The 286048-nt window shown below is 42.8% G+C and overlaps 1 protein-coding gene across 1 annotated transcript; it reads left to right on the top strand.

Moving 5' to 3' along the window:
• Positions 1-106942: 106942 nt before the first annotated feature.
• Positions 106943-272235, top strand: LOC126285265 (uncharacterized). Its single transcript, XM_049984556.1, has 12 exons — positions 106943-107025; positions 117465-118057; positions 141680-141902; positions 160858-161077; positions 168258-168480; positions 175703-175755; positions 175995-176067; positions 238788-239025; positions 254582-255162; positions 260807-261029; positions 268583-268802; positions 271854-272235. Exons 2-12 carry the CDS (start codon positions 117482-117484, stop codon positions 272158-272160), a joined length of 2937 nt encoding a protein of 978 aa, XP_049840513.1. The 5' UTR covers positions 106943-107025; positions 117465-117481; the 3' UTR covers positions 272161-272235.
• Positions 272236-286048: the final 13813 nt, after the last annotated feature.

Below are 286048 nucleotides of genomic sequence, written 5' to 3'. Positions count from 1 at the left end.
CGGCTGGTCGGGTGTCGTCTTCGTCGTCGCGGGTGGCGACGCTTTGAGAGCCCTTGGGTGAACGGCGACGGCGTTTGCGCCTACGTGGCGAGCGTTGTTTGTGCACGTGTTCCTCAGTGTCGGACGACGGCGAGGAAGAGCGTCGACCTGGTTCGAAGGCGTTGGTGGGTACAATGAAATTGTCAAACAGGTGTTGTGAAGAAGTACTGTTCTCTGGTGCGGGAGCCTGTTCGGCAGCAAGGTCGTCAGGTGGGACGTCCGCACCGTCCGTAGGTGACTGCGATGGTGGGTCGTGCCGATCGGAAGGACCGTGTGACGGACTGGACGAAACTGTAGACGTGGCAAGAGCCGCTGCGTAAGTGACCGGTAGGGCGGTCATCGTGGGTGTGACGGGCGCTTCCGGCAACGGGAGCTGCGCGACACGTCGTTGAATGCATTCAGACCGTAGGTGACCTTCTTTCCCGCAACCGGAACAGGTCGAAGGTTGGCTGTCGTACATTATAATGGCACGGCAGCCTCCGATACGTAGATAAGAAGGCACGTGTTTCTGCAACTCTATGCGGACCTGTCTAACTCCGTTTAAAACGGGATAGGTTTGAAATTGTGCCCATCGTTCGGCAACATGTTCCAGAACGTTGCCATAGGGACGGAGCGCTTCGATGACGACGTCTGCACGTAGTTCGAATGGCAGTTCGAAGATCCTTATCGTCCGTGTGCCGAGACCTGCGTGATAGACGGTAACGGGTCCGACGTTGCCGTCGGAATGGCAGAAGCGCAGTCCACGTTTTGCCTCTTGAAGCACCTTGTCGCACGCCGCATCGTTGATCATTTTGACGTAGACGGTACTGCTAACTATGGACAAGTGGATACCAATTAGATCCGTTGGTGGTATTTTAACTTCATCGCGAATGAATCGTTCTACCTCCAGGGCCTTGGGTCGGGCGAAGTGCAACTGGATGTCCCAAATCGCCAGTTAATTCGAACTTCCGAATCATGTTCTTCAGCGCCCGCGCGGACAGAGGACCTCTCAGTACTCCTTTATTGCGGAGAGCAGCAGCACTGTTGCTGTTGTTTTGATAAAACAGCTTCACGAACAAAGTCCTGCTCGCTTTGTCCAGGACCATGTTGAATGTCTGCAAATACAAGGTCCGCCAGAAAAATATATACACACTTCAAGGAACGAAAAGTGTTACTTAGGTGTTTATTTTACGTTTAACCCTAGAACGGTCGGGCTGGGTCTGTGAGACCCACTGATTTTTGTTTCACTGAATTTGTATTCTTATAGTTGCTGATTTGACTCGAGCGCCCTGCTACCTTCCTGAAACATCCGAGAGAAAACATTATTGTCGTGAATAAGGTTTTTCTTTGTTTAATCATTGTTTGGCAGTCTTTCAAAATGCGCGCGGGTCAGTCAGACCCAGCCCAACCGTACACGTAACTACTTTCTGCCGGAGCAACCCCATTTTTATTTTGCTATATCATTGAGTAACTAGTTATTTTGTGAAATATATATGATGTCCCAACACCGAATTCCCCCCCCCCCCCCCCCATGGACCTTGCCGTTGGGGGGGAGGCTTGCGCGCCTCAGCGATACAGATGGCCGTACCGTAGGTGCAACCATAGCGGAGGGGTATCTGTTGAGAGGCCACACAAACGTGTGGTTCCTGAAGAGGGGCAGCAGCCTATTCAGTAGTTGCTGTGCTAGTACTGCGAACGGCTGAAAGCAAGCGGAAACTACAGCCGCAATTTTTCCCGAGGGCATGTAGCTTTACTGTATGGTTAAATGATGATGGCGTCCTCTTGGGTAAAATATTCCGGAGGTAAAATAGTCCCCCATTCGTATCTCCCGGCGGGGACTACTCAAGAGGATGACGGTATCAGGAGAAAGAAAACTAGCGTTCTACGGATTGGAGCGTGGAATGTCAGATCCCGTAATCGGGCAGGTAGGTTAGAAAATTTAAATAGGGAAATAGATAGATTAAAGTTAAATATAGTGGGAAGTAGTGAAGTTCGATGTCAGGAGGAACAAGACTTTTGGTCAGGCGAATACAGGGTTATAAATACAAAATCAAATAGGGGTAATGAAGGAGTAGGTTTAATAATGAATAGGAAAATAGGAATGCGGGTAAGCTACTACAAACAGCATAGTGAACGCATTATTGTGGCCAAGATAGATACGAAGCCCACACCTACTACAGTAGTAAAAGTTTATATGCCAACTAGCTCTGCAGATGACGAAGAATTGAAGAAATGTATTATGAAATAAAAGAAATTATTCAGATAGTAAAGGGAGACTAAACTTTAATAGTCACAGGTGACGAATTCGGTAGTAGGAAAAGGGAGAGAAGGAAACGTAGTAGGTGAATATGGAATGGGAGTAAGGAATGAAACAAGAAGACACCTGGCAGAATTTTGACAAAGCATAACTTAATCATAGCTAACACTTGGTTCAAGAATCATACAAGAAGGTTGTATCCATGGAAGAAGCCTGGAGATACTGGAAGGTTTCAGATAGATTATATAATGGTAAGACAGAAATTCAGGAACCAAGTTTTAAATTGTAAGACATTTCCAGGGGCAGGTGTGGACTCTGACCACAATCTATTGGTTATGAACTGTAGATTAAAACTGAAGAAAATGCAAAAATGTCGGAATTTAAGGAGATGGTACCTGGATATACTGAAAGAACCAGAGGTTGTACAGAGTTTCAGGGAGAGCATAAGGGAACAATTGATAGAAATGGGAGAAAGGAATACAGTAGAAGAAGAATTGGTAGCTTTGAGGAATGAAATAGTGAAGGTAGCAGAGGATCAAGTAGGAAAAAAGACGAGGGCTAGTAGAAATCCTTGGATAACAGAAGACGTACTGAATTTAATTGATGAAAGGAGAAAATACAAATATGCAGTAAGTGAAGCAGGCAAAAAGGAATACAAACGTCTCAAAAAGGTGATCGACAGGAAGTGCAAAATGGTTAGCAGGGATGGCTAGAGGACAAATGTAAGGGCAAATTATTAGCTTTGCAGAGCATTCACACAAGGTTGGAGCCGGTGGCGACACCTACAACGTGCTGACATGAGGAAAGTTTCCAACCGATTTCTCATACACAAACAGCAGTTGACCGACGTTGTCTGGTGAAACGTTGTATGATGCCTCGTGTAAGGAGGAGAAATGCTTACCATTACGTTTCCGACTTCGATAACGGTCAAATTGTAGCCTATCGCGATTTCGGTTTGTCGTATCGCAACAATGCTACTCGCGTTGGTCGAGATCCAATGACTGTTAACAGAATATGGAATCGGTGGCTTCAGGAGGGTAATACGGAACGCCGTGCTGAATGCCAACGGCCTCGTATCATTAGCAGTCGAGATGACAGGCATCTTATCCGCATGGCTGTAACGGATCGTGGAGCCACGTCTCGATCCCTGAGTTAACAGATGGGGACGTTTGCAGGACAACAATCATCTGCACGAACAGTTCGACGACGTTTGCAGCAGCATGGACTATGAGCTAGGAGACCGTGGCTGCAGTTACCCTTGACGCTGCATCACAGACAGGAGCGCCTGGGTGCACGAATGGCAAAACGTCATATTTTCGGATGAATCCAGGTTCTGTTTACAGCATCACGATGGTCGCATCCGTGTTTGACGACATCGCGGTGAACGCACATTGGAAGCGTGTATTCGTCATCGCCATACTGGCGTATCACCCGGCGTGATGGTATGGGGTGACGTTGGTGACACGTCTCTTGTTCGCATTGACGGCACTTTGAACAGTGAACGTTACATTTCACATGTGTTACGACCCGTGGCTATACCCTTCATTCGATTCCTGCGTCACCCTGTATTTGTGCAGGCTAATGCTCGACCGCATGTTGCAGGTCCTGTACGGGCCGAGCAACTGGCTCTTCACAATACGCCAATCACTGCTCTTGATGAACCGTGGTATCGTGTTGTAGCTGCACGGGCAGCTGTACCTGAACACGCCATCCAAGCTCTGTTTGACTCAATTCCCGGGCGTATCAAGGCCGTTATTACGGCCAGTGGTGGTTGTCCTGGGTACTGAATTCTCAGTATCTGTGCACCCAAATTACGTGAAAATGTAATCATATGTCATTTCTAGTATAATATATTTGTCCAATGAATACCTGTTTGTCATCTATATTTCTTCTTGGTGCGGCAATTTTAATGGCCAGTAGTGTATATATTGCGAAAGAGATCGACATTGAGAAGGATCCCTAATGGTGTAGGCAGCGATTATGTTGACCACTCTTAACACATCGCCATGAATTTCTACAGCGAATCGGCAAGATTTAATTGCTTTCAGATATCGTGAAGAGATCTTGGGACCTGATGTGCGGTTACTGTGAGGTGCTGTGGGCTCAGACTTCGTATTAATGAACGATAATGCTCTACCTCATAGAGAACAGGTGGCTGACTTCCTGGAAATGAAAAATGTTGCACACATGACGTGACCTGCGCCCTCTCCCAATTTGAATCCCATAAAGTACGTCTAGGGTCACTTGGGACACGTGTTGCGCCACGTCACCATCCACCGACCGCTCTCCAAGATCTGCGAGCAGCTCTACGGGAATAATGGGCGGCTTTGATTACATCATTCACAGCACACCCTAACGTCATCAGGCCTACGTTTCTACCAGAGGTGGCTAAACTCCACACTGAGCACGTTAACCAGCTGTCAGAATGTGTATGTAAATCCGTTACGTTGGAAAAAACGAAGAACACTTTTGCCTTCCGTTATGCCTGTTGCAGTCGTTTACGTTCTTTATTCTTTACGTTGTTTCTACTTTACTGTCACCTCTTTATTGTATTTTGTGGCAAAAGTAAGCGCAACCTTGCAAAATTTACGTTTGTTGCTCTACTTTTGGACATCATCGTATTACTTTTAAGTGTTTCACTGTTGCTTTTATAACACTCCCTCGACCCGTGGACCTCACTTCTTTATTAGCCTCTATTTTTCGCGCTGCTCCACCAGACCACGGCCACGTGGAGCAGCTGGAGCGTCAGTTCTGTGCGTCGGCAATGACGAGGCACTCCTTGTGGCCTTGGCGTCGGCGCAAGTTCCTTGACTCATGGCCGCTACATTCACTCTTCCATGGCTACTCATTGTTCAATGTTGGAATGGTGTTTCAGCAAACTATGCGAGACGCTATTTGATGGGTATTTTTAAATACACTATTACAATCAGCAGGTGATACGCGCGAAAAAAAAATCTGGCTCACGATGTATTGTATCAGTCCTCTTCGGGCTTAATCTGTCCATGAACTTCACCAACACTATTTCACACGTTTGTTTATTGACTTTGACGACTGTTGTAATAAGAATTATTTGTGGCGTGAACTCAAGAGCGTCCTACAGAGGCCTGTTCAGGGAACTAGGGACACTGACTACTGCGTCCCAATTTATTTATTCCTTAATGAAAGTTGTCATTAAAAATATATCTCTTCCTTGAACCAAGAGAACACTTCATAGAATCAATACTAGAAATAAGAATGATCTCGAAAAACTTTTAAAGTCGCTTATTTTGGTCCAGAAAGGTGTCCATTAGACAGGAAACCACGTTTTCAATAACTGACAAGCACCCATAAAAAGTGCAACTACTAATAAAGTTCACTGTAAGAGCAGCCTAAAGGAGTTATTGGTGACCAACTCCTACTCCGCTGATGAATTTCTGAGCAGAACCGACTAGTGTGTATAAGTTACTAAAAAATCAAATAATTCTAGCCTTCCGTATGATCTGACTTCTACAGAAATTCAGTGCATCAATACGGGCATTGTAAATAAGTATCATAAAATGAGTTTTCTATTTGCATGGCGCTTCAGTCTGGAACCGCGCGACCGCTACGGTCGCAAAAATGGTTCAGATGGCTCTGAGCACTGTGGGACTTAGCATCTATGGTCATCAGTCCCCTAGAACTTAGAACTACGTAAACCTAACTAACCTAAGGACAACACACAACACCCAGCCATCACGAGGCAGAGAAAATCCCTGAACCCGCCGGGAATCGAACACGGGAACCCGGGCGCGGGAAGCGAGAACGCTACCGCACGAGCTACGGTCGCAGTTTCGAATCTTGCCTCGGGCATGAATGTGTGTGATGTCCTTAGGTTAGTTAGATTTAAGCAATTCTAAGTTCTAGGGACTGATGACCTCAGCTTCTAAGTCCCATAGTACTCATAGTCATTTGAACCATTAGATGGCTACAATAGCCTAAGAATAACCCTATACATTACACTGTATTAAACGTTTCATGTTTTGTGATAAGTTTTTTATTACCTTTTAAATGAAATTACGTTTAGTATTTTTGGATTTCTTCCATATCCTTGACGACCATTTCACTTGGAATCTGTGAAAGGTGCGTTTGGCATTTCTATATTACTTTGTAAATGTGTGTTGCCTAATCTTGTTTTCTGACATGTTCTACAGCCTGAGGGATCTCATCACTATGTATCTGTTCTTTCCGATCTATCTAACCTTTATGTTACATAAAAATCTGAGGTTCGTTCCCTCAATTGCGAGGGGATCAACTGGGGTCAGTCAATAGTGGATATGAAAGCAGCGCCCAAATTACTTGTTTCGCCACTTTTGGACATCAGTGACACGAGTTCAGTGATGACACTACCAAGTGTGGAAGTCCAAACAGCAATGAGGTTAAAATATATGTATGGTATAGTACCTATGTAAATATGAAGTGGCTTGTACAGGATAAACTAGTATGGAAGCAGATTTCAAGCTAAACACCACAATAACAACAATCGCTTAAACGATGATCTAAACGTAGCGCTGTAGAAAATACTGGTTAGTTTTTGTGGCCATGAGGACACGTGTATGTGAGAACTTGTTGGGCAGAAAAACGACTGTCTGCTAGACAGTATTGTAGGGGCTTAATCGTCTTGCTCAAACTGTACGTTTACAGTTTAAATCAGATCCATCTATGGCTATTAACAGAGAAAATACTTTTAAGTATCAAATGCTGTTCACCACAAGGAAATGTTTGTTGTGTTCACTCCTGTAGGCAGACCCCTCCGCAACCCTCAGATTGCACAGGCAGGTGCTAGGAAGGCAGTGTAGTGGCTGCCACTCAGCTAGGGCGTCCGAAGTGGTTGCCTGCCCTCAGACGCCTGGGAATTAGTCACGTCTTGTCTTTGTACAGGTGTATTTTCAAAGTCCTCAACAAAGGAGTGCGGGTGGCACTGATGGTGTTGATGGACTACAGTGTCCTAGAGGGACCCTCTGCAGTTTAATTCATGCACATGTCAATATCGCATCCCCCCCCCCCCCCTCCATCTGCTACCCTTCTGTCATCACGCCACAGGACGACGCAAAACAAGAGAGCTGGAAAAACAAAACGCCCTTTGCTGCTTTGGATCACTTTCAAATTTCGTCTAAGTGTTTTAGGCGGTCCTAGTGATTCCACCCTGTACACAAGAGCAAAAATTGTGAATGCGCGACACTCTAAAAGGGTTCGATCGCGGTCAAAGACGCTGCAGCCCCATGATGTCCTTAGAGAAGGGTTCAATCGTCCAGAGGGTAGGGAGAGTATCAAGAGTGTCAAAGAGTGTCGAGAACGTCGTACTGTTGCACATTGCACTGCAAAGCGTCACTTTCAGCAGCGAAATGTGTGTAAATGAACGCTCTGTGGGAAGCTGTAGTTTCACTGATGCCATTTCTGTCACTCCATCGTATTGAATCTGAGCGACGATGTGCCTGGAGTGTTTTTCTCGACCACCCACAAGAAAACGGCGTGGTCTGAGTACTGAACATCGCGTCTCTGATCTCTGTCGCAGAGGCATTAAGAGAAGGGGTTATGTGTGGGTGAAGGGGTGGGGGCGAGGGGGGTGTGGAGATCTTCGCATCGTGTGGCGCGTCAGTTACGTCATTGGGCAGAATTGGGGTGAAATTTGGTGCCAATGTGCTCCACCTTCCACCTCACACTAACTTTGGAACTCTGGGCCTCTTTCGGCACGTGTCGACACCTAGCTGTCTAGAGCGTCGGAAAGTCAGATGTGTTGTCATAGGGAGGCACAGTTTTGCACCATTGGAGAGGAAGTTTGTTGGCACATGTGAGACAAATGTCACATTTCTGCTTCGCTATAGGAGAAAATTATGGGATTAAAGGAAAAGTGACCATTTAATTCTTATATGCAAATGAGAGGTTTATACCAAATAAACTAACAAACGACGGACCTGATCCTCCTTGGTACACAAAATGGGTTAGAACACTGTCGCAGAAACAACAAAATAAACAAGCAAAATTTAAACTGACGCAAAATCCCCAAGATTAGCGATTCTTTGCAGAAGCTAGAAACTTAGCGCGGAGTTCAATGCGAGACGCCTATAACAGTTTCCACAACGAAACTTTGTCTCGAAACCTGGCAGAAAATCCAAAGAGATTCTGGTCGTATGTGAAGTATGTTAGCGGAAAGAAACAATCAGTGCGCGATAACAATGGAGATACTAACTAAGACAGTGCTGCCAAAGCGATTTTACTAAACACAGCCATCCGAAATGCCTTCACAAAAGAAGACGAAGTAAATATTCCAGAATTCGAATCGAGAACAGCTGCCAACATGAGTAACTTAGAAGTAAATATCCTCGGAGTAGTGAAGCAACTCAAATCACTTAATAAAAACAAGTCTTCTGGTCCGGACTGTATACCAATTAGGTTCCTTTCGGGGTATGATGATGCATTAGCTCCATACTTAACAATCGTATACAACCGTTCGCTCGACGAAAGATCCGTACCCAAAGACTGGAAAGTTGCACAGGTCAAACCAATATTCAAGAAAGGTAGTAGGAGTAATCTACTAAATTACAGGCCCATATCGTTAACGTCAACATGGGTTTAGAAAACATCGTTCCTGTGAAACACAGCTAGTTCTTTATTCACATGAAGTGCTAAGTGCTATTGACGAGGGATTTCAGATCGATTCCCTATTCCTGAATTTCCGGAAGGCTTTTGACACTGATCACACAAACGGCTCGTAGTAAAATTGCGTGCTTATGGAATATCGTTTCAATTGTGTGACTGGATTTGCGATTTCCTGTCAGACCATTCGATTAAAAAGACGCGCCCTTGAAAAAGTCCTCAATCTAGTGAGCGATTTCGTTTTCTGCGCCACATAAACGTACTTTCATTGCCAAGAATTGGCGCGGTACCCAGTCAATTGCTTTTCGGGAATCAATAAACACTGTATCAACACAACAGTCTAATACATACAGTCGCGACACTCAGCGCTGTGGGAGTTGTTGCCATTTGACGGTTCAAGTGACACTAGCCCCCCTAGCGGCCAGAAAGCTCGCCCTCCTGACGGCAGATGCGACGTAAAAATAATGTTTGATTTTAATTCGTTTTGTACGTAATTTACAAAATAGTTAGTATATTTTTGCGTCACAAGTGTTAGGAGAACAGCGAGAGACATAAATTATCGTGAAATATAAGTAAACACAGCACGAACTATTGAATGAAGTGACATAAGCTGCAACATATTCTTGAAGAAATACTTAAGAAGTAGCATACAATCGCACTTATTCCACTGTAAGTAAGAGAATACACACTGTATATCCCACATATGAAGTATATAGATGCTATTCCTTGTGTAAAAATGAAGCAACACATCACTTTTCATTACGTTCTGCTTTGCAGGAAGCCTGCTTCCAATTATACAATTTCCATATTATTCTATCTGCTATCAGGTTTCCTCAATAAAAAGCATGACTGTTTTAAAAACTTTATTATATCCCATTAATACATTTACGGAAAATAAAGTCAAACGAATGTTAGTCCTAATACTTTAGCAACCCAAATGAGCCAGCTTCATCACTTTTTTATTTATTCTCTTGCTCTAAAGACTAAGTCTTCATTCCTAAATTGAATAATATAAAAGACCCTCACTTTCACAAACAGTCTTATTAACAGCAGCTTGGTTTCAGCACAGCACCCAGGTGGAAAATTGGGGCTGTCCATCAACATGTTCACAAAGATAGCACCACAATTAGTTATGTGAGCAAATTCATGAAAAGTAGAAGTCATCTTAGTCTCACAATGAGTTAAAAATTCTTTGACATCTTCTGTACAAATAAATAGGCTTCCAAAGTTGCCTTCATAAATTTTAAAATGACAATAAACTTTTTGATTTGCATCTAAGTCTTGGCTGCCATCTACAAGTACTGTACCACATTTATAACAGTCACGAATTGTAAGCAGTTTCTTTAATACATAACCAAACACGTATCTCATGCTGTTAGCCTCTCCGAGGTCTGTTTGGACTTCCATACTTGGTAGTCTCATCACTCAACTCGTGTCACTGATGTCCAAAAGTGGCGAAATAAGTAATTTGGGCGCTGCTTTCATATCCACTATTCTCTGACCGCAGTTGATCCCCTCGCAATTGGAGGTAGCTACACTGTGTGTGTTCATTAATTTGCTTAAAGCACAATTATTGAATGCAGCACAAAACTGTCGTGGTGATGGGTTGCTACAGAAACCACCTTTATGCCTTATCACTGAGAAAACGTTTTCCAGTGGATCTTGATTAATTTTGCGTGTTAATAAATATAACTTGGTTCCATCCAAAACATCATCAATAAACATGTTCAAAGCGCTTCTGTTACCCAGAAGTCCTTTAACACACTTAATCCTAGATGAAAAATCTTTCCCATCAACATCTACAAATTTCCAGGATTGTATCCATGGTTTCAGTGTCTTTAATATTTCCAAATGTCTTGAGGTACTTGTAATGCAGTCCCTTAAGAATGCAGGCCCTTTGACTCTATATGCATTAAATACGTCAAAAACATCGTTTACTTTTTCGCAAAAATCTGCAGTAGCAAAAAATGGTTCAAATGACTCTGAGCACTATGGGACTTAACTTCTGAGGTCACCAGTCGCCTAGAACTTAGAACTACTTAAACCTAACTAACCTAAGGACATCACACACATCCATGCCCACGGCAGGATTCGAACCTGCGACCGTAGCGATCGCTCGGCTCCAGACTGTAGCGCCCAGAAACGCACGGCCACTGCGGCCGGCTCTGCAGTAGCAGTAGCAGATGATGATATGGTGCCACAAGTAACAAGTGTCTCGATGCCTGCTGCTACTGCATGACTCAACACACGAACTGCAGTGCTTACCTTCATTTTTGAAAATGCTGGCAGTTGGACAGCTCTTTTAGTGAGCTTGGGGACCAACTTGTACTTCCTTTCACAATCACTTGAGTACAACTGACAAATGTCCTTCCATGAAGCAGTGCCAATCCATCCTTCATCTGTTGTGTCGATAATGTTATACCTGAATAAATTATTACGTATGCTTTTTATCAGGTGTGGGGTGTCATAAAAAAGTAGATCTTATCCCTACGTGTACTAAGCATGGATTAACTGGTGTGATACCCAGTGTCTCCACTCCACAAAATTCGTGCCTTGGTCAGTCACACATGCTTTTACAACCAAACCAATCTCTGTGAGTTTGTTGGCAACTTCAAAAAATATGCGCGTCAGATGGGTCACTCCTACAGGTCCTTTGGAGAAATAATATACTAATTGCTGTTTAAAATTTGAGAAGATGCCGTTAATCACTATAATGCAGTATTGGCAGCCATAGATGTACGTATGAAACCGTTTTTCAAATCCAATAACACGATCCCTAGAGCTGTCATATATCAAATTTTCCATTAGTGACATCTCATCCATAGACAAATTAACAACTACATCAGCTTCTGGTAACTGCTGCACTTTCTGCTTTAAAAGATGAAATATGTTATTATTTATCCCACAGTTTAATTGTATATCTTCCACATACCTTTGCAAGGTACGTACTGATGGAAGGCTTAAGCAGTGTGATAAAAGACAGTATGCCCGAGTACTACAATACAACAAATTAAGTGCAAATAATTTAGTTTCATCTTTCCATCTCGCACCACGTTTTCCATTCAATGGTATACTGATTTGGCTTACCAATAAATCGAGAGCATCTTTTTTCAAGTACTTGGAACCAATACTTTTTAAAATGATCTTGTCCTTTTGTACTCGTGTACCGTGACGTTGTGGTTACAGTTTGTTCTTACGAAGGGCACTTTCCTTGTCACGTAGTAATTTTGTACGAAGTGTAATGTTTTTACATTTCACGATTTTCCAACACGCGAATAATTTCATGTGATCTAAGCATTTCATCTTCAAAAGATGTCTGCGTTGCAGATTCTGTAGTTAGCGATTTTATATACGTCTCTCGTGTAGGAACATTTTGGCAGCTGTTTCTTCTGCGTCAGGAGACAGTTTTATTGTTTTAGCACTAACACTTCCACGTTTGTATGGCAATTTTCTCTTCATCGTCACTAGTTGTGGCTTATTCGGCACGTCAAATAACGTAGGAACTGCATTCCATACTAGTCTCTTGTGCGCTCGTGAACTGGTTTGACTCAAAATGTAACGCACAAAACTTCACGTTATTGTGCAAATAAAGGGCATCTTTTTGCAGCAGATCCTGTCTTCTACTATTTATTAACCATTTTTTGCTCCTAAAAAAGAAAAACAAATTCAGTAATTCAATACAGTTTAGAAAAAAATCGTTAATAAAAAGCGCTCTAATGTGATGTTTCATACGTCTCAGGGTCCTTAGGAAACCTGAAGAATGACAAATGTGGTGCCTTCCTCCTATTATTGCTGCAATTGATTGCGCTACATACGCTGCCTTTCGTAAAAACCGTGTTAAAAATGAATACAAACGATACTGCTTACATTTACTGAATACCGTATTCAGCAGCATAGCTTCTCCACCGCTCGGGCGCTGTTGTCGCGGTGTATAACAAAAATCAGCGAGAGTTTCGCGACTGTATATATTAGACGGTGGTATCAACGTGTCGGTTCGCATGGCCGATTGTTCTCGGAAACCGTGCTCGTTAGCGTGGAGACAGTGAAGCTGTTCCCTGGGTGCCTCCTGGATTGCTTGCGATGGTGCGACTACACCGTCATCAGCGCCACAGGGAATGTTAATGCTACGGCACTAGTGGCCACAGGCATCTGCTTCTCACTCCGTTGTTTACGTAACGGGCTGCTCCAGGCAGAGTTGGACAGTATCCACGTGTCATGCTAGCTTGCAGGGACACTGAAAGCCGTTCGGGGAGGGGGTGATGAGCAAGCAGTCACTGTTCTGATGAGATAATGACTGCGCAGAAGCAAGTCGACAAATACGTTTGATGCAGTTAGCGACTTTGCACAATCGTCATTTCTTTCTGTTTTCCGTCTTTCCCTTAGTTGCTTTAAATTCGTGGAGGTATGCACAGTCTTGGCAACTAATTGAAGGCAGGATGTTTGTTGAAATACGCGTATCGCTTCGTTTATTTGGGGTGCGTGATCAGTGCCCTGAAATACATGTTTCCTTTTATACACACAAAAAATGCAATATGTCATGGACATGAAATGCTGCTGTATTACTTTTTGTCATGTTTTTTTCTTGTTTTTTCTCTTGGTTCTAACCTAAAAAGCAAAAGAAAAACACGACGAAGTGTAATATAGCATCATTTTATATCCACCACATAATGAAAATGGTTCAAATGGCTCTGAGAACTATGGGACTTAACATCTGAGGTCGCGCGGTTCCAGAGTGAAGCGCCTAGAACCACTCGGCCAGAACCGGTAGGCTGCCACATACTACGTTTAATGTATGTATAAAGGGAAACATGTATTTCAGGGCACTGATCACGCACCCCAAATAAAAGAAGCGATACGCGTATGGCAACAAACAAACTGCCTTAATTAATTGCACAGACGATACATAACTCCACGACTTTGTAGTTCACCATCCGGCTTACGAACTGGTAGTTGTAATTGTATATTTTTTCTTTCTTTTCCTTTCTGTAATACTTCAAAACTCAAGCTCTTCCGGCCATCTAAATTTTTCCCTTTACATGCGGAACATTTAGCCAAGTACGTCCAAGTACCTTTGACACAATCCGAGTAGGCTACATTTCCCTTACTACGGCGCTGGGAGCGGTGATCTTCTTCGACGCGTCTCCCCTCTCATAAACTGCTGTACCATGATTGTGCTGCTAAACAGATGCGTGACTCAGCAGATGGAATCAGCATATCGCGCTGTTATCAGATAGCCGTGGCATGCAACGAAACCGGGTAGTCCCTCATGCAGCCTGTGATGGGTAATAGGATGTTGCTGATAAGGCAACACTCAACACGAGGAGAGAATGTAAAGCGATTCAGATGCACAAGTACCAACCAAACGAAATATTGACGATGGAGAAGATGGAAGAAGTCTTTTTGAAACTGTCATATTGCATGTCTTCTGTCGGAATGGATAAACTGGAAACCACGTCACATTAAGTTCTTAAGGGTTGTGGTTCAAATGGCTCTGAGCACTATGGGACTTAACATCTGAGGTCATCAGTCCCCTAGAACTTAGAACTACTTAAACCTAACTAACCTAAGGACATCACACACATCCATGCCCGAGGCAGGATTGGAACCTGCGACCATAGCGGTCGCGCTGTTCCGGACTGAAGCGCCTAGAACCGCTTGGCCACTGCGGCCGGCAAGAGTTGCGGAAGAGCAGATTTGTGTCGCCAGGAAAAAAAACAGTAATCTTGTTTTATAACTCTGTAAACAAAGCACAGTGTCAATCACGTATTTTTATTGCCACGACAGGTTTCGGTCGAATTAAGTCACTTTCAGGTGTAAAAGACCCGCAGCACCTGATGCCGATTGTGGGTATTGTTCTCTTCATGTTTTAGATCTCAAGACGGGCTAACTCAGCCGAAATAGGTCGTCCAAATAAAAATGAGCGGCCTGCTTTGAGTGTTTTGTAATAAAATCCTTCGTTTTGGAAGCCTTATTGTTCTTAAACGTTACCGACGCCCTGACGAGTTGCTACAATTCTGAAGGACCGCGGAGGAGCGACATGCACACCCAGTACTCTGTCATGGATTCACTCTTGCAAATACATTTTTCACCGGAAAATCACAGCTCTGTGCTGGTACCGCCGACAGCTTTCCACGACGCTCTTGTGCCGAAACGAAGAAGCCACCTACGCTTGCTGCTACAGTGCAGAAATCGTTTCATAACCATGGCAGGTGGCAACGTACGTGACTAAAGCGGGAGTAGAGGACTCACAATCTATTTCATATCTTCCACAGTCGTTCACGTAACAGTCACGTGATCACGCGTGACGCTGCGTTTTGTTCGCAAAAAAACCTGGAGGGAGTCGACTCGGTGGTCCGCCCCAGCACTTGGAACTATGTACGGTTCTTATCGCCCCGCGGCTGTAGCACTCCAGGTGAAGCTTGCTAGTCGCATGCCTGCGGGAGCGAATTGTGCTGCCTCGAGGCTCGTCGACCATCTGACCTACGTACCACACCACTGTGACTGTTATGAAGTCTAGTCTTACGCAGTTTGCTACTCCTGTCGCTTAGCTGTCATCCTCTGCCATCTTCTGTGATCGATGTCGTGACTGACCTGCTGTCAGGCTGACAGTCAAAAATGCGACAAGTACTAGGCTCTGTGGCAACACCAGAGCACGTCACGCAGCTAGTCAGAAATCTGCACAAGTACCAAGAATTAACACTAAAAATGCAGCGAGAACATTCATAAAGTGTCGCGCTAGGAAAAGGAGTCAGACAGGGACGTACAAGTATATTACCACTGTATCTTTTAAGTTTGTATGCTCAATACGCAAAGGGAAGTGTATCTTTGACAGTTATCGAAACTGGAATTGAAATTCGGAGCAGAGGTTTTAATGAACAACTGAAATACGCGGATGATTTAACACTTTTAGCAGGCAGAGAAGAAGACGTCGTACAGGAAGTTCTCAAGCCATCGAGCAATTGTTCACGTGCGTGCGTGGACAAGTTATTTGATGCTGATACTCATACCATGATACTGTTCACGAGCTAATGAGAAACCGGTCTTTGCTAATTACGTGGAGACCCGCGCTGAGACAACTGAGCAGGAAGAGTGTGTTGTCAGAAGAGAGCGCACGTTCATGGTATTTCCTGCAGAAGCAGTGTGCTGAGGTACGGATAAGAAAGAGGTGCTTCACAGTGTGAGAATGAAATGGGGATGGCCGTGATCCGTGAAACAACTGGTTTTCGGTTATTTCGTTTTTTCCCCACGCCAGTTTACCCTCAGAATAATCGATTTATGAAAGAAACCGATTTTCGGTTATCTTTATTCCAAGTATTTCCTGTTGTTGTTGTTGTGGTCTTCAGTCCTGAGACTGGTTTGATGCAGCTCTCCATGCTACTCTATCCTGTGCAAGCTTCTTCATCTCCCAGTACCTACTACAACCTACATCCTTCTGAATCTGCTTAGTGTACTCATCTCTCGGTCTCCCTCTACGATTTTTACCCTCCACACTGCCCTCCAATGCTAAATTTGTGATCCCTTGATGCCTCAAAACATGTCCTACCAACCGATCCCTTCTTCTAGTCAAGTTGTGCCACAAACTTCTCTTCTCCCCAATCCTATTCAATACCTCCTCATTACTTACGTGATCTATCCACCTTATCTTCAGTATTCTTCTGTAGCACCACATTTCGAAAGCTTCTATTCTCTTCTTGTCCAAACTAGTTATCGTCCATGTTTCACTTCCATACATGGCTACACTCCAAACAAATATTTTCAGAAATGACTTCCTGACACTTAAATCTATATTCGATGTTAACAAATTTCTCTTCTTCAGAAACGCTTTCCTTGCCATTGCCAGTCTACATTTTATATCCTCTCTACTTCGACCATCATCAGTTATTTTACTTCCTAAATAGCAAAACTCCTTTACTACTTTAAGTGTCTCATTTCCTAATCTAATTCCCTCAGCATCACCTGATTTAATTGGACTACATTCCATTATCCTCGTTTTGCTTTTGTTGATGTTCATCTTATATCCTCCTTTCAAGACACTGTCCATTCCGTTCAACTGCTCTTCCAAGTCCTTTGCCGTCTCTGACAGAATTACAATGTCATCGGCGAACCTCAAAGATTTTATTTCTTCTCCATGAATTTTAATACCTACTCCAAATTTTTCTTTTGTTTCCTTTCGCTCCCTGTATTTTACCCCTGCCACCTTTAGAATTTGAAAAAGAGTATTCCAGTCAACATTGTCAAAAGCTTTCTCTAAGTCTACAAATGCTAGAAACGTAGGTTTGCCTTTTCTTAATCTTTCTTCTAAGATAAGTCGTAGGGTCAGTATTGCCTCACGTGTTCCAACATTTCGACGGAATCCAAACTGATCCTCCCCGAGGTCCGCATCTACCAGTTTTTCCATTCGTCTGTAAAGAATTCGCGTTAGTATTTTGCAGCTGTGACTTATTAAACTGATAGTTCGGTAATTTTCACATCTGTCAGCACCTGCTTTCTTTGGGATTGGAATTATTATATTCTTCTTGAAGTCTGAGGGTATTTGGCCTGTATCATACATCTTGCTCACCAGCTGGTAGAGTTTTGTCATGACTGGCTCTCCCAAGGCCGTCAGTAGTTCTAATGGAATGTTGTCTACTCCGGGAGCCTTGTTCCGACTCAGGTTATAAGCGTAAAAATCGAACAAAGGTTGAAAAATTTGAACTCTCAGTTCCAAGATACAGAGAATCAAGAAAATCTCGTCTGTCCATCATTCGCTGCTTTCCCGAAAAGTCATGGATGATTCAAATTTTTTGAAACTCTGCTCAAAAGACGCTGTAATCGGGGATCACGACACTCTTTGGGCATTGTTAATAGTCAGTGCTAAAGGCTAAAAGCTGAGGTTGAAGAATTCTGTTTTTTGTGTTAATTTGTCCGTTTACAAGGGCTACAAGCAGATAAAAGCATATTCTTTAGACACAGGCATAAAAACAGTTACTTTCTATTTGCATTGTATACTATGAATGGAGCGTTGTAAAGTTTTTAATTTATTACTCTAACCATTATTTCGTTTGTAATAATTATTTCGTAGAAATGGCATACAAATCTTTAATCTTGAAAGCATTGAAGCATTACACTTCATTGCTACGTCACTTCGTAAAAATGTTTCCAGGCTATGGTTGGTGCCATTCTGCAGTTTAACGGGTGACCGGGGTAAACAGCGAGAAACTGCCGTATAGACCAGGTGGGGGCCAAGTCTCATACACTACACGTACACGCGTGACTTAAGCCACGGCAACATGCACGTTATTGTCAACAATGCTGTACCAGTTTATGCCGTGTGTTTGTTGCTCATCTCTGTCGGCATTGTTATTAAAATGGCACTGAGCGCGTTTCCCATTTCCTATAATAACGCAGTATTTGAAACCAAAGCAAATTTTACAAATAAGAATTACTTTTTTAAGGAAAAAACAAGTTTATTGTAACCGAAACAGCTTAGCATTGCTGCCAATGGCGAATTGTTATTTCTTTTTTTTTTACTCGGTTATTTGTAACACATTAAAACATATGTTATAACCGAGACGAAACAAACACAAAAAACCTAAAATATCGTTGTTGGTTCTTTCGTCCCTGGAGTGAAATAGCGTAGCAACTGGAAACTTACCCTGAAGTCTAGCCTTATGATTCTGGAGGGCAAAACGTCAAAATTTCACACAGATTCACCTTGAAATTCTGGCGGGATGTGAACCAAATCCCATGTCGCATCTAGTCGTAACGAAATGTTGCGAACAATTTGAGTAACGCTGCGCAGATGTGAGTGACGTTGAGCGGGAAGAAAGGACGTCGGCAGCGACCACAGACGAGCCGGTCGAGGAACTGATCTGCACCAGTAGCAGATGCCTCTCAACGACAAGAACGTTCGCACAGCGTTCTCGAATGGGCCCTTCTGTCGTCGGGGAACGAAACGATTCATAGAACGTTTCGACCGCTGAACACAGAAACTTGGTGACAATGTTGAAAAACAGTGTCACGTGTCTTCGCACTGCATCGTTCAATAAAAGCTACTTGACCTGCCATAATCACGGGTAACTTACGTTTTGAAGCACCCTCATACACAGTAATGTGCGGTCAAGGCGGACATTCATGAATAAAGAGCAAAATACGATAGTGGGTCGGTTTATAGACTTCATGTCTTCAATTGATAAGTGAAGAAGGCATTAAAAAGCATGCAGGAAAAATATGAAAAGGAAGGAAAAGGTTGGTCTGCAGCTAAATGTCAACAAAACAAAAATTTTAACAATGGGACGGAGAGTAATTTGGCGACAGAGAAAAATCATTGAGAAAGTCGATAAATATAAAATTTTAGGCGAAATGATAACAAAAGGCAACTCCTTTGTTGAGAAAATAAGAAGAAGTGTATAGCTCGAAAAAGCCACTACAATTAAATTAAGCAAGTTGCTAAATGAAAGGAAAGCGAAGTGTCACTACTGGCCAGAATAAAAATGCCTTAAATTGCGACGTCTTCCTGTAGATGTCTCCTGTGCCAATCTTTTCATCTCAGAGTAGCACTTGCAACTTATGTACTCAGTTATTTGCTGGTTGTATTCAATTCTCTGTCTTCCTCTACTGTTTTTGGCCTCTACAGCTCCGTCATTCCCTGATGTCTTGACAGATGTCCTATCAGCCTGTCTCTTCTCTTGTCAAGTGTTTTCCACATACATTCATGCATTAATACTAGTTCCATAGATCATGAATTCGACATTTCGTAATGATGTAGAACGTAAGTTTTCTTTAGACAAAATGTTTTTTACGGTAACTAGTTCATATGTAAAAATTCATTTATTGACTAGAAGGAGTTATTATTCAGAAATTATTTTAATTTGTTTTTAAATGTTGGATGGCTATCTGTCAGACTTTTAATGCTATTTGACAACTGATCAAAGATTTTTGTGGCAGCATAACTCACGCCTTTCTGTGTCACAGTCAGATTTAACCCAGAATAGTGCTGTAGCTACGCACTTCGCTGTTATTTTTGAATTGGGATGTGTTATTAACACTTGCACCGTCAGAAAATGAAATAGCTTTGCATCTTCATGAATATAGAGTGTCAAGTCATTAATATATACTAAGAACAATAAGGGGCCTAAGACTGAACCCAGAGGGATACCATTCTTGATACCTCTCCAGTTAGAGAGCTCTGCTGATTTTTGCTGACCGCCTGTATTGTTAATTTCAACCTTCCGCATTCTTCCAGTTAAATATGAACTAAACCAATTGTGCACTGTCCCACTCATACCACAAGAGTTAAGCGTATCTAGAAGAATTTCAAGATTCACACAATCAAAAGCCTTTGAGAGATCACAAAATATCCTAGTGGATTATGTTCAGTTATTCTGTGGATTATACATTTGGTCAATGACAGCATATATAGCTTTTTCTGTTGAAAAGCATTTCTGAAAACCAAATTGATATTTTGTTAATACTTCATTTATATAAATATGTGATGCTACTTTTGAATATATTAATTTTTCAAGAATTTCGGATAAAGCTGTCAGCAGTGAGATTGGCCAGTAATTGTTAGCATCAGACGTATTCCCTTTTTATGTAATGGTTTAACAATAGCGTATTTTAGTCTACCTGGAAAAATGCCCTCCTTCAGTGAGCTACTACAAACGTGGCTGAGAATCCTATTTATCTGTTGGGAACATTCTTTGAACATTCTGTTGAAAATGCCATCAATTCCGTGTGAGGTTTTACTTTTGAGTGACTTCCTAATTTCAGTAGGAGAGGTAGGTGGAATTTCAGTTTTATCAAATTGCATACGTATTCCCTCTTCCATGTACTGCCTTGCATTTTCTAATGTATAGCTGGATCCTATTTTTTCTACAAAGCTTAAAGAATGACTATTAAAATGTTTTCTTCTTCTGATTTCTTGTTAACATACTTTTCATTGTACAGTCTTCCTGTGCCCTCAGCTGCCCTGTTTCCCCTTTAACAATATTCCAAATTGCTTTAATTTTATTATCAGATGTACTAATCTCAGACACGATGCTCATACTTAAGTCTTTTTTTAAACTTTTCTTAATACAGTGCAGCAGTTTTTATAGGGTTTAACTGTTCTGTATCATTACTCCTTCTAGCTATAAGATACATTTCCCTTTGCTGTTTAGAAGATATTTTTATCCGTTTTGTAAGACATGGATTTTTAGACGGTTTCTTACCTTTATGTTTCACAGTTTTTTTAGGGAAACTATTTTCATGTATCCTCACAAAGGTATCATGAAACAGTTTAAATTTTAAATTAGCATCAGGTTCCCTGTACGCCTCATGCCAGTCTAACTGTTGCAAGCTTTCCCTAAAATTTTCAACCGTTAATTCGTTAATTGAACGCACTATTTTGGAGGACTGTTTTGCTTTACTGTATGGACCTATGTCATATATGGTAACTAGCTGTGGATCATGATCAGACTGACCATTCTTGACAGGAACAGTTTTATTTGATTAAATTTATAGTGATCTATAAAAACATTATCTATCAGTGTACTACTTTCCTTTATCACCCGAATACGATAATCTATAACTGGCGCCGAATTGACAGAACCAGGTAATACTACATTGGAATATTGACAAATAATAATTTGCTTCCCTCTGTCTGACAGACAGCACAACCAAGAATCCAAGTTTTTCACAAATAGCTGAAAATTTCCCAGTGAGGACGCATTCGCAGCTACAATTATAAAGGTACCATTATTTAGTTTAAGCTCACATGCACATGCTTCTATGTGTTGCTCCACACAAAATTTTTTAGTTTCCAGATTTTTCAGACTATGACAGATTTTAACATACACTCCTGGAAATGGAAAAAAGAACACATTGGCACCGGTGTGTCAGACCCACCATACTTGCTCCGGACACTGCGAGAGGGCTGTACAAGCAATGATCACACGCGCGGTACAGCGGACACACCAGGAACCGCGGTGTTGGCCGTCGAATGGCGCTAGCTGCGCAGCATTTGTGCACCGCCGCCGTCAGTGTCAGCCAGTTTGCCGTGGCATACGGAGCTCCATCGCAGTCTTTAACACTGGTAGCATGCCGCGACAGCGTGGACGTGAACCGTATGTGCAGTTGACGGACTTTGAGCGAGGGTGTATAGTCGGCATGCGGGAAGACGGGTGGACGTACCGCCGAATTGCTCAACACGTGGGGCGTTAGGTCTCCACAGTAAATCGATGTTGTCGCCAGTGGTCGGCGAAAGGTGCACGTGCCCGTCGACCTGGGACCGGACCGCAGGGACGCACGGATGCACGCCAAGACCGTAGGATCCTACGCAGTGCCGTAGGGGACCGCACCGCCACTTCCCAGCAAATTAGGGACACTGTTGCTCCTGGGGTATCGGCGAGGACCATTCGCAACCGTCTCCATGAAGCTGGGCTACGGACCCGCACACCGTTAGGCCGTCTTCCGCTCACGCCCCAACATCGTGCAGCCCGTCTCCAGTGGTGTCGCGACAGGCGTGAATGGAGGGACGAATGGAGACGTGTCGTCTTCAGCGAGGAGAGTCGCTTCTGCCTTGGTGCCAATGATGGTCGTATGCATGTTTGGCGTCGTGCAGGTGAGCGCCACAATCAGGACTGCATACGACCGAGGCACACAGGGCCAACACCCGCCATCATGGTGTGGGGAGCGATCTACTACACTGGCCGTACACCTCTGGTGATCGTCGAGGGGACACTGAATAGTGCACGGTACATCCAAACCGTCATCGAACCCATCGTTCTACCATTCCTAGACCGGCAAGGGAACTTGCTGTTCCAACAGGACAATGCACGTCCGCATATATCCCGTGCCACCCAACGTGCTCTAGAAGGTGTAAGTCAACTACCCTGGCCAGCAAGATCTCCGGATCTGTCCCCCATTGAGCATGTTTGGGACTGGATGAAGCGTCGTCTCACGCGGTCTGCACGTCCAGCACGAACGCTGGTCCAACTGAGGCGCCAGGTGGAAGTGGCATGTCAAGCCGTTCCACAGGACTACATCCAGCATCTCTACGATCGTCTCCATGGGAGAATAGCACCCTGCATTGCTGCAAAAGGTGGATATACACTGTACTAGTGCCGACATTGTGTATGCTCTGTTGCCTGTGTCTATGTGCCTGTGGTTCTGTCAGTGTGATCATGTGATGTATCTGACCCCAGGAATGTGTCAATAAAGTTTCCCCTTCCTGGGACAATGAATTCACGGTGTTCTTATTTCAATTTCCAGGAGTGTATATGGCAATTCCTCCTCTCTCCATAGCGTCACTACTTACGTGGTCTGAAACCTTTATCCACCTGCACTTATTTCCATACCTGTGACCATATAGGGTAAGGTGGAGTAAATCCGACTGGGTGCGTTAACCCGGCCGCCCTCTATTTGTGAGAAACGGCCAACCGGGGCGATTTCGCATTAGTGTTACCATATAGAGCATTCGAAATAACGAAAATGTCACCTTGACAGCTTTGTCGCATTTGACATTTAGACACCAAAAAGACATCAAGCGTGTTTCCGATTGTATCAATTTAATTTTTGTGCAAATTGCATCACTAGAGTTACCTTATTAAATAAAACGATCGCAAAACAAACGTAAGTGATTTTTGTAGTGCATTTGGTGACCTATTCAGTGTATGTATCGTTCTTGTTGGAAATGTCGTGTAAATTGTTTCTATGTGTATTAGATGAAGCATGGCATGGTGGGGTAAATCTGACAGCTAAGTGGTGGGGTAAATCCTACTGCATATTTTTTATTGTTTATGTGTATTGATTAATTTATTTATGGAAACAAAGTGAATTTTTTGTTTATTTTTAGCAAAATGGTACGAAAATGCAAACGCAATCAAAACGATATTCGCCCAGTAGTTGCTGAAATGCAAATAGAATGTCTTTACGAGCTGTCGCTCGTGATTTTAACATTCGGAGATCGACATTGCTGTTGCACCACGGTGCAATGAAATAATCTTTTTTCAGTTAAAATTTACATTCAACGTTCAGCACATTTAGTACTCTAAACATTGCTACTTTTTAGAATACATATTGTTCATTTATGTACAAAACATAAATGCTTGTATATATTTCCCAAGAAAACCGTTCATTTAGAACTATTTCTGTGCAAAATCAGCCAAACAAGTAGGGGTCGGGTTTACCCCACCATTTTTGCAAGTGGCAAAAATTGAAGTTTCTTAAAATACGGATATCTCAAAAACTATTGCTTGTATAACAAAAATATTTTGCAGACAGTTGCTCCTTTATATTACCTATAATTTAACGTATATAACGTTAACATCCGACCCTAGATAAGCGTTTTATACCCACAAGAAATTATTATGTCGGTTTTACCCCAACTTATCCTAATATTCCTTTTCTCTCCGATTTTGCTCAGAACCTCCCCATCCCGTACGTTATCAGTCCGCCTAATTTTCAACATTCGTCCGTAGCGCCACATCTCAAATGCTTCGATTCTCTTCTGTTCCGGTTTTCCCACAGTCCATGTTTCACTACCATACAATGCTGTGCTCCAAACGTACATTCTCAGAAATTTCTTCCTCAGATTAAGGACTATGTTTGACAACTAGTAGACTTCTCTTGGCCAGGAATGCTCTTTTTGCCATTGCTAGTTTGCTTTTGATGTCCTCCTTGCTCTGTTGTCATTGGTTATTTTGCTGCGTAGGTAGCAGACGTCCTACACTTCATCTACTTCATGACCATCCATCCTGATGTTAAGTTTCTCGTTGTTCTCATTTCTGCTACTTCTCATTACTTTTGCCGTTCTTCGATTTACTCTCAGTCCATATTCTATACTCATTAGACTATTCATTCCGCTCAGCAGATCATGTAATCCTTCTTCACTTTCACTGAGGATAGCAATGCCATCAGCGAATCGTATCATTGATATCCTTTCACCTTGCACTTTAATTCCATTCTTGCACCTTTCCTTCCTTTCCATCATTGCTTCTTCGATATACAGACTACATCCCTGTCACACTCCTTTTAATCCGAGCACTTCGTTCCTGGTCGTCCACTCTTATTATGACATCTTGTCTCTTGTACATATTGTATATTACTCGTCTCTTCCTCTAGCTTACCCCTATTTTTCTCAGAATTTCGAACATCCATCACAATTTTACACTGTCAAACGGTTTTTTCTGGTCGACAAATCCTATGAACCTGTCTTGATTTTTCTTAAGTCTTGCTTCCATTATCAACTGCAACGTCAGAATTGCCTCTCTGGTGCCTTTATCTTTCCTAACGCCGTACTGTATATTTTCTGTATATTATTCTTGTTAGCAACTTGGACGCAAGAGCTGTTAAGCTGATCGTGAGATAATTCAAACAACTGTCATCTCTTGCAATCTCCGGAATTGCGTGGACGATATTCATCCGAAAGTCAGATGATGTGTCGCCAGAGTCATACACTCAACACACCAAAGTGAATAACCGTTTTGTTGACACTTTCCCCAGAGCTTTTAGAAATTCTGATGGAATCTTATCTATCCGTTCTGCTCTATTTAGTCTTTAATTTCTCCAAAGCTCTCTTAAATTCTGATTCTAATACTGGATCCCCTAACTCTTCTAAATCGACTCCTGTTTCTTCTTCCATCACATCAGACAAATCTTCCACCTCATAGAGGCCTTCACTGTACTCTTTCCACCTATCCGCTCTCTCCTCTGCATTTATCATTGGAATTCCCGTTGCACTCTTAATGTTACCACCGTTGCTTTTAATGTCACCAAAGGTTGTTTTGACTTTCCTATATTATCTGTCAGCCCTTCCGACAACAATTTTTTTTCGATTTCTTCACATTTTACATGCAGCAATTTCGTCTTAGCTTCATTGTTCTTCCTGTTTATTCCATTCCTCAGTGACTTGTATTTCTGTGTTTCTGAATTTTCCTTAAACATTTCTGTACTTCCTTTTTTTAATCGGTCAACTGAAGTATTTCTTCTGTTATCCATGGTTTCTTCTCAGTTACCTTCTTTGTATCTATGTTTTTCTTTCCAACTTCTGTGATTGTCCTTTTTAGAGATGTTCATTCCTCGTCAACTGTAGTGCTTACAGAGCTGTTCCTTATTGCTGTATCTATAGCCTTAGAGAACTTCAAGCTTATCTCATCATTCCTTAGTACTTCCATGTCCCATTTCTTTGCGTACTGTTTCTTCCAGACGATTCTCTTAAACCTAAGCCCACTTTTTATCATGACCAAACTGTGACCTGTGTGCATATCTTCTCCTGTGTACACATCACAACACAGAATCTTATCTCTGAGTCACTGTCTGACCATGTTGTAATCTAATTGAAATCTTCCCGTATCACCTGGTCTTTTCCAAGTATACCTCTTCCTCTTGCGATTCTTGAACAGAGTATTCGCTATTATTAGCTGAAATTTACAGAACTCAATAGACCCCAAATAAAGAAAAGTGTGAAGTTATTCACATGAGTACTAAAAGAAATCCGCTAAATTTCGATTACGTGATAAGTCACACAAATCTTAAGGCTGTAATTCAACTAAATACCTAGGGATTACAATTACAAATAACCTAAATTGGAACGATCAAATAGATAATGTTGTGGGTAGAGCAAACGAAACAATGCGATTCACTGGCAGAGCACTTAGAAGGTGCAACAAGTGTACTATAGAGACCGCTTACACCAAGATTGTTAGCCCTATTCTAGAGTATCGCTGTGCTGTGAGGGATCTGCATCAGGTGGGACTGACGGATGACATCGAAAAAGTTCAAAGAAGGACGGCTCGTTTGTGTACTATCGCGAAATAGGGGAGATAGGGCCACAGACATGATACGTGAATTGGAGGGGAAATCATTAAAACAAAGGCGTATTTCGTTGCGACGGGATCTTCTCACGAAATTTCAATCATCAGTTTTCTCCTCCGCGCCGTTCGAGAGTGGAACGGCAGAGAAACAGCTTGTAGGAGATTCACTGAACCCTCTGCCAGGAACTTTATTGTGAATAGCAGAATAATCACGTACATGTAGATGTAGAATTGGTCTTTCTCCTCTCTTATTCCTTGTCCAAATACCATATTCTCCAGTAACTTTTTCTTCTACTCCTTCCCCTACAATTGCAGTCCAGTCCCTCATGACAATCATTTTTACTTCCCTTTACGTACGGTACGAACGTAAGCCAATTATTATCCGCAAAGTAGTTATAAAATTTTATTCTAATCAAATAGCAAACTTACAGGAACTCAATTTTTTACATAGTCTCCTTGCATTTCAACGCACTTGGTCAATCGGTGTTCAAGCTTCCTGATACCCTCATAAAAGAAGGTTCTAGGTTGAAGTGCGATCCAGGAATGCACCGCTTCTTTCACTGCTTCGACCTTAATGCCTGTTTGGGTGGACCAAACAAGTGACAGTCAGAAGGGGCAAGATCGGGACCATATGCAGGATGGTCCAGTACTTCCAATTTGAGTTTCTGGAGCGTTTCAGCAGTGTGGGCAGCAGTATGCGGACGGGCATTGTCGTGCAACAACACAACACTTTTTGACAGCAGTCCTCGGTGTTAGCTCCGAATTGCAGGCTTTAGCCTGGCAGTAACCATCTCACTGTAGCGTACACTGTTTATTATTGTCCCCCTTTCCCCATAATGGTCCAGTACAGGACCGTGTGCGTCCCAAAAAACCTTAAGCATCAGTTTTCCTGCTGACGGTTGGATGTTGAACTTTTTCTTGCACGGCGAATTTGGATGTTTCGATTCCATATCCTGCCGTTTACTCTTCGGCTCGTAATGTGGATCCATGTTTCGTCACCAGTAATGATCCTGTCTAAGAAGTTGTCCCCTTCGGTACCATAGCGATCCAATTGTTTTGCATTCGTCTAAGCGCGTTCGTTTATGCAACTGTGTGAGTTGGTTTGGGACCTAGCTTGCACAGACTTTATGAAACCCAAGTCTGTTGTGGATGATTTCGTAGGCAGAACCGTGACTAATTTCCAGACGATGTGCCACTTCGTCAATAGTTAATCGTCTGTCTAAGAGAATCATTTCACGTAAACGCTCAATGATTTCTTCATTTGTGGCGGTAAACGGTCGTCCGGATTCTTCATCGTCCATAACACTTCTGCGACCATGCGACCATTTCGGAATTTTTCAATCCATTCGCAGACACTCCGTTGTGGCAAAACACTGTTCCCTTACTGTACCGAAAGTCTTCGATGAATTTCGGCCCTCGATACACATTCAGGCTTTTTTTTTTTTAAAAAAAAAAAAAAAAAGTCGACGTTGCTCCTCTTTGGTGCAAACAGACAGCGGAGCAGCCATGATTAACAGCACGGCAGCGATAACTAAACTAACCTAGCAGCTTGAAAATTGCAAAGATATAACGACAAATAAACAAAGCGTGGGTCACCAACGTAAAACGACACTACTGTCGCCGCGCGGGATTAGCCGAGCGGTCTCAGGCGCTCCAGTCATTGACTGTGCGGCTGTTCCCGGCGGAGGTTCGAGTACTCCCTCGGGCATGGGTGTGTGTGTTTGTCCTTAGGATAATTTAGGTTAAGTAGGGACTGATGACCTTAGCAATTAAGTCCCATAAGATTTCACACACATTTGAATTTTTTGACAGTGCTTTCAAAACAAACAAAATATAACTAAATTGCGGATAATAAAAGACTTACCCTCGTATTAGCCTTTCAATATCCTTATATACTTTCCCTATCTCTTCATCTTCAGCTTGCGACGTCGGTGTTGGTTTGCTGTCGATTTTGTTGAGAGCAACCCTATCACTGAACTGTTCACATTAACACACTCTCTGCCCTCATAATGAATCCTACTCCCGTGATAATATTTTCTGCTGCTATTGATATTACCCTGTACTCACCTGATCACAAATCCTCGTCTTCTTTCCATTTGTCAACTGAAGATATGAAATCTGAAAATGAGTCCGTGATCATATTTTGGCTCTTCATTTTACAAGTCCGTCTTCATCACAGAAACTTCACTATTGCCGAAATCGCATACTCCCGTCTTCAGATCTGTTACAAACAAAAATAGAAGTAACGAACAAAGTTCAGTTTGCTAAGGCTAAATCTGTAAAAGGCCTGGTGCCACAAAGAAAGATAAAAAGTGTTTACACGTTTAATATCCATATATACCAGCCATACATTAAAATATTCTGGTGTATTATCAACGTCAAACTAAACAAAATCTTCAACACGGCTGCGGAACACCAACTGTGTAAGAGGTTGAAAAGTCAGCCAACCAGTTGAAAAACAAAGGTTTATTAGCCCTTTACCTAGGCTTCGATATTTCTAAGAATATCTTCTTCAGAATGAGTGGGCCTTGTGAGATCACATGATGGTACATTAGATTACCTGAAGCCGAGTGTCTCTTGCCATATATAAAACTGACGAAACAAGAATTATCCCAAAGTCATGGCTTTAGATAGCAGCCAGGTACCTTACGTCAGAATAAATGCTCACTAGTAAATGCTTTAGTATCTGGCATGGTGTGCACATATTTTGTCATGTGACTCTGTTACAATTTTATGTTGACAAGAGAATCTAGCTGGGGGCGTTTACTAATGATCATTCATTCTGAAGTAAGAATACGTAATCTGGCTGCTAGCTAAAGCCATGACTTTGGGATAATTCTTGTTTCGTCAGTTTTATATATGACAAGGGCCGCTCGGCTTCAGGTAATCTAATGTACCATCATGTGATGTAACAGGGCCCAGTCCTTCTGAAGAAGATATTTTTAGAAATATCGAAACCTAGGTAAAGGGCTAATAAACCTTTGTTTTGCATCTGGTTGGTTGACTTTTCAACCTCTTACACAGTTTGTGTTCCACAGCCGTGTTTAAGATTTTGTTTAGTTTGACGTTGATAATACTTCAGAATATTTTAAGGTATGTATGGCTGGTATACATGGCTGTGAATCATTCAAACATTTTTATCTTTCTTGTGTAGCACTAGTCCTTTTATAGATTTAGCGTTAGCAAACTGAACTTAATTGGTTACGCTCGTTTTTGTTTGTAACAGATCTGAAGATGGCAGTGGCCGAACCCAGTAATAGTGAAGTGTAAAAGTTTGTGTGGTCAAGACGGACCTGTAAAATAAAGTTCTCTCCATTTCACTTCACTGACCCCTACTATATCTAGATTGAGCTTTTGCATTTCCTTTTTCAGGTTTTTTGTTTCCCTACTAGGTTCAAATTTCTGACATTCCACGCCCCTACTCGTGGAACGTTTTCCCTTCGTTGGTTATTCAATCTTTATCTCATGGTCGCCTACCCTTTGGCAGTCCCCTCCGAGAGATCCGAATGGGGGCTTCTTCCAGAATCTTTTGCCAATGCAGAGATCATCATGACACTTCTTCAACTACAGGCCACATGTCCTGTAGATACACATTAGTGTCTCTAATGCAGTGGTTTCCATTGCCTTCTGCATCCTCGTGCCGCTTATCGCTGCTGAGTCTTCCGCCTTTTGGGGCAGTTTCCCACCCCAGGGACAAGAGAGTGCCCTGAACTTCTGTCTGCTCCTACGCCCTCTTTGACAAGGTCAATGGCAGAAAGAGGGTGACTTCGTGCGTCGGAGAAGGTACACAGCAGACTTCAAAGACAGTGCAGGATGGACCCTGGATGAACTGAGTGCCAGAACGACGTCCAGGAGTGCAGAAAGGGACACAGTCAATAGGAGTCGGGTCTGACTTGATGGATCATACAGAACTCTCCCTGGGAAGCTTTCCCTCCATCATTCATTCAACTACAGTCTTAAAATGTGTCCAGTTATCGCACTTCTTCTGTTCATTATTTTCTTTATTGGCAATACGTAGTAAGGAAATGTGGTTCTTCCTCGAGCAACACAATATTTCTTGTCTTGCTTATCACACATGTTTCGAAGAAGTTCCTCCACTTCAGCGGGTTTTCTTTATTATCTGTTGCACAATATGCAAATAAAGTATGCATTTTGATAGTTACCAGTTTTACGATTATAGTATTCCATTTATTATAATTATTTACAGAAAGGTTAACATGCAGTGTAAATATATACCTCTTATTACATATCGGTGTTCACAAGATTGTTTCGTATTTGCAGCACAGCTATAATAATAGCTTTTCAGTAGGCCATCTGTAATTAATAAGCCTTTATCTATCTTTTTTTTACGTAATTTCTCAAATTTCAAGCCTAATATGACATCGACTTTTTTCTGTAGCACAACTGTCATTACATTACCTTCTTTTGTAAACAAAGATTCGCTATTTTACTCTTTGGCTATAGTTTTTATAGTTTGCAGTGCTATTTTCCGGAAATTTTGTTGAAATGAATGATGACTGTGATTAGGCTTTGTGAAATGTTGATTGAGTAGAGGGAGCAGACTACGTATGTAGACGTGTGTACTTACTTTTTGAAGATCTCGCACTTTCGTGATTCTACAAGCTAGCTGAGTGGAGAAACTTCTCCGAAACATGTATGGTGGTGTGTCTGCTCAAGGCAGAACCACATTTCCTTACTACATGTTAGGAAGCAAACGTGGACGTGGAAAGAGCTTCGACCGCAAAATGTTTATTAGGAATGTTTATCTCGCTGAAATGTAGCAGGAGACTTTCAGTTTCTTATTGAATCAGTCCATGTGATCCTCAATAGCTTCTTGCAGGATTCTGATCGCTTAAATTCTGCTGCCCCGCAGTCCATATACAGACCTGTGCTCCAGATGTAGTATTGTACCAATCTTTCTTTGATCTTATAGTGTGTACGTTTGGTAATCAGAAACAGTTTCTTTTTTCTGGACAGACGTTATCCCTTCTGCATCCTTGCTTCCATGTACTTCTTGCTTCTACCTTCTTTATTTATTCTACTTCAGAGGTAGCAATATTCATACACTTTTTACAGAGGTTGTTGATTAAGGTGGCGGGGTAAAATACAGGGAGCGAAAGGCTATTTACAATTTGTACAGAAACCAGATGGCAGTTATAAGAGTCGAGGGACATGAAAGAGAAGCAGTTGTTGAGAAGGGAGTAAGACAGGGTTGTAGTCTCTCCCCGATGCTATTCAATCTGTATATTGAGCAAGCAGTAAAGGAAACAAAAGAAAAATTCGGAGTAGGTATTAAAATCCATGGAGAAGAAACAAAAACTTTGAGGTTCGCCGATGACATTGTAATTCTGTCAGAGACAGCAAAGGACTTGGACGAGCAGTTGAACGGAATGGGTAGCGTATTGAAAGGAGGATATAAGATGAACATCGACAAAAGCAAAACGAGGATAATGCAATGTAGTCGAATTAAGTCGGGTGATGCTGAGGGAATTAGATTAGGAAATGAGACACTTAAAGTAGTTAAGGATTTTTGCTATTTGGGGAGCAAAATAACTGATGATTGTCAAAGCAGAGATGATATAAAATGTAGACTGGCAATGGCAAAGAAAGCGTTTCTGAAGAAGAGAAATTTGTTAACATCGAGTATAGATTTAAGTGTCAGGAAGTCATTTCTGAAAGTATTTGTATGGAGTGTAGCCGTGTATGGAAGTGAAACATGGACAATAAATAGTTTGGACAAGAAGAGAATAGAAGCTTTCCAAATGTGGTGCTACAGAGGAATGCTGAAGATTAGATGGGTAAATCACATAACTAATGAGGAAGTATTGAATAGGATTGGGGAGAAGAGAAGCTTGTGGCACAACTTGACCAGAAGAAGGGATCGGTTGGTAGGACATGTTCTGAGGCATCAAGGGATCACCAATTTAGAATTGGAGGGCACCGTGGAGGGTAAAAATAGTAGAGGGAGACCAAGAGATGAATACAGCAAGCAGATTCAGAAGGACGTAGGTTGAAGTAGGTACTGGGAGATGAAGAAGCTTGCACAGGATAGAGTAGCATGGAGAGCTGCATCAAACCAGTCTCAGGACTGAAAGACCACAACAACAACAACGTTGATTAACATTTATTCATCTTACATGTTCACTTGTTGCGTTCGCCATTGCCTTACTTTTAATTTTATTTCCTATGTAATACACGGACGACGGGGAACCAATCAATTCAGGTGTATTGCTGCGTTCAGTCGCACGTTCATTTAAAGGACGAGTTAAGTAATGATACTCATTTCTCTTCCACTATCATGGGACTTTCGAGGTTTCCTTCCACTTTCTGCGACGTCCAAGTTAAAGAACGTTGCGACGAGGTACAAACCTGCTTCACGCTCTTTTTTACAAAACAAGCTTCCGTTTCTTGCTCTTCCACTTTTATTTCTCACACTTGATATTTTCAGCTGTTGCTGATTACTTGTCCGTTCCTTCACTTTATTCACTCTCGTCTTAGTACTTCGTGCCTCTTATCACGTCTTACATCATCACAGACACGACAGAGTACTGTGGAGGTTGTAGTATGACAGCCCTGAGCAATGGATTATTATTGTCGTTAATGCTATCTGTTCACCAAATTCAATTCTTGTGATGGTAAAAGGTACGCTTGGATATGAGAAAATATTTTACAAATTCTATTTACCTGCAATGTGAGAAGACGAAACTTATAAGGACGTAATTGCATGGCAGATCGCTATTAAAGCACCATTGTATAGTGGCAAGGGGCATCATGAGTTAGCTGCGCGAGAGAGATGTCCCGACGAAATCTGACCGGCAAGTTCCCTGTAGCTACGTTCAGAGTAGGCCTATTTACTTCTGCTCGTCATCGGTGTCAATAAATTTTTACCGAGAAGGGTAAGATAATAAAATTTGCTGTTTCCTTATAACTGATTCGCAGAGTTTTAAAAGTGTCGTGCCCTAAGAACTAGATTTAGCAAAAAGTGCACATTATTGTTATCTGAATATCTACTTAATATTCGTAAGATACATTGCTTTGATACCTAAACAGCAGATATATTCAAATGTATATGCAATCACGTCTTTTTACATGGTCCAATCACTTCAGTGTGAACACCTGTCAAAATCCAGAATAACCACCTACTGCAGCCAGTGGCGGATTTACATATAGGCCCACCAGGCACGGGCCTCGGGGCGGCACCTTAAAGGGGGCGGCATCTTTTGCAATGTACTCATCTTAACCTTTTACGTTTTAAAATAACTGCGCTTATAAACGACAAAAATTTTCAATATTGTTAAACAACTTGCTAGTTTAAATAACCCTCAAGAACGAAATTCGACAATATAAGCTTGGAAATATACATAGTTTACTTGGTGACTGAACTGAAATTTTACATTGGGTTCTGTCTGGTATCATCTTCATGATTATATGAAGTCTTCACGGGTTGTCAGCCGAGTACCATCGTCGTCTCGTTACAACGTTTCGATTGAATGCGGCTCCATCATCTTCAGGCGAAGTGTCGGGATATCGTCGGTCGCGGGTTTTATCTCTGCTAGCTTTTCGAAGTGCTCCATGTATAGGTCGACTATGCCTGGTGTTAGGGGGGAGCCCATAGCTACACCACCTATCTGTTCGTAGAACTTCGACTCTCTCGACCGTCAATACGGGTTGTATGCCTCTGCCCTGCTACCCCCTGGAGTTCGCTTTCGTCGCCTCCTTCAGCACTTTGATTTTTCACTCCCTGCAACCTTTCGAGTGGGCGAGAGCCGAACGCCACCTTGGCTTCAGGCTCAGGTTCGCGTTCACCTTGACCTCAGCTCGCTCCCAAAGGAGGTTACCCCAGCTTCGTTCGAAGTTCATTAATACGATCTTCATTTATACAGATGGCTCTAAGACCAATGACGGTGTCGGGTGTTCTTCTATTTTCGGGGCACACAGTTTCAAATACCTGCTCCATGGCCATTGTTCGGTCTTCACAGCTGAGCTATTTGCCCTCTACCAGGCTCTTCTTTACATCCGCCGCCACCGACATTCTGCTTATGTCATCTGCTCTGATTCCCTGAGCGTCATCCAGAGCCTCAGTGATCCGTATCCGGTTCACCCTTTCGTGCACCGGATCCAAAGCTCTCTTCAGCAGCTGGTGGACGACGGTTCTCCGGTTAGCTTTATGTGGGCTCCTGGCCATGTCGGTATCCCTGGGAACGAAACTTCAGATGCCGCAGCCATGGCTGCGGTCCTCCAGCCTCGGACAACTTCTTGTCGTGTGCCTTCATCTGATTTTAGCAGGCTCATTTGTCAGCGCATTTTATCGCTGTGGCATGCCGATTGGGCTACACTTACTGAAACCAAGCTTCGGGCCTTGAAACCTCTCCCCACGGCTTGGATGACCTCTTCACGCTCTTCTCGGCGGGAAGAGGTCGTTTTGGCCAGTTACGGATTGGACACTGCCGGTTCAGCCACAGCCATCTGCTGACGGCTGCGCTGGCGCCGTTCTGCCCGTGTGGGCAACTGCTGATGGTACGCCACATTTTGACGTCCTGTCCGAATTTTAATACACTGTGTATTGATCTTTCCCTGCCATGTACTCTGGATGCCATTTTAGCGGATGACCCAGGAGCAGCTGCTCGCGTTCTTCGTTTTATCCACTTGACAAACCTGTCTAAGAACATTTGATTATGCTGTAGTTTTTTAATCCTATGCCTGTTAATACGTCTTTTATAGTGTTGTCCTTTTTAGTTGCTGTTTTAACCTTGTGCCTCGCGGTGCATTCCTAAATTAGTCAGGGCGCTAATGACCATTGTAGTTGTGCGCCCCTAAAGACCACCACACTTCGAAAAGCTAGCACTAAACGCTGCTAAACACAAGCCGAAAGCCTTCTACAGGTACGTTGACGATACCTTTGTAGTTTGGGCACATGGCAGGGACAAACTGCTAGAGTTCCATCAACACCTCAACAGCATACACGGAAATATCAAATCTACCATGGAGATACAAGAGAACAGAAGCTTACCCTTTCTGGATATCCTGATCACAAGAAACATGGACGGCACGCTGGGACACGCAGTGTATAGAAAGAAAGCACACACGGACCTCTATCTTAACGCCAATAGCTGCCACCACCCTACGCAACGCAATGCTGTACTCAACACCTTAGTGCACAGGGCCAGGTCCATCTGCGATAAGGAAAGTTTGCCAGGAGAATTGCAACACCTAAAGGGCACCTTCAAGAAAAATGGATACAGTGAAAAACAAATAAGAAGAGCTCTGAAGACTGACCACAAGAAGAGAGAAGAGAGACCGGATGAAGACGAAGCAATAGGCTGTGCGTTCTTGGCGTACGCGGGTCCTGCGACGTCCAAGATTGCGAGAACTCTCAAGAAACAAAGTGAAGACCGTTTTCTGCGCAGCAGGAAAAATCAAAGACCTTATCGCTTCAACCAAGGATCCACTAGGTCTGACGGCACCAGGTGTGTAGAAGATCGAATGCGAATCTGGGATGCAGTATATAGGACAGAGACAGCGTTGCATCTCACAACGCCGCAGTGAACACATTAGGCATGTACGCTAGGATCAGACCAACAAATCTGCTGTAGAGGAACATAGTATTGAAGAGAAGCACACCTTCTATTTCGAGGACACAAAGAAAATATGCAGTACAAACGGATTTTGGGACTCAGGAATCAAAGAGTCCATAGAAATACGGTTACACGATAATTTAATCGACTGCAACAGTGGCCAGCATCTCAGAACAGCCTGGGAGCCCGCAATCAGGAAAACGAGAGAAGAACGTTCCGTTCGACCAAGGGCCGCGGAAGGAGCAGACAGAGGCGGACGCCGGGACTCGAACCCCGTCCCTGTCACCACCGGCCGATCCAGGAGCATCCGGCGATTCCGCGGGCGCGTGACTGGCCCGCCGCGGGAAGCGGAGAGATAACCGACGATATACCGCCCGCTCAGGCTGCGGAGGTGAGCTCATCGCTGCACGTTAGCGCTAGCTCCCCAGCATGTCCGGACGACACGGAAAGGGAGGCAAAGCTGCTGCCCTGCTGCAATTGCTGGGCCTCGTGCTCGGCGCATCAGAAGACGGGGAACGCATGCAGACGGCGGAGCGGAAGGAGCAGTGCTATCGCTGCCAAAAACTTGGCCATGTTGCCAAGTACTGCCGTAATGCAGTGGCATGCCTTCGCTGTGTGCAAGCACACGATTCGCACCACTGTCCCAAGAAAGACGCCACACGCTGCTGCGCCAATTGTGGCGGCCCTCATGCCACGAACTCTCGCGGCTGCAGCTACATCAAGAACTGGAGCCGCGGCGACAAGGCTAGACGGAGACACAAGAGCACCAAGAAGGCGCAGACAGCCGAGGCCGTTGCGTCCTCGCCACCCCCCGCCTTTGGCGGATCCTTGGTGGCCGATGACGTGGCTGTACCATCGGACGCAGTCAGCGAGGCGTGCGCCAGGGTCCGCGCCGCCGCCGATGAAGAAATTGCTGCCCTCAAAGCCGCAATGGCGGAAGAGAGGGCAACACTGCAAGCTGAGCCAGCCGAGGCTCGGCTGCTGGGGCACAGTCTCCGTGATGCACTGGCCAGCCAGCCCCACCCAGCACAGAAGAAGGATGCTGACACGCAGACTGCAGCCCCCGTGGAACCCGTAGTAATACAGGAAGCCACGAAGGTGGAAACACAAGACGCAGCCGCTCAGACGGTCGTCATCATGGAGGAGGCCCCTTGCCCCCTGCACCTGCAGAAGGTAGTGTCCATTCACTTGGATACTCTCAGGTCCTACAACGCCCGCCCTCCTCTCACGCCTGTCCAGTGGGAAGCTCTCTTCGTCTCAATAGAACAACAAGAAGAAGAAGAAGAGAACGCAAGTCAAGAACAAGGGGCGAGGACCACCGAAGACGCTGGAGCTGGCAACTGGGAGGATGTGACACGTCCGAAAGTGTCACAAGCAGACACATACCACAAGAAGAAGAAGAAGGACAACAACAAGAGGTACCCTGACGGCAGGAGGACTTAGAAGACCCTCCTCACCGCGCCCGACACCCATCACCGTCATCATCACCATCAAATATCCGCTCTGTCAGTCGCTGACTGACAGTCCCAGGCGTCGACAGGGCCAGTCAAGTAAAGGTCCCTAACCGACGCATACCTGTCAATTCACGTGACCTACCACCTGTCTCCGACCAGCAATCATACGTATCCAATATGCACAACCGTCCCAGTTATTCCCAAACGTCCCAGCAAACCGCAACCCATCTAAGTGGAGTAAATGTCTAACGACAACAAACTCCTCCTTAACATCCACAAGAAGAGGAATTTCAAGTGCGAAGCAGATAACCCGCCCACTCGCTGAGTAGCACTCGAGGGTTGAGCATCGCTCCTCTCACTCACTTACCTTCAGCCATAGGCCCCTGCTTGCATGGGTGACAAAACAGGAGTTTATTCGGCTCTGCTTTTATTAAAGCATTGGCGGTAACTCGCGTACAAGTCTACAGCAAGCAACGGCGGGCAGGATTCATAGCTTTGCGACGCCCGACAGCAGAACTGTCGTGTTCTTTTCGTTTTGCGGGATGTCGAGCTCCAGTGGTGCTTTGGGGTCGAAGCGGTCGACCGCTGTCGACGAAAAGCGCGCCTTGTGGTTGGCGCGGGCCGCGTCGCCGGCCGTCTGGGGCACCCCATCTGCCGCAGAACCAGGCTCTGATCCCCCGAAGAGTAGGGAAACTGTGGGCCAGGACCTGGAAGCGGGCCGCGGAACCGCAGAACAGGTTTCCGCCGCCGCCGTCCAGACCTTCGCGTCCACGAATACAGTAGGGCCAGAAATGCAGCTGGGAAACCTAAAGGTGTCAACGAAGGCTGTAACTGGCACCCCCTGGCAGCGCCCCCCCCCCCCTCTCCGCTCCGGACATGGCAAATAACACAGCAAATAATGCCATCCTACACAGAACACCAACAACCTCATACATCGTCAGTACTTGTAATCCCACCCCTCCGCTCCTGCTTGCTAACGCCATTGCTTCCCTGAACAAAGGCAAGCAGACGACCCGTCAGCCGATCGCAATCCTCCCCAAACCCACCACCTCGACCCAGCCCTCCACCCGAACCAAATACCCAAAATACCCCCCCCCCCCCCCACACACACACACAAGTCCACCTCATCCAAGCAGCGACGTGCAAGGAAGGGCCGCAAGGAGAGGCACATAAAGAGCAAGAAACACTCCACCACCCCTGCTCCAACCACTTCTGAGGAATCTCCGCCCCTGACAGCACCTGTAGTCGCTCTGGGAGGGGACCAGGAATCAACTGACCTGGAAGGGAACTGCTTAACCGGACAGGACTCGGACGGTTTCGTGCTGGCGAAAAAGACCGTTCGCCAGCCGACGCTACCGGCGGCCCAGGGAGTGGAGCCCACCCTGAACAGATTCCAGGCTGTGGCTGACGAACCGGAGACAACACGTGACACAACAGACACACAAAAACAAGCCACCCACCACCTCCCCCCGATTGTCGCAGTGTTTCCTCAAAACTATGAGGTGCTCTTCTAGTTGCTCAAGACAGAAATCGGGGGAGGCAGTTTCCAGGCAAAACCCGCCGGTGGAGACAAAATAAAAGTCACAGTACACACACTCGAACACTACAACACAGTCAAAACGCTATTCAACACAAAAAACATACCTCACTACACATTCCCCACAACAAAAACACGAAACAGAAACATAGTTATTAGAGACCTCCCAAGACGACTGTCCCCTCCCCCCCCCCCCCCCAGACAATCAAAACTGACTTGACTGCCCAGGGGTACGTCGTCAAGGTGGTCCAGCAGATGGGCAGCATCGACAGCAAGTGGCCGCTGTACCAGGTAGCACTCCCTGACATACCGCAGAACAAGAGGGAGGTTAAGATGGTCCTGGCCGTGCCTGTCTCCATGGAGCCGCTGCGCCGTAAAAACAAGACGATACAGTGCTTCAGGTGTCAGGGCCTGAACCACACCGCTGCACACTGCACAATGCCAGTAAGATGCAGGAAGTGCGCCAAGGCCCACGACACTAGGACATGCTCACTTAAACACATGGACCCACAAATAAGGTGCGCGCTGTGTGGAAAAAACCACACAGAGGGTTACCAAGGTTGTGAGGTCCACAAAAGACACTCACAGCAGGCAAAGGGCACCAAGGCCACCCCCACACACATAAACAAAACACGACAATCCCAACCAGTCACACAAGAAAACAAAATACAACAGCACACACAGACAAGGCCTGGGTAAAACCGAGACTGGACACCCCAGGGGCAATATACGCAGAAGTGGTTTCTCCCCCGAGAAACCATGAAAGCGCGGCCCTGTCACCACGACACCAATCACAGTCACAAGAACAACACCGGGATACACACAACAACAACGACCAGGTCCACCAAGACAGAGGAGGCTCTAGGGAACCCCACACACAGCCCCCCCCCCCCCCTCCCCACGGATCAGTTGTTAGGGCGTTATAGTGCAGACCATGAACGTCATCATGAAAATGATGAAGGATTTCAGGGAAGCCCAGAAGCAGAACACACAGATCCTCGTTGCCCTTCAGGCAGCAGTCCAGCAGTCGCTCCCCTCTGTGACTTCCTCAGTAGTTTCTAAACCCCATCATGGATAGACGACCAAACATCCAAGGCCTGACAATGTGCGTCTTTAACATACACAGCATTGTTAATCAAGAGGTCGAGTTGAGAGAACTCATGAAGGAGTTCTCCATCGACATATGCATGATGGGGGAAACGCACCTAAAACCGGAAATAAAAGCGACAGTTCCCAACTACGTTAGCTACCGCAAAGACAGGCCGACCCAAGGCGGAGGAGTGGCCATATACATAAAAAGAGGGATCCCCCACCACCAGGTATTCTTACCGGCTACCAATAAAATCGAAGCAGTGGCGGTGGAAGTAGCCACTGCCACTGGACCCCTAACAATCATTGCAATTTACCTACCCCCACAAGACCAGATAGATGAGGGAGACGTAGCTACTCCAGGGCAAATCGAAGGCAAACTCGTAATAGGAGGCGATTTCAATGCCAAACATCTTGATTGGAATTCTGGAGTAACCTCCAGAGCAGGCGCCAGATTGCAACAACTCGCGCGCACCCACCATTTCGAAACATGGGGTCCTGTCGAACCCACACATTTTCCAAAAAATGGAGGCAGGCCAGACGTGTTAGACATAGCTGCCACCAGGAGGATTACGGGGTTTGTGACCACGAGGACAATCAACAGAATGTCCTCCGACTACAACCCAGTGATTCTAGAGGTCGACGTGGGAGAATGGGTAGCACTCCCACGGTACCACACGTCTCACGAATGTACAAACTGGGAGCGATACCGAGAAACTGTCGCCTCTGATATCGCTCGCGCTCCGCCACCTACTGCCGAAACAGTAGAACAAGCGCTACAAGACCTAACCGGTACCATCCTGCACGCTGCAGAAGAGGCCGCCGACACTTTCGAGAAGCAGTTCCAAGCGGCAGAACCCCAGGATGATGAGCATGAAACAGTGGTCCATCGTCAACTGGCTGTCTTCCTCAATGCTGAGGAGGGCCCAGAAGATGAGCCCACAGTTTTTGCCCCTGAAGACGTGGCAAAAGTAATTAGGTCTCTCCCCTTCAAAAAGGCGCCAGGACATGACAGTGTCACCAACCAGTTGGTCAAAAACTTCACACCCACGTTGATCGAACACTTCGCGAACGTCTTCAACGAGATTACCCGTACCTGTGAGTTCCCAGCTTGCTGTAAACACTCGGAAGTGGTCGCGATACACAAACCAGGGAAAGACCCTCTATTCCCGCAGCACTACAGGCCTATTAGCCTCTTGCCAACTCTCAGCAAGATCTATGAGCGCCTCCTGCTAAGACCCACTCAGGAACATATTACCAGAGAACAACTGAAACGTCCCCTTTGAAAATTATACAAGACTGTGCTTAAACTGACACACAGTATTTTTAGCGCAACGCAGTCTGATTTTCAGTAATCGCTACAAAGAATGGCCCTGACTAACATTAACCTATACCTTTCACAAATCACTTACCTCACCAAAAATCTTCGTTACTCGAACTACTGCAATACAGCGAGCGCCACTACTGCCAGCTAAATAAAAGATTCAAACTACAGAACGCACTAACTACTGACAGGCATAGTTAGCGAATGAAAGATTTTAATACAGAACAAACAATGTATTTACCTTAATAGTCATAATGTATATAGCAGTTCATGACATCCAGTCTGACAAATTTCAAAACTCCGACATCTCTCTCCCCACGTCCACCACTGCTGGCAGCTCACCTCCAACTGCGCAACGCTATGCGCTGTTAACAGCCAACTGCCCAACGCTACAATGGCGAGTATTACAACAATACCAACCAGCCACAGACTGCACACAGCACAGCCAGTGATCTTCATACAGAGCTCTACGTGGCGTTACCAATAAAAAAACTAAACAGCCTACTTACATAGCCCCCATGCTCCCCACAAAAAAATTTACAAATTGTTTTGGGCAGTGGCCAATACAGATGTGAAAAAAATTTTCATAATTACAATAACAAAGATATCAAATGAACACACTTATTGATACAATGTTTGACAAAAGCTAAAATTTTTTCACAGTCCATATCGTTCATCACAGTAAAATAGCAGTGTTTTTGTTCAACGTCTGAGCAGTAAAAGAAAATGCACACTGAAGTAGTGGATTTCCATGCAGTCTTGAAGAAATAGTGTTTTCCTTTCAACGGAAAGACAGTGCTGACTCTTGACATGCTGACAGGTAATGGGCCACAACAGAGCAAACCCACAGCAGAGTCAGTTGAAGTTTTGAAGAATATTAGTAGGTAGGTCGCCACAGAGTAGACCCACTATAGTCCTAGTAGAGAGTATGGTAGTGGTGGGTCATCACAGGTGCACACCCACTGCAGTTCTTGTAGAAATAATGGTATTGGTTGGTCATCGAAGTTGCAGACCCACTGCAGAAATAATGGTATTGGTGGGTCATCAAAGGTGCTGACCCACTGTAATCCTTGTAGAGACAGCCAGCAGCCATCTGTTGCGACTGTGCAGGTGCACAATCACCATCGAAGAGTCTTGCAGAGAATATAGCAAGTCCATAAACCACCACTTGTGTACTCACAAAGTTTTTTTTTAATTATCCTTAGAACCAGCAGTGCTGTTATCCAGTCCCTTGCTGAATTATTAACAAATGTGCAAACACTAACAGTCCCTACTTCTCACATATTGTCCATATACTATGACCAACAGAAACATCTGCAGTGAAATGTAATTTACAAGTTACTTAATTTGATGAACTGGTGTCAATTACAATTTTATAACATGAGAATACAATAACAAAGGTAGAAAATATATCATTAAAGAACATAATATTACAGATAACATTTGCAGTAATACAGGCTTTACAAAAGAATCGAAATAACAAATACATCAGTATTACGACATAAGTACATACATAAAAGATCAGAATAACTTTTGAAACATCAACTTCACACATGAGCATTAGAACAAAACAGAATAAATAATGTGTAAACATGTTTACGAAGTAAATAACATGTTATTAATGCAAATTATATTTGAGGATAACAGTATTCCTCATCATAGTGAATGTAGCTTAGTATTAGAAGAGAAACAGTACACAGACAGGAAGAAAATAAATACACAAGGGTACACAAACACATAGTGGGATAACACAAAAGGAAAGGACAGAGTTTGCTTTCAGGGTAACATTTGGTTCTGCAGTCCAACCCAAAACTTCATTCCATAGATCGTCCCTCTTATTTCAACATTTGCTCCGGCCAAAAAAAATCCTATTCAAGCATGCTTTCTGTATTCTGTTCACATCCTCTTTCAAAAATAGCTTTTCCCCACTGTACACTACTTTTTGGCCAAACCATTTTCTTATAGCTTCTCAGTGCTTTTCTTCCAATTCATCATAGTTAATTTCTTATATAGTCTACCCCCTCTTAAGCTAACTTAAACCTACTGAGCTCAAATGCTAAACTAAGGGACGACGCAATGCAGCAGCATAAAACAATTAACACAAACAACAATGACAAAAAATGGAAATTGGCAAAGCAGTTGCAATATTATAGCTAATATAAGGCACTGTGCAACAAACAAGAAAAATAAATCCGTAGAAAAACTGGCTTAACAGAGCAATACAAAGTGAAATTCAGTAGCGCTATGCCTGGCACACAGCAACAGCAAATACACGAACTTATACCTAAACATGACAAAGCTCAAGCAGAAAAAATAGTACACTAAAGATGGCCATGTCTAATACCTATATCACATCTTAACACCAGAGTGATGCATCACAAAAAGAAAGTTACCAAGTCGTTAAAAAAATTAATTATACAATTCTTGTGAGGGGAAATGTTTATTTGTGTTCCTCCTTTTTTACGAAAGTACATCATAAAATTATTCTTTACTGGGCCTGTAGGCAGAAAATATTTATATTAGTACATGTATTAAATTTTATTTTAACCAATGCCGCAGTGCAGCAAGAAACTAGATATTAAACAAAATGAGCAAATTTATATATAAAGCAACATATGAAACGTCATTCACTAGGCAAATGGCGTCTCCAAACGCAAAAAAATTCTCTCAACTAGGAATACAAAAGATGTAAAATGTTTCTCATCATTTCATTAGGCATTTTAGTAAATATCATAAATTAAGAGCTCCACAGTATAATCATATATTCTCAAGTTTGAGCGTGTCGTGTTTGCGATGCTTTGTACAAAGGAATGTCAATAGCGAGGATAATGGCCTCTTTTTTTCCACCTGTGCCTCTGAAAGGCACACACTAATAGCTTGTTTCCAGGTGGCTGTCGCGCAGCTGGGTGCCTAAGACGCATTACGTGCAGGTGGTCACTTAACTTTCTTACCGAAATATTTACGACACCAGATTCCGCTACAGTGGCAGTCTCATATAAAAATTTTCACAGGTCAAAAATCTGCGTTACACATCTGTAGAAACAAAATCCTATTGATATAACAGTGTCCAAAAAATTTTCGTCGGCATTGTGATACATTCACGCATTTACATACATTTCATAACTCTTAAAGTATGATTCTTGGTTTACAACAACCTTTTTCACAAAGCAGAGTCCCTAACCACTACTCATTATTCCTTACCTTATTATACATTTACATATTCGTCGACACTTCTTCAATATTTCATCATAAAAAATACGTAGCATAATCAAATTCCTCATATATGGTAGCATCATCTTATTGATCATAAAGATATCTCAACACCATAATGCATATCGTCGTCGTAATAATATCATAACACCTCAATCAATTCTCGAAATCATCGTAGCTTCCTCCAATAATTTCAAAACCTAAAAAATTCTCTGCTCATTTCAATAGTGTCACTTACCTCAAACGTACTTTAAAAATCATGTTCTCATACCAAATACATCATTCAGACCTCTCATAGTATCACAATGGTTCCGAAAAAATATGAACATTTCACGAAGTACAGACAAAATACAATTTCATAAGTGTGAAGTTATCCAACTGCGTAATTGCGTAAACATGTGTCACTGACATAGTAAAAAGATGTTTGTTTCTCTGTCAAATAATCAGATAGCTGTGTAATTCTGTGTTGGAGAAATATGGTACCGATGCGTAAAGTTGTATAAGCAAAAATCATATTAGCTAGGGCTCCTTGTGCTTGCCAAACACATGGTACACAAAGGACGCGTGTACCCCCTGAGGATTAATGTAATTATACCCTCAGGTGTTACAGATTACAGCAATGGAATGAAATGTATCACGGAAAACCTTTGTATCATTGTACTTCAAATATCTTTAAAAATAAATGTTTTAAGTACAAAATTAATCACTCAAATACGTGTACTGTAGTGCTAAACTGTGCGTCTTGTTGTAAGATAATCTCTGTGGAAGTGCCGTAGTTATCGTCCTCCGAAAGCTAAGTTCTGCAAAAGTCAATGTACTTACCTCATGATAAACAAAAGTGAAATGCTTTGCGTATAGATATCTTAGTTATTACGCTTATTGCCGTGATGAAGAAAGTACCGTGCTATGAAAAAGGCTGTCTCATTGTAGCTAGCAAAAGCAACATTGTAAATTGTCACTCATTAGTAGCGTCGTGATAAAATCGTGGAGCTAACCACTGTGTCATCTGGTATCTCATAGAAAGTACTTTAAATCCAGAATGTATTTTCAAGTAAACCAAAATGTTGCATTAAAATCTCATTAGCAGTACCGGTGCATGTTCTAAGTATGTAGACTTATAGACGTTACGTAATTGTTCAACTAACAATCAAGAATGTACACACACAATAACACTGTGTCGTCTGTTCACAATAACAATGCATTCGTAATTTCTGTTTAAATAAGTTCTCTTGGTTCTTGACTGGATATTTAACTTCAAACATTGTTGCATGTTAACAGATTCTAAGTCTGACAAAGCATACTAGTAATGTAAAGTGAAAAGTCATATGGCAAAGACAAACTTAAAAAGCAGGTTATCTTTCAATAAACGGTTTTAAATGTGCAATGTGGTGTAAACCTTTACTCTTCCTAGTACGCAGAGTTTCAACTTCAACGCAATTATCATGTGGTATACGTCGGTAAAGAATACTGGATTTTTTCTCAAGGTTAGCGTCTATGTTATTTTTCTCTGAGCCAGCCGGCGCACGTGGCTGCCTGCAGTGCGAGTCATTGTCTGTTTCTTTGTTGGCGCGCGTAGTTATTAGGATTAGGAGACCTAACTTCTACAAATTCACCTTGACGAGAAGGCCCTGCCCTCTTTGAAGCTCTCCAGTTCTGATGGAATTCAGGTCTCTCGTTTTGTCGGTAGAGTACATGGTTTCTTGTTTGTCGGTCATGTGGTGGAGAATTTCTCCCTGAATCACAACTGCGCGCTGAACTGTTGCAGCTGAAGTTATTCTGTCTCCCTTGATAATAATTGTTTTGGTTTCCATATTGTCTGTTTCTCTGATTGTCTCTGTGATAGTCATTACTGCGGAGAGGTGATCTTTCCCTGTAATTATTACTACTCTGCCAATGGTTGTCATACGGGTGGTTTCTGTTTTGGTCACGATTTACGTTGTACGAATAGCCTTGTCGTGTATTATTTCTGTCATCGTGGAATTGTGTCAGGTGTGACCTGTAATTGTTGTGATCCTGTTTTCGCGTTCCTCGATTGTCAGTGTCAATTTCCAGTTCTTGTAACAGTCCCTGAAAAGTTTCAATGTCGTCTTTGCAACGTCCTGCCAAAATAATATGTCGTAAATGTTCAGGTAATTTGATTAAGCAAATGCGGATGAGTTCTGAGGGGCTGTATGGGTTTGAAAGATACTGATTCTTGTGCAACATGTCTTCAAAATATTTCACAAGACTTGAAAATTCAGATTGTTCGAAATGTTTCATCATTATGATGCTATGTTTTACTCGGTCTTGTGTAACTTGAGACCAATATGCTGAGAGGAAGGCATGATAAAATTCTCCTTCACTGTGACAATCGTGAATGACCGATCGCATTCTTACAGCTGGTTCATTCTCCAAGTAGCCACACATAAATTCTAATCTGTGTTCCTATGACCAGTTGGGAGGAAAACAATGAGTGAATTGATGAAGCCACGCTTGTGGACGAATGTCGTTGCCAGAATTCTTAAATGTTTTGAATTTACGTATAGTAATGAACAGCTTATAGTCAAAATCATCGTGTCGGCGAGTCGCACATAGCTCATTGTTACTTCGTTTCGACAGTTCCATCTCAAAATTCAATGCGCCTTGCCCAATTTCTTTCATAATTTCCGAAGTGTCCTGTGTTATTATTTTGTGGCTGTTCTGTATTTCTATGTCCCTCTTCCCGTACTGGAGCGCGATTGTCCTCTGAAGTATGTAATTCTTGTGTTACTTGAGCCAACTGATCTTGTACTTCCCACATTTCTCTTTTGTACTGTGTATTGATTCGATTTTGATTTTGTATGAATTTTCTAATTTGTTCATACTCTTCAGTGTCAGTGAAGGCTACAGGTTTTGTGTCATTCAGATCATCATCTACCTTTGTTGATACGTTAGTGAAGTGATCTGAAAGTTTGGCTACTTTATCCGATAGTGAAATTATTTCCTCTGTGTGTTTTTCTGAACCAAGTTTCAGAGTGTCCATTTGTGTTGAAATCGTATCTACTGTGTCCTTTAAGTTTTCCTGAGTTTTTACAAGTTGTGTAACAGAATCGGTAGATGCAACTGAGTCAATTTTAGCTTGCAAGGTCTCATGATTTTCATGAACCATAGTTTCCAGTTCTTTTATGGCTGCTTCGTGATTCTGTAATGCATAGGTTGAAAATGCTCACAAATGTGTGTTTTAACGTCATTACAGACTTTTTGACATTTCGATTCAATGTTATGTAACTCAGTAGTTAAATCTTCACGTGTTTGTTCAAGCGTGGTGTGTAACTTCCGAAGATTTTGTTCCATTGTGTCTAACTTTTGAAGCTTTTGCTGTGTTTGTCTCTGGTGTTGTTCCATTTTGTCTAACTTTTGAAGACTTTGTTCCATTGTGTCTAACTTTTGTAGCCTTTGTCCCATTTGTTGCATTAACTGTAATAACAATGCACTGGTGTCTAAAACATGTTACTCAGTGCTATTCGGCAGTGCATTTGAACCGGCAATATTCGCATTTTGAAAAGCAGAAAATGTGTCTTGACTTAGACCTATTTGAGAAAACGATAAGGACGCAAAAACTGAATCTACAGTATTTGCAAGATTGTGTCCTGTCATTTCGGAATCCTGAGGCGAGCTGTTACCGACCGATCGATCGATAATGCTTCCCTGTTCACTAATTGTTTTACTGTCTACACAATTATTTACAGCCCGCCCCATTTCCCTATGCACAATTACCAAATTACTACTTTGAACATTAGTTAATTCGTTACTCGGTGGCGCTAACACACTGCTTTTGTCTTCACTGCCATTTCTCAGTTTACTTTGGAGCCTAGTATTACGTTTTTCACACGCCATTATTGTCACAATATTTCACACGACAACACAGAATAGCACAATTTTAAGAGCAAAATAAGAAACACATTAACATACACTCCTGGAAACTGAAATAAGAACACCGTGAATTCATTGACACATTCCTGGGGTCAGATACATAACATGATCACACTGACAGAACCACAGGCACATAGACACAGGCAACAGAGCATGCACAATGTCGGCACTAGTACAGTGTATATCCACCTTTCGCAGCAATGCAGGCTGCTATTCTCCCATGGAGACGATCGTAGAGATGCTGGATGTGGTCCTGTGGAACGGCTTGCCATGCCATTTCCACCTGGCGCCTCAGTTGGACCAGCGTTCGTGCTGGACGTGCAGACCGCGTGAGACGACGCTTCATCCAGTCCCAAACATGCTCAATGGGGGACAGATCCGGAGATCTTGCTGGCCAGGGTCGTTGACTTACACCTTCTAGAGCACGTTGGGTGGCACAGGATACATGGGGACGTGCATTGTCCTGTTGGAACAGCAAGTTCCCTTGACGGTCTAGGAATGGTAGAACGATGGGTTCGATGACGGTTTGGATGTACCGTGCACTATTCAGTGTCCCCTCGACGATCACCAGAGGTGTACGGCCAGTGTAGGAGATCGCTCCCGACACCATGATGCCGGGTGTTGGCCCTGTGTGCCTCGGTTGTATGCAGTCCTGATTGTGGCGCTCACCTGCACGGCGCCAAACATGCATACGACCATCATTGGCACCAAGGCAGAAGCGACTCTCATCGCTGAAGACGAGACGTCTCCATTCGTCCCTCCATTCACGCCTGTCGCGACACCACTGGAGGCGGGCTGCACGATGTTGGGGCGTGAGCGGAAGACGGCCTAACGGTGTGCGGGACCGTAGCCCAGCTTCATGGAGACGGTTGCGAATGGTCCTCGCCGATACCCCAGGAGCAACAGTGTCCCTAATTTGCTGGGAAGTGGTGGTGAGGTCCCCTACGGCACTGCATAGGATCCTACAGTCTTGGCGTGCATCCGTGCGTCGCTGCGGTCCGGTCCCAGGTCGACGGGCACGTGCACCTTCCGCCGACCACTGGCGACAACATCGATGTACTGTGGAGACCTCACGCCCCACGTGTTGAGCAATTCGGCGGTACGTCCACCCGGCCTCCCGCATGCCCACTATACGCCCTCGCTCAAAGTCCGTCAACTGCACATACGGTTCACGTCCACGCTGTCGTGGCATGCTACCAGTGTTAAAGACTGCGATGGAGCTCCGTATGCCACGGCAAACTGGCTGACACTGACGGCGGCGGTGCACAAATGCTGCGCAGCTAGCGCCATTCGACGGCCAACACCGCGGTTCCTGGTGTTTCCGCTGTGCCGTGCGTGTGATCATTGCTTGTACAGCCCTCTCGCAGTGTCCGGAGCAAGTATGGTGGGTCTGACACACCGGTGTCAATGTGTTCTTTTTTTCATTGCCAGGAGTGTAGAACTGAAAATAATATCTTGTTAATTGCAAGCTACAAGAAAGAATCAGGAGATTCCGGTGAGGTATCCTCGGCTAAGGGTCGACATATGAAACGTCCCCTTGGAAAAATTATACAAGACTGTGCTTAAACTGACACACAATATTTTTAGCGCAACGCAATCTGACTTTCAGTAATCGCTACAAAGAATGGCTCTGACTAACATTAACCTATACGTTTCACAAATCACTTACCTCACCAAAAATTTTCGTTACTCGAACTACTGCAATACAACAAGAGCCACTATTGCCAGCTAAATAAAAGATTCAAACCGCAGAAGGCACTAACTACTGATAGGCATAGTTAGCGAATGAAAGATTTTAATAGAGAACAAACAATGTATTTACCTTAATAGTCATAATATATATAGCAGTTCATGACATCCAGTCTTACAAATTTCAAAACTCTGCCATCTCTCTCCCCACGTCCACCACTGCTGGCGCCTCACCTCCAACTGCACAACGCTACGCGCTGTTAAGAGCCAACTGCCCAACACTACAATGGCGAGTATTACAACAATGCCAACCAGCCACAGACTGCACACAGCACAGCCAGTGATCTTCATACACAGCGCTATGTGGCGTTACCAATAAAAAAAAACCTAAGCAGCCTACTTACTCAACTTCTGCCGGATTTCCAATTCGGATTCCGGCAGAACCACTCTGCCCCACAACAGATCATGAGAGTGGTTGAAGCAGCCACAGAGGGCTTCAACCACAGAGGCTACTGCAGGAAAGTGCTACTAGACGTAGCCAAAGCCTTTGACTCAGTACGGCATAGAGAGCTACTCTACAAGTTGTACACACAAGGGTTCCCCAGGAGTATAGGTAAGCAGATCAAAAGCTACATCTCGAATAGAACTTTCTCTGTCAAAGTAGAAACAGCCACCTTCACCAAGAGGCGTATTCGTGCTGGGGTGCCGCAAGGATCGATCCTGGGGCCCGTTTTGTACAGTCTGCACATTGCGGACACACCAACGGCCACCCTGGTGCACACTGCACAGTACGCTGACGATACAGCCTTCTACACAAGAAATGCGAACAAGGACCTGGTCATCCATAGGCTACAAATGGTTTTAGATGACACAGAAACTTGGGCCCGTCGCTGGCGAATCACCATCAACGCAGGCTATGCTGATTACCCGTAGGCTCGGAAGGCGCGAACCTCCTCAACGTCCCCCCTCCACCTTCACCTAAATGTAACCCAGCTCCACTGGCGCAGACCCGACAAGTATCTTGGCGTAACCTTGGACTCTGCGCCAGAATGTCCATCCCGTACCCAATCCTCAACTCATCCAGCTCCCTTCCCTATACAGTACGAGTGAACGTACACCAGGTCCTGATCCGGCCAGTCATGGAGTACGCGTGTGCTGTCTGGGGATACACGGCAAAGCAGCACCTGGACAAACTCAAGAGGCTGCAGAACCGCGCCCTCAGGAGGGCACTGCGTCTACCTCTTGGATTCCCCATTGACGATTTGCATGCCGTTGCTGAAATCCCACTCCTGAAAGAGCGTTTTCAAGACCTGGCAAGGGCCTTCTATGAAGGCTCTTCCAAGTCAGGAAACGACATCATCCACTCCCTACGTCGGTATGACATGTCCACGATAAGCACAATCGCCCCGTGACGAACTTCGAAGACTAAGTCGAAGACAAAATCCCAATATCCTTTCCCAAATCCTGCTCCTACCCAAATAACCACAATTATCTCGCCAAACCTCAGGCAAGTACCAGACACACACAGAACAATCATCACATTTCACACACACCAAAAAGTACAGACATAATCACACACACAAGTACACTGGGAAGTAAAAGCAGTAAGGCTACATACTCCCCCTCACACTTCCCCAAAGAGGGGAAAGTAATAGATGAGAGCAGCGATATCCTGCCCAGAACCCTAGTATGAAGAGCATGAAGAGGTAGTCAGTCGACAACTGGCTGTCTTCCTCAATGCTGAGGAGGACCCAGAGGATGAACCCTTCCTTTGTGTCCCGGAGAACGTGGCAAGAGTAATCAGGTCTCTCCCTACAAAAAAAAAGGCGCCAGGGCACGACAGTGTCACTAACCAGTTAGTCAAAAAAAACTCCCACCCACAGCGATCACACACCTCGCGAACGTCCTCAACAAGATTACTCGTTCCCACGAGTTCCCAGCTTGCTGGAAACATGCGGAAGTGGTCGCGATACACAAAGCAGGCAAAGACCCTCTACTGTCTGGCGTGAGGTCGGTCGCTTGACGGCGCGTTCAGCGCTGGCCCGCCTGTTGCCGGCGCGCCGTAAGGCACGGAGGCTCGCACTGGGGCCCATCGCTTCCAGACGGGCGTGCCGCGGCAGTCCTCACAGGGGAAGTGATGCGTCTCTCATAGCCTCTCCTTCCCAAGTGGCTCTTTCCGCCTTCCCGTGGTGCCAGACGTTAAGCCCGGCATTTTGCCTTGCGACAAAAGGGAGAGCTGCGACCCAACCCGATGCGAAAGCGAAGGGTGCGTGGCACAGGGGGAGCTGTGTCGAGGGACCGTACATCAGTCCCTTCTTTTCGCAGGGCACAGACCAACAGGTGCTCTGCATGCCGGCGACCTAGTTTGTCGGCGTGGGATCACGGCGCGAATCGGCAAGGGTGCTTCGCCGCGGCCCTGGGTAACCGGGGCGTGTTCTGCCAAACCCAGGAGGTGGTGACATCGCCTGGGCCAGGTTAGATGGGCCCAGACCGCTGAACGACTGCGGGACGGACCCACCACCTGAGTAGGAGTGAGAGTCCTTGGCCTTCAGGTGGAAGCTCGGGCAAGTAGGCGGCGAAGGGCGAGGGGTGCATCCGCCTCTCCGGAGTGCGGGGTGCACTTGCCGAGGAGCGTCGTGTGAAATCGTCGACGACGAGGCCTACGACGGGGACCAGTGCGCTGGCGACGGCGCGCTGAACCCAGCAGCTCTGCAGTGCCCTTGACCTAGGGGCGAGGTCGGTGGGTGAGCTGCAGAAGTCCCCCCCCCCCCCCCCCCCCCCATGCCAGAGGAGCCGGTCTGGGGCAAGAGACGGGCTCCCATCTTTTTCTTCACTCGTCTATCAATATGGCTGACATAGAGACGAGTGATTCTAGTGCGTTCTCGAGGGCGTCGACAGCGACTGTTCCCACCTCACAGGAGGAAGTGGAACAAAAAGAGCAGAACACTTTAGACAGACACACTAAAATCAACCAGATCCTGGACTCTAGTGTCAAAAATGGTACGATCATCCAGGCTGCAGTCCTGGCTAAAAAAAACGAGCTCGCCGCCTGGGCCATTGCAAGCGCAAAGCTCGAGGGGCGACTCGAGGGATTAGAAAAAGAAAACAACAGACTTAGACAACAACCAACAAAAACCTGGGCAGCAGTGGCTGCACAAGCAGTCACAAAACCACAAACAACCAAAGAAGCAATTGCAAAAGTATCAAAAAGGCCGGACACGGCGGTCTTCTTAAGACCCCTGCCCGGACAGACAGTCAAGAAAGTTCAAGAATTATTTACCACCACAATAGACCCTGCTAGAGACAAAATCAAAATCAACAAAGTAAAGGCAACCAAAAATGTAGTAGTAGTGGACGTAGCAACTGAGGAAGATAGAGACAAAATTTTGAATAATACCAAGTTAAACACAGTAATCAAATGTGAACCACCAAAAAAGCGGAACCCGCTGGTGATCCTTTATGACGTACCGCTTGCATTAACTTAAACCGACATATATGAAACATTATACAATCAGAACTTTGATGATATGGAGTGGGAAACTTTTAAAAGCGAAATTAAATTACGATTCAGAACAGGGATCCGGGAACGTGACGTTGTACATCACGTTGGCGAGGTCTCCGGAAAGATGTAGCGCAAAGTCACCACTATGGGGAAAGTCTACATAGGTTTCCACGCAACAAATGTGCGAGATTACCTAGTAGTTCCCAGATGCCACAACTGTGGAGACGTAGATCATGTGCACAAGCATTGTGAGAGGAAGCCGGTCTGCTCCAGGTGCGGGGCAGAAGATCACACTAGGAAGAACTGCAGCAAAGCTGCAATCTGCATACCATGTATAAAGAGAGGGAAAAAGACATGCAACACAACTGGCAGAAACTGCCCCACCTACAGGATGCTTGAGCAGAGACTCATAGCAAGAATCGATTATGGCTGAGTCCCTGAATGGGAACAGGAAGCCCAAAAGAAAGTCTCCTAGCAAGAGGCTGAGGGATGAAATAAGGGCCAACAAATTCAAAGAGTTTATTCAGAGGATCACCAGGCCACAACAACACATGATTACAATGAAAGATGTTTGCACCCAAACATATCCTTGTGATCTGAGTGAAGCACCCTCCCCTCTGACTCGGGGACAAAGGTCGATCAAAGAACAAGTACGACCACTCGGGCATCCTGTGGTAGGGGAGTCATGTCGGACAGAAGATACGAAAGAGCAAGTTCAAGTTAACATAATAAGCAGCACAAGTGTACCTACTGAACGAGGGCTAGGAACAGATCCTGCTAGGATCTACCCCAACCTGGAGCACGCCTTACAGCTGTCTAGTCTTGAAGAGCCGGCCACCCTCACAACAGCCTTAAGGCATGTGGTGCGTGTTGGCCATGAATATGGCAGAGACATCACCTTCCCGGTGATGGAGGCTGTAGACAGAATACAGCTTAAGACAATGAATCTCCCCACAGACTTCGGGGCCCTGCGAGACCTGGTTAAGAAAGTGTTTGAAAGGCGAAACGAAAAGTTCGACCTTAATGAATTATATAACCAATCTGTCATCACTAGCGGCAGAATAGCACACGACTGGCGCAAGAACTGGCCGGAGTCTCACGTACATACATACTTTCCACGTGAGCCAATTAAGAGTGGGACAGATAAACACTCATAACAGTAAACTGGTCTTGCAGGAACTCCGGAAAGTGGTGGAGGAGATGAGTTTGGATGTACTCTGTATGCAGGAGCCATACTCCCGGGCTGGACGGATCCCATTCACCGCAGTTAATTGGCAACTAATTTCCAGTGGAGCAGAACCTAGAGCTGCGGTCATAATCATAAACAAGGCACTGAGAGCCACAATTCTTTCACAATTCTCAGATCACCACTGCAACGTCGTGGAGCTTCATTCACCCACGGGATTACTATACGTGGTGAACATGTACTTCCAGTATGGAAGACAAATTGATGAATTCCTGGAAAAGCTTGTCCAGATAGCCACGGCGTTGCGGGGTCAAAAAATTCTTGTGACCGCGGACAGCAATGCAAAATCCCACCTACGGTTCAGTGGTACTCAGGACGACAGAGGAGAAAAAGCTGTCGACACAATCATGTCGTTACAACTAGTGGTCGCAAACAAACAGGGAAATCCGCCCACCTACACTGGTGGGGGAGGACACGGTACGAACATTGACGTTACCCTGATAATGCCAAACTCTGCCACAAAATTATCGGACTGGACAGTTTGGGATCAGATTACTACCAGCGACCATAACGTGATAACATTCACCATTAGCGACAGCGAGTGCCACTGGGACATGGGGTGGGAGAAGCAGCTCAACTACAATAAAACCGATTGGGACCGCCTGGCGAGGGAGTGTAACATACCTATGTTACCGCAGGGTGATGTCAGTGTAGAAGAGTATGCCAGAGAGATCACAAACGTGATAACCAGGGCAGTGAAGGCAGCTGTACCAACCAGGAGGAGGGCCGTTGCGGCCACCCTCTCACCATGGTCAGCCGAACTGGAGCAACTGCGCCAGGCAGTCAGGAGGGCGAGGAGGTGTTACCACCGGTGCGTCGTCTGGCATGAAAAGCAGCGCTGGCTGCAGGTATACAGAGAAGCCAGAGAACAATTCCAACAGGAACTTAAGGCTGTCAGGATGAGGAGCTGGGAGAACTACGTGCAAAGCCAACTGGCTACAGACCCATGGGGTTTACCTTACAAAATAGTAAGAGAAAAATTAAAATCACCTATGGTGCTATCTACCGTCAGGGATGGGGACCGGATGACGGAGACCTGGCAGGAAACTGCGGGGGTCCTACTCCGTGCCCTGCTACCTGACGACAGAGAGGAAGAGGACTCTGATGAACAGCAGAGAACAAGAAGAGAAAACCAACGGGTCTATGAAAACAACAGAGTGGTCTACCCCTTCTCCGAAGAAGAGGTAAGCTCCCAAATAAAACCTCTTAAAAAAGGCAAAGCTCCTGTCCCAGACGGCATCACTGCGGAAGTGATACAGTACCTCGCCCCCCAGCTGGTGGCACCTCTCACTCAGCTGTACAACGAATGCCTACGGCTACAGACATTCCCCTCAATATGGAAGAAGGTGAATGTAGTAATTATCAAAAAAGTCCCAGACAAAGACCCCAAAGAGATCAAGTCATACAGAGCAATATGTCTACTGGACTTGTTGGGCCAGATCTTTGAGAGGTTGCTAGCTGACAGGCTGGCTGCACACCGCGTCCTGTGCGGGATGAGTGACAGACAATTCGGTTTTCGGACAGGGCGGTCGGCGTCTGACGCAATCGCCCTGGCTGCAGATGTCTGTGACTCTGCGCCGCACAAGTATATAATCGGCATCATGGTGGACAACAGTGGCGCCTTTGATAACCTGTGGTGGCCTTCGCTCTTTTCCTGCTTGCGGGAAAAGGAATGCCCAGGTCTGCTATATGGCTGTCTCAAGAGCTATTGTGATGAAAGGGAGGTCTGGATATCGGCCCCTAGCGGCAAAGTTAGCAAGAAAATCACGAAGGGGTGTCCTCAGGGACCCGTCCTAGGGCCACTCTTTTGGGATATAAACATGGAACCACTCTTAGAAGAACTAAAGAGCAGTGAAGACGTGCTAGAGGTCATAGCCTACGCAGACGACCTCCTCCTGCTGGTCGGCGGCCGCAGCCGCGAAGATCTGGAACCAAAAGTAGAGAGAGCAATTACAATACTGAACACATGGTGCCACAAAACAAAAATGATTGTCGCGCCAAATACGTCAACTTACCTATTGCTCAAAAGCCAACTCATAAGAAACCCAACCGTTAAAATAAATGGCCTACCAGTGCTCAAACGCAAGGAGGCCCGGTATCTTGGTGTCATTGTCGATGAGAGGTGGAACTATGCACCACACATTGAAATGGTTACACATAGATCTCTCATAGTATTAAACAACTTAATAGGCATAGGACATAAGAGATTTCACCTCCCACCTGAATTAATCAAATTATATCACAACAGCATCCTTACATCAATAGTAGGCTACAGGTCTGCGGTCTGGGCACACAGGCTCACGAGGGTCATGCCTGCCGTGGCCGTAAGAAGAGTGCAGCGAAATGTGCTCCTGCGGTCAGTGGGCGCATACAGAACAACTCCTGGGGGGGCACTTTTAGTACTCATGGGGTAATCTCTTTGAGGACGTTCGCGAGGTGTGTGATCACTGTGGGTGGGAGATTTTATTTTTTTGAAAGAAGAAAAAAAACTCCCACCCACAGCGATCACACACCTCGCGAACGTCCTCAGCGAGATTACTCGTCATGGGGCTATGTCCACTGGACATAAAGATTAGGGAACAGGCCACCTGGTACTGGATAAAAAAAGACAGATGAGAAAAAATTGTAGAAATCATGGGGGTACACGTTAGGGACAAAAAGGGTATTAGAACCACAGGAATTGAATTGTGGCAGGAGCTCTGGGACAATGACGAGACTGGCCGCAGAACACACGAGCTGCTTCCGAATATACAGGAACGCCTAAAACTTACATACTTCAAACCCACAAAAGGCATGCTGCACTTCCTTACAGGTCATGGACCCTACCCGACATATCTGTGTCGGTTCGGGAAAAGGGCAACACCAGCGTGTGACTGTGGAGCAGTGCAGGGCACTCCAGACCATGTGGTGTACGAGTGTCCCCTCTTCGACGACGTTGCACACCACTTACGCGAACAACTGCCAAATAACAACACGTACCACTTGCTCAGGCACGAAAATACCTTTAACATCGTAAATAATTTAGCGGACTCAGGTAAGGTCCTCAAAGAATATTTACAGACTAATTAATAAATAATACCGGACTAGTCAAGTACACCCCTCAGTTCCGCCGGGACTTGGATTGGTCAGCCGCCTCACGGCTGGAACCCGCCAAGTTTTCGGAATAGGTGGTGGGGGGGGGGCAGTACATTAACACCCGAACAAGACCACGCACCGACTATGACAATAGATATAAGGTTAGTTAATAGGTCAAACTAGGATACGGAATTAGTATAGAACTGCAGCGACAAGTCACCGGCCAGCCCAGTGCCAGGGGCACTCCCACTAGGATTAGCTTAGTGGGAAAGGCCAACAATTAGGTTTATCTCAAGCTGGCACACTTGAAACGCTGCAGGTAGTGTAGTCTTAGTAATATCAATAACAAATATCCAAAAGTAGTATCATAATTAAAAGCAGAAAGACTTAAGGTAACAACAAAATAACAATGTAGTATAGCATAGTAGACTAACCCCATAGTGGTAAAGAATCATTGTAGTTACCTGTAGTGTTTGATACAATAGCTGTAGTTAGATATTGTAAAAGTTAAAAATAGGACCTACTAATGTATTTAGGTAGTAGGTTAAACTGTATCATTATAACAATTGGTCAATAAAGTTTTTTTTTTTTTTAAAAAAAGAAAAAAAACCCTCTACTCCCGCAGCACAACAGGCCTATTAGCCTCTTGCCAACACTCAGCAAGAGCTATGAGCGCCTCCTGCTAAGACCCATACTAGTACATATTACTAGAGACCAAATTCTGCCGGATTTCCAATTTGGGTTCCAGTAGAACCACTCTGCCCCAGAACAGGTCATGGGAATGGTTGAAGCAGCCACAGAGGACTTCAACCACAGAGGCTACTGCGGGATAGTTCTACTAGACGTAGCCAAAGCCTTTGGTTCAGTATGGCATACAGGGCTACTCTGCAAGTTGTACACACAAGGGTTTCCCAGGAGCATAGTTCAGTTGATCAAAAGCTATCTCACGAATAGAACTTTCTCCGCCAAAGTAGAAACAGCCACCGCCATCAAAAGGCGTATTCGTGCCGGGATACCACAGGGATCGGTCCTGGGGCCCGTTTTGTACAGTTTGTGCACTGCGGACACTCCAACGGCCACCCTGGTGCACAGTGCACAGTACGCGGACGACACAGCCTTCTACACGAGACACGCGAACAAGGACATGGTCATTCACACGTTTCAAAAGGTTTTAGACGACACAGAAACCTGGGCCCGTCGCTGGCGCATCACCATCAACTCTGAAAAGACGAAGATTATGCTGATTACCCGCAGGCTCGGAAGGCGTGAACCTCCTCAACGTCCCCCCCCCCCCCCTACACCTTCACCTAAACGGAACCCAGCTCCCCTGGCGCAGAACCAAAATGGTTCAAATGGCTCTGAGTACTATAAGACTTAACATCTGAGGTCATCAGTCCCCTAGAACTTAGAACTACTTAAACCTAACTAACCTAAAGACATCACACACATCCATGCCCAAGGCTGGATTCGAACCTGCGACCGTAGCGGTCGTGCGGTTCCAGACTGAAGCTCCTAGAACCGCTCGGCCACACCGGCCAGCGGCGCAGAACCGCCAAGTATCTTGGCGTAACCTTGGACTCTCGTCTTAAGTGGAAACCCCACATAGACGAGGTCCACAGGAAGGTCTGCGCCAGAATGTCCATCCTATGCCCTATCCTGAACTCAACCAGCTCCCTTCCCTGTTCAGTAGCAGTAAACGTGTACCTGACCCTGATCCGGACAGTAATGGAATATGCGTGCCCTGCCTGGGGATACGTGGCAAAGCAGCACCTGGACAAACTCCAGGCTGCAGAACCGTGCCTTCAGGAGGGCACTGCATTTACCTCTTGGATTCCCCACATATGATCTGCAAGCCACAGCCGAAATCCCCCTCCTGAGAAAGCGTTTCCAAGATCTGGCAGGGGCCTTCGGTGAGGGTTCTTCCAGATCAGGAAACGCCCTCATCCGCTCCCTAGGTCGGTATGACATGTCCCGCGATAAGCACAAGCGCCCCATGACTATCTTCGACCATTAAGTCGAAGAGAAAATCCCAATACCAAATCCCAAATCCTGCTCTGTTCCATATAACACCAAACAACTCGCCAACCTCAGGCCAATACCGGACACATACAAAACAGTCACCACATATCACAGACACCAAAAAAGTACAGACAAAATCATACAAACACGTACACAGGGGAATAAAAGCCGAAAGGCTACACTCTCCCCCTCACACTTCCCCAAAGAGGGGAAAGTAAAAGATGAAAGCGGCAGCAATATCCCGCCACTTGATATTCCGCCCACTGTTAGAATATGCAGCCGTGGTCTTGGGGAAAGCCGCAGATGCTCACATTGTGACTCTGCAGCGGATACAGAACCGCACCCTGAAGACTGCCATGCATGTTCCGAGGCGCTTCTCGACGCGCCAACTACGAGGACACCGGGAGCCTGCTTCTCAGAGACAGGTTTTGTGCCATCGCCATGAAGTTCTACTAGAAGACGGGACGCTCCCGCAACCGGCTCATCCGTGGACTGGGCCAACAACCTCATCACAGGCCAACCACTCGTTGGACTGACCTGCTGAGGGATTAAGTTTTACTAATCCCTAAACAGAGTGTGTCTTTCTCTTTTTCAGGTTACACCAGCTAGAACCAATCAACAAGAGTGGTAATATATCTTTCTCTCTTTTACAGGAACCGCAGGAATGACAAAATTTTGTCCAAACTGCACCACCGCGAGCCAAGGATAGGTTCGTCTTTTCAGTGTCAGCATATCCCGACACTTCGCCTGAAGATAATGGAGACGTATTCCATCGAAAAGTTGGTACGAGACGACGATGCTACTCGGCTGACAACCCGTGAAGACTTCATATATGAAATTCGCCGAGAAAGCCTGCACTCGCATATCTTCATGATTGTTCAAAATATTGCGAAGTAAGCTGTGACAATGGCAATCTACAATACAATGTTGGAAACATTATTATTCCGAGAATGTTGCCGGCTTCTACTTAACCCTACCATATTTTCCCCGTGAAAATACCGGGCCACCTGAAAAGCTGTTATAAACCCTACCTATTTTTTTTTTTAAGAAAATATGGGCAAGTATCAAGTCAGTCCTCCATTACTGCAATTGATGTGAAAGTTTTGTGGTCTTCAATATCTGAGCTTTGATTTAATGATGCCCGTTTAACAAAACATATTGATTCTGGGAATGCTTTACATTTTTAAACACGTGTTTATACGAAAAGACCATAAGCAGAATATCTAATAAAGTGTGAAATACGCTTCACAACAGTTTAAAGATTTTATTTATTTATATTCTTAGTTACTTTTTTGGCGACAAAAGAAGAAGAACCCAACTTTCGTTTGCCTCATTTACGTACGAATGCTACGTGGCATTGCAGATTTTATATTAAACTTCCTAACTGAGCTTTTTTTCTTCGAGGAAAGGTTATTTTCATTTTATGTTGGAACAAAAGGTACATTTGCGTGTAGACGTAACAGCAGTGTTTACACAAATGACGACACACCACATCAACTGCCAAAGGGACTACTTAAGCTTTGTAGTCTGTCTTCTCTGCCCACAGAAACCGCTAAAATGTTATTCTTGAGTGGGATAAGAGTTGATCCAGCACACTTAACTGCAGGAATTGTAAATATTGTTTGCTTTTTTAATTAGACAGACAGTGTCAAGAATATTCAGAACATATGTGTGTCCCAAAATTCCGGCGACGCGTGAAAGAGAAGCCAAAAAAGGGACTGTCCCGTTTTCTTTACGGAACGAATTCCAGCCGGCAGGTGTGCTTCTACTGTTCACTGACAACAGAGAAACGGTCGACAGTGAAACTAAATTATTCTGCATTGTCTTTCTTTCATAGCACATTTACGTCGAGTAATCCGAGTTGGTCACTTCATCGCTCCGTGTTTAAAGGAACAATCTTTGTGCTCGTGTGGCGTGTTTAAAGTGAAAAGCTTTGTGCTCATGTGCGGTGTACTACGGCTGCGACTCGATACAGCCTTTCTTTCTGTCCTTTTACAATTTTTTTCTTTTGTTTTGACTGTTGGTTGACAATTTTGTAAGCGCCTTAACAAGAATGACAGCGAAAAAAGCAAACATGCAAAATTAAGTCGGGCGGCACTTCGAAAATTATCGAAAGGGAGGCGATAACGAGAAGCCAATGTTCTAAAAACTCTTGACAAAGCAGATAAATTTTTCGCAAATAATGTTGCTCGTTCGACTTCAAGTAGTACGGATGATATTTCTGGCACTGCAGCTGTTGTAAAAGAAGTAAATACAGACGAATCAGAAATCAAAATGAAGAAATGCAAATTGTTCCTGATTTCGAGTTTCACGAAAAACTAATTGTCGAGTCAGACATTACAAAAAGAAATAACCTCGTTCGTGATGATCCTGCAGAATGGTGTGTGAATGAATCAACAGTCGGCATTCTCTTACAACGTGGCGTTAATCAAAATCGTAACGGTGATTTTTCTAATTCAAGAAGATGAATAGGCGATAAAATCAGATATTTGAACAAAAATGTACATATTTTACCGTAAACTTTTAAATGGTAAATGAACTTTGCGTGATTTTCAAGTATAGTCCTTTAGCTCTCGTCCTGTTTTTTGTGCACCATGTAAATTGGTCGGAGGTAAGGCCGCGATTGCTATTAATGCTATTGCAGATTGGAAAAATATTTCTAATATTTTATCTCATCATGAAAATTCACTTGAACACAAAAATTCTGAGTTATCACTCTTCACAAGAAAAAGGTCACTTGGAACAACAGATAACCATTTCGAGTCATATGTTGAGACAGAAAAAATGTACTGGCGCAGAGAGGTGAAAAGGGCGTTTTCAGTAGTGAAGAAGCGAACAAGTTGTGGACTTCCCCTACGTGGACAGTTGAAAGATTCCATTCATTACATAATGGTCAGTTTATGATTTCTCTTGAACTTATAACCGAGTATGATCCTTTTCTTGCAGAGCCCATTGAACGATATGGAAATCCTGGGCAGGGACATACAAGTTACCTTTTTTCAACTATATGTGATGAAAACTTAGCTGAGGCCGTACTAAAAGTCCTGTCTACAAATTCCATTATATTACTGATTGTAGAGGCCAGTTATATGACAATGCAAGCAACATGTCAGGAACCTACACTGGTTTGCAGGCACGCATTACAGAACGAAATCTGAAATCGCATATGTGCCTTGTGCAGCACATTCTTTGAATCTAGTCGTCACTAGTGCTGCAAGCTGCAATGTAGTGCAAATCCTTTATAATTTTTTTCTCTGCTTCTACACAGAGCTGGGATAAAATTCTTTCTTTCATCAAACCAGGAAGCAAAACGGTAAAAAGTTTATCAAAAACACCTTCGTCAGCAAGAGAGGAAGCGTTTGTAAGTCTGTGTGAAAACTGGGAGGGCGTTATCAGCACCGTCACACATGTTGCCAATAATACATTTGAAAAACCACTCGTGCGAAATGAGGCTTCAGCTTTACTGAATCAACTCAGCAGACTAGAAACGGTATTGATGATTACAGTTTGGAAGGACATACTCCACAGTGTAAATCTGAAATTGCGAAGTGTAAATATTGATACTAAAATAGTGCATGAATTATATGAATCACTTGTAGGATTTATTTCATCTACTCGTGGCATGTTGGACCATTATTAAAATAAATCCATGGAGAATGTGACTGATGTAGTCTATGAATGCACCCACAAAAGATCACGAAAACGCAAACTTCATGATGGCGAAGAAGCCATCTCTGAAGACGTTTTTCTGACTGGAAGGGAAGAATTTAGAGTCGAAACATTTCTCCCAGTACTTGTACACCGAATTAGTCGGGAGGAAGGAAAGCTATAGAACATCGCTGGACTCCTTCACAGTTTTCAGTAACCTTAAGAACAGTTCACCTCACGATATTGTCTGTACGTTCAGCGGAACTCCAAGCGTCATATGACACAGATTTAGAGCCTTCCTTCCCTTGTGAACGTGTACATTTTGCGGAACTTCTGAAATCTTCTGAGATGAGTGATGTTGTTGTTGTTGTGGTCTTTAGTCCTGAGACTGGTTTGATGCAGCTTGTAATGGTACTTGAATTACGTAACCATTATGATACCCCATCTGAGCCTCTCGATACCAGTAATATTCTACTGTGTTTCTGTTAACTACTCAACATATTTCTGAGACAACATTCAGATTTGATTTCATTTGTGATACATCGATATGTTTATATTGCAATGATATTATTCTTATGTGTATTCTTTCTTTTGTCACTATGATCTTTGACGTACTTGTAACTCTGATTTTTGGGCGCGTAAGCGACAGTTTGTTGGTTGTTAACTTGTTAGAGAGTCTGACCTTCAAAAAGTCAAGTCTTGGACTTCATGTTGGAAAGATGCATATTGTAATTGGCTTGTAAAATGTGAGGAAGATGTTTTCAAGTATGTTTTGTATTGTGAAGTGATGTTTTGTGTGTTACGTGATATTGCAATAAAAGTAATTAAAAGGAAGTGTCACTTAAACTCGGAGTGCTGATTATTTTTTTTACACCACTATTGTGCTAACTTTGAAAGGTTTAATCTCCAAGAATGGTTTGGGAAGCGCATCTACAAAACTTTTGAATATAGCAGAATAAAACCTAGGCCTTTTTGCATCCGAGCTTGGAATCATAACCACCTAGATTTTCAACGATTGAGCCATGATTTCACGACGAGACCAGCGTGGGAAATGCGAAAACATGAGTGCCTAGTCTTTTATTATTACATGAAATGACTTTATTAACTGTGCTCTAATGACACCTGCCACATAATGCCTGTTGTTGCCCGAAAATGCAGTATTTATCAGAGTGAAAAACACCACAATCGTTATTAAATTTTGACATTTGTTGTGGTAGGGTTGTTAGAAGCTCTCCATGCTACTCTATCCTGTGCAAGCTTCTTCATCTCCCAGTACTTACTGCAACCTACGTCCTTCTGAATCTGCTTAGTGTATTCATCTCTTGGTCTCCCTCTACGATTTTTACCCTCCACACTGCCCTTCAATGCTAAATTTGTGATCCCCTGATGCCTCGGAACATGTCCTACCAACCGATCCCTTCTTCTAGTCAAGTTGTGCCAAAAATTCCTCTTCTCCGCAATTCTGTTCAATACCTCATTAGTTATGTGATCTATCCATCTAATCTTCAGCATTCTTCTGTAGCACCACATTTCGAAAGCTAGATTAGTGATTAGTGATACAGCAGTCGAAATCAGTAAATTTTTACGAAAAGAGAGGTTACAGTCCCTGTTTCCGAATGTTGACATTGCTTTTAGAGTATTTCTATGTATGGCATTTACAAATTGTTCAGCAGAACTGTCGTTTCGGCTCTTAAAAGACTGAAGTCGTATCCATGTTCTACTTTGTATGAGGAGAGATTGAACGCCTTGTCCATTCTTCACATCGAAGCTGACCTCCTAATGGATAACCATCTGAACTATGAACATATTATCAACGAGTTTTCTGCCGTCAAAGCCAGACGCAAACTTTACTGACTGAGTTTGTTTGTTTATTCACATTAGTTTCAAAAATTTAAGATCATAATGTGATTTTTATTATATCTTAGAGCACATTCGTTGGATTTACAAACTACGTGTTACCTGTTTATTTTACAATTGGCAATGGCAGAACGCGGAACAAAACCTCGTTTACGTGCAGACGTGACCAAAGGCGCCCGAATGACCCAGGCTATAGTATATTACAACTGACGCGTATTCTTGGCGTCTTCTGAAATGTTTAGTTATTGCGGAAATATACGTTATGGAGAGTACGCTCAGATGAAAAAGTGTTACAGACCCTAATGCTTTACTCGTTAAGTATTAGATTATAAAAGAAATTTGATTTTTCCACACTAGTCTGAAAAACTATGTAATAGCAAATCCAGTTCTGTGTCTGTTCGTCTGTATTTAGTTATTAGTTTGTGCAGCAAAATCTCTATTTCATTTTCATTTCTTAAGCTTTCATAGAGATTCAGGTATTAATACAGAATCTGATATATTTCTGCTACACATAAGTTATTAGATCGTAAAACGACAGTTTAATTTTAATTTTGAAAGCATCTCCGTGAAACTACGTATTTTCTAATGTATGACTCGTTCGCTACATTGTTTAGATCGTAACACAATTGTTTTATTTTCATTTTCAACGGTTTCGTGTAAAAGAACATATTAAAAGTGAGTGTATAACAAAAATCCGTTGTCTCCTACACGCTCTGCTGAATTTTAGACCGTAAAAGAAAAATTTTCCTTGGGTTCGTTTCTGTTGCCTTTCAACAGAAGAATGTGTTAACACAATGCAGTTTTTTGTTTCATCTGCTGCCGCACACCAAGTAAAGTTCAGGAACCATATTGCATCTTGACTGATCGCTGACGTGTCCCTCAGAACAACGAATAGCAGCGTACAGAAACAGCTCAGAGCCTCCCCTCCCCACCCCCCCCCCCAACCCCCCAAAAAAACGGTAATCGTAAGTGATGGAGTAATAGCTATTATTTAAACCATGTTTTTTTTTTTTTGGACAGGGCACGTATAATATCGTGTCCGTGGCGGCGCAAAATTTTTAAATCCGCCACTGTTTGCTGCGTGAGACGTGCAGGAAGTAAATAAGTGTGGTTCTGCTGACTCCAGTGCCGTGGCAGGCTGCGCTTGGCTCCTCCGTTGTGAATCGGCTGTTGGGAGCCCCTAGGTTCGTTAGCTCAACAATTTCACGTCTGTTCGTACACATCTCCGCAGCCCTCGTTCGCTCCCGTTCTCCGCACCAACGTTGCTTCCGCGCCGACTTTGAGTAGCGCCATTTTTGCATACGCGGTATACTTTAATCTCGGCGCCACCTGAACGGTTTACAAACTCAACTGCTTCGGAAATGCTTTCACCCTTGGACTAAATGCCAATGACAACACCATTGGACACGCTCTCAAGTATACGCTGGAACTGTAAAAATAAGCATTAACATGCGGCTTCAGGATCCGGAGAGCAACTGTCGCCATGGAAAACAGTTAAAAGTGTAGTGGCAATCATGCACTGGGATCAGGACACTGTAAGCGAATGCGGGAAGTTGGGGTTATAGTTTCGTCTGTGTATGCTATTCCTACCCACTCACCTCGTGGATCCAATCGTCATTCGCTTCTTTCCTTGCAGTCTTGGAGCAGCACCTTGAGTATTGCTGTAATAAACGGTAACTAACAGGGGGAATAGAGGAGTGCCAATTACCGAAATTTAAGTTTGAGCCTAGTATAATCCATTGATGCAATTTTTTACACTTGCGCTACACAGGCCTGCACTGTTACACGCTTCACAAAGCAACAAATATGTTGATACACTGATACATAAAGTAACACTACACCACAATACATCACTCCCCACACTGCAGTACAGATGCGGCGTTAGTGGCAATATAGGTAATCCAAGTTTCATTTGGTGGCGCGGATGAGATGCTCGATGTTCGCGCGATTGTTCTCGTGGTTGTTGGCTCTGCGAACAGCGGATTACGTCTCGTGAGGTACACGAATGATTACGCAGCATCAAACACCTTTACCTACTCACAAAATTTACTTCTTCTCTTACCCTGCTTCCTTAACATCTTCACACCAAGCACACGGTTAAACACATCGACATGCGTGACTACCTCGCTCGTTCTGGAGCGGGAAAAAAAACCTACCATAGCACTGTCATCCTAATAGATATCAGCGCTACTCGATACGTGCTTACAGCAACACCAAATGTGATGCGCCGAAACTATGATTTCATCAAGACCCAGTCATTATTTTGCTATGTTGAAAAGACGGACCATAGAAAATCAAAAGCGCAAAAAGAATTTTAGCAGGAGAGAAGAAGGATTACAATCAAACATTTTATGGTCCTTAGTGCGTAACAGAACAGCGCCAACTCTTCACCACTACAAGCTCCGTACCAAACGTCAGAGCGAGTGCAAGCTCCATATAACATGTCGCTGTGACCCCCTGATCTTAGACAGCGGTCTCATTGGCATCACATACCGACTGTTGCGTGAAAATGTAGGATCACTTCGTCCTGCCGAGCTTGTTTGAGTTTGGAACTGATGTCTGAGCCTCTGAAGTACCCGCTGATGATGTCTCGAGCATTAGGAGATGAAACAACAGGCACCGAACTACGCCTCGGACCACGGTCTAATGGGAAAAAAAATAACAACGCCGAAACCGCCGCAGCAGCGAGCAATCAGCTTAGTTTCCCTAGAACGGTGTGATAACTAAACTAACTCAACAAATGTACTGTTTCCTATAGTCACAATATTTCGTCACGCTCGCAATTAGATTAGGAAAGGAGACACTTAAAGTAGTAAAGGAGTTTTGCTATTTGGGGAGCAAAATAACTGATGATGGTCGAAGTAGAGAGATATAAAATGTAGACTGGCAATGGCAAGGAAAGCGTTTGTGCAGAGAAATTTGTTAACGCCGAGTATTGATTTAAATGTCAGGAAGTCGTTTCTGAAAGTATGTGTATGTGGCGTAGCCATGCATGGAAGTGAAATATGGACGATGACTAGTTTGTACAAGAAGAGAATGGAAGCTTTCGAAATGTGGTGCTACAGAAGAATGCTGAAGATTAGATGGGTAGATCACATAACTAATGATGAGGTATTGAATAGGATTGGGGAGAAGAGAAGTTTGTGGCACAACTTCCCTAGACGGAGGGATCGGTTGGTAGGACATGTTCTGAGGCATCAGGAGATCACCAATTTAGTATTGGAGGGCACCGTGGGGGGTAAAAATCGCAGTGGGAGACCAAGAGGTGAATACACTAACCAGATTCAGTAGGATGTAGGTTGCAGTACGTACTGGGAGATGAAGAAGCTTGCACAGGATAGAGTAGCATGGAGAGCTGCATCAAACCAGTCTCAGGACTGAAGGCCACAACAACAACACGGCAATGTCAAGTCCGCAGTTTGTAGACTCGCAGACCGTTATTGCCATTCTTCCCGACGTAATAGCTACAGGTCGTCCTAGCCGATGGGAAAACATACCGCGTCTTGCACGTCAAACATTACTTTTCAGTGTACTCGGATCATGAAATTTTGGAGTCTATGCTCTTGCAGAGGATATGAACTTAAATACAAGTACCTATATAATTCCTAATAATAAACTGAAAACTTTTTTTTAATTAACATTTAAGTGTCATTAAGCACAATGTGAAGCAGAAGACGTTACGTATTACTCTAAGTTTCACTATATTTCAAATTGTTCGATACAATATGATCGATTTTCTTCGTAAAGAATTGCAGAATGTATCTACGAGGGCGTGCTGAAAAGTAATGCCTGCCGGACTTCTTGTGTGAAAAGTCCTCAAGCTTTTTAAGTAAAAGAAACCTTATTAACACTGTGCCTCTTTATTCGTCATGTGTACGCTTTTGCAGCGCTCTGCGGGTAGAGCTTACCGAACTGTAGCGTGTAACATGGCGGTGTGCTGACGTAACTACGCCGGTGCGTGAGAAACAGTAACAGAGTTTCAAAAGATGGTGCACACATGGAGCAGCAGGACAATGCTGGGCGACATTCGAGCGCTGCGACATCTGCAACATTTCTTCCCCTTGGGATCATTCTCATCGATCATCCCTCATACAGTCCCAACATGGCCACATCCGATTCTCAACTGTTTCCAAAACTTTAAGAGCACATCGGAGGACTTCATTTTGATAGTGATGAAGCGGTGAGATCACTGCGTAGGCTGTGGCTCCGTCAACAAAGTCAAGACATTCTACAATGACGGTATCAATAAACTGGACACTCGGGAAAAATGCGTTCATCACCAGGGTGACTGCGTTGAGAAATAGGTATGTAGACATGGAGAATAAAGATGTAGAATGTTAATAACATTTGTTTTATTTAAAAAGCCTTAAGGGTCTTTACGTAACAAATTTGGAGGCATTATCTCGTGCCACACCGCCGTACATTTACAGTCACTAGCCACTACTGCGATAATCCGACAGGGCACCTGCGATATGACACAATCACAGTATTTTATGAAAATCGAGTAAAATGTGTAACTTGCAGTTCACATTTTTGTAAACAGTGCGTTAACCGATAATTAGTGCAAACTTTAGCGATCTTTTCTATATCCAAATAATACAAGAGTAAACCAACAATTAAATAAAGGACACACAAACAGCAGTCGACCGGAGTTGCCTGGTGAAATGTTGTTGTGATGCCTCGTGTAAGGAGGAGAAATGTGTACCATCACGTTTCCGACTTTGATAAAGATCGGATTATAGCCTATTGCGATGTTGTGTATCGTATCGCGACATTGCTACTCGCGTCGGTCGAGATCTGTTGACTGTTAGCAGAATATGGAGTCGGTGGGTTCAGGAGGGTAATACGGAACGCCGTGCTGGATCCCAACGGCCTCGTATCACTAGCAGTCGAGATGACAGGCATCTTATCCGCATGGCTGTAACGGATCGTGCAGCCACGTCTCGATCCCCGAGTCAACAGATGGGGACGTTCGCAAGACAACAACCATCTGCACGAGCAGTTCGACGACGTTTGCAGCAGCACAGACTATCAGCTCGGAGACCATGGCTGCGGTTACCCTTGACGCTGCATCACAGACAGGAGCGCCTGGGATGGCGTACTCAACGACGAACCTGGGTGCACGAATGGCAAAACGTCATTTTTCGGATGAGTCCAGGTTCTGTTCACAGTATCGTGATGATCGCATCCGTGTTTGGCGACATCGCGGTGAACGCACATTGTAAGCATGTATTCGTCATCGCCATACTGGCATATCACCCGGCGTGATGGTATGGGGTGCCATTGGTTCACGTCTCGATCACCTCTTGTTCGCATTGACGGCTCTTTGAATAGTGGACGTTACATTTCACATGTGTTACGACCCGTGACTCTACCCGTCCTTCGATCCCTGCGAAACCCTACATTTCGGCACGATAATGCACGACCGCATGTTGCAGGTCCTGTAGGGGCCTTTTCGGATACAGAAAATGTTCGACTGCTGCCCTGGCCAGCACATTCTCCAGATCTATCACCAATTGAAAACGTCTGGTCAACGGTGGCCGAGCAATTGGCTCGTCACAATACGCCAGTTACTACTCTTGATGAACTGTGGTATCGTGTTGAGGCTGGTTGGCAGTTGTGCCTGTACACGCCATCCGACCTCTATTTGACTCAATGCCCAGGCGTATCAAGGCCGTTATTACAGCCAGAGGTGGCTGTTCTGGGTACTAACTTGTTAGGATCTATGCACCCAAATTGCGTGAAAATGTAATCACATGTCAGTTCTAGTATAATATATTTGTCCAATGATTACCCGTTTATCATCTGCATTTCTTCTTGGTGTAGCAATTTTAATGGCTAGTAGTATATTTCACAAATAGGCAGATCGGCCTGTAAAAAAATTTGAAGAATTATTGGACAGGTCAAAGTGAAGGGCAACAAGGGATTTTTGGTGAATTACACTCCTGTGGAACTGTTCTGTAGAGGCGTGGCAGTGTGCTGTTGAACTTTGCTCACATTAAGCTGATAATGAACAATTTAAACAATTAAGAATAATAATTCAGAAATATAACTTGTTGGAAAACATATGAAATGATACAGGATATTATTACAATAAGAATGGTAGATCTAGCATAAGGATAGAAGTATGAAGAGTGGAGACGTTGAAGTCTTCATTAAGAAAACCTATCAGAATTGATAAAATGGACCGACAAATTGTGAATACGGTGCCACATGAGATATAAAATTCACTGGAAACATATGAAAATCTATGCCGGACGAGTATCAGAACCTAGATGTCTAGCTTGTCGCCTTAACCACTTGGGATATCAGAGCACACTTCCGGGACCTTCCAAATCGTCATAGGTTCCAATGTCTGCTTCCCATAGTGCTCGCACAATTACGTGAATCTCGCACAGGGAGAGTGACTTACTTATTTTCTCGTCAGTTTGCCTTGGCCTTGGCATAAAATAAATAGGTGCATCGTCTGTCTATGACAGTGTCTGTATAGTTCGATGCATGAGAGATGCGTCAGTGTGTACCGAGCACCCCTGTGAACTGCCGCCTATTGTAGCAGCGAGTTACGTCCAAAAGTACGTTGTCAGGTAGCGTTCACCATTCCATATCCTCTCAGAGTCGGCCACATAGCTTCAATTTGATCTCCACTTACACAACTCTTCCATTCACAGTGTAAATGAATGACAGTGACAGGAAATAGGAAATGACTTAAATTTTGCTGGATAGTTCTATCTGCGACTTTCGGGATAGTTGGACGCTTCAAATGCTATAAAACACATTCATCCTTCAGCTCACCCATGGGAACAAAGTACAAGAAGGGTTCGAAATCAGTGTTTTCAGACAAATTATGGCGGTAATGAAACAGTGGCCTTTACTTTTGACACTAGATTGTCAAAAGAAAATTATCAACGATAGAATTATGGGACTAAGAGGCATTTTTCAAAATATATTTAGTTTTATGTGCCATATTCGACCCGTTAAAAAATTTCAGACCTCTAGCTCAAATAGTTTTTTTTTTCATAAAATAAACGTGTCAGAAAAATTGATTCATGGGAAATTCAGTATAAAGGTACATTTAATCTGTTACTCGCCTCTGTTGCTCGTAAGGCCCCGCTCTTGCATGATATTCTTGCTTTGTGTGTTCCTCATCTTCTCTCTTCCTTTTCTTGCTCCTCTGTGCTTTTCTGGCCTCTTTAGCTGATGTTGCGTTTCACAATTTTTGTCTGAATTTCGTAATTAGCATGAACTAAAATCCCAAGAACATATTTTTGGCAAACTGGTCAAATTTCCTTTAGATTTTTCCGCTATTTTGATGTTTCCAATCTGGGTGTGAGGTTTGTTATCAGCGACTGTTATCCAACTTAAATTCGTATGCTAACCTTCTCTACACGGAACCTACTTCGAACTGAACTTTCTCCCCCTGCGGGTTCGGGGGTAAGAATAAACCCGCGGTATTCCTGCCTATCGTAAGAGGCGACTAAAAGGAGTCTCAACCCTTTCGGCCTTATATGATGGTCCCCTCTCGGGTTTGACCTCCATCTTTCTAAATTGTTCCGAAGAGCGAGCCACTTGGAGAAGGGCGCCTTACATGGTGCACAGTATCTGTCGTGCATTGAGACATTTAGCCGGCTTTCTCGTCGTTGCAATGACGTCCCGCTCGTTTTCCATCTCTTGGGCGAGGATACGTCCCTGGGTGCCATTACCACGCTGCACTGTGCAGTGTTGCTTTTCGCTGCGACGACGACCTTATACATTTTTGCACCTAAGATCCAGCACGCTAGCCAGTCCGTTGTGGTGGGACTGCCATGTACCCTGTTGGTTGTAGCCCCCTGACAACACAGGGATCGCTCTACTGATGCCTGCGCCGTTTACTCCCCATGTATGCCAAGGAGTAGATGCCCATCTCCCTGGGGCATCAGGACTCCAGGCAATGGCCATCCTGCCAGGTGGCTCTTGCTGTGGCTGGGTGGCGCCCATGGGGAGGGCCCTTGGTCGGAGTAGGTGGCATCAGAGCGGATGTCCCGCAAAGAAGCGTGGTACATCATCTCTTGCTGGTGGCCAGCCACCAGCAGTCTCTAAACGTTCAAGGGCTCATTTTGAAGCTAACGTTTAGGACCCCAAATCGTTCCCATCCCTGGCCACACCATGGGAGGAACGGAAGGCAATGAATGATAGTGACATGTATTCGCCCAGGTATCTGGTCTGTACCAGATCTGATGGGGAATCCTTCGTATCCATGAAGCCTCAGTTCTTTGTAGAGCATTTGGAGGACAAGTTTGGGGAGGTGGAGGGCTTGTCTAAAATGAGCTCTGGGTCAGTTTTGATAAAAACAGCATCCTCTGCCCAGTCACGCAGGTTGCTTGCTTGTGACAAGTTGGGGGATGTTAACGTTACCATCACACCACATAAGAGTTTAAATATGGTCCAGGGTGTTATTTTCCATAGGGACCTACTTCTGCAGTCTGATGACGAGCTGCGCGCCAACTTAGAGCGTAGAGGTGTTCATTTCGTCCGACGTGTTCATCAGGGTCCGAGGGACAATCAGGTTGCTACCGGTGCCTTCATCTTGGCCTTCGAGGGTGATACATTACCGGAGAAGGTCAAGGTGATGGTCTACCGTTGTGACGTCAAGCCCTATATCCCTCCCCCGATGTGGTGCTTTAAGTGCTGGAAGTTCGGCAATATGTCTTCCCGCTGTACTTCCAGCCTCACATGTCGAGATTGCGGACGCCCATCTCATCCTGATACTCCATGTGCTCCGCCTCCCATCTGTGTCAACTGTGGAGAGCCTCATTCACCTTGCTCGCCAGACTGCAGGATCTTACAGAAAGAACGCAAAATCATGGAATATAAGACCCTGGACAGACTGTCTTACACTGAGGCTAAGCGGAAATTTGAGCGGCTACATCCCGTGCGCATGATGTCATCTTATGCCTCCACTGTCACTCCTGCTCCAGCTCCTTTAGCTGCACCACAGACAGTCAGCTCTCAGCGTCAGAGGACCTCACCTGCCCCCTTGACGATGGGGGCCCCTTCTCTTGCTGTTGCTCCCACACCATCTACCTCGGGGGCAGCACCCACTAAACCACCGGGGACACCAGTCCCCACTTATAAGCCGGAGAAGCGTAAGTCTTCTTCGGCTTCTCTCGCTCGGAAGGGATCCCTTGGGTCACTCCCTTCCCAGGTTCCTACCAGCGGCACAGCAGACGCCAGCCAGTGGCTGAAGAAGCCACAGGACGCTGGTCGTCTAGCTTCGCGATCATCTTCGGTTCCGGAGACTGACACCAATCAGCCCTCTCAACGACGGCAACCGAAGGAACAGCGAGAGACAACGGCATTAAAGCCCCGTAAGACCAAGGCACCTGCGATGGCTCCTACTCCACCACTACCTACAAGCTCTGCGTCTGAGGATGAGGTGGAGATTCTGGTGTCTGCTGAGGACCTCGATCTCGCCGGTCCCTCAGACGCAATGGACAGTATTTGAACGGGTGCTCCATCGGAGGCAGCAGGTGAGCCAATGGCGTGATCTGCCTCCCCAGTCCCGTCAAGCCTTTCTCAGCCATGGACAACACCATCCTCCAGTGGAACTGCAGCGGTTTCTTCCACCATCTAGCTGAGCTCCGCCAACTTCTCAGCCTTCACTCTTTCCTCTGCATTGCTCTGCAGGAAACTTGGTTTCTGGCAATGCGAACCCCCGCCCTCCGTGGCTATCGGGGTTATTATAAGAACCGGGCAGCTTATGAGAGGGTGTCTGGTGGCGTCTGCATCTATGTCCTGAACTCTCTTTACAGCGGATTATATGATAGCGGAACAAACACTGGTAGCACTTACTTCTGTAAAATATCTGGGAGTATGCGTACGGAACGATTTGAAGCGGAATGATCATATAAAATTAATTGTTGGTAAGGCGGGTGCCAGGTTGAGATTCATTGGGAGAGGCCTGAGAAAATGTAGTCCATCAACAAAGGAGGTGGCTTACAAAACACTGGTTCGACCTACACTTGAGTATTGTCATCAGTGTGGGATCCGTACCAGGTCGGGTTGACAGAGGAGATAGAGAAGATCCAAAGAAGAGCGGCTCGTTTCGTCACAGGGTTATTTGGTAAGCGTGCTAGCGTTACGGAGATGTTTAGCAAACTCAAGTGACAGACTCTGCAAGAAAGGCGCTCTGCATCGCGGTGTACCTTGTGGTCCAGGTTTCGAGATGAGATATCGAATATATTGCTTCCCCCTACTTATATCTCCCGAGGAGGTCACGAATGTAAAATTAGAGAGATTCGAGGGCGCAAAAAGGCTTTTCGGCAGTCGTTCTTGCCGCGAACCGTACGCGACTGGAACAGGAAAGGGAGGTAATGACAGTGGCATGCAAAGTGCCCTCCGCCACACACCGTTGGGTGGCTTGCGGAGTATGAATATAGATGTAGATGAAGTGTAGCATCGAAGTGGCCCTGTAAGTTCCCATCGCTTCATATTAAAGATCCATACACGAGTGAAGCTCCATGGCACAGTACTCCCGCATCATTTGTTTCGCATCGTCGTCGTATGTCATAGTGCATTTGAGTCTCTGACGTACCGAAGCGTAAGTAGATAAGTGGAGAGATAATATCGCACAGATAGCGCCGACAGATGGCCACGTCCTCCAGCTGAAGGCGATGTGCGCAGAGATTTGGCGGTGACTGCGGGACCAGTTGTTGCCCCACGGCCAGGGTCGTCTTGCCCCCCCCCCCCCCCTCCCTCCACCACCACCACTACCTCCACGGCTAAAGGTGGAGGACTTCTGCACGGCGCCTCTCAGTCGGTAGGAGGCAAAGCAACGCGCGCCCGCTGTAGCAGCGGCAAAGGTTGGTGCCCTCTTGCGTCTGCACACCCCCGTGTTTTTCGTGTCGCCTTCCCGGTGAATGAACGTCGTTATTCCAGTCAACCAAGACCAAATAAGGCCGAGGAGGAGGGAAAAATCGCGTAAGGGGAAATATTTGCACAGTGCTAGGAGGGAATGTCCTGAAAAATATACTACAGGCGCTCACCAGTGAGGTGTGAGTGTCCGGGTGGGGATGGGTTTAAGGGGACCAGTTCGTGAACACAAAGGGAAAATCTTGAAAATTTTTTTCACTTTTCTTGTAGCTCATACAATAAAGAGTAGTTCAAATGGTTCTAAGCACTATGGGAGTTAACTTCTGAGGTCATCAGTCCCCTAGAACTTAGAACTACTTAAACCTAACTAACCTAAGGAACATCACAATATTCATGCCCGAGGCAGGATTTGAACCTGCGACCGTAGCGTTCTCGCGGTTCCAGATTGTAGCGCCTACAGCCGCTCGGCCACCACGGCCGGCTAAAGAGTTGTAAGTCCATGTAATGCTTACCATCTCTTAAGAGATTTTTGGGGGCAGTTTGATGTATGAACCAAAGCTTTTGATCTCACACATTTTTCTGACTTGTATTCTACGTTGCAAGTGAAATTCAGCGATGTAGTTATTCGTGTACAGCACAGGTACAACTACGGAACAAAGTAGAAACGTAATTTTTTCCTGGGAGTTCTTTATACAGTTGTATTTAAAGTAGTTAATAAGATCTGGCTGTCATAACTTATGGTTAAAAATTTTAATAATGATCATAAAAAATTTAGTAATTAAGTCATAGTTTTGCTTTAAAAGAATCCTTAATTTTCAAATTGAAATCATAATAACAGTATGTGGTTTGGTTACAGATGTTTTAGGACACTGTACAAAATTTCAGCTCTCTGTCTTTAGTAGCTCTTAACCGAAGTGCACCAGAACATCAGAAAAGTGAACTTCAGGGAAATCAAGTTATAGCTTATTTTTCCGTCTACCCCGCGTAAGACTAACACACCCGAGGTCCATATTCATCTTGTTCCTGATGTTTTTCTCCCTACGTTTTTTATTGCAGACTACTTCTTGCTATTCTTGCTTCTTTGATGGCTTGCAACACTGACTTCCCTGCTTCGAAGGGTGTCCTGCGGTCAGTGTCAATTAAAGTTGTTTGTATATTTAGTCCAACAGGCACTCCCATCAGTTCCATAACAAACGTTCACTGATAATCGCTGAAACACAAAAGACCATCCAGCTTACGTATTTTCAAAGGATATAGTCCAACGGGAACAGTTTTTGGTACCCTTTTCCATGTAGAGTTGCTATAACTCCTATTTGGGTTTTGAATCCTACTTTGTGATTACTTCCCTACCAATCTTGTTTTACTAAGACAGACTGAAAAGTCATAAAAGAAACAAGTAAGAACAAAATTATGTTTTTTAACAGAACTGTCAGCGTCACATGGAGGCGTCATCTTGTGTGCAGGCACTTGTAATTCCCTCAAATTTTTGGGACTTTCTTCGGCACAGTATCCTCGAAGCAAAATTTTTCTTGTTCAGAAAACTACAGTGAGTTTTTAAGACTAAAATTAAAAAGAACTGGAGAGGGAACGCTGGCGAGGTACGCCCTGTAAACTGATGATCGAGCAGCAGAGGATGACGAAGAATCAACTCACCTCTGCCAGTGTAGAACAGTGCAGAGAGTTACGTAGATTCAGTCCATATGCGTTACTTACGTTAACATTATTAGTAACTCCTATCTGCTTTTTATGCAGTGTTGACGCACAGTGTGGGAAATCAACATACCCTGGGCATGTCTGCACCTTACATCGCCAGTGATTGGTAAGACGTGATGTGGAAGCTCCGTATAACTTTGTGAAACACCCTACAGCCGCTTCTTGTGACGTAGTGTGGTGTGCAGAGTGGGGGTACCAGTTGTTCGACCTTCGGTTTGCGGACCTATGAGGAACAGAATCCGGCGATCCACCCACCCCCGCACTTCTACCCCACACATCGTCCCCGCCCACCCTGTTACATCCCCAGAAGGCAATTTATCTCCAATACGGCTCTGTTGCACTTAGATGTATATAACTATTTAATATTTGATTTTAATCCACTTCTTTTGAAGATAAACATAAAGTTTACAACATTATAACAATATTTTTAATTACCTGCGATTTTTCCATCCTCTGAAAGCGGAAACTATTAATGCTACAAAACATGAATATGACCTTTTTTTTACTAAATTTAATTTACTTTGATTTTGTACTGGCAAACATATTTGCTATGACCCACGGTTTTCGATGATTTATTCGTGAAAGACTTACGAAAGTGACTATTAAATCCACCCCATACCAATGTTCTCACCCCCCCCCCCCCCCCACTCAGGATTAGTCGTATGTAGTTCAGAACATTCCCTTCTAGCACTGTGCAAAGCCTCGTGACTACGGTTTTTGCTGTCTAATTTTCCTTAGTTGACTGGTCTATTTGTACTGTAAAACATGAGGCAGATTCACTTGTGGAATCTTACTGTTGTGAGTTACAACCAACCATGTGACGTTCCGCAGTGGTGAAGGCCTTGCACTCAGGAAGAACGGGATTATGTTCTCCATCAGGGATCCACACTAAGCTTTCCGTAGCCTCGTAGGAAGACGGTGGCCGGGATGAATTCTTTGTAACGGGCACTCAGTGTTTCTCACATCGCCCTACTTCAGTGTCAATTTTTGCACCATCTCTAGTGACTTCTTTGTCGACGGGACGTCAATCTTTATCTCCATCACCATCATAAGACATCATGCACATCTACGAAGAACAATTTTGGATCCACTTATTTCGAGCGTCCGTGACAGCCAAATATTTACGCTGCTGCTTATCAGAAGTGTTACACAAGGAGCCGGCCGATGTGACCGAGCGGTTCTAGGCGCTTCAGTCCGGAACTGCGTGACTGCTACGGTCGCAGGTTCGAATCCTGACTCGGGCATGGATGTCTGTGATGTCGTTAGGTTAGTTAGGTTTAAGTAGTTCTAAATTCTAGGGGACTGACGACCTCAGAAGTTAAGGCCCATAGTGCTCAGAGCCATTTGAACCATTTTGGCTCTGAGCACTATGGGCCTTAACTTCTGAGATCGTCAGTCCCCTAGAACTTAGAACTACTTAAACCTAACTAACCTAACGACATCACAGACATCCATGCCCGAGGCAGGATTCGAACCTGCGACCGTAGCGGTCGCGCGGTTCCAGACTGTAGCGCCTAGAACCGCTCGGTCACAGCGGCCGGCGCTCAGAGCCATTTGAGCCATTTGTTACATAAGGAAAAATTACAAATAACGGATTTTTACTTACTTTTGTATATAGTATGTTGGGAAGAATACGCAGCTCAATTTTTATGTGATTTGATGCGTACAGGGTGCAAAGTTTAGCATAACCGCCACCGCTATCAGAAACAACGGATTCAACCCGGCTGGCCATCAGGTCGAACTGAGACAACACCATTCCATGCTGCTTCAGCTCTGTGCCAGGCTTCATTAATCGCAGTGGTGGCGAGTTTGTCTCTCATTATGTCTAACGTTTAATGTAAATTAGTGTACAAACCCGCTTTTGCTTCGAAAAATCCGATGATGAACAGCATTAATGGAAGAAAGATTTTAGTGAAGTAATAAATATACATCAAAACGAAACTCGCAAAACGGTTAAAGAAAAACTGTGAGGTGGATTTACTGTACAGGATAGCCACAAAGTCCTGTTACCCCCACCCTCCTCCCCATTAATAGCTAATATAAGCTCCAAGACTTTTTATAAATAACATGAACGATAGTTCTTTAGAGGAGTTTTCTTGAAATATGAACCGCGTAGGCCTGCTCGCGAGAAGCAATACATCGTTACCGCTGGAGATCTAGGAGATAAACATTGGTCATTTCAAGTCTTCTTCGTTCTGGTTAAGAAGATTTAAGAAACCATACAGTACAGAAAGTCGCAAAACAACGAAGTCTACTTCAAGCAAAAGTGTAGAGGAGACGCCATTAAATCGTAACTGACGTGAAGACGAAGCTAGCTGGTATCCCCAACACTGGAAGAACTGCGAGCAAACCGCACTTTATCATTGTGAGGCCAAAAAATACAGTGTCTGTTGAGTAACACGTTAATCCTATGACACATTCATATACACCAAAGAGAGTGATAACTATGAGTGGATTACTGGGTTCCCAGCTTTATCTGTCTCTTCAAGAACCTGAAGGCATATTAGATAAATAATAAAATGACACTGTTTAGTGACAAAAATCTTATGATCGATCTATCGAAATCTGTAAAAATTAGAACGAGTAACTTTTAAATTTCAAATGGAACGGTTTCTAACCTGTTGCAGAAATCAATTCATTGCTTTTCTTCGTCTTTTCGCCAGGACATAACGATACCTCTGTCTTTCAGGAGGACGGAAAGGGTGTTGAGATAACTCAGATTCCTTCCATAACAACCAATGAGATTGTCCATAAAGACTTTTTTCCAATGTGAAAAATAATTTAAACTGTCAGATAACATAATTTCCGATATCTCCGTGCCACCTGAAGTTTATAAGCAGGATTTCAGTCACCTGTGCATTATCAGTTTGCATCTGCACATATTATGAATTGCTTTATGGTTTCCCAGTACGTATCACAGTAAGCAGAGCAATGGGCGGGACCCTTTCTGACCCGCGCGGAGCGGCCGCGCTGTTTGAGGCGCCATGTCACGGATTGCGAGGCCGCTCTCGCCGGAGTTTCCGAATCCTCCCTCGGGCATGTGTGTGTGGGTGTGTGTGTTGTTCTTAGCATGAGTTAGTTTAAAGTAGTGTGTAAGCCTAGGGACCGATGACCTCAGTAGTTCGGTCCCACAGCAATGTTGTATAAATAAAACTAGTAATTACTGTAACTTGCCTGAATGCATTAATTTTTCTTTGGGTCAGGTGTGCATGGTGTGAGGGAAATCTTTGTTTTCGTCTTTGAAGTGACACTTAGCTTTATTGTGGCGATTATGGAAAAATAAACAAGAAACTCATTGTTACTGAATTGTGCATTATTCAACAATTATTATAAGAACTGTGCAACAGGAATATGTTATAAAACGATACGTGTATAATAAATATTACATTTCGATGAATTAAAGTCACTGTTGATGGAATTCGTCTGTTATGACGTGAAAAGCCCTCTTGTCATGGCTGGTCGCCCGCTAGACAGCAAGGGCTACGTTTAAGCTGCTGTCATAAGCGGTTTTTAGTACGAAGAAAACGAGTAAATTCAGTAATTAAAAAAAAAATACTTACAGTCCGTCTTAGCAGGTAAAATTTTGACTGTGCATTTCTATCGTTGTATTTCTCCAGCATAAAAAAAGTCCAGGGTGGCTTTCGACATGTCGCACTCGATCACTCCTTCATCAGTACTGTGCTATCAAGTACACCACACAGCCCCGTCACTTGTGTCGTGAATGCCATGCTTAAACCAGAGGAGGTGCCTTTCCGAAGACGGTTTAATTTCAAAAAGGGAGACTGGCAGAAATTTAAAGAGCAATCGGACGAAGAGATTGAGAAAATCCCTCCTCGACCAGATACGTATGGTAGATTTATCGATCTTGTGAAAGTGATCTCAAGGAAAAACATCCCAAGGGGTTGCCGTACCCAGTACATCCAGGGTCTGACCGGCAGCAGCAAGGTCTTACTTGACAGGTACCAAAAGCTGTTCAATCAGGACCCCTTCACCAAAGATACGATGGAGGCTGGGGAGGAACTAATGAAGGCTATTGCTGAGGATAAGAGATCACGGTGGTGCAAACTAGTCGAGAATCTTGACATGAAACAAAGCAGCAGACGTGCATGGAAATTACTGAAAAAACGTAAGTGGGGACCCAACTGACCACCAGCAGAAGAACAACGGGGTAACAGCAAATCAGATTGCTATACAACGTCTGAAGAATGGGAAAACCAAAGGGAAAAGAGAAAGGGAAAGAATTACACCCCAAGAACAAAAAGATTACGGACTTCTCAATGCTTCATTCACAGCAACCGAGCTGGAAGACGCCATTCAGAGTATGAAACTGAATAACGCCGCTGGAACTGAAGACCTTAGAACGGAGCAGATAAAACAGTTTGGGCCCAAAGCTCGAAACTGGTTACTACAAATGATTAACACCTGTATTAAAGAGCTGAATATTCCAAAACTATGGCGGCAGGCGAAAGTGGGGGCTTTACTAAAACCTGGCAAGGAGATAAAGGACACCAAAAATTACAGACGAGTGTCACTTCTATGCCATCTGTATAAGATACTGGAGCGTATGATTCTCAACCGGGTGGCAGAAACTATAGATGGAAAGCTTATAAAGGAACAAGCCGGTTTCAGACCAGGAAGATCTTGTGGGCAAATACTTAATCTCACGCAACATATAGAAGATGGGTTTGAAAAAAATTAATAACTGGAGCAGTTTTCATAGAAAGCTATTGCGCAAATTATATCACCTCACAGAGGACTGTAGGTTGACGATGGTTATTGGTAGTCTTCTGCAGAATCGAAGATTTTTATGTCTCCCTAAATGGTAAGAACAGTAGATGGTGACTGCAGAAGAATGGCTTACCACAAGGAAGTGTACCTTCTCTCATCCTTTATAATGTGTACACTAATGACCAACCTATACCTCAAGATGCAAGACTGTTCGTATATGCTGATGACACAGCTGTGGTGGTCCAGGGGTCCAATTTTGATGCAACATCTGGAAATCTCACTAGAGCGCTTGAAGAACTGGCTCAATACTACGACGCCAATCACCTCAAGCCAAACCCTGACCAAACCCAAGTATGTGCTTTCCATCTGCGCAACAGAGATGCTGGAGTTGAGCTCGACGTTACTTGGCAAGGTAAGAAGCTAAAGCACTGTCCAACACCTAAATACCTTGGGGTTGTACTTGACAGAACGCTTTCCTTCAAGCAGCATTGCCAAAACACCAAGGCTAAAGTCTGCTCCAGAAACAACATCATCTGCAGGCTGACAAACTATGAATGGGGACCTCAACCATCAGTGCTGAGAACATCAGCACTTGCTCTGTGTGTTTCTGCAGCAGACTATGCAGCGCCGGTGTGGGAAGCATCTGCACGTGCTAAACAGGTTGATGTAAGTGTAAATGAGACAATGCGAATTGTTACAGGCTGTCCCAGATCCACACCAACGGGTAATTTGTACCTACTTGCTGGAACTGCCCCATCCTAGATCAGAAGGCAGGCGGCAGCAGACGCTGAGAGAACAAAGAAAGAAACAGATTGTCGACACCCATTGAATGGGCACGTCACTCTGACTCGGAGGCTTAAGTCTAGAAACAGCTTTATTGCAAGAACCGAGATCCTTGACGGTTTACAGGAAGATAATAGAGTCCGTAAATGGGAGAATGAACAAACCGCACTGCAGATAATACCAAAAGAGCAAATGGCACCTGGAAACAAACTTCCTTATACAGTGTGGAGAACACTAAATAGGCTGAGGGCTGGTGCACCCAGATGCAAAACTAATCGGTGCAAGTGGAGACTGCTGACTAACGATGACGACGTTCTTTGCGGATGCGGAGAGGTACAAGACGAGGCACATCTGCTCGTGTGCCGACTGCTGCCGGAGCCCTGCAGTTTTAGTGGCCTGCTACAAGCCGACGACAAAGCCGTAGCGGGGGCTAACTATTGGAAAAATAAAATTTGATCTGGACACGGAAAGTAAGTAAGTATTATATAATCAAAACATCATTTTATCATCAATATTCAGATAACGTTTGACACTAGAAAGAACCGAATCACTTCGAGTGTGATCGACTTCGCGTTGAATGACAAGATAACAAAGTTTTTCGCGCCGAACACTTTAGCCGTTATTGGAAGGGCGGAACAGTTAGTCTCGATGATGTGCAGTTTGGGTCTAAGGTCGCGACTTTGCAAGCAATGACTGAGTTTAGGAAATTGCGATATCGTTTGTGAAATATTTACAATATTTTCTGATCAGTGTGAAAATGAGAAATAATTGTGTTTTGACCTATAAGAATGATTAATAACGTTGCGTGTTACCGTACGCTTTACTATACCACACCAGTGCGCAGCTTTCAGTGAAGTGTGCATAGTAAAAGATAGCTGGCAATCCTATACACTACAGACTCATTATCCAGTGAGAAAGAGCCTTAGCCTGTTTCACTACAGTTCCATTAAAACCTCACAACTAAAGTAAGTTGTACATGTTAGCTCTGTGTTGGGACGACGACGTTACTTGAAGAAGTCAGCTTGGTGTACATGTCAGAAATTCTGTGCTTTGCTTTGAGGCAGCAGAAGAAGTCAGGTTGGTGTACATGTCAGAAATTCTGTGCTTTGCTTTGAGGCAGCAGAAGAAGTCAGCTTGGTGTACATATCAGAAATTCTGTGCTTTGCTTTGAGGCAGCAGAAGAAGTCAGGTTGGTGTACATGTCAGAAATTCTGTGCTTTGCTTTGAGGCAGCAAGACACAACTAGGTTCCTCAAACTTCCTGCAGACATATCTGCAGTAGACATTTCTGTTGTTTCAATTTACTTCATAAGCGTGACTGAAAGTTCTTCACACCATGTGCCGCTTCTTGCTGATACGTCTATTTATCGACTACGCTTACTTTAGGCAGTACAAATCTAAATGTTTCGAAGAGTGCCACCTCATCTTTGGCCCTTGCTTGCCCTTTTCGTTTGCATTTATTGCGGTTTATTTTTTCGTTGACAGTAAAGATTTTGACTCCAGTGACAGAACTGGTTTGTTCAGGCCTGCCACATGAGATGGCGCCGCAGTATTTAGCGTGCTTGAGATACCAGGAATGATAAGTCTGTGTAAACACTAAACAGGCGAGACAGGACATTGCTGATAATGAATGTAATCTGCTTGCTATAAATGGGGAATGTGCTTTATATTGAGCAGCTTTATCTGGTTTCTGCATTTTTTTATTTTTTTTTTGGAGCGCTTTTCTTCGACGCAGCAGTAAGTCAGTCCCTGTGTCGACAAGGTGAATGATGTTACTGTTTTTTCAGAAAATGAAGTGGTATTTATTGACGCACCTTTTAGGCAATCAGTCTTTATTTGCTGATATGTCAGCAAGTGATATTTGCACAATCAATACGCTCAGCTTTTTGGTAAAGGACAGGACTCGATTACTGTTGATACATTCTCAAGAATGTGCTAGAAATTTATACAACGTAGAGTAAGATCTGGTTATACCATAACTTGGAAGCAGTAAGCCACACAGTTATCAAATAAGTAAATATGCATTATGCATTTCGAGGCAGATGGTTAACATCGCCAAGCAATGTACAGGGTGATTATAATTAAAGTTAAACTTTCAAAACGCTGTAGAAAGAACACTACTGGTCATAATGACGTCAAAATGGCAACAGAATATTATCGGAGAAGGGGGAAAACGTACGACAGAAGAAAAAAAAATAGTGTGAAAACTGATCAATAGATGTACACTCCTGGAAATTGAAATAAGAACACCGTGAATTCATTGTCCCAGGAAGGGGAAACTTTATTGACACATTCCTGGGGTCAGATACATCACATGATCACACTGACAGAACCACAGGCACATAGACACAGGCAACAGAGCATGCACAATGTCGGCACTAGTACAGTGTATATCCACCTTTCGCAGCAATGCAGGCTGCTATTCTCCCATGGAGACGATCGTAGAGATGCTGGATGTAGTCCTGTGGAACGGCTTGCCATGCCATTTCCACCTGGCGCCTCAGTTGGACCAGCGTTCGTGCTGGACGTGCAGACCGCGTGAGACGACGCTTCATCCAGTCCCAAACATGCTCAATGGGGGACAGATCCGGAGATCTTGCTGGCCAGGGTAGTTGACTTACACCTTCTAGAGCACGTTGGGTGGCACAGGATACATGCGGACGTGCATTGTCCTGTTGGAACACCAAGTTCCCTTGCCGGTCTAGGAATGGTAGAACGATGGGTTCGATGACGGTTTGGATGTACCGTGCACTATTCAGTGTCCCCTCGACGATCACCAGAGGTGTACGGCCAGTGTAGGAGATCACTCCCCACACCATGATGCCGGGTGTTGGCCCTGTGTGCCTCGGTCGTATGCAGTCCTGATTGTGGCGCTCACCTGCACGGCGCCAAACACGCATACGACCATCATTGGCACCAAGGCAGAAGCGACTCTCATCGCTGAAGACGACACGTCTCCATTCGTCCCTCCATTCACGCCTGTCGCGACGCCACTGGAGGCGGGCTGCACGATGTTGAGGCGTGAGCGGAAGACGGCCTAACGGTGTGCGGGACCGTAGCCCAGCTTCATGGAGACGGTTGCGAATGGTCCTCGCCGATACCCCAGGAGCAACAGTGTCCCTAATTTTCTGGGAAGTGGCGGTGCGGTCCCCTACGGCACTGCGTAGGATCCTACGGTCTTGGCGTGCATCCGTGCGTCGCTGCGGTCCGGTCCCAGGTCGAGGGGCACGTGCACCTTCCGCCGACCACTGGCGACAACATCGATGTACTGTGGAGACCTCACGCCCCACGTGTTGAGCAATTCGGCGGTACGTCCACCCGGCCTCCCGCATGGCCACTATACGCCCTCGCTCAGAGTCCGTCAACTGCACATACGGTTCACGTCCACGCTGTCGCGGCATGCTACCAGTGTTAAAGACTGCGATGGAGCTCCGTATGCCACGGCAAACTGGCTGACACTGACGGCAGCGGTGCACAAATGCTGCGCAGCTAGCGCCATTCGACGGCCAACACCGCGGTTCCTGGTGTGTCCGCTGTGCCGTGCGTGTGATCATTGCTTGTACAGCCCTCTCGCAGTGTCCGGAGCAGGTATGGTGGGTCTGACACACCGGTGTCAATGTGTTCTTTTTTCCATTTCCAGGATGTGTCTGTCACAATACGTAAGTGAAAGCACCTGTCTTGCGCACAGCCCATTGAAGTTGGTATGAACACTCCGGGTACATGGGTTTTCCTCCTTTCGCGTCTGCGACGTTGCCATGACTGTCTCAATGCAGGATCTCGCACTGCTTGTAAAGCTGTATTATAAAAATGATAACTGTCCACACGTCGCTTTCCAGAAGTTCCACACTGGAGTGTTCGGGAAAAAGGCGTTGATCCGATGACTGCCGTGGGTCTAGAGAAAATGATTCGGAAAGGGATTCTTTTGGTGGGCAGTGATACGACGCCAGTGGAAGCAGTGGTCACTGCAGTGCAGGAGACGAGTGGTGGTGTGCAGACGTGTAGTGCAGGAGACGAGTGGTGGTGTGCAGACGTGTGGTGCAGGAGACAAGTGGTGGTGTGCAGACGTGTGGTGCACGGAGAATTGCCCGGACATTGGACACACCTGTTAGCATGGTGCGTCAAATCCTGCGAAACATCCTTCTTTGTTATCCATTAAAAATTACCCATTTGCGCGAGTTGTCTGCTGTTGACCTGCGACCGCATCTCGTGGTCGTGCGGCAGAGTTCTCGCTTCCCACGCCCAGGTTTCTGGGTTCGATTCCCGGCGGGGTCAGGGATTTTCTCTGCCTCGTGATGGCTGGGTGTTGTGTGATGTCCTTAGGTTAGTTAGGTTTAAGTAGTTGTAAGTTCTAGGGGACTGATGACCTGATGATGTGCTCAGAGCCATTTGAACCATTTTTTTTGTTGACCTGCCAGCAAGAGAAACCTTTGCTTTGGAATTTCTTGCTCGCATTGAAGTGGACAATGAATGGCCTTGGAAGATTTAGTGGATAGACCAAGCCCACTTCCATCTGACAAGATATGCCAATACACTTAATTGTCGTATATGGGCAACAGAAGATCCACACGGAAATCAACCAGTAGCACTTCATTCTGTAAAGGTCACAGTGTAGTGCGGGTTTATGGCATTGTTTATCATAAAGCACTCCGTCTTCAGGCCACCAGTGGCTTACTGGGACCATCCGAGGATGGAGGATGCGGATAGGAAGGTTGTGGGGTCAGTACACCGCTCTCCCGGTCGTTATGATGGTATTCTTGACCGAAGCCGCTACTATTCGGTCGTGTAGCTCCTCAATTGGCATCACGAGGCTGAGTGCACCCCGAAAACTGGCAACAGCTCATGGCGGCCTGAATGCTCACCCATCCTAGCGCCAACCACGCCCGACAGCGCTTAACTTCGGTGATCTGACGGGAACCGGTGTATCGTTTATCGTAGGGCTATATTTTTCGAAGAGACAGGTGCTTCAGGTCCTATTACCTGTACCGTCACTGGTAAGTGCTACGAGTGTCTTTTGCGCAACCACGTCATTCCAGCTCTCCAACGCCGGCCGCGGTGGTCTCGCGGTTCTATGCGCGCAGTCCGGAACCGTGCGACTGCTACGGTCGCAGGTTCGAATCCTGTCTCGGGCATGGATGTGTGTGATGTCCTTAGGTTAGTTAGGTTTAAGTAGTTCTAAGTTCTAGGGGACTAATGACCACAGCAGTTGAGTCCCATAGTGCTCAGAGCCATTTGAACCATTTTTTGAACCAGCTCTCCAACAGTGTGGATGTGTGGATGGGATCATTTTTATGCAAGATGGCGCACCTCCATACATTGAAAATCCAGTTAAACAGCTGCTGTAGCGCTATTTTGGAAAGGCTGGAATTATCAGCTGTCGTTTCCCTACAGCCTGGCCATCTCGATCACCTGATCTTAATCCGTGTGACTTCCGGCTTTGGGGCTATCTGAAAGGTGCTGTGCTCAGTGTTCCGATTGAAAACTTAGTCACATTGAAGGTACACATTGTGCAACACATTCTCAACGTGATCCCCGAAACACTTCTATCAGTTGTGGAACATGCTGTTTCTCGATTTCAACTTGTTGCAGGAAACGGTGGACAGCATACTGAACATGTTTTGCGCCAGTCACATGGAAATTAGTAATCAGATTTAATTTTGATTGATGTTTTTATGCGGTTTTTGGCCTTAGGACAGTTAAATACCGATGTGAGTTATGCTTTTTATGCGGTTTTTGGCCTCATTACAATTAAAAACCGATTTTTCACATCCGATGTGCATGACCTTGCCGTGGTGGATGGGCTTACGTAACTAACAGCGTCATACCTGTACACCCATGCACACTGAGTAGTACAGTTTGTTTAACGTCACGCGTACACCCTAGATGGTTCAAATGGCTCTAAGCACTATGGGACTTAACATCTATGGTCATCAGTCCCCTAGAACTTAGAACTACTTAAACCTAACTAACCTAAGGACAGCACACAACACCCAGCCATCACGAGTACACCCTAGAATTGCTGTGTGATTCATTTGTCATTTGTAGTCGACCACTGTTAAATTATGAGGCTTATAACACCAGCTACTGCTACATTTTGTAACTATTAATTTTTCTTCTGCCATACGTTTTCTCGCTTCTCCGATAATATTCCGTCGCAATTTGATGTCATTCTGACCAATGGTATTATTTCTATAGCGGTTTGAAAGTTTTAATTTAATCATAATCACCCTGTATATAAATAAAATGAGTAATTAATGTTATTATGAGAATAGATTTTTTGCCCTTTACTAAAGACTTCCACAAAATTCGCCTGGGCGAGAATAGAATTACGATATCTTGATGGTTCCGAAAAATGATAACAGCGCAAATGATAAGCCCTGGATTTTAAAAATGGACGTCACTATTCATTAATAATGTTCTCAGTGATGTTTCCCTTAGAAATTCAAATTTCAGGTTCTTTCAGTACGTTCAGATAACGTCTCTAGCTGTCAGTAAGATGTTCATATTCTGGTCGATATCAATAATAAAGTGATTATCCGTTCACACATGTGTTCCCATACTTCTCTTATTGCGAAGATGTGTGTGTGTACATTAAAGCTCAGTTTAAAGGCCGCCGCGCTGGCTTGTCCCATGAATTATTTCTGGCAACGTTACTTTACATTCTTTACACACAAAAATAAATAAAGTTTTCTTAATCACTCGTAATATCACAACGCAGCACGTGTTCCTTATTTTCCTCTGTTCTGACAAACAATCGTAACTTTTTTATTTGTAAACATCGTTGCATCTTGCATCTTATTAGGTGCCCTCCCACGACATGACATTCTCACGTATTTAAACGGGACGTTTTACGTCGAGGCTCAACTTATCAGACTCAGATGGATTAGAACCCTCTATATCCTCTTTACGGTTCAATTTGATTCAGTGCTGGAGGTTTCTTTTCGTGCTCTTCTTGTAGCAATGCTGCACGCAAAACTTCACGTAACATTGAATTAAAGTAGGTCTTTACTATATAGAAGCGAGTGGTACGTTTTTACGTAAATAATGAGATGAACAAGTGCGAGATTTCCATTAACACTTAACCCATATCTGTCGATAACCCTCGTTATACTATTATTTGTATGAATAGTGTGGGTGTCGATTACAAAGTAGATTCAAGAAATTATTTCTGAGTACTACCGGAACGACCTGCACAAAGTGATAAACTGGTCATTTTGAGAAGTTTAACGGAACCTCTATGCATCATGCCTAAGGGTAGCGTAAATCTTCCTCTTTGAAGCCCGCCTTAGCAGTCTGTTTCGGCCTGTGCACTCATCATATATTGTGACGTCCTCTAGTCTGATGTTACCGTGGTTTGTGTTTCAGAAAACGTTCGGTCAGTCAGAAAGGAGACCACTCCTCAGAAGTGTTACGCCAATTGACGATTGTAACCTGCAGTTCAGTCCTTCAAGTGTTATCTAATCTCCGTGTTGCTGATATGGGCTACTAAAAGATGCCTTACAGCTCGTCTTAAGAATCTCAAGTCGATAGTTTCAATTTTTTGTCGCAAAAATCTATCATTATTCTGCAATGGCTTTAATCTCGTGCTGCTTCTCATTTTGAAAGAGGGGTGCTATGTCCAATAAGCGACGTGGGTATTAAGTGGACAAGTTCTGCCTTGTGTCGCTATGTTTTCCACTGTTTTGTGTCTTACTGCGTAGCAAACACAGAAATGCGGAAAGAAACATTTGGCTAAATTCTACCCAAAGCCAACTAAACGCCTATCAATTGTAACAGACCATCGCGATCTGTGTTTATCAGAAGCTCCTTTGCGTCTCCGCCTCCTAGGATCCGTTGCTTTCTTCTCAGTTTTGCCGTTATGTGCCGCCGTCCAGCACACCATCCGGGTTCTGAAATCTCCTCTCCATCGCCCCCTCTTTCCTTCTATACACTTCTCTAACACTGTTATAAGCCCCTCCTCCTTTCTTAATGTTTCCCCTATGCAGTTCTTATTACACTCAGGAACCGCCTCTGCTCTTACATTCCTCTCAGTACCTCCTCATTTCTCGCCCCATCCATCCTACTTCTTCTTTCCATCCGCCGCCGCGTCTGTTATCTCAAAAGGCTCAACCCTTCCTCTAGCTTTATTCCTCAATTTACACGTTTCAGCCGTGCGGCCTAGGGCGTCTTGTCACGGTTCGTGAGGCTCCCCGCGTCCGAGATTCGAGTCCTCCCTCTGGCATGGATGTGTGCGTTGTCCTTAACGTATGTTAGATCAGGTAGTGTGTAAGCTTAGGGACCCCGATGACCGCGGCAATTAGGTCCCATAAGACCTTACCACAAATTTCCAAATTTACTCATTTCAGTACTATACGAAACACACCTTATACAGAATTTCATTGTTTCTTCAGAATTTTACCTACATTGCTACAGAAAACCTTCCTTCTCTTATAAAATGACTCTTCCGCCACTGCTATCCTGATTTTAATTTCTGTGCTTATCTTCCAGTCGCTTTTCATTCAAATTCCTGGATATTCAAAGCTTTGACCGTGTCCTAATATTTCTCCAATCGGGATTATCTTTACCCTTTCATTTCGTCCTAGATCCATAACTTATGCTTCCTTTGTCATGATTTTCATTCCACAGCTCTTTTCTTTAACTTCGGTAGTATCCACTGTACTCTGGAATAGGCTATTTTCCTATGTTAAAAATATCGTTCGGATTGTTGTTATTCTGATTCGGTTATAACATTCATTTTGATTTGATTATAACATTCAAATAGCGTATATCAAGATCTGGTCACGTGATCGAAATGTTCTGTTATTAGTCGATGCTCTGGTGACGTCACAGGCTAGGAGTAAGACGTAGCTCTTTTGTCTGTTACTGGAAGGACCATGTCGCCCGGAAAGCTGAAACACCCACCACGTTCTTCTTACTCCGTCTGGTAGGCAGTGGTCGATCGCATTTTCTGAGCACGGTCTGAAAAGCGTAGGAGACAGAGAAAGGCCTCCTGTAACTGATATTCCTGGGTTTTGTATGGATGGTACTTCATCCACTCACTTTCACTGACGCTTTTTGGTTCCACTATAGTGAGTGTATGGGTCATCTACTTCTACATTATACTCCGCAAGCCACCTAATGGTGAGAGGTGGAGGGTACTTTCGGTACCACTATTTGAACCCTCCAATCCTGTTCCACTCGCGAATAGTGCATGGGAAGAATGATTGTCAGTAAGCCTCTGTCTCTTCTATCGTTTGAGCCTTGTCCCGCAGTTACGCAGGGTCAGCCATCGTTAATCGGGTTTGGCATGTTAATGTTTAAGGAGTGGATGGATGCCCTTCCTGCAGCCACCCCGTAGCCCCAAGGACGGAATTAGTGAACCCCAACTGTCTGCGTCGAGTGTAATCCATGGAATAGTGCGAATGTGTTTAGATGTCTGTGAGCCGTGTAACTGAGGTGGAAGGTGGGGACCAGCCCGGTATTCACCTAGCGGGATGTGGAAAACCGCCTAAAGACGACATCCAGGCTCGCTGGCTCATCGCCCCTCGTCGTTAATACGCCAGGCGGATAAGATCCGGGGCCAGCGCGCCTACCTGAGTCCAGGAAGCAGCGTGTTAGTGCTCTCGGCTACCCTGGTGGGTTTCGGTAAGCCTCTGTATTGGCTCTGATTTCTCAAATTTTCTCCTTATAGTCAATACCCGAAATGTATGTGGGGGGACGTAATATGTTGTCTGACTCCTCCTTAAAAATGCTGCCTCGAAATTTTAATAGTAACTCTCTCCGTGATTCGCAACGCCTCTCTTGTATCGTCTGCCAGTGGAGTTTCTCAGTGGTTTTTCAGTCCACTCTCTTTTCTATAATTGCAGTTATAAGCTTATCCCTAGCCACATTATCAAGTGCCTTCTCCAGGTCTATAAAATGCGGATACACTATTTGATCGAAACTACCTGGACGCTTATTAGTGCACATTAATATGGAGTGTGTTCCGCTTGGGTTTTATGATGGCCTGAGCTCTGCTGGGGACATTTTGTACGCAATAAGGTGTCTTAGTATCCATGGAGCAATGGCAGACCATTGTTCCTCAAGAGCCACAACCAGAAGAGGTGGTGATGTTGGACACTGGAGTGAAGTCGACGTTCTAAGTCATCCCTGTGGTGCTCCATTGGCTTCAAGTTGGGACTCTGGGAAGGCCAGCCCACTACAGAAATCTTATCGGCCACAACCTGTAGCCTCACGTGTGCTGCTTCATGACATGGTGCATTGTCATGCTGATACGAAAAGAAAAATTGAAAATTTGTGGTAGGATCTTGTGGGTCCAAACTGGTGAGGTCAACGGCCCCTAAGCTTACACACTATTTAATCTAGCTTAAACGCTAAGGACAACACACACAGCCATTCCCGAGGGAGAACTCGAACCTCCGACGGGGTGAGCCTCGCGAACCGTGTCAGGACGCCATAGACCACGCGGCTACATCGCGCGCCTGATAAGAACTCTCACCATCTCCGAATTGTTCCTCTATTGTACACAGTACCCAGTTCTGTAAAGTGTGTTCACATCGTTCCGCATTTAGCTTTTTCTTAAGTGCAATAAGAGGATCACACCCTAACAACGAAAACACCCTCCTTACCGCAGCACCAGCTCCTGCGTACTTCACTGTTGGCACCACATGTGACGGCACGTAACGTTCTCCAGGTTCACCAAATTCAGCCTCTTCCACCGAATTACCACAACGTACAGCGTGACTCACCGCTTCAAAGCACTGTTTCCCCATCGTCCGCAGCGCTGTGTACACCACGCCTCGGCCATCGGACCCCGTCTTTTCTTATGGACAGCCACAATCATTGTCCCAATTGGGCTTCTGGTAGCACTTTGGAGCTCACGACTGGCTCCTGGCGCGTATTTCATGCGAGTTTTACAGCCAGTCTCCACAATGTTCGAATGTCCGTGTCCGTCAGTACACGAGGTGTGTCCGCTCTCGCTTAAGCTGCGGCTGTTCCTCCACGTCTCCACATCATAATCAGGTCACCAACAGCCGATCTGGACAGCTTTTTTGGAAGGGTTGAAATGTCACTGGTGGATTCGTTACTCAGGCGGCATCCAGTGATTGAGTTCACCTGAGCGGCCCATTCTGCTGTTTCTGTTTCTCAACTGAAGACCCAACACTCCCCATGTCGTTGTATATGGGATGGCGATTACTGAATTGTATGAAATGAAATCGTCATAACTTGTGAACGGTTTGCGTTAGGACGTTCAAATTGGACAGTTGGCAACAAGGCATGATGGGAATTCGTATGCACATGATAGTTTGGTATAGCGACGAAGCCCACTTTCATTTCGATGGGTTCATCAATAAACAAAATTTCCGGATTTGGGGGACTCAGAATCCGCACTTCATGATCGACAAGTCTCGTCACCCTCAGTGGCTGACTGCGTGGTGTGCAGTGTCCAGTCATGAAATAATCGGTGTGATATTTCTTAATGGCACAGTCACTACTGAACAGCACGTGAAGGTTTTGAAAGATGATTTCATCCCTATTATCCATGGTGACCCTGATTTCGACAAGATGTGGTTCATGCAAGACGGAGCTCGATCCCATCAAAACAGGAGTGTTTCACGTCCTGGAGGAGCACTTTGATGGACTTCATTCTGGCTATGGATTACCCAGAGGCCACTGGCATGGGCCTCCATTGGCCGCCATATTCTCCGCATTTGAACCCATGCGACTCCTTTCTTAAGTGCAATAAGAGGACCACACCCTAACAACGAAAAACACCCTACTTACCGCAACACCTCAAAACCGTTGCTGAGCTGCAAACAGATGTTCAGGAGGTCATCGACAGAATCGACGTTCCGACGCTTCTGCACGTCATGCAGAATTTCGCTATTTGTGTGCGCCACGTCATCGCCAATGATTGCAGGCATATCGAACAAGTCATAAACTACATCTGAATATCTGTTGTGAGGTTTGCATGTTGCATAAAGTATGTGAATACCGTGGTTTGTAACTAATTTACGTTTTTTTTCATATAGTTCGATAATAGTCATCCTGCACTCATGGGTCCACATCTCGTGACATCTAGTGGTTAATTATGCATTACACAGGGGTACCCGGAAACTTTTGACCACACCTTGTTTAGGTCTCTTCTCTTGTCAATAAATCTCTCTCCCCATCGCATCTATTGTGCCTGCATATCGTACAAAACCTCAGCCAAATTCTCCTCAGTTAGCTTTTCCAGTCTATCATTAATAATTCTTTAACATTACTTCAGCTGGATATGAAATGATGCTGGTTCTCATGCTCTCACTTCATTATCTGATTCCTTGTCTCTTCGGCAGCGGAATCACCACCGTTATCATAAAGTCCTCTGCCAATTGACCGCTGCCGTATATTTAGTTACATAACCACAGTATTTGTCTTCCTCCTTCTTGGTTCAAACATTTTAGTGTTTCTCCTGGTATCGTATATACAACTACGGCTTTGTAGTTTATCATAGCGACTATTGCAATCTTGACTTCTTCTATTATGACTCGTGATCCTTTCTCATCACACATGGTACGAGAACGGCAGACGTTAAAAATTACCGGGTTCGATTTAGGTCTGCCTCACTTAGCTGCCTCGCAACTTAATGGCTTCTCCCTTACGACAAAGTAGACGGTCGCTACAAGAGTAGCGAGCCGCTCCTTCTAGTGATCTAAACTGAATGTCACCATATCACGTCGCGCTAACCAACCGGTTAAAAGGCCACATACTGTAGTTATGACGGAATGGTTCTTTTGAAAGGACACGGCCGACTTCCTTACCCGTCCTTCCCTAATACGATGAGACTGATGACCTCGCTGTTTGGTCTCTTTCCCCAAATAACCATACCCAAGTGTTGTTATGTAATCTTGATAGACGTTATCACAGATGTGTGGTGAGAATATTTCTTAGAAGTGCAATTTCTGACCGTAATATTTTGCCAGTGTGAACTTTTTCTCACTGTCGGGCAGATGCTTCACTGATGCTATTCTTCCCGTGTGTCCTTCTGTAGAACAACGGCAGCGGGTGGAGAGGTCTGTGTTGGGAGGATATAAAAAGCCGAAGTTCCAAAATTACAGAAGCTTTGGAATTATGAGTGATACACAAGGTGTCCCATTCATCTTGACTACCTCAAATACATTTTGCCCAGAAGCAAAATAAAAAAATATTGTCATGTGTGACTTTCTTTCTCGTAACTATGTTCCACACGAAGATATGAACAGCAGTATGTCTTTTTTTTAAATTGCGTTCAATATTTTTTATTCGATAATACACTAACTCTTTTCAAAATCTGTTCAAAAACGTATCACAGAGCAAACATGACGTTATTAAAAACGTGACACAAAACTGGCTTTCTACTCTGCTCTACTTGCACACACTGCAGCAAACCAGACCAACCTAACACCTTCACTTGCTGGGCACTTACATTATTATTTTCTATGCTGTGGTTGCTCGAAATAAATGCAGTTTCTAATCAAGTACTGATTTTAATGTGCGCAACACGTCGTTCGTATAAATGGTGTACACTATGCTCACACACACTTTCAACGCAAGACGGTTGATTGAAAGACTGGTATGCGTTTGCACATTGTCTCAATTTGCTTGCTGTCAACGAGAGGAGGTGGATGAATTACGTTACCCTGGGTACCTGCAGAGCGCTTTTTAAAAAAGACGTAATACTGGTCATATTTTCGTAGCTAATAAAGTGACAAGACAAGTAATCATGCCCCTGGTAGCTAAACAATATCTGCTGGAGTCGTTTTAATTTATATATTCCTAAGCCAGTGTTTATTTTGCTTCTGGACAAAGAGTCCTTTGCGATGGTCAAGATAAATATGACACCCTCTGTGATATTACACTGTGTGTGACGTAACGGGAGTGTTTCAGATGGCTACAAGCCACTAGATGCCTTCGCCATTTCAGCTCCACGCGTGGCAGATCACCCAGCAGTGTACCGCATTCTGCTCCCATTACTTTGTAATGTCACCTTTCTGGCGCCTGCAGCAAACGTAGGCTCTAGTTGTAATGGGGTCGCAGACGTAATCATTCCAGTTCGTAACGGTTGATACTGGCCAGCAGCATAGCCCGTACTCCCTGGCCACACCTCACTGAACTTCCTCGACGTCGAACTTGCAACTGCTGCCAAAGTCTACCGCAAACTACACGAGGCTTACTCGCAAATTTTTCACTATCAGCAACATTAATGGGCCTTTATATACCGCCAAAAACGACAAGTTTACTGGTTAAGCTTATCTTTTTAGACGCTCCTCGTTCTTTCTACACTGAACAACCGAAGAACGGCCCGCCTAACTTCGTCTAGGACCCCCGCGAGCACGCAGAAGTGCTGCAACACGACGTGCCATGGAGGGAACTGACACCTTGAATCCTGCAGGGCTGTCCGAAAATGCGTAAAAGTACGAGTAGGTGCAGATCTGTTCTCGACAGCACGCTGCAAGGCAGCCCAGATATGCTCAATAATGTTCATGTCTGGGGAGTTTGGTGGCCAGCAGAAGTGATTATACTCAGAAGAGTGTTCCTGGTGCCACTCTGTAGCAGTTCTGGACGTGTGGGGTGTCGCATTGTCCTGCTGGAATTGCCCAAGTCCGTCAGAATGCACAATGGACATGAGTGGGTCCAGGTGATCAGACAGGTTGCTTACGTACGTGTCACCCGTCAGAGTCGTCTCTAGACGTATCAGGGGTCCCATATCACTACAACTGCACATGCCTCACCATTACAGAGCCTCCACTAGCGTGAACAGACCCCTGCTGAAATGCAGGGCCCATGGATTGTCTCCATACATCTACACGTCTATCCACTCGATACAATTTGAAACGATACTCGTCCGAGCAGACAACACGTTTCCAGTCATCAACAGTCCAATGTCAGCCTTGACGGGCCCAGGCGAGGCATGAAGCTTTGTGTCGAGCAGTCAACAAGGGTACACGAGTGGGCCTTCGGCTCCGAAAGCCCATATCGATGATGTTTAATTGAATCGTTCACACGCTGACACTTGTTGATGCCTCAGCATTGAAATGCGCAGCAATATGCGGAAGGGTTGCACCTCTGTCATGTTGAACGACTGTCTTCAGCCGTCGCTGGCCCCGTTCTTCCGGCCGCAGCGATATCGGTGACTGGATCTTTTGCCAGATTCCAGATATTCGTGGTACACTTGTGAAATGATCGTACCGAAAAATTCCAACTTTATGGCTACCTTGGAGATGTTGTGTTCCATGCGCCGTCTACAACACCACGTTCAAAGTCACTTAAATCTTAATAAGCCGCCATTGTAGTGTCAGTCACCGATCTAGCAACTGCTCCAGACACTTGTTGCCTTGTACAGACGTTGCGGACCACAGCGCCGTATTCTGCCTGTATACTTACCTCTTTATATGAATGCGCGTGCCTCTAACAGCTTCTGTGACGCTTCAGTGTAGAGTCTAGAGGTAACAGCTTCAACGTCTTCTCTGGATGTTTTTAACGTTTCTCGTCTTCATGTTGCTGAACTAGTAAATTTATCGAAAAACTTAGTGCAGTATTTAGTTACTTCTTACTTGTAAGACAAAACCGTACGACAACAGCGGTACACAGGGTGACCGAAAAGTCCGTCAAGATTTGAAAATTCAGTACTTCACGGAATAATGTAGGGAGAGAAATAAAAATTCGCACACCTGCTTGAAATGACATAGGGTTTTATTGAAACCAAAAAATTAGCACAAAATGACCAACAGATGACGCTTCACATCATACAAAGACTGTAGTTATCATAACAATTCAGTTTTAGGAAAGACGCCGCCCGGAGTGGCCATGCGGTTCTAGGCGCTACAGTCTCGAACCGAGTGACCGCTACGGCCGCAGGTTCCAATCCTGCCTCGGGCGTGGATGTGTGTGATGTCCTTAGGTTAGTTAGGTTTAATTAGTTCTAAGTTCTAGGCGACTGATGACCTCAGAAATTAAGTCGCATAGTGCTCAGAGCCATTTGAACCATTTTTAGGTTAGACCATGCTGTTTGTAACAAATTTTCGTCATGTCGGCCATCATCCATCAACGATGTCAGTAGTCTAGGGACAATGATGTGAACAGCACTGTACAGCATATCAGTAGGTATGGTGAGAAAGTGCCGCTGGATGGTGTTTGTCTTTTGGTATGCCTAATGAGATCCGGCGATCGTGATACACTTGCGACTTAAGGTAGCCCCACAGCCAATAATCAGACGGACTGAGGAGGTCTGGGAACCTGGGAGGCCAAGCTTGATGGAAATAGCGGCTCAGCAGGCGAACCTCACCAAACGACGTGCGCGAGAAATATTTCCCGCGTGTAACAATGTGGGATGGAGCGCCATGCTGCATAAAAGACATACCTCCCAGCAGGTGTTTATCAGCCAGGCTAGAGATGATACGATTCTGTAACATATCGGCATACTTCGCACTCATCACGCTAACAGTTTGAAAAGCAGTACCCAACATTTCCTCGAAGAAAAAGGGTCAGATCCCGATTGATGTGGTAAATACGAGGGCTATCCACAAAGTACATTACGTTTTGGAATTAAAAATAAAGTATTGGAATTTTTTTTATTATATACAGATGAAAGCCACACTTAAATACTACTTTTCTACATAGTTGCCATTTAAATTAAGGCACTTATTGTAGAGATGGACGAGCTTGGAAATTCCTTCGTCGTAAAATTCGGCCGCTTGTGCCTTCAACCACGTGGTTACCTCTTCTTGAAGCTGTGCGTCGTCATCAAAACGCTGCATAGCCAACCACTTCTTCATTGCTGGGAATAAGTGGAAGTCGCTCTGTGCCAGGTCGGGACTGTACGGCGGATGAGGAAACAACTCCCACTTAAAAGATTCGAGAACTTCACGAGTGGCATTTGCCGTGTGAGCCCGGGCGTTGTCGTGAATCAGCAAGATCTTTGAGCCCAACTTTCCGCTGCGCTTGTTTTGTATTGCTCTTCTGAGGTTGTGCAGAGTTTGGCAATACCTTTGAGAGTTTACTGTAGCGCCTCTTTCCAGGAAATCCCCAAAAATCACACCTTTTCTGTCCCAAAAGACAGTCGCCATCACCTTCCTTGCCGACATTGTCTGCATGGATTTCTTGGGTTTTTGGGGGGAATTTGTGTGTCCCCACTACACTGACTGCAATTTTGTCTCGCAGTTCACATGCTTAACCCATGTTTCGTCACAAGTAACGATGCGATCGAGTAATGAGCCGTCATCTTTCTCGTAAGCGTCCAAAAACGTTATCGCTGCAGCCATCGCTGATTTTTGTGAATCTCTGTCAAGATTTTTGGTATCCATCTTGCACAAAATTTGTGGTAACCAAGCTTTTCGGTAATGATTTCGTGCAACAAACTTCGTGAAATTTGTGGAAAACTCATAGAGAGTTCCGTTATTGTGAAATTACGGTTTTCACGGACCGCGGCATCGACGTTTTTGACAAGTTCGGCAGTCACTATGCTGGGTCTTCCACTTCGCTCTTCGTCGTGAACGTTAGTTCGGCCATTTTTAAATTTCATGACCCATTGACGCACTCCACCTTCTGTGATTATGTTGTCCCCATACACTTCACAAAGCTGCCGATAGATTTCTATAGGTGTACAGTTTTTGCAGTCAGAAACCTTATTACAGCACGCACTTCACACTTCGCGGAGGCCGAATTTAACGACGAAGGAATTTCCAAGCTCGTCCATCGCTACGATAAGTGCCTTAATTTAAATGGCAACTATGTATAAAAGTAGTATTTAACTGTGGCTTTCATCTGTATATAATTAAAAAATTCCAATACTTTATTTATTTTTAATTCCAAAACGTAATGTACTTTGTGCTTAGCCCTCGTGCACGCCATACTGTGGCTTTCTCGTCATGCATCAAGGTTTCCACGACAGTTCTAGGATTTTTATTAGCCCAAATTCTGCAGGTGTGGGTGTTGACAGACCGTCGGAATGTGAAATGGGCTTCGTTGGTCCACAACAAGTTAGACAGCCATTTCTCGGGTGCCCGCAGTGCAAATGCTCTCCATGTCATAAAATCGATGGCTAACAGTTGTTGATGACGCTGGATTGTGTACGGATAGCATTGGAGGGTACGGCTTAGTGCTCTGTAAACAGTAGAGCGTGGAATGCATGTCCGATGTGCGACTTGAACCCGCGGAGATGAATCCGCGAAATTCTTCCTGAACTGTCCGAGCAGCAGCAACACATGCGTCTGGTCCCCCACTACGGGGCCGATCGTCCAAACACCCTGTGATTTCGAGCTTCGTGACCATTTTCTTCACAGCAACACTTGTCACAAGACCTTTACACGTTGTTGTTACGGCGATATAATCGTAAAGCTGCAGTAGCGGATTCTCCACCCTGAAGTGAATTTTCACTAACAGTGCCTTTTCTGGTAATGTCAACACGCCGCTATTGCTGAGGCATACGACTCTCTTCCATTAAAAAAAAAAAAAAAAAAAAAAAAAAAAAAAAAAAAAGAACAAAGTTCCAATGTGTGAAATCTTGTGGGACTTAACTGCTAAGGTCATCAATCCCTAAGCTTACACACTACTTAACCTAAATTATCCTAAGGACAAACACACACACCCATGTCCGAGGGAGGACTCGAACCTCCGCCGGGATCAGCCGAACAGTCCATGACTGCAGCGCCCAAGACTGCTCGGCTAATTCCGCGAGGCCTTCCATTGCAGCTTACCACGATTCTCATGCGGTGTTGTCGTCAGCGTCATATGTCGTCCTGTATTTTTTTGCACTCGTTTTTATTTCAATATAATCCCATGTTATTTCATGCATGTGTCCCAATTTTTTCCTCTTTACCTGCATTATTCCTTGAATTAGTGCTTTCTCAAATGTTAACGGTCTTTTCGGTGACCCTGTGCTACAAGAGTGTAATCTATTCGTACTCACATCGACAAAAGTCTGGCATCACCCCGATATATCCTGCCGATGTGTTGCTATTCTGACTGTTCCTGTACCGATCGGAACGTCACCGTTGATACTGTTTGTAACAAACGCACAGTTGCCACGATTAGAGCGCCGCACTCGAATGGACTGCAGCAGTTCAGTTGAAAGCAAATCGCCAGTAACGAAGCGTTAGAGACGTCTGTGGAACAATAGAGCGAGCGTACATCGTGCCGCGAAGGGACCAATGATCGACGTCGCATCATCATGCTACAAACAGTTTGCATTAAATAAATGAAATGATTTAAATAAAAACAGTACTATATTAATCGCTCAGAGCTGGTGCGGAGACAGAAGTTCTAAAAGTATTTTTTTTAAAATTGCCATAACACTACCAAAATGAAAACTGAGTGCAATGTTACGCTCATGCATTTCAGTCGATAGCCTTTAGTTTAGAGAGTTTGTGTGGTTAACTGCATTTGCGAAGCGTACCGTCGATGACTAGGCGGGGGCGAAGAATGGGAGAGGAATCAAAGGAATCCTCCGAGAAAGCGAACAAGAAACCAAAATCTGGGAGACCTTAACTGGATTTGAACCGAGGTACTCTCAGATAACAGTCCAGCATCCTACTACTGCGCTACCTCTCTCAATACTGTGTTGTTGTCTCCATATACAGTTTTAATTAATCGATTTTAACTTAAATATTGTCTTGTGTGAGAAACTAACTGAAGAAAAGTATTGTCACCTCCCGCTTCAATTAATACAGCTCAAAAGTCTCACAAAACTGTCTATGAGAAGTATATAAAATCGAACGGTGCAGCGAGGCTTGGCGACATTAGTTGTCGGGAGCCGTGCGCAGGAAAAGCTGTTGTCTCATATGAGAATAACAGGTGGCTCTGACTGCCAAGAAATGCTAGCAGCGTTAAATATAGTCGCTGACATTGAAACCGAAAGCGAAAACATGAATCACTGGATGATAAATGATATAATGGAGAGAGGTACGTAAGTTCATGTCTATGAAGGGAAAAAGGAAAATTCAGGTACTTTTATTTCTTAGTCTAAAGTATATTAAACTGTACGGCAGAAGCGACCTTTAACATGTTAAAACTTAGGTTAAAGAAAAAACAACCCTGCAGCCAGGAAACGATCGATCAGATATCCATAGAATGACGCTATAGATATTATAACGGCAGGAGCCGTGAAGTCAGGGGACTTGTTGTGTTCAAATGTTTCGTAAACCTCAAATTCTCCTATCTGCAGTCCACACTGCCTTTTGTCTGGTGAATGGTGCCTTATCACAATTTGGTCAGGCTGGTTATCCCAGCACTCATTCACACCTACACCAACTACTGCCCCGTCCTGAAACATACACTTGTGTGGTTAGTACGGACTATGCAAAGAGCAGTGGCGGCACGTGAGTATACATTCTGTGTGTTCACAAATTTTTAGATTCAGATAAATCTGAGAACGTGAGATTAATAGCATCTGCTGTATAACATTTACGATTATCAACAAGTTTATACAACTACAGGCACTGCCAGTAATAATAATAATATTATTATAATAATAAGACGCTTAACTTACCTGACAAAAGAAAGAATTGTTCTTGCCGATTTTTGTTGTCTTGTGCAGAATTAAGTACAGTTTATGGCCATAACGAAATTATGTGTAAGATTTCGCATGACAACTTTCGTGGGTTCCCACACACACGTACAAGATCCCTAACAGAAGTATTAATTCGCGAATGTACCTCCGGGCTGAAAATGAGATATCCTTGCGCTGCACTCACAGAACAACCTGTGATAACTATACACTTCCTTGATATATGTTCGCCTGTAGTCACGCTTTTTTGATTTCGTCACTCTCAATCAAAGGATCTGTTCTCGGAGGCCCCAGTTCCTTTGCGGCTAACTTTTCGTGGCAATTTATTTCTCTGTTTCCAGAATGAGATTTTCACTCTGCAGCGGATTGTGCGCTGATACGAAACTGCCTGGCAGATTAAAACTGTATGCCGAAGCGAGACTCGAACTCGGGATCCTTGCCTTTCGCGGGAAACTGCTCTACCGACTGAACTACCCAAGAACGACGCGTCCTCGCAGCTTTACTTTTCTGTTACATTTAAAATAGATTTAACATAGTTTGTAACCTCCCCCCCCCCCCCCCCCCCCCCACTTATCGACCTCAATGGCAGTGAAAAATTAAACCGCGTGTACCTAATGGAAATCTGGGAAAACCAATCGTCACCGAAGTTAATCTGTCGGTAAAGAGGGAGGAAAGGGTTACATCTAAATGAAAGGAAAAATGCAAATTAAATTGGTGGAAATTCATTTTGAAAAGGGGTAAAGTTAATAAAGAAAGTAAATGTGCGGTCGTTACGTTAACAATTAACTGGCGTTAATTAAATATTTGAGGAAAATTATGGTCGCCAGTCCTATGGGCATCTACTATAATAACTGAAAAAGAAAGGTTATTGCACATATAATTAGCACTAAAAGCGTGGCAACTCAAGGTTGACACGTGTTGTGTGAAAACTGAATGTTTGTTTGAAGTAATAAATTTCTCTACACTCTGACTTAATTTAGCAAAAGAATTAATAAAACCGGAAGATTGAAAGTCAATTTAGTGACTGAAATTAATAGTGAGCTTTGTTTCTGAAGCACTACGAAATTCAATAAAATAAGGTTAGTCTTGGGCTACCTCAACAATCATCTCAAAAGCAACTCGAATCTACGCAATTTGGAACTAAGAGATTTAACTCTGAACTTGAATTAAATGATTTTGAACAATTAACAATAGTAAAATTTAGTATGTACCAAGCTGAGCTGCAGTCACAGGTAAGCTAAAATATGGTAACAAAACTCGCACTCTTAATTTGTGCTTGTGTAATCTATATATAATTCTGTTTGGTTATGGTAGCCAGCTATGAATACCTTAACTGAACTTTGAAATTAAAGCAGTGAAATCGAATGATATTACTTTAATGCTGGCATTTGAATTTCAAATACACTAGTGTTCATTCCGGAAAAGGAAGGGACCCTGCTTGGTAATGCAATTGGGACAATGAGCAACAAAGGTTCATGCTAAGTGGCTGTATTTTTGTGATGCAACAGTTTGAAAAGCCACAAATTTGGTTTACTGTCAGTACAACTTTAACGTATACTAACGTCCCATGTTATGTTACTACAGTATATAGTGAGTGAATTAGCATATCTGAGGAGTGTGCTATCATCCGGCAGGATTGATGCCGAGCAAATGGAGATGAAAAAAATCTGCCGCAGTGTGCTAACACCTGGTGGCATTGACGTAAAACTTGTAGTTGAGCGGCGAGGACTAGATGTTCACAGCGTGATCCTTGCAGGTTGTTTATCAAATCCGAATGTATTTGGCCCTAAGGCAATTACGTCACACGAGTCGCGCATGCGCAAAAGCTCCTTAAACCGTCCACAAGTGAAGGTGTGCTCGCGACCCTGTTGCCAAGTTCACGGACTCTAGATGAGCAGTGGCGCGCGGTAGATTTTCAAGCGCCCCATCTTTCAGACTGCAGGATCTATGTTTCGTTTAACAGCATTCAAAGAAAAATAACAAATAAATCCACAAGATGTCGAAAGTTAAATTGTTCACGTGCTCTTGTGTTCATACACAGCAACAGCCACTGGGCGCTGGCCGGGGTGGCTGAGTGGTTCTAGGCGCAACAGTCTGGAACCGTGCGACTGCTACGGTCGCAGGTTCGAATCCTGCCTCGGGCATGGATGTGTATGATATCCTTAGGTTTATGTAGTTTTAAGTCCTAGGCGACTGATCACCTCAGATGTTATGTCCCATAGTGCTTAGAGCCATTTGAACTAGCCACTGGTAAGGGGACTGCAGTGGCTCTGGATTGCACGCAGTACATTTATGCGGCATTTCAACAGTGACACCAGTGTCAGTGCACCAGTCCATTGCCGTGCTGTCCCAGACTACTGCTTGCGTCCACGACTTCTCGCCAGTTTGAGGACTCACACAGTGGGAGTTACGAGCGCCGCACACGCCTCGCTTTTCCAGATGCGAGCCATCCAGGTGACGCTGCTGGCGTGCGCGCTTCCCGTCCTGGACGCTGCCAACTTCCTGGCCTTCTTCCCGATACACAGCCGCAGCCACTGGGGCCTCGGGCAGTCTTACCTGAAGGCGCTGCACGCCAGGGGCCACAGCATCACCGTCGTGACCTCCTACCAGAGCGAAGGCCACACCGAGAACTGGCGCGAAGTGGTAGTTCCCGATACGACGGGCGCTTTCCGCTCAGGTTAGTACAGTAGTCTGTTACAAGAATTATACATTCTATCAGTTTACCATCCGTAGCTTCGCTCACGTTGACTGTGGGTCTGTAGAGATGTTTTTTGTTTTCCTTTAATCGAATTTCTATGTTGTTCACAAATTACATCTTCCAAAACATGGCACACTAAATAATATACAGGTTGTTACAAAAAGGTACGGCCAAACTTTCAGGAAACATTCCTCACGCACAAAGAAAGAAAATATGTTATGTGGACATGTGTCCGGAAACGCTTACTTTCCATGTTACAGCTCTTTTTATTACTTCTCTTCAAATCACATTAATCATGGAATGGAAACACACAGCAACAGAACGTACCAGCGTGACTTCAAACACTTTGTTACAGGAAATGTTCAAAATGTCCTCCGTTAGCGAGGATACATGCATCCACCCTCCGTCGCATGGAATCCCTGATGCGCTGATGCAGCCCTGGAGAATGGCGTATTGTATCACAGCCGTCCACAATACGAGCACGAAGAGTCTCTAGATTTGGTACCGGGGTTGCGTAGACAAGAGCTTTCAAATGCCCCCGTAAATGAAAGTCAAGAGAGTGAGGTCAGGAGAGCGTGGAGGACATGGAATTGGTCCGCCTCTACCAATCCATCGGCCACCGAATCTGTTGTTGAGAAGCGTACGAACACTTCGACTGAAATGTGCAGGATCTCCATCGTGCATGAACCACATGTTGTATCGTACTTGTAAAGGCACATGTTCTAGCAGCACAGGTACAGTATCCCGTATGAAATCATGATAACGCGCTCCATTGAGCGTAGGTGGAAGAACAAACTAAAATGAGCTCTAACATGGAAAGTAAGCGTTTCCTGACACATGTTCCCATAACATTTTTTCTTTATTTGTGTGTGAGGAATGTTTCCTGAAAGTTTGACCGTACCTTTTTGTAACACACTGTATGTTTACTAAGATGGTATCTGTTTTTTCGAACATCTTCTCTGTGTCCTCGGTGGCGCAGATGGATAGAGCGTGTGTCATGCAAGCAAGAGATCCCGGGTTCGAGTCCCATTTGGGGCACACATTTTCATCAGTCCCCGTTGACGTATGTCAACGCCTGTAAGCAGCTAAGGGTGTTCATTTCATTGTAATTTCACACTAAATAATGCCATAGAGGCATCGCCTTTTCTGGAAGTGCTTCCAACCAAAATGCAGTTCCAGAAATTAGAGTGGAAGGCATTTGTTAATACTACCTTTTGAGTTTTTATTGTGATATGTTCATAGAAACTTTCATTACCTAAAACATATTTCTTTAGAAGCCAAATACAATTGACTTTAAAAATGTTGTAATATGACGTAATATTTTCACAAAAATTTTCATCAGTATTTCACCCCCTTAGGGGTTGAATGCCCAAAAACATTGAAACATGATTTTTTTTATTTCTAACGAGAAGTCAAATACCAATTTTCATAGGCGTAGCTTCAATAATGCTTTAGTAGCTCTTTAATAATTATTTGTTTTCAAAGAAACTTTCACGAGCTCCTTAACCCCCATAGGGCTTAAATTCCCAAAAAAATTCTGAAACACATATTTGTCTTTTCTGACGGAGAAACTAAATACCAATTTTCGTAGTTCTAGCTTCAAAATTGCTTTAATAGTGACATATGAGGATCGTTCAATAAGTAATGCCCCACGTGTTTTTCTCAGAACTTACTTATTGTTAAGAGTCAGAATTTGCTGACAACATACATCAAAATGTCTTGAACATCTCCCATTTTTCTACGCAATCTCCATCACGTTCTATGGCCGTACACCGACGTCGTGGAAGAGCGTGTGTTCCCTGCTTGTAAAACTCTTGTCCTGCAGGCTGAGCCACGTTTTCACTGCGTGACTGACACTCTCGTCATCTTCAAACTGTGTTCCCCATAGAGATGGTCGGCACGAAAAATAGCATCTGCACGATTCAGCATGTCTGTAGCAGTGGCTGCGGCAGGACGTTCCGAGCATGGCTGATCGTGGAGCTCTGTTTCTGCATTTCCTGAGGTTGTAACTTTCTCTACCCATCGCCCAACTGTACATCTATCAATTGCAGCATCGCCATACACAGCACACAGACGTTTATGGATGTCCACCACGGTTTCTTTTTCTGCACGCAAGAACTGAATAACAGCACGCTGCTCGTAACGGGAGTCGTATATATACGCCATTTTGACGCCGTAGTACGGCTCTGTCATCTTCCCGAACGGTTCATAACTTCACCGGCGCACAGAACAAACATCAAATGTAAAGCACCAACAAAGACGTTTGTCTATGTATGTTACTGAGTTTTGATCAAAAAAACATATCATTCCTTATTTTACCCGCTTTGAGGCGGAATTTCGGAAAATTCCTTCTAAAACGACGCCTACAGTGTAACATCGCAGCCCTCTTTAAATTCCAAGTTTCTATCCTTAGAGGCCTGGGCTGGGCGATGATGAGTGAGTCAACACATATATAGAGATGAATCCCGTCAACAAAATCTCCGGGGTGCCCAAACAAATAAAAGACATGAATTTTCTCTAAATCAACACAATAGAATGGCGTTAAATTGTAGAATATTACACTCTTATGCTGCTAATGTGGATTATAATAAGAAAAAGTAAATTAGATTCAAAAGCCCCCGTGAAGATACTTTTCGGTGGTGTAGGAGTCACTCAAAGGAAAACTGTCTTAAAATCCACTGTATGAGTTTAGATTTAAAAATAACAGTGATAATACCAATGCATTTACAAAGAAAATATCCTGCCTCTCTGTTTCTTCCCTTAACACCAACAAACCCACTGTCACTACAAACCAAATTCCAAGCAACAATCCCTATATCACCCAACACACTATCTGATCTAAAATATCCAGACATACATTACTGAGCATTAATATAGAATGTGTCCACCGTTCGCCTTTGTGATGGCTTCAACTCTGCTGAGGACACTCACAGTGAGATGTCTGAATCCCCGTAGAAGGATGGCAGCCCATTCTTCCTCAAGAACTAAAACCAGAGAAGATAGTGACGTTGGACACTGACGTTCTAACTCATCTGCAAGATTCGCTGCATTCAGATAGCGACGGGCAGGCTCATGCATTTGAGGATCGTTATTGTCCACAAACTACTTCCTCACATATGCAGTTTTATGACAGGGTGCATCTAATGCTGATACAGTCATTGCCTCTGAACTGCTCCTCTGCAGTACACAGTGCTGATAAATGTGTTTGTATCCTTCCGCATTTAGGGTTTTGTTAAGCGCAGAAAGGGGACGCACCACAACCATGAGAAACAACCCCATACCGTAACACCACCTCCTCCGTACTTCAGTGTTGCAGCTACCTGTGATGGCTCGTAACGTCCTCCTCACATTCACCAAAACCAAACCCTTCCATCAGATTGCCACAGGATGTACTAATATTCCTCACACCAAATTACTCATTTCCTTTTTTTATTCTCTGTCCTTTGGCATCACTCATTTCACCGCAACAAGTGTTGCTTAGCTTTGACTGCAAAAATGTGTGGGTTATAGGCAACTGCTTGACCACTGTACCTCATCCCTTTTAACTCCCTATGAACAGTCACTGTGCTAGATGGACTGCTGGGAGCACTGTGGTATTCACAAACACATGACTGATTGCTTCTTACAATTTCATGTGATATTTTTTTTTTTTACAACCACTCCCACTAACCCACGGACTCTGTCCATCAGTACATAAGGACTGGCTGGTCATGATTTGGGTATGGTTGTTCCTTTGGGTTTCCAGTTCACAGCCACATCACCAACAGTTGACTTGGGGATCTTTAGAAGGGTTGAAATGTGCCTAATGGATCTGCTATAATCCAGTCTACTGTTGCTGTTTCCCTACTGGCAACACAGTGCACCCAACCTCATTTTCTACTGGTGAGTTTGCCTTTAGTGACATCTAGTGGTCAATTTTGCATTACATAAAAATCTCCAAATACTTTTGATCAGGTAGTGTACTAATCTGCTTGCTCACTGACAAACTGTGGACATCTGCAAGTTCAATCATTGCTGGACATGTTGCACATAATGCCACCAATGGTATCAATGATGTTGTGATGTATATCGTCTTCACTTAATACGTGGTCAAGTTTGTCATTAACTAGTTTGCCGGTGGCCATTCGTGCAGCTGCACAGAAAGTTAATTGTCATACCGACCTGCTTCAGTATCAGTCTCATTCAGATTTTTCCTCCCCTTCTCCACCACAACTACTCTACCAAACTGCACACGAGGGGAATGTTCCTCCAGTGCACCCTTCACTCTCACAAACTCCGTGCCCTAAACTTCCTCAAGTCTCCATACCCAGCTGCCCTTTTCGCAGCTAGTTATACAAATTGTCTGCCGCCTTTCATGTTGTACATTCTGACATTATAATCAATCTCTCACTGAGCCATAAATAGTACAGCTTAGCCTAGGTGACTGTACCACTTTATTTAGGTATGTAAGCAGTGTAAACAACTTCTTTCTTGTTCACCCCTCTTTACATGATTCATTATAGCTCAGGTACATGAATACTCCATTTATATCCTTGGCTGCAGCACATCTCTATTCTTCAGTCCCATATGTGAAGTGTGGGCACACTAATGTAAAATAAACCATTCACATTTGCTCATAATTGAGAATGTATGGCATATTTCTTCGTTGACTAAACAGATTTGTGTTACGTAAGACCAGTTTGACGTTCCAAAGAGAGTTGCCTATCTGACATTACACAAGGGATGGCAGTTGTGTAATGTGGGAGAGTATTTTCCATGTACGTGGTAAAGCCTCATGTGTCTCGTGGGTCGTGCCAAATGGGTAGCACTTCAGGGAGCTCAGTCTTTGTTGGCTGATCTCAGGTTTAATGAACCAGGTTTTCCCAAACTGTGGACTAGCCAGGGCTGCCAACCCTCTGTAACTGTAGGCTCTGGCATGCTTCAGAGACACACCATTTTGCATGATGTGTCACAGGTGACAGGACTCATGTCTTCACCACACACAGATAGTAAAAATGGTACCAGCTCCCACAAGAAAAGCTCCAGTGTGAAGGTGTGTTACAAATGGCACGAATGACTGTTGAGGGAAAACCATTTGACCTTTTAGTCTATGTTCTGTTTCAGACACTGGTTTTGTCATTTCTTTAAACATTTGTTCCACCATGCTATGCTACCATGATAAAACGCTGCCACCCTTTAAAATAGACCATAATATTCCTCTCTACTCTCTCATGATCCACTTCCTCTCTCTCACCTTAGTCTGCCATATCCGCACCTTGGTCTGCCATATTAGAAAATGAAAAGAATCCCAATAGAAAATAAGAATAAAATGAATAGTATTTAGTTACAAGCAGTGTGTGCCCACAAACTGATAAGGCACAATATAACATTAAAAAAATAAACAAATTGCATACTGTACTTACTCTTTTCACATGCAAACAGTTGTCAACAATTTAGTCTTCAAAATACGTAAACTTGCTCTCAATATTTTAACACCTCTGAAAACATCCTTCATAGCTGTGGTCAACTCATATCTTCCTAAATTATTCTGCAAAAGACAGTAAAATCCGTTATTCTGTAAAAAAAATGTATTCTGGTCTAGACAGCAGTTCTGACCAACCCTGAAAATCTCAGTGGTGAAATCTGCATGCGCCACCACACCTGACGAGTGTCCTGCCTACTGACTGCTTTCTTGTCCAGGAAAATGAGTTATCACAATTTACTTAACTTGTCTCTCAATGACCTTGTAGAAGTTGAAATGGCATAGTTAGTATCTCCTGGTTTGCAGTCTCAGATTTGCAGGATTTGGAGTAATGGGTTTTGTGATATTAATTGCAAAAAATTAAGAAAAGGCAGTTGGTTTCAGTAATCTTCGTGGTTTATTTGTTGCTTCTTGCTCCACTTGCTTGCACAACATTTTAACTTATGCAGATATTATAAAACATGTCTCTCTCTTAACATAACCTGACAAGCAACCCCTTTCACCTCTTTCCTGTGCCAAACATGATGACCCTCAAAAGTCAACATAATTTTTACATATGGTCTTCTTTGTACAGGAAACTGATTATTGTTCAAATGTAGGTTAAATATTGAACAGATGTTACCTCCACTTCCATGTAACAATCACATTTTATATCAATACAATTTAGCATTCCTGTTTTCAACAGTTAAAAAATAATTGTTGTGATGGTTGTTGTGGATACTTGTAAAGACAAAATTACAATTTAATGTTCTCTTGTTTCTGAACATTGCTTTTCAAGTTTTAAATACACTCTTGGAAATTGAAATAAGAACACCGTGAATTCATTGTCCCAGGAAGGGGAAACCTTATTGACACATTCCTAGGGTCAGATACATCACATGATCACACTGACAGAACCACAGGCACATAGACACAGGCAACAGAGCATGCACAATGTCGGCACTAGTACAGTGTATATCCACCTTTCGCAGCAATGCAGGCTGCTATTCTCCCATGGAGACGATCGTAGAGATGCTGGATGTAGTCCTGTGGAACGGCTTGCCGTGCCATTTCCACCTGGCGCCTCAGTTGGACCAGCGTTCGTGCTGGACGTGCAGACCGCGTGAGACGACAGATCCGAAGATCTTGCTGGCCAGGGTAGTTGACTTACACCTTCTAGAGCACGTTGGGTGGCACGGGATACATGCGGACGTGCATTGTCCTGTTGGAACAGCAAGTTGCCTTGCCGGTCTAGGAATGGTAGAACGATGGGTTCGATGACGGTTTGGATGTACCGTGCACTATTCAGTGTCCCCTCGACGATTACCAGAGGTGTACGGCCAGTGTAGGAGATCGCTCCCCACACCATGATGCCGGGTGTTGGCCCTGTGTGCCTCGGTCGTATGCAGTCCTGATTGTGGCGCTTACCTGCACGGCGCCAAACACGCATACGACCATCATTGGCACCAAGGCAGAAGCGACTCTCATCGCTGAAGACGACACGTCTCCATTCGTCCCTCCATTCACGCCTGTCGCGACGCCACTGGAGGCGGGCTGCACGATGTTGAGGCGTGAGCGGAAGACGGCCTAACGGTGTGCGGGACCGTAGCCCAGCTTCATGGAGACGGTTGCGAATGGTCCTCGCCGATACCCCAGGAGCAACAGTGTCCCTAATTTGCTGGGAAGTGGCGGTGCGGTCCCCTACGGCACTGCGTAGGATCCTACGGTCTTGGCGTGCATCCGTGCGTCGCTGTGGTCCGGTCCCAGGTCGACGGGCACGTGAACCTTCCGCCGACCACTGGCGACAACATTGATGTACTGTGGAGACCTCACGCCCCACGTGTTGAGCAATTCGGCGGTACGTCCACCCGGCCTCCCGCATGCCCACTATACGCCCTCGCTCAAAGTCCGTCAACTGCACATACGGTTCACGTCCACGCTGTCGCGGCATGCTACCAGTGTTAAAGACTGCGATGGAGCTCCGTATTCCACGGCAAACTGGCTGACACTGACGGCAGCGGTGCACAAATGCTGCGCAGCTAGCGCCATTCGACGGCCAACACCGCGGTTCCTGGTGTGTCCGCTGTGCCGTGCGTGTGATCATTGCTTGTACAGCCCTCTCGCAGTGTCCGGAACAGGTATGGTGGGTCTGACACACCGGTGTCAATGTGTTCTTTTTTCCATTTCCAGGAGTGTATTATTTCAGGGTCACAAAAATCCAAACAGTTTTTCTTAACTACATACATGGGAATTAACTTTGCATCACTTCTGTAATCCTATTAGCTTAGTCCCTGCTAATCCATTGTCCCCACACTCTCCACTGAGCAGTTACCTCTTATTCTGTCCTTTCACCTGCTCTCAGTCCTTCCCTCTATGCCATGTTTATTGTGTGCTGCACCTCACAGGCTCCGGTGCACATGTCTCGCAAGTCGTCCCTCTCCCACACTCCTAGTCCAGAGATGTGCTGCCTCCCTTCAAGCTGCTCCCTCCTCAACTTCACCTACCACTTCCCATACATTTGTCCCTCTACCCAACCTGCCCAACACAACCCCCACCCCACTCCACATTCTTACATGCAACCCAGGCATTGTGTGGTCTGTCAGCACAGTGTAGGTGGTGTGTGTGTGTGTGTGTGTGTGTGTGTGTGTGTGAGAGAGAGAGAGAGAGAGAGAGAGAGAGAGAGAGAGAGAGAGATGGAGAGTACCTCATCAAAGGATTTCTTCTGAAAGCCAGTAAAGTTTTCATTCCCCCTCCCCCCCCCCCCCCTCACTCTTGCTTTTTGTGTTGGCAACTCAATGCTTTTGCTGTTCCGTGAGTGTTCTCCTTTGTTTCTAAGTTATTTGGTTATTTACATTCTGCAAGAAATTTTGTAGTACATTTACATGGTGTCTCAAATCTTGTTGGTCAAAATGAAACAAGTGATAGTGGGTCCACAACCAATTAGACTGGGATATGGAGCCAATGGTCAGAAATGCATATTTACACTGAAGAGCCAAAGAAACGGGTACACCTGCCTAATATCGTGTACGGCCACTGCGAGCGCACAGAGGTACCCCAACACAATGTGGCATGGACTCGAGTAATACCTGAAGTAGTGCTGGAGGGAACTGACACCATGAATCCTGCAGGACTGTCCACAAATCTGCAAGAGTACAAGGGGGTAGAGATCTTTTCCGAACAGCATGTTGCGAGACATCCCAGATATGCTCAATAATGTTCATGGCCAGCAGAAGTGTTTAAAATCAGAACAATGGTCCTGGAGACGCTCTGTAGCAGTTCTGGACGTGTGGAATGTAGCATTGTCTTGCTGGGATTGTCCAAGTCCATCAAAATGCTCAGTTGACATGAATGGATGCATATGATCAGACAGGATGATTACATACATGTCACCTGTCAGACTCATACCTAGACATATTGGAGGTCCCATATCACTCCAATTGCACATGCCCACACCATTACAGAGCCTTCACGAGCTTAAACAGCCCCCTTGTGACGTGCTTGGTCCATGGATTATGAAGTTGTCTCCATACACATACAGGTTCATGCACTCAATACAATTTGAAACGAGACTCGTCTGACCGGGTAACATGTTTCCTGTTATGAACAGTCCAATGTCAGTGTTGACGGGCCCAGGTGAGGCATAAAGCTTTGTGTTGCGCAATCATCAAGGGTACATTGTTGGGATCTCAGCTCCGAATGCCCATATTCGTGATGTTTCGTTAAACGGTTCACATGCTGACACTTGTTCATGGCTCAGCACTCAAATCTGCAACAATCTGCAGAAGGGTTGCAGTTCTGTCACGTTGAACGATCCTATCTGGTCATCGTTGGTCCCATTCTTGCAGGATATTTTTCCATCTGCAGTAATGTAGGAGATTTGATGTTTTACCAGACTCCTGATATTCACGGGACACTAATGAAATTGTCGTGTGGGAGAATCCCCATTTCATCGCTAACTCAGAGACCTATCGCTCATGTACTGGCTATAACACCCTGTTCAAACTCACTTAAATCTTGATAATGTGCCACTGTAGCAGTAGTAACTGATCTGACAACTGCACCAGACATTTGTTGTCTTTTTAGCCATTGCTGACCACAGCGCCATATTCTGCCTGTTTACATATCTCTGTATTTGAATATGCATGCCTATACCAGTTTTTTGGCACTTCAGTGTATTGTGTTTTGAATGTACACAATGTTCACTGCATAACAACAATGCAACTCACACTAATTGTTCAAAGTGATGACTAACAGTCTCAATGTATGCATGGCAAAAGTTCAGGATGTTCTGCTACACTCTCTCAAAGATTCCTGGTGTCTTTTGTACCAGGAGGCAGACACCTTGGACCCTAGCAACAGGTCTTCATCGATTTCTATAGGGATTTTATACCACCATGCCCATCTTTGATCACGGACCATCCACTGTACACAGTAACACACCTCAGCTGTCTGATGGAACAGACAACTGACACTAACAACAGTGGTGTGCATGTGGCACATGTTAATGCAGTGGTGCAATGCATATGGTCATCACATGACATGTGTCCTATGAGCTCAGTTGTGTACAGTACATCTGCTTCGTGGTCAGGGATGTATGCCGTTTGTCACCATCCACCTGTTACAATGTACAACAGATACCTGGGATCCTTACGAGATTGCAGCAGAATGGCATGCACCACTGCAATACATGCATCAAGACTGACATTTATCGCTTTGAACAATTACTATGAGCTGTATGCTGTGTATGTCCCTAACACAATAAATAAGCTTTTCCGAGCACTGATTCCCTTTCCCAACACGGTCGGTTGTGGACCCACTATACCCAATTCAGTTTGAGGCACTCTGTATCTCTATTGTGTAGTCAGATATCACAGGCAAAACATTTCCACGGATCTTAATTTCATTACAAAATCAATATTACCGAAGTACAGGTTTTCTACTGTGTTTGCTGACATCGCTGTTCAATTTCTTTTTTCAGGTACCAGTGCTGCTAATATGAATATGTTTCAGATGTCTATGGGGAACCCATTTTTGGTGCTGTACTTCCTCATGAACTTTGCCAAGGGTTCATGTGAAATTTTGCTCAGAGATGAAGGAATCCAGAAACTTTACAAATCAAATGAGAAATTTGATGCTGTTATCACCGAAGACTTTTACCAAGAATGTTTTCATGTATTTGCACACAAGTTTAAGGCACCTCTGATCCAGGTTATTCCTTATGAAGGATCTCAGTGGGCTGGAGACAAGATGGGAAATCCATCAAATATTGCATACATCCCAGATCCTCTCTTTGCCTACTCTGACCACATGGATTTTTTACAGCGGCTAATGAATGCTGCATACGGAACATTGGGAAGGCTCCTTCAATATTGGTACGTTCTACCGGCTCTTGATGCCATAATTCAGAAGAACCTCAATGACTCAACAATTCCTAGCCTGGCTGCCTTGGAAAGACAAACATCACTGATGCTCTTTAATACACATGTGAGCATTAGTTATCCAAGACCCCTACTGCCAAACATGATAATGGTTGGTGGTATGCATATAAAGGCACCAAAGCAACTTCCAGAGGTAAGCTTCTTATCCTGTCTCTATCAGTTACTCCTAGATCTCTACAATGCTATTAACAAGTTAAAGTAGATAAATCTATGACGTACCACCACCTGACCAAGAGCGGTATACTTCTTACACCTGTGTAGCATAATCCAGTCTGTCTTAACCCATTCCTGACAAGTTTTACAAAGTCAGTTATGATACAATGTGGTCCTACCAAGGCACTTGTCATTTATTCCAGGCTCGCCATTTCTCCAGTAACTGGAAAAAAACACAGGTAACTCCTGTATATAATAAAGGTAAAAGTACAAACCTACCGAATTACAGAACAACATCTTTAACATCGGTTTGTTACAGAATTACTGAACACATTATAAGTTCGAATATAATAATTTCCCTAGGAGAGAAAAGCTTCCACATCAAATCAGCATAATTTTAGAAAGCATTGCTCTAGCAAAGCTCAGTTTGCTCTTTTCTAACATGACATTCTACTATGGATAGAGAGCAACAGGCAGATTCCACATCTCTAAATTTCTGAAAAGCATATGGCATGGGGCGCCACTGAAGACTGGTAGAGCACTTCCCAGGAAAGGCAAAGGTCCTGAATTGGAGTATCGGTCTGGCACACAGTTTTAAACTGCCAGGAAGTTTCATATCACCGCACACTCCACTGCAGAGTGAAAATCTCATTCTGGAAACATCCCTCAGGCTGTGGCTAAGCCATGTCTCCACAGTATCCTTTCTTTCAGGAGTGCTAGTTCTGCAAGGTTTGCGGGAGAGCTTCTGTAAAGTTTGGAAGGTATGAGACGAGATATTGGCAGAAGTAAAGCTGTGAGGACAGGGCGTGAGCCGTGCTTGGGTAGCTCAGATGGTAGAGCACTTGCCCACAAAAGGCAAAGGTCCCAAGTTTCAGCGTCGGTCTGGCACACAGTATTAATGTGCCAGGGAGTTTCATATCAGTGCACACTTCACTGCAGAGTGAAAACCTCATTCTGGCAGTACGGAATTGAATGAGGACACGAATTCTTAGTAGGGAAGGTGAATGCTTGGCTTTGTTTTATTGAGAGAATTTTGGGAAAGCATTGCTCATCTACAAAGAAGGCCAAAAATGGAATACTAGAGCAACCCATCCATCTACATCTACATTTATACTCCACAAGCCACCCAACGGTGTGTGGCGGAGGGCACTTTACGTGCCACTGTCATTACCTCCCTTTCCTGTTCCAGTCGTGTATGGTTCGCAGGAAGAACGACTGTCTGAAAGCCTCAGTGCGCGCTCGAATCTCTCCAATTTTACATTCGTGATCTCCTCCGGAGGCATAAGTAGGAGGAAGCAATATATTCGATACCTCATCCAGAAACGCACCCTCTCGAAACCTGGACAGCAAGCTACACCGCGATACAGAGCGCCTTTCTTGCAGTCTGCCACTTGAGTTTGCTAAACATCTCCGTAACGCTATCACACTTACCAAATAACCCTGTGACGAGATGCGCCGCCCTTCTTTGTATCTTCTCTATCTCCTCTGTCAACCCGACCTGGTACGGATCCCACACTGATGAGCAATACTCAAGTATAGGTCGAACAAGTGTTTTGTAAGCCGCCTCCTTTGTTGATGGACTACATTTTCTAAGGACTCTCCCAATGAATCTCAACCTGGTACCCGCTTTACCAACAATTAATTTTATATGATCATTCCACTTCAAATCGTTCCGCACGCATACTCCCATATATTTTACAGAAGTAACTTCTCCCAGTGTTTGTTTAGCTATCAAATAATCGTACAATAAAGGATCCTTCTTTCTATGTATTCGCAATACATTACATTTGTCTATGTTAAGGGTCAGTTGCCACTCCCTGCACCAAGTCTTTAACCGCTGCAGATCTTCCTGCATTTCGCTGCAATTTTCTAATGCTGCAACTTCTCTGTGTACTACAGTATCATCCGTGAAAAGCTGTATGGAACTTCCGACACTATCTACTAGGTCATTTATATATATATTGTGAAAAGCAATGGTTCCATAACACTCCCCTGTGGCACGCCAGAGGTTACTTTAACGTATGTAGACGTCTCTCCATTGATAACAACATGCTGTGTTCTGTTTGCTAAATACTCTTCAATCCAGCCACACAGCTGGTCTGATATTCCGTAGGCTCTTATTTTGTTTATCAGGCGACAGTGCGGAACTTTATCGAACGCCTTCCGGAAGTCAAGGAAAATAGCATCTACCTGGGAGTCTGTATCTAATATTTTTCGGGTTTCGTGAACAAATGAAGTGAGTTGGGTCTCACACGATCGCTGTTTCCGGAATCCATGTTGATTCCTACAGAGTAGATTCTGTGTTTCCAAAACGACATGATACGCGAGCAAAAAGTGTGTTCTAAAATTCTACAACAGATCGATGTCAGAGATATAGGCCTATAATTTTGCGCTTCTGCTCGACGACCCTTCATGAAGACTGGGGCTACCTGTGCTCTTTTCCAATCATTTGGAACCTTCCGTTCCTCTAGAGACTTGCGGTACACGGCTGTTAGAAGGGGGGCAAGCTCTTTCGCGTACTCTGTGTAGAATCGAATTGGTACCCCGTCAGGTCCAGTGGACTTTCCTCTGTTGAGTGATTCCAGCTGCTTTACTATTCCTTCGACACTTATTTCGATGTCAGCCATTTTTTCGTTTGTGCGAGGATTTACAGAACGAACTGCCGTGCGGTCTTCCTCTGCGAAACAGCTTTGGGAAAAGCTTTACGCGTGTCATCCTCTGTTTCAGTGCCATCATCATCCCTGAGTGTATGAATATGCTATTTCGAGACACTTACTGATTTAACGTAAGATCAAAACTTCGTAGGATTTTCTGTCAAGTCGGTACATAGAATTTTACTTTCAAATTCACTGAACGCTTCACGCATAGCCCTCCTTACGCTAGCTTTGACATCGTTTAGCTTCTGTTTGTCTGAGAGGTTTTGGCTGCGTTTAAACTTGCAGTGAGGCTCTGTTTGCTTTCGCAGTAGTTTCCTAACTTTGTTGTTGAACCACGGTGGGTTTTTCCCGTCCCTCAAAGTTTTACTCGGCACGTATCTGTATAAAACGCATTTCACGATTGCTTTGAACTTAAACACTCAACATTGTCAGTGTCGGAACAGAAATGTCCGTTTTGATCTGTTAGGTAGTCTGAAATCTGCCTTCTATTACTCTTGCTGAACAGATAAATCTTCCTCCCTTTTTTTATATTCCTATTTACTTCCATATTCAGGGATGCTGTAACGGCCTTATGATCACTGATTCCCTGTTCTGCACTTACAGAGTCGAAAAGTTCGGGTCTGTTTGTTATCAGTATGTCCAAGATGTTATCTCCACAAGTCGGTTCTCTGTTTAACTGCTCGGCGTAATTTTCGGATAGTGCACTCAGTATAATGTCACTCGATGCTCTGTCCCTACCACCCGTCCTAAACATCTGAGTGTCCCAGCCTATATCTGGTAGATTGAAATCTCCACCTAAGACCATAACATGCTGAGAAAATTTATGTGAAATGTATTCCAGATTTTCTCTCAGTTGTCCTGCCACTAATGCTTCTAAGTCGGGAGGTCGGTAAAAGGAGCCAATTATTAACCTAGCGCGGTTGTTGAGTGTAACCTCCACCCATAATAATTCACAGGAACTATCCACTTCTATTTCACTACAGCATAAACTACTACTAACAGCGACAAACGCGCCACCACCGGTTGCATGCAATCTATCCTTTCTAAACACTGTCTGTGCCTTTGTAAAAATTTCGGCAGAATTTATCTCTGGCTTCAGCCAGCTTTCCGTACCTATAACGATTTCAGCTTCGGTGCTTTCTATCAGCGCTTGAAGTTCCGGTACTTTACCAATGCAGCTTCGACAGTTTACAATTACAATACCGATTGCTGCTTGGAATGACTGACCCCCGGTATACACACGGCGTGCACATTGGTTTTCTTCCCCTCTCTTGCTGCCACATCCCTAAGGGGCCCCATTACGCGCCTGACGTTGGAGCTCCCAGCTACCAGTAAGCCCACCCTCTGCGACCGCCCGGATCTTGCAGACTGAGGGGCAACCTCTGGAATAGGACAAGCAGCCATGTCAGGCCGAAGATCAGTATCAGCCGGAGACAGGGCCTGAAACCGGTTCGTCAGACAAACTGGAGAGGCCTTCCGTTCAGCCCTCCGGAATGTCTTCTTGATTAATGCTTGAGTATTTGGGATCATCACTAAGTTGGATTAAAGGAACACATTAGAGCACATCACAAGCATGCTGTTAGATTTGTTGCTGGTAGGTTTGATAAGCTCAGAAGGATTACAGAGAAGCTATGTGAACTCTAATGAGAAACCCTGGAGGACAGATGACGCACTATTGCAGAAATGCAGAGGTCTGACTTTTGAGGATGACTGCAGATCAGGTCTACTGCAGCCAACGTACATTTTGCATAAGAACCACAAAGATAAGATGAGATGAATTAGCAGAGCAGTTCCCAACCTCGGGGTAATTATCCTGAGAGGTAAACGTAATTTTCTGAGAGGATAAAAGTAAATGATTCAATTCTGTTTCAGTCAAGGAAATAAATTATTTTCAAAAGATCATTGCTGCTATCGTGATTTTGTAAGACTCTATTATTTGTGGTGTCAGTAGTTTGTATCAAGCGCGAAACTTAATATCTGTGAACTCTAAGTGCTCTGTCGAGCCTCCGTCTTAACTTTACTTCAGTCAGTTCCTTGTTATACATCATTCTGTACGGACACAGTGTCAAGTGTAAATATATACGAGCTGCGACATACATGCGAGTTAAGTTTTCTGTACCTCGCATACTGATTCCGTCCCCATAGTGGTGAGCTCGCAGTTCGCTCGTGTTTCGCATCTTCCACGCCAGTGTTTGTGCAACAGCCTATATGCACTACACAATGACCACGCCAAACAATGCCTTGTTCGAAGATGTGGAAGCACAACTCCGTCGTTTCTTCGCCAACAGTGATTCGCATTCTCAACCAACACCGCGTGCTAACCTCATCAGTTTTCAGTGGTCGACAACTACGCCGTTAGAGTGAACAATGGACTAAGACTCCGTGTCACCGGATTATGCCCATCTGACAGTGAAATGTGAACTGGACAGTATTTCGAATTGTGTCTCTACAAATCGATTGTTTCAAGAACAAAGTGGTCTCCACTCAAACACATGTTTAGCCACCAACCAGCATGCTACATCAGTTACTGTCGGGCTGTGTGCAACACCGCCATTACTACAAACCGAGCCAGATCTGTTCCGTGCGTGTAGTGTTCCAGTTGTATCCAGTGTTTCGTATAACATGGACCCCGTACCTCGCCTCAGTGGCCCACCACATGCACTACAGGCATGTTATGCATCAGATAGTTTCCACGTGGGTGGCATTCTCAACCCCCCCCCCATCCCCCCACTTGCTGGGGTCCTCGTTTCCGGTTGCTCAACCATCTGCCGCTCCCATAGCACCGCCTATGTTTGCCGTGCCGGTCTCTCGCCCTGTTCCAGAAGCAGGTCATTTCCATCCAACACTTGTTACTCACGGTCCAGTTTCTGGGCCCCCTTCATGTGCCATCCATCCACACGCTTCCACGGTACCGTCCAAGCCTGCCGTGCTGTGTTTCCGTGACACACAGTCAACTACGCCAACTCACACTACTACGGATTTGCTCACCTGGTTTAAATCTAGACCTACTGCGCCAGCCTCTGACTTAACCTGAGTTCAGCAACTACCTCCAGGAGACACCGAAGCCGCCGTCGTCACCCCCTACTCGTCGCCTGCCAAAGCTACCGCCCTTATACGAGGACAACCCGGTATCGCCAAGCATCTGTTCGAGTTACATCATGTGTCTGACGACAACTCAAAGTTTCTCTGCGTCGTCACGCACCTTCACGGCCACTCGGATTTGATTTGTGGCCTGCTCCTTTCGCCACCGTCTGCAACAAAATACGAGTTTGCAAAGAAGACTATAATCGAATGACTTGCCTGCTCGCCACAAGAGTTAACAATCAAGATTCTCTACGAGGAGCACCTGGGGGAACGCACCCCCTCATAACTCCGGCGCCACCTTTTCGATTGCTCGTGAACGACCGTACCGTGCTTGACGCCACGCTATGGGCTGTCTGGTCTGCCAAACTACCTACCGATCTACAGATCCAACTGTTGTCAGACTCGTTCGAGTCCATCGGCTCCCGCCTATGCATTGCCGACCAGTTGTATTCGCTGCTGCGGCAACATCAGCCGGTTCATTCCACTTTGTTTGTCGGCACGGCCAGCCCCGCATACCGACCTTCGGCCGGCAGAGGCAGGGCTCGCTCCGCCGTCACCTCGTCTGCTTCTCCTGGCAGTGTCGGCTCACTCTCTCCGCTGTCCGAGCATTTCAGCATCACCCACACACCATACGTACCAGTCTATTTACCAGAATGAATCAATGAGGACAAACTGCCCCCACTTTCGCAGTCTCCACGTCCTCCTAACCCTGCTCACCCTTTCTGCTGGTACCAAAAAGTGTTCAGCAACGATGCGAAGAAGTGCAGGTTGCCATGCCAACACCCAAACGCTGACTGCAGGAACTAAGAGGCGCCTAGTCCTGTGGGTAACCCAACAGGCGTCCTCTTACATTAAAATCCGTTCACTCGTCCACCTGGCTGAGTGATCGCCTCTCTGTGACTGACATTGCGTCAGGTCTAGCTTTTCTGGTCGACACTGATGCTGACGTGTCAATCATACCTACTTCAATGGCTCCACCCACCTCTTCACAGACGAAGTCAGTTCTACGAGCTGTCAACGCAACGACGTTACCTACCTCAGGCTCAGTAAAGGTTACGGTGACCCCATCTCCTTCTCTATGTTTTCCGTGGATTCTCTACATTGCCGACATCGATGAACCGATCCTCGATATGGATTTTTTGTCTCATCTCCGCATGTCGTACAGGGTTCAGTGCTCCACCATCCTACGAACACTCACATACCTTGCACCCGCACCTATGTCCAATGCTCTGTTTCCACCGCAACAAACGATATCGTATGCGAGTGCTCTGCACTCGCGGGCGACATTGTGATGTGCATTAGCGACCTACTGTCAGAATACAACTCGGCGACGCTACTTTGCCAGGAGAACGAGAAGCTGAAACAATGCACCGCATCCACTTACAGTGAGCACGTCGCGGCTTGCATCTCACTTCTGCAACAGCGGTCCACAGCGCCGTCACCTAAACAAGATTGCTCGGCTGAGCCTAGCTCGAAATTTCACAAGGTTAGTCCACAAATTTTGCTTGCGCGTGACGTTCCAACCCCCCGTCGCGCTCACCTCATCTAGTGCCGTGTGTTCTGAACAGTGCTGCTAATGACAGCTGCACGCGTGTTGCAACCACACCCACCTCTCGGACAGCTACCGCACGTGTTGATAGACATTCCCCCTCTCTCTCTCACGAGCCACGTGACCCAGCGGCCATTGTGGCCCCACATGCGACACCAGCGCTGCTCTCGCCCGGTTAACAGCGGACAGTCGCCGCACGCTCACCCCTCCACACAAGACCACGCTGCGCTCCCGTGAGAGACACGTGACTTTCGTGCTATCTTTCCCCACTCGCAATAACGGCTATGCCTCATCGCACCCTACTCGTCTGAAGACACGGCGCTAGGAAATTAAGCAATCTTTTTTGCAGTTCTCAGTTTCTTCCGTCACTGGTGGATCGACACACAAGGTAGTTACCACTGCCCGCCGGTCCGATACCTCAACCCTATGAAGTTGCGCGCAGTCCGGCAGCAGATTAATGAACTTTTGGCGGCAGCTGTTCTGCAAACTTCGGACAGCAACTGGTCTTCACCAATCCACCTCGTCCACAAACACGACGGATCTTTTCAAATGTGCGGCAATTACAGATGCTTAAACGCTCGTACCGTCACGGTCAATTACCCAGTGCCGAACATCAATGACTTTACTCATATCTTATCGGGCGCCACAATTTTCAGTGTTACTGACTGTAAACGAGTCTACCACCAGATTCCTGTGGCGCCACAAGACATTCCTAAGACGGCTATTACCACGCCGCTCGGTTTATTCCGATACCGCTTCATGCCGTTCAGCCTAAAGAACGCGGTACAAATGTGGCAAATTTTCATTGACTCTATCTTGCGACAGTCTGAGTTTTGCTTTGTTTATCTGGACGACATTCTCGCGTCCAGCAGCTCAGCGGAGGAACATGAAAATCATCTGTGAGACCTGAGTTTCTCCTGGCGTATGCAACTTTCAAATAACTTCCGGGAATTCAGCCACGTAACACTTTCAGCGACCGCCGATATTTTGGAGGGAGAACACCCCGCCATCTTCAAGGTAAATTCAAAACCTCGGTTGTCGGACTGAAGCAGGAAAGATAACACACACACACTAAAATTTGTGCAATTTTGAGTTCTGTTAAGGATGATCTTGGACTGTGTAAGGCAGGTATATATCGTATTCCATGTAGCTGCAGCATGGTATACACACCTGGAAATTGAAATAAGAACACCGCGAATTCATTGTCACAGGAAGGGGAAACTTTATTGACACATTCCTGGGGTCACAAACATCACATGATCACACTGATAGAACCACAGGCACATAGACACAGGCAACAGAGCATGCACAATCTCGGCACTAGTACAGTGTATATCCACCTTTCGCAGCAATGCAGGCTGCTATTCTCCCATGGAGACGATCGTAGAGATGCTGGATGTAGTCCTGTGGAACGGCTTGCCATGCCATTTCCACCTGGCGCCTCAGTTGGACCAGCGTTCGTGCTGGACGTGCAGACCGCGTGAGACGACGCTTCATCCAGTCCCAAACATGCTCAATGGGGGACAGATCCGGAGATCTTGCTGGCCAGGGTAGTTGACTTACACCTTCTAGAGCACATTGGGTGGCACAGGATACATGCGGACGTGCATTGTCCTGTTGGAACAGCAAGTTCCCTTGCCGGTCTAGGAATGGTAGAACGATGGGTTCGATGACGGTTTGGATGTACGGTGCACTATTCAGTGTCCCCTCGACGATCACCAGAGGTGTACGGCCAGTGTAGGAGATCGCTCCCCACACCATGATGCCGGGTGTTGGCCCTGTGTGCCTCGGTCGTATGCAGTCCTGATTGTGGCGCTCACCTGCACGGCTCCAAACACGCATACGACCATCAATGGCACCAAGGCAGAAGCGATTCTCATCGCTGAAGACGACACGTCTCCATTCGTCCCTCCATTCACGCCTGTCGCGACACCACTGGAGGCGGGCTGCACGATGGTGGGGCGTGAGCAGAAGACGGCCTAACGGTGTGGGGGACCGTAGCCCAGCTTCATGGAGACGGTTACGAATGGTCCTCGCTGATACCCCAGGAGCAACAGTGTCCCTAATTTGCTGGGAAGTGGCGGTGCGGTCCCCTATGGCACTGTGTAGGATCCTACGGTCTTGGCGTGCATCCGTGCGTCGCTGCGGTCCGGTCCCAGGTCGACGGGCACGTGCACCTTCCGCCGACCACTGGCGACAACATCGATGTACTGTGGAGACCTCACGCCCCACGTGTTGAGCAATTCGGCGGTACGTCCACCCGGCCTCCCGCATGCCCACTATACACCCTCGCTCAAAGTCCGTCAACTGCACATACGGTTCACGTCCACGCTGTCGCGGCATGCTACCAGTGTTAAAGACTGCGATGGAGCTCCGTATGCCACGGCAAACTGGCTAACACCGACGGCGGCGGTGCACAAATGCTGCGCAGCTAGCGTCATTCGACAGCCAACACCGCGGTTCCTGGTGTGTCCGCTGTGCCGTGCGTGTGATCATTGCTTGTACAGCCCTCTCGCAGTGTCCGGAGCAAGTATGGTGGGTCTGACACACCGGTGTCAATGTGTTCTTTTTTCCATTTCCAGGAGTGTATATTGGACAAACTATCAGGACCGTGGAGGACTGATGTACTGAGCATAAACGGCACACTAGATTGCAGCAGCCAAGTAGATCTGCTATTGCCGAACATTTCTTGGATACTGGTCACCCCATGTTATATAATAACATTGAGATATTGGCATGTACGTCCAGCTATTGGGACAATGTTATTTGGTAGCCAGTTGAGGCTAAATTAGCGAGCAACCTCGTTAACAGGAATGGAGGTTTCTGTTCATTCTGTTTGGAATCCGACTCTCTCCCTTGTCAAAAAAAAAAAAGAGGGACAGAGTCAATGCTGCCTCACCTGCGAATTCACAGTCTCACTATCGATAGCTCTGACTTTGGTCATCTTTGTTGGCACTAGTGTTCAGTGTGTGTGTGTGTGTGTGTGTGTTATCTTTCCTGCTTCAGTCGGAGAACCGATGTTATAAATTTGCATGTCCGTCGCCTGTCCGTTGCAGTTTGCCTTGAAAATGGCGGGGTGTTCTCCCGCCGAAATATTGGCGGTCGCTGAAAGTGTTACCTGGCTGAATTCCCGGAAGTTATTTGAAAATGAAAATCATCTGTCTGCGGTCCTCCAGACCTTGGTCAACAAAGGTCAACAAAGACAAGTCTGAGTTGCGCCAGGCGTCAGTCTGCTTCGTAGGTTACACCGTCTTCGCTGACAGAATACAGCCTCCCAAATCTCGTGTGCAGGCTATCCCGTCTCTGCCGCCCCCCGCTACTCACAAAGAGCTACGCCGTTTCCTCGGCGCCATCAATTACTATCGTCGCCATCTGCCTTCCGCTGCCACTGTTCAGGCACCCCTGACAGACCAAACAAACTTCCGGTATCAAACCCGTCTCTTGGACTGCTCCGACGCTAGAGGCCTTCAAGGCTCTGAAGACTTCTTTAGCTCACGTTGTGACACTCCCCCACCCCAACCCCTCGGCCGAGTTATTCGTCACTACAGACGCCAGCAACAATTCGTCCTTACCGATCACAAACCATTGGCAGAAGCGTTCTGCAACTCACCTCAGGACCCACCCCCTCGACGTTAACGCTATTTTAACCTGGTTTTTCAATTCACAACGGACGCCTGTTACATCAAGGGTACAGATAACATCACTGCGCATTTCTTCTTGCGGATCGGTGCTGTTTCCCGCATCGTTGATCTTTCCGATCTGGCCTCCCTCCAAGCTTCTGATGAAGACTCTCAGGCTCTCTTACGAGACTTACAAACATCACTTGTTTTCACAAAGGCTAAATTTCCTGGCCTTTCTGACGAGGTGTGGCGTGGTTGTTCTACCAGCACCCTATGCTCTTTGTTCTCGCCCGGACCGTGTGGCCAGGTTTTCGACACCCTGCATAACCTAGCCCACTCGGGCGTTCGAGCCACCACACGTCTCGTGTCGGAACGTTTTCTTTGGAAGAATATCAAAAGCGACTGTCAAACCTCGGCACGCAGCTGCGTCGCTTGCCAGCGCAACAAAAACAACTGCTATACCTCTCCGCCTCTTGGCAAGTTCGACATTCCCACAGGACTATTCCGTCACATACATATTGATCTGATCGGGCCTCTTCCTCCTTTGGAGCGCCATAGATATATCTTATCAACTATCGACCATTTGTCTCACTGGGTCGAGGCTGTCCCTCTTCCTAACATTACTGCCGAGACATTAGGCATGGCTTTCATTGGTGTGTGGGTCTCTCATTTTGAGTGCCCGACCACTATCACCACTGATCGGGGTCTACAGTTCGAATCCTCCCTTTTCACCATCCTCTGCAATATCTGCGGTATTAAAAAAAAATACACACTACTGCCTATCACCCACAAAGCAATGGGTTGGTGGAGAGATGGCACCGCATCCTAAAGACGGTCCTTCGATGCCACAATTGTCTCTGGTCGGAAGCTCTCCCGTGGGTGCTACTTGGTCTACACTCAACCTGTAAACCTGACATACAGGGGACTATATCCGAATTTGTTTTTGGCGAGAATCCGGTCCTACTGGGGGAACTTATTCTTCCCCAGGTTAGTGAGAATCTTCCCCCCTCACCAGATGTCCTTAGCCGGATGCGCACACATTTTCAACAAACGCGTTTCCACTCACCCATGAGTCACTCACCACCTGACACTTATGTTCCCATCGCACTCTCCAACTACTCCCACATCATCCTGCGTGATGATGCGGTTAGGAAGCCTCTTCAACCTCCATATCTGGCCCCTACAAGGTCCTGCAGTGGGGGACACAACCTTTGATATCATGATTAAAAACCGCACACAGACAGTTTTTCAGCATCGCCTGAAACTCGCTTTCGTCGACCCTGATGGTCTCACACCGCCGCAGTCGGACTCTGCAGACTATTCATCCTTGATTGAGAATGAAGACGTACTCCCATCAACCTCACTGCACACCTCTTTCGCCGAAGACCGTTCATCACCATTCGCCTGTTTCCCGACCTCGCCCCCTGTTTCACCCTGCGCAAATTTCGCGCCCTCACCTCCAACGTCGAAGACACACACCTACTATCAGTTTGTCCTGCAGCGTGCTGCCACACCAAGTGAATGACATTTCTATAAGGCGTTCAATGACTGAGTGCTCATTCTTTTTACAGATACTGAGGTCCTGCCATCAGATGGTCCCTTACACATCAACATTGCACACAACCTCACACTCCCGCGCAAGTGTGACCGACCACCTCTAGGTGCTTTCATTTCTGTGGGCAGCTCGATCCACTTAAGGGCCACACACACCCCCACCACACTGTCGACTGCCCCGCCTGCTTACTCCCGTGCTGGCTGTTGTCTCATCCGGCCACGGTGGCTGACTGATTATGAACTGGACCTGCCTCTCGCAGCTCCGGCTGCACGACCCACCTCATTCGAGATGGAAGAGCCTGCCATGCACTTACCTACATGCACGATTTAGACCAACATCAACACCCGCACACCCTCCGCTTGGACATCTGTCCATACTGAGGGGGGGGGGGGGGGGGGTTGAGTGGGGCGGCTGTGTGGCATTGATAGTTCGTATCGACCACGAAACTTAATATCTGTGAACTCTAAGTGCTCTGTTAAGCCTCCGTCTTAACTTTACTTTAGTCAGTTCTTTGTTATACTTCATTCCTTACAGACACAGTGTCAAGTGTAAATATATATGAGCTACGACATATATGGGAATTAAGTTTTCTACATCCCGATTACTGATCCCATTCCCATATATTGATTATATAAATTACCAATAATTACTTTTTCTTAATTAGCAGCACTAATGCAGTGGAGGTTACAGGTTCCTCACATAGTCCACCCAAACACACATGTTGTGCTTTGTTCCGTACATCGCTGATGATAAACGTGAGACATATACATAACAAGTGCTAAATATCTCAAGAAAATGTCTTCTCCAAGTTGTAGATAGTACCTGCAGTAGTCCAGAAATTGCTTCATTATTTGCTTCAAAACAGATAAATGAATTAATTGATAGCACAACATAGGAAAAAAGGCTACTATAGTGCTGTACACAGTATTATTATTATTATTATTATTCATATTATTATTAATATTAATGGCTGTGGTGAGATACAAAGCATTAACAACCTGAAGTCTTCCCATTTCTGCCAGTTCAGAAGTGAAGTAAGGACTGCAGTAATCAAGTGATTTATGAATAGTAAGAAAAGTGCATACATTTTAACTTGGTTGATTTTAAATGGAGCTGCAGTGTGGAGGTCAAGTAAGTGCTGCAGTGGAGAGGAGCAATGCAGGGAAAGCATGTTTTGTAACAAGTGTTTACCCTCACTGTGGATGATTAGCTTTCTTATCTGAGAAGGAGTTGTGGGTAGCACTTATGATGCACTACGAATTCATTCCTCATTCATTGTAACAACTCCCTGCCCACACAAATACACACAAAATAAATATCATTCATCTTTCATAATTTAAAAATAAAAGTGTTCCGAGAGAAGTATTTCATTTTACAGTTTAGTCAGATGCTAAAATTGTTGATAATTTGGAGAAATGGGTTGCAGCAGATGGCATGGGGGGGGGGGGGGGGGAGGGGAATGGGCGACGGTGGGGAAGGGGGGGGGGCAGGGGTCCTAACTAATGGTTTAAGAAAGGCTGAGCACCATTGCCTTTGCACCTGTATGGAGGCTTAAAGACAGTTGTTTTCCCCATGCTCTGTTTGCAAGTGGAACAAGAAAGAAAATTACTAGTAGTGTTATGTGGTTTCCTTTGCCATGCATTGTACAGTGGCTTGCAGAGCATATATGTAGATATACATGTAGATGTACTCATATTCTTATGAACTATTTATCAATCTACCAGCTGTCAGCAGAATGCTACACAGTTCCTGATCAGTTCCAAGTTGACACAGCTTATACCAATGCTGCACTACTTATAACAAACAAATTTACAGTGCTGTAATGTGTTCAAAAACAACAAAAGATTATTGGAATAACTGCAGAAGTTAAGAATAAAAGTCTTAAAGTTATGTGCAATTGTAAATTATTTTGTCAACAGTTATGTTATATATAGTTAATTATCTGAATAAGATAAAATGCTACTAGTTAGGAACAATGTATTTGTTCAAAATCTGTAAGCATGGCACCCAGTTTTAATTTCCACTTTGTGGGATAATAGAGATACTGGAACAACTGACAGTATGTACTGAAATACACACTTAAGTAACTCTGAATCATCAGTGTAAGCTCATGAATGAGTGAGAGGCAGCTGCAGATTGTGAAATTCTTATGTTAATTAGAACTGGATGCATTGTTCTTTGTAAGATGTAGCTCAATACTGGTTGAGCCTAACTTAGTAGCAATGAACAGTAAGTTTCCTTGACAAACCACCAGGTTCCTACTGCTCACAGACACTTTGCATTAACACAGTGACTTTGCACATATTGGCTGTAAGCTGAAGATAAGTTTTAAACTTGTAAACATTTGTATTGTGGAATAAATGAAGTTCTGTCTTGGTCCAAATTTTGTGGACTGCAGTAGGTATTGAAGATGAATTATGAACAACATTAGAAAATAGAAGATAAATGCTACATAGTCAGGGGTCATTATGCTAACCACATACAAGACATACAAACAGTGTGTGGGCCTCACTTCATAAAATCAATACTACAAGGAGAAAATACCTCACTGGTTTCAGCAGCAGTGCATTGTGTGGACTCTCTTTGGTGTGGTGTGACAGACTTGCAATCTACTGTCACACTTTGTGTAACTTCTAATGCTTGGTAATGATTTGTCAGCTATACTGGACATATACATATTAATTTGTTTACCCTCCACTGTAGCAAAGAACTAAAAGTGTGTATGTTCTCCTGATGAAATAAAATTGACTGCACTAAGCAGAACATCCGAAGTAAGGAGCACAACTGACTGCAGAGTGCAATAAGTTCTAAAGTCAAGAACATCACTGTTGCTATGCTTTGCTAATATTTGGCGATATGTATGAATGAATGGGGTCAAAACAGCGGAAACTAGAGTGTTCAAATGACAAGGAATTTTGAGAAGAAACAGACAGGAGAGGTAACATTAGAAGACAAAAACATAAGACAAATGTTACACAGCTATGGGGCTTTATGGTTACCATACACATGATGTACAAAGAGTTCATATCACCTTGAAGGAGCAAATGTATGGGCTAAAATTCATATCTGGAAAGAAAATTTGACTTAAGATTACAATGATATACATTTTGCTATTAGTTAGCCATGTGAGTCACCTGTGTGGGAGATTTTAGCTCCTGTTATATTTCCTAAACTGAATAGATATCTTGCTCTTGAATATATTAACACATAAACATTTGAATGTGGTGTCTTGACAACTTTGAAGGGCCCAATATAACTGTAAAAGAATTCCTTAATTTCACAACTGATAGATTTTGAAGAGTTGACCAAATTAAATAACCTACTTTGATCTGAGTCACATTTAATTCCTTATTATCCCACTGTCACCTTCATTTCTCCAAGGGTTTACTAACAGCTTCTTCTTCCTTTTGTGAAATAAGGCTTTGCAAACAGACGGGTCTATTAGATCATATCTCAAGTTAGCTGGTGTCTTGTCATACAGAATTTCATGAGGTGAAAACACAGTGAAAATGTTTTTCAATCTGTTATTACAGATTATGTGTCTTGAACTGACTGCAGTGTAATTAAAAAGAGTTACACCAGATGCATTTTGTTTTTATTTATAAAGCATCATCCATGGTTATCCTGTAATTGGAAACATACATTTCTACATTTTTGGTTGTTTTAGATTAAAAACAGCATTTTCTTTATAAAACTGGTGTGCAAGTTACTTACAGTGTTTCTTTCCATATTCTGCTCCTTCCCTCCTTGCTAGCAGCAGTTGGCATTGAAAGGCTTCATTTCACATTTGCACTTGCCATTCTGCAGTATTTCCTGTACTGTATTATTTAAACTTCACTTTCTTAAACTGTCTCTCATTCTGCATTGCCACATTGTTTATGTCTGTTCATTTGTTTTCATTCACATTGTGAGTGTTGCCAAATGTGTTTTTTTTTGTTTTTTTTTTTGGGGGGGGGGGGGGGGGGGGGTTAGGCCTGCACAGTGATTATAGGACAGAGTCTGGGAGGAGAGGGTAGTGCTAAATGGAGCGTGAGGTGATATGTGTATATTTAATGTTATATTAAGTGGTGAATCAGTTTAAAGAGAGTGTGGTTTGCCAAGTGGTCTAGTCATTTATGAGTTGTTTCTTTTCTGCTATGGTTTTCTTGGATGTGGTATTTTTCTTGTAATGTGAGGAGGTGTTTTTATTGTTGTTTATCCTTATGATTTCCATGTCTGTGTCTCTGGTTGTAATTTTATGTTGGTGTTGGTGTAAGTGTTCTGCAAAAGTTGAATGATTTGTCCTATGCTTCCATGTTCTTACATGTTCTTTGTATCTGGTGCAAATGTTCTCCTGTTTTGACCTATGTGTCTTTCATCACATGTACTGCATTCCAGTTAGTATATTCCTTATTTCTGATACAGATCAGTTTTTCCTGTTGTTCTTGGGAAGTATCTCTGAATTAAGTTGTTGGTTTGGTGTGCCATTTTTTGAAAATACTGGATATTCTGTATGTGTATTTGTGGTTGTATGTCATTGTGTACCATATTTTCTTTTCTGGTTCTTTCACGCTTTGTGTTGCTTCTATTCTCATATTTTGTGTATTTTTTTGTGTGTGATTTTGTCCTTTGATGGTGACAGCTGGGTGTCTGTTCTTTTCTGTTTATTGATGTTCTTGTTCAGGTTTGTTACTTAATTCTCTTTGTATCCATTGTCTGTGGCTCTTTGTATTATGGTATTCATTTCTTTTTTGTATAGAATTGCTGCCAGCTTTTGAGAAATGGGTAGTTGTGATGTCTCATGTATAATTCTGTCTGTTGTTGTTAGTTTTTGGTATATGTCTAATGTGCATTGATTGGTTTGATTCTTTATGGTGATGTCCAAGAAATTTAACTCTCTATTTTGCTCTTTATGTATTGTAAAATGTATGTTATCATGAACATAATTTATTTTTTTGTGTGACTGGTCAATTTTATTGTTTGGTTCATCTACCAGGCAGAAGATGTCTCCCATATATTTAATGTAGTATAGGATGTTGTACCTATTTGCCATTATTTTGCTAAATATAATCTGTTCTGCATGGTTCATAAATATGTTTGCTATGGTTCCAGACACTGGGAATCCCATTGGTAAACATTCACTTTGTAAATAGAATTCATTATTGAAATGAAAATAGTATCTGTTCTGTTATTAGCTCTAGAACCCTGACTGTTTCTTTGATGTATTCATGTGGAAGTGTATTGTGTGTTTTAAGATTTTGTTCTATAGTGTTCGTTGTTTCAATTATTAGTATACTGTAATACTTATTCTCTACATCAAATGACAGTAGGGTGGCTATATCTGTAACTTGTATGTCTTTTATGTACTGAATCAGTTTTGTGGTGTTTCTTATAGACCTATCCTCTGGTAATTTGTAGTTTTCTGATAAGATTTTCAACATGTATCTTGTAAGTGGGTAAGTGGGATTGTTTCTGTAAGTCACAATACCTCTGACAGGGAGATCTTTCTTGTGTAGCCTTGGATGGCGTCAGAGGGAAGGTTCACTGGGATTTGTTTGCAGCAGTTTTCCTTTTTCATTGTTTTCTATTGTATGTTCATTGTCTTTCAGGGTGTTTGTGACGACACTCACCTGTTTTGTTTCTTCATTTGTTGTCCTCGGTGGCAACGTACTGGCTGAAAAAAATGGGCTCTGGAAATACAACTACTATCTACTGTAAATGATGTATCTGACAGATAAACATTTGCATTTCACAGTCTTTTACTTCTACTGTTCACAACCACCAATATTACACAGTTATATGGCCAGTGCACTATTGTTCCATAAGCCTCATTAATAGATTGCAGGTGAACATCCACACATTGCTACAATAATTTAGTGTTGAACTTCCATGAGCAGTAAAAAACATAACCACATAGTCCACAGTTCTTTCGGAATAATCAGGAACTTATGGAGCAGACACTGTCATTGGTTTTACATGTGGCCTATTGGCATAACACTTATTTCACTGTTAAGTTGATGCACTGTTGTCATTCTACTCAACACAGGTTTCTCATCTGAAACTCGGCTGTGGATTGACTATCTTGGGACCGAAAATGGGGCCATTATGTATTCTCACAATAATAGGTACTGAAACTACACATTGTTTGAAATGTTTGAAATTACAAGTAAAACTTAAGTCATTAATTGAACTGTATACATCGAAAAATTGGTTCTTTTTAACAGTTCCTTCTACTGCAAGATTTAGACCAAATTATTTGTTTAAATCATGAAATTAAAAATATTGTTATGCAAACAATACTTTTGACAAATCTGTTAATTACTTCAGAAATAATTACAGGCTGGCTTAGCCAACAAGTTTTCGAATAGAACCAAATAAGTACTTAAAGAATGCTAGTGCTTCGTCTTCCAAACATTTATAATTGTTATAAAATTTATATTTGTTTGTAAGTCAACAATAGAATTTAAGTTATGAAACAATTACTGATTTCACCCTACAACAAATTGTACTAAGGAATAGTTAAAATAAATTAGGAAATCAATTACATACATAAAACTCAGCACAATATTAGATCTAATGTCATATTCTTTAAAACTGAAGGCCAACCTTTCTCTTTTATGAAAATACAGTTTATACTCACATACATTAATGGTAATTAGTTAAAACTGAAAAAAGGAATTTAAGGAGGCAGATGGCAAAACAAGAGGGGAAATAAAAATTATCCCAGCTTGCTTCGTCACATGTTTCTCAACTTCATTTGGAATAGCCACAGAAGATGCTTTATAAATAAAAGTTAAATTCATCTGGTGTAATTATTCTGCAGCTGCTGCAGAAAATCTGTGTGCAAACACATTTTTCATTCTATTTATACATTCAATCCAGCTGAATGGTTTTTGCTGCAGTATGTTATACATAATCTCCTGATTTCCCTCATAAACCTGTCAGCAGGATTACTTGAAGAATCATTATGCCAAAATGTATGTGATTTACTTTCTCCTCTTCTATACTGTTTTTCCAAGTTCTTGAGGGTGAAATCAGTCCTACTATCAGAAAGGACATCTCAACATTTGGAAAATCTCTTGTAATTTTTGACATGATGTTTTTGCTTGATGTTTTCTTAAGAGGACAAAATTTGATAAATTTTGAAGACAGATCTGCCATTACAAAAATATAGCAGAAACTCCTTTTACTTTTTGGTACTAGTCCATAAATATCTACAGCCATAAGAGCCATTTGTTTCCCTGATATAATATTCTGCATGTACCCCTTGCATGTTTGGTTGCTAACTCTTACTCTTTGGGATCTATTTCATGTCAATTAACTTTTTTTCCTTGTCAACATGGCAACGTTATAGAAGTGTAAACTGCCCAGATTTGAAATGAATTTTAGAGCCCCATAATGACTAAAACTTCCATGTATCACTCCAAATTTTATTAAGAGATCAATAAACTGCACTGGCCAACACAATATCCAGTTATCACTCTGAACACTAATTATTCTGAAAAGTATTCCCGTGTACACTTTGTGGTACAGGTCAACCTTTTCTTCTCTGTTTTCCCTAAATATCTCCTTACCTGTCTCCTATTATGGTCGAAATTATGGTTCCTATAAATGTCTTTGCAAATGTTGTTGTTGTTATGGTCTTCAGTCCTGAGACTGGTTTGATGCAGCTCTCCATGCTAATCTATCCTGTGCAAGCTTCTTCATCTCCCAGTACCTACTGCAACCTACATCCTTCTGAATCTGCTTAGTGTATTCATCTCTTGGCCTCCCTCTACGATTTTTACCCTCCACACTGCCCTCCAATGCTAAATTTGTGATCCCTTAATGCCTCAGAACATGTCCTACCAACCGATCCCTTCTTCTGGTCAAGTTGTGCCACAAACTTCTCTTCTCCCCAATCCTATTCAATACTTCCTCATTAGTTATGTGATCTACCCATCTAATCTTCAGCATTCTTCTGTAGCACCACATTTCAAAAGCTTCTATTCTCTTCTTGTCCAAACTATTTATTGTCCATGTTTCACTTCCATACATGGCTACACTCCATACAAATACTTTCATAAATGACTATACTCAGTGTTAACAAACTTCTCTTCTTCAGAAACGCTTTCCTTGCCATTGCCAGTCTACATTTTATATCCTCTCTACTCCGACCATCATCTGTTATTTTGCTCCCCAAATAGCAAAATTCATTTACTACTTTAAGCATCTCATTCCCGCAGCATCACCCAATTTAATTCGACTACATTCCATAATCCTCATTTTGCTTTTGTTGATGTTCATCTTATATCCTCCTTTCAAGACACTGTCCATTCTGTTCAGCTGCTCTTCCAGGTCCTTTGCTGTCATCGGCAAACCTCAGTTTTTATTTCTTCTCTGTGGATTTTAATTCCTACTCTGATTTTTTTTTGTTTCCTTTACTGCTTGTTCAATATAGAGATTGAATAACATTGGGGATAGGCTACAGCCCTGGCTCACTCCCTTCCCAACCACTGCTTCCCCTTCATGCCCTTGACTCTTATAACTGCCATCTGGTTTCTGTACAAATTTTAAATAGCCTCATGCTCCCTGTGTTATACCCCTGTCACCTTCAGAATTTGAAAGAGAGTATTCCAGTTAACATTGTCAAAATCTTTCTCTAAGTCTACAAATGCTAGAAACGTAGGTTTACCTTTCCTTAATCTATTTTCTAAGATAAGTCGTAGGATCAGTATTGTCCCACGTGTTCCAACATTTCTATGGAATCCAAAATGATCTACCCTGAGGTTGGCTTCTACCAGTTTTTCCATTCGTCTGTAAATAATGCGTGTTAGTATTTTGCAGCCGTGGCTTATTAAACTGATAGTTTGGTAATTTTCACATCTGTCAACACCTGCTTTCTTTGGGATTGGGATTATTATATTCTTCTTGAAGACTGAGGGTATTTCGCCTGTCTCATACATCTTGCTCACCAGGTGGTAAAGTTTTGTTAGGCCTGGCTATCCCAAGGCTGTCAGTATTTCTAATGGAATGTTGTCTACTCTGGGGGCCTTGTTTCAACATAGGTCTCTCAGTGCTCTGTCAAACTCTTCACGCAGTATCATATCTCCTATTTCATCTTCATCTACATCCTCTTCCATTTCTATAATATTGTTCTCAAGAACATCGCCCTCTATATATTCCATCTTTTTGCTTTCCCTTCTTGGCTTAGAACTGGGTTTCCATCTGAGCTCTTGATATTCATGCAGGTGGTTCTCTTTTCTCCAAAGGTCTCTTTAATTTTCCTGCAGGCAGTATCTATCTTACTCCTAGTGATACGTGTCTCTACATCCTTACATTTGTCCTGTAGCCATCCCTGCTTAGCCATTTTGCACTTTCTGTTGATCTCATTTTTGAGACTTTTGTATTCATTTTTGCCTGCTTCATTTACTGCATTTTTATATTTTCTCCTTTCATCAATTAAATTCAGTATCTCTTCTGTTACCCAAGGATTTCCATTAGCCCTCGTTTTTTTACCTACTTGATCTCTGCTACATTGACTATTTCATCTCTAAAAGCTACCCATTCTTCTTCTACTGTATTTCTTTCCCCCATTCCTGTCAGTTGTTCCTTAATGCTCTCTCTGAAGCTCTGCACAACCTCTGGTTCTTTCAGTTTATCCAGGTCCCATCGCCTTAAATTCCCACCTGTTTGCAGTTTCTTCAGTTGTAATCTAGTTCATAACCAATAGATTGTGGTCAGAGTCCACATCTGCCCCTGGAAATGTCCTACAATTTAAAACCTGGTTCCTAAATCTCTGTCTTACCATTATATAATCTATCTGAGACCTTCTAGTATCTCCAGGCTTCTTTCATGTATACAACCTTCTTTTATGATTCTTGAACCAAGTGTTAACTATGATTAAGTTATGCTCTGTGCAAAATTCTACCAGGTGCCTTCCTGTTTCATTCCTTACTCCCATTCCATATTCACCTACTATGTTTCCTTCTCTTCCTTTTCCTACTATAGAGTTCCAGTCACCCATGACTGTTAAATTGCTCTTTGTAGTAGCTTTTCCGCATTACTATTTTTTATTCGTTATTAAACCTACTCCTGCATAATCCCTATTTGATTTTGTATTTGTAACCCTGTATTCACCTGACCAGAAGTGCTGTTCCTACTGCCACCAAACTTCACTAATTTCCGCTATATCTAACTTTAACCTATCCATTTCCCTTTTTAAATTTTTGAACCTACCTGCCCGATTGAGGGATCTGACATTCCACACTCCAATCTGTAGAATGCCACTTCTGATAACAACGTCCTCCTGAATAGTCCCTGCCCAAAGATCCGAATGAGGGACTATTTTACCTCTGAAATATTTTACCCAAGAGGATGCCATCATCATTTAACCGTACAGTAAAGCTGCATGCCCTTGGGAAAAATTACGGCTGCAGTTTCTCCTTGCTTGCAGCCATTCACAGTACCAGCACAGCAAGGCCATTTTGGATAGTGTTACAAGGCCAGATCAGTCAATCATCCAGACTGTTGCCCCTGTAACTACTGAAAAGGCTGCTGCCCCTCTTCAGGAACCACACGTTTGTCTGGCCTCTCCGTTGTGGTTGCACCTAAGGTACGGCTACATATATCGCTGATGCTCACAAGTCTCTCCACCAATGGCAAGGTTTGTGGTTCATGGAGGGGGGATAAATAATATATGCTTTTGAATATGAATAAATTCAGGCTGTTTTTTTAAGATAGACATGCTGTTTTTATGATAAAATTAATATATTTTTCAAATCTAATAAATTTTGTCCCTTATTACAATAATGGATTTGAATTATTAAAAACTGACAGTAAATACATGACATAATTACATTTGTGACATAGGTATCTATCAAGTACTGGACTAAATGAGTCCTTGTCTGGTACACTATTCACTGTATTAATATTTCCTCTTTCTCCAAACATTTATGCATATAGCAGAGAATCAATGAAACTGGTTGTTTTATCATGGAATGATGGCCAATGTACATGTCTTACTGTGGGTATTACATATAGAAAACATCAAACATATTTTGTAGTTTATATAATTAAAAAGATTCATCTTTTATTTTTGTGGCATAGTAATTACTGAGGGATCAAAATTTAGTATTATGTAAGAACATGTTTCTAATTTTTATAAATGTAATTTAAGGATTTGCAGAAGTACCTTGATGGAGCAAAAGAAGGAGTGATATATTTCAGTATGGGATCAAATCTAAAAAGTGCTGACATGCCAGAAGAGAGAAGAGCAGCTTTTCTAGCAGCCTTCTCAAAACTGAGGCAGAAAGTTCTCTGGAAATGGGAGGATGATAGTCTACCCAACAAGCCACCAAATGTGATGATTGGTAAATGGTTGCCACAGGCAGATATTCTTGGTGAGTGAATCACAGTGGAAACTGTAATGATCACATTGTAGATAATTTTTTTGTTTATATAGGAAATATGATAACCAAAATCAAATAACAATCAAATATAGATACAGAAAAGTGACACAGAAAAGCTAGCTTGCAGAACCACAGAGGAAATAAGATTCCTAGAGGTTAAACTGTGAAGTTACCTACATGCTGGTTCAAGGGAGAGACAGCAGAACAGAGCAAATGGGAACATCCTTCTTCTGACTGTTGATATTTTGTGCTCACCAATAATTATTTCAGCATTATTTATTTATTTATTTATTATCATCCCAATGATCACATTTGTGATATAGGATTTGTCAGGGTACATTTCAACAACTATATAATATCTTTACAAAATTTTTATCGGTGTTGAATGCATATGAATCTATCTTATGTTTAATACAATATACAAGTAACAAGTGTTTCTATAACATAATTTCTTATGTGCTTGACAGACATATTCACTGATTTAATTTCATTTCTCACATTAACTTGAACATATATTCTTATACAGATGGGCAGAGATATTCACTTATGCTGTAATAACATTTGTCAAGCATGTGGTTCTTTATAATAGTTTTAAATATATCCTCATTTTCCAGCTCTTTGATATGTTTTGGTAGTGCATTAAAAAGTTTGATGCCTTGATTACATACATGTTTCTGACTTTGTGTCCTTGTTACTGCTTGTATGTGGAGATCTTTACATTGCCGTGTATTGTAATTATGGTATTCTGTGTTGGTTTTCATTTTGTCCTGATTTCTTTTGATCACCAACAGACATTTCAGAATGTATAATGATGGAATTGTTAAATTTTTCAATGCTTTAAAAAGGGGCCTACAATGTGTTTGAGGTGGGCTCTGGGTCGTTATCCGAACAGCGCGTTTTTGTAATTTGAAAAGCTCATTTAGACGACAATTTGTTTTTCCCCATAATACCATCCCATAGGATGCAATGGACTGAAAATAGCCAAAATATACTAATCTGTTACAGTCATTACTACAAACTCTTGAAATTATTCTAGGTACAAAACATGCTGAATGTAGTTTTAGTGCTAAGTTCACCACATGGTCCTTCCAGTTTATCTTCTCATCATTGTGCATACCCAGGAATTTTGCACACTGTATTCTTTCAAGTTGTTTGCCCTCCATGGTGGGATTGAGGTCATCATGTTCACTTATTTTTCCATATTGCACATAATTAGTTTTTTTTTTTTTTTTGCATTCAGTGTTAGCTTGTTAGCACTAAACCATTTTTGTATATCTTGTAGGACACAGTCCATAGTACTGTGCAATGACTGCTTCATATCACTAACTATTAAACTAGTATCATCAGCAAATAACATGATTCTAGCTTTTCTCTCGGACACCTGAATATCATTAATGTGAATGAGGAACAGCAAGGGGCCTAATACACTTCCTACTGTGACCTCCCTTGGATATGATCTTAGTTTAATTTTTTGATTCATATTTAGTGCTGTAATTTCAACCACCTGCATCCTCTTTTCCAGATAAGACTCAAACCACTTTTTTACCGGATACTTATAGCTTCAACCTTTTCCAAAAGTATGCTGTGATCAACAGTGTCAAAGGCTTTTGACAAATCTAGATTTATCCCAACTACACTTTTTCCATCTTCCAATTTAGTGATTATTTCTTTTGTGTTTTCCAGTACAGCTGTTTAGGTACTTCTCCCAGCTTGAAATCCATGCTGATTACTGTTTATCAGATTGTGGATATTAAGATAATGTGTGACTCTGTATTTCATTAGTATCTCTAAAACCTTAGAGAAAGTTGGGGGAAGTGAGACACGTACGTAGTTTTCTATTTTAAGCTTATCACCGTTTTCAATAGGGGAATGACTTTAGAGATTTTCAGTTTCTGTGGAAACATGCCCTCAGCCACTGACAAGTTTGTTTTGGGCACCATTGGTTTCGCTATTTGATTAGCTGTTTTCTTAACTAGCATTATTGGCACCTCATCTACTCCAGCTGAAATGTGAGATTCACTTTTAAAACTTCCTTTTCGTTTGTTGGAACTGCCATCATACTGCTGGCTGCCTTGGGTGCTTCCATCTTAATCTGCTCCCCAAAATTCCTGCTTAATGTCTGAGGTACAATTAAAAAGTAATTATTTATATAATTAGGCATGGCATATTTATCTACCAATTTATTCTCCTCATCTTTTAGAATAATTTCCTTGTCTGTGATAGGTACCCCAGTTTCTTTTCTCACAATTTCTCATGCTATTTTAGTTTTATTTCTGGACTGTTTTATTTCCATATCATTACTTAATAACTTTGCATTTGCAACTACTCAGAGGTATATTTTCCTATACCTTTTCACACATTCTATAAAATCAGTATCTGTACACTCCCTCAACTCTAAATTCAGTTTTTTCATGTTTTCACATGATTTCTTAATGCCAAGAGTCATCCAAGAACTTGACTTTATGTGTCCAGTAGACTTGATTCTGGTCAGTTTCTTTGGAAAATACATCTCAAAGTTCATCATATAAATTGATGCAAATACACTATATGACTCATCTGCACTTGTTTGTTTCATAACATCTAACCAATTTTCATTTTCTAATATACCTATGAACTGATGACAGCTGTCCACACAGAAGTTTCTTTTGTAAATATTATTTGCACCTTTATCTTCCTTTGACCTTAAAGGGATTTCAGTGGTGAGAGCATTGTGGTCAGACAGTCCTAGATCTATGTTTGTTACCTCTATGTCAGTTGCTGACATATTTGAGAAAATGTTATCTATGAGGCTATTGGAGGTGTTTGTTATTCTGGTCAAATTGTTTATGTGTGGTGACATGTTGAAACTCTTTAATGTGTCCAAAAATTGCCTTTTTTGCTGACTTTCAACTAGAAGATAAATATTGAAATCACTACAAAGAATAATCACAGTTCCTTTTTTGTAAGAAGTATTTAGCAACAATTCTAATATATCAAAAAAGACTTCTATGCTTCCACATGGTGACCTATACACTGTTATGACTATGACTTTTTCCATCAGGCCATGTAGCTGGACAGCGCCTGCTTGAAAAAACTTTTCAATACTTAAGTTCTCTGCTTCACGTCTCTTTTTAAATTCTAACTCTTGTCTAAAGTAAATACCGACTCCACCATCTTTTGCAATTTTCCTACTATAATGATTTGCCAGTTTAAATGGATTAATATGAATACTGCTAATTTCATGGTCCTTAAACAAATGTTCAATAATACACAAAACATCAGGTTGGGTGTTACTTACTGCTATTCCAAGTTCACAATATTTGTTCTTGAGGCACTGCACATTTAGAGTCACAATCTTTAGAACAGGGGAGTGAGCACCGATGGTATTTCTCCTTTCATTTAACACTGTTAACTTGGAGTTTTCATTATGACTGGATACCAAAAATCCTGTTGCCCTACAGGTTTCTTGTTTCTGTTGCTTTTCCTACTTGAAGTGGATGATGCTGATTGATTGTTTATTCTAGCTGTGGCAGCTGATGACATTTTAATATTCACTATAGCAGATGTTGACATTTTTAGTGCTTCAGGAAATGTTGCTCTTGTTAAGGTTTTCATTTCTTCTGCTTCTGCCCTCATTTGGAGTGAGATTTTAGGGAACTTTTCTATTGATATACGGCTTATTTCCTCTTGTATCTTTTCACCCATCATCTTTTTTCCATAATAGTTCCTGTGCTGTCCATGCCTCGTCAAATGATTTCTCATTGAGCTGTTTATATCCACAAAAGTTCCGCACTTAAAAGCACAGCAGATCTTCCTAAATTTATTATTTGTTGACTTTATTTCTTTGTTTACACATGATTCCTCGATTAGATCATGTCTATGTGGTACACTTACAACAAGAGCCTTTAAATTTAGATCTGACATATTTTTTAGAGTTGTTTGAATAAGGAGACATGTAAAATGCACTGTTGTTTTATCTTACTATCTTCTCCATCACATAGTATTCTAGTTCAATTCTGAAGTTAATCTTTGAGTAACCATAGCTTTCCAAACACTTTTTACTTTCATCATGGAAGAGAATACAAACCAGCATTTTGTTAACATTTGCTATGATTTACTTTTCTTGTAGTTACAATTAGGTACATACATATGTGTAGTGGATTATAAATAGCTATTCAAGCTAGAAACAAAACTTACTAGGTTTTCATCCAGTACAATGTATACTGGAAGTTAAATGTCACCAGACATAATGAATAATTTTCACCGGCAGACAGGCACATGAACAAAACACACAAACACACACACAGAATAACGAGCTTTCGCAACTGGCAGTTGCTTCGTCAGGAAAGAGGGAGGGAGAGGGAAAAATGAAAGGATGTGGGTTTTAAGGGAGAGGGTAAGGAGTCATTCCAATCCCGGGAGCGGAAAGACTTCCCTTAGGGGAAAAAAAGGACAGGTGTACACTCGCGCACACACACACACACACACACATATCCATCCGCACATACACAGACACAAGCAGACATATTTAAAGGCAAAGAGTTAAGGGCAGAGATGTCAGTCGAGGCGGAAGTACAGAGGCAAAGAAGTTGTTGAAAGACAGGTGAGGTATGAGTGGCGGCAACTTGAAATTAGCGGAGGTTGAGGCCTGGCGGATATCGAGAAGAGAGGATATACTGAAGGGCGAGTTCCCATCTCCGGAGTTCGGATAGGTTGGTGTTGGTGGGAAGTATCCAGATAACTCGGACGGTGTAACACTGTGCCAAGATGTGCTGGCCGTGCATCAAGGCATGTTTAGCCACAGGGTGATCCTCATTACCAACAAACACTGTCTGCCTGTGTCCATTCATGCGAATGGACAGTTTGTTGCTGGTCATTCCCACATAGAAAGCATCACAGTGCAGGCAGGTCAGTTGGTAAATCACGTGGGTGCTTTCACATGTGGCTCTCCCTTTGATCGTGTACACCCTCCGGGTTACAGGACTGGAGTAGGTGGTGGTGGGAGGGTGCATAGGACAGGTTTTACACCGGGGGCGGTTGCAAGGGTAGGAGCCAGAGGGTAGGGGAGGTGGTTTGGGGATTTCATAGGGATGAACCAAGAGGTTACGAAGGTTAGGTGGACGGCGGAAAGACACTCTTGGTGGAGTGGGGAGGATTTCATGAAGGATGGATCTCATTTCGGGGCAGGATTTTAGGAAGTCGTATCCCTGCTGGAGAGCCACATTCAAGGTCTGATCCAGTCCCGGGAAGTATTCTGTTACAAGTGGGGCACTTTTGGGGTTCTTCTGTGAGAGGTTCTGGGTTTGAGGGGATGAGGAAGTGGCTCTGGTTATCTGCTTCTGTACCAGGTTGGGAGGGTAGTTGCGGGATGCGAAAGCTGTTTTCAGGTTGTTGGTGTAATGGTTGAGGGATTCAGGACTGGAGCAGATTCGTTTGCCACGAAGGCCTAGGCTGTAGGGAAGGGACCGTTTGATATGGAATGGGTGGCAGCTGTCATAATGGAAGTACTGTTGCTTGTTGGTGGGTTTGATGTGGACGGATGTGTGCAGCTGGCCATTGGACAGATGGAGGTCAACATCTAGGAAAGTGGCATGGGATTTGGAGTAGGACCAGGTGAATCTGATGGAACCAAAGGAGTTGAGGTTGGAGAGGAAATTCTGGAGTTGTTCTTCACTGTGAGTCCAGATCATGAAGATGTCATCAATAAATCTGTACCAAACTTTGGGTTGGCAGGCTTGGGTAACCAAGAAGGCTTCCTCTAAGCGACCCATAAATAGGTTGGCATACGAGGGGGCCATCATGGTACCCATGGCTGTTCCCTTTAATTGTGGGTATGTCTGGCCTTCAAAAGTGAAGAAGTTGTGGGTCAGGATGAAGCTGGCTAAGGTGACGAGGAAAGAGGTTTTAGGTAGGGTGGCAGGTGATTGGCGTGAAAGGAAGTGCTCCATTGCAGCGAGGCCCTGGATGTGCGGGATATTTGTGTATAGGGAAGTGGCATCAATGGTTACCAGGATGGTTTCTGGGGGTAACAGACTGGGTACGGATTCCAGGCGTTCGAGAAAGTGGTTGGTGTCTTTGATGAAGGATGGGAGACTTCATGTAATGGGTTGAAGGTGTTGATCTACGTAGGCAGAGATACGTTCTGTGGGAGCTTGGTAACCAGCTACAATGGGGCGGCCAGGATGTTTGGGTTTGTGAATTTTAGGAAGTAGGTAGAAGGTAGGAGTGCGAGGTGACGGTGGGGTGAGGAGTTTGATGGAGTCAGGTGAAAGGTTTTGTAGGGGGCCTAAGGTTCTGAGGATTCCTTGAAGCTCCGCCTGGACATCAGGAATGGGATTACTTCGGCAAACTTTGTATGTAGAGTTGTCTGAAAGCTGACGCAGTCCCTCAGCCACATACTCCCGACGATCAAGTACCACAGTCGTGGAACCCTTGTCAGCCGGAAGAATGATGATGGATCGGTCAGCTTTCAGATCACGGATAGCCTGGGATTCGGCTGTGGTGATGTTGGGAGTAGGATTAAGGTTTTTCAAGAAAGATTGAGAGGCAAGGCTGGAAGTGAGAAATTCCTGGAAGGTTTGGAGAGGGTGATTTTGAGGAAGAGGAGGTGGGTCCCGCTGTGATGGAGGACGGAACTGTTGCAGGCAGGGTTCAATTTGGATAGTGTCTTGGGGAGTTGGATCATTAGGAGTGGGATCAGGATTGTTTTTCTTTGTGGCAAAGTGATATTTCCAGCAGAGACTACGAGTGTAGGACAGTAAATCCTTGACAAGGGCAGTTTGGTTGAACCTGGGAGTGGGGCTGAAGGTGAGGCCTTTGGATAGGACAGAGGTTTCGGATTGGGAGAGGGGTTTGGAGGAAAGGTTAACTACTGAATTGGGGTGTTGTGGTTCCAGATTGTATTGACTAGAATTTTGAGGTGTTGGGGGGAGTGGAGCTGGAAGTGGGAGATTGAGTAGATGGGAGAGACTGGGTCTGTGTGCAATGAGAGGAGGTTGAGGTTTGTTGGAAAGGTTGTGGAGGGTGAGTGAGTTGCCTTTCTGGAGGTGGGAAACCAGGAGATTGGATAGTTTTTTGAGGTGGAGGGTGGCATGTTGTTCTAATTTGCGGTTGGCCTGTAGGAGGATGCTATGTACAGCCGGTGTGGATGTGGGAGAGGAAAGATTGAGGACTGTGATTTGGGATAGGAGTTGACGGGTGTGTTCATTGGCCGAGTCGATGTATAGGTGAAGGATTAGGCGGGTGAGGGCTATGGATTGTGCTGTTTGGAACTGGTATAAGGACTGATGGAAAGAAGGATTGCAGCCAGAGATGGGAACTTTAAGTGTGAGGCCTTTGGGAGTAATGCCAAATGTCAGACAAGCCTGAGTAAATAAAATATGGGAGCGTAATCTGGCTAGGGTGAAGGCATGTTTGCGGAGGGAATGTAAATAAAATTTAATGGGGTCGTTGTAGGGATGTTGTGAGGTTGACATGGTATTGGTAGGTGGAAAGGGTAATATGAGGTTAAAGTGAAAGTAAAGAGAGATTTATATAGGGAGAGATAAAGGTGTGAAAAAAGTCGAAAAAGTGTTGGTTTGAGATGAGCTATGTTGATCATGTGCTGAACTTAGGTTGGTGAACAACAATGGGTGCAAAGGTTGGGTAGTTATGTTGTCTCCAGATCACGTTAAAGGGTGGGGAAATTCAAGAAAATTTCGAGAAATTCAAGAAAATTTCGACAAAAAAATTTTTTCGAAAAAAGTTTCGAAAAAATAATTTGCGAAAAAATAAAATTCGAAAAAAAAATTTTTCGAATAAAATCTCGAAGAATATGTGTGTAAATGTATTCAAAATTTTTCTTGAATTTCTCGAAATTTTCTTGAATTTCCCCACCCTTTAACGTGATCTGGAGACAACATAACTACCCATCCTTTGCACCCATTGTTGTTCACCAACCTAAGTTCAGCACATGATCAACATAGCTCATCTCAAACCAACACTTTTTCGACTTTTTTCACACCTTTATCTCTCCCTATATAAATCTCTCTTTACTTTCACTTTAACCTCATATTACCCTTTCCACCTACCAATACCATGTCAACCTCACAACATCCCTACAACGACCCCATTAAATTTTATTTACATTCCCTCCGCAAACATGCCTTCACCCTAGCCAGATTACGCTCCCATATTTTATTTACTCAGGCTTGTCTGACATTTGGCATTACTCCCAAAGGCCTCACACTTAAAGTTCCCATCTCTGGCTGCAATCCTTCTTTCCATCAGTCCTTATACCAGTTCCAAACAGCACAATCCATAGCCCTCACCCGCCTAATCCTTCACCTATACATCGACTCGGCCAATGAACACACCCGTCAACTCCTATCCCAAATCACAGTCCTCAATCTTTCCTCTCCCACATCCACACCGGCTGTACATAGCATCCTCCTACAGGCCAACCGCAAATTAGAACAACATGCCACCCTCCACCTCAAAAAACTATCCAATCTCCTGGTTTCCCACCTCCGGAAAGGCAACTCACTCACCCTCCACAACCTTTCCAACAAACCTCAACCTCCTCTCATTGCACACAGACCCAGTCTCTCCCATCTACTCAATCTCCCACTTCCAGCTCCACTCCCCCCAACACCTCAAAATTCTAGTCAATACAATCTGGAACCACAACACCCCAATTCAGTAGTTAACCTTTCCTCCAAACCCCTCTCCCAATCCGAAACCTCTGTCCTATCCAAAGGCCTCACCTTCAGCCCCACTCCCAGGTTCAACCAAACTGCCCTTGTCAAGGATTTACTGTCCTACACTCGTAGTCTCTGCTGGAAATACCACTTTGCCACAAAGAAAAACAATCCTGATCCCACTCCTAATGATCCAACTCCCCAAGACACTATCCAAATTGAACCCTGCCTGCAACAGTTCCGTCCTCCATCACAGCGGGACCCACCTCCTCTTCCTCAAAATCACCCTCTCCAAACCTTCCAGGAATTTCTCACTTCCAGCCTTGCCTCTCAATCTTTCTTGAAAAACCTTAATCCTACTCCCAACATCACCACAGCCGAATCCCAGGCTATCCGTGATCTGAAAGCTGACCGATCCATCATCATTCTTCCGGCTGACAAGGGTTCCACGACTGTGGTACTTGATCGTCGGGAGTATGTGGCTGAGGGACTGCGTCAGCTTTCAGACAACTCTACATACAAAGTTTGCCGAAGTAATCCCATTCCTGATGTCCAGGCGGAGCTTCAAGGAATCCTCAGAACCTTAGGCCCCCTACAAAACCTTTCACCTGACTCCATCAAACTCCTCACCCCACCGTCACCTCGCACTCCTACCTTCTACCTACTTCCTAAAATTCACAAACCCAAACATCCTGGCCGCCCCATTGTAGCTGGTTACCAAGCTCCCACAGAACGTATCTCTGCCTACGTAGATCAACACCTTCAACCCATTACATGCAGTCTCCCATCCTTCATCAAAGACACCAACCACTTTCTCGAACGCCTGGAATCCGTACCCAGTCTGTTACCCCCAGAAACCATCCTGGTAACCATTGATGCCACTTCCCTATACACAAATATCCCGCACATCCAGGGCCTCGCTGCAATGGAGCACTTCCTTTCACGCCAATCACCTGCCACCCTACCTAAAACCTCTTTCCTCGTCACCTTAGCCAGCTTCATCCTGACCCACAACTTCTTCACTTTTGAAGGCCAGACATACCAACAATTAAAGGGAACAGCCATGGGTACCAGGATGGCCCCCTCGTATGCCAACCTATTTATGGGTCGCTTAGAGGAAGCCTTCTTGGTTACCCAAGCCTGCCAACCCAAAGTTTGGTACAGATTTATTGATGACATCTTCATGATCTGGACTCACAGTGAAGAACAACTCCAGAATTTCCTCTCCAACCTCAACTCCTTTGGTTCCATCAGATTCACCTGGTCCTACTCCAAATCCCATGCCACTTTCCTAGATGTTGACCTCCATCTGTCCAATGGCCAGCTGCACACATCCGTCCACATCAAACCCACCAACAAGCAACAGTACTTCCATTATGACAGCTGCCACCCATTCCATATCAAACGGTCCCTTCCCTACAGCCTAGGCCTTCGTGGCAAACGAATCTGCTCCAGTCCTGAATCCCTCAACCATTACACCAACAACCTGAAAACAGCTTTCGCATCCCGCAACTACCCTCCCAACCTGGTACAGAAGCAGATAACCAGAGCCACTTCCTCATCCCCTCAAACCCAGAACCTCTCACAGAAGAACCCCAAAAGTGCCCCACTTGTAACAGAATACTTCCCGGGACTGGATCAGACCTTGAATGTGGCTCTCCAGCAGGGATACGACTTCCTAAAATCCTGCCCCGAAATGAGATCCATCCTTCATGAAATCCTCCCCACTCCACCAAGAGTGTCTTTCCGCCGTCCACCTAACCTTCGTAACCTCTTGGTTCATCCCTATGAAATCCCCAAACCACCTCCCCTACCCTCTGGCTACTACCCTTGCAACCGCCCCCAGTGTAAAACCTGTCCTATGCACCCTCCCACCACCACCTACTCCAGTCCTGTAACCCGGAGGGTGTACACGATCAAAGGGAGAGCCACATGTGAAAGCACCCACGTGATTTACCAACTGACCTGCCTGCACTGTGATGCTTTCTATGTGGGAATGACCAGCAACAAACTGTCCATTCGCATGAATGGACACAGGCAGACAGTGTTTGTTGGTAATGAGGATCACCCTGTGGCTAAACATGCCTTGATGCACGGCCAGCACATCTTGGCACAGTGTTACACCGTCCGAGTTATCTGGATACTTCCCACCAACACCAACCTATCCGAACTCCGGAGATGGGAACTCGCCCTTCAGTATATCCTCTCTTCTCGATATCCGCCAGGCCTCAACCTCCGCTAATTTCAAGTTGCCGCCGCTCATACCTCACCTGTCTTTCAACAACTTCTTTGCCTCTGTACTTCCGCCTCGACTGACATCTCTGCCCTTAACTCTTTGCCTTTAAATATGTCTGCTTGTGTCTGTGTATGTGCGGATGGATATGTGTGTGTGTGTGTGCGCGAGTGTACACCTGTCCTTTTTTTCCCCTAAGGGAAGTCTTTCCGCTCCCGGGATTGGAATGACTCCTTACCATCTCCCTTAAAACCCACATCCTTTCATTTTTCCCTCTCCCTCCCTCTTTCCTGACGAAGCAACTGCCAGTTGCGAAAGCTCGTTATTCTGTGTGTGTGTGTTTGTGTGTTTTGTTCATGTGCCTGTCTGCCAGCGCTTTCCCGCTTGGTAAGTCTTGGAATCTTTGTTTTTAATATATTTTTAATATATTTTTCCCATGTGGAAGTTTCTTTCTGTTTTATTTGAATAATTTTCACGTTCAATACAAAAAAAATGCCATTCAGTTCAGTGAACAATTAGCCACAAATTCTGCAGTTTATTTTAGTTGGGAGGCCTATGTGCTTATGCTTTTGTAGCAGATAGCATCTTCCTTTTAATCTGACCTAATTGCAATTGTCATTACTTTAAACTTCACTTAAAAAATGAAATGTTTCTGTTTTCTCTGTATTGCATCAAGATCACATTGACAAATTTAATAAACTTTTGTGATCTGGTGATTGATTTATTGGTGCATGACTTATTGTTTGACAAATTTTTATCACCTCAATGTTGCTACAAAAACATACATTATTTAACTCTGAAATAAATATATGACACAAGGATAGTTATTGTACTTGGAAAGATATAACCATTGCTCCAATTCATCTGCATAATTATCATTCATTGTTCTATTTACTTCAAGACCAGTTTTGCACAATATCTGTGTGACACAGAAAATTCAAAACTAGTAACCAATATTAAATTCTCAACAAAAAGCTAGATAATCTTGTGTATTGGTTAAACCACAGTATATAGTCTGCCTAAAATAGTTTAGTAAAAAATCTATACAATGGTCTGGGTCTGAGTGAGCTGCCACTCCTTTATAACTGATGTGGATAGTGGAGGTTTGCCTAGAGAGATTAATAAAGCTGAGTATGAACTGATTTTATTAATTAAAATAACCGGCTTTCTTTATAACGGCTAACTTTTCACATGTGACAAACATAATAGAGAGAATACTACTACTGTAAAGGAGACAAAGATAAACAGCTGCACTCACATAAATAAACTCTATACACTAGTGGTCAGAAAGTGTGCATAAACATAACAATAACTGCAAACACATGCAAATGCAATTATGCAAAACCTTTCCAACACTCCCACTGTTTAAGTGACTGCATTTACCAATTAACAACATTGAGCTTTTAGTGCAAATATACAAATTTTTCTTTGGTTATTGCTTTGGTCAACAAATCAGCAATTTATTCTTTGGTACATGCATAAACAACTTCTATCTCTTTACACTGCACTTTTTCATGTAACAAATGATAGCATATATCTATATGTTTGGTGCATTTGTGATATTCAGGATTTTTTGACAACTTGATTCCACTCTGGTTGTCGATTTGTAATGCAGTTGGTTCTTTACACTTGATTCCCAGACTACCTAGTAATTTTCTGAGTCAGATTGTGTCCTTATTAGAAGCAGCAGCAGCTACATATTCGTATTCAGTTGTACTTAGAGCAACAACCTTTTGCCTCTGAGAAGTCCAGGTTACAGGACCACCAGCCAAAAGAAAACAAATCCTGTTGTTGACTTTCACAATGTAAGATCACCTGCGTAGTCAGCATCAGATACACCAACCAGTTGCATTTTGCTCCTGCTGTTTGAGTATTCTATACCATAATCTGTTGTTTCAGTTAAGTACCTGTAATTTTTTTCACTGCTTGCCAATGTGCATTAGTAAGGCTGTGCAAAAATCTGCTCACACTGTTCACTGCAAATGAAATATCTTGTCAAGAGATAACTGACAAAAACATAAGAGATCCAACCACTTCACGATATGGTATTTTTTCACCACTGAAATCTTCATCATTAGGTAACAGACTCACATGTGGATCAGCAGGAACACTTTTGCTTCAGATATTCCAAATTTCTCAGTTATTCTTCTCGTATACTGGTGTAGACATATTAACATTTTCTTTCCCACATGATCTCACTCAATTTCCACTCCAACAATCCAATGACCTACACCAACAGTAATTTGAAAGACTTCCTTCAGTAATGTAACAACTTTATGAATTCCTTCAATTGACTTGGATGCAATAAGACCATCATCTACAAATAATGCTAACAAGATAACATCACCACTGAATAAACATGAATCAGCATCAGTTGTTTGAAAACTATAATGTGAAATAAAGTTTATAAATTTCTTGTTCCAACATCGAGGAGCTTGCTTAAGTCCGTACAGTGATTTTTCATGTTTGCAAACTACAGGTTTCTCCATTTTAACCACCACTCCCTCAGGTATGTCCATGTAAACTTCTTCAAGGCTTCCATACAGAAATGCTGTGCGAACATCAGACAATACCATCTCTAGATCATTAAATGTATCAATTACCAAGAAAACTCTGAGTGAATCATATAGTATCACTGGTGGAAAAAGTCCCACTGTAGTTAACACCATAGTCCTGTTTGAAACCTCTTGCACACAGCCATGCTTTGTACCAAACAACCTTACCATCTGTATCAAATAAAACTAGAATATCCATTCTGAGTCAATAACTCTCTGAATATTAGTTCTAGAAACTATCTTCCAGGTTGTCATCATCTTCATGAACGTCCAGTTCTTCAATTTTTTCCAGTGTTTTGAGTCATGATCAGAAGTTGTTTCTATGAAGCAGTAAGGATTATTATACTGAGCAACAATCAGCTTCATATATTGCTGGCTTGCATATGATAGAACAATCTCATAGCTGTGTCGATCGCACTCTGGTAGGTTGCTCTTCAGTTTCCACTTTAGCTTTATTTCCATCTCTTCCTATGCTTGTGCTTGTTCAACAGTAACTTGTTTGTGTCAATCCATAATATCTTCTTCTTCATCAGTCTTGAAGTTTAAGTATGTGTCATCAACTTCTTGTTGTGCAGATGCTGAGCTGTTGCTAACCTCATTGAATGTGACATACCTCGATACAAACACTCTGTGACTCATGGGATCGTAGAGTTGGTAATTTGTTGAGTCTCCTTGATAACCGACAAGCACAACTTTTCTGCATTTGGCATCAAACGTGGTGCAAAATTTTTTTGGTACGTGAACAAAGGCTTCAGACCCAAACACTCGAAGATGTTCACCATATGGTTTTCATGCATTCCACAACACATACAGAGTTTGCTCCAAAATACATTTTGTTGTAACTGTATTTAATATGTATACAGTGGTGTTAGCAACCTCTGCCCATAAAAACTTCAGAAGGTTTTTGGCTTCCAACATCGTGCGCGCACTTTCAACAATTGTGCAATTGTCCCTCTCAGAACGACCGTTCTGTTCCAGCATATGTGGAGCAGTTGTTTCTAACTGAATTCCATAGTTCCTTAGAAACTGTCTCATACCATAATTAATGCATTCAGTGGCACTGTCCAGACGTAATGTTTTGACATTCTGACCAAACTTCTTCAACACAAGATTACTGAATTCGTGAAACTGATCAAGGACATCAGATTTGTGTCTTAGGAAATAAACAACTCTGTATCCAGCTGCATCGTCTTTGAATAGGACAAAAAACTATTCACCACTAATTGATTCAACTAACATTGGCACACACATGTTATTACAGTACAGCCTCCCCCAGGACTCATATGAAATGTCTGACACCACCTTTTTTTTTTTTAAATATGCATCTAGATAGTTATCAGACAATTCAGTGCTTCCTAAGGCCTTGTATGTGTGTCTTTATATGTATCATTCAGTCCTATTTGATAAAAAACTTGATATACATTGCGAAGGCATGTGGAATGTTCTGTAAGGACGTGCGATGTCATAATTATTGATGGATTGTTGTCATCAATAAAATTATGTAAATATACTAAATTAAGTAACTAATCAAGAAATTGAAGTAATAAGTTCCTAGCAGTAAATAACTAGAGACTGCAGAGATGTTAGCATGAAAAATCAATGCTTCTAGTTAAGAAAATGGTAACCTAAAAATCCAGTAACAGAAGACCGGAAAAAATTTATAAGTTATCATTCTGAACTTAAATTACAATAATGTCTCTAATTATTTTAGTTGAATAATTAATTGCAGTGGGATTTGTTACTAATATTCAGTGGTAGTACAGAACTTGTGCTTTATCCGATTACATACATAAGCTGCATAAATAAGGCTTCAAATTCTTGAAATTGGAGTTAATTAGAAATGTAATTACAAAGAATATTAATTACAGAGGAAGACATAATAGTAAATAACAAATGAAAATAAATTACTTGCTAATAACTTTTAAGCTGTTTCTCAAGATAGGTCTTCTGTTACTGAATTTTTAGATTACCATTTTCTTAATTAGAAGCATTGATTTTTCATGCTAACATCTCTGCAGTCTCTAGTTATTTATTGCTAGGAACTTATTACTTCAATTTCTTGATTAGTTACTTAATTGAGTATAGGTACATAATGTTATTGATGAGAACAATCCACCGATAATTATGACATCGCACGTCCTTTCAGAACATTCCACATGCCTTCGCAATGTATATCAAGTTTTTTTATCAAATAGAACTGAATGATATATATAAAGACACACATACAAGGCCTTAGGAAGCACTGAATTGTCTGATAACAATCTGGATGCATATTAAAAAAAAAGTGGTATCAGACATTTCATAAGAGTCTTGTGGGAGGCTGTACCGTTATAATCTGATCATGTTTTTCGTTTCTGTGAACTTTTGGTTTTATCGGGATATCTTGCCTTTTCCATTTATCTGTTGATGGACATCTCTGCAAATGCACCAGTTTCTTCATCACTCATATTCAACTGGGACTCGTCTTTGGGGAGACATTCCGTTTAAGTTTCCTCATTTTGTTGACTAGCTGGAGCACTGTCCCAAGCTGTTTTAAATGAGCTATATTTTGATGGTAATGACGCAATGACTTTTGTCATTACAGCTATCTGAAACCTTTTCTTGAACATTTCTGAGTTGTGATGCTAGATTTTCAACTTTAGCTGCAGAACAACTTTTATTTATTTATTTATTATTTATTTGTCCCATAGATCAAATCAGTACAATAGCTTGTACAACTGATATGGGATAAGTCAATACAAATATACAGTTAACAGAAGTCTAAAACAGTAAACAAGAACACAGAAGAATGATTATTTTACATTACCTACAAATTATGTTACTTAAAGTTACAGCTTTACAGAAAACTGTTACATGATGTGACAAAATTGACTTAATAACATTCAACTTTGATACATTATCATGCACTAAGACAATTTTGATTCCAAATATTCCAGGATGGTATAAAAGCGGTCTTTTATTAAAAGAGATTTCACTGTCTGCTTGAATTTATTTACTTCTTTGATTTCTTGTATAAAAGTTGGAAAATGGTTATATAATTTTATTCCCATGCACTTGACACCATCACTGTACAGTTTTGTTGAGTGGGGAAGTATTCTTGGAGAGGTTTTTGATCTTGTGTCATAATCATGGTAGTCCATATTTTTGCTAATTTCGTTGATACTTTTTTTGGTAAAGAATAATAATTGTAGTATGTATTGGCATGGGAGGGGAAATATATTTAGTTTCTTAAATAATGGTTTGCAAGTGTCTCTTTGTTTTTTGAACATAATTGTTCTGACTATCTTCTTTCGCAATTTGAATATCTCAATTGATTCAGAATTTTGGCCCCAGAAGAAGATTCTGTAGTTAAGTACAGAGTGAAAAAGTGCATGGTACATTGTGGTTAGGGTACTTGTGTTAGAGACGTTCCTTATTGATCTAATCATGAAGCATACTTTAGTAAGTTTTGTGCTGGTAATGTCTATGTGCCTTTTCCCTGTGAGCGTATCAGTAATAGTGACCCCCAAAAATTTTATTTCATTTTCAAGTTTAACATTATTTTTTTCTGGTGATATAGTTGGTAGTAATGGATTTCTGTTTTGGGCAGTGTGGAAGGTTATTCCAATTGTCTTTTTTGCATTAAGAAGCAGCCTGTTACTTTGAAGCCATCGACTTATTTGATCTGTGGTCCTAACAATATTAGATTGGAGAATTTGTTCGGGCGCAGATATGAGTACAGAGGTGTCATCAGCAAACAAAAGGGTTTTTGTGTCTTGTAAGCTGTGAGAAAGGTCATTTATGTAAAGTAAGAACAGCAAGGGGCCCAGGACGGAGCCTTGGGGAACGCCTTGCTTTATGGTATGTATGGACGAATGTACAGTGCTAGCTGTACCTGAGAGCTCAGTTTCATTTAATTCGACATACTGCTGTCAATATTCCAGACAGCTTTTACCAGTCATAGGCATTTCCTCTTATTCCATACGAATGCATCTTTTGCAAAAGTATACTATGATTAACCATGTCGAAGGCCTTTGTTAGATCTAGGAAGATACCTATGGCTAGGAGTTTTTTGTCCACAGGCTCCAGTGCATGATCTAGAAATTCTTGTATTGCATCAGTTGTAGCTTTCTTACTTTGGAAGCCGAACTGAGCAGGTGACAGGATATTTTCTTTGTCTAGAAAGGACATGATTCTGGTGGCCATTATATATTCAAATACTTTACTAAAAGTTGAAAGAAGTGCAATGGGTCAATAATTACTAGGATCCTCTTTGCTTCCTTTTTGTGGACAGATATAATTTTTGCAATTTTGAGCATACCAGGAAATGCACCATTCAGGAATGAGGAGTTTATTATGTTGGCTAGGGGTTTACTGATAAAGTTACTGCAATTATGAAGGAGGAAGCATGGAATTTGATCTTGTCCAGCTGATAATATTTTTAAATTTTGCTATGAAGTGTCTTTTCTATTTCAATTTCAGATGTAGGCCTTAAAAATAGAGTCTCAGAGAATAACTACAGAATCATTTGCATTCATCTGATATTTGTGAAAATGTTGAGTTATTGCTAGTTTGCTGGCTTTTGGCTGTTGCTCATGTAGTGATCTCAACTTGTTCCACATTTTGTAGGATGTCTCACAAACCAACAGGCTTTGCATTTGTGTATCGTCTACTGATGTGGAAATCAAAAACATACCTTTTGCATTTTCTTTTGTCCATGTTTTCAAGGTGGCACCATCATCTTCATTAGGTTGACATAAAGTCCTAATTACAACATCGAGAATTCCGTAAGCTTTTAAGATTGCAGTTATCTGTAATGTCCATGACATAATTTTCTGCATCCAGCTTTGAGATGTATTTTGAAGACACTTCTTCAGCCATTGCAGATTTCTTCTCTCTTCTTTTCACCTGAACATGTCACAGTTGGGATAATGAAAGTTTATATGAAATAACAACTTTTCTCACATAAACTGAGTGATGCCTCAGCACGGGTAGAGGAGGTTGCCAAGAAAGATTAATAAAGCTGATTATGAATTTATTTTATTAATTAAAATATCTGGTTTTCTTGACAATGGCTGACTTTTCATGTGCAACAAATACAATACAATGAATACTACTACTGCAAAGAAGACAAAGATGAAAAGCTGTACTCACATAAATAAATGCTACACACTAGTAGTAATAAAGTGGGCATAAACAGAACAAGAACTGCAAATTCATGTAAATGCAATTATGCAAAACCTTTCCAACAATAATCTCCCACAGTCTATCCCTCTCTCTTTTCTCTTTCCCATAGAGACAGCCATTAGTTTCAAAAGCTAGAGTAGTGTGTATACGTTTATATGAGTCTATAGCCAATACTGTATAGTTGTCCAGAACGTAAGTAATGGACAGCAGTTCTGTCTCATAATTTTTTTAGTTTTGTCATGAGTATTTTTCTTTTAATATAATTAAAAATATTTCATTTTATTGGGATGTTTCTTCCAGTGAGATTACTTCTATTACTTCACATTCTGTTACAGCTCACAAGAATGTAAAACTTTTTGTCACACATGGAGGACTGCATAGTACTTTGGAGGCATTACATCATGGAGTTCCTTTAATTGCTATTCCAGTTTTTGGAGACCAGTCACTTAATGCAAATCGTGCAAGAAATGCAGGATATGCTGTAAAACTTGATTTTGCAAATGTTACCACAGACTCACTGCAATGGGCACTATCAGAAATTTTAGAAAACCCAAGGTATGATTACTAAAACAAACTGGAAAGCAATATTTATTCTAATTACCTCTGCCATTAATATATGCTTTAATGTTTAAACATACCAATTTCCAGCTTGATTTTTGAATTAATTTAGGAGTCCTAAGGTGATTATTGATTACTTTTATTATAACCACTTTTATTGTTGTATGTTAATCACCCACCAGTAATAAAAGAACACTTTAAGTCAGTCCCAGAGCAAATATAGTTAGGAATATATTTACAACAAAACTGTAATACATTTATTACTGATACATGTCACTCGAAAAACAGAAGTCAGAAGTATTTAATGTCTTACCTACTCAGTTAACAGTGGTAACTACTTGACCTTGTGACAGAAAATACCTGTAATTCATAGCCTCTCCTTCATACCACCTCTTGTTGATCACCTTGAAGCTGAAAGTTCACATAGGCGTGGACTACTGTTTGTTCAATAATATATGTGACATCACATTTTAGTTGATATTAAAACACATATTTTATTCCATGCAAAGTATTCTTGGTAAGAAGTATACTTGATAACTACAGTGACCAGTTCTTCCACTAGAAACAATCATTAGCATGATTTTACAGGCCCAAAGCCACAATGACAATGGCTAAGTAGCACAGTCTAAACAATTCAGGATGAGATTTTCACTCTGCAGCAGAGTGTGCACTGATATGAAGCTTCCAGGCAGATTAAAACTGTGTGCCGGACTGAGACTCGAACACAGGACCTTTGCCTTTCATGGGCAAATGCTCTACCAACAGAGCTACCCAAGCATGACTCATGCCCCATCCTCACAGCTTTAGTACTGCCAGTACCTCATCTCCTACCTTCCAAACTTTACAGACGCTCTCCTGCGAACTTTTCAGAACTAGCACTCCTGAAAGAAAGGATATTGCGGAGACTTGGCTTAGCCACAGCCTTGGGGATGTTTCCAGAATGAGATTTTCACTCTGCAGTGGAGTGTGCGCTGATATGGAACTTCCTGGTAGATTAAAACTGTGTGCTGGACCAAGAATTGAACTTGGGACATTTGCCTTTCCCAGACAAGTGCTCTACCAACTGAGCTACCCAAGCACGACTCTCATCCCGTCCTCACAGCAGGGAAGTTTCATAAACAATTCAGATTTTTACAAAATCAATAGAGTTCAATCTTAGTACAGTCCTCCAGCAGATTGTTATGAAAGAAGATCACACTGTAGTAGTTAAGGGGACATTGTATGTGAAATTCATTGAAACTTGACATTTTCTGTTTTCTACTCCATAATTTACTTTGGACTTCCCTGAACATTTTGGTATATAGTACATTAAAACCAGACAATTGTGAGACCTTGAAATAATATTTTGAATGTTGATGTGTGACTGTCATTTTTCATGGCTACGCATATACTGCCACAGTTGAGCAGTCGTATCTTGGGAACTACACAGTCTAGAAAGCTGTGAATTGCTTTGTTTTGTGTAGGACTTGACAAGAAAAGAATGGGAACACGTTTGCATAACCTAAACGCCAAGCTGGGTAACACAAAACTGTCTGATGGCAAGACAATACAATGTGGTGGGAGACTAACAGACAAAGTAATTGTTGGATTACAGGAATGTTACGGGAAGGCCATTAAAGATAAGTGTGACAATTTAGAGAAGATGAAAAGAGCTGTGTGGAGCACTTTCTTTCATCAAATATCAACTGATGAAAAGCCATCCATGTCATGCTTTGTGTCCACCTCCACCAAACACTTGGTGTAAATATAGGCAAGCTGAATTTTCTGGCACCCTGGATGAATTTACACATAAACATTCTCTTCCTTTGACAATAACGGGGGCAATCAAACCTATTTACAGAGATTTGTCAAATCCTGAGCTACTAAGGAAGTGTTTATGTGGGAAGACCCAGAATGTGAATGAGTCCTTCAGTAATGTTGTGTGGTGCCATGTGCCTAAAAATGTATTTGTTGGCCTTATGACTCAAAAGAGCCACAGACTGACTACTCTGGGTGATGGCCAACTACTTATAGATGGGATTAGGAACAAACTGTTATGTTGAAAAGTACATAATTCTTTGGAAGCTAGGTTGGTATTTAAACAATGGATATTCCAGGTGGAATATCAACAGTTATGAAAAGGATAGACTGCTATGACATGTGAGTTGCAGACAGGCACAACAAAAATACTGTTACACACTGAGCTTTTGACCAAAGCCTTCCTCAGAAAAGAAAGGACAATACACACACATGCACTGACACAAGCAGACAAACCTCACACAAACATGACCACCAGCTCTGGCCAGAATTTTACATGGGTGAACATATTTGGTTCATTAGTGAGAAGTCTCTCTTGATATCTCCCAGGATCAGATTAGATTAGATTAGATTTAGTTTTCATTATATAGACCCACAATATGAGATGATTCTTGTGGGTGTGGAACATGTCTGACAGTATAACACAAAACATAAAACACTTGAATACAATACATACTACCCTGATCATTTGTCAGGAGATTGTTAAAATAGGTGAATACAATGCAGTATACTGGAACAGCTAGTAGTTACAGAACTAACATGCTGTCAGAATGAAACATTGTTATGCGCTATTAATAAATTTATGAAACACAGAAATACTTAATCTTGACTGTTGTGACCTAGTGCTGTCAAAACTGAAATCTAACAGGCATTTTTACTTAAGCTGGTTTAACAGTCTCTGTTCAGATATTCATCTATGGAATAGAAGGAGTTGCCTATCAATAAGTCCTTCAAACTCTGTTTAAACTGTGCTTTATCTGAAACCAAGTTTTTAATGATTGCTGGATCAAGGTAAGTGAATTTAGGTCTTTATGTAGATTTTTCTTATTCCTAGTATTGATACTACACTCCTGGAATTTGAAATAAGAACACCGTGAATTCTTTGTCCCAGGAAGGGGAAACCTTATTGATACATTCCTGGGGTCAGATACAACACATGATCACACTGACAGAACCACAGGCACATAGACACAGGCAACAGAGCATGCACAAGGTCGGCACTCGTACAGTGTATATCCACCTTTCGCAGCAATGCAGGCTGCTATTCTCCCGTGGAGATGATCGTAGAGATGCTGGATGTAGTCCTGTGGAACGGCTTGCCATGCCATTTCCACCTGGCGCCTCAGTTGGACCAGCGTTCGTGCTGGACGTGCAGACCGCGTGAGACGACGCTTCATCCAGTCCCAAACATGCTCAATGGGGGACAGATCCGGGGATCTTGCTGGCCAGGGTAGTTGACTTACACCTTCTAGAGCACGTTGGGTGGCACGGGATACATGCGGACGTGCATTGTCCTGTTGGAACAGCAAGTTCCCTTGCCGGTCTAGGAATGGTAGAATGATGGGTTCGATGACGGTTTGGATGTACCGTGCACTATTCAGTGTCCCCTCGACGATCACCAGAGGTGTACGGCCAGTGTAGGAGATTGCTCCCCACACCATGATGCCGGGTGTTGGCCCTGTGTGCCTCGGTCATATGCAGTCCTGATTGTGGCGCTCACCTGCACGGCGCCAAACACACATACGACCATCATTGGCACCAAGGCAGAAGCGACTCTCATCGCTGAAGACGACACATCTCCATTCGTCCCTCCATTCACGCCTGTCGCGACACCACTGGAGGTGGGCTGCACGAGGTTGGGGCGTGAGCGGAAGACGGCCTAACGGTATGCGGGACCGTAGCCCAGCTTCATGGAGACGGTTGCGAATGGTCCTCGCCGATACCCCAGGAGCAACAGTGTCCCTAATTTGCTGGGAAGTGGCGGTGCGGTCCCCTACGGCACTGCGTAGGATCCTACGGTCTTGGCGTGCATCCGTGCATCGCTGCGGTCCGGTCCCAGGTCAACGGGCACGTGCACCTTCCGCCGACCACTGGCGACAACATCGATGTACTGTGGAGGCCTCACGCCCCACGTGTTGAGCAATTCGGCAGTACGTCCACCGGGCCTCCCGCATGCCCACTATACGCCCTCGCTCAAAGTCCGTCAACTGCACATACGGTTCACGTCCACGCTGTCGCGGCATGCTACCAGTGTTAAAGACTGCGATGGAGCTCCGTATGCCACGGCAAACTGGCTGACACTGACGGCGGCGGTGCACAAATGCTGCGCATCTAGCGCCATTCGACGGCCAACACCGCGGTTCCTGGTGCGTCCGCTGTGCCGTGCGTGTGATCATTGCTTGTACAGCCCTCTCGCAGTGTCCGGAGCAAGTATGGTGGGTCCTACACACCGGTGTCAATGTGTTCTTTTTTCCATTTCCAGGAGTGTATGTATTGAGCTATTGGTTGGAAACAGAGATGTATTACATGCAACAAATTTCATTAACGAGTAAACATACTGAGTGGTTAGAATACAAAGTTCCTTGAGCAGGTTTCTACATGATGTTGTTGAATTTACACCACAAATGATTCTTATCACATGCTTTTGCACCCTAAAAACTTTTGCTCGGTTTGATGAGTTGTCCCAGAATATGATCTCATATGATGTAATAGAATGAAAGTAAGCGAAGTGTGCAAGTTTTTATATCTCCTATATCTGGCACCATTCTCATGACAAATACAGACTTGTTTAGGCACTTAAACAATTCTGTGGTATGCCGTTCCCAACTGAATTTATTATCAAGTTGTAATCCCAGAAATGTAACACTATCACCCTCTTTGATCTACATGTCTTCATATGTTATACACATGCTGGAAGGAAATCTCTTACAGGTTCTCAACTGCATATGGTCGGTCTTCTCAATGTTTAATGACAGTGAATTAGCTTTAAACCACTTATTAATGTCAGTGAAAATTTGATTAGCAGCTATTTCTAAATCTCTACTTGACTTGCTACTTATTACAATGTTCTGCAAACAAAACAAACTCAGCATCTGGCTATGTAACAAATAAGAGGTCATTCATGTACACAAGAAAAAGCAATGGTACCTAGATGGAATCCTGAGGAACACCATATGTAATTAATTCCCAGTCAGATGAAGACTGACTGCTTACTGCACAGATATTTCACAACACCCTTTGTTTCCTGTTAGACAGATAAAACTCGAACCATTTCACAGCATTGCTGGTGACACCATAACCATTGCCGGTGACACCATAATATTCTAATTTTAGAGAATGCTGTCCTTCACTCAGTCAAATGGTTTTGACAGGTTACAGAAAATTCCAGTAGCCTCTAATTTATTATCTAATGAATTAAGTACATTCTCACTGTATGTGTAAATATCTTTCTCTACATCAGAACCCTTAAGAAATCCAATCTATGACTTGGACAATACATTATTTGCAGTCAAATGATTATGGAGACACTTGAACACAAGCTTTTCAAATATTTTTGAGAAAGCCAGCAAAAGTGAAATTTGGTCTACAGGGAAATGGTATCTCTTTATCCCTCTTCTTGTAAAGAGGCTTAACTTCAGCATGTTCTGGAAATGTTCCACTGATAAGAGATTGGTTACACAAATAAGTTATGATAGAACTCAACTCGCATGAGCACACTCTGATTAACTTCATTGATTTGTTATCATACCAACTGAAATTCATAGATTTTAATGATTTTATGATGGATGCTACTTCTTTGGGAGATGTGAGTGTCCTTTCCATTTTACTGAAGTTATTTTTGAAGGCTGGTCTCAGATACTCCATTGCACTGTTCACCAAACGTGATAACCAGAAGCTGTCAGTAACAGAAATGCAACACTACATGCGCTTCTTGCCAGGGTCTCATTTATTTTTAGAGCTATCTGTTCCTCTTCCTTTTTGGCCCCACCTGTTTCTGTCTTTGCTATATCCCATACAGTTTTTATTTTGTTGCCCGATGTAATTATCTTTTTCTCTTAATAAGGCTGCTTCAATTTCTGAATTACTTGCTTCAATATTTTGCAGTATTCTTTGTAATGCAATACAATGCTAACATCAGAACTGTTCCTAGATAGGTGATACAGTCTCCTTTTTGTACAGCATGATACCTTTATTCCTTGTGTAATCCAAGGTTTATTTTTTGACTTCTGTGTGATTTGAGTTACCTTTAGGGGCAAACAGTTTTCAAAAGTGGAGGTAACTTAATTAATGAATGCTTTATATTTTCCATTTGAGTCAGAGGTATTGTAAGCATCTTTGAGCAATTTCTTTAAATTCTCAATTTTACCTTCATGTACTCAGATTTATTTTGACAAGGTTCGACATTTAACACAAGATGATGCTGCATATTGTGATCAGATATCCCATTTACTATTGGTTTTGTGATATGACTTTTTCCCCCTAGATTTGTTTACAAATATATTATCAATAGCAGTCTCAGAGCATTTACATATCATAGTAGCAAAGTTCACAGTAGCACAGTAGGAACTAAATTGGATGGTAGTGTTACTGATTGCAATAATGTACACTGACAGAGCGTTTCAATAAATCCACTTTCAAATCACCAGCAACCACTATTTCCATGGTTTTTTTTCCCCAAGGAATGGGACAGCAGAGCTTCTGGATTTTTTATGAATAGGTTAAAATTTCCTGAAGGTGATCTGTATATACCTACTGTTATAAGGAACTTATTATGAAATACTACTTCCATTGCAAAAGCTTCTAAGATGCTCTGAGCAAAATTTATTAATATCAATATCCTTAAAATCAAAATAGTTTCTGATAAGTATTGCAACTCCTCCTTTCTCCATATTTTCTCTACAGAAGTAAGAAACTAACTTGAATCCTGTAACATTTAACATATCCATACCAGTTGTCACATGTTGTTCAGAGAGGCAGATTATCTTCAACTCTAATTGTTCAACACACAAAAGGGTACTTATTAAGCTGTCCCCTTAGTCCTTGGATATTCTGATGCAATAACCATAACTTATTTTGTGCCTTAGCTGAATTACAACTGGATGAACCTAATTTTCCTGCCAATTTTTGAGTATCTCTAGTTTCAATCAGAGGCTGTCTGCATGAATTGTGTTATGAAAATTTGCTTTCTTCGTGCCTTTTTATCAATGTGAATGTCATTTTCAGCCTTTGTATTTACCAATACTTTTTCCACAATGTTCATTCAGTTGAGAGAACATGATATGTGCCAGTGGTCATCTATTTTATGCATTTTAATATGCACTTTTAGATTAATTTGTGATGTATTAAGTATTTTATTTTGACACTATACTTCTGCTTACAGGTACACAGAGAAGGCAAAATTTTTGTCAAAACTTTTCAGAGACAGACCAAGGCCTCCAATGGAAGAGGCTATATACTGGACAGAGTATGTCATTAGGCACAAAGGTGCTCCTCACATGAGGTCTGCAGCTCTGGATCTGACATGGTACCAATATCTGCTACTAGATGTCATTGCTGTGGTGTTGTTGGCTGCGGTTGCAGTAGCTGTGTTCCTAATTAGGATAGTATGAAGACTTGTATGTGGCAAAAGTGAAAAGTGGAGGGAAAAAGAAAGGTGTGAAAGGGGACTGAACTAACATTACATTTATTTCTGTGCAGCACAGAATAACATGTAAATGGAAAATATTAAAGACAGTCTACCTCTAATTTAATGTGATGGTTTATGTTTGAATCCTTAAAACTGCAAACCCATCTTTGACATCAATAGTTAAGCTGTTAAATATCTACAGTGTTGAAAGGGAAGTGTGGGATTACTGAAACATAATTTCTGTTTCATTTTTTAGTTAATACTAAGTGGTGGCAAAACACACACATAAAAGATTGTTGTGATTGGCAAGCTTGTGTGTTCTGCTGCTGCTTGGTGAGTAGATTTTAAATAATTTTATCAATAATTGATTGTTCCTGTTTCATTTGCAAAATCCAACTATTATTAAAACAGACACACTAAAAGTGATATAAAAGTTAAAGAAAACCACAGTAGGTACTGGTAAGAGTTGAAATATAGTTTATGTGGATATTAAATTATTGATTTTGTGTTTGTAAATAAAACAGAAAGAAACTTCCACATGGGAAAAATATATTAAAAACAAAGATTCCAAGACTTACCAAGCGGGAAAGCGCCGGCAGACAGGCACATGAACAAAACACACAAACACACACACAGAATTACGAGCTTTCACAACTGGCAGTTGCTTCGTCAGGAAAGAGGGAAGGAGAGGGAAAAATGAAAGGATGTGGGTTTTAAGGGAGAGGGTAAGGAGTCATTCCAATCCCGGGAGTGGAAAGACTTCCCTTAGGGGAAAAAAAGGACAGGTGTACACTCGCACACACACACACACACACACACACACATATCCATCCGCACATACACAGACACAAGCAGACATGTGTCTGTGTATGTGCGGATGGATATGTGTGTGTGTGTGTGTGCGAGTGTACACCTGTCCTTTTTTTCCCCTAAGGGAAGTCTTTCCGCTCCCGGGATTGGAATGACTCCTTACCCTCTCGCTTAAAACCCACATCCTTTCATTTTTCCCTCTCCTTCCCTCTTTCCTGACGAAGCAACTGCCAGTTGCGAAAGCTCGTAATTCTGTGTGTGTGTTTGTGTGTTTTGTTCATGTGCCTGTCTGCCGGCGCTTTCCCGCTTGGTAAGTCTTGGAATCTTTGTTTTTAATATATGATTTTGTGTTTGTGTTGATACGTTGAGTTGCAGTCAGTCACAACAGAAAGACTGTTATGCATTGGCCAAAGCGTTCTTCAGAAAGAAAGAATAGAGCCGTCTGGCAGGGTGTGCAGGGACTAGACGGAGCCACGACAAGACTGCCACCAGGTGCGGCGTCAAGTGGCTGTGGGACAGGGAGGTTGGGGGAAGGGAACAAGGTGCAGAAAGGGAGAGGAGTAGGGGAGGGGAAAGACAGGCAGGTGCATTGGTGGAGGCAGCAGGCAATGACGGTGAGTGGACACGAATATGGAGAAGGTGATAGTACAGAGGGGCTAGAAAGTGTTGGGTGGAGGGTGTGGAGATAGTCGGTCACTGTAGGCTCAGGTTAGGATAATTTCAGGAGTGGAGAATGTGTTGTAAGGGTAACTCCCATCTGCACAGTTCAGGAAAGCTGGTGGTGGTGAGGAGGATCTAGATCATCTGTGTTGTGAAGCAGCCATTGAACTCAAGCATGTTGTGTTCGAATACCACCCAGCTGTCCACCAGGATGAACAGCTACTGCCAAACTGTGGCCAAGAGCAAAGTAGCCCAACCTGTAGCACAACATGCTGCTGAGCACAACATGCTTGATTTCAGTGGCTGCTTCACAACCCAGCTCATCTGGACCCTCCCCTTCAACACCGGCTCTTCTGAACTGCACAGATGGGGGTGAACACATTCTCCACTCTTGAAATTATCCCAGTCTCAACATACAGCAACCTACTGTTCCCCCACACTCGATCCAACAGTTTCTGCCCCCTCTGTCCTATCTCCTCCTCCCTGTTAATGTTCCTTTACTTTCACCATGTGCCGTCCTCTGCCAATGCACCAGATTGTCTTTCCACATCCCTGCTCCTCTTCTTTTCTGCTCCCTATGTCCCCTCTCCCCTTCCCTCTACACAACCTTTCTGCCCCACAACCTCTTAACCATGCACCTGATGGCAGTCTTGCAAGAGTCCATCTAGTCTCTACACATTCTGCAAGACGCCACTCTTCTCCTGCCCCCAGCCTTAACCTGCTGTCCCTTTCCCTTCCCTGTCCCCTCTAGATTGCTGCTTCCATTCCACATGACAGTTGCGATCTGGTCCAAGCTGCCATAGAAGGTGGTCATGTGTGCATGAGGTATGCTTGCTTGTATGAAAGTGTGTGTGTGTGTGTGTGTGTGTGTGTGTATTTCCTTTTCTGAAGCAGGCTTTGGCTGGAAGCTGAAAGTGTACCAGTGTTTTTGTTGTGCCTAACTGCAATTTAGTGTGCCATCTCTATGATGAGTAACAATCTTTCCTTTTGCTGATTTTGGTGATATTCCGGCCTGGAGTTTCCACTGTTAGAGATGTCCAAAAGGAGGTGGTAACTTAGTCTTAAAACTGGCATAATTAGTAACTGTTCAGGGTCATAGTTGGCTTTACTAGAATGACAGTGGTACCACACAATAGACTCAGTTCTGGTGTGGGTGGACAGAGGGCTAGGACAAAGTAAAATCAAACTCAGTGTAATTAACAGTAGTCAATTTTTAAATCTACATTTTATTATCCTATAATGAAATTGATATTATAAGACAGGAAGTTCACATGATAACTGCATTCTGGTCCAAGCTGCCAGGGAGAACAGTCATGTGTGTGTTTCTTTTCTGAAGAAGGGTTTGGCTGAAAGCTAAATGTGTAAGAGTCCTTTTGTTGAGCCGGTCTTCAGTTCAACATGCCATCTTTATGGCGAATGACAGTCTACCCTTTTCCTTATACTGTTTGTTAGACCCGTTAGCCACAATTTCTCCAGGAATGAGTGACACGAATATTTAATGCATCTTTGCCTCTAATGCTTCACACTGGAGGATTAAATGTGGAGCAGTTTCATCTTCTGTACTGCACTGTCTTCACTTAGATGCTTCTTTCTCTATACAAATTAAAGTTGCCTTGGCCAGTCATTAGCCCTACTGAGAGTTTAACCTGTCTCTTCTTCAAGCAGAGGATTACAGAACTTCTCTAAAAATATATGGGAATCTTATTTGCATTTGCGAATGTCGCCAAATGTTAGATGCAGTATACATCAGTGAAAATGAAAATTTGAGCCAGGCCAGACTCGAACCAGGATCTTCTGCTTGATGCAAGTAGTTGTCTTGACCGCCTTGGCCACCCAAGAAAGTTAGTATTTCATGCCTAATAACTGGGCTTCGACTTTAATCATATGCCTCTTCCTGTGTGGAACTCACAGTAACTGTGTGAGTATAGGATGTAGGCAAAAGTGGTGACATATGGAAGTTTGGGTCAGTCTGGGGAATGTGGTCAGATGGCAGAGGTAGTCAAGGCAACCACTCACATCAAGCGGAAGATCTGGGTTCGAGTCCTGGTGTGGCACAGATTTCATTTTCACCAGTGCATAGTGTAGCCAACATTTAGCCATATTCACAAATGCAAAAATGATTCTGGTATTTCATATAGCGTTTGCTCGCTGTACTGCAAGTACATTAGAGTTACAGAGGCACTGATTTTAGTATAGTGTTTGATCATCGGCCCACTACTGTTCTCGATTTGTGTTAACGATCAATCATTTCATCTTAATGGGGAGGCAGAATTAGCCCTGTTTGCAGATGACACAAGGATTGTTGTGAAGATGAACAAACAAGCATCAACAGGAAAAATAGTAAATGATGTTTTTGTCAAAGTTACTGAATGCCTTTGCACAAAAAGGCAAAAATATCCCACACCCTGTATGAATTTAGTATGTTATCATGAAATGGTAAACAAGGCAGAAAATTATAAGATCTTAGCTGTGCATGTTGGTGAAAATTTGTAGTGGAAATACCTTATAATAGACCTGCTAAAACATTTAGGTTTGGCTACTTTTCCCATAAAAATACTTGCCTACTTTGGGGATATAGAAGCACATTTTCATTCAGAATGCTGACAAATTTTTATTCTTTGATGCTGATACTTAACTAAGCTGCAACTTTCACCCATAGCTTTCCTTGAATATCATGTAAACAATACAGACTGTCTTTCACATTCCACTAAGGCGATTATGTGTAAACTACACCAATGAGTTTCTCACAATCTACATGCACGATGCTTGAGATTGTGGAGGACTTTGTACTAGCAATAAGCAACTGCAAGTGACAAATCCCCTACATCCAAACCGGAGATCGGCCATGTTTAGGGTGCATAACCTTGCGTTTTACTAACAGTGAAATGTACATCCCCACCAGCTACACAGCTCGTTAAGGCATCAGCCCCTGTTGGTGATACTTGAGGAAGGCAGCAAGTTACATATTTAGCTTCCTGTGTGCGATTTTATAGTTAATTCTTAAGTTAGTGGTAGGAGGGTGTATAGGATGTGAACATGCTCTGTGTGGGCAAAAAGGGGAGCTGGCTGCAGTTTGTGAACAGCTGAAGACGTTTTTGGCCATGGTCAGCCATCTTCAGGCTGACATTTTGGTGTGTACCATCAGCTGAGAATGTTGTGCGTCGCATGGGACACCTCGAGTGTCGCCCGTTTAGCAAACAGGCTCTGTTGCCAGGAGACCTCACAGACTGTGAAAATGCAGTGGATCCACCCTCACAGCACGGTGTGTGGTGGATGGTAACAAATTTGCATCGCTCGAGGCAGATAGTCATTGTGGAAGCTGGCTGTCTGGGCTCACTCATTCACCCTGTCAGTCTACATGGGGCCATTGCTAAGGGCATTACTTAGCTTTAGAGAAATATCTTCCGGGGCTGGCAAGAAATCCAGTGTGCACTTAGTTTGTCTGCCAGAAAGTGGTGAAGGCTGCTGGCCTCGCATGCAGAATGCAAACGGAGCTCACAATCTGCACGACTGTTGCCAGAACTGGTTGGGGTCCTTCGGTTTGGAACCGAGTAGAAGGTCTCAACCAAAGGTTCCGTCGATTCTGTCACTGTCTTGGCTGCAGACTTAGGGACTCGTGTCAAAGAGTGGTGAATTACATGACTCCCCTTGATAGGTCAATGGGAAACTAAACAAAGGAAGCAGCTATTCGGGTGGCAGAGTAATTGTGGAGTGTATATGGGGTGTTTTTAGGCTAGGCAGTAGTTTGAGATAATCTGACTGACACTCGTCAGTTCAAGATGCAGAGAATGGGATCAGACTGCTTACAAAGTAAAGGCACTTCCACTGTCCAAACTGTAACAGTAAAGTGTTGAAGTGTTCGTAAAGAACTTCCTGATTTACCGTCCTCCAGAGAAATTGTTGTGCTGAAATTATTCTTTGAACCGAGAGCTGTCTGAATGCCGAAGTAGAAAGCTCTGAAACACTTAGCGAGGTGTGGAACGTACATCGAAAAGACAGATGAGACACCAGTGGAAGGAAATGTTCATTGCAGTCGACAAAAATAGTGCCTCTCGAGGTCGAAATTGACTCTGACTGAGAAGTTATCTGGATGCGTGTAACATGTGTAGGAGAAGTCAAGTTAATTGTCGAATATTTTTACCCGTCGCCCCGATTCTGTTGGGGCAGTTTTGGAATCAGTGGAAGAAAGTCTACACTCAGTAGCTCGGAAATACCCAGATCGTGCAGACGACTTTAACTCACCGAGTGCAGACTGGGACATAAGTGGACAGAATTCGGCACGATAACTCTCAGGAGGACATCCACCAACTCTGTCAATCAACACCAAACCGAGTAACCGCTTCAGTAAGGGCAAGGAGGTGGACAACCGCGTTGTTGACTTGCTGAGTTTGTTGAGCTCATCCTCTGGAACGAATAACAATTTTTCTGAAATTTTATTCATGTGGTTGTCTGTACATGTACATCACATCTACCAATTTCTGTACATAACTTGTCAATTTCTCTTTCAGTTTAGGGTGTAACTAAGCGAAAAGTGAATGTCGATATATTTAGTCGATTGCGATATGCTCAGGGCCGTTTCTACCATTAGGCAAGACTAGGTGGGTGCCTAGGGCGGCAATAGTTTAGGGGCGACAATGGGCAGAAAATTAATTTCAAATCAAACAACGAAAAAATTGAGCAAATGAGGAGAAAAAATGAAAAACAGGAAAACTTAAAACACCTAATACTTTAACGAAAGTAAGTAAACACGTTGCCTCTACCTTCCTAAGAACGAAAGCAGCTGCTATGGGTACAGAGTACAAAATGGAAACAAACATGAACTTGATTCATCCCTGTCGAGTGCAGCAGCGGGCCGTGTAGGCTGGCTTGCCGAAGATTAGCAAAGAATGTGTGAACTGTATCATGACTGTCCAGCAAAAGTAGGATGAATCTCAATGATACTTTTCATGTGAAATTAGTATAATATAAGGATAAAGTACTGTTATTCAGAGTGTTACTTCTGATATACGGTATTTTAAATATTACTCATTTATTTATTTATTTTGAGTACTGTAGATACATTTGAGAATATGTCTCTGGATATAGAACAAATATGAGGCAACACAAAAACAGAGCTACATTTTGATTTTGCACTGAACTTTCATTCTGATTCTGCAAAGAAAAAAAGATAAAGCCAAAAATTTATTGTACAGGAGAAGGAATATTGGAAGTTCAGTAACTTTGCATGAGGAAACAGTTTAATGCAACAAAAAAAATGGGCTTAACAAAAGTTTTTTATGATCGGCATGTCTCCCATCAATACAACATCACCACATCTTTACTTGTCCATTTTATGGCAATTAAATAAAATAAGTAATCGATTGAAAATTTTGTTGCACTGGTATATTCAGTTGAGTTCTATTTTGAAATATTCAGCAGATTCTCCTATTTCAATTACGTCGGAAAATTTCGAAGATTTGAGGACCAAAAATAAGTTTTGAAGGAATCAGGGACAAAGCATGAAAATTGAGAACTGTGTCAAGAAAATGAGGAAGCTTGGTCACATTGGTTTAATGATTAACTGTGGAAGTGTAATAGGAGATTTTCGTTGTTGTGCAATTATTGTTGGTCATGGTGGCAAAGGAGGGGGGGGGGGGCATCAAGGAGACTGGCGGCAGTAAAAAAAGATATCATTTTCAATTATCGTCTACTGCGGCAAACACCTAGCAACGGCCCTGGATTTGTTTAAGGTCCTAGCTGCCTCGCCCAGTATTGTTCAGTTATTTCCTGTTTTGCAACCAGCGTAAACAGACAGAGAAGCTCCTTCCGCTGTGACTGCGTGGTTGAGCGTCTTCTCTCTGTCCACACCTCCTCTTCCCCCTCCGGCAACCATGTCACACGTAGCGAGACGAGACTCGCTTTGAGATTTCGCAGCGTTTGTGAGGCCATCTGGCGCGAGAATGCCGCAGCTGCTTCCCCCCACCCAGTGTCCAGTCACATTAAAGCGGAAGACATTCGGGACAAGGTCACCATCTGATTCAGTTGTGGGCAGGAAGCTGCTGTTGATGCTTTGAGAGAGGAGCAGCGACGCACATTGCGTATTTCTCCAGAAAAGGTTTGTGGCGTCATGCACGAGAGCTGCCCTGTTTGTTTGTTGCGCGACCTCCGTGTTCTCAGACTATTGTGCTACGGTGGCAACCACTCATAGGGTCTGACAGTTTGACCACAATAAGAGTTCACATCCCCATCGGGGAATCCAGATTAACGTGTTTCCTGATCGTATCCTCAAAAGACGCACGCCGGGATGTTTTGTTTATACCTAACGCGTGCGATTTCCCGCTTCGTCCCTCATACGTTACGAGATTTCGAACAGTCTCTAGTGACCCACTAGCTGAGGGAACATATTCTAAATCTTAGTAGTTTCGTCATATGAGACTTTACAGGATTCTAAACAGCGCCAATTTCCGTCGAATACTTATTTTTAGGCACTCGACGTCAAACAAAAATCTACTAAGGGTATCCGGAGGTGTTCAGTGTCATGACAGTATACAAGAGTTAGTGGGAAAATGATTTTGCCAATTCCAACAGCTTTGGAAATCTAACTTCGCAACACAGATTAGAAGAAGTTGAAGGAGACTATTACCATTCTCTAAAAGAAAGACAAGTGTCACAAAAATGATCAACGCTTATGAGCGCGAAGTGTTAACAGTTTAGCACTCGGCGAGAGATGCAAAAACAAAATGTGCGCGTTAGAGCTGGTAATGTAAAACCTTTTGTAAACTGGACTTTCAGTGACGCAATGTACATAAAACACAGAGTGCGTCCGATGTAAAACACAGAATTTGGTCTGGCGAGACCATTGTGGTACTGTTCGTTATTGGCATTGGGCAACGTGTTTACTCGTGAAGAGATGAACACCGATAGAAGCGTAACAATCCACACTGTTTTCTGTTAATTACGGAACATTTTTCTGCTTTTCATGTAGTGAATTTCAGTATGTCCTCTAAGGAAATTGAGATTCAAACTGTTGTGGATGTCTCAGATGACTGTACAACATATTAGGGATATTGACCGCCAGCTTTATCCTGTTCGGGAACACATCTGTGACACAGTTGTTGAGAATATACAAGATCAGTCCACGTTTGGAATCTCATTTTTGCCAAACATGACTTGTGGAATTACATTGTGAGAGACTTGTAGCTGCTCACTTAACACCTCTTCTTGCCAAAATTAGAAGCTGCTCACTTAACACCTCAGAATGCAAAATTAGAATGCAGGTTCTTTCTCCTTCTACTACTGCATGTCTAAAAATTGAACTTTTTGAGTAATTGCTAAAAATAATAAATTAACTTTGTCATTGTTATTGTGATTATTGTTTGCAAATAGTTAAATAGGTGCCACCTCTGTGTTGGCCAGTCGTCGTCAGTTGTTTATAATATCATGTTGATAATTATTTCCTTAGGTTCGTCTCATCACAACCGAATAAATCGCATTTATCGTGCCATATGCGCTTCGGCTTTAATATTTGCAAGGCATCTGTATATATTATTTTGATTTACATTTTCGACATTGTATACTGAGATTATGAACAGTTCTGGCACTTTCTATAATATTAAGCAAGTAACCTGGCGTGACACGTTGTGTAACAGCTTCCAGGAGCAAGAACAATTTTATTACTCACAGAATTAAAAAAATTAAATTCGTTTCCTCATAGAGAGCTATAATCTTATGTGAAAGGTTCAACATAGTACGACAACTATTACCCTTAGAAACTATGTTTCAGTCTTGAAGCAGCTTAACTTACCCTAGATTACATACATACAGTATTTGAAAGTGAGAACACTTTTTAAACTTGCAAAAATCTTTATGTACAATTTTAACTTTTTAAACTTGCAAAAATCTTTATGCACAATTTTAAACTTTCCTAAACCTTTTTTTGACTTGCACGCTTAACGTCAAATTTTTAACACATTAACTCTTTTGTAAAGTAATCAGACGTTCGAAACTGTCATATATAGGGTAAGTCGAGTCTTTAAAGAATCATGGATTTACCGATTTATTTATAATAAAGGATCTTATAAAATGAATCGCATTCTGTTCTTCATGGATAACCGTATCATCTGCAAAAGCGTACTGTCCTCTCTACGAAGAAAACCTCAGTCCAGTCACAAATTTCGCTTGATCGCCTGAATGATAGTACTTTTAATAGTAAGGGTAGGTATGGTACTGAGACAAGTGCTTTTCTGAAATCGATAAATACTTTATCTATCTGGCTGCATTTATCCATGGGTTTCAGGATGTTGCATAAGAAAAAAACGAATTGGGTTCACATGATCGATGTTTTCGTGCTGCATGCTGTCTGTTGTGGAGGAGATCATTCTGCTCTAGATACCTCATTACGTTTGTGGTCTGGATGCGTTCTATGATTCTACAACAAATGAGCATCAGGACATTGTACGGTAGTATTGTGAATGACTCCCGCTACCCTTCTTGTTCTTGTAGCGGATATAATCTGTGCTTTCTTTCAACTAATGGACACGATTTCCTTTTTCGAACGATCCATGGTAGATTATGGGTACTAGAGGGCTAACTAGCCACAAACTCAGTATACAATCTGATAGGGCTTCCATAGGGCTCTGGAGCTATTTTAAGTTTTAGCGATTTCACCGCCGTTTCTCAACAACAGTGGCACTAACATCTATATCACTCATTTTTGAAGTGGAGCGCAAATCAAACTGAAACAAAACCGTTGGATTTTCATTTTGTGAAGGACCATTTTAAAAGGGTTTTAAGCGTCTCTGCTTTCGCTTTGCTGTCCTCAATTTCAGTCCCTGCTTCGTCCATGAGTATCTGGATAATGAAGAAACGTAAAGATTATACTTGTTTGGCGTGTGACTTCCTTATTCCCGTGTCTCCCTTTCCATTTAAGCAGGTTATGACATGTCCACACGCTGCCTCTTTTCTCGTATACTATCGCAGACGCACGGAAATAAAAGGCCACGCACAAAAATTGACGGGAAGAGCGCGATACACACAGCGACTATCTTGTCTACACGTTACCTCATTGCGCAAGCAGTCCGTCTCTGCTAAAGAGCTTGTGCTGCGTTTATTGTCATAATAATGCGGCAGGTAAAACACAAGAGCGACTCTGTAGGTAAAGAAGTATCTTAACAGAGCCGGTCACAGCGAGAATTTAGCTTTTCTGTTTGGGAAACAGCAACGATAAAGTTGGCAAGAACATTTCGTTAGCTGGCAATCGGCGACTTATATAACCTTCTGAACTATTTATTTTTCATTTCACAACGAAGCATTTCGGTGAATATTCCTGTAAGTGAGAAATACTTAAGGAAGGTTCTTAGTCGTTATGTGAAGATAAACTAACTTTGAATGCGTCATTAGTATTTTATTTTGTAAAAAAAAATGTTGTTCACAAAACTTTTTGTCATGAAATATTAAATGTACATTAACATCCTCTGACTCTTCACTCGGTAAGTTTGGTAAAAAAAATGGCTCTGAGCACTATGCGACTTAACTTCTGAGGTCATCAGTCGCCAAGAACTTAGAACTACTTAAACCTAACTAATCTAAGTACATCACAAACATCCATGCCCGAGGCAGGTTTCGAACCTGCGACCGTAGTGGTCGCCCGGCTCCAGACTAGCGCCTAGAACCGCACGGCCACCCCGGCCGGCCAAGTTTGGTAATTTCATAGACGCCAGAACCCACAAGAACGGAGGCTATGTTTCTCAATTCCGTATTTCTTGCGTCACACTGTCCTTCATTTGTGTTTCTAGTAGTTAATGGAAGAACTACACATGCCTCATTATTTCTTTTGTTCAAGTGTTAGGCTCCTCAATTGTTGTGCTATTAAGTCACCACAGCACGAATATTCATCCACAATTTTCAAATGTACTTTTGGTAAATTTCTTGCTCTTTTTTCTCTGTTTTCCTATTCGAAACTTATTGTGTCTTACACTGAAGCGCCAAAGAAACTGGTGTAGGCATGCGCTTTCAAATACAGAGATATGTAAACAGGCAGAATATGGCGCGTAGGTCGACAACGCCTATATGAGAAAAGAAGTGTCTGGCGCAGTTGTTAGATTGGTTACTGCTTCTACAATGGCATGTTACGAAGATTTAATTGAGTTAGATCGTGATGTTATAATCGACACATGAGCGATGGGACACAGCATTCCCTAAGTAGCGAAGAAGTGGGGATTTTCCCGTGCGGCCATATATGAGTGTACCGTGGATATCAGGAATCTGGTAAAACGTCAAATCTCCGATATCGCTACAGCCAGAAAAAGATCCTTCAAGAACAGGCCCAATGACGACTGAAGAGAACCGTTCAACGTGACAGAAATGCAACCCTTCCATAAATTGCTGCAGATTTCGTTGGTGGGCCATCAACAAGTGTCAGCGTACGAACCATTCAACGAAACACCGTCAATAAGTGTTTTCGGAGCCGAAGGCCCACTCGTGTACCCTTGCTGACTTCACGACACACGGCTTTATGTCTCGCCTGGGCCCGTCAAGACCGACATTGGAGTGTTGATGACTGGAAACATGTTGCCTGGTCGGAAAGTCTCGTTTCAAATATTATCGAGTGGATAGGCGTGTAGACATATGGAGATAACCTCGTTAATCCACGAACCCTGCATTTCAGCAGGGGTCTGTTCACGCTGGTGGAGTCTCTGTAATGGTGGGGGCGTGTGCAGTTGGAGTGATGTGGGACCCCTGATACGTCCAGATACGACGCTGACAGGTGACACGTACGTAAGCATTCTGTCTGATCACCTGCAGCCATTCTTGTCCACTGCGTATTCCGACGGACTTCCAGCAGGAGATTGCTGCAGAGCTGTTTCATGAACACTCTTCTGAGTTTAAACTCTTCCACTGGCCACCAACCTCACCAGGTTGAGCATATCTGGGGTGCCTTGCAACGTGCGGTTCAGAAGTGATCTGCAGCGCCTCGTACTCTCATGTATTTACGGACAGCCCTGCTCGATTCATGGTGTCAGTTCCCTCCAGCACTACTTCAGACATTAATCGAGTGCATGCCATGTGGTGTTGTGGCACATCTGCATGCTGGCGGGGACCCTACACGGTATTAGGGAGGTGTACCACTTTCTTTGGTTCTTCGGGTGTATTCTTGAAAGTAACACGATAGTAGACTTTTTATCTGATACTTGAAGCTCAGGACATCCCATCTCAAATTTTTATTCAAGTAACCTGTAGAAACGGCATCCCATACGACTTTTTTGTGTGCAATCATCTACTGTATAAATTTTAGCGTGCTTCCTTTGTAGTTAATATACATTACTGCACATAAATCTCTTCACAGCTTAACTTTAACAGCCTATACAACCAGACACATATGCGTCCCAACTGCCAGTCGCTTGCTAAAAAGCGTCAAAATTCGCACCGAAGACGGGAAGCAATGCGCCTTACACACGACCTCCGTTTACAGGAAATAAAGCGTGCAAAAATGTGCGTCGTGTGGGCGCATCTGTAGTGTACCTAGTCGGTGATGACGGAGCTCTTTCAGCTGGTGTCCACGAAGTTTTCACGTGGAGGGCATGTTGCTAGCCACAATACCCAATCAGGTACATAAGTTCAGCAGCAACAAACACCACTATTTTGACCAGGTGAAATTACGATCGGAATTACAACGTATGAAATATTAGTTCACTTTATTATATGTATGCGTGAAATGATTTAGTTAATTTGATACAGGGCTTTGCCACAGGAGTGATTGATGATTTACTACTGTCATTGACTATTGAAGCATCACTTGATGCATAGAATTAAAAAAGTGTTCTCTTGAGGTACAAAATTGAACATTTACAAAAGTACGTTTCCACCTGAGACTCGATAACTCTGTAGTCCTACTCGACGACGCTGCCTGCTTCGTCTGAGGCCACGAGCTGGCGCAGAACACTTCCATGCTCTGAACGTCGCGAGGGCGCTGCTGTGCTGACAGAGAGGAAGTTCCAGGCGGCAGTGGAACATCGCTAATATATTGTGGTGTCGATGTTGGCTGCCGACTTGGGTGTGGCGCTGCAGTCTTTGGACGATGCCGCAACCACATTGCCCTGTGATCAGGCTGTTATTGCACTATCGTATTTCTTTGACAACGAAATCATATCATATTTGTTTGACAAATATTCATCAAATTTCTTTGACAAAGATCTTTGACGTGGCGCGAAAACGGGGTATTAAACTATCGTCATATTTTTCGTTAAATTTCAATATAGCGAACAACAGCCAGTTATGCACTGCAGTTTCTTATACCACAATTGCATTGTGTGTACATTTGGAAGAAAAGCAGCGGAAGAAAAGGAAACATGCTTGGGTGAAACTATGGTTATTACGTAGAGATGATAAAAGCATTCAGCAAAATTTGTTACGGAAGCTGCAAATGGAGGTTGTCAAGTCTTACATAAATTACTTACGAATGGATGAGAGTGCGTTTCAGTAATTGCTCAGTAAAGTGGCTTCTCACATTACAAAACTGAATACTCAATTGAGAAACGCTATATGTGCAGAAGACAGGCAAGCCGTGACACTGCAATTTCTTGATACAGCAGAGGGCTACTCTATTTTACAACGCGCAGCACTCGAATATCACACAGTGCACGTTAACCAATGCAGTTCCAGAAATGTGTGAAGCGGCTTATAAAGCCCTGAAGGGGGAACAACTAAAGGTAAAGAAATGTTTAATACACTATATGAGCAATAAGAACTATTTTTATTGTTGAATAATTTAATTAATAGAATTAATGTTTGTACAACCACAAAATTAATAAAAAGTACGAAACAGATGAAGCGTTTTTTAACTTGTGACATCCAGAGTTCGAAAATAGACAAATTAGAATGGAAGTTAAGAATTTTTTTTATTTTCCATAGTGACCACTTCCTCTATTGGGGCTTGCTGAAAAGCTGCCTGCATGATCGTGTGATACCCATAAGCTGGTATTACACTATCGTATTTCTTTGTCAAAGTTGATATGTCAAATAAATTTGATGGTGTAATAGGGCACTTTGTCACATCTCGCCTGTCGTCAAATAAATGTAATCAACTGTAGGGCCTCGCCGTAGGTTTGGCCGGTATTACACTATCAAATTTCTTTGTCCAATATATTTGTCAAAAATATTTGATGGTGTAATAGGGACTTTGTCAAATGTCGTCCAATATTTGATCAAATCTAGGGCCTCGCTGTAGATTTGATCAAAGAAATCGCCTGTCATCTGTTCACTGCAATGTGACATGTTACCACATGGAGCGCTAGCATCGCTGCAGCGTTCTGTCATCTGTAGTGTTTTTATAAACATTGCCAGTAAATACAATTGGTGTGTAACGACAACCACAAAATTAATAGAGATCTATGAAGCTGATGAGGCGTTTTACAACGTGAGGCACCCTGAAAACAAAAACAGATTAAGAAGATTGGAGACCTGACCTGACCTAACCTAACATAACCCTCTCCTGTAGCAAGGAATCATAGTGTTACAGTGAGCCTGTCTTCTGAAGATGTAGCAGATCTTAAGTGAATATTGTGCTTTGTGATATGAGGATACACTTCACTGAGAACATACAGAAATGTATGCTCATCCATTCTTAAGTAATTGATGTACGACTTGACGTCTTCCACTGTAAGCTAACGTAACAAGTTTTGTTGAATGCTTTTATCGTGTCGTCGTAAAACCCACGGCTTCACCCAGATTAGATTAGTTTTTCGTTCCATAAATACGTGCTGAGGAGATCCTCGTGGATGTGGAACATGTCAATTTTTTAAGCTGAAATAACAGTACTAATAGCATTAATAAATACATCTTTGCTTCTATTAAAAATTTCGTTAATGGAGTAGAAGGAGTTGGCCACTAGTAAGTCTTTCAGGCTCCTTTTAAAATGATCTTTATTTGTTACTAAATTTTTTATGTTTGCTGGCAAATTATTGAAGATGAGTGTTCCTGAGTAGTGGACCCCTTTTTGAACTAATGTAAGTGCTTTTAAGTCCTTGTGCAGATCATTTTTGTTCCTCGTATTGTATGTATGAACTGAGCTGTTTGTTAGAAAAAGAGATATACTATTTAGGACAAATTTCATTAAGGAGTAAATATACTGAGAAGCACTAATTAGTATACCCAGTTCTTTGAAGAGGTTTCTGCGGGACATCCGTGAATTTAGTCCACAAATAATACGTATTAGACGCTTCTGGACTGTGAAAACTTTTGTTTGACTTGAAGATTTACCCCATATCACATAATGGAATGAAAGTAAACAAAGTATGCAAGCTTTTCATTTTTATGTTGCCTGTGTAAGATAGATACAGCCTACAGGAAAATTAAAGAGACCTTTGGAGAAGAGAGAGCCACCTGTATGAATATCAAGAGCTCAGATGGAAACCCAGTTCTAAGCAAAGAGGGAAAAGCAGAAAGGTGGAAGGAGTATATAGAGGCTCTATACAAGTGCGATATACTTGAGGACAATATTAGGGAAATGGAAGAGCAGGTAGGTGAAGATGAAATGGGAGATATATTACGTGATGAGTTTGACACAGCACTGAAAGACCTGAGTCGAAATAAGGCCCGGGGAGTAGACAACATTCCATTAGAACTGCTGACGGACTTGGGAGAGCCAGTCCTCACAAAACTCTACCATCTGGTGAGCAAGATGTACGAGACAGGCGAAATACCCTCAGACTTCAAGAAGAATATAATAATTCCAATCCCAAAGAAAGCAGGTGTTGACAGATGTGAAAATTACCGAACTATCAGTTTAATAAGTCACAGCTGCAAAATACTAACACGAATTATTTACAGACGAATCGCAAAACTGGTAGAAGCTGACCTCGGGGAAGATTAGTTTGGATTCCGTAGAAATGTTGGAACACGTGTGGCAATACTGACCTTACGACTTATCTAAGAAGAAAGATTAAGGAAAGGCAAACCTACGTTTCTAGCATTTGTAGACTTCAACAAACCTTTTGACAATGTTGACTGGAATGCTCTCTTTCAAATTCTAAAGGTGGCTGGGGTAAAATACAGGGAGCGAAAGGCTATTTACAATGTGTACAGAAACCAGATAGCAGTTATAGGAGTCAAGGGACACGAAAGGTAAGCAGTGGTTGGGAAGGGAGTGAGGCAGGGTTGTAGCCTCTCCCAGATATTATTCAATCTGTATATTGGGCAAGCAGTAAAGGAAACAAAAGAAAAGTTTGGAGTAGGTATTGAAATCCAGGGAGAAGATAAAAACTTTGAGGTTCACCAGTGACATTGTAATTCTGTCAGAGACAGCGAAGGACTTGGAAGGTCAGTTGAATGGAATGGACAGTGTCTTGAAAGGAGTGTATAAGATGAACATCAACAAAAGCAAAACAACGATAATGGAATGTAGTAGAATTAAGTCGGGTGATGCTGAGGGAATTAGATTAGGAAATGAGACACTTAAAGTAGTAAAGGAGTTTTGCTATTTGGGGAGCAAAATAACTGATGATGGTCGAAGTAGGGAGGATATAAAATGTAGATTGGCAGTGGCAAGGAAAGCGTTTCTGAAGAAGAGAAATTTGTTAACATCTAGTATAGATTTAAGTGTCAGGGAGTCGTTTCTGAAAGTATTTGTATGGAGTGTAGCCATGTATGGAAGTGAAACATGGACAATAAATAGTTTAGACAAGAAGAGAATAGAAACATTCGAAATGTGGTGCTGCAGAAGAATGTTGAAGATTAGGTGGGTAGATCGCGTAACCAATGAGGAGATATTGAATAGGATTGGGGAGAAGAGGAGTTTGTGGCACAACTTGACTAGAAGAAGGGACCGGTTGGTAGGGGATGTTCTGAGACATCAAGGGATCACAAATTTAGCATTGGAGGGCAGTGTGGAGGGTAAAAATCATAGAGGGAGACAAAGAGATGAATACACTAAGCAGATTCAGAAGGACGTAGATTGCAGTAGGTACTGGGAGATGAAGGAGCTTGCACAGGATAGATTAGCATTGAGAGCTGCATCAAACCAGTCTCAGGACTGAAGACCACAACAACAAACACGTCTGCTAACACTCGAATTGGAAATACAGATATGTTAAGGCGTTTCTGCAGTTTTGTGGTGTGCTCCTCCCAACTGAATTTATTATCAAGTTGTAATCCCAGAAATTTACGACTGTCAACCTCGTTTGTATGGTTCCTTTCCCCCCCCCCCCCCCCCCCCCCCACTTCTTTTATGCATGTGCACACAATGCAATTGCGGTGCGTGCAAGTGCTGCGGCTAATAACAAGTTGTTGTCAGCCATCTTGAACTTTAACGAAAAAATTGAAGACAGTGTAATATCCCTTCTAGCGCTACGTCAAAGATCTTTGTCAAATATATTTGACGGAATATTTGATCACATTTTTGATTAAACCTTTGACAAAGCAATTTGATAGTGTAATACCAGCCTTGGATTATAAAAGTCGTTCGTCTTCTGCTCACTGCAGCGCTTGGAGCGCTGGCGTCGCTACAGCTTGTCAGTTAATCAGCATTTCACTCTCATTTAAGTATATGGCCGAAAGAGTCAGCCTTCAGGAATTGTGAAACGAACCCTGTCGTCCAGGACAGTATGCCACAAAGAGCGCATATTCGCCACGAGATCTGTTGAGCTGAATGAGGCCTAAGCGCTTAGTGTGTGAGTGAAGCAGACGAGAACCTCTGTCATAGGGAAACCCCGTAGAAGCTGTCTGTGGACAGGGAGACGTAGCGGTATTAAATATGGCGGACCTAAGATCGCCCATAAAGAGAAACGTTTATGAAAACTATCTAATTCTGTAGTAATGCAGGGAATCAAGCCACAGTAATTTTAATCCGCCTTCCTCCATAAATTTTCATTGTGATCCCAATAAAACTTGAATATTGATCGTATCTATAATACTTTAGGATTTATTGTTAAAGTGAGATCAACAAGTTTTGTAACAAAGACCTGAATGCTAAAATCTGCCCGCTTTGGTCGATATTAAAGATCGACATTTCATATAGAAGCGCATCAGCCGGCCGGTATGGAGGAGCGGCTCTAGGCGCTTCAGTCTGGAACCGCGCGATCGCTACGGTCGCAGGTTCGAATCCTGCCTCGGGCATGGATGTGTGTGTGATGTGCTGAGGTTAGTTAGGTTTAAGTAGTTTTAAGTTCTAGGGGACTGATGACCTCAGATGTTAAGTCCCATAGTGCTCAGAGCCATTTGAACCGTTTTTTGAGACCTTCAAACATGTTTTTCTTGAATAACTCGAATACCGTGTGATCCAGCGAAAACTTATCTCAGTAAAAAAATCAAGTACATTGCATTTCCCGCAAAAAGCTGCTGTTCATTTTTTTTCTGTATGACTAATGGACTTTGCACAGAGAGCGAGAAATATGACAATCTTGCACATGGTTTTTGAAGGTGCTTCGGGTTGCATAAAACCAACTGGTAGTGGCAAAAGAATCACCCTGTATGTTAACCATGATCGACATTTCGACCACCGGATAAGTGATCACAGTGAGTCGGTGTTCTTTACATACAAACTGATCCTTTACACGTGTGGTTCAACCCCTAGACGAGTTTGAGCCAAGGCATTTCGACGAAGGGGAACCGCATGTGAGCCAGAACACGTTTGGGATGTTAGCCTGCAAACTATTTGACGCCTGTATCATGTGTTTGTAAACATGACCTCAGAGATGTGGTGTTCCTTCGACTCTCTCTCTCTCTCTCTCTCTCTCTCTCTTTTTTTTTTTTTTTTTTTTTTTTTTTTTTTTTTTTTTTTTTTTTGAATAACTTTGCTTCGACTAGAGTGGGGGTTGAGCAAGGGGCAAAGCGTATGCTATTAATTGTGTGTTGATGGACAGGTGGAATATATTGCATGTGACTTCATGTCCATAATCACAGCTATAGCCACCCACCTCTACCTGTGACAACATCAAGGCAGCTTTTCAGCAAGCCGGAATAGAGAATGTGGTCACACTCTAAAATAAAAAATTCTTTCTTACCTTTCCATTCTACTTTGTCTATTTTTTAACTGTGGTTGCCACAAGTTGAAAAGCACTAAACCTGTTTCGTATTGTTTTTATTAATTTTGTAGTTCTTGGAAAACTAATTCCATTAATTTCATTATTCAAAAATAAAAATCGTTCTTATTGCCGATATAGCGTACTAAACATCTATTTACCTTAACATATTCCCCCTTTAGTGCTTTATAAATAGCTTCACACGTTTCTGGAATTATTTGGTTAATATGAAGTGGGCTGGTCCCAGCGGAGGTTCAAGTCCTCCCTCGGGCATGGATGTGTGTGTTAGTCCTTGTGGCGTGCGTACTGTAAGACCTTCGGTGCACACACCATCAGATTATTTGACTTGTCGCTCTCACGAAGTAGGCGAGTGTCAGCAATTTGTCTCGTGGTCTTATCGTGTCGTGTTTATCTTCTGCCGTTAGGTCAGACGATAGATATGCCAGTTGCACGCTTAGAGTAGCAGATTGACGGTGGCCAGCTTTAAACAGAACTTGATTAATTTTACAATTGACAATCTGAAGTTCCTTTGGTCTTGGTACGTTGATCTTATTCTCACATATCTCTGATACTTGACAAAGTGTCTATACATTTCTCTTCATGGCTATGTACAGGAATATGGTAATCTTATTAGGCGCAGACTGAAACTTGGCTATAGACTGGTACAGACTAATGCAGACTAATGAAGACTGGTGCAGACCGGTGCAGACTAATGCAGACTGGCTAATCGGAGGGTTGTACACTCGTTATGATACCTCGAGCGTTCAGGTATCACTGCGCGAGTGTGATCCGCGAGGAGAAAAGGTTCTACGTTAGCAGCAATCTCATTGGCTGCGTTACATATTAATACGCGGATCGGCAAAGCAGAATTTGATCCGTCTCTAAGACAGCGCCATCATGTAGAGCGGAGACGGACGAGCGCTGCGCCTGCGCTGTTGTGCTTAGCGGGGCGTGCTCTATTGGGAAAGTTGTGCACGCACTGACTACGAGGAACTACATGTACAAAACAGTCCTTAGGATAACTTAGGTTAAGTAGTGTGTAAGCTTAGGGACTGATGACCTTAGGAGTTAAGCCCCATAAGATTTCACACACATTTGAACAATATGAAATGTGATATTCGAGTGCTATGTTGTAAACTAGAGTAGCACTCTCCTGTATCAACAGATCACAGTGTCACAGTTTGCCTGCCATCTGCACAAATAGCATTTCTCAAGAGAGCATGCTGTTTTGGAATATGAGAAGCCACTTTACTCAGCCAATACTGAAATACACTTTCATCCATTCGTAACTGATTTACGTATTAAGACTTGACTTCCTTCACTTGCAGCTCTTGTAACAAATTTTGCTGAATACTTTTATCATCTCGACGTGATACCTATGGCTTCATCCAACTATGTTTTCTTTTTTTTCCGCCGCTTTTCTTCCAAATTCACACACAGTGCAATTATACTAGTAACTGAAGCGCATAATGACAGGATGTTGTCCGCCATTTTGAAATTTGACGAAAAGTTTAAGGCTCGATTGACACGGTGGGCCACGTGACGTCAACGTCAGTGACGTCACACACCGTCAAAAATCCACTTGCATTCACACTGGACTGAACGTCAAGCGACGGCAAAACTTCAACCACGTTTTGGCCCGTTATTGGAAACTCGCAGAAGCGTTCACGAGAAAGGATAGCGGACATTATATTCAGTCTTGATGAAATTGCTACGATTGCAATTGCTTTAGATGATGAGGCAAGAGAGCGGAAATTAGCAAGGCAATCAAAACGAACGTGGGTGAAGAAAATGATTTTGAAGAGAATGTGTGAAGGCGAATATCACACATTGTATAGAGAGCTGGAAGAAGAGGAGACGTCATTTTATAAATATTTACGAATATCGAGGCAGCAGTTTTTTAATTTGCTGTCTTTGATAAGCAGCAGCATCAAGAAAGCAGACACAAGCATGGGCCGAGCAATTTCTCCACGAGATAAACTAATGGTTTGTTTCAGGTGAGTCTGATGCTTCAGCTTTACTAATTCCTTTGAGGATTCCTGTTCTGTACCTTTACGTATTTTATAAAACAGAATATTTATTGTAATACTGCACACTATCAACAAATTGATCTATAGGCTAAACATTCACAATTAGGGCCCCTTATTATGTAGATCTAAATCTACTACAGTTCGTCCTGCATAAAATTTGGCACTGCAGATAACCAACTGAACACTGTATATGAATGTGGAACATCGAACTTTTTACTGCAGTTGGACTTAAATAAGCTGTATCCGTACGAAATGTTGAGTGAGATTCAGAACCAGAAAGTATGTAAATAAATACTATACATAAGTAAACTATTAGCCCAAATGACTATGTGGCGTAGAATACTCATATTTCCTTCGGAATGATAAGTATTACATATAAACATGGCAGAAATAAACTTTCACGACTCGCGAATAATTGTGAAATTGGAAAGCAGGGAATCTGTAACCTCTGCTAAGCGTTTTCACCTCCTAATCGTGAGTACATACATACATAAACAGATGCAGGTGCGATGTTATACATCTAAATATATTAGATACAAAATAAATGTAATCTGCAGTAGGTCTACAATATTCATACAGTTATTTACGGGGCGACCGATAACCAACCCAATTTTCTTCCACATTTCTTCTTTAAACAAAGTGTTCCTGTATTTTTTGCAGCTCGTGTCATACAACTCAACATTTTGGCAAACAACTTCGATTAACTTCTCGTTGTTCGTGTTTATATAAAAATACTTTATAACTAAAAACTCAGTAGACATTTTCGATGTGGAGAACACTGCTAGCAGAATCAAACTCGTGCCATGCGAGCAGCCGCAGAACAGACAGAAAAGTAACAGCCAATCGATAGCAGTTCGCCAACCACGTGACCCCCACCGTCAACGTCAATCTATTGTTTCGAAGTATACCAGCCGGCTAGCAAACTGGCGTTGACGTGACGTTGCCCACCGTGTCAACTTCGCCATTTGAAAGCATTGGACGAATATTTTGACGTCACGTGACCCGCGTTGACGTTGCCCACCGTGTGACTTGAGCCTAATACCGCTTTTTAGCGCCACGTCAAAGATCTTTGTCAAAGAAATTTGACGAATATTTGATCATGTTTCTTTAGTGTAATTTCGGCCTTAACAGTGAATATTTTTCTGATGCATCAACTACTACTTGAATCAACATTCAAACTCCACTTCAGAGGAGAGGGAAGCGAGATTATCGTTTAACGGTTGGCCGACGGCAAAGTCATTGGAGGAGGAGCGCACGCTCGGAGTGGTAGGGAAGTATATCCCGAGGGCGAATGGTGGCGGCTGGGGGAGTCGGCGACTCTGTTTTCGGTGCGTCAGGCTTCCCGGCAGTCTCGCACTGCCTGTAAACCACGTGATGCTCTCCGACCGCCCATTCCGGCAGTGACGTCATTCGCGGCACGTGGTCAGCACCGAGATCCGTAGCCCAGTCTCAGGTCTGCTGGTCTTGCAGCCGCTGCTGCTCCTTCAAACAGCTCCTCATTTGGCCCTATAATGCTGAGTGCTCCCCCTTCCACCAAGAAAAAAACCTTTGCAGCAACGGGAATCGAACTCGGGCCCTCTGCGAGGCAGTTTGAAATGCTCACCACTCAGTTATTTTTAATTGTAGTTTATTTTCTTGAGCGCCTCCATATCCCTCATGTAGCCCCACCGTACTCTCTCGCCAGAAACGCATTCGTTGGCGTTGGCACATGCCTAACAAATCGTCTTCTCAATAAGTTTCGTTAATACATTCTGCAAAACTGAAATTGTTCTTGAAAACAAAAAATTCCAAAATCGCTTAAATACTGTTTACTAGATAACTGTTTTCAGCACAGTAAAGGTGCCATCATCGGATCTGAATGTAGCTTAACATATATAAACCATTTGGATATAACAGTACATGAGGCAGAGCCGGCCGCGGTGGTCTCGCGGTTCTAGGCGCGCAGTCCGGAACCGCGCGACTGCTACGGTCGCAGGTTCGAATCCTGCCTCGGGCATGGATGTGTGTGATGTCCTTAGGTCAGTTAGGTTTAACTAGTTCTAAGTTCTAGGGGACTGATGACCTAATATGTGAAGTCCCATAGTGCTCAGAGCCATTTGAACATGAGGCAGACCAACTGATATAAAATCATTGTCACAAAAATAAAAAATGTCGAGCAGCGTTCATGTACCAAATACTTTTATCTTGTGACTTCGGTTTTACATATCTGATGGAAAAGAATGACCGTGAGAGCAGTTGTTTTTTATTTTTGTGACAATCATTTTGCTGAACATTTTTACCCTCCACGCTGCCGTCCAATGCTAAATCTGTGATCCCTTGATGCCTCAGAACATGCCCTACCAACCGGTCCCTTCTTCTTGTCAAGTTGTGCCACAAACTCTTCTTCTCCCCAGTTCTATTCAATACCTTCTCATTAGTTATGTGATCTACCCGTCTAATCTTCAGCATTCTTCTGTAGCACCACATTTCGAAAGCTTCTATTCTCTTCTTGGCCAAACTATTTATCGTCCATGTTTCACTTCCGTATATGGCTACACTCCATACAAATACTTTCAGAAACGACTCCCTGACACTTAAATCTATACTCGATGTTAACAAATTCCTCTTCTTCAGAAACGCTTTCCTTGCCATTGCCAGTCTACATTTTATATCATCTCTACTTGGACCATCATCAGTTATTTTGCTCCCCAAATAGCAAAACTCCTTTACTACTTTAAGTGTCTCAGTTCCTGATCTAATTCCCTCACCATCACCCAACTTAATTCGACAACATTGCATTATCCTCTTTTTCGATGATATACATCGGCAATTCCCCCTCACCGTGTGCTCCTGTCGTGAACCTGGTTTAAGAGTAGAGTACGATTCACCTGGTGTGAACAGCCGGTTATGGTTTTACTTTTGAGTTTAGTACATACAGTACGGTGATGACTGAACGTTTGTGCGAAATCGAGACTCGAAACCTAATTGACTACTTATCCCGAGCAACCGACGAGTATTGACTCAAGCTTTCACTGTCGCTGATGTTTCCAGCTGATTTCCGAACTCTGCTATCAGAGGTTCTCCCGCTAAGTATGTCGGTACAGAATAGAACAGAATAGAATGGCATCGCTGACGGGGTGAAAGGAACAAACGAGTGGAGCGCCGTGTCTTGGCTCACCCTGCCCCAAGAGATATATGACGTGATTCAGGTCAGCTGGTCACCTCAGAGGTTTTCCGAAACGTTTTACATACCGTACCTTAGTTTTCACCCACATGAATTATAAGAAAGTTCTCACTAAACGACGTATATTCTCTTTTCATAGCTATATTAATCGTAGAGAAATTGGTATCAAATTCGCTTCTTAAGACGGTTCCACAGTAATTTCCACTCTTGGTTCCGTAACTCTAAAAGACTTGAAATCAACGGCGTTTTACTCTTCGCTAACCAGTTTCACAGTTATTACTATATTTAAAAGTTAAAATTTATCCATTTTGGAGACGACGCCGATCGCTGTTTGATGCGCTAGTTCGTGTCTTGCTGTTGCGCACTTCCTCCCGCTTAGGGAACTTGAGCAAAACCGTTAGGTTCTTTTTGCATTTGAGGTGATCTACGTTGGGCCCTAAAGTGGCTTATGGAGGAACAATTAATTCATGGGCGGTTTCTTAGAAGACAAAAACAGGGAATTTTTACAGTTTTGTCGTACCAAAACCGAGACGCGGATTTCAAGACGGCTATGCACAGCAGTTGGGTGAAATTTATACGATATATTCCTAAGATCCGGGCTCGAGCAACCTTGAAAAGTTCCTTAATATCTTCGTCCGTTTCCGACATACAAAGGTTCAAAGTTAGCCTACTTGTAGACATAAAATACGCACATAAAATCCGGTATGAGGCTAATTCATGATACTAAATAACCGCAGCAAATTTCTCAAATTTTAACGGTGTATTCCCTAGGCGTTCATCTAGAAGTGCCATCTCGGTGTTTTGAAAAATCTTTATTATTTCATAAGCGGTTCCTTAGGAAACGCCAAATAAATCAATTTTTAACATTTTTTTCGAGCCAAAACCGAGCCGCACATACCAAGATCACTATTCACGGAAAGTGGGTGTGATTTTTACGATATGCGCTACTGGCCATTAAAATTGCTACAGCAAGAAGAAATGCAGATGATAAACGAGTATTCATTGGAGAAACATACTAGAACTAACATGTGATTACATTTTCACGTAATTTGAGTGCATGGAACCTGAGAAATCAGTACCCAGAACAACCACCCCTGGCCGTAATAACGGCCTTGATACGCCTGGGCATTGAGTCAAACAGAGCTTGGATGCCGCGTACAGGTACAGCTGCGCATGTAGCTTCAACGCGATACCACAGTTCATCAAGAGTAGTCACTGGCGTATTGTGACGAGCCAGTTGCTCGGCCACCATTGACCAGACGTTTTCAGTTGGTGAGAGATCGGGAGAATGTGCTGGCCACTGCAGCAGTCGAACATTTTCTGTATACAGAAAGGCCCTTACAGGACCTGCATCATGTGGTCGTGCATTATCCTGCTGAAATGTAGGGTTTCGCAGGGATCGAATGAAGGGTAAAGCCACTGGTCGTAACACATCTGAAATGTAACGTCCACTGTTCAAAGTGCCGTCAATGCGAACAAGAGGTGACAGAGACGTGTAACCAATGGCACCCCATACCAACACGCTTGGTGATACGCCAGTATGGCGATGACGAATACACGCTTCCAATGTGCGTTCACCGCGATGACGCCAAACACGGATGCGACCATCATGATACTGTAAACAGAACCTCGATTCATCCGAAAAAGTGACGTTTTGCCATTCGTGCACCCAAGTTCGTCGTTGAGTACGCCATCTTAGGCGCTCCTGTCTGTGATGCAGCGTCAGGGGTAACCAAAGCCATGGTCTCCGAGCTGATAGTCCACATTGCTGCAAACGTCGTCGAACTGTTTGTGCAGATGGTTGTTGTCTTGCAAACATCCCCATCTGTTGACCCAGGGATCGAGACGTGGCTGCACGATCCGTTGCAACCATGCAAATAAGATGCCTGTCATCTCGACTGCTAGTGATACGAGGCCGTTGGGATCCAGCACGGCATTCCGTATTACCCTCCTTAACCCACCGATTCCATATTCTGCCAGCAGTCATTGGATCTCGACCAACGCGAGCAGCAATGTCGCGATACGAAACACAAAAGCGCGATAGGCTACAATCCGACCTTTATCAAAGTAGGAAACGTGATGGTACGCATTTCTCCTCCTTACACGAGGCATCACAACAACGTTTCACCAGGCAACGCCGGTCAACTGCTGTTTGTGTATGAGAAATCGGTTGGAAACTTTACTCATGTCAGCACGTTGTAGGTGTCGCCACCGGCGCCAATCTTGTATGAATATTCTGAAAAGATAATCATTTGCATATCACGGCATCTTCTTCCTGTCGGTTAAATGTCGCGTCTGTAGCACGTCATCTTCGTGGTGTAGCAATTTTAAGGGCCAGTAGTGTATTTATAAGAGCCCGGCCTCGAACAGCCTTGAAAATTTTCTCGATATCTTTATCCGTGCCCTACATACAAAGGTTCAAAGTTACCGCACTTGTGCACGTAAAATGCACACGTAAAATCGGGTGTGAGGCGGAAACGCAGTTTATAAAGTAATTTAGCACGAAGAAATATAGTGTAAAGTCTCTCCATTATCGCCAGAAGGATTCTGGGAACCCCATGTTGTAGTACTGAAGCCTATGCAAAATTTTAGCGCAAGTAAAATCCGGCCTGAGGTGTAAAATTGGTTTTGCTTTTTTTCAGTTTCACATAAGTACACTATCTAAATTTTACTGACCGATACATTTCTTTTCATATGAGTTACATGTCATGCTGGAGGAGGGAAAAGAAGCGACCCAGCGAAAAAATGCTCCTATTGGAGCACAAAAAAGGGAATATGTTCCTGTTTCTTTAAAAGACTCTGAACGAAAATTGGGGTACCAGATGCTTCATTCGACTTTCCTCAGCACCCCTAAAAGCTTTCCCAAAAATTTTGGCATGCAAACATATTCGCGCTTTTCCCCAGAAACTTTGGCATGCGAACATATTCGCACTTTTTATACCGAGAAAGAAGAGAGCAGTGGCAATGGCAAAGAGACAGGAAAGTAATAAATACTGGAAGAGGAGACAATGGCAGTTTGAGAGAAAAAGAGGGAGAAAGTGGCAGTGGAACATAGCTGAACAGTGACAGAACAGTGTTACGAAAAGAGTGAATTAGACAATGCCAATGGGAGAGGAGTTAAGAAAAGGAGAAAGTGGAAGTGGGTGAGAGCCATAGATAATGAGAGACAGAGTCTATGGCAATGACAACGAGGAGGAGAAGGATAGTGACTGTGAAAAGAGACAGCAGCAGTGGGAAAGAATGAATTAGGTAGTAGCAGTAGAAAGCAAGAAGGAGACAGGGCAGCGAGAGAAGGCATTAGCAGTAGAACAGAACGGAGGAGAGTGTGGCAGTGAGACAGGAGGCAGTGAGAGAGCGACGAAGAGATGATGAGTTGGGCTGAACGAGTGAGTGAGTATGGGCAACTGGGAGAGGATGTGTATGAGCGACTTACAGCAGTGAACTAGTGGGTGTGGGCGAGTTAAAATTGGGGGAGGGGTGGCCTTATGGGAGTGAGGCGAGTTGCGCGTTAAAAAAAGCGCCAATATGTTGCGTACGCTAAGATTTTTGAGAAAAAATTGTAAAGGAATGTAGCACGAGGCAGCTGGTACCACCTTTCCAACACAGTGTTCAGTTAAGAGTCTTACAGGTAGTGTGTCTGAAGGAAACCAACTTTCTTCTACGGAAGGTACGTGTTATACATCTACGTCTACATCCATACTCCACAAGCTACCTGACGGTGTGTGGCGGAGAGTTTTTTGAGTACCTCTATCGGTTCTCCCTTCTATTCCAGTCTCGTATTGTTCGTGGAAAGAAAGATTGTCGGCATGCCTCTGTGTGGGCTCTAATCTCTCTGATTTTATCCTCATGGTCTCTTCGCGAGATATACGTAGGAGGGAGCAATATACTGCTTGACTCCTCGGTGAGGGTATGTTCTGGAAACTTCAACAAAGGCCAGTACCGAGCTAGTGAGCGTCTCTCCTGCAGAGTCTTCCACTGGAGTTCATCTATCATCTCCGTGACGCTTTCGAGATTACTAAATGATCCTGTAACGAAGCGCGCTGCTCTCCCTTGGATCCTCTCTATCTCTTCTATCAACCCTATCTGGTACGGATCCCACACTGCTGAGCAGTATTCAAGCAGTGGGCGAACAAGTGTACTGAAACCTACTTCTTTTGTTTTCGGACTGCATTTCCTTAGGATTCTTCCAATGAATCTCAGTCTGGCATCTGCTTTACCGACGATCAACTTAATATGATAATTTCATTTTAAATCACTCCTAATGCCTACTCCTAGATAATTTATGAAATTAACTGCTTCCAGTTGGTGACCTGCTATATTGTAGCTAAATGATAAATGATCTTTCTTTCTGTGTATTTGCAGCACATTACACTTGTCTGCATTGAGATTCAATTGCCATTCCGTGCACCATGCTTCACTTCGTTGCAGATCCTCCTGCAATTCAGTAAAATTTTCCATTGTTACAACCTCTCGATACACTACAGCATCATCTGCAAAAAGCCTCAGTGAACTTCCGATGTTATCCACAAGGTCATTTATGTATATTGTGAATAGCAACGGTCCTACGACGCTCCCCTGCGGCACACCTGAAATCACTCTTACTTCGTAAGACTTCTCTCCATTGAGAATGACATGCTGTGTTCTGTTATCTAGGAACTCTTCAATCCAATCACGCCATTGGTCTGATAGTGCATATGCTCTTACTTTGTTCATTAAACGACTGTGGGGAACTGTATCGAACGCCTTGCGGAAGTCAAGAAACACGACATATACCTGGGAACCCGTGTCTATGGCCTTCTGAGTCTCGTGGACAAATAGCGCGAGCTGGGTTTCACACGACCGTCTTTTTCGAAACCCATGCTGGTTCCTACATAGTAGATTTCCAGTCTCCAGAAAAGTAATTATACTCGAACATAATACGTGTTCCAAAATTCTACAGCTGATCGACGTTAGAGATATAGGTCTATAGTTCTGCACATCTGTTCGACGTCCCTTCTTGAAAACGGGGATGACCTGTGCTGTTTTCCAATCCTTTGGAACGCTTCGCTCCTCTAGAGACCTACGGTACACCGCTGAAAGAAGGGGGGCAAGTTCCTTCGCGCACTCAATCACAACATGCAGACCATTAAAGACAGAGCATCGTGGTCTGTTGTAAGAGGTTTAGCAGTTCTCTGAGATTTTTCTCTGTAGTGACAGAATTTCAGTGTGTTCTGCAGTTGTCACTCGTGGTACATGAAGGAGGTATCAGAGCTGTGCCCATTCAAGGTGAGCTTTGTAGCATCGACAGTTCCGATTGCTCCGCTGATTCGTGCTCGAAGGGTAGAAGTGTCACTGATTGGTGCCACGACTCTTGCCGTAACCCCTCAAAACCAAGTCTAATTGTGTGATATCAGGAGTTTCCGGAGCCCACCTATCGCGGAACGTGTGATTCAGTACGTCCTGCGCGTTCAGACTCCAATGTTGGTATGCTCAACCATTCTGGAAGATGATGGACGGCTGCAGTTCTTCGATCTGTGGTTGCAAGAACCGTTGGAGCACGTCCAGGTAAACGTTTTCCGTTATAGGTTTCTCTGCGAGGAAAACTGGGCCTAGCACCCTCAGGTCATCCCATATATTAACCTTCGAACCATCACGTATGTGTTCATGTGTCTTACGCGCGTTTTCGGAGCTCCATATCCTAATCCAACGCCGATTTACGACGCCGGAAATCCGGAACATCGCTTCATCTGAAACCAGGCACTTTTTCACGTATTCATTGTCAGAACATGTGAGAGGCGAACACGGAACAACGAATGCATACCGCAGAGAACGATCGTTTGGCTGCAGTGCTTGGACCATTTCTACTTCGTACACAAAACTGCATAACCACCTACGTAACACATTATGAACAGCTGATATGCTTCCTGAAATTTCGCGAGATGCACGATGAATTGAGTTCTGAGCAGTTCGCTGAAATGCAGTTTGCTCTATGCCAACACGTGCTTGAGACACAGGGGGATGTCCACTTCGAGAAGCTCTTGCGCACTGTCCGTCTCTTTAGAGAGATTGACAGAACCACCTCATTGCGCTTGTTTTTCCGATAGTGTCCCAGGATACTGGCGGCGATAATTCCGCAGAACTGTTGTCACAGTTTTGGATTCTGTATGCTAAATGATTCATTGAGCCTTCTCCTGGTCTACATCTACGTCTACATCTACGTGATTACTGTGCTATTCACAATGAAGTGCCTGGCAGAGGGTTCAATGAACCACCTTCATGCTGTCTGTCTACCGTTCCACTCTCGAACGGCACGCGGGAAAAACGAGCACTTAAATTTTTCAATGCGAGCCCTGATTTCTCTTATTTTATCGTGATGATCATTACTCTCTATGTAGGTGGGTGCTAACAGAATGTTTTAGCAATCGGGGGAGAAAACTGGTGATTGAAATTTCATGACAAGATCCCGTCGAAACCTCTTTGTTGTAATGATTGCCACTCCAATTCACGTATCATGTCTGTGACACTATTTCCCCTATTTCGCGATAATACAAAACGAGGTGCCCTTCTTCGTACTTTTTCGATGTCATCCGTCAGTCCCACCTGATGCGGATCCCACACCGCACAGCAATACTTCAGAATAGGGCGGACAAGTGTGGTGTAAACAGTCTCTTTAGTAGACCTGTTTCACTTTCTAAGTGTTCTGCCAATGAACCGCAGTCTTTGGTTTGCTGTACCCACAATATTATCTATATGATCGTTCCAATTTAGCTTATTTGTAATTGCAATCACTAAGTATTTAGTTGAATATACAGCCCTCAGATCTGCGTGACTTATCGCGTAATCGAAATTTAGATGATTTCTTTTAGTACTCATGTGAATAACTTCGCACTTTCCTTTATTCAGGGTCAATTGTCACTTTTCGCACCATACAGATATCGTATCTAAATCATTTTGCAAGTCGTTCTCATCATCTGATGACTTTACAAGACGGTAGATGACAGCATCATGTTCAAACAATCTAAGACGGCTACTCAGATTTTCTATGTCGTTAATATAGATCAGGAACAATAGAGGGCCTATAACATACTAAAAGGTATCAGATAGATTATATAATGGTAAGACAGAGATTTAGGAACCAGGTTTTTAATTGTAAGACATTTCCAGGGGCAGATGTGGACTCTGACCACAATCTATTGGTTACGAAGTGTAGATTAAAACTAAAGAAACTGCAAAAAGGTGAGAATTTAAGGAGATGGGACCTGGATAAACTGACTAAACCAGAGGTTGTACTGAGTTTCAGGGAGAGCATAAGGGAACAACTGACAAGAATGGGGTAAAGAAATACAGTAGAAGAAGAATGGGTAGCTCTGAGGGATGAAGTAGTGAGGGCAGCAGAGGATCAAGTAGGTAAAGAGACGAGGGCTAATAGAAATCTTTGGGTACCAGAAGAAATATTGAATTTAATTAACGAAAGGAGAAAATATAAAAATGCAGTAAATGAAGCAGGCAAAAAGGAATACAAACGTCTCAAATGTCAGATCGACAGGAAGTGCAAAATGGCTAAGCAAGGATGACTAGAGGACAAATGTAAGGATGTAGAGGCTTATCTCACTTATCTCACTAGGGGTAAGACAGATACTGCCTACAGGAAAATTAAAGAGACTTTTGGAGAAAAGAGAACGACTTGTATGAATATCAAGAGCTCAGATGGAAACCCAGATCTAAGCAAAGAATGGAAAGCAGAAAGGTGGAAGGAGTATATAGAGGGTCCATACAAGGGCGATGTACTTGAGGACAATATTATGGAAATGGAAGAGGATGTAGATGAAGATGAATTGGGAGATGTGATGCTGCGTGAGGAGTTTGACAGAGCGCTGAAGGACCTGAGTCGAGACAGGGCCCCGGTAGTGGACAGCATTCCATTAGAACTACTGACAGCTTTGAGAGAGCCAGTCCTGACAAAAACTCTACCATCTGCTGAGCAAAATATATGAGACAGGCGAAATACCCTCAGACTTCAAGAAGAATATAATAATTCCAATCCCAAAGAAAGCAGGTGCTGACAGATGTGAAAATTACCGAACTATCAGTTTAATAAGTCACAGCTGCAAAATACTAACGCGAATTCTTTACAGATGAATGGTAAAACTGGCAGAAGACGACCTTGGAGAAGATCAGTTTGGATTCCGTAGAAATATGGGGACACGTGAGGCAGTACTGACCCTACGACTTACTTTAAAAGCTAGATCAAGAAAACGCAATCCTACGTTTCTAGCATTTGTAGACTTAGAAAAAGCTTTTGACAATGTTGACTGGAATACCCTCTTTCAAATTCTGAAGGTGGCAGGAGTAAAATACAGGGAGCGAAAAGCTATTTACAATTTGTACAGAAGCCAGATGGCAGTTATAAGAGTCGAAGGGCATGAAAGGGAAGCAGCGGTTGGGAAGGGAGTGAGGAAGGGTTGTAGCCTCTCCCCGATGTTATTCAATCTGTATATTTAACAACCAGTAAACGAAACAAAAGAAAAATTCGGAGTAGGTATTAAAATCCATGGAGAAGAAATAAAAACTTTGAGGTTCGCCGATGACATTGTAATTCTGTCAGAGACAGCCAAGGACTTGGAAGAGCAGTTGAACGGAATGGACAATGTCTTAAAAGGATGATGCTGAGGGAATTAGATAAGGAAATGAGACACTTCAAGTAGTAAAGGAGTTTTGCTATTTGGGGAGCAAAATAACTGATGATGGTTGAAGTAGAGAGGATGTAAAATGTAGACTGGCAATGGCAAGGAAAGCGTTTCTGAAGAAGAGAAATTTGTTAACATAGGGTATAGATTTAAGTGTCAGGAAGTCGTTTCTGAAAGTATATGTATGGAGTGTAGCCATGTATGGAAGTGAAACATGGACGATAAATAATTTGGACAAGAAGAGAATAGAAGCTTTTGAAATGTGGTGCTACAGAAGAATGCTGAAGATTAGATGGGTAGATCACATAACGAATGTGGGGTAGTGAATATGATTGGGGAGAAGAGGAGTTTGTGGCACAACTTGACTAGAAGAAGGGATCGGTTGGTAGGACATGTTCTGAGGCATCAAGGGATCACAAATTTAGTATTGGAGGCAGCGTGGAGGGTAAAAATCGTAGAGGGAGACCAAGAGATGAATACACTAAGCAGATTCAGAAGGATGTAGGCTGCAGTAGGTACTGGGAGATGAAGAGGCTTGCACAGGATAGAGTAGCGTGGAGAGCTGCATCAAACCAGTGTCAGGACTGAAGACCACAACAACAACAACAAAAGTTCCTTGTGGAACGCCGGATATTACGTCTGTTTTACTCGATGACTTTCCGTCTGTTACTACGAACTGTGACCTTTCTGACAGGAAATCACAAATCCAGTCGCACAACTGAGGCGATACTCCGATACTTTGATTAGAAGACGCTTGTGAGGAACGGTGTCGAAAGCCTTCTGGAAATCTAAAAATATGGAATCAATTTGACATCCCCTGTCGATAGCACTTATTACTTCATGAGTATGAAGAGCTACTTGTGTTTCACAAGAACGATATTTTCTGAATCCGTGCTGACTATATGTCAATAAATCGTTTTCTTCGAGGTACTTCATAATGTTCGAATACAGTATATGTTCTAGAACCCTACTGCAAATCGACGTTAGTGATATAGGCCTGTAATTCAGCGGATTACTCCTACGTCTCTTTTGGGGTATTGGTGTGACTTGAGCAATTTTCCAGTCTTTAGGTACGTATCTTTTTGTTAGCGAGTGGTTGTATATAATTGCTAAATATGCAATTTGATGCACTCCAAGGTAAATCTGCACCAAAGGACAAAGAAAAAAACTTCGAGAGCTATGTACACGTTGTGAAAAAGAAACCACAGGATTCTGCATCTGTAACGCCGGCCGCGGTGGTCTCGCGGTTCTAGGCGCGCAGTCCGGAACCGTGAGACTGCTACGGTCGCAGGTTCGAATCCTGCCTCGGGCATGGATGTGTGTGATGTCCTTAGGTTAGTTAGGTTTAATTAGTTCTAAGTTCTAGGGGACTGATGACCTCAGAAGTTAAGTCGCATAGTTCTCAGAGCCATTTAAACCATTTTTTGGGGAAAGTGGCCATAGTAGTCGTTGAGGAAAGCGGCCAAAGTGTTCGCCCCAATAACAGTTTACTTCCTTCCAAAAAACATACATGATACAACAGATAAAAATCACTCATTAACCCTTTTATGTGTAGAAAACCATCATTCGCCATTCTATCCCTTCAAGTCGGAGTCTGCTCGTTTTCCAGTGGCTAGTGTTGCTGCCTCTGGATCACGGGGTTACGGGTTCGATTCTCGACCAGTTTTTGTGTTGTCCTCATCATTTCGTCATCATTCGTGAAAAGTGATGTGAGAGGACTGCGAAAAGACTGGGAATTTGTACGAGCGTTAAATGATTCCTAATCCCTACTCCCAGATAATTTATGGAATTAACTGCTTCCAGTTGCAGCAGCTCGACGTGGCATGGACTCGACAAGATGTTGGAAGTCCCCTGCAAAAATATTGAACAGTTCTGCTTCTTAAGCACTCCAGAAATGTTCGATTGGGTTTATGTCGGGCCAAATCATCCGCTCGAGTTATCCACAGTGTTGTTCCTGTGGATGGTCTCCAAGTAGCCGAACATTACCATTTGCAGCCAATGGTCGGTCCAGATGGACCAGAGGACCCAGTCCATTTCGTGTAAACACAGTCCACGCCATTGTGGAGCCGTCGCTAGCTTGCACAGTGCAGTGTTGATAAATTAGGTCCGTGGCTTTTTGGAATCTGCTCCACACCTAAAGCCTACCTTCAGCTCTTACCAACAGAACTCGGGTCTCATCTGACCAGGCCAGGGATTTCCAGTTGTCTAGGATCCAACTGACATGGACACGAGCCCAGGAGAGGCGCTGCAGGCGACGTCGTCTTATTGCCAAAGGCACTCGCGTCCGTCGTCTGCTGCCATAGCCCTTCAACCCCAAATTTGGCCGCACTGTCCTAAAGGATATGTTCATTGTACGTCCCAGATTGATTTCTGCGGTTATTTCACGCAGTGTTGCTTGTCTGTTAGTAATGACAAATTTTACGCAAACGCCGCTGCTCTTGGTCGTTAAGGGGAGGTTTACTATCTTTTGGTTCAAAAAGTCGAATGTCTTAAAATTGCATATTTGGATCCATAAAAGTGTTCAGAATCCACCCCTGAAACGGTTTTTCCGAATACGGAACGTAAATGTTTGTTATTCGCGGTTGTACAAAAAACGCACCTGCCTGAAATCGGCCTTCTTCAGACACCTCGGTAATTTCGACTTTGTAGCCGCGAAAAATTATTCTATGTGCTTGCCCATGACTAAAACTGATAAACTGATCAAGGAGCTTACGACGCACTACGGCTTGGCAATCCGACGGCATTCCAATTCGGTGGAACAGATGAATAAGGCAATTTGGGCAACGTATTTCCACAAGTGTTCGACGGATGACCACCGACAATACCAAAATTGTCCGGCTGGGGAAACTAGTTCGTGAAAGTTACGCATTGCAGAGGTTACCGGATGTCTGGACGAATATCAACACAACCAGCCAGCCGCTCTCCGATCTACGAGGCCCTTTCAGAGGACGAGTTATTGTCCCGGTGGTTTGGAGGAAACACACAAAATTCAAATGAAAGTTTGAATGCGTGTGTTTGGAAGTTAGCCCCAAAGCACTTGCATTCTGCTACGAAGACTGTGGAGATAGCGACTTTCCTGATAGTGAGCAGCTTCAGTGATGAGTATTCAGCAATTCTGAAAACCAGGTCAACGATGGATGTCACCCTGGGACTCTAAATCGACGCAGTTCGCCAAGCATTCGGACGACCACCGAATTCAAGCGTCCGTAAACCGCTTGTCACCGGCCGTTCGAGCGGTTCTGGAGCAGAGCAGGATGCCCCAAAAAGACAGAACGCCCTCTATGAGGAAGAGGAAGGACTAGTTTACGGACGCGTAATAGCAGATTGAACGTAAGTTGCATAATATTGCATTTATTTGTAGTCTAAACTTCAAACGCGTTTTTCTCGAATGTCCTTTTTTTCATCGCGCGGTATGGTAACTGAACCGATTGACATGATTCTTTGTTTCCGACGAAGCTAACCAAATTGTCTAGAAGTTGCACCACTTTTATTCCGATCCATCAACTATAAATATTTTTACTTGGTCGATGAAGTAGAAAAATCGATGAAAGAAACCTATTTCTTTCAAATGGCCGCCATTTTGTTTCCTATGGTCCAAATAACTTTGGCAAGGTACAACTCCTAAAGAATCTTATATACCTCGCTAACGTCAACTCAGATTTGAAACTTCCTGGGAGATTAAAACTGTGTGCCGGACCGAGACTCGAACTCAGGACTTTTACCTATCGCGGGCAACTGCTCTACCAACTGAGCTACCCAAGCACGACTCACGCCCCGTCCTCGCAGCTTTACTTCCGCCAGTACCTCGTCTCCTACCTTCGAGGAGGAGGAGTGAGTTGTGCTTGGGTAGCTCAGTTTGTAGTGCACTCGCCCGCGAAAGACAAAGGTCCCGAATTCGAGCCTCGGTCCGGCACATAGTTTTAATCTGCCAGGAAGTTTCATATCAGCGCACACTCCGCTGTACAGTGAAAATTTCATTCTAGAACTCTGTTTTGATTTCAGACGAGCCGCCTGACCTGTGACATACCACGCGTGGAGGTCTACATCGAAATTTTGTTTCCTTCCGACGGCACTTCCGCCTTTGCTCTTCGACATTTCCGGTAGACAAAATTCCAGTTTGTAGAGGAAATATCAATAAACATTTTGAACAGATTTGACACTGATATCTACACCACATCCCGAGAAACAAAATTCTCAAGGAACATGCTTTTTTCGGGTGAAAGATAGTAAACCTCCCCTTAAGTGAAAGCCGCGACTACTGCGTTATCCGTGTTGAGAGGTAATGCCCAAAATGTAGTATTCTCGGCACACTCTTGACCTGTGGATCTCGTAATAATCGATTCCCTAACGATTTCCGAAATGAAATGACCCATGCGCCTTGCCGGAACTACCACTCCGTTTTCGAAGTATGTCACTTCCCGCCATGCGCCCGTAATCACCTCGAAAACATTTTCACATGAGGCACCAGTGTACAAATGACAGCACCGCCAATCTACTGCCCTTTTATACCTCGTAAATGCGATACTGGCTCCGTCTGTATATGTGCATATCGCTACCCCATGACTTTCGTCACCTCAGTTTATGTGCGATGAATAAATGATGCTTGAAAGCACCACTAACTAAGCATCTCTAGAAAATGCGTCGGTGTTGGTACAATTTGTCATAATAAAACGACGTAAGACATCATATCGGTAAAGAAAGATGTACTTTAATTGAAGACGTTCTTGTTTGTAAAAATAAAGTGTCCTAAAATGATTAGCCTGAAAATTTTCTTTTATATTTCATAGATGGCTGAGACCTACACTACTGGCCATTAAAATTGGTACACCACCAAGATGACGCGCTACAGACGTGAAATTTAACCCACAGGAAGAAGAAGCTGTGATATGCAAATGATTGGATTTTCAGAGTATTCACACAACGTTGGCGCCGGTGGCGACACCTACAACGTGGTGACACGAGGAAAGTTTCCAACCGATTTCTCATACACAAACAGCAGTTGACCGGCATTCCCTGGTGAAAAGTTGTTGTGATGCCTTGTGTATGGAGGAGAAATGCGTACCGTCACATTTCCTACTTTGATAAAGGTCGGATTGTAGCCTATCGCGATTGCGGTTTATCGTATCGCGATATTGCTGCTCGCGTTGGTCGAGATCCAATGACTGTTAGCAGAATATGGAATCTGTGCGTTCAAGAGGGTAATACGGGAAACCGTGCTGGATCTCAACGGCCTCGTATCACTAGCAGTCGAGATGACAGGCATCTTATTCGCATGGCTGTAACGGATCGTGCAGCCACGTCGCGATACCTGAGTCAACAGATGGGGACGTTTGCAAGACAACAGCCATCTGCACGAACAGTTTGACGACGTTTGCAGCAATGTGGACTATCAGTTCGGAGACCATGACTCTGGTTACCCCTGACGCTGCATCACAGACAGGAGCGCCTGCGATGGTGTACTCAACGACGAACTTGGGTGCAAGAATTGCAAAACGTCACTTTTTCGGATGAATCCAGATTCTGTTTACAGTATCATGATGGTCGCATCCGTGTTTGGCGTCATCGCGGTGAACGCACATTGGAAGCGTGTATTCGTCATCGCCATACTGGTGTATCATCCGGTGTGATGGTATGGGGTGCCATTGGTTACACGTCTCGGTAACCTCTTGTTCGCAATGACGGCACTTTGAACGGTGGACGTTAGAGTTCAGATGTGTTACAACCTGTGGCTCTACTCTTCATTCGATCCCTGCGAAACGCTATATTTCAGCAGGATAATGCACGACCGCATGTTGCAGGGCCTGTACGGGCCTTTCTGGATACAGAAAATGTTCGACTGCTGCCCTGGCCAGCACTTTCTCCAGATCTCTCACCAATTGAAAACGCCTGGTCAATGGTGGCCAAGCAACTGGCTCGTCACAATACGCCAGTCACTACTCTTGATGAACTGTGGTATCGTGTTGAAGCTGCATGGGCAGCTTTACCTGTACACGCCATCCAAGCTTTGTTCGATTAAATGCCCAGGCGTATCAAGGCCGTTATTACGGCCAGAGGTGGTTGTTCTGGGTACTGATTTCTCAGGATCTATGCACCCAAATTGCGTCATAATGTAATCACATGTCAGTTCTAGTATAATATATTTTTTCCAATGAATACCCGTTTATCATCTGCATTTCTTCTTCGTGTAGCAATTTTAATGGCCAGTAGTGTAATTCTCTCGGTTGCATTAGAATTTTTGTTCTTCAAACTACGCAGAAAAAATGCGGAGTAGCGTTTCTTGAGTTCCCCTTTGATAGTGGCATTGTGACGGTGTAACATTCGGTTTCCTTCGTATGCAACGCGACGTTGTCATGTATTGACTGCTTATTGACTTGTACACTGATAAGTTTAAGGCTGTTGGAAGCCAGCGAGGGCGCTCGAAGATAGGAAATCAGAGACACATTGCAGAGAGGAGACAAAGCTATTAGCGTTTATGTTGACAGAGGTAAACAGTAAGGGTAGGGCACTGCGAACTTGCAGGCGCTTCGGGCAGCTGTCTCAGGATAAGAGCTTCACTCCAGAGAATTAACTGGTAACTTCATACAACGCCTAGGCACTGTTGTAAGGTGTAACGTTAGACGACGGTCGCAAACAGGCGCCCCTTTGCAGAGGCAGCTAGAAGAGCGACGTCAGTGGGTTTACACAGGTCAGGGTGAATGAGAAATGAGTAAAGTTGCAGAAACAGCGGGCCCAAGTAACAAGAGGCCCCTGGGAGGGGCCAAATGCAGTAGGCCACTATTGTTGGTGGGGCCGAATGGCGTAGGCCACTATTGTTGCTGGCTATAATAGGCGTGGCAGTGATGTTTAGCTTTCAGCTGAACGCCGTTGCTAACAAATTCGGAGTTTGTTAGTGTAAAACCCAGGATCATCCCTACCCACTGACTGGGAGAAGGGGAACGATCTGAATATGGTTAGCCAGAGGAGCCCTGGAAGTGCAGAGTCACACGTAGAATTAGCCGAATCGTTGAAGCGCCGTTGGATTGGTGGTAGATAGGAAGAAATAGTGCGCAGGCACAATTGTTTGAAAACCCAGGTTTTTTCTTTGTACTCGGAAGAGTTCCCAGTCATATCGTTGGGATACCCACTCCATGTCAGTTGTCGCTTGCCTCGTTAAGCTCCGACAAGTCTGTTTCCCTCCCTTGGAGTACTGCTCCCGAAGTTTGTACTTTCCTATGCCGCTCGTAATTGCTACTTCTGTTAAATCCCAACCCAAGGTGTCAAAGACTGAGTTTTCTTATGCAACTAATTGCGTCCTTTGCTTTTCTAGTGCTTAGGATTAGCCTCCAGTATAGCAGTTAGTCTACAGGATATAAACAAGTTTATTCAGACCCTTGAGTGACCAGAATATACTATCGAGTCTGAAAATGCATGCCTCTCATGGGGTCTCTGTGACAGCATTTGATCTGATTCGAGCAATCAGCCTGCCACCTCTTGAAATTTGCCTTCCTGTATTTCCCCCTAACCGCTCGCTAATTCTGCAGGGTGACCTCCAACCTCTTTCTTTCTCCTCTCCCCTATGCCGGAACACAGCAGCGTATCCCATTACGTGGTATGAAATCACGAATTTTTGCATTAGACCATAGATAGTTTGCTCAAAACAGAGAAACCCTAAGTGATAAATAACGTTATTTCTCCAGAACTACTTACCAGAGACCATACTATTACCCCTATAACTAAGCCTGTTTTGTGAAGAGACTATACATCTTTCAGTGAGGACTTTTGTGTAATGCAACTATATGAAAACAGAATTAGAACATCTTAAACTGTTCCGAAAATACACTGTGCAACAGAAGTAAAGGAACACTTTCGAAACCCCATAATTGTCTCCCATTCTGATGCATAAGTTTGAAATTTGGCGCAAAGGTGCGTACAACCTACTTTTGTAGTGGTGCAAAAACGTGGCGCTCTGTGACATCACCCTTAGGCTCGACGATACATTTTCAGTGCTCCTGGTTTACGCCCTCCTGTGGCGTGACCATGGAGGGTTGCGACATTGTCACATGCTGAAATGAAATGGTGAAGGGTTCCTCTAATACCTCCCAGTTCGGCAAAACCCTGGGTGGCAACCGCCCACATTTATAGAGAATTTTAAAAATGTGGCATACAGAGGAAACCTGTGAAGTAAGCCAAGGCTCCTGCAGCTAGGCAGCCACCTGACACATCTCTGAGGCCAGTTGCCTGCTTGCAGGCGCCTAGCAGTATTTGGTGAGTTTCCTTGTAAAAGTATATTTTTAAAATATAATGGGGGAGGGGGGGGGTCTCAGAAGAAACGTCGCCCTTTTATTCACCCATGTATCAATGTCAAACTCATCTTTGGTCACGCCACAGTAGGTCATGAAACAGGAGCATTGAAAAAGCGTAACGATCCTTTGCTGCTTCACATCACGTTCAAATTTCGTCAAATGAATTTCAATGGTTCCTAGTGATTCCACCCTATACATCAGAGCAAAAACTGCCCTCGCACTGCCCTCCTAAAGAATCAGACCATGTCCAGTGGAGCTGCAGCCCCATGATGTGCATCGAGAAGGGTTGAATCGATGACGAGGTGTCAATAATGCCAAAGGTTGTGAAGAACGTCGCCCTTTGGCTCATAAGTCTGCGAACTGCCATTTTAGACAGCGATATATGTGGGAATCAACGTCCCAGGGAAAGGGATCGTTTCATTCACGCTATTTATGCCACTCTTTGAGGCCTTTTCTTTTGGGTTCTGAGCGGCGGGGTGCCTGAAAAGTTTTCCTCGGCCCCTCATAACAAAACCATATGGTTTCAACGCTGTTTGTTGAGGTTGTGACCGCCATCGCAGAGACGTTAATTGAAGGTGTGAAACGTGAATGAGAGGGGGCGTGACGACGTTCCCGTCGTGTGACGCGTCCACAGCGGCGTTGGGCAGAATCTTGGTGAAGTTTGGGGCCAATGCGACGTTAATGACACACCTTACAGCCATGCATGAACTTGTGAGCTCTCGCCTTCTTTTCGTACGTCGAAACCTGACTGTTTATGCGTCGTCGAGCCCCATAGTGAATCCAGAGATCTCCGTGCTTTCGCATCGTTACCGAGGAAGATCTTAGGCACCTTTGAGCCAGATTTTAATCTTATGCGCCGGTATGGCAGACAATTGCGGGATTTCGGAAAAGAGGTCCCGTTCCCGTAGTTCTGCAGTGTATTTCACATCAACGGCTTAGCTGACCCTTCTTCGTGTTAAGACAAGCGTAGTGGTTCAACAAGAATTTATCGGTTTCCTCTTTCTGCGCGCTGCATGTTATGAGCTTCCTGAAATACACCTATATAATGTCCCATACTCGGCGTAGAGTGTTCATATTCTGATCTGTAAATGAAATAAAATATTTAGTTTCCAAGACTTTTTTGTAAAATAACACGTCTTTATGAAACCTGAGCTACAAAGTCCTTCCGATTTGTCCTGTGCACCTTTTTTTTGGTTCAATACCAGAATCATAAACCTTCTTTGTAAAACTCGTAATAGTATCAAGTTGTCTGTGCCCCGAAATTTTATCTGTTCCAAAGGCAACCTATGTTGTTGTTGTGGTCTTCAGTCCTGAGACTGGTTTGATGCAGCTCTCCATGCAACTCTATCCTGTGCAAGCTTCTTCATCTCCCAGTACTTACTGCAACCTACATCCTTCTGAATCTGCTTTGTGTATTCATCTCTTGGTCTCCCTCTACGATTTTTATCCTCCCACTGCCCTCCAATGCTAAATTTGTGATCCCTTGATGCCTCAGAACATGTCCTACCAACCGATCCCTTCTTCTTATCAAGTTGTGTCATAAGCTCCTCTTCTCCCCAATTCTATTCTAAACCTCCATCTAATCTTCAGCATTCTTCTGTAGCACCACATTTCGAAAGCTTGTATTCTCTTCTTGTCCAAACTATTTTTCGTCCATGTTTCACCTCCATACATGGCTACACTCCATACAAATACTTTCAGAAACGACTTCCTGACACTTAAATCTATACTCGATGTTAACAAAATTCTCTTCTTCAGAAACGCTTTTCTTGCCATTGCCAGTCCACATTTTATACCCTCTCTACTTCGACCATCATCAGTTATTTTGCTCCCCAAATAGCAAAGGTCCTTTACTACTTTAAGGGTCTCATTTCCTAATCTAATTTCTGCAGCATCACCCGATTTAATTCGACTACATTCCATTATCCTCGTTTTGCTTTTGTGGATGTTCATCTTATATCCTCCTTTCAAGACACTGTCCATTCCGTTCAACTGTTCTTCCAAGCCCTTTGCTGTCTCTGGCAGAATTACAATGTCATCGGCGAACCTCAAAGTTTTTATTACTTCTCAGTGGATTTTAATACCTACTCCGAATTTTTCTTTTGTTTCCTTTATTGCTTGCTCAATATACAGATTGAATAACATCGGGGAGATGCTACAACCCTGTCTCACTCCCTTCCCAACCACTGCTTCCCTTTCAGGCCCCTCGACTCTTCTAACTGCCATCTGGTTTCTGTACAAATTGTAAATAGCCTTTCGCTCCCTGTATATTGCCCCTGCCACCTTTTGAATTTGAAAGAGAGTATTCCAGTCAACATTGTCAAAAGCTTTCTCTAAGTCTACAAATGCTAGAAATGTAGGTTTGCCTTTTCTTAATCTTTCTTCTAAGATAAGTCGTAGGGTCAGTATTGCCTCATATGCTCCAACATTTCTACGAAATCCAAACTGATCTTCCCCGAGGTCGGCTTCTACCAGTTTTTCCACTCGTCTGTAAAGAATATGCGTTAGTATTTTGCAGCTGTGACTTATTAAACTGATAGTTCGGTAATTTTCACATCTGTCAACACCTGCTTTCCTTGGGATTGGAATTATTATATTCTTCTTGAAGTCTGAGGGTATATCGCCATTCTCATACATCTTGCTCACCAGATAGTAGAGTTTTGTCAGGACTGGCTCTCCCAACGCCGTCAGTAGTTCTAATGGAATGTTGTCTACTCCCGGGGCCTTGTTTCGACTCAGGTCTTTCAGTGCTCTGTCAAACTCTTCACGCAGTATCGTATCTCCCATTTCATCTTCATCTACATCCTCTTCCATTTCCTTAAGATTATCCTCAAGTACATCTGCTTTCCCTTCTTTGCTTAGAACTGGGTTTCCATCTGAGCTCTTCATATTCATACAAGTGGTTCTCTTTTCTCCAAAGGTCTCTTTAATTTTCCTATAGGCAGTATCTATCTTACCCCTAGTGAGATAAGCTTCTACATCCTTACATTTGTCCTCTAGCCATCGGTGGTTAGCCATTTTGCCACTTCCTGTCGACCTCATTTTTGAGACGTTTGTATTCCTTTTGGCTGCTTCATTTACTGCATTTTTATATTTTCTCCTTTCATCAATTAAATTCAATATTTCTTCTGTTACCCAAGGATTTCTAGCAGCCCTCGTCTTTTTACCTACTTGATCCTCTGCTGCCTTCACTACTTCATCTCTCAGAGCTACCCATTCTTCTTCTACTGTGTTTCTTTCCCCCATTCCTGTCGATTGTTCCCTTATGCTCTCCCTGAAACTCTGTACAACCTCTGGTTCTTTCAGTTTATCCAGGTCCCATCTCCTTAAATTCCCACCTTTTTGCAGTTTCTTCAGTTTTAATCTACAGTTCATAACCAATAGTTTGTGGTCAGAGTCCACATCTACCCCTGGAAGTGTCCTACAATTTAAAACCTGGTTCCTAAATCTCTGTCTTACCATTATATAATCTATCTGATACCTTTTAGTATCTCCAGGATTCTTACCATTATATAATCTATCTGATACCTTTTTGTATCTCCAGGATTCTTCCATGTATACAACCTTCTTTTATGATTCTTGAACCAAGTGTTAGCTATGATTAAGTGATGCTCTGTGCAAAATTCTAACAGACGGTTTCCTGTCACCCATGACTATTATATTTTCGTCTCCCTGCACTACTTGAATAATTTCTTTTATCTCATCATACATTTCATCAATTTCTTCATCATCTGCAGAGCTAGTTGGCATATAAACTTGTACTACTGTAGTAGGCATGGGCTTTGTGTCTATCTTGGCCACAATAATGCGTTCACTATGCTGTTTGTAGTAGCTTACCCGCACTCCTATTTTTTATTCATTATTAAACCTACTCCTGCATTTCCCCTATTTGATTTTGTATTCATAACCCTGTATTCACCTGACCAAAAGTCTTGTTCCTCCTGCCACCGAACTTCGCTAATTACCACTATATCTAACTTTAACCTATTCATTTCCCTTTTTAAATTTTCTAACCTACCTGACCGAATAAGGGATCTGACATTCCACGCTCCGATCCGTAGAACGCCAGTTTTCTTTCTCCTGATAACGACGTCCTCCTGCGTAGTCCCCGCCCGGAGATCCGAATGGAGGACTATTTTACCTCCGGAATATTTTACCCAAGAGGACGCCATCATCATTTAATCATACAGTAAAGCTGCATGGCCTCGGGAAAAATTACGGCTGTACTTCTCTACATGGTCGCCGCTCAGTCTTAGACATTTTTTATAGTGTTGTGCGAACTTTCCATTGCCCTCGTCATAGAAGGCAGCCGCCTGTGCTCTCCGCCAAATATCTACGCTGATCTACAGGTCGTTATCTGTGCCAAAATACTGTCTTCATAGCGAGCTGTTGATGAGAGCAGAAACGGAACTCCGTGGGAGCCAGTCTCGAGCTGTGCTGTTGGTAATCAAACACTTCCCATCGAAAACGTTGCAGGAGCATCTTCATCGACCCTGCAAAGTGCGGGCGAGAACTGTCGTGAAGAAGGAAGTGCATGGCAGTCATGTTATGTGGGCTGAGTAACTTCAGGCGAAATCTCTCCCCAGACACATTTTTCTGGGCATCTTTACGTGCTCACTGTGCGCTGACGCGACCGAAGGACATACTGGAGACACTGCCCAACACCTCTGTGCAAAGCTTCATCGCATTTTTCACTGTGGTTTCAATTTCGCGATCGATCCGGCCTTGCTTTCCGAATGGTCTTCGTATATAGATTCTCCACTAGCCACCGTAAGGTGTGTGGCAGAGGGTCCCTGTGTCACTATTACTCATTTCCCTTTCACTCCTAAAAAGAGCGAGATAAAAACGACTGTCTATATGCCTCGAAATGAGCCCTAATTTCTCCGGTCTTATCTTCATTGCCCTTACGTGAAAGGCATGTTGCCGGCAGTAGAATCGTTCTGCAGCTAGCTTCAGATACCGATTCTCTAAATTTTTTCAGTAGTCTTATTCGAAATGATTGTCAGCGTGTGAGGACATCGAACATTGGGCACTACTGGATTCCGTCTAGCGTGGGCCGCCGGTTATGACAAAGCGAGGACAGTAGCAGGCTGGCCGTCTTCGCCTTGAAACAGGAGCCAGTGCACCAGACCTATCACACTCAATGACAACGTATCACTTCGCGCGAGTCAACCGAGCAAAAGGGCACACAGTTACGTAACCGTGTTAGCCGTCACCACTATCGGGCGGTGAAAACATTTCTTCCGACTGCGCTCTCATCATTTTGCACGGTTTCGGATGTAATTTGTCCCTAAATCTACGCGGTACTGTGCAAACCATTGTAAAGCGCATAGCAGATGGTATTCCCCACTGCAGCGTGTCTTAGGGTTTCTTTCCATTCTATTAGCAAAGGGAAGAATGACTTCTTAAACAGCTTTGTGCGCGGTGTTAGTAGTAGTCTAGTCTTGTCTTCGCCGTCCTCATGAGAGCTATAGCAGATTGTTGTGGTACATTCCCAGATTCCTCACTAAATACTAGTTCTCAAGTCTTTGTAAGTCGAACAGAATTCATTCGGTCGATACGGTTTTTTTTTTTAATACGGATATGGCATGAAGGAAAACGATGAAAAACTAAATGAACTGACAGAGTACTTTCCACTTGTTAGTGGCGTTATTTACCGCTAATTTATAGTCTTTAAAAAGAATGTGTACAAAAATAACATCGGAAAACGCGCTAAATGAAGCACGGTACGAGATGCTGAAACAAGAAAGTGGGAAAATTCGACTGACATAAAATGCACACACACACACACACACACACACACACACACGCGCGCGCGCGCGCGCGCGCGCGCGCGCGTGTGTGTAATGGGTGTTGATTATAACAGAAGACATTGAAACACGAGGGTAATCCCAAAAGTAAGGTCTCCTATTTTTTATAAGTACATAGACCTATCTATTTCTACAATGGTTTACATCAGTTTACAGCTTGAACACTTAGCTATTTTTTAGATATAATCATCATTTCTGTCGATGCATTTTTGTAGACGCTGTGGCAGTTTTTGTATGCCCATGTCATACCAGCTCGCCGCAATGCTGTTCAGAGAGTTATGAAGCTCTTCTTTCACTTCGTCGTCGGAGCTGAACCGCTTTCCGGCCAGATGTTCTTTTAACCTAGGGAACAGGTGATAGTGACTGGGCGCCAAGTGAAGACTATAGAGTGGGTGGGTGGGTGATTATGTTCCACTGAAACTGTTGCAGGAGAGCAGCGGTTTGCCGAGCGATGTGTGGGCGAGCGTTGTTATGGAGAATGTGTACGCCCCTGCTCAACAGTCCTGTTCTCCGGTTCTGAATTGCCCGTATGAGTTTTTTCAGAGACTTCACAGTACCTGTTAGCGTTAATTGTGGTCCCAGCGATTCAGCTCCGACGACAAAGTGAAGGTTCATAACTTTCTCAACAGCATGGCGGCGAGCTGATATGACATGGGCATACAAAAACTGCCACAGCGTCTACAAAAATGCATCGACAGAAATGGTGATTATGTCGAAAAATAGCTAAATGTTCAAGCTATAAACTGATGTAAATCATTGTAGAAGTAAACAGGTCTATGTACTTATAAAAAAATAAGAGACCTTACTTTTGGGATTACCTACGTATCTCGAAAACTAAACATCAGACCAAAAAAAGTTATAATTCCAATTTGTTTGTCTCGGAGAGGGACATGCACTGAAACCACACTCGAACCACCACCCACCTCAAGCGTTGCTTTCGGGGAGCAACTTTGACATCTTCAATGTGAACCCCTGTTTTTCTTTTTGTTTCGGATTACGATTCTACGGCAAGATCTATATACGTTTTGTCTGAGGTATTTTCATTATTTCGTCACAGATGGCGCTTTAATCGGAGGAAGAGAAATTGGTACACAATTGCAATTTACGCCATGTTACTCGATGGGCCTTGAATATCCAATGTCACATGGGACCCTACCTCCATGCTACGAAGATAGGATAGGCCAGTACTTCGTAACTTCTAATTGGAAACCCCATTTGCAACGTTGTATTCCTCCGATATGTCGATCAGGGGACTGCTCGACACGCCATCGTGGCCGTGTAGCGAACTACGACGTTTCATTAGAAGAAGTACACTGCGACCATAGCTCGCGTATCGTGCAGACATAAGGCAGATAGCGGCTCTAAGCATTACAATACGTGAGCGGGGTTTGTTGCCTGCACACCTACCTATCATTTGGAGAACAGACGATGAATGTTGCAACCACAGAAGAAAAACTGAAATGATCCTAATTTACAGAGAATGCAGGGGGAATGTTGAGGCTGCTGTTTTCCAGAAAAATCTCGCTCTCTTTCGTTATTTTACAAGGTTGTGAACGCCTTTGTGTCTGACGGCAGCATACAGTCCTCTGTTATGCCAGCGTAGCTTGGATTTCCGCCACTCCATGGTTCTATAAAGCCTTCCTACCAACTCTAACCCCACCTACTTGCCTCCTCCTCAGGGCTCCCTCTCCTCCCCCTCCCTCCTCCTGACCGGCTTCCCCCTCCCTCTCTTGTACCCTCTCTCAGTGTCTCTGCACCCCCTCCTGCCCTGTCTTCCCTCTTCATCTCCCGCCCCATGTGTCTCCTGCCTCTTCGTGTACCCACTGATGCCTCTCCTCTCTTCATCCCGCCGCTTCCCCTGCTTCCCCTTGCTCTCCCCTCCTTTTCCACCCTCTCCGACCTTTCCCTCGGCAGGTCCCACCTGGCAGTTTTATTATTCGTCTGTGCTACAAGTGGGTTTTAAGTGTGTTGTTCTGGAGTGTTTTTAATGCTGTGGTGCACTTTTAACCTGTGCATGTCCATTCAGTGTCTTCTCTGTGTTTTAAGAATCGCCAACTGTGTTTTTTAACTTTCTGGTGACTTTTTTTAACTGTCCCCATGAACGTCTCTATGTCAGTCTAATTTTACCTCCATTTTCTCCCATTACTCCGTTTTATGTTCCCCTTTTTTATCGCCTTATGTATGTATCATTTTATTCTTGTTTTAGTTGTAGTGTCACTCGGGTGCAGAGCGGCCGATTGTGCTGCTGGCAGCCCTCCCCTGCCCATATGGGGCAGGGGAATGAAATCACAATAAAGAAAGAAAATAAACAGCGTACAGACCGGCAAAAGGAAAGAAAGCAAACGTCTTACTGGAGAAGCTAATGAAATAGCAGTACTAGCGGAAGTGCACCACAACGCACAGATAAGCACTCGGCAATTACACCGCGATTGCGGTATGTCCGTACAGCATTGTCACAATATACAATTGTCGTAAGTGTCATGCATACCATGTGTCGCTGCATCAAGAATTTCATGGCGCCCATTTCCATAACAGGGTAGTGTTCTGTAAATGGGCACGCCAATAAGTGCAAACGACCCCCACGTTCTTTGTTGAGGTGCTATTTTCCAATGAGTCTACAATCACTAACCATGATAGCGTTAACAGGCATGACATACATTACTGCAGTGTAGATGACCACCACTCGTAACGGCAAGTTGACGATCAACGTCCTTGGTCGGTTAACGTATGGTGTGGCATCATGAGGAATAAACTCGTTTGTCTGTATTTTGTTGTTGTTGTTGTTGTTGTCTTCAGTCCTGAGACTGGTTTGATGCAGCTCTCCATGCTACTCTATCCTGTGCAAGCTGCTTCATCTCCCAGTACCTACTGCAACGTACATCCTTCTGAATCTGCTTAGTGTACTCATCTCTCGGTCTCCCTCTACGATTTTTACCCTCCACGCTGCCCTCCAATGCTAAATTTGTGATCCCTTGATGCCTCAAAACATGTCCTACCAACCGATCCCTTCTTCTAGTCAAGTTGTGCCATAAACTTCTCTTCTCCCCAATCCTATTCAATACCTCCTCATTAGTTACGTGATCTATCCACCTTATCTTCAGTATTCTTCTGTAGCACCACATTTCGAAAGCTTCTATTCTCTTCTTGTCCAAACTAGTTATCGTCCATGTTTCACTTCCATACATGGCTACACTCCAAACAAATATTTTCAGAAATGACTTCCTGACACTTAAATCTATATTCGATGTTAACAAATTTCTCTTCTTCAGAAACGCTTTCCTTGCCATTGCCAGTCTACATTTTATATCCTCTCTACTTCGACCATCATCAGTTATTTTACTTCCTAAATAGCAAAACTCCTTTACTACTTTAAGTGTCTCATTTCCTAATCTAATTCCCTCAGCATCACCCGATTTAATTAGACTACATTCCATTATCCTCGTTTTGCTTTTGTTGATGTTCATCTTATATCCTCCTTTCAAGACACTGTCCATTCCGTTCAACTGCTCTTCCAAGTCCTTTGCCGTCTCTGACAGAATTACAATGTCATCGGCGAACCTCAAAGTTTTTACTTCGTCTCCATGAATTTTAATACCTACTCCAAATTTTTCTTTTGTTTCCTTTACTGCTTGCTCAATATACAGATTGAATAACATCGGGGACAGGCTACAACCCTGTCTCACTCCTTTCCCAACCACTGCTTCCCTTTCATGCCCCTCGACTCTTATGACTGCCATCTGGTTTCTGTACAAATTGTAAATAGCCTTTCGCTCCCTGTATTTTACCCCTGCCACCTTTAGAATTTGAAAAAGAGTATTCCAGTCAACATTGTCAAAAGCTTTCTCTAAGTCTACAAATGCTAGAAACGTAGGTTTGCCTTTTCTTAATCTTTCTTCTAAGATAAGTCGTAAGGTCAGTATTGCCTCACGTGTTCCAACATTTCGACGGAATCCAAACTGATCCTCCCCGAGGTCCGCATCTATCAGTTTTTCCATTCGTCTGTAAAGAATTCGCGTTAGTATTTTGCAGCTGTGACTTATTAAACTGATAGTTCGGTAATTTTCACATCTGTGAGCACCTGCTTTCTTTGGGATTGGAATTATTATATTCTTCTTGAAGTCTGAGGGTATTTGGCCTGTCTCATACATCTTGCTCACCAGCTGGTAGAGTTTTGTCATGACTGGCTCTCCCAAGGCCGTCAGTAGTTCTAATGGAATGTTGTCTACTCCGGGGGCCTTGTTCCGACTCAGGTCTTTCAGTGCTCTGTCAAACTCTTCACGCAATATCGTATCACCCATTTCGTCTTCATCTACATCCTCTTCCATTTCCATAATATTGTCCTCAACTACATCACCCTTGTATAAACCTTCTATATACTCCTTCCACCTTTCTGCCTTCCCTTCTTTGCTTAGAACTGGGTTGCCATCTGAGCTCTTGATATTCATACACGTGGTTCTCTTCTCTCCAAAGGTCTCTTTAATTTTCCTGTAGGCAGTATCTATCTTACCCCTAGTGAGATAAGCCTCTACATCCTTACATTTATCCTCTAGCCATCCCTGTTTAGCCATTTTGCACTTCCTCTCGATCTCATTTTTGAGACGTTTGTATTCCTTTTTGCCTGCTTCATTTACTGCATTTTTATATTTTCTCCTTTCATCAATTAAATTCAATATTTCTTCTGTTACCCAAGGATTTCTAGCAGCCCTCGTCTTTTTACCTACTTTATCCTCTGCTGCCTTCACTACTTCATCCCTCAGAGCTACCCATTCTTCTTCTACTGTATTTCTTTCGCCTATTCCTGTCAATTGTTCCCTTATGCTCTCCCTGAAACTCTGTACAACCTCTGGTTCTTTCAGTTTATCCAGGTCCCATCTCCTTAATTTCCCACATTTTTGCAGTTTCTTCAGTTTTAATCTACAGGTCATAACCAATAGATTGTGGTCAGAGTCCACATCTGCCCCTGGAAATGTCTTACAACTTAAAACCTGGTTCCTAAATCTCTGTCTTACCATTATATAATCTATCTGATACCTTTTAGTATCTCCAGGGTTCTTCCACGTATACAACCTTCTTTCATGATTCTTAAACCAAGTGTTACCTATGACTAAGTTGTGCTCTGTACAAAATTCTACTAGGCGGCTTCCTCTTTCATTTCTTAGCCCCAATCCATATTCACCTACTATGTTTCCTTCTCTCCCTTTTCCTACACTCGAATTCCAGTCACCCATTACTATTAAATTTTCGTCTCCCTTCACTATCTGAATAATTTCTTTTATTTCATCGTACATTTCTTCAATTTTTTCGTCATCTGCAGAGCTAGTTGGCATATAAACTTGTACTACTGTAGTAGGTGTGGGCTTCGTATCTATCTTGGCCACAATAATGCGTTCACTATGCTGTTTGTAGTAGCTTACCCGCATTCCTATTTTCCTATTCATTATTAAACCTACTCCTGCATTACCCCTATTTGATTTTGTGTTTATAACCCTGTAATCACCTGACCAGAAGTCTTGTTCCTCCTGCCACCGAACTTCACTAATTCCCACTATATCTAACTTTAACCTATCCATTTCCCTTTTTAAATTTTCTAACCTACCTGCCCGATTAAGGGATCTGACATTCCACGCTCCGATCCGTAGAACGCCAGTTTTCTTTTTTATCGGTGTCAAATTGAATGGACACAAATGTCGACCGTTTTTGGAACAGGAACAGCGGTACTTCTGCAAGAATGTTGCCCTAGGCGTTTGACTACGTACGTGGTTTCAACATGACGGTTGACAGCGCATTAAGGCCCCCAAACACGCTACTGCATGCTGGACAATCAGGCTTGCGCAAGCTTACTCAAGCGTGCACAAATTCCACGCGCCTCCACACGACTCAAGCACGCACGTACAGGCATCAGTTTGTTTACATTGGAAAATGTCGAGCACAGACGACGATGCGCTTGCTGTTGCAGCCTGTTTGCTTGTTTTACGGAAAAAACTAAGAGGAAACGCGATATGTTGAGTAAAGAGATGCTTAAAAAAAGAAAATCGTATCCTCATACATTTTACTGAGTAAATTGAAAATATATCCTCGTGATTTGCATAATTACCTCATGATGATTGAGGAAACGTATTTGAATCTTTTGTCCCTTGTGACGCGTTTGATTAAGAAGCATGATACAGTCATGAAGAGAGGCTATAACACCACACGAAAGGCTAACAGCAACATTACGATTTCTCGCCACAGGAAGGAGTTATGAAGACCTCAAATACACGCCTGTAATTTCACCGCAGGCACTAAGTGTCATAGTGCCTGAAACCTGCCGTGCTATCTATGAGGGGCTCAAAAGCAATTACTTAAAGGCAAGTGAAACACTGTTTTCTGATTATGAAGTTTTTCTTTGGCCACTGAATGTATTTTGGATTTATGTACTTTCACATCTTGGAGGCAATACCTTATTGAGCCCATAGCATTTACAGTCCCTACTCTATAAATACTGTAATACTTATTCACGCAGAATTACTGCATATTTTTTGGGCTTGAAATGAAAACATTTCATATGCTAGCAAACTATTTCTCATCAGTACATTCATGACACCATATTATCAGTAAGCTATCAGTGTACCTGTTGCTTTTGTTTCAAATGGTTGTTGCTGTACCATACAGCATAATTTTATTTTTTGGGAATTTGATGACAGCTGTCACTGCACCTTTTACTTTAGTTTGCAAAGGTTCTTGTAGTACCCAACTGTAGTACTTTATTTGGTAGGCCTTTGATGAGAGTGAATTTAACTGAAAAGTTACAGATCACTCATTGCAAATATCTTGACATTTCAAAGCGAATCTTGAATACTAAAATTTTACTGTATGTCTTTACATATTATCAATACTTGTTTTTCTTTTGGCACTCCCTGCAGTTACACAAATCATTACATATAGGAAAAACAATGTTTAAGACTTGGTTAAAGCTAATCAGAAGGACAGTGTAACTTTCTAAAATGGTTAAAATTTAAATTTTACTCTAAAAGCACAAATGAACTTGTATTCAATGAAAAGTGGTATTTTATTTTATTTTTTTTTATTACAAAATGGATAACTTTACATATTAATTGTCACTGGTCTTACTGACAAATGATGCAAGTGACTCTGAATTGCTTCTGCCCACTGTTGCACAGTAATTGCTGTACAGCAGAGTGGAGTCTGCACACACATCGTAAATTGTGTGAGTGGGCTTCATTGGCACATGTGTCCGAATGATAGAATGGAGCTTGTTCAAGTCTTCCTACTCTAGGCACACACGAGCAACCATGGACACGCTTGTGCAAGCGTGATTCGCATGCAGTAGCGTGTATGGGGGCTATTACGCAATTGACGCACGGGGAGGGGGGGGGGGATGGTATTAGACCGTGTTTATACTGGTCGGTCGATCGGCAGTGGTGGTGCTATTAATTGTCTTGCTAGGTCGCCGGATTTGACATCGCGAGATCTCTTTCTGTGGGAATCTATAGAAAATATGGTGTACCAGCAGGTGCGAACAGGCCGTGAAGAAATGGTCGACTGCCTGTGCTGACATTCCTGCAGATATGCTTCTGTCCTGTGTACAATAATTTGAAACGCGGATCACTAAGTATACTGAAGTTGGCGGTACTTCGTTTGAATACTTACTCTAAGTGGAAAAGTAGAATAACATTCGCCTCCAGCCACGGCCACAGTGGCGGTCGAGTAGTCCGTTTTTGGATTGTCGGAGGAATACATTGTTGTGAATGGGGTTTCCAATTAGGAGGTATAAAATACTGGCCTGTGCTACCCTCGCAGCACGGAGATGGGGTCCAACGAGCCACAGGTCATTCAAGGTATCCGTTCCTCTTCCTCCAATTAGAACGTCATCGGCGGCGAAACGAAGGAAATACGGGATGTTAAAAAGTCTCTCCTCAGTGCTATGTGATTGTTAGCCGCGCGTGGCGTATGCCGCAGTGAATATACCGAAATGAAACTCACTGCAGTACCGTTGTGCGTTTATTGTTTCGTTGAAAAATATGGGACCCACAATCCGACGTCTAGAAATTGCAATCCAAGCTCCTGTTTTCACAGAACGATGTAGTTCCTCATGAAAACACAACGGATTTGCAGTACACCACATACGAGAATTTTGTGAGTTCATGTACCCGTCTAAATGAAACCACGCCTCATCAGGGAATAACGTTTCATTAAGAATATCCCTTCCATTTTGTTGAACGAAATTTTTGAACCATTGACAATAATGCAGTTTCTTGCCTTGATCAGTAGTTTTCAGTTCTTGCACGACTGTCACTTTGTGGGCCGTTCCGACACAAACATCGATTTCTTGAGCGAGTTTTCTTACTGACTTGTTCGACCTCTTGGACATTTTATCGGAAATATCGAGTAGTTTATCCCCAGACGAAACGCTAGGACGACCACTTTTCGGTGCATCTGTCACTGAACCCGTACTTCGAGATTTGTTAATCAAATTTCGCACAGCATCGCGATGTGGGAGTGTTGTCTCCAGGAAAACTGAATTAAATGTTTGACTAACTGAAACTGTGTATTTACCGCCAGTTTTGAACACTTGTTCGACTAAAAACACGTTCTTGAACGGTTAGTATTTTTTAACACTGACTACAACGAAACAAACGAACATGGAACTAAAACTTTCACGTCAACACGTAACGACACACACCAACGATACTGCTGACGCTGGTTGAGATAAACGAAACAGTGGAATGTTGGGAGAGTCCACTTGAAGGGAATTAACCCAGGCAGGCGAACAATCATACGGCACGCGCGGCTAACAATCATTTTTGAACACCCCGTACTTGCGACAAAATGTATGTAGATTTTGCTGTAAAATCGTAATCTTCAATAAAAAAACTGGGGTTCCCATTGAAGATTTAAGTTTCCCCGCCACCCACGCACGGGGTGGCGTGGGGGTCAATTTTGGGGTCGTTGGGTGTCCCCTTCCGAGCCAAAGAAACTGGAATTATAACTTTTTTTTTTTTTTGATCAGATGTGTAGTTTTCGAGATACTGCAATATCTTTAGTTGTACATACTGTAAGGCAAAAAACGACGCACCACGAATGAGTTATGCAAATTGGTCAAGAATTGATATTCGAACGAGTATTGACGGAAGATGCAAAACTGTAAACTTTGGTGGCCGATGGACGAACGTGTGACGCTGCAGTGCAGTTTCACTGCGGAGCTGGCAAGAATAGTAAACAGGGGACGTGCAGATACCAGACACAAGTGTTTGCGAATTTCATTCCGTGTATTCGGCTGGACAGTAACATTGCCTCGCAATTCACGCTGACGTCAGCTTTTGAGAGAGGGCGTGTAGATGGGCTGAAAGAAGCCGGTCGGAGTATTCGCGAATCGCTCCGCATTTGAACAGGAGAGGATGCAACCACTCGACGATGTTGGCAGGTTTGGGTGGACCGTGGTCGAGCACGACGTGAAGAAGGGAGCGGTCGACCTAGAGAAATGACAGAACACGAGGACCGAGCAATCGTCAGAGAGACACTCAGAGCCCCCGATTCATCATTACCATCGATCCGAGCGGAATTGTCTTCAGTGATGAGTGCCACTTCAGACTGAACCCCAATGACTGGCGAAGACGTGTGTGGAGATGTCCCGGACAGTGGCGGTATACCAATCTGACTGCCACCCATAATACGGCCTGACAACCAAGACTGGTGGTCTCGAGTGCCATTTGTTTTCATAGCAGGGTTGTCATCCGCAGCATCCTTACAGCACAGCGGTACGCCGATGGTACTCTACACCCTGTTTTGTCGCCCTTGATGGCAAGCCATCCTGGGCTTACATTTCCGCAAGATAATGCCCGCCCGGACATGGCGAGAGTTTCTACTGCCTGTCTTGGTGCTTGCCAAACCCTACATTGGGCAGCAAGGTTCCTGGATCTCTAACCAATTGAAAACGTTTGGTGCATTATGGGAAGGCCCCACAACCATTTCGGGTATCTGCCGAGTTAACGCGCCAGTTGGACAGAATTTGGCACATCACCCAAGACAGCATCCAACAGCTCTATGAATCGATGCCAAACCGAACAACTGCCTGTATAACGGCAAGAGGTGGACCAGCGCGTTACTGACTTGCTCAATTTGTGAAGTTCTTTCTCGTCAATAAATCATCAGATTTTTCTGAAATCGTAATCGTTTCTTTGCCTGTACATTCTGTACATGTACATCGCATTTCTGTCCCATTCGGATAATTCTTTCGTGGTGCGTCTTTTTTTGTCTTGGAATGTATTTGAGAGAGAGAGAGAGAGAGAGAATTGTGAGAATTCATATGATGGCAGTGATCGCATGTGTGTGGTATGAAATGAAATAAGTTCCTGTGAATAATACGAAAATACGAGATGATGTCAGACTGAAAGGTACACATTATTATGACAGGCCAAGTACACTACTGGCCATTAATATTGCTACACCAAGAAGAAATGCAGATGATAAACGGGTATTCATTGGACAAATATGTTATTCTAGAACTGACATGTGAGTACATTTTCACTCAATTAGGGTGCATAGATCCTGAGAAATCAGTACCCAGAACAACCACCTCTGGCCGTAATAACGGCCTTGATACGCCTGGGCATTGAGTCAAACATGGCTTGGATGGCGTGTACAGCTTCAACACGATACCTCAGTTCATCAAGAGTAGTGACTGGCGTATTGTGACGAGCCAGTTGCTCGGCCATCATTCACCAGACGTTTTCAGTTGGTGAGAGATCTGGAGAATGTGGTGGCCAGGGCAGCAGTCGAACATTTTCTGTATCCACAAAGGCCTGTACAGGACCTGCAACATGCGGTCGTGCATTATCGTGCTGAAATGTAGGGTTTCGCATGGATCGAATGAGGGTAGAGCCACAGGTCGTAACACATCTGAAATGTAACTTCCACTGTTCAAAGTGCCGTCAATGCGAACAAGAGGTGACGGAGACGTGTAACCAATGGCACCCCATACCATCACGCCAGGTGATACGCCAATATGGCGATGACGAATACGCGCTTCCAATGTGCGTTCACCACCATGTCGCCAAACGCGGATGCGGCCATCATGATGCTCTAAACAAAACGTAGATTCATCCGAAAAAATGGTTCGTCGTTGAGTACACCATCGCAGGACCTCCTGTCTGTGATGCAGTGTCAAGGGTAACCGCAGCCATGGTCTCTGAGCTTATAGTCCATGCTGCTGCAAATGTCGTCGAACTGTTCGTGGAGGTGGTTGTTGTCTTGCAAACGTCCCCATCTGTTGACTCAGGGATCGAGACGTGGCTGCACGTTCCGTTACAGCCACGCGGATAAGATGCCTGTCATCTCGACTGCTAGTGATACGAAGCCGTTGGGATCCAGCACGACGTTCTGTATTACCCTCCTGAACCCACAATTCCATATTCTGCTAACAGTCATTGGATCTCGTAAAACGCGAGCAGCAATGTCGCGATACGATAAACCGCAATCGCGATAGGCTTCAATCCGACCTTTATCAAAGTCGGAAACGTGATAGTACGCATTTCTCCTCCTTACACGAGGCATCACAACAACTTTTCACCAGTCAACGCCGGTCAACTGCTGTTTGTGTATGAGAAATCGATTGGAAACTTTCCTCATGCCAGCACGTTGTAGGTGTCGCCACCGGCGCCAACCTTTTGTGAATGCTCTGAAAAGCTAATCATTTGCATAGCACAGCATCTTCTTCCTGTCGGTTAAATTTCGCGTCTGTAGCACGTCATCGTTGTGGTGTAGCAATTTTGACGGCCAGTAGTGTAGCTTTCAGTGAATGCTCGACTGCACGTGCAAGTGACGTAGTACAAGAAGCCGCTTTCCAGCGTAGTCACCTAGTCCCTCTACATAATGGCGAGAACGTTCTACAAATCCACCTGTACCTAGGCCACAGAAATTCGCCCTTTGGTCGCGGAGCCACTTCACAACCGCTGTGTGAACGTCCCCATCGTCAGAAAAACTGCAGCTGCTGCGAATCAGTTCCTCGGCTGCATGAATGTGTGTGTGTGCCGTTTAGACGATGTGCCCCCAAGAATCGTAGTGTCCAGTGCACTTCGGCTCTAGCGAGCGTTTACAGTTGCCGAGCCGGTTCACTCCCACACTGTGACGCATCTGTTTTCCGTGCCGCTGCAGAAATGCGCATGCAGTAGAGCCGGAACACGTACTCTGTTCCGACAAAGTCCCACTCTTGATGCGGGATGGTCTTACCGCGAGACAGCCTGTGTAACTTAGTATTTTGAAGTCACTACGTAACTACGAGAGTGAGTTAAATGAAACGCTTAAATATTTTTTTAAATATTATTTATTGTGCAGAAGTGGTACAAAGCTGTATCACTTTTCAACGTAATCTCCCCCGCGCTCAATGCAAGTCCTTCCGCTTTTAGAAAGTCCGCACATCCACTCATGCACCACGTGCCTTACCTCTTCATCAGAACGGAACTTCTTTTCTCCCATTGCGTCTTTGAGTGGTCCAAACATATGGAAATCACTTGGAGCAATGTCTGGTGAGTATGGTGGATGAGGAATACACTAAAAATGCAGGTCTGTGATTGTTGCAATTGTTGTGCAGGCAGTGTGGGGCCTTGCATTGTCATGTTGCAAAAGGACACCTGCTGACAGCAAACCACGTTTCTTCGATTTGATTGCAGGCTGCAGACGATTTTTTTAGGAGATTTGTGTATGATGCACTGGTGACAGTCGTCCCTCTAGGCATGTAATGCTCCAAAATGATGCCTCTTTCGTCACAAATGAGAGTCAGCATAACCTTCCCTGTTGATGGTTCTGTTCGAAACTTCTTTGGTATTGGTGATGATGAATGGCGCCATTCCTTGCTCGCTCTCTTCGTTTCCAGTTGGTGGAAGTAAATCCAGGTATCGTCCCCAGTAACGATTCTTGTAAGGAAGCCATCACCTTCTCGTTCAAAGCGCCGAAGAAGCTCTTCACAAGCATCAACACGTCGTTCTCTCATTTCAGGAGTCAGCTGCCGTTGCACCCATCTTGCAGACACTTTGTGAAACTGGAGCACATCATGCACAATGTGGTGTGCTGACCAATGACTAATCTGTAAACATGCTGCAATGTCATTCAGTGTCACTCGGCGGTTTTCCTTCACTATGGATTCAACTGCTGCACTGTTCTGTATTTCGCCTGTCTCATACATATTGCTCATCGTCAGTAGTTCTAATGGAATATTGTCTACTCCCGGGGCCTTGTTTTGACTCAGGTCTTTCAGTGCTCTGTCAAACTCTTCACACAGTATTGTATCTCCCATTTCATCTTCATCTACATCCTCTTCCATTTCCATAATATTGTCCTCAAGTACATCACCCTTGTATAGACCCTCTATACACTCCTTCCACCTTTCTGCTTTCCCTTCTTTGCTTAGAACTGGGTTTCCATCTGAGCACTTGATATTCATACAAGTGGTTCTCTTTTCTTCAAAGGTCGCTTTAATTTTCCTGTAGGCAGTATCTATCTTGCCCCTAGTGAGATAAGCCTCTACATCCTTACATTTGTCCTCTAGCCATCGCTGCTACGCGATTTTGCATTTCCTGTTGATCTCATTTTTGAGATGTTTATATTCCTTTTTGCCTGTTTCGTTTACTTCATTTTTATATTTTCTCCTTTCATCAATTAAATTCAATATTTCTTCTGTTACCCAAGGATTTCTACTAGCCCACATCTTTTTACCTACTTGGTCCTCTGCTGCCTTCACTACTTCATGCCTCAGAGCTACCCATTCTTCTTGTACTGTATTTCTTTCCCCCATTCGTGACAATTGTTCCCTTATGCTCTCCCTGAAACTCTGTAAAACCTCTGGTTTAGTCAGTTTATCCAGATACGATCTCCTTAAATTCTCACCTTTTTGCAGTTTCTTCAATTTTAATCTACAGTTCATAACCAATAGATTGTCGTCAGAGTCGAGATCTGCCCCTGGAAATGTCTTACAATTTAAAACCTGGTTTCTAAATCTCTGTCTTACCATTACATAATCAATCTGAAACCTGTCAGTATCTCCAGGCTTCTTCCATGTATACAACCTTCTTTCATGATTCTTGAACCAAGTGTTAGCTATGATTAAGTTATGCTCTGCGCAAAATTCTACCAGGCGGCTTCCTATTTCATTTCTTAGCACCAATCCATATTCACCTACTACATTTCCTTCTCTCCCTTTTCCTACTACCAAATTCCAGTCACCCATAGCTATAAAATTTTCGTCTCCCTTCACTGTCTGAATAATTCCTTTTATTTCATCATACATTTCTTCAATTTCTTCGTCATCTGCAGATCTGGTTGGCATATAAACTTGTACTACTGTAGTAGGCTGGGCTTCATGTCTATCTTGGCCACAATGATGCGTTCACTATGCTGTTTATAGTAGGTTACCCACACTCCTATTTTTTTTATTCATTATTATACTGACTCCTGCATTACCACTATTTGATTTTGTATATGTAACCCTGTATTCGGCTGACCAAAAGTCTTGTTCCACCTGCCAGCAAACTTCACTAATTCCTATTATATCTAACTTTAACTTATCCATTTCCCTTTTTAAATTTTATAACCTACCTGCTGAATTAAGGGATCTGACATTCCACGCTCCGATCCGTAGAACACCAGTTTTCTTTCTCCTGATAACGACATCCTCCTGAGTAGTCCCCGCCCGGAGATCCGAATGGGGGACTATTTTACCTCCAGAATATTTTACTCAAGAGGACACCATCATCATTTAACTGTACAGTAAAGCTGCATGCCCTCGGGAAAAATTATGGCTGTAGTTTCCCCTTGCTTTCAGCAGTACCAGCACAGCAAGGCCATTTTGGTTAGTGTTACAAGGCCAGATCAGTCAATCATCCAGACTGTTGCCCCTGCAACTACTGAAAAGGCTGCTGCCCCTCTTCAGGAATCACACATTTGTCTGGCTTCTCAACAAATACCCCTCCATTGTGGTTGCACCTATGGTACAGCCATCTGTATCGCTGAGGCACACAAACCTCCCCACCAACAGCAAGGTCCATGGTTCTTGGGGGGAGGCGTTATGCCATAGCACCTGGTATTGTGGCCTGAGAACTGTTGTCTGGCTGTGTGAATTGCGCAACACTATGGGGGCACGACAGCAACACTGTAGTTGTGTAGTAAGCATAAATGTCCAAATTCTGCACAAACACAGTCGCCACAGACACCAGCACAGTGCTACACTACATGGCTAATATGTGGAATGTGTAATAATGTGACACGAGTCCAATATAGCACACTTTTTATTTTTACTGGAACCGTACAAACGAGATACAACCGCTCATTCTGATGCCATTAAGTGAATCATCAGTCAAAGATCGCACATATGGTCTCAGTGGATCACCAGTGATGTTCTCTTTGACACAGAATTCCCAAAGCCTCATTTAGTCTCATTGTCTTAGTATTCGATGTGGTGTACACCCACAAGTAATTTGTATTTTCATAAATTGGTATCCACTGTAGTGGTTACTAGGTGACAGAGTTAATATGTCAGAAGATGAATTCTTAGAACTTCAAAATGGATTACATATAGAAAAAAACCACAAGCACAGTTGTTTCAAGATAAAATAGTAAGAGAAAAAGGTTTTTATTCCCCACAATAAGACATTTGGTATTTGACATACCCAGTTATCCCACCACTGTGCAAGCATCAACATTAGTGATACGTAATCACAAAAGCAAAAAGAGCTATCCACCAGAGTAGGTTGGTGAGGTTCTGCTGGCCAAGAGGAAGCGTTAATCCACTAATCCTAAGGAATTGAGGACTTGGGCTTCTAGTGGACCCAGGACAACAAGGGGAAGGAGAAACACATAACATGTCACAGCTGGACAAGACCTACAAAAATGACGAATGTCGACAAGGGCAAATTTTTGTGTTTAAATTTCAGGCATCTGAAGAGTCAATTTTACTAGGTCATATTTCATTGTCAAGAGCCGACATTATAGTGGATGCAAGTGTGTTGAGGAGATTATATCAAGTCTCAGGAGTTTGCCTGTTGCAGTATTCTGACCAGTCAGGCAAACTGAGGAGGATCGTTTGCTCTTTGGGGTCAAACTGTCATAGCATAAAATTATTTCTGTAGTCTTGCAGGGTGTTTTGTTTCACCGGACATATTGTAATATTAGTTAAAGATGCTTAGATCAGTTATACATTTAGGTTTCCCTGTTCAATTTTTTTGCATTTTCCAACATCTGTGAGTGGACAATGAGAGCGAATAACTGGGTAAATTTCTTACTCATACCAGCATCAGAAATGTATATCAATTGGAGGAACATTACTCTGTTGTTGCCTGTTACTTTTGTCTTATCCTTACTTTGATAAAAGATAATTTTTTGACTTGAGTAAGATCTAAAACAAGAAATAAAATTGAACAAAACATTGTTTCTCTTTGGCTGTCAAAATTGTCATTGTGTATGACACACAATTATGTAATGTTGCACTGTTGTTACATTCTTTAAGTAGTTCAGATGGATAGAATTCATCAAATGCCTTCACTGAGCAGCTAGTAACCTACAACATCCACAGAGCCTTCTGCACTCCCTTGTGGTATCTAGAACAAATGAAGGTTGTATTTGCAATGGGCTCACAGTTCTGATTCTAGTTCATTTGGGCAACAGCATAAACCATAGTCCTTGGTCACACTTCACTGAAAATTTGATTAAAAGCTATTGATGAATCCCCTGAACAAAAGATAGATGAAAATTTAAACCATCTGGTCAGTTCTGCTTCAGTGTGAACTAAGCTGACTGGGGAAAAATTTAGCCACCCCAGTGCAAGCTCACTGATGAATGGTAGATGTTTATGTTTCAAGTGCTAAGAATGTGTCAGTGGTTAAAAGGGGCAATCATGTTGGGCTGTGCCCATGGCCCCATGGTGTGTGACGTTGCTGGATTTTTTTCATGGTTAGTTTGTCTACAAGCAGTGGTGTAATACATGTGGCTGTAAAATACAAAGTCAAAATTGTGGTCGGTAGGTTGATCCTGACTGAGAGGAAACAGGGACATGTTTCACAGATTGTGAATCTAAATCATTTCCAAATGTGACAGGACTTGGTGCACATATTGAATGAACATCCATCCTCACCCTCCCACACATCTCTGGTAAATTTTCAGTCTCTTCATTAGTTTCAGAAGCTTCTCGAGAGGCATAAGACATATATATTCTTTCTTTCTTTCTTTCTTTCTTTCTTTCTTTCTTTTTTTTTTTTTACTTGTCTTCATTTTCTTATTGTTGGTTGCAGTACATATAGGGGTAGATTCTTGAGGCTGCAATTTTGACTTTGTGGGTTCCAGTTGACATAATAACTGAGGAAGTACTTTCTGTTTCTATGACCTTTTTTTATTTTATCCCATTCTTCTACATCACATTGACTTCACATCTCCATTTTCATAAAACCAAAAACTACATTATTACTGCCAAAATTAAAAACATGTCGATTTCTATCAGAGGCATGCCCACTGCTACTAACTCATTCTGCAATACTACCACATTCCAAAGAGATTACAAACTTTCTTGACGAATGAAGAATTGCCACCAAGTTATATCATTATTTTGTAAATGAATCCAGAAATAAATTTAATAATTAGCATTAGATTGTGCAATTAATAATATGAATTTTAAGTATGCCAGATATTTTGTAATTTCAAATATTTATAAAAGAGGAATAATTTTAGCTATACAAACAAAGCTAGTAAATATCAACTGTAACAAATTAATTTCTTTGTATTCACTTTAGCCTGAAATACAAGACACCATATATACAAAATAAGACAAGGCAACTTCATATTGACCATTACCGTGTTGGTAAGTGTGTTTTGGGTGCCACAATTAGGGCATCAGCAAAAATAAACTACCCTCGTCATATATAATAAAATAAATTGAAGCAAGTATGTGCTGATGTCATATATTAAAAGCATAACGCCTGATAAAGTTGCAGGTCTGTGTTGCACAGAAAGCAGATAAAAGGCAGGATCAGGCTCAAAATGGCTCTAAGCACTATGGGACTTAACATCTGAGGTCATCAGTCCCCTAGAACGTAGAACTACTTAAACCTAACTAACCTAAGCACATCACACACATCCATGCCTGAGTCAGGATTCGAACCTGCGAACTGAAGCGCCTAGAACCGCTCAGCCAAAGTGGCTGGCCAGGATCAGGCCTGTAAGTAGTCTGTCACATGGAAAATATGCTGGAGGCACCATTCTGGATTCTGCAGTTATCAGTCTATGCTATACAGACCTGCTAGATTATCGGATGTTACATGCTTAATATACAACGTGAGCACATTGTTTCTCTTATTTCACTATATATATGGCTGTCATTTTTTGCTGTAATCCTAATCATATCCAAAACCTATTTACCAACATTACATTGGTCAATCTGAGGATGCTTTATATTAGGCAATAACATGCATCATGAATAAATAAAGCAATAAAGTAAATTCTGCAAACAAGGCTGTTGTTTCATTGCTTCCCAGGCAGTTATCAAGTTCATGGGCATTGTTACATGATATTAAATGATGCTTGCAGTAAATTCTCTATGGGTGACTAATTTTTTTGTCTGGTGATGAGCATATTTTCATTCCACCTGTGGCTGTCCACTGCAGTTTATGTGGTGAATGATATTCAGCACAGTTCTATGAAGTTGTCAATCCCAACACTCTCTTAAACACCAACTGCTGTCCTATTCTCAAACATGCAGTTGTGTGCTGAGTAAAACTGTTATAAGCAGATTTCAACACCACTAGTATGTGTGTGGTAGATGTATTCATAATTACTGTGGAGATGTCACACAGCAATGTTCAGTTAGAAATTTTATCACACTGCACCATCATTACCAGCTCCATGAGTCTCCCTCAGACTGGTCTACTATGCCAGCAATGAAATATTGCTCTTGATGTATCGTGCTACCTTGTAACATGGTGTTGCTGTTGCCAGCGACTGAAGGTAAAACTTGTAACATCAGCCCTTAAGAATGTTTCCCATATTCACTAGATAGGATCAGTAACACCAAACATCAGTCTTCTTATGTATTGTCAAATCATACACAATGATGTGCCATACCCACTGATGTGGGTCTAGAGTGTGGAAGATATGCATCCCATGCAAAATCTTATCATAAGTGACCCTCAAAACACCTTCCTTTTGATGTTCTGCAATGTAGTTAATATTACATCTTTATCAATAATCTGTTGTGCAAACTGTACTACATGATGTTGGACAAGTCTCTCTGCACTATAATAAGCACTATGTCATGGTGAATAACAATACTGTAAACTAATAAGGTAACATAAAATGATGAGGTGATAAGATGACCATACAGACATTTGAAACATCCAAGACATTTTAAATAACTGTAAGCTTCATTCTCTTCATAATTATGTTCTATGAAATATTTTTTTATGAACCTTTCCTGTACATTTCTTCTAAATAATATGAAAAATAGTCATAAAACAGCTGTGGTATGTATTGTATCTATGGCATACAATCATACAGACCGAATGTCTTAATGTTATCAGATTCAATTATCTTACACCTAAGGAAACATTTCATCAACTTTTACATAATACATTTTCAGATTTTCAATAATATTTCATTTTTAAAATTATAAAACTGACATTAACTGATAAAAATATTCAGCTGCACTATAACAACATTTTCATAGTAGGAACTTTTATTGTTGTAATGTTGTCAGATAGTTTACAGTCCAGTTCTTCTTTCCCTGTTTGTAGTGGTCTATTTTATTTTAGTCTTGTATGTTCATGATAAACATGTGTAACCTGTTTGCTTCTTGCTTCATAAGGATGAAGATCCTGATTTATTGGTATAAAGTTGTTGATATTTCTCAAGATTTCCAAATCAATAATATTTCTTGCAAAGCATGATTGTATATGAAATACAGTATTATATACGCATCAAAAAAATGGTTGCAGCACCTTCCAGGACATGTACAGCAAATTGGAATAGAGATCAACATAAACATCATTTCCGCCCTTTTTATTGCTCATAAAAACCACATATTGCATGTTGTACCACCATACAGTGAGACCTTCAGAGGTGGTGGTCCAGATACTTAACACATCGGTACCTCTAACACCCAGTAGTACGTCTTCTTGCATTGATCCATGCCTGTATCCATCGTGGCGTACTATCCACAAGTTCAACAAGGCACTGTTGGTCCAGATTGTCAAACACCTCAACAGGGATTCAGCGTAGATCCCTCAGTGGTTGGTGGGTCACATTGTCCATAAACAGCCCTTTTCTATCTATCCCTGGGATTTTTATAGGGTTCTTGTCTGGAGAACATGCTGGCCACTCTAGTTGAGTGATGTCATTATCCTGAAGGAGGTCATTCACAAATGTTCATGATGGGGGAGTGAATTGTCATCCATGAAGACGAATGCCTCACCAATATGCTGCCAGTACGGTTATACTATCGGTCAGAGGATGGCATTCATGTATCATACAGTTGTTATGGAACCACCAGCAACGTACATTGGCCCCACATAATGCCATCCCAAAACAGGAGGGAACCTCCACCTTGCTGCACTCACTGGACAGTGTGTCTAAGGCATTCAGTCTGACTGGGTTGCCTCCAAACACGTCTCCGACAATTGTCTGGTTGAAGGTATATGTGACACTCATCGGTGAACAGAACATGATGCCAATCCTGAGCATTCCATTCGGCATGTTCTTGGGCCCATCGGTACTGTGCTGCATGGTCTCGTGGTTGCAAAGATGGACCTCGCCATGGACATCAGGCGTGAAGTTGTGCATCATGCAACCTATTGCGCACTGTTTGAGTCATAACATGACATCCTGTGGCTGCATGAAAAGCATAATTCAACATGGTGACATTGCTGTCAGGGTTCTTCCGCACCATAATCCATAGGTAGTAGCCATCCACTGCAGTAGTAGCCCTTGGGTGGCCTGAGTGAGGCATGTCATGGACAGTTACTGTCTCTCTGTATCTCCTCCATGTCTGAACAACATCACTTGTTTCAGTCCGAGATGCCTGGGCACTCCCTTGCTGAGAGCCCTTCCTGGCACAAAGTAACAATGCAGATATGATCAAACCATGGTATTGACCATCTAGGCATGGTTGAACTACAGCCAACACAAGCCATGTACCTCCTTCCTGGTGGAATGACTGGAACTGATCGGCTGTCGGACCCCCTCCATGTAATATGCGCTGCTCATGCATGGTTGTTTACATCTTTGGGTGAGTTTAGTGACATCTCTGAACAGTCAAAGGGACTGTGTCTGTGATACAATATCCATAGTCAACACCTATCTTCAGGAGTTCTGGGAACTGGAGTGATGCAAAATATTTTTTGATGTGTGTATGATACAAGTTTTGTTGGCAGGCAAGTTTCCTTAGAAGATTACATCATCTGCAATCTGCAGTAATAATTATGCTGGCTGAAAGTTTAAATTTTTGATTATCTCTTTTAATGTTTAATCAGAGAATATTTTGGTAGTGCAACATATGATTTAATTTATTTCATCTCAGAACATACAATATTCAGATCATGTGATCTGTTCTACTGGAGACATGTCAATATATAATTTTAGGGCTTTAGTTTTCAGACTTAAAAATAATAACAAGTATATTTATCAAACAATTTTCTAGCCGTACAATGCTTTTACAGTTTTGTACTTTTTTTGCCCCAGAGATGTTAGTTGCCTTGTTTAAATTAGCACCTCATCATTCATAAACTCCTCCACTGAATAATAACTTTTTCCACTAAGTGTTCATGTAGTTTTTTCTTTAGATGACCAATTTCCATGCTCAGAATATCACAGTGCTTTAATTGATTGTATATTTTCATGCTCATGTATTGAGGAGTCATAAAATATAGCTTTAATCGGTGTGGAGGGAGCATAAAACTTTGTTTTAGCCTAGTCAGCTTATTGCTCTTACATTTCACATATTGTGCTATCTTAAAGCATCCTGAATCCATGCTCTAAGAAATGTGGTAGAAGTTATATTCTCAAGAGATTTGATGAATGATTCCATGTAAAGAGTTAATGAATGCTTATTTTCTACTGTGTACAAATGTGTTTTAACTGTGTTTTGTGTGTTTATTGGTAGTATATATCCTGAAAATTAGTCTGTAATGCATGTGGTACTCTTCTTTGGTGCTCTGTTTTATTAATACATTTCTTTCATCATCTGAAATTTTGAAGTATTTGTGATTTGTGGTATAGTATAAATGGTTATAGATCATTCGCAAAAAAGAGATTAAAAGGGGGGGGGGGGGGAAATAAGATTGGTGCCAGACCGGAGACTTGTGCTGCCTCTTATTTGATACACTGCTTTTCCGAGTAGTAGAAGTTTATGCTATGTTCTTTTGGGAATGGAAGCTAAGCTCTGTTCTGTAGGAACAATTTTACCTTCCCAAATATTGTCCCCTTATACCTGCACACACCAGTTTCATGAGTAATGTGTTGTCAATTAGGAAGTTGAGTAATGCCTTTTGAAAGGTCTAGAAATATTATTGTGATGTGCTCTTTGTTGCATGTTGCATTTAGAGTTCCACTGAAGAAGAAAAATGACAGTTGCAGCAGATCTTGAATTACAAAATCTGTGTTGCCTGTTCTAGACATAAGTAGCTTTTTCTTTAAAATTAAGACACAAATATTACATTTGGATTAGCACGCACTCGTGTTTACAGTTTTTATTGTTACCACATTAACTATGTTAAAGTAAATTACACTAATTACAATTTACTCTAATTCAGCCACCATTGAAAGTTAACCGCAAGGGGTCAAGGTGTTGTATGAATCATACCCCATGTAAATAATGGATACTATTGCACAATTTGTTCTCCAGATGCAAGCCATTCACATCGCACTGCTGTTCTGCTTGCTGGGTGGCCTGGATGGAGCTCACTTCCTGGCATTCTTCCCTCTGCACGGGCGTAGCCACTGGATCCTGGCACAGAGCTACCTGCGAGAACTGGTTGCGAGGGGGCACAAGGTCACCTTCGTTACGCCCTTTAAGAGTGAAGGCCACACAGAAAACTGGCGTGAAATAATCATTCCTGACACAAGGAATACGTTTGGTACAGGTTAGTGAGGCATTGTACTGCATGAATTATAATCTGTGATTCCCCTAAAAAACTTCCCAAGAAACATAACAAAGAGTGTAATAAACTTATCAAACATTATAATATTACAGCGCATGCATGAATTGTTGTTCACCTAAATATCAGTGTTAGATACATAAATTGTGTTGAGTCTAAAAGTATTCAAAATGAGGTAGCATACAGACATTCAGAATTAAACAAGGGCTACATGAGGGTAACTGCACTTCCCAATCTATCAAGAGATAAGCATTATTGTGTGACACTCGAGGGAAATTTCATGAACTCACACTCCAGGTAGGGTGTAGTGAGGTATGATCTATTACTAGGGACTTAAGCCGCACTCTAAGGGCGGTGCCAAGAAGGTCAGTAGGCAATAGTGTGTTATGCTGTCTCTGTTTGAAATTAATGATGATGATGATGATGATGGTGTTTGGTTTGTGGGGTGCTCAACTGCACAGTCATCAGTGCCCATACTAAGTCCCAATTTTCACACAGTCCAATTTGGTTCACAGTCCAGTCTAACCACAGTCAGGAATGATGATGATGATGATGAAATGATGAGGACAACACAAACACCCAGTCCCTGGGCAGGAAAATCCCCAACCTGACTGGTAATCGAACCCGGGACCCTGTGATTCAGAGGCAGCAACACTAGCCACTAGACCACAAGCTGCGGACAGTATGGACTTCACACAATAACTTGTGATAAAAGGATGAGAGTAGTATGAATAATGTATCAGTGAGATTAAACAATGTACAACACAACATCAACTGTAGTGGGTCTGCACTTTTAGCACATCAGTCAGATAACGTAAAAATATCCACATGCCTAGGCAATGTTCCAATGCATCTGCTAGAGGACTGCATTAGCATTATAAATGAGTTATTCACATCAGAAGAAAATGTTGTACAGAAAGTACAGAGAATTACACAGTAGTTTTGTTGCTACTTCTTTTTCAAAAATATTCTGAAAAACAATTATGGATTATTGAAATAAATATCAACTTCTGTGTAAAGAACATCTTGGTTTCAGATCTGGGAAGGAAACAGAAACTGCTACAGTAAAATTTACAAAAACAGTTTTGGAAATTGTCCATAATGAATGTAACACTGGAGATAAGACACTAGATGACTTGAAGAAATTCTTCTTCCTTAGAAGGATACTAACAGTTGAAAGATGAAAAAGCAGAATATAAGAAGCATACCAGCACATGCAACATGAGCATGCATTTCTAAAAGAAGTCTAGCAGGACTATCACACATTGGCCTTAATGTGAGGAAGAAATTTGTGAGGATGTAGATCTGGAGTGTAACATTCTGTAAAAGTAAATTGTGGACTATGGAAAAACTGGAAAAGGAGAGGATTGTGGTGTTTGAGATGTGGTGCTAGAGAAGAATAAAGAATGAGGAGGTCCTCTGCAGAATTGGTGCAGAAAGGGACATATGGGAAACATTGACTACAAGAATGGACAGGATGACAGGACATGTGTTAAGGCTTCAGGTACTGAAGGGAGCCCTAGAGGGTAAAATGGAAAGGCTGATACATGTACATGTCCAATAAGTAATTGAGGAACAGGGTGTAAGTGTTGAGATTAAGAAGTTGGTACAGGAGAGGACCACATTAAACTGATGTTCCAAAAACTCCAGATTCCATGAGATAGCAAGAGAGCCACATTTCATATCTCCCACCCTCTTCAAAGGCACCTATAGATCTAGCAGAGCATGGGTAAGTTGGGTGAAATTTATGTGTCAGAAAGAAATGGTGAAAATATAACCATATTCTAGAGAGAACAAGAGCAGGGAGGGGGTTGTGGAGGCGGTAGTGCCCCTCCTTAAAAGTAAACATGAGAGATTAGGAAATCAAATGAATAGTTTTCTTGATAATTTAGGTGGATAAACAGTAATAATCTATACTTTCATAGTATCACTGTTTCTTCAATGTCTTTGGACTCCACTGAAAAAATTCTCTCACTGAAGGCTCCTTGTCAAGCATTTCACTTGTAAAAATTACACTTGAGGTGTACTTGTAACCAGTTTTTTTTCTCTGGATACTTAAAGAACTCTTCCAATTCATCTGTTTCAAGCAACAGCTCTTACATATGCGTAGGAGACGGTTCTTATGTGATAATTTTCCATGGCTGCTTTGCACTTATTGCGAGCAGGTTTTGTATACCTTTCATATGGGATTTTTTTAGATGATGACATTTAGCTTCATAGAACTCTTTACAATTCAGGTATCCTTACAAATTATATGAGCCTGTTTAGCCCCATACTCTCACACTTTTATGTATTCTCTGTAATAACAATATTTTCCCTAATGTTATCAAGTTTAATATTGTACCAGTCCAGAAACTTTCCTCTGCACTTACAGACAAAATAATTATTTTGAAGAGACAAACAAGACTGTCATTCAGCAATACATTTCATTTTTAATCTATCAATCACAGTTTCAAAAATAGTTAGTCAGTCTGAATTTCACAGGGAAAAAAACCACTCCATCTAACTTAGTATATCAAAGAACAAGTTTACAGACTCTTCTTCCTGACCTCTCACAATTACTACATGTTCCTCAGTGGAAGCATTCCAGTGGTCTAGTGGTTCGTGTTGTTGGTATTACTGACGTGGATGTTATAGGTTCAGTTCCCAGTCACCAACGCAGGTTTTTCGTGGTTGAAAGATTGGCACAGCCTCATGAGTCCAAATGAGAAACCGCTTGAATAACTAAGTACAGTGAAACTGATGTACAAGTTGCTGAAATGGCACCTATTCAAAAGGTTTACATTGAACTGGGAATCACATGAAATTTCTTCATTTATTGGAAGTATTGTTAGCGAGCCTGTTTGGTAGGGGATGTGACTGGTGATAGTTCGTGGCCAGAAAAGTATTCCTATACAGGAGATGCAATATAAATATTTCTAGAAATACTGTAGTGACCAAGAATATTAAAAAGTCATCATTAGACCTGCTTACCAGAGTTTGACATTTATATATTGAAGTATTTACAAATAGGAATGTTTGTTTCTGACTTAAATCCTTTCTTCACCATAAGTTCAAAATTTTTGAACAATGTTTCTAGATGTCCATTTGGAGTCCTGCAAATAGTTATTGTCACTGGGCCTATGGTCTGAAGATTGGTTTGATGTAGCTCTCCATGTTGCTCTGTCCTGTGGAAGCCTCCTCATCTCGAAATAACTACTGCCACCTACATAGATTTGAACCTGCTTACTATATTCATCCCCTGCAATTTTTACCCCTCATATTTCTTTCCACCGCCAATTTGGTGATTATGTGGTGTTTGAGGATGTTACCTCACCCCTGATCCCTTCTTTTAATGAAGCTGTGTTACTATTCTTTTCCACAATTCAGCTCAACACCATGTCATTAGTTAATTGATCTGCCCATCTAATTTCCAGCATTCTTCTGTGGCACCATATTTCAAACTCTTCTATTTTCTTCTTATCTGAATTGTTTATCATTCACGTTTCATTTCTCTATAAGGCTACACTGAAGACAAATGCCCTCAGAAAAGACTTTCTGACACTTAAATTTATTTTATAACAACCAAGATAATCAGTTATTGATAATATAATGTAAATGGGTAGATAAAAATCTACTCACCAAGCGGAGGCAGGGGAACACGCACAAAAAGGGATTTAACTTTTGGAGTCAGTGTTTCCTTCGTCAGGCACAATAGTAAAATGGGAAGCAAGAGATGAGAATGAAAACACTGGATAGATTTAGGGAAAGAGAAATAGTTCAGAAAAGTTACCCAGAACCCCAGGTCAGGGGAGACCTACCAGATGGGATGAGAAGGAAAGATTGACTCTTGAGGACTGCACCGGACTATATTTGAAAACCTGAGGGCTTAAAGGTGGAATGAAGGGTAATGTGCAAGACAGAGATTACTCTGAAACATCATGCATGAGTTAATAAGAGTGAAAGGCTAAGTGCATTGTATGTAACAGAGGTTCGAGGGAGGACCATGAAAAATAGACAAGTCTGAAAATGAAAGATGTAGTAAACTAAAACAGAATGAAAAAAGGAGTAGTTACTGTGAAGAAATGCTGAGATAGAAGCAATTAACACAAATTAAGGCCAGGTGGGTGGCGAGAACCAAGGACATGTTATAGTCCTAGTTCCCACCTCCAGTTCTAAGAAACTGGTGTCTGGGGGAAGGATCCAGACGCCACGTGTGGTGAAACAGTCACTGAGATTGTGAGTGTCATGTTGTACAGCATGCTCTGCAACAGGATATTGTGTGTTGCCTGTATACATCCTCTGCTTAAACCCAATCAGCCTGACTGATAACTGGGTAGTAGTCATGCTGATGTAAAAGGCTGAACAGTGTTTACATAACAGCTGGTATATGACGTGTCATTTCATGGGTGGCTCTCTCTCTCTCTCTCTCTCTCTCTCTCTCTCTCTCTCTCTCTCTCTCTCTCTCTCTCTCTCTCGCAGGGATAGGAGTCATAGGGTAAGGAGATCGGTACAGAAGGAGCATAAGGTCTGACAAGTATATTGTGGAGCTTTATTTTAGATATTAACACAATTCTCTTTTTCAGGCAAGTTTTCTTATGCTACAGCCACTCTCCATTTTATATCCTCTCTACTTCATCAGTCATCAATTATTTTGCTCCCCATAAATCAAAATTTATCTTTTACTTTTAATGACTCATTTCCTAATGTAATTCCTGCAATATCACCTGATCTCTATTGAAGACACTATCCATTCCATTTAGCTGTTCTTCCAAGTTCTTTGCTGCCTCTGACAGAATTACAATGTCATCATCAAACCTCAATGTTTTCGTTTCTTTTCCCTGAACTTTAACTTCCTCTCCATGTTTCTCCTTGCTTTTCCCTATTGTTAGAGATAACCTACAAATCTGTCTCATTCCTTTGTTGCCTACTCCTTCCCTTTCATGTCCTATTCTTCATATTTGCAGTCTGATTTCTGTGTAAGTTATCATTAACTTTTTGCACCCTGTATTGGATCATAGCTACCCTCAGAATATCAAAGACTGTATTTCAATCAACTTTGTCAAAAGCTTCCTCTAAATTTGCAAATGCCATAAAAGTAAGTTTGACTGTTATTAACCTATCTTTTGAAATATGGCATGGATCAGTATAGCCTTGTGTTCTCTAGAGCCCAAAAGGATCTTCCCCAAGGTCAGCTTCTATCAGTTTTTCCATAATAATAATTGTATCAGTATTTTGCAAGCATGACTTATTAAATTGATGGTCTGGCAACACATCTATCAGCTCCTGCCTTATTTGGTAATGATATTACTGCATTGCTCTTGGAATCTGAAGGTATTTCATCTTTTGCATATATTTTGTATACTAGGTGAAATAGTTTCATCATATCTGGCTCTCTCAAGGATCTCAATAATTTTGAGGGAATACCATCTACTCCAAGATCCCAGTTTCCACATTGGTCTTTCATTGCTCTGTCAGATTCTTTTCACAGTATCGTAACTTGCAACCCATCTTCATCTACTTCCTCTTTTTCCTCTTTCCTTTTTATAATATTGCCTTCAACATCATTTCCCCTGAATAGTCCATCTTTATATCAGTTCCACCTTTCAGCCTTACCTTCTATGCTTTTTGCTGGCGTGCCATCTCAGCTCTTGATATTCATACAGCTGCTTCTCTTTTCTCCAATTGTCTCTTTAATTTTTCTACACACGGCATCTATCTCATCACTAGTTATGCATGCTTCTACAGCCTTGCATTTCTCCTCTAGTCTTTCTTGCTTTTCCGCATTGCCCTTTCTGTCTATCTTGCTTGCAAACATCTATATTCTCGTTTGCCTCCTTCATTTGCTGCATTTTTATATTTTCTCTTTTCATCTGTTAAATTCTGTATCACACCCACTATCCAGGGACTTCTAGTGGGTTTTGTCTTTTTGCCTATTTGATCCTCTGCTGCCTTCACTGTTTCATCTCCATCCATTTCTGTTGTGTTCTTATACCCGTTTCAGTCAACTGATACTTGATGCTCCCTTTGAAATTCTCTGCAGACCCTATTTCTTTCAAATCATCCAAGTCCCATCCTGTTAACTTCCTACTTGTTTACAATGTTTTCATTTTTAATCTGCAGGCCATAGTCAATAAATCTGGGTCAGAAGGCACATCTTCCCATAGCAATGGTTTCCAAATCTCTGTCATGCCATTACGTAATCTATTTGGACCTTTCCTGTGACTCTAGGTCTTTTCCACATACACAACTTTCTTTCAAGTATTAGCAATGATTATATTATGTTTGTCCGCAGCTCATAGCCTTGTGGTAGTGTTCTCGCCTCCCACACACGGGGTCCCATGTTCTATTCCTGGTGGGGTCAGGGATTTTTCCTGCCTCGAGATGACTGGGTGTTGTGTCATCTTCATCATCATCATTCATCATTCATCCCCATTATGGTAGGAGAAAGACAATGGAAAACCACCTCCACTAGGACCATGGAGTGCTCTATCTTTGGATTTAGTGAGTTTTGGAAAACATCTAGACGTTGGGTGTTTTCACATGCTATGATATATTTTCTTGTGATCGTACGTGAATAAAGAATGTTTGATAGTAAACGTTGATTATTTCAGTCCAGAGACTCTTCAGCATAGAACAAAATCCCACAAGTCCATTTTGGCCATGATATTGCATTTAGTACGCTGTTCAGAAAAGCTTACCTGTGTTCCTATTTCCTTATTCTTTATTAGACCAACACCTGCATTATGCTTATTTGATTTTGCATTTATAACCCCTGACCAGGAGTTGTGCTCTTCCTGCCACCACATTTCATTAATTCCCAACGTATCTGACTTCAGCCTATCCATTTCCCTCTTTAAATTCTCTAGCCTATTTATCAAATTAAAGAATCTAATATTCCAGGCTCTGGCCAGTAAGAAGCCAGTTTTGTTTTCCCTGATGCTTAAAGGTTAAAATGAGTTTGGAGCAAAAAAATGCCACCCCCTTTAAGGTGCCGCCCCTAGGTCAGTGCCTAGTAGGCCTGTATGTAAATCCGCCACTGACTGGCATTTCTAAACTGTGGGTAATTGCAATCACAAGTGGTTCCTGAACATGCTGCACAATATAGCATCTAACCAGTCAATCCATGATGTCACTGCTATTGTGATGTGCATGATGTTTAGTAACTAGCACATAAAGTTTATGTTTAACCAAGCACGTGGTAGCAATTCAAGCATTAATTGTTATTATTATTGTTATTATTATTATTACTACTACTGATGATAATGATAACAGTGGTGGTGCACCCATACAATCTGCCACCAAGGTGTTTTTATGTGGCATCAGTGGTGGCTGGGCAAAGCAAACGCACCACCATTGCCTCCACCAGCAAATATGAACATATCAGATCATTGTCAATGGGGACTCATACACCTGCATCTTTTCTGCAGTACACAAATGTTCTCAAGTACACTTGCTCTGTGACACTGTGTATTTAGTTGTCAGTGATAGGGCTCTGTACATTGTCACTTAATAGTTGTGTTGATGTTTCTCTAAACTTATCATTATTCGGCATTTAGTTATTGGCTGACATATTTTTTTTGTTTGTAGTGACACTCAGTAAAAAGTGTAGATACAGTAGTTATGGTGACAAGGTAGTCATTCTGTAAGTGTCTTTCACAAGCGAAATGGCTGCAGTGTTGTTTCTATTGCTACAACAGCAGCAGCAAAGCCTGAGCTACAACAGCAGCAGTTAGACTTGTTCTGTCAGTTGTTTATAAATTTGCTGGGAGAACTGGTCCCCCAGTCCATGCCACCTACACCCCACCCCCTCCCCCCAAGCTTTTCCACCATTCTGAGAAGCGGCAGCAGTTTACAGCATGTACAATGTAGAGGATCCATCATTGCAAAAAGCTTTTTTCTTGTTGTGGATTGCACCTGAAACATTTCATTTGAAAGTGTCAGAAGCTTTGCCTGAAATTTTTTAGAATGTCATGGATGTTGTGTCAGTGTGATTGTTGGCACGGCACTGGAGGGATTCCCTGATAGCCTCGATTTGTTCCCCTAATTCATCTGGGTCACAATCAGATACCGTTTTCTGCCACATTTTCTGTCATGTCCTCTCTGTTTCCATGTACAATCAAAGCACCACTGCCTGTGTAGGCACGCCATTTTTGCCACTCACCATAGCAAGGCCATGTGGCCACAGTCTGTCACAGTTAAACATGCAACCAGGCCTCAAATGCAGGTGTGAAGTTCTCAGAAGTTCATAGTGTAAAGGTTTACATTGTACTGTTGATTCAGCAACAACTGTGCCATTTCCAAATCAACACCAGGTCCTCATAGTCCATCATAAAACTGGAAACGTATCATCATCTGAGACAGTCTGCTCTCACCTCCACAAACTGTTGTTTGGTCAGTTATGGAAAGCAACCCATTCCTGTTCAATTAGAGTTCATGATCAACATTGTATATCATTCCGTCAAGAGGATTATCATGCTTTTGTCAGCAGACAGTGTGACATTGAAGAACAGTTTTGGTTTTAATGCCTTCATGGTCTTTACGCCCCCATGAACCATGGACCTTGTCATTGGTGGGTAGGCTCGCGTGCCTCAGCGATACAGATAGCCATACAACAACAACAGAGGGGTATCTGTTGAGAGGCCAGACAAATGTGTGGTTCCTGAAGAGGGGCAGCAGCCTTTTCAGTAGTTGCAGTGGCAACAGTCTGGATTGACTGACCTGGCCTTGTAACACTAACCAAAACGGCCTTGCTGTGCTGGTATTGCGAATGGCTGAAAGCAAGGGGAAACTACAGCCATAATTTTTCCCGAGGGCATGCAGCTTTACTGTATGGTTAAATGATGATGGCACCCTCTTGGGTAAAATATTCTGGAGGTAAAACAGCCCCCATTTGGATGTCCGGGCGGGGACTACTCAAGAGGACTCGTTATCAGGAGAAAGAAAACTGGCATTCTACGGACCATAGCGTGGAATGTCAGATCACTTATTCGGGCAGGTAGGTTAGAAAATGGATAGGTTAAAGTTAGATATAGTGGGAAATAGTGAAGTTCGGTGGCAGGAGGAACAAGACTTTTGGTCAGGTGAATGCAGGGTTATAAATACAAAATCAAATAGGGGTAATGCAGGAGTAGGCTTAATAATGAATTAAAAAAATAGGAGTGTGGGTAAGCTACTACAAACAGCATAGTGAACGCATTATTGTGGCCAAGATAGATATGAAGCCCATGGCTACCACAGTAGTACAAGTTTATATGCCAACTAGCTCTGCAGATGACGAAGAAATTGAAGAAATGTATGATGAAATAAAAGAAATTATTCAGATAGTGAAGGGAGACGAAATTTTAATAGTCATGGGTGACTGGAATTCGAGAGTAGGAAAAGGGAGACAAGGAAACATAGTGGGTGAATATGGAGTGGGGGAGAGAAATGAAAGAGTAAGCTGTCTGGTAGAATTTTGTACAGAGCATAACTTAATCATAGCTAACACTTGGTTCAAGAATCATAAAAGAAGGTTGTTTACATGGAAGAATCCTGGAGATACTAGACAGTATCAGATAGATTATATAATGGTAAGGCAGAGATTTAGGAACCAGGTTTTAAGTTGTAAGTCATTTCCAGGGGCAGATGTGGACTCTGACGACAATCTATTGGTTATGAACTGTAGATTAAAACTGAAGAAACTGCAAAATGTGGGAATTTAAGGAGATGGGACCTGGATAAACTGACTAAACCAGAGGTTGTGCAGACTTTTAGGGAGAGCATAAGGGAACAATTGACAGGAATGGGGGAAAGAAATACAGTACAAGAAGAATGGGTAGCTCTGAGGGATGAAGTAGTGAAGGCAGCAGAGGATCAAGTATGTAAAAAGACGAGGGCTAGTAGAAATCCTTGGGTAACAGAAGAAATATTGAATTTAATTGATGAAAGTAGAAAATATAAAAATGCAGTAAATGAAGCAGGCAAAATGGAATACAAACGTCTCAAAAACGAGATAGACAGAAGTGTAAAATGGCTAAGCAGGAATGGCTAGAGGACAAATGTAGGGATGTAGAGGCTTATCTCACTAGGGGCAAGATAGATACTGCCTACAGGAAATTAAAGAGACCTTTGGAGAAAAGAGAGGCACTCATATGAATATCAAGAGCTCAGAGTTCTAAGCAAAGAAGGGAAAGCAGAAAGGTGGAAGGAGTACATAGAGGGTCTATACAAGGATGATGTACTTGAGGACAATATTTTGGAAATGGAAGAGGATGTAGATGAAGATGAAATGGGAAATATGATATTGCATGAAGAGTTTGACAGGGTACTGAAAGATCTGAGTCGAAACAAGGCCCCGGGAGTAGACAACATTCCATTGGAACTACTGACGGCCTTGGGAGAGCCAGTCCTGACAAAACTCTACCATCTGGTGAGCAAGATGTATGAGACAGGTGAAATACCTTCAGACTTCAAGAAGAATATAATAATTCCAATCCCAAAGAAAGCAGGTGTTGACAGATGTGAAAATTACCGAACTATCAGTTTAATAAGTCACAGCTGCAAAATACTTACGCATATTCTTTACAGACGAGTGGAAAAACTGGTAGAAGCCGACCTCGGGGAAGATCAGTTTGGATTCCATAGAAATGTTGGAACACGTGAGGCAATACTGACCCTACGACTTATCTTAAATAATACATTAAGGAAAGGCAAACCTACATTTCTATCATTAGAGAAAGCTTTTGACAATGTTGACTGGAATACTCTCTTTCAAATTCAAAAGGTGGCAGGGCCAATATACAGGGAGTGAAAGGCTATTTACAATTTATACAGAAACCAGATGGCAGTTATAAGAGTCGAGGGGCATGAAAGAGAAGCAGCAGTTGGGAAGGGAGTGAGACAGGGTTGTAGCCTGTCCCCGATGTTATTCAATCTGTATATTGAGCAAGCACTAAAGGAAACAAAAGAAAAATTCAGAGTATGTATTAAAATCCATGGAGAAGAAATAATAACTTTGAGGTTCGCCAATGACATTGTAATTCTGTCAGAGACAGCAAAGGACTTGGAAGAGAAGTTGAACGGAATGAACAGTGTCTTGAAAGGAGTATATAAGATGAATTTCAACAAAAGCAAAATGAAGATAATGGAATGTGGTCATATTAAGTTGGGTGATGCTGAGAGTATTAGATTAGGAAATGAGACACTTAAAGTAGTAAAGGAGTTTTGCTATTTGGGGAGCAAAGTAACTGATGATGGTCGAAGTAGAGAGGATATAAAATGTAGACTGGCAATGGCAAGTAAAGCGTTTCTGAAGAAGAGAAATTTGTTAACATCGAGTATAGATTTAAGTGTCAGGAAGACGCTTCTGAAAGTATTTTAATGGGGTGTAGCCATGTATGGGAGTGAAACATGGATGATAAATAGACTGGACAAGAAGGGAATAGAAGATTTTGAAATGTGGTGCTACAGAAGAATGCTGAAGATTAGATGGGTAGATCACATAACTAATGAGGAGGTATTGAATAGAATTGGGGAGAACAGGAGTTTGTGGCACAACTTCACAAGAAGAAGGGACCAGTTGGGAAGACATGTTCTGAGGCATCAAGGGATCACAAATTTAGCATTGGAGGGCAGCGTGGAGGGTAAAAATTGTGGAGGGGGACCAAGAGATGTATACACTAAACAGATTCAGAAGGATGTATGTTGGGAGATGAAGAAGCTTGCACAAGATAGAGTAGCATGGAGAGCTGCCTCAAACCAGTCTCAGGACTGAAGACCACAACAACAACATGGCCTTTAGGTTTGAAATTGAAGACATGGTACATCTTGTTTCACACTCTATTCCATTCCAGGAAATGGACAACCTCTGCCTTGAATTGCCCCCAGTTTTTGCCAGTCTGAGCACAGTAAAGAATTATGAGATGCACATCACCTTGAAATCAATGGCCATACCTAAATTTTGTCTTGCTTGGTCTGTGCCCTTCACCCTGAGATCGGCAGTCAAGATGGAACTTAATAGTTTGCAGGGCCTTGACCCATTGAACCAGCCACCCCTAGCCAATGGGCTGTACCAATGGTTGTTATTCACAAACCTGCAGTGGTACTTCACTTGTGTGGAGGTTTCAAATCCACCATTAATAGTCAGTTGGTAGTGGGTTCTTACCCAGTTCTATGGGCCGACAAAATCCTCATGAAACCAGCGTGTGGTAAACGTTTTTACAAAATTCATTTGGCAGAGGCATATTAGAGCTTCATCTGGTTCTGCTTTCCAATAGATTATGGTTATCAACACCCCGTTTGGGTTATACAGTTACATGTGTTTGCTTTTTGGTGCCATGAATGCCCCCATTATTTTTCAGTGATTCTTAGAACAGTTAATATGTGATGTCTCATGTTGCACAAACTATGTAGATGACATTATCTTCACAGAGGCCTCACAACAGGAACATCTGGACAATCTTTGGACCCTTTTCACTTGACTGCAAGAGGTAGGCTTTAAGTACAACCAGCAGAAAAAGTTATCTCAGGCAGAAGTGGAATGTGTGGACATTCTTTGTTCAAAGGATGGCATCCGTCTTATGCCACAGCATGTAGCAGATATTGCCAACCTTCCTGAGCCATGAAACCTGAAAGAAATACAACCATTATTGGGAAAAGCCAGTTACTAATCAAAATTTATCCCCAATGCAGCAAATGTCATTCATTCCTTAAACAACTTGTGGAAGAAAGGTGTTCCTTTTGTTCGTTCTGGGATGGTGACAATGTGCCAAGCTGTTGCTAATGTCTTCCCTGTCTTGGTACCTTACACTAGGTAAACAGCTGGATCTTGCCACAGATGTGTGCCAGTACACATTTGTGATGGTTTTGTCTCACATGGCAGCTGATGGTTGTGAAAACCTCTGATATATGCCTCAAAGACATTGACAGCTGCTCAATGCAATTACTTGCAAATAGGAAAGACAAAACATTGGCAACTGTCTGTGCAGTCGGTAAGTTCCACATTTTCCTATCTGGAAACAAACTGAATCTCACCAATGACCAAAAATGCTAGTGGTGCTTTAGGCCCCATTCTCTGCTTCCTGAGAGGATCACACAAAGACTTCAGCAGTGGGCTTTATTATTGAGTGTGTATCTATATGAGCTTCATTATCATCCCATTGATTGCCATGCCAATGCAGACATGCAGGCCCTGACACAAAATTCAGCAAAATAGAAGCTATGTGTTTCCAAATTGACAATTATGTCCAGCAGGTGTTGGATAGGCTCCTAGTCACAGAAAAGTGCACAGAGAACACCACTCAGCAAGATCTAGTGCCCCGTCTGGTGTCCCATTTTGTGTCAATATGTTGGGCTCAATGGCTGCCTGCTAAGGAGTCAGACTCACTCTGCATTTCTTTATTCATAATTGGCTGCTGGTGGTTGCTGGAACAATCCTCCTCAGTATGGATTTGGACAAAGTCTGCAGTGTCATCTTGCTGGTCCTGCAATCCTGAATTTTTGCACTTCTGCACTATGGGCACTGGGACATAAACCACGTGAAAATCCCAGCAAGGTGTTTTTTCTACTGACCCAGCATTGATTCAGCAACTGAGAAGCTAGTTTTCTGGTGCAAATGGCGTTCTGATCAACAGGCAGTCCCCAAAAACTTTTGCTCTGTGGCTCACTCCCTGTCAGCATTGGGACCACATCCAATCAATTTTGCTGGTTCTTTCTGTCATTTCATGTGGTTAGTTGTGGTTGATGGCCTATAAAATTACTCATACATCATGCACACCACTTTGGCAGAAGCTACTTTGCAGGCTCTAACTCAGATTTTTGCGATCGAAGGATTCGCACAGGTGATATCTGCAACAATGGCACACAATTTACTTTGGCATTGGTTTGTGATTTCTGCATCCGGAATGGTATTACTCACCTCACATCCACATCATTTCACCCCCAAACTGAATGGCGAGGTGGAACGTATGGTGTGTACATTTAAGTCACAGTTGGCAAATTGCTTGGCAAACTCACCTGGCGATATAGGGTTGCCTCCAATCCTAAGCTCCTACAGGGTCATCCCACTGAACAGCCACAGCCCAGTGGAGGTTCTCTATGGCCAGAAACCCCAGATATTGCTACATCTGCTCTGTCCTGTGCCACAGCCTGCGGTTTGGCGGCACCCTTCACGATATGCTGTGGGCGATCCAGTCTGTGCAAGCAGCTTAGGTCGGTGGCTGGGATGGGTGCCAGCTATGGTTCAGGGGATGCATGGCCAGTGAATGTTCACTGTGGTTTCCGGTGAGGCATCACTCCCTCACCATCAGAATCAACTATGCCCTTGCTGGGGCAATAGCCTGCTGAAGCCACAGGCAACACAGTTGGAGATCTCTCCTGCAACTGCCTCCCTATCCCAGGGACAAGGTGCCACAGAGGCTCTTACCCTTGATGTGCTGGTGGGCAATGACAATGCCGAGGTGAAGCCACTTCCCACCCCAGACCCTCAAGTGGCATCTGACAGTGGCTGCCAGAACACCACCTGTCTATTGGAGCACTGTGTGGACGAAGCCCTGTCATTGCTGCCTCCAACTTCTGCAGACACATGGTCCACAGAGCCCCCATGTGAAGGGGGCTGTCACTGCAGCCAGTACACCCTTGTCTGGGCCATTTCCATGTGCACCTTGTGCTGACTTTCTGCCATCTGCGGTCATGCTGATGTTTTCCTGCTTTTTTTGTGCACTGGTGCTTGTCATACCAGCTCTGTGGAAGAGGGGAGGGATGAGGCGGTGCACCGTGTAATCCTCCAGTACAGCATTTCTACACAGTGCCAGTGGTGGCTGGATGAAGCAAGCGTGCCACCGTCACCTGCAGCCAGCATCCCAGCCAGGATATGAGAACACATTGAGCCACTGCCAATGGGGCCTTGTGCCCTCTCATCTTCTCCACCGTATGCAAATGTTCTCAAGTCAGACCAGCTCCACACCTGTGTGCATTCAGTTGTCAGTGACAGGGCTCTGTATTTCAAATGGTTCAAATGGCTCTTAGCATTATGGGACTTAACACCTGATGTCACCAGTCCCCTAGACTTAGAGCTACTTAAACCTAACTAACCTAAGGACATCACACACATCCATGCCCAAGGCAGGATTCGAACCTGCGACTGTAGCAGCAGCATGGTTCCGGACTGAAGTGCCTAGAAGCACTCGGCCGCAGTGCCGCTTCTATACTTCAACAGTTAATAGTTGTGTTAATGTTTTATAACCTTGTCAATATTTGGTGTGCAGTTATCAGCTGACATAATTTTTGTGTATGTATTTTTTGTCAATAATGAGTGTAGATGTACCAGTAATAATGGTATATTTCATGTTTTTATAGAAAAGCAAATTTTTCTGTGAGTTTTAGCCCCATCATGCATGTGAAATTGATAATTGGCTACAAAACTATAAATAGTAGATGTTTTGTGACTAATTTATGCCTATTAAGTAGACTTCACAAACAAAATATTATTATGTATTCAAAGCTCATTACAGTATTCAGTCAAAATAGTGCATACTTTTGCTTGTCTAAGTGGTGACATTTATTTTTAATTTGTCTTTTTCAGGTTCAGTGAATATGTTTCAGTTATCTGTGGTCAATCCATTCATGGGACTGTTCTTCCTTTCAAATTATGGAATACGTTCCTGTAACTTAATCCTTGGAGAAGAGGAAATCCAAAAACTATATAAATCCAATGAGAAATTTGATGCTGTTATCACTGAAGATTTTTATCAAGAATGTTACCACGTATTTGCATTCAAGTTCAATGTGCCTCTGATCCAGATTGTTCCATACGAAGGACATCAGTGGGTTGGTGACAGGGTGGGCAATCCATCAGAAATTGCTTACTTTCCAGATCCTCTCTTCGCTTACTCCGACCACATGGATTTCTTTCAGCGGCTTAACAATGCTGTGTTTGGAACAGTGGGAAGGCTTTTTCGACAATGGTACATACTGCCAGGCATGGATGCTGCAGTTCAGAAGCGTCTCAATGATTCAGCAATTCCTAGTTTGGCCACCTTGGAAAAGCAAACGTCATTGATGCTCATTAATTCCCATATGAGCATTGGATATATAAGACCACTAGTGCCAAATATTATAATGGTTGGTGGCATGCATGTGAAGCCACCAAAGCAGCTTCCAGAGGTGAGCTTTTTGTTCTGGCAGCATCAATTACTTTTTCACTTCTGCAGTATTATAAATGTAGGGATGTAGACATCGAAATTCATACATTTGTTCATGAGAACCTGGTCTTTCTGTTGTGAGAGAACTATCTTTTCTTTGTGTATACTGGATGACAATAGCACAAGCATTTGCACAGATTTGAAGTGTTGGTGAGCAGCCTGGCTCTACAAATATGGCATGAGCACGTCTGACTGCCACATACAGGTTATAGATTTAAGTCCCTGTCCTGCCAGAGATTTTCCTTCGTTTTCCTTGATCCAAAGTTTGGAAAGGGTGCACTGAGGCTTATTAGACTGGTGATAAAAAGTAGCAGCTCCAATGTGAAAAGCTTATAATGGCTGGGAGACTGGTCTGTTGATCACATGTCCCTCAGTGCCATATCCACTGACACGGTTGATAGAAGATGATCTTCATGACCTGAGTGCAAAACTATTGTTAGTTCTAGACAAACATAAGACAATTTAATACTGACTTCAATTATTGAATGTCATTAAGTCATGCATCAAATGATTATTTGGTTTGCTGTCATATCCATTACAAGAGGTAATTACAGAAGATTTACAGATTTTGGAAATAGATGAATTTGCTAGTGTACTACATGAATTCCAGGTTCAAAATTACTGTGTAAAAAAATGAGAATGAAATCAACCCAATGATAAGCTAATGGACAAACTTAATTAATCCTACTTCATTTACAGAAATATCTTTCACTACTTAGTGACCAAATAAACTAGGCAAAAAACGATTGAGAGAGCAAGGGAAGGAGAAGGAGGAGTCACCATGGATGGGGGGGAATCTGTCTACTAACTACCAACATTTTCAATTCTTGCATTATTCTATCAAGGTTCTTTTGGGCTTGCTACAGTTGCGAAATGTGAGTTGCATCACATGTGTAGTCGGAAGTACATCACAATATAGCAGAAGCAATAATAATATAATTTACTTAGCTGAAATATTATACTGCAGGTCCTTGTGTTTTGTAACTATTACATCAGACACTTTTCTTTTCATGCACATGGTTTATTTGACAGTATACAGTGAACCAAAACTCTGACAAAGATCTCATACAACATCTAAACCACAGAGACACTGTGTTGTGTAATCACAACCATGAAACATTTTGTAGATTTATGGCAATTAATACACTTTATGTTCTTGTTATATCATCAGTTACTATTCATTTTACTGTTCAGAAACAATTTTACAAAAGTTTTCAAATTATTTAACCATTTCACCTAATATTTATAACATTACACTTTTTTATGAAATTTTCTATCTTTTGACACCAAAATGTGGTTTTCTACTCTTTGCTCTCTCTGTGATTGAGATGCAAAACTGTCACTTTCAAAAGGCTTCAACACTAGCCGCACATATTTTCATTAATTTTTCACTACCTCAATCACGTGCTATCTGGTTTTCCTCAGTCAGCTTTTCTCTTTTGTACAGAAACTGAAAATGTAAGGTTCTACAAACAACAATGTTCCCATTCTTTTGTGCTCTTTCCCCCTTTATCAATTTCCACAGTTACATTAGTATACTTTAGAATGAAGTTAACCATGCTATTTGCATCAGAAGATGTTATTTTGTACAACATAATAACACATAAAAATAGTAAACTTCCAAAATGATAAACCATTAATCAGAAACATACAGGTATTGAGTATTTCACTAATCTGAAGTATTGTTTTCTTTTGCTGTTGCTAGCTTAGACATGTGGGAGTTTCTGATCACAGTGCTCATAGAGAAATGTGAGAGAGCAGACAAACTGAATTCACATGCACTTTATTGCTTAACACAGAGACACAAAAAGAAGCATGTGCATGATACAATAGCAAACAGCAGACTGTGTATATGGAACATACTCCCCTCACAGGAGGTCAGTCTTTGACCAAAGAGTCTTATTATCTTACCCTTGTATTATTGGTGATGAGGTCAGAACAGAGACCCACCTTCCCTGACCTCTCCCCAACTTCTCACAGTGGGAAAGCAGAGTACTGAGGGATGAGGTTACCAGAGGTCACATCTGCCATGTTATCATCGCACTGTGCACATGACTGCCTGTGCCATGACTGGTTTCTATACAGTGCATCACTGGGATATTTCTCAGCGAGAGAGAAGAAAAATTATGTGGCATTTTATCCACATCCTATCTCAATAAAGTTGATATTGGCTGAGGCAGGATGGAGATCAGTGCAGGTGGCCATAGTGGGATTGTAGGCCTTCATTGAGGTTGTCAAGTTGTTGGGGGAATGCTGGGTTATTTTTCAGGGCCTGTGTGCATGCACAGAGGCAAGTATTGCCTCCTAGGACTCATTATTGGGGGGGGGGGGGGGGGGGGGGGGAACTCATCAGCCAATAATCTTGATGTAATCATGAATCATGGCCAGTTCAATATCACTGGGCAGGTTGTAGCAGTCTGGAAATAAAGGTGTTCCAAGAACGAAATTTTCATACTGCAGCAGAGTGTGCTCTGTTATGTAAGTTCCTGGCAGATTAAAACTGTGTGCCAGACTGTGACTCAAACTCAGGACCTTTGCCTTTCATGGGCAAGTGCTTCGTCATCTGAACCACCCTAACAAGACTCATGACTTGTACTCGGAGTTTGAATTCCACCAGTACCTCATCTCCTACCTTCCAAACTCAACAGAAGTTCTCCTGTGAAACTTGCAGAAATAGTTGCAGACTGAAAATTTCATTCTAGAAACACCCCCCAGGCTGTGACAAAGCTGTGTCTCCACAATACCTTTTCTTCCAGGAGTGCTAGTTCTGCAAGTTTTGTAGGAGAACATCTGTGAAATTTGGAAGGTGGGAGTCAAGGTACTGGCAGAAGTAAAGCTGTGAGGTCATGCTTGGGTAGCTCAGTTGGAAGAGCACTTGTCTATGAAAGGCAAAGGTTCCGAGTTCACGTCTCGATCTCGCACACGGTTTTAATCTGCCAGGAAGTTTCAATAAAGATGTTGTTAACCTGTCACTGATGATTCTGTCCATTGACCATGCAGGCTGGTGTAATATGATTTTATGCATAGTTTCATGCTACATATCTGTGTGTGGAAATGTCACACATGAATCCTGAGGGGCAGGTGGGTCACACATAGAGGACACATGTGCACTGCAACAAAAACTCATTGTACTGACCTGTGTCTGAGAAAGATCGGGCACTGCATTCCCTCTTGGCTGTACACATGTGTGTGTCTGCTGCTGATGTCCTTATGATTGCTGTCACATTTGTCTGTGTTATGCAGGGAGATGCCAACAGACTAGTGTCTCGTGAAGGCAGCTGTGTATCAAGTGGCAAACTACGGGTACAGATTCATCACTACTCAAAAGATTATGGATTCCTCACATCAGTTCTAGTGAGAGATGAAAGCAACAGAGGAGATCCACACCTTAGATTTCAAACATCAGTGGCAAAAATTGCCAAGGAAATTTTTTATATAGGTCTGGGATTGGTGCTTACTTCTGAGCCACTGTCGATAAGAAAGTATTCATCTGTTGAGTGATCTGGCATGTAGAGTCTACCACTATCATTTAGAGCTGGCCAAAACTAGTGCGTGGCATCATCATGTGCTGTGATATGGATTGTGTCTCACATTTCAGTGCTTGCACAGCCTGGAAAAGTTGCATAACCGGTCACAAAAATGAGTGTGAAGCCAATTCAACCAAGTTCACAAAGACACACCAGTATGTGGAATTTGATTATTTGCCATGGGTATGGTTGGTGCTGCAGGCCAAACGCCAGCAGCTTCAAATTAGGAGCTAGGGATGCCACTCTTGTGAGTGTACGCAAGTGCTCTCATCACAATGACTGCGGGTGGTAGCGAGCAGCATGTCATGTTAGGAATGTAGTGGCACTGGTCATTGTTGTCTGGTATGTTCATGTGTTGTTGCTACAAGATCATGAAAAGTCTGTCAGCCTGTTCCATCATTTTGTTTCCATGGGAGATCATTACCATCTGTATATTTGGTGTCAGTCTGATGAGCCACAGTGTCCAAAGCATAGTGTTTGTCATGAGCGATGAGGTGATAGATTCACAGAGACGTCTCCAAAGCTGAGATGGTGCTCTGCTGCCAAGCATGTCCTCCTAAATCATCATTTGCAGCTGTTGCTATCATGTTTTTGTGAGCCAGTGGAGCAATCCCTCTTTGGCAGTTATGAATTTGCCATTAGCTGGTGGTGCTGGTATGAAGTTGCTAATGTGGCTTCTGTGGAGAGAATATATTACAATGATACCATAAATAAAACTAGAGAAAACTTTGCAAACGTTGACAAAACTTCTTTGCATTACAATTTTGATATGGCACAAGAGGTACACATACCAAGCATTCGTTTGCAGCTGGGCGCTATGTAATTTTGGTGCCATTTAACGTCAGTATTTGGGTGTTATGTGCAAGACCACAAATAAACAAATGAACTGTCTTATTCCTGAGAGTGCCAGCACAACTAAAAGTTCTAATTCTATCACTAGACATTTTCATCCTCATTTAGAAAATAACAGTTTGCGAGAAAAAACAAGAGGTTTGCTAAAATAAAAACAAGAAAATTGTTGTCATTCATGCCAGTAGGCTTCACAAAATTTACTTGCGATTGGGCCTGAGAGATTTTCTTTAAAAAAAATGTCTTCTCTTTGTCAGACTTAGTTGATTGCATTGAAAGATCAACACCAACAACTAATGTTAATTCCACTGTGATGGTTGGAATGAAAAAGATGAAGTCCTTGTCCCTTATAACTCAGTACAACCATTTTGAGTCCAATGAGGAGAAACCATGACAAGGAAACATCAAGAATACCACTTCATAAAATCAGACTGTACTGTAAAGACTAATTCAAAGACGTTTTATGTCCTCAAGTTGAACTTAAACCTGTTGCTGAAACTGAGTAGTTTTGCAAAACTCATTGTATAATACTTAAAAGAGGGAATTTATAGCTGCATTTTGGCATTTAATTAATTTCTGAAATGTAAAATATAAATGTTTTGTGGTACTTTGAACTTTTGAATGCATTTTCCTCAAAATGTCCATTTTCATTTAATAAGCTTTAAATATCTATAACTTAAAGGAAAAAAATAGTCATGGTGGTTGCACCAAATTATTCAGAATTTAATGCCTAATTTGAAAATATTAATGACTTAGAATTGACAGTTTCCCTTTTTTTCTTTTTACCTCACATTTCCCTTCTCTCACTGACTGTGATGGCCAAGTGGTTCTAGGCTCTTCAGTCTGGAACTGCTACAGTTGCAGGTTCTAATCCTGCCTCGGGCATGGATGTGTGTTATGTCCTTAGGTTAGGCAGCTTTAAGTAGTTCTAAGTCTAGGGAACTTATGACCTCAGTCCCTATAGTGCTTAGAGCCATTGGAACCATTTCCCTTCTCTCGAAGCATTTGTGTACCTGATAGACAATCAACAACATAAATGAATGGTTTATCTCAAAACTGCTAGGCAGTGATATGACTTATTGTGGTTATTACACTGAGATAATTCTAAGCATAATTTTTGGTTTATACACCATATTCAAAATTTATTTTGCATATATTGGTAATAATAGATTAAGCAAAATAGAACATTATAAAAGCAAAAATTTCTCATATTAATAAAATTAATTTTAGGACTTGAAGAAGTACCTTGATGAAGCAAAAGAAGGAGTGGTATACTTCAGTATGGGGTCAAATCTAAAAAGCACTGATATGCCAGAAGAGAAAAGAGCAGCCTTCTTAGGAGCATTCTCCAAAATAAGACAGAGGGTACTATGGAAATGGGAGGATGATAACCTTCCCAACATTTCACCAAATGTGATGATTAGTAAATGGCTGCCACAGTCAGATATTCTTGGTGAGTGAATTACAGTAACATACTTGTTTGTAATAGTGTGAACAGAGGTTTTTAATGTTTTTGTATCTGTGTGAAATATGGTCATCAAAATCAACAAACAATAAATTATTTTAGAGGGAAGAGTCACAGAAAGGTTAGGTTTCACAGCCAGAGAGCAAATAAACCTAAAACCGGGTTAAATTGGAAAGTTAACCAGCACTCTAACTTACAGAATACACAGCAGGGCATAATGAATATGAACCTCTTTCACTTTATCCAGTAAATGGCTTTATTAATGCTTATTAATGATTAGTGCACCTTTACAGAGAAGACTAGCAGAATTAGTAGTATCAAACAACAGAAAGTCCAGGGTGGAAGAAGAACTATATGGAAAGGATAGGTTGCTACTCACCGCACAGAGGAGGTACTGAGTCACAGGCAACCACAAAGAAAAAGAGTGCTAGAAATATTTTAGCTTCCAGAAAAAGTCCTTCTTCATAAACAGGTGTGTTAAATGTTGCACGATTCAAGTTACCTTCTTAGTTCCATAGAGAAAAATACAGAGAAAGGAGGAGTTGCCACATTTGTCAGAAACTGTTTTGCTTTCAAGAATATTAATATTAATAAATTTTGCTCATAGCAGCAGTTAGAAGCTTGTGCAACAGAAGTAGTATTTCATGATAAGTCCTTTATAATAGTAGGTATATACAGATCACCTTCAGGAAATTTTAACCTATTCATAAAAAAATCCAAAAGCTCTGTTGTCCCATTTAACAGTAAAAAAAATTAAAAAAAGGAGGAAATAGTGGTTGATGGTGATTTGAATGTGGATTTATTGAAAAGCTCTGTCAGTGTACATTATTGCAGTCAGTAACACTATCATTCGATTTAGTTCCTACCATGAACTTTCCAACTAGGATATGTAAATGTTCTGAGACTGCTATTGATAATATCTTTGTAAACAAATCTGGGGAAAAAAGTCGTATCACAAAACCAATAGTAAATGGGCTATCTGATCATGACATGCAGCATCTTGTGTTAAATGTCAAAACTTTTCAGGATAAATCTGAGTACAGGAAGGTAATAAATAAGTCAAAAATTGAGAATTTCGGGAAATTGCGCAAAGACATGAATTGGATAGATGCTTACAATACTTCTGACTCAAATGGAAAATATAAAGCATTCATTAACAAAGTTACCTCCACTTTTGAAAACAGTTTTCCCCTAAAGGTAACTCAAATCACACGGAAGTCAAAAAATAAACCATGGATTACACAAGGAATAAAGATATAATGTTGGATGGAAAGGAGACTGTACCTACTACCTAGGAACAGCTCTGATGTTAGCATTGTATTGCATTACAAAGAATACTGCAAAATATTGAAGCAAGTAATCCAGAAATTGAAGCAGCCTTATTAAGAGAAAAAGATAATTACATCGGGCAACAAAATAAAAATTGTATGGGATATAGCAAAGACAGAAACAGGTGGGGCCAAAACAGAAGAGGAACAGATAGCTCTAAAAATAAATGAGACCCTGGTAAGAAGTGCATGTAGTGTTGCAAACCTCTTAAACAATTACTTCATTTCTGTTACTGACAGCTTGGGGTCAGCAGGTTCGGAGAATGGTGCAATGGAGTATCTGAGGGCAGTGTTTAAAAATAAATTCAGTAAAATGGAAATGACACTCATATCTCCCAAAGAAGTAGCATCCATCATAAAATCCTTAAAATCTAAGTATTCTAGTGTGTGTGATAACATATCAATGAAGTTAATCAAAGAGTGCGCATGTGAGTTGAGTTCTATCTTACTTGTGTAATCAGTCTCTTATCAGTGGAACATTTCCAGATTGGCTAAAATATGCTGAAGTTAAGCCTCTTTACAAGACAGGGGATAAAGAGATACCATCAAACCATTGACCAATTTCACTTTTGCCAGCTTTCTCAAAAATATTTGAAAAGGTTGTGTTCAAGCATCTCTTTAAGCATCTGACTGCAAATAATATATTTTCCAAGTCACAGTATGGATTTCTTAATGGTTCTGATACAGAGAAAGCTGTAAATGGAGAGGAAAAAATCTACTCACCAAGTGGCAATATAGGAACACACACACACACACACACACAAAAGGGTTTATTAACTTTTACAAGCTCTTGGGACCAGTGGCTCCTTCTTCAGGCAGAAGAGTTGAAGGGGAAGGCAGAGCGGTGCAGGAAAAGGACTAGAAAGGTTCGGGGAAAGGGAAGCAGTTCAGAAAAGTCACCCAGAACCGCGGGTCAGGAAAGACTTATTGGACAGGATGAGAGGGAAAGAGTGATTGTTGGGGACTGCACCGGATGAGATTTGAAAAGTTGAGAGCTTAAAGGAGGAAGACAGAGTAATATGCAAGACAGAGATACTTACTAAAACATCATGCATGAGTTAATAAGAGTGAAAAGCTAAGTGCCTTTATGTAACAGAGGTGGGGGCGGTACATGTAAAATAGACAAGTCAGAAAATGAAAGATGTAGAAAATTGAAATGGAGTGAAGAAGGGAGTAGTTACTGTGAATAAATGTTGAGACAGAAGGACTCAACATAAATTAAGGCCAGGTGGGTGGCAAGAACCAAGGACATGTTGTAGTGCTAGTTCCGCCTGAGAAACGGGTGTCTGGGGGAAGTATTTAGATGGCACTTGTGGTGGAACAGGTACTGAGGTCATGACTGTCACATTGTACAGCATGCTCTGCCACAGGATATTGTGAGTTGTCTGTATACAACCTCTGCCTATGCCCATTATCCTGATTGATAACTGGATGGTAGTCATGCTGATGTAAAAGGCCAAATGGTGTTTACACAACAGCTGGTGTCATTTCACAGGTGGCTCTCCCTTTGATAAAATATGTTTTGTCTGTTACAGGGCTGGAATATGTGGTGGTAGGAGGTTGCATGGGGCAAGTTTTGCAGCGGGTACAGTCACATCCATAACACTTTGTTTGCTACTTCAAATCTGATTTATTGGTATATTATATTGTTTACATGTCTGTAACTTTTTAATGCTGATTAGCATAATTAAAATGGAACAAATGTGTTTTAAAGTGTAATTTTTGGGTTGTTTGTGCGGGTGTAATGCAGGTCCTGCATTCAACTATGTGAATATCCTCCCAAAACCAGTCTAGAATTTGCCAGTAGAACTGACTTTTCTCAGGCTAGTACTGAACTGAGACAGTTCTCATCTTCCAGTTCAACACACTGCTGTGCAGACATAGCAATGGATTGCAGGAATCTTAACTCCTTGTCTACATGTTGCATTCCATAGAGTTTACGGAGGTATCAACTGCTCAAGAGGACAATATTCAGAATATTTTCCTCTCTTCACCCAGCAAATGGCATTTTCTTGTTCTGACAGATGAATTTGGGTCCGCATATGGTGCACAGTATAAGATGGTTGTGTTCTGCTGAGTCTATTACAAATGTTCTCATGCTCACCAGTCCCTTTAGAATTAGAGCCCACAGAAGTAGACTTTAGTCCATTTAGCCTTGGAAGCATCATACTTCATTCTATTTACAGGCATGAATCAAGTAATCATTTGATATTTTGCTTAATTAAGGTTAATTATGAGGATATTGGAGAACAGGAAAGGTCATACCACAAGCGTAGCACCAGGAAGAATCCGAATTTGGCTCCATTATTGAAATATTTTGTGAGCCACTAATTTAGATGTACTTTTGACAGAACATATTTTGCATTAAAATTGAAGGAAAAAATTTACACTAACATTGGTCTTCAGGTTAACTGGCTTATACAAACTTTGATTTAAAGATAAAAGAAAATGCGATTACAAAATTAATATCTTTTGCTCCCTTTATGGATCTTTTGAGGATCATCTTTCTTCTTGTAAGTGTTTATCCTCCTGAAGCTGTTAAATGCAAATATATTGTCTCATGAAATTTGGCTTAAATTAAACTGATATGTATCATAAAACTCTGTGTATGGTCATGATCATCATTCAGTTATATCATGAATTTAGAAATATTTAGCAGTTGTTCCATCTCAGCTACACCATTGTTGTTGTTGTTGTCTTCAGTCCTGAGACTGGTTTGATGCAGCTCTCCATGCTACTCTATCCTGTGCAAGCTGCTTCATCTCCCAGTACCTACTGCAACGTACATCCTTCTGAATCTGCTTAGTGTACTCATCTCTCGGTCTCCCTCTACGATTTTTACCCTCCACGCTGCCCTCCAATGCTAAATTTGTGATCCCTTGATGCCTCAAAACATGTCCTACCAACCGATCCCTTCTTCTAGTGAAGTTGTGCCACAAACTTCTCTTCTCCCCAATCCTATTCAATACTTCCTCATTAGTTATGTGATCTACCCATTTAATCTTCAGCATTCTTCTGTAGCACCACATTTCGAAAGCTTCCATTCTCTTCTTGTCCAAACTATCTATCGTCCATGTTTCACTTCCATACATGGCTACACTCCAAACAAATACTTTCAGAAACGAATTCCTGATACATAAATCTATATTCGATGTTAACAAATTTCTCTTCTTCAGAAACGCTTTCCTTGCCATTGCCAGTCTACATTTTATATCCTCTCTACTTCGAACATCATCAGTTATTTTACTTCCTAAATAGCAATACTCCTTTACTACTTTAAGTGTCTCATTTCCTAATCTAATTCCCTCAGCATCACCCGATTTACTTTGACTACATTCCATTATCCTCGTTTTGCTTTTGTTAATGTTCATCTTATATCCTCCTTTCAAGACACTGTCCATTCCGTTCAACTGCTCTTCCAAGTCCTTTGCCGTCTCTGACAGAATTACAATGTCATCGGCGAACCTCAAAGTTTTTACTTCGTCTCCATGAATTTTAATACCTACTCCAAATTTTTCTTTTGTTTCCTTTACTGCTTGCTCAATATACAGATTGAATAACATCGGGAGAGGCTACAACCCTGTCTCACTCCTTTCCCAACCACTGCTTCCCTATCATGCCCCTCGACTCTTTTGACTGCCATCTGGTTTCTATACAAATTGTAAATAGCCTTTCGCTCCCTGTATTTTACCCCTGCCACCTTTAGAATTTGAAATAGAGTATTCCAGTCAACATTGTCGAAAGCTTTCTCTAAGTCTACAAATGCTAGAAACGTAGGTTTGCCTTTTCTTAATCTTTCTTCTAAGATAAGTCGTAAGGTCAGTATTGCCTCACGTGTTCCAACATTTCGACGGAATCCAAACTGATCCTCCCCGAAGTCCGCATCTATCAGGTTTTCCATTCGTCTGTAAAGAATTAGTATTTCGCAGCCGTGGCTTATTAAACTGATAGTTCGGTAATTTTCACATCTGTCAGCACCTGCTTTCTTTGGGATTGGAATTATTATATTCTTCTTGAAGTCTGAGGGTATTTCGCCTGTCTCATACATCTTGCTCACCAGCTGGTAGAGTTTTGTCAGGACTGGTTCTCCCAAGGCCGTCAGTAGTTCTAATGGAATGTTGTCTACTCCGGGGGCCTTGTTTTGACTCAGGTCTTTCAGTGCTCTGTCAAACTCTTCACGCAGTATCGTATCTCCCATTTCGTCTTCATCTACATCCTCTTCCATTTCCATAATATTGTCCTCAAGTACATCGCCCTTGTATAAACCTTCTATATACTCCTTCCACCTTTCTGCCTTTCCTTCTTTGGTTAGAACTGGGTTGCCATCTGAGCTCTTGATATTCATACACGTGGTTCTCTTCTCTCCAAAGGTCTCTTTAATTTTCCTGTAGGCAGTATCTATCTTACCCCTAGTGAGATAAGCTTCTACATCCTTACATTTGTCCTCTAGCCATCCCTGTTTAGCCATTTTGCACTTCCTGTCGATCTCATTTTTGAGATGTTTGTATTCCTTTTTGCCTGCTTCATTTACTGCATTTTTATATTTTCTCCTTTCATCAGTTAAATTCAATATTTCTTCTGTTACCCAAGGATTCCTAGCAGCCCTCGTCTTTGTACCTACTTTATCCTCTGCTGCCTTCACTACTTCATCCCTCAGAGCTACCCATTCTTCTTCTACTGTATTTCTTTCCCCTATTCCTGTCAATTGTTCCCTTATGCTCTCCTTGAAACTCTGTACAACTTCTGGTTCTTTCAGTTTATCCAGGTCCCATCTCCTTAATTTCCCACATTTTTGCAGTTTCTTCAGTTTTAATCTGCAGGTCATAACCAATAGATTGTGGTCAGAGTCCACATCTGCCCCTGGAAATGTCTTACAACTTAAAACCTGGTTCCCAAATCTCTGTCTTACCATTATATAATCTATCTGATACCTTTTAGTATCTCCAGGGTTCTTCCACATATACAACCTTCTTTCATGATTCTTAAACCAAGTGTTAGCTATGATTAAGTTGTGCTCTGTGCAAAATTCTACTAGGCGGCTTCCTCTTTCATTTCTTAGCCCCAATCCATATTCACCTACTATGTTTCCTTCTCTCCCTTTTCCTACACTCGAATTCCAGTCACCCATTACTATTAAATTTTCGTCTCCCTTCAGTATCTGAATAATTTCTTTTATTTCATCGTACATTTCTTCCATTTCTTCATCATCTGCAGAGCTAGTTGGCATATAAACTTGTACTACTGTAGTAGGTGTGGGCTTCGTATCTATCTTGGCCACAACAATGCGTTCACTTTGCTGTTGGTAGTAGCTTACCCGCATTCCTATTTTCCTATTCATTATTAAACCTACTCCTGCATTCCCCCTATTTGTTCCTCCTGCCACCGAACTTCACTAATTCCCACTATATCTAACTTTCACCTATCCATTTCCCTTTTTAAATTTTCTAACCTACCTGCCCGATTAAGGGATCTGACATTCCACGCTCCGATCCGTAGAACGCCAGTTTTCTTTCTCCTGATAACGACATCCTCCTGAGTAGTCCCCGCCCGGAGATCCGAATGGGGGACTATTTTACCTCCGGAATATTTTACCCAAGAGGATGCCATCATCATTTAATCATACAGTACAGCTGCATGCCCTCGGGAAAAATTACGGCTGTAGTTTCCCCTTGCTTTCAGTCGTTCGCAGTACCAGCACAGCAAGGCCGTTTTGGTTAATGTTGCAAGGCCAGATCAGTCAATCATCCAGACTGTTGCCCCTGCAACTACTGAAAAGGCTGCTGCCCCTCTTCAGGAACCACACGTTTGTCTGGCCTCTCAACAGATACCCCTCCGTTGTGGTTGCACCTACGGTACGGCCATCTGTATCGCTGAGGCATGCAAGCCTCCCCACCAACGGCAAGGTCCATGGTTCATGGGGGGGAGGCTACACCATTAGCACCCTGTATTGTATTTGCTTCGGGGATAGTTTTTAACTGGACACAGGTAGTAATAAGCAGCAAAGCAATAAATACATCGTCAGGATTGTGTATACATTGAGATCAGTATAAATAACACAAATAAATAAGAAAGTAAATAAACAATAAGCTGTTAAGAAAACTGGGTCCACTGATTGAACTTATGATCTGTATGAAAACAGTTTAATTGAAAATATTTCATTCTCTGATATTTCTTTAGACCTACAGTACTTTAATTATTGTTTTTATGTTACAGCTCACAGGAATGTAAAACTGTTTATTACACACGGTGGGCTTCTTAGCTCCTTGGAGGCACTGCATCATGGAGTTCCTTTAATTGCAATTCCAATTTTTGGGGACCAGAGGCTCAACGCAGACCGTGCAACAAAAACAGGTTATGCAGTGAAACTCGATTTTGCAAATGTTACCACAGAATCAGTGCAATGGGCACTATCGGAAATTTTAGAAAATCCAAGGTACAGTAATCAAATAATTTATACAGGAATGTTTATTCAGATTTCATTTGCTGTTAAAACACAGACTTTTTCCTATGGTTTAAAGGCAGTAATTTTAAATGGCTCAATGCTTGGTATTCTTGAATACATTGATCTTTTATCTTAAGCCATACTTGAATGGGAATAGTATTCTAACATTTATATGGATGTAAGATATTTGAGACATGCCCCAATTTCAAGGTCCTTTTTGGCTGAGAAATTTCTCCCCTAAAATTCCCTTTAGAGTTCAGTTAGTATATTTGCTAATTTTATGTTGATAATAAATTCTCTAATGGTTTTATCTATTGTCTCTTTATCTATTGGATAAAATGCTTTCTTGAAGTCAACAAGCAGTAAATAATAAAGGTTTGATGGTTAATATTATGCAAAAAATAATTGATATTATGTTAATATTCTTGTGTGTGCAGTGTATTCCTTTTGTAAACCCCACTGATGTTCTCCCAGTTGTTTTCTTAAACTTTATTTAACTATGTTCAGAAGAATTTCTGGTACCATGCAATACGACACTGTCAGTGGTGTTGCCGTGTAACTGGTAACATTTTGTTTGTCTTCTTTTTCCTGCAGTGCGTGAATTAATGCTGGTTTCCACTCTTTTGGAATATTTCTGTTTTCCAAATATTTTCAAAAAGCAACTGTTGACTGAAATGCTTCTGTTGCTATTCTCTACTACTAAATAAGTTCAAAGTTTGATTTCTAATAGCATATTATGTCAAAATAACTGTAATGGTTCTATTGCAATGTTTTAAAAGATATTTGAGAATAGGATGGCTGATCTGTGAAAAGTTCGTTTTTGACATTCCATTTTTATACTGGATTCACTTTATGTCTTGTATGCTGCCAGAAAGTGGAATGTCAGTAAAAGTACATTTAATCTAATCTAATTTTATCTTATCTGAAAGTAACCATTATTAATTTATTCTGTTGTCAAGTATAACCTCTACCCATACTGACTCACAGGAACTGTGTACTTCAGTTTTATCACACGAAAAAGTATCTCTTACAACAACAAAGATGCCGTCACCAACTGTATTTAAACTATCCTTTCTGAGCACCATTAGGCCTTTTATAAAAATTTTGGCTGAATTTATCTCTGGCTTCAGCCAGCTTTTGGTACCTATAACAATTTGGACTTCAGTGCTTTCTATTAGCTCTTTTTCTTTCCTAGTGCAGCTACAACAGGTTATGACTACAATACTGATAATACACTTAGTCTCCATGCAATTATCATTTATTTTTAGTAGGTGTGTAGAATTTGAAGTTTTTCTGACTCACTCAAGGTATCAAAAGTTATCCCAGTTTGTAAGAAAGGGGAAAAATAAGTTTCCTGAACATGCAAAACAATCTCAATTGTGCCAATATTTTCGAAGATATTTGAGGACTGCTACACAAACAAGTAAACAGCTACTTTGAAAACCACAGTCTCCTATGTAACAATCAGTCTGGTTTCTCCAATCGGAGAAGCACAATATCAGCCATTTCAGAAATTATGGATGAAACTTTAACAGCTCTTGAAGACAAAAATGTGGTAACACTGGTATTATATGATCAAAGCGGTTTATTCAGTTCCATTCCTGTTGGCCTTCTGCTTAAGAAACTGGAGTTTTATGGGGAGTGTGGGAGCACATTAGCTGTGATGAGTTCTTGTTTAAGCAACAGAAAACAATTTGTCTCAGTCAAAAGCGTAAATTCATCCTTGAAGAAAATCAGCTCAGGTGTTCCACAAAGGTCTGTTCTCAGACCCTTCTTCTTCATTACAGCGATCAATGGCTTGCCTAATGACATAGCTCACTCTGTCAGTTGTCTTGCTTATGATACAACACTTCTTATCACTCATCACAGAATTTCAGATCTGAATAAGATAACAAAAGAAACTCTTGATATGGCCTTGGACTGTTTTACAGCTAGTGAACTCCTGTGTAAGAGCAATAAAAACTCACAACTCCTAACGGAAGGGTCAAATGAAGTAGAAAATAAGTCACTAAAATTTTTAGGTGTTTGCTCTAACTCCAAACTCCACTGGGAGGAACATTTCTATCATGTATGTGAAAAAATATCTCATGTGTCGTACCTCATTTGGAAATTTAGTGACATAATGAGCTTGGATTACCTTAGATAACTGTTCCAGTCACATATGTCATATGGTCTGATTCTATGGGGACACTGCCCTCACATCAAGAATATTTTAAAAACACAAAAATGTCATACACATATTCAGTAAAACAGGTCGTATGGAGCACTGTTGTCTCCTTTTTCCACACTCAGAATACTCACAACTATAAATTTATACATCTTTATATCTCTGCTCCATATTAAAAATAATATTTCAGACTTTGTGGTTACAGGAGAAATTCATGAACACAATGCCAGAGCTAAGGCTAATTTAGATCTACTAAAGCTCAGGTCAGTCAGACTGAAATTCTCACAAAGTGAACACACTGAAAATTTCCAATAAATTATCAATCTGTGGTTGGTCTACAGATCTAAAAATTTTAAAATGAACTTGTACAGCTGGCTGCCAAATAACCCGTTCAACTGTATATAAAAAATTCTTTGAGATGCCTAAGGACAATATGAGTATTTAACAAATTTCCATATACTTTATTGTATTATTATGTGCTGCATTTATGTCTTGTATAATTATATTCTGTGTACTCTAGCCAATTATTATGCACTGCCTTTATACCACACTGTATTATAGTATAGCTTATTGACACTAGTTAGTTCCCCTATAGTGCATTTATTATTGCTGTACTTAATATATATACCAAAGTTTAATGACGTTAGTTTATTTATTATTATGTATGTAGTATTAAATCCTGAATTATATTCTAATGATGAAACCTATTTCTGACTTAATTTTATTTATCTGTTCTTTTTCCACAATGTTTTACAGATGTGAGAATATGATAAGTGCCAATACTAATTTCTTTCATGTATTTCAATGTTCATTTTTAAATCGGTCTATAATGTATCTAAATTTAGAGACTTAATTTCATAATTTTTTGTTTACAGATACACAGAGAAGGCAAAATTTTTGTCAAAACTTTTCCGAGACAGGCCAAGGCCTCCAATGGAAGAGGCTATGTACTGGACAGAGTATGTTGTTAGGCACAAAGGTGCTCCCCACATGAGATCTGCAGCTCTGGATCTGACATGGTACCAATATCTGCTACTAGATGTCATTGCTGTGTTGTTGTTGGCAGTGGTTGCAGTGATTTTTACAGCTGTGTTCCTAATTAGGACAGTTTACAGACTTGTATGCGGCAAAAGCAGTAAAGTGAAAAGTGGGGGGCAAAAGAAAGGTGTGAAAAAAGACTGAAACATTGTTACATTTCTGTCTGTGTAACACAGATGAACTTGTATATATGAAACTATTAAAATGTGTCTACCGGTACTTCCATCATATTTTGAATGATCATATTTAATTACTTAAAATTTCAAACTGATCTTCACTATCAACAGTTAAACTGTTAGATATTTTAAGTGCTTGAAGATGCATTGATTTCTCTGAACTGCTTAGTACCATCCAACTATTGCTCAATTTGATGTAGTAAAAGTGCTGTTAAAGTCAGTGAAAGCTATGACAGGTAAGAGTTGATTTGTTATTTGTATGGATATAGCTTTACATATAGATTTATTTTGATTTGTATGGATATAATTATTGATTTTGTATTAATTTTCACATCTCGTATTAATTTTCACATTCTAATTTTTCTGTACATCACAATCCAATCATAGATAAGTACATTAGATGTAATTAGAATAGAAGAAGTGGTATGACCTATGTTTTCAATTTGCTAAATGAGAACCTATGATCTCCTTGGCAGATTGCAGGTGAATTAGTTCTATTCTCAGCATTTTACACTGCCGAATTCTGAAGCAGACAGTTGTCATCACTAATTGTAAATGTGCTCAGATAACTTGGAACACTATAAAAGGGCAGGAGGATATCTATATCTTGTAATCATAAGCTGAAATGTAAAGGGCTGTCTTGAGCAAAACACTTCCTCTTTCCTAAATAACCAGTGTGTTTCTGAAAACAGTGATTTTCCATTGTCTGGAATTAAATCCTACACCTTTGCACGCCCTCTTTTGGAGTGACGCCCTGTGTGACTCTGTCTGTCAGATGGTGATGTCATCCACAGTTCTATCCTCTTCTGTCATCATCATACAACACAAACATATCACTGTATATACACATCACTTAGTCGCTTCCACACAACAGATGGTCTGCCTATGTAGCTTAGCAATCAGTCACTGTGTGTGTCTCCTGTGCGAAGAGCCCAGATTCGATCATCAGTAGTGCTGAATATTTCTCATTGGTGTGAGTGCTGAAATGGAGTGCACTCAGTGTTTTGAGGCCAATTGAGGGGCTATTCAAGTGAGTAGTTGTCCCCAGGTCAGTAGAGGTAACAATGTTCGGGACAACATGGCAGCCAGTTGGCATCATGTGGTCCTCTAGGCCTGCTTGCAGAATTTCTCCCTCTTTCTTTTATAGTTTAGTGGGAGAGTGTGCCTACAAACAATTTTTAGAACATTTTTGTTAACAGTGTAATGCACATCACCTCTCCTGATAACACTGTGGTGCAAATTTATAATGATGCACAGAAGACCAAGGTGGCCATATAAATAAAACTCTGACTCCATTGTGTAATAGGTGAAAGCAAAATAATGCAAACTTCAACCCAGACTGTATTATTATTTTCAGTGCTAAGATGCTAATAGTTAATTTTACCCCAAGAAACTGGCAGTGCATTTTTGCGGGCCCTAACAGTGTGGGGCCAGTAGAATGTTCTACATTGTGTGTGCTGCCTATGACGTGAACCACCTCTGGATACTTCCCTATAACTGCTGGAAGAGTAATAATTCTCTGTAATGTCAGGAAACAGTTTAGTTTAGGCCTACTGTGAACGCTGAAGATTTTGTACACAAAGTTGCTTTACTACTCTGAAAAATACGTGGTCAGCAGAGCTGTACCCAGTTGAACCTGCACTCCCGTCAGAAATGCCGAGACTGAGCGACTCCACCCCATCCTCTCCCCCTCCGTCACCCCATTATAGACTACCTTACTACAGTTTTCTCTACATAGATCTATAATTTTGTAAGTATGGTGAATACAAATGAAACACACAGAAACAGACTGTCCAGTGAGAGTTGATACAAGAACTATGTGGGTTATGTGCTCTAGTGCCTCAAGAATTTTGGTGTAAATTCTAGAAACACTCAGCCTTCCACCGTCTCGAACACCTGATATTTTAGGTACGAGTGCAGGAGAGTGAGAACGCTTCTACCGATCCACCTGTTTCTGTGTGCAGGTCGGAAGTTTGTTATTAGAAGACTGTAAGAGAGGCGAGTCATTGACAATGACAAGTGTTTGCCACCAGCTCCACAGAAGACGTGATGAAAACTCAAGTAATAATTATGTAGTATTCTTTCATATGTGATTATTGTAGAAAAAGAGAAGAAAACAATTGACTATATACTTTTAACTTACTTTATGTCCTATCTCTGCATGAGGCAGGACACAAGTGATGTCCATAAATTACTGGGTTGTTACAACCTATGATATTTTTCTTGTGTTTTATCATTCTAACGTTTTTTGGACGACACAAGACAGTGTGGTACTGGGGTGCAAGACTCACACGTCTCTCGCAGTTGACGTACATATTGTGTGCAGCCGATCCTCTTCTCCGTGTTTTATCATGTCTGACATTGGCTTGCCAGAGTTTACATACTTATGTGAAAAAGAGCAAATGTTGCTTTGTGTTGAGAGTTGAAAATATCCATGAGTACACAAATAATTTCAAGAATAGAGCAGTAGCTTAATAAATTCCTGTAACCTGCTATAGTCTTTGGAGAAGAAGCTTTTAGAGATCAATGTAACTGCTTACCCAGAGAAGAGGATCGGCTGCACACAATATGTACGTCAACTGCAAGAGACGTGTGAGTCTTGCACCCCAGTACCACACTGTCTTGCGTCGTCCAAAAAATGTTAGAATGATAAAACACAAGTACAATATCATGGGTTGTAACAATCCAGTAATTTATGGACATCACTTGTGTCCTGCCTGATGCAGAGATAAGACATAAAGTAAGTTAAAAGTATATAGTCAATTGTTTTCTTCTCTTTTTCTACAATGACCACTTTTAACACATCAAAGAAAACTACATAATTATTCATTGAGTTTTCATCACATCTTCTGTGGTGCTGCCGGCAAACATTTATTGTCATCAGTGACTCGCCCCTCTTACAGTCTTCTAATAACAAACTTCCAAATTGTGCAAGAAACAGGTGGATCGGTAGAAACGTTTTCAATCTCCTGCACTCGTACCTAAAATATAGGGTGTTCACGACTTTGGAAGGCCAAGTGTTTCTACAATTTAGACCGAAATTCTTGAGGCACTACATATCCCTCTGATTAGCTCGAATACGCTATATTTTATTCATATTCATTATGTACAATAATGTCCCACTAGGTAAGTCTTTATCTTTTAACAGTACAACGTTAGGCATGATGATTAGCAAAGTAACTTTAACTTTCAATCTATTAGCATGTTTTGGAGCTTCCTTTATGCTAGGATAAGAAAAACTACCTAATACATAAATAAAGGCTTCTACCAGTGGTCTTCCAATGCCTGAGCAATGCAGCTGATGACAAAATGATTATTGACACCACAGAAGACAATGTTGTTTCACTGCATACTGCAACAATGACTGTGAAACCCTAGTGATCCCACACCTTCTCTCATCTTTGCAGTGCCACTGGAGGAAGATGCCAATATACAGCCAAGCACAGGAATTCTCACTCCAGTCAGTGATCAATGATTAAGATGACAGCATAGTGTTAGATAGGGTTCCTGTGTATATTATGTCTTATTCTCAATTTTAACTGTGAACATTATCTCTATGTACTTCAGGTGAAAATTCTTGTTAATTGTCTGTATCTAGTGGTACTTAATATTCAGGAACAGCTATAAACACTTAGAACATTCCTGTGGAAATGTATTATACAAAGTTAAGTAAATCTTCATAGCTGGCCACTGTAAAAGAGTGGTTCTAGGCGCTTCAGTCCGGAACCACGTGGCTGCTACGGTCGCAGGTTCGAATCCTGCCTCGGGCATGGATGTGTGTGATGGCCTTAGGTTAGTTAGGTTTAAGTAGTTCAAAGTTCTAGGGGACTGATGACCCCAGATGTTAAGTCCCATAGTGCTTAGAGCCATTTGAACCATTTTTTGAAATCTTCATAGTTATATTGTAATAAAGTGAACTAATAATCTACATGTTCTAGTTTCCACTCATTCTCCTTTCAGAGCAATTACAGAACCTGCCATTGTACTGATGACTATTTTTTTGTCAGATACAACAGATTCTACTCCAAGATTGAATGCTCTGATGATTTTTTACTTCTTCAAAAATATCTTAAACAGTAGTACTTCCATTTAATGGGTGCTATGCTAACAATTCTTCCATTATGCTGAATTCCACATCTGTTCCACAAACAAAAATTGCTATGTCTGACAAACCAGTGGTCTCATCCAAAGCAACTGCAAAGCCTTCAAACACTATTAGCCATAACAGCAATTCGGTGAACACTGTTTGTCTCAATAAACTTATTTGTTTGAACTCCTTTTTTCCTTTATTTGGACACAGTACATGTGCAGTGTCCAAGAGACATTACCTTACGAATTCAACTTGTGCAAAAGGTTTTAAGGATGTGTTATTTTTTCTACTCATTATAAAAATAGCTTTAACCGAATTGTCACACTGTATTCTACGTTTGGTAAACATTTGGTGTTGCTTGACCAAATCTGAAATTACTCCACTCTAAGAAAACAAATCTGAAAGGGATTGAAATCAGTAGATGTGATGTACAGCCAAACAAATGAATACAATTTCAGAAGAATTCGATGGTTTATTCAAGAGAACAAGCTTCACGAATGGACCAAACCAATAATGCATCGGTCCACCTCTGGCCCTTAAGCAAGAAGTTTTCCAGCTTGGCATTGATTGACAGAGTTGTTGGATGTCCTACTGAGGTATATCATGCCAGATCTGCCCAATAGGGGCATTAGATCATTAAAATCCTGAGCTGGCTGAAGGATCGTGTCCACACTGCTCCAAATGCTCTCACTTGGCGAGAGATCAGACGACCTTGCTGGCCAAGATATGATTTCGCAGCACGAGGGCAAGCAGTAGAAACTCTCACTGTTTGTGGGCGACCATTATCTTGCTGAAATGTAAGCCCAGGATGGCTTTCTGTGAAGGGAAACAGAAGCGGGCATAGAATATTGTTGACCTACCACTGCATTGCAAGTGTGCTGTGGATGTCAACCATAGGAATCCTGCTATGAAATGGAATGGTACCCCAGAGAACCACTCCTGGTTGTTGGGCTGCACAGTGGGTGACAGTCAGGTTCATGATCCACCTTCATTTGGGGCGTTTCCAGGCACATCTTTGCTGGTAATCGGGCATGGACAGAGAGAGGGCAGAAAGAGGAGCAAGAAGAGATGGACAGAGATGGGGTGAAGAAGATGGACAGAGAGGGGAGAGGGGGTGATTGACAAAGACAGGGGGAGGAGGAGATGGACAGAGACCGGGGGAAATGTGTGCTATCTCTTTTCTTTCTTTTCCATTCAACCAGACTGAGCCACAACAAAGTGTGGCCCAGGCACAGCCAGTTTATAATAAATCCATGCCTAATGACAGTTTTAATTTTCTGCTACTTTAGAGGTGTGTTGTCAGCACCGATGCAGAAACGAAAGCATTTTTCCAAACGCGTGCCTTCGGGGTGATCTGTTCCCCCCACTCTTCAAGCGCGCATGGGCCACAACCTCGCTCTCAGAATTGGAAAAGTGTTTGCATTTGTTGTTCAAATTCAGCAGCGGGGAAATAGCGTTGCGCGTGCGCAAAACTTACACTGGTCAGTGTCACGAGCCGCAAATCCGTGGCGAACCAACTGTCGACGGAGATATCTGAAAATTCTTCCTGGGCGGAGTACAACGCGAGCACCTAACTCTCTCCCTTGCCGGATTAATAGCAATGGCGGGCCGGCGGTTGTGCGCCTGTGGTTTACGCGATGGTTCTGTTCAGATGAAAAGTACATAGCTGCCTATAGGCGGAACAACTAAGAACTCCCGCAGTATTATTAACCATTCGCAGAAGGGTTATTGTTGAATTCTTTTTATTTAGACAGTAATTGCCATCACTTAAATTATCTATTCCGGTCGAAGACTCCGAAAATCTGGACATGGGAGTCAAATTGGGTTGTTTTCCCTGACACATACAGTCTTACGTAAGCCGGTGAATTGCATTACCGAGGTATAACGTTTGCAGCAGGGACGTGTGGGACGAGACGTACGGTTGCGCAGTTGGTTTGCCTGCACATTAACTATCAGACGGGCAGGTGGCGGTGAAATCTATGCAGTCATTGTTATTGTTATATTGAACATACAATTATAAATAATATATGAAATGCAGCCAAAGTAGTTTCGTTTATATAACAGTGCGCGTGGGATTTGCAAAGGGAAGAGTAGGCGTCGACCAAGAGCGACTGAAGAACGTTTTAACGATTGAGGGAGTCTTTCACGAGTAGCTCCGAGAAAACATTTCGGAAGACTAGCGCATTAGCAATTCCTGTGACATCTGTGTAGAGACTTGTTACAATCTCTGAAGCCTGCATATTACGGTTTACGTGCCAACTTTGCAAACGAAATGTTGCCGCATGGTGACTAAATTTTTTTAGCTCCTGTCGTCTTCAGTGACGAATTGACACTTTCGCCTAAGTGGACACGTGCACGCGTGCATCTGGGAGTCAAGAAACCTCCGTGAGATGGCACAGTTGCAGTGAGACCCCCTAAGTTGGATGTGTTTTGTGTAGGCTACTATGCTGCGGAAGGTTTATGTGGTTTTCTTTTTGAGTCAAGTAGCTGTAACTAGTGTTTCTACTTGACTGATTAAATTATGTACCTGACTGTTGGATTGGCTCCAAGGGGCGGGATGACAGAGTTCGTTTCGCATGGGCTCAACGTTAAGCAGATGTGACGCTCTGCGATTTTCGTCTTTGGATGTTGATACAGGATTATTTGTATATGCCTCCGCTACCAGTTGATCTAAGCGACTCAAGAAACAGAACTGGAGCAGTTTTTGCAGCAGTTGCTACAGACTCACCGATCGAGATTTGACAAGAGCTCGCCTATCAGCTTTGTGTGTCCCATGTGACGAATGGTGCTCACATTAAACGCTTGTAGCAAAAACTGTCTGAGTCGGTCTTTCGTTTGATGGATTATTTGTAATTGATTTATAATTTTTTAATGTAAAACGAACGAAACCACCTATGCGCCAGGCTTTAATTTAGTGAATTTTAATGAAAATCTATTTATTTCTTATCAGTCGAATATCTCCAGACAGAAAAAGGGTCCGGTTTGTCAGTTGTATAAAAGCAACTTCAAGGGCCAGGACAAATCCGGGAAAAACGGACGTATGGCAGTCCTGTACCTGAGACCCACAGAAGTACTGGCTGAGGGAGCAAGCAGATGTCACACTCTCTTCACCTTTTTTTTCTGCCCGCTTCCTAAACCTTTGCGCGTCGCTCTGGGCCTTGTAATAGGTCATCCTCCTTTAGCATTACTTTTCGTCAGCAGTAGTTGTCAATACCAGTATTATTTTTCGATTTTTGGACAGGTCAATATTGTCTCAATCAATCAATCAATGCCAAGCGGAATAACTGTTTCCATAAGGGCCAGAGATGGAGCAACGAGTTACTGACTTGCTCAATTTGTGAAACTCTTATGGGACATAGATTCCTCCTTTTATACGAAGCACCGCTTTTCCTTGTTACCCAAACTTGTTTCGGCACCAAAGTCACTCCGGAACAAATGAACGCCGACTGGGTTAGGACACACAACATCGTGTACAACGCGTTTTGCGAAGTGAAAATCGAAATTACGCAATTAATATGTCTGTGCAGTGCCCTCGGTACGAGAAAGAAGAAGGATCAATCGCAACAAGACGTGAGTCACACCAAACTCACGTTTTAAAAATCAAGGGATGTGTTAACTCGCCGATAAAATTCACCCTTACGTCATCTGGTTTCCAAGTGACAAGCTATCAGTGCAGTACACCATGCAGATGGTACTGCAGAACCAATACTGAAAAGCAAGGTAAGAAATAAAACGAACGAAAACTGTATTTAGACCTCATTTTGTTACATGACTTACAACCTAAAATATGTTCACTTTTTACACTTGCTCAATAAACAAAACCCACTGATGATAGTACAAAGCGCCGAAACATTTTTGGGTAACAAAAAATTACAGTGTTTTGCATAAAAGGCGGAACCTATATCCCATAATTTTAACTGCAAACACGGAAAAAAATACAAGAGCTGCAAATGCAAAAGATGGATATTGTGAAGCTATTTCTCTTGAAGAAGTCATATAATTTTTTGCCTGTACATGTACATCACATCCACCGATTTTCGTCCCATTCGGATAATTCCTTCATGGAACGTGGTGCGTGAGTATACGTTGTGAACGAAAGAGGTACACTGGCACAACTGTACCCAAAAGTACAGTTCATCGAAAGTACCAACTTCAGGCTGGTAATAAAAAATTTTGCAACAAATAAAAGTGGATTTAAAGAGTTAAGTATAAAGTAATGCACGAATGTTGACGAACTGTATTGTTTGCGTTTCTTAAGTATACTAATGATTCTTTTAAATGTAACACTGACCGATGTTTAGAGTTGTCAGTGTAGATACTTAGTATACCTAAGTAGCATGTAGCTTTATACAAACTTTTTTTTATTTATTGTGGTCGACGTATTTAGATACCGTATGCTGTAAATGACTTACCAGTCGCGTTTCCACTAACTGCCTCAACCGAGAACGTCGACGGGAGACATGCACACAGACGCGAAAGTCAGCTGCCTGGCGCGTTTTGTTCTCACTGCAGTCGAAAGCACGAAGCGAATTGCGACGGACATTCACGGCGGCGGAATGGAAATGAGTGCGGCAATGGAGGTCGCTGCCAGTCAAAGGGCGAGACGAGGACACACGTTGACGCTCTGTGGAGAAAACTGCGGCGTGGCGGTAGTCCTAATACACCAAGGGGAAGTCACGCGCCTGAGGGTTTCCGAAACGTGCAGTGGGGGCGCGATGTGGCCCTTCAGCTCATCTGCTGATCGCGAACTTCTGACGCAACATATTCCAACTCTCTTCGTTCCCAGCATCGACGTATTCACAAACTCGTTTCATGTCTTTAATGTACTGGACCATTTTTATAATGAATACACATTATATTTCGAATTGTCAGCAGTGCCCAAAAGCCGAGACATATGGCGATCCGCTTAAGACTTACGTGGGACCGCTAAAATTTAGGGACATTCCGTGAAAACCGTGGTATCCGTTCAAAGGTCGCAAGAAGACAACAGCATACCATTTCTAATAAATCCATACCTAGTAGTCCCCTGTGATACCAAAGTAACCGAGGTTGATGACAGATTCTCTTTTGTCTCTACTTTCGAGGAGTAGACGTTGTGTCGGCACCGTGTTTCATTCCGTGTGCACTGCAGGAACATAGCACAGCACTAAACAAATTTTCTCTACGGCTCTGACGCAGGGGTGTCCATAATAATTAAAGTTCCAGTTTCTAAACGCTGCAGAACGAGAATAACGTAACATGAAGAACAGCATATAACTGGTGCAGGGAAAAACGTCACCGAAAAAAAAATTAACGAAAATTTTACCAATAGACGGTGCTGTAAGCGTCTTAATGTAAATGGGGTCGGCTGCAAATGACAGATGATTCGTGATGCGACAGCTGTGGTTGAGTTGCACATTACACCACCCGTGCCGTTCAGGGTGCATGACTGCACAAGTTCGGCAGTCAACAGTTGTGGCACTGTTTGATAGATAAGATCATCCACCACGGCAAGCTCGTACCACAATGGGTGGAAAAAAATCGGTTTTTAATTGAAGCCAAAAACCGCGTAAAAAGCAAAATGACATCGGTTTGTAATTGTCCTGTGGCCAAAACCCGTGTAAAAAGCATAATGACATCGGTTTCTAATTGTCCTAAAAATGTCGCAAGACATGTTCAGCACGCTGTGCACCGTTTTCTGCCACAAGTTGAGATCCAGGAACAGTCTGTCCCACAACAGACCGGAGTGCCTCGGGGGTCAGGTACAGAATGCATTGCGTGTTGCGTGCCTTCAGTTCAGCTATGTTCGCAAATTGGAGCACTGAACTCATATCTTCGACATAACCCCACAGCCAGAAGTCACAGCCGCGCGGGATCAGCCGTGCGGTCTTAGTCGCTGCAGTCATGGACTGTGCGGCTGGTCCCGGCGAAGGTTCGAGTCCTCCCTGGAGCATGTGTGTGTGTGTGTTTGTCCTTAGGATAATTTAGGTTAAGTAGTGTGTAAGCTTAGGGACTGATGACCTTAGAAGTTAAGTCCCATAAGATTTCACACACATTTGAACATTGCCGGCCGCTGGTAGCCGAGCGGTTCTAGGCACTTCAGTCTGGAACCGCGCGACCGCTACGGTCGCAGGTTCGAATCCTACCTAGGGCATGAATGTGTGTGATGTCCTTAGGTTAGTTAGGTTTAAGTAGCTCTAAGTTCTAGGGGACTGATGACCTGAGATGTTAAGTCCCATAGTGCTCAGAGCCATTTGAACCAGAAGTCACACGGATTAAGATCAACTGATCTGGACGGCCAGGCTGTAGGGAAATGACGGCTTATAATTCTAGCACTTCCGAAATACCACTACAGCGGTCGCTTCACAATGTGCGGGGGAGCGCCCTCTTGCATAAAAATGATCCTACCCACACTGTTGGAGGGTTAGATGACGTTGGTGTGCAAAACACTGTAACAGCGTTTGCCAGTAACGATAAAGGCAACAGGACCCGCAGGACTCATGTCCTCGAAGAAAAATATGGCCCTACGATAAAAGATGCCGTCAACCCACACCACACAGTCACCACTGCAGAATGAAGTGATACCGGTAGATGTGCGTGCGGATTTTCGCTGCCCGTATTATGCGCTTCTGCGTACTGGCATGTCCTTGGAGATAGAAATGGGCTTCGTCTGTGCACAGAATGCTCCATAGCCATTCATCGTCCACTTCCAACCGAGCAAGAAATTCCAAAGGGAACATTTGTCTCACTGCTATATCAGTGAGAAGCACCTCCTGAAAACGGATGATTTTGTATGGACAGCATTGCAGGGCGTTTCATGGGATTTTATGAAACGTGTGGGATTTTATGAAACGTGCTGGCAGACATGTCCAACGTTCGGGCAGTTCCCCGTGTACTGCACGTTTGCACACCACAGCTCGACGCCTCCTGCAATGCTGTGAACACATCTTCTACTAACGTCGGATGAACTGCTTTCCTCCCTCTGCCACATTGCACTTCAAAAGGATCTGTATTTCCGAATTTCGTGATCATTTTCTCCTGACCCTTGGCGAGTGTCCGGAATTTCTGCAGGACTACTGGTGCACAGTCACTGTTCTTGTAAAAGAGCGTTATCAGCAGCGTGCAATTATTTATGGAGACAGTCTTGTTGTGCGTACCGAACTCAAACTGAGGGACAGTCGTGTACCGTATGTCTTTTCAGTTACAGCGCAGTCTATTGCTTAAGTTTTTTTCGCAGACAAGCCACCTCTACTAACACAACAAATACTGTACTCTAAATAAACGTTCAATGACAGTTAGAAATTAGTGTGGCCCTAGACTCGAACCCACGATTTCCGCTCTTCGCGAGCAGACACTCGGATGTTGAGGTGTCTGAGCACGTCTTCACGCCCGACTCAAATTCAAGCTACAATCTGAACGGTTAGCCTTGATATCATTTCTCAGGAATGTCATCCTGACTGATTTAATCCCCACCAATCCATTCATTTCATTTCAGTGGTTTTAATTCATTTCAGCTGAAGCTCTAGTAACAAAACAATGAGGCGTTCGTACCCGGATGGCGTATCTCAATTTAGGATATTCTAACATATCTTTTGGTAAAGGCGCAAGGGTAAACTTTTGTGCCTATTTAAATAATCCTGATGGAACATGATAATAACAATGTCAAATGATATTCCTGCTTGTGGACTGCCACTCAACAGCTACTGGTATTATTTCAGTTAAAATACGAGGATTAGAGCTTAAATCGTGGCAACTATTTATTCACGAACTATACAAAAGAGTTACATGTTTGCACCTGTTACTGTCCTTCAAAGTTGTCACCAGCGTTCGGTAGAACCCGTTGCCAGCTATGTGGAAGGCGTAGTATACCGTCAGCAGAGCCTGTTCTGTTGATGGTGCGAATGGAGCGGTCTACTACCTGTCGAATCTCTGGAACAGTTCTGAAGCGAATGCCACGAAGTGGTTCCTTCATCTTCGGAATCAAATCAAAGTCACAAGGACTTAAGTCCGGGGAGTATGGTGGATGGTACAGTACTTTCGAGTCCCATCGACCGAACAGAGCAGCCACGGCTTGCGCTGTATGCGCCCGCGCATTGTCGTGCAAAATGATGGGTGGGTTGCGCAGAAAGTGTCGCCGCTCCTTTCGCAAAGCTGGTCGCAGGTGATGCTCCAAACACTAACAGTAATACTGTGCACTGATTGTCTGCCGTCGAAGAGCGTTATGCGTTGGGATAACGCCATCACAGTTTTGCACGAGGATCACCATAACTTCCACCATACTGGGGCTCTGACGCACTTTCGACTTTCGAGGCGACCCATAATGACGCTATTCGTTGGATTGGCGTTTCAGTTTTGACTCGTAAGATGTGGCCCATGTCTCATCCAGTATTACGATACGGTACGGTGTAAGAAAGCCTCTCCCTCGCGCTCGTAGCGCTCCAAGTGCGTCTGAGCAGCGTCGTAACGCATCCATTTCTGCGTTTCCGCCAAGTCATGCGGAACACAGCGTGATGCAAGTTTTCGCATGCCCAGGCGTTCCTTCAGGATGCGAAGCACAGTCGTCTGCTCTAATCCGGTTTCGTGGGCGAGCTCACGAATCGTATGGCGTCGATCGCTGTCCACTGACGCGACGACAGCATGCACTTCTTCAGAGACGCTGGGATAAGGTGGCCATATGTCCCGGAAAACCGGAATTGTCCCGGTTTTCATCCCTGTGTTCCGGTGTCAAAAGTCCCGGAATTCAGTTTTTAAATACACTCCCGGAAATGGAAAAAAGAACACATTGACACCGGTGTGTCAGACCCACCATACTTGCTCCGGACACTGCGAGAGGGCTGTACAAGCAATGATCACACGCACGGCACAGCGGACACACCAGGAACCGCGGTGTTGGCCGTCGAATGGCGCTAGCTGCGCAGCATTTGTGCACCGCCGCCGTCAGTGTCAGCCAGTTTGCCGTGGCATACGGAGCTCCATCCCAGTCTTTAACACTAGTAGCATGCGCGACAGCGTGGACGTGAACCGTATGTGCAGTTGACGGACTTTGAGCGAGGGCATATAGTGGGCATGCGGGAGGCCGGGTGGACGTACCGCCGAATTGCTCAACACGTGGGGCGTGAGGTCTCCACAGTACATCGATGATGTCGCCAGTGGTCGGCGGAAGGTGCACGTGCCCGTCGACCTGGGACCGGACCGCAGCGACGCACGCCAAGACCGTAGGATCCTACGCAGTGCCGTAGGGGACCGCACCGCCACTTCCCAGCAAATTAGGGACACTGTTGCTCCTGGGGTATCGGCGAGGACCATTCGCAACCGTCTCCATGAAGCTGGGCTACGGTCCCGCACACCGTTAGGCCGTCTTCCGCTCACGCCCCAACATCGTGCAGCCCGCCTCCAGTGGTGTCGCGACAGGCGTGAATGGAGGGACGAATGGAGACGTGTCATCTTCAGCGATGAGAGTCGCTTCTGCCTTGGTGCCAATGATGGTCGTATGCGTGTTTGGCGCCGTGCAGGTGGGCGCCACAATCAGGACTGCATACGACCGAGGCACACAGGGCCAACACCCGGCATCATGGTGTGGGGAGCGATCTCCTACACTCGCCGTACACCTCTGGTGATCGTCGAGGGGACACTGAATAGTGCACGGTACATCCTAACCGTCATCGAACCCATCGTTCTACCATTCCCAGACCGGCAAGGGAACTTGCTGTTCCAACAGGACAATGCACGTCCGCATGTATCCCGTGCCACCCAACGTGCTCTAGAAGGTGTAAGTCAACTACCCTGG

Source organism: Schistocerca gregaria, chromosome 8, assembly GCF_023897955.1.
Source record: "Schistocerca gregaria isolate iqSchGreg1 chromosome 8, iqSchGreg1.2, whole genome shotgun sequence".
Taxonomy (NCBI): Eukaryota; Metazoa; Arthropoda; class Insecta; order Orthoptera; family Acrididae; genus Schistocerca; species Schistocerca gregaria.
The sequence above is the reverse complement of the archived record's forward strand: the minus strand, read 5'-3'. Positions and strand labels throughout refer to the sequence as shown.

Excerpts from the sequence above, each read along its gene's own strand:
- LOC126285265 (XM_049984556.1), top strand. The coding sequence starts at position 117,482 with ATGAATATGTTTCAGATGTCTATGGGGAACCCATTTTTGGTGCTGTAC. Across the intron at positions 118,058-141,679 it reads CACCAAAGCAACTTCCAGAG|GATTTGCAGAAGTACCTTGA; the intron begins GTAAGCTTCTTA and ends ATGTAATTTAAG. Across the intron at positions 255,163-260,806 it reads CACCAAAGCAGCTTCCAGAG|GACTTGAAGAAGTACCTTGA; the intron begins GTGAGCTTTTTG and ends AATTAATTTTAG.